The following is a 288,358-nucleotide window of genomic DNA, read 5'->3' as shown; positions in this document are numbered from 1 at the left end:
AATCTAAGTGTCACATGATCTGTCACATGATCTCAGTATATATGCACCTGTTCTGAAAGGCCCCAGAGTCTGCAACACCACTAAGCAAGGGGCACCACCAGGCAAGCGACACCATGAAGACCTAGGAGCTCCCCAAACAGGTCAGTGACAAAGTTATGGAGAAGTACAGATCAGGGTTGGGATATAAAAAAATATCTGAAACTTTGAACTTCCCACGGAGCACCATTAAATCCATTATTAAACAATGGAAAGAATATGGAACCACAACAAACCTGCCAAGATAGGGCCGCCCACCAAAACTCATGGACCAGGCAAGGAGGGCATTAATCAGAGAGGAAATAAAGAGACCAAAGATAACTCTGAAGGAGCTGCAAAGTTCCACAGTGGAGATTGGAGTATCTGTCCATAGGACCACTTTAAGCCGTACACGCCACAGAGCTGGGCTTTACGGAAGAGTGGCCAGAAAAAAAGCCATTGCTCAAAGAAAAAAATAAGCAAACACGTTTGGTGTTCGCCAAAAGGCATGTGGGAGACTCCCCAAACATATCGAAGAAGGTACTCATGTCAGATGAGACTAAAATTGAGCTTTTTGGCCATCAAGGAAAGACTAAGTCTGGCACAAACTCAACAACTCCCATCACCCCGAGAACACTATCCCCACAATGAAGCATGGTGGTGGCAGCATCATGCTGTGGAGATGTTTTTCATTGGCAGGGACTGGGAAACTGGTCAGAATTGAAGGAATGATGGATGGCGCTAAATGCAGGGAAATGCTTGAGGGAAACCTGTTTCAGTCTTCCAGAGATTTGAGACTGGGATGGAGGTTCACCTTCCAGCAGGACAATAACCCTAAGCATACTGCTAAAGCAACACTCGAGTGGTTTAAGGGGAAACATTTAAATGTCTTGGAATGGCCTAGTCAAAGCCCAGACCTCAATCAAATTGAGAATCTGTGGTATGACTTAAAGATTGCTGTACACCAGTGGAACCTATCCAACTTCAAGGAGCTGGAGGAGTTTTGCCTTCAAGAATGGGCAAAAATCCCAGTGGCTAGATGTGCCAAACTTATAGAGACATACCCCAAGAGACTTGCAGCTGTAATTGCTGCATTAGGTGGCTCTACAAAGTATTTACTTTGGGGGGTGAATAGTTATGCACGCTCAAGTTCTGTTTTTTTGTCTTATTTCTTGTTTGTTTCACAAAAAAATATTTTGCATCTTCAAAGTGGTAGGCATGTTGTGTAAATGAAATGATACAAACCTCCCCAAAATCTATTTTAATTCCAGGTTGTAAGGTAAAAAAAAATAGAAAAATGCCAAGGGGTTGAATACTTTCGCAAGCCACTGTATAGCCTAATGTTAGCTTGCTAGCTCGCTAGCTTTAGCTTTAGCTACCTGCATATTCATACTACAGCTATGACAATGTTTGTATTGGTAGTAGTATGAGTTGGGATTATTCCAGTTCATTGTTTAGCTAGCTACATGTCTAAACAAAAGACTCCAATTCGGCTAGATTATTACATGACCCATCAAATTAGCCAGGTGTGTCTGGGTGTGACTACGGCCATCTGTTGTATTTCATGAACATGTGTACATGTCTAGACAATAGTGACCCATCCACTTAGCTAGATATGGCTGGGGGGTGGTAATAGCATTTCCTTCACATGACCCATCAATTTAGTGTGTCGGGTAATTGTCATCTAATAATGATAAAATATTTTTTTCTGGGCACTTTCTGTTTTTGATATTGCTACTATGCAAGTAACTACTTCACTGTACATTTACAGCTGTATCCTGTGCATGTGACAAATAAATGTAGATATTATGTAATATAGCGTGTGTTTACCACATGGCCTCACACGTGAAACCTTAGCGAGATGGGTGGGGCTAAGGATTCAGAGGGTGTGAATGATGCTGAATGGGTGTAGACAAAGAAGAGCTCTCCAGTAGGTGTACCAAAACATTCAAGAGCCATTTTCTCAAAAGTGGGGTTACAAGTTTATCAACTTTCAAAGCAGAATTACTTTTCCATTATTCCTCAACTGCAGTGTATGATATACCATTTTCTAGCTTGGAGTTTCTACTTTTATCCAATGTAAAAAACGTCATTTCAAATTTTGCTGAATCGAGGCGGTCGGTCACATATTTCAGTCTTCTGTGATGTATATACAGTGTAATGTTGGGATGCAAACTCAAAATGATATACATTTCAACACTATATCTGACATACAGGTGTCTTCTTTTTTGTAAGCCCATAACCATGTGTGTGAGGTGTATACTTTTGTTTCAAAGTAGATTTGTTTAAGACGATCAAGAAACACTCTGTGACCCTGATTTAGCCCACTGCAGTAAATGGATAAGCTTCCAAGACTCATCACGGGAGATGGGGATGATGATGGCCTGCTTTGTTTTCCAAACAACAAAGAAGCAGGTGTCCCTCTGTGCAAGGTCTAGCTTCCCCTGGACATGGTGCCAGTACAGGTGTTTTTATTTTTGACAGAAGGTCCCACCCTCCTCCCGAATACAGATCTCCCTGTTCTTTACTGCCTCCAAAATGGTGAGATCCCTCTCCCGGTATGGACACTTCACCTCCACAACTGCAGTTGTTCCCACCAGACTGCCAGGAGAGCCCCACGATCCCCGACTTGGTAAGCCATAACCTCCATCTTTGTGGCAGACTCAAACTGCTTTGTCCCCACACGCACAATGGACACTCCCCACTGCACTTCCAGCAAGCCGTCCAGAGACTGCTGTTCGAGTACTCTGTTCAAGAGGGATGGGGTGACACGCTTTGCCCTCAGCACAACACCAAAGCTACTAGCAGTCAGTCTACCTCTTCAGAAGGCGTGCCAACTGGGGTTGTCAAACTGGCCCACTGTTGCTCATCTGTCATCTGCCTACCCCTTGAGATGGCGGAGTGCCCCTGATGCCCCATATGTGCCACAATGTTCTAAAAAAATAAGGGCAGGGGAGGTTCATGCTACTGTTCTGGCTAAGGTGCGAGGAGCTAGGATAATCCAGGGAACCTTCAGTGGAGTCTGTCAGTGGTTTAAAGATAATCATCTGACAATCATCTGCTGCACGAAAAGGGATTATATGTCCTCACTGGGGGGCAAAAGCTCCTGTGCCGATTTGACCTGTTTGGTGGATGCAGGCTTCCTCCATTGGCATTCCACATCAGTAGGGCTGGTTGATGTTGTGAATGACAAATACAAAAAGTACAGTGGCATGACTACATCTGTAGTCACCTCATGGACATTGTGTTCCAAGCTAGAGGTTAATATCTTGTTAAAATGACCAGGGCCTTTATTCACAAGGCATTTTACAATGGGATTGCTGATCTAGAATCAGTTCAGCCTTTAGGTCACAGTGAATGATATGATATGATATGATATGATATGTACAGGTGGAGACCTGATCCTTGATCAACACTCCTACTTGAAAAGACACTTTGTTAATACGGGACCCGACCTGCACAACCCACTTCAACACAGGTACGGCAGAAAGTGAATTTTCGTAGTAGTTTAGTAGAGCATTTTTGCTAACCCTAACCTTTTTCCTAACCTTAACCTAATTCTCCTAGCCTGCTACGTTAATTCTCCTAACCTGCTGTGTAATTTCTCCAAACCTGCAACGAAAAAGTCACTTCCGGTTTTACCTGTATCGAAGTGGCCTGTTTTTAAGGAATCTCAGCAGAAAAGGTGGGTAAATAATATTCACCAAAATAAAAAGGTGGTTAAACTAAGTTTACGTTGGGTTCATCCTCCACTACATCACTGTGTCCCATGGGTGCACAATCATCATTGGTGCCCTATGACTGACTATATGTCACTAAGTGTTCTTTGCTCGCAAACTTATCCAGCTAACGTTAGCTACACTCACCAACACCCAATAGGTCTTGTCTTTCATACTGACCCTTTTCGAACCGGTAAGCTGCACAAACTGCACTGCTCCAGAAATGCCCTGACTTGAAGTGGTTCTCTCCCCTCTGAACACTTTGACCTTTGCACTTAAAATAGGACCTGAGGTGACTAATGGACACAGAAAACATATCTGTTAATGTTTGTGATATTGCAGCTCCTATATTTGGATATCAGGAGCTGTTGGGGAAAAGTTTGGAAAAAAAATCATAGACTGAAACGAATACATCAGATGACAAATATTTAAGGAGAGCGAACCGATATAGAATCCTGAAATGCGGTGTAACTGAATCCAAAAAATGAATAGTGAAGTCACTTCTCGACAAGGTAGAATCCTCCTCCTCACCACTCTATTCTATTGGTTGAAGGAAGAGCCTCGTTGTTAATTATTGAGTTAGTCTTGGGATTGGAGTGACTGCAGGTGCCATGTGCTGATAGACAAAATAATAATCGAGCTCTCTCCCTAAAGCTGTAGCACAAGTCCATTAAACCTTGAAGTCTTATAACACGGAGCAGCGTTGTCCCTGGTCATCATTCATACTATCGGTCTTACACAACCAATGACAAACACCAATGACACATTTAAGTTAGACACAAGAAAACAAATATATATTAGAATTTGTTCATATATGAAAAGAGTGTGCAGACTCACCATGTGCCCCCTATCCCCACCACCATCACCTGGAGACCTCTGATGGGTCAGATGCCAGACATGGTGCAGACAAAAAGCAACAAACTGGCTGTGCTGGAGGTGGACGAGGCAATCAACACTACCTTCGTGTGTGAGAGGTCAAGAACCGGCTGGGCACCACCAAGGAACAGGTCCTCATCATGGTCCATCCAGGGACAGTTTCTCCTTCTCTCTACTGCCCAGGCTGCTGTGTGGTCTACTGGTGGTGGTGAAATGCAGGCTCAACAGGGCTGGATCGAAGGCTCCTCAAAATATGTCCTTGGAAAGACCGGATCATCTTCATGAAAATGTTGCACTGTAAGCTGACCAACCATTTTCATGGTTTGAATGTATTTTCCATTGAGCTCATATATCAATTATAATGCAATGTCGTTCAACAAATTGTTATATTCCTTTTCAGAAAAGTAGTGCTGATGTATGAATTTTCTGTGCGAAACTGTCTTATATAAAATAAAATAAAACATTTCTAAATAAAAAAAAAGAATCTATATATTAAGGAAGATTTTCCTTTATCTTTCCTGAGTCTACAAGTTACACACATATTGTAATTTCTTGTGATGGAATTTCTTACGATGCAGTGGGCAAAAACCGGTTGAATCAACGTTGTTTCCACATCATCAAAAAATATATGTGATGACGTTGAGTCAAAGTGGACAATGGATTGGATTTGCAAAAAGTCATCATTATTTAATTTTTTGGACCCGATTTTTAACCTAATCCAATGACATGGCTTTTTTTTTTTCACGTTGAATTCAAGTTAGTTGACAACTCAACCAAGTGTAAATTAAAACTAGAAGTTGAAATGATGTTTGTGCCCAGTGGGTAAGCTACAGAACGTAGGTGGTTGGATACACAATGCTGCTCAAGCATTCAATACATATTTACTTATTCCATTCAACTGTGTCGGAAAGATTCTGTTTTTCATCTTTAGCACATCGACCCATTGTGACCCATTTTTTTATGTCTATTGTTTGAATTTGGCTGTGGTAACTATTCTTTTAAGCAGCAGGGGAGGGCCCCGTGGGCTCGTGGAGAATCGCTTGTGCTGGTTCAAACAGCCAGCTTTAAGAGCGAGCGTCAGAAGCAGCATGGGAAATCCCAACACAAATCGAATGGTCTCCTGGCGTTTCTAATGAGCTCATGCCGTGCTTCCACAGAGCTCAGAGCTGACGGCTGCTGGGGAGACCGTTTGGCACATAGTCTCTTTCAACTTAAGTTCTTACAAGTGTAAGGTTTTCTCCACCAAAAAGGTGGAGCCCAGAGTACAAGGTGTAGGCCTAAATTGAAGTATCTGTTTTGGCTGTCTCAAATGACGCCCTATTCCCCTATATAGTGCACTATTTTGGTAGAGCAGACTCAATTCTATCAGTAATACAGACTTGTTTGTCTGTTACTACTTAAAGGTAAACAGTAGACTGATTTAAGCCTGGTTCTCCTGAGCGAGGAGTGTGTGTTGAGAGTCCCTCTGGTCTAAGTGTCCGTGGAGGAGCGTTTAGCATGCTAATGAAAGTGCTTGATGTAGAAGCATGAAAACAATCAACCACCAAACACTCCACCGTAATCTCCTGAAAATCACGACAGCCCACAGAAGTTCAGTATATTCATCAGTGTCTGTGTGTACGCGTGTGTGTGCATGATCTTCTCTCCCCTTTGTGTGTATTGTTTTAGAGTGAGGGTAATCTATTGTATGTATTGGAGTGATACAATCAGTTCGGGACACTTAGAAAAGCAATTCACAATGCGACACTGTGTCTTGCAAAATCACAACGTTAAATGTTACAATCTGATTTCGCACGACACGTTGTCGCAGTATGTGTAACAGTATTTGTTATTTTCTACCCTAAATCTTTATTTGATTTCGGGAGGTGGTGTGTGGAGTATTTCTCCTTGGAGTGTTCAGACCAATCTGCAGTCTCTCCCTGGATGTAGCCTGTATGAGTATTTCAGATCAGATTAAAGGTCTCCGTTTAGCTCTCTGGAGTAGAAAACCACTGACGTCCATCCATCTCCATGCCGCCGACACCTCTAAATCCCCCAGAACACCGCATACTAGCTGATGTTTGATTAGACCCCTGTAGTGCTCCCCTCAGGGGAGTGTCAGTCCAACATGAGGAATGACCCAGTATTTATCGGTTAGGGCCTGAAGAGGAATGCTGGTGGTTGGCTGGAAGGTGACGTTATAACGATGCCTGGAGAATGTTTTTCACTGTTTGATGTGTGTCATGTCCTTGATCTGGGGAATGATGGGAAATCAATAGTGAACTCATCTAATCTGGGGGGAAACTACACTCACAGCCCCTGTAGATCTGTCACAATGTTCCTACCGCCTGGAACAGAACAGCTACATCACATCAGTCTAGCTGGGCCACTGAAGAAGTGCTCGGGTGTGCCCCAAAAATGGCACCCTATTACATAGTGCAAGGTCTGTTAAAGTATGGGTCGCACCCAAAGTGGGCCCTAGGCCTGTGAGAGGTAGGTTGTGAGTTATGATCTACATCTATAATGACACATGATTTCTTCTTCATTTGTGTCTTCAGAGGACAATCAATTTCTCACTTGGGTTTCTCGAGCTGAAAAAGTTTAAGTTTACTTTTTACCATAGAAGTGCACTATATAGGGAATACAGTGCCATATGGGACTTAGCCCTAGTGTGCAACATGCATTACGAACACTACTATTGTACAATGTGTTCTTGCAGTACAGACTAAAGTGGTCTGCATATTGTTATTTTAATCCTTCTTCATTTACTTTTTAGATTGCATTTTGAGTGATATAGGACATACACATGTATTCGGCTTTCGAATGAATTGACAAAGAATCAGCGCTGGATGGAGTGTGAGGCGAATCATTGTTTCTGTATCTGATATCTTGGCTGATCCGTAGTCTTCGTCAGTGATCTGAATGTCAAACCACAAATAATTATGTTGACGTTTCCCAATGCTGGCAGTGACATCTAATTCCTGACCAAAACATCAAGCTAGTAACTAGAGTTTAATGAAGCACAGATAATTACTCCGGTGGGGACTCGTGGTGTGTTCCAATCAGCCAGGAGGGTAGGACAGTTCTGGGCAGACTTGAGACTAAAATCCCTATCCTCTCTCAGATGCATTCATAAAGCCCCAATACTCTCAGCCACACCACACACTCAAATGTATGCCACCTCTAATGCACCTTGAAACTGTGTGGGCGAACAGCACAGTCCTTGTCACTCTGTCCCCCAACGATGCTTGGATCTTTATGCAAATCCTCAGGCCTGACACTCAGAGGACTCCCAAGAGACCGCACCCACACGTCATTTGCCAGTCCTTCATTCTCACCTATGCTCCGGCATGGTAGAGTTTTGCTCTGTCTTTAAACCCTGAGCCCTTTCTTATACAACCCATTTACGTGACAAGAAATGAATATCCATTCAAATCTATTGAAGCTGCTTCCTATCTCGTATTGACACGAAATGGAATTTGTTTGTGTATGGATCGGCGGCTCAGAGCGTTGTTAAATGGGATACCAGAAGTATTATAAAAACAGTTAGCAGGTATGCCCTCACCCGTCTGAGCAGTTGGCTGTGAATGCCCTCACCTGCTAGTACAATTATGCTGTGATTTGGTTCTGACCCTTCACAGGCTGTCCGGTCAGAACAATGCTAATGCTTCTGTTTTCAGGGTTATTATTTCCTTTTCACCAACACACATACTTTTGGTCATAGAACATGAATCTTGGTGGAATAGTACTTGTGTTAATCCAAATGAATTGTGGTTCTATAAGGCAAAAACATGCACAACATAACAGTATCAGTAGTGTCATAATTATGTACTATAGATGCTGTTCTATAAACTTAGCAGCATAAACATTATACCTAAAGATGAACCTCTTGGTCACTTCACCTCTACCTACGTATTACCTCGTACACTGACTCTACTGGTACCCCCTGTATATAGCCTTGCTATTGTTATTTTACTGCTGCTGTTTAATTATTTGTTACTTAACACATTTTTCTTCTTAAAGCATTGTTGGTTAAGGGCTTGTAAGTAAGCATTTCACTGTAAGGTCTACACCTGTTGTATTCGGCGCATGTGACAAATACAATTTGATTTGTCTGAGAGAGAGAAACCAATTACGGAGACTGACAAGATAAAGATTTATGACACCCTCTCTGGCCAGGTGTGAGAGCCTGCAGTGCTGTGGTCTTATCTGATCTGCCCCAAAGTCGTAAATTACTAAGCATGCTTGAGCTCCAAGACCAGTCTGGGAGGGTTCTAGAAGGTCGCCCATGGCAGCGCAACAAACGGTCACTATGGAAAGCGCTACAGTATCACGCGCATATGAAAACGGTTTTCTTAGTAAACAATGACACCTATGGCAACGGGTACAATGCTATATACTATAAACAAGATATCAAGCAGTACTGGCAACTCCAACATGAAAGAATAGTAACAGTGGTACAATAGTCACTTTAAGTTTGCAGCCATATGTTCTAAGTAATTTGTGGTAATTACCCATTATTACACAAATGTAAAAATATATATATATTTTTTTTAAAAGCAACATTTCGATGCATGCACCACATTCGGGTATTCTTGTAACTGTCCACAATAAAAATAGTCCTCAGAAATGTGTGTCTTTCTTAGGACAATGATAACACTGGCCTGAGTGGTTGGGTGCAATGTCTAGATGCGCCTTTCCAAGCGCTCTGATTGGTTGGGAATGGCAACTCTATGATGGGTGATGGATAACTAAGGTAGGCTAAATATAAGGGCACACGGCGAGACCCAGATGCAGACATGGGAGGCAGATGGTTTGAGTCTTTGATATTTATTAAATCCAAAAGGGGTAGGCAAGATAATGGTCGTGGACAGGCAAAATGTCAAAACCAGATCAGAGTCCAGGAGGTACAGTGTGGCAGGCAGGCTCGAGGTCAGGGCAGGCAGGTACAGAGTCCAGAAAACAGGCAAGTGTAATGCGTGCGTACTGGCAACAGAGAAGTCAGGCGCAGGAGAGCAAAGACTGTTACAACGGTGCAGTTTAATAATAAAAATCACTGTGAACAAAAACAATAAATAAATACAATAGGACATAACCCTTCGCTCTCCAGACATAACGTGCACAAACTCTTACAATCAACAATTCCGGACAAGGACATGGGGGGAACAGAGGGTTAAATACACAACGTGTAATTGCTGTAATTGAAACCAGGTGTGAGGGAAGACAAGACAAAACCAATGGAAAATGAAAGGTGGATCGGCGATGGCTAGAAGGCCGTTGATGTCAACTGCCGAACGCCGCCCGAACTAGGAGAGGGACCGACTTCGGCGGAAGTCGTGACAGCAAGTGTCAAAACTGGGAGGATGAGTAAAAGAGAATAGAAAAAAGGCAGGAGCACAGGAAAAACACACTGGTTGAGAGACAGAAAACAGGGATATACAGTTGAAGTTTACATACACTTAAGTTGGAGTCATTAAAACTCATTTTTCCACCACTCCACAAATTTCTTGTTAACGAACTCTAGTTTTGGCAAGTCGGTTAAGACATCTACTTTGTGCATGACACAAGTAATTTTCCAACAATTGTTTACAGACAGATAATGTCACTATCCCAATTCCAGTGGGTCAGAAGTTTACATACACTAACATACATACTGTGCCTTTAAACAGCTTGGAAAATTCCAGAAAATGTCATGGCTTTAGAAATTTCTGATAGGCTAATTGTCAACATTTGAGTCAATTGGAGGTGTACCTGTGGATGTATTTCAAGGCCTAGCTTCAAACTCAGTACTTCTTCCCATGATGCTTGACATCATGGGAAAAGCAAAAGAAATCAGCCAAGACCTCAGAAAAAATATATATTGTAGACCTCCACATGTCTGATTCATCCTTGGGAGCTATTTCCAAACGCCTGAAGGTACCACGTTCATCTGTACAAACAATATGGGACCGCGCAGCCGTCATAGCGCTCAGGAAGGAGACACGTTCTGTCTCCTAGTGATGAACGTACTTGGTGCAAAAAGTGCAAATCAATCCCAGAACAGCAAAAAGGACCATGAAGATGCTGGAGGAAACAGGTACAAAAGTATCTATAGCCACAGTAAAACAAGTCCTATATCGACATAACCTGAAAGGCCTCTCATCAAGGAAGAAGCAACAGCTCCACGCCCGCCATAAAAAAAGCCAGAACTGCACATGGGGACAAAGATCGTACTTTTTGGAGAAATGTCCTCTGGTCTGATGAAACAAAAATAGAACTGATTGGCCATAATGACCATCGTTATGTTTGGAGGAAAAAGGGGGAGGCTTGCAAGCTGAAGAACACCATCCCAACCGTGAAGCACGGGGGTGGCAGCATCATGTTGTGGGGGTGCTTTGCTGTAGGAGGGACTGGTGCGCTTCACAAAATAGATGGCATCATGAGGAAGGAAACTTATGTGGATATATTGAACCAGCATCTCAAGACATAAGTCAGGAAGTTAAAGCTTGGTCGCAAATGGGTCTTCCAAATGGACAATGACCCCAAGCATACTTCCAAAGTTGTGGTAAAATGGCTTAAGGACAACAAAATCAAGTTATTGGAGTTGCCATCACAAAGCCCTGACCTCAAGCCTACAGAGAATTTGTTGGCAGAACTGAAAAAGTGTGTGCGAGCAAGGAGGCCTAAAAACCTGACTCAGTTACATCAACTCTGTCAGGAGGAATGGGCCAAAATTCACCCAACTTGTGGGAAGCTTGTGGAAGGCTACCCAAAACGTTTGATGTGAAACTGGAGGGTGCGCAAGTCAAATAAAAAAAAATCATACAAATTATGGATATGAAACGTTTAGGTGCATCTTATATTGGTTAAAAGCTTAAATTCTTGTTAATCTAACTGCACTGTCTGATTTACAGTACGCTTTACAGCGAAAGCATGCCATGTGATTGTTTGAGGACAGCGCCCCACATCAAAATATTTTTCCACCGGCACAGGTTTCATAACTTCACAAATAGCGATTCACTTACTTTTTGAAAATCTTCCTCTGATTTGTCATCCAAAGGGTCCCAGCTATAACGTGTAGTGTTGTTTAGTTAGATAAAATCCTTTATGCCCCAAAAAGTCAGTTGAGTTGGTGCCATCGATTTGAGTAATCCACTCATTCAATATGCCAAGATAGGAATCTGAAAATGTACCCCAAAACTTTGTTTCAACAAGTCAAAATACGTTTCTATTTAATCCTCAGCCTAAAATGTCATTAAATATACAATTTCATACGGAAAGTAGTATGTTCAATAGGAACGCGATATTAGCAGGTGCGCGTCCTCTTCATCGCGTGCGCATACACAAATTTCCAGGTCTGTCCCTGTAGTAAAACTCATATTTCTTACTCGTTTTGGAAGAAACAAGCCTGAAACCTTGAACAAAGACTACTGACACCCAGTGGAAGCCCTAGGAATCTTATACTGGGAGCTATATTTAATTATTTCCCTATACGTTCCACTGGAAGAGCATGGGCTCTCAAAAAAAATCTAAATAAATAAATTCAGGTTAGTTTGTCTTTGCTTTTCTCCTACCATATCTACTATGTTATAGTCTCCTACATTATTTTAACATTTCTACAAACTTCAGAGTGTTGTTTTTCCAAAGGAACCAATTATATGCATATCCTGGCTTCAGGGCCTGAGCAACAGGCAGTTTACTTTGGGCACATTAGTCAGGCGGAAATTGAGAAAAGACCCTAGCCTGAAGAAGTTAATTAAACAATTTAAAAGGCAATGCTACCAAATTGAGTGTATGTAAACTTCTGACCCACTGTGAATGTGATGAAAGAAATACAAGCTGAAATAAGCCATTCTCTACTATTATTCTGACATTTCACATTCTTAAAATAAACTGGTGATCCTAACTGAACTTAGACAGGACATTTTTACTAGTATTAAATGTCAGGAATTGTGAAAAACTGAGTTTAAATGCATTTGGCTAAGATGTATGTGAACTTCCGACTTCAACTGTATATACACCAGGGATAACAAGCGACCTGGAGGGGGTGGAGACAAAAACAAGGACAGGTGGTCTGCTTGTTGACGATACCTGGAGTTGGTCTTGAGAAGTGCTACCCGAGCTCTTCCCAGGTACGTCGACAGTGGCGGACGAACATCTGGGCCGAGGGTACGTTGACTTCTGGTTCTGGGAAGTGCGAGGTTGATACCCTATGGAGCACTCAAAAGGGGAGAGTCCCGTTGCTGAACAGGGAAGGGTGTTGCAGGCACACTCCACCCAGACCAGTTGTCAGCTCCAGGTAGTGGGGTTGGTTGAGACCAGGCACCTTAAGGTGGTCTCCAGGTCCTGGTTAGCTCGCGCCAACTGGCCGTTCGACTGGGGGTGGAATCCGGAGGATAGGCTGGCCGACGACCCCAATTAGGGTGCAGAACACCTTCCAAAACTGAGATGAGACTTGAGGACCCTGTCGGAAACCATATCCACCGGGAGTCCATGGATCTGGAAGACATGCTGCACCTTGAGCTAGGCCGTTTCCTTGGCAGAGGGAGGTTTGGGGAGAGGGATGAAATTAGCAGCCTTAGAGAACCAATCCACCACTGTCAGAATGACGATGTTGCCATCAGACGGGGGAAGCCCAGTGACAAAATCCAGAGAGATATGGGACCAGGGACTATGAGGAACCGGTAGTGGCTGAAGGCCAGAAGGAGCTTGCCGTGGAGTCTTGTTCTGGGCGCACACCGTGCATGCGGCGACGAAGGCAGAGACGTTAGGAACCATTGCGGGCTACCAGAAACGTTGTCAGAGGAATGCTAGGGCACGGTGGGAACCTGGATGACAAGTTAGCCTGGAGGAATGAGCCCGTTCCAGGACCCGGGACCGGACTGAGTTAGGGACAAACAGCCGGTTGTTTAGGATAGGGGGCAGTATTTTCACGACCGGATAAAAAACGTACCCGATTTAATCTAGTTATTACTCCTGCCCAGAAACTAGAATATGCATATACTTGTTTGATTTGTATAGAAAACCCCCTAAAGTTTCTAAAACTGTTTGAATGGTGTCTGTGAGTATAACAGAACTCATATGGCAGGCCAAAACCTGAGAAGATTCTAAACAGGAAGTGCCCTCTCTGACCATTTCTTGGCCTTCTATAGCCTCTTTATCGAATACAGAGGATCTCTGCTGTAACGTGACATTTTCTAAGACTCCCATAGGCTCTCAGAAGGCGCCAGAACGGGGAATGATGACTCTGCAGTCCCTTGCTGAAAAACAGTAGTGCATTTGGATAGTGGTCGATCTGAGAACAATGAAACGGGTACGTGCGTGCACGTGAAGTGTCCATTTTACATTTTCAGTCTTTGAACAAAAACGACATCTCCCGGTCGGAATATTATCGCTTTTTTACGAGAAAAATTGCATAAATGTGATTTTAAACAGCGTTTGACATGCTTCGAAGTACGGTAATGGAATATTTAGAATTTTTTTGTCACGATATGCGCCGGCGCATCACCCTTCGGATAGTGTCTTGAACGCAAGAACAAAACGCCGCTATTTGGATATAACTATGGATTATTTGGAACCAAAACAACATTGGGTGTAAACTAGAAGCCCTGGGAGTGCATTCTGACGAAGAACAGCAAAGGTAATCCATTTTTTCTTATAGTAAATCTGAGTTTGGTGAGTGCCAAACTTGGTGGGTGTCAAAATAGCTAGCCAGGATAGCCGGGCTATCTACTCAGAATATTGCAAAATGTGCTTTCACCGAAAAGCTATTTTAAAATCGGACATAGCGATTGCATAAAGGAGTTCTGTATCTATAATTCTTAAAATAATTGTTATGTTTTTTGTGAACGTTTATCGTGAGTAATTTAGTAAATTCACCGGACGTTTCGGTGGGTATGCTAGTTCTGAACGTCACATGCTAATGTAAAAAGCTGTTTTTTGATATAAATATGAACTTGATTGAACAAAACATGCATGTATTGTATAACATAATGTCCTAGGAGTGTCATCTGATGAAGATCATCAAAGGTTAGTGCTGCATTTAGCTGTGTTTTGGGTTTTTGTGACATTATATGCTAGCTTGAAAAATGGGTGTCTGATTATTTCTGGCTGGGTACTCTCCTGACATAATCTAATGTTTTGCTTTTGTTGTAAAGCCTTTTTGAAATCGGACAATGTGGTTAGATAAAGGAGAGTCTTGTCTTTAAAATGGTGTAAAATAGTCATATGTTTGAAAAATGGAAGTTTTGGGATTTTTGAGGACTTTGTAATTCACGCCACGCCCTATCATTGGATATTGGAGCGGTGTTCCGCTAGCGGAACATCTAGATGTAAGAGGTTATGGTCGGATGAGGACAAGTGCCTGTGTCCTCATCTGATTGGTGCAGGTTTGTGGAGCTGCAGTCATGAAAACAGGATTACTGCATTGTAAACGTGATGCATGAATTAATACTCATATAAAACCACATTATATGAGTCAATTTAGAATCAGGCCAAAAACTTGTGATATTAATAATGGTAAAAATGTATATTTAAATTTGCCCATGTGATAACTATGATCATACAGAGGGCTTTAAATCAGTACGAACAAGAGACCAAGTGGGCGCATTGGTCTAAGGCACTGCATCACAGTGCTAAAGGCATCACTACAGACCTTGGTTTGATTCCAGGCTGTATCACAACTGGCTGTGATTGGGAGTCCCATATGGCGGCGCGCAATTGGCCCAGCGTCGTTAGGGTTTGGCCGGGTAGGTCGTCATTGTAAATAAGAATTTGTTCTTAACTGACTTGCTTAGTTAAATAAAGGTTAAATAAAGTTAATAGAATGAGATGAAATCTGTTGAATAAATAACGAATGGCCTCTCTTTTCATGTCCTCACTTCCATTAGCTTCTCCTCCCCCCTTCCCTTATTTAATGGTCTTTCCCTTGTTTCCCTGCCTCATCTTTCCTATTCCTTCTTCTTTTTTCTCTTTTCTCACAAGTCACCTAATCACTGATATATTTGTCTGTTATCCCACATGAAAAGATACTATAGTAATGGTATAACTACTGTAGTGTTTTTGCTGACTTTAGTTTTGTATACTGTATTATACTGTAATATTTACAGTTAACTATAGTATATACTGTAGTATTTGCTGTAGTGGTTTTGCGTACTGTAGTATACTGTAGTTTTTTGTTGCGGACTGTAATATACTTTAGTGTTTTTGCGGACATTACTGTAGTATTTACTATAGTGTTTTTGTTTTTATTATCTTTGACATAGAAGTGGAGTCTTTCTCCTTTAGGAAACCTACTGGATAAATACTAAAAGAGCAAATGTTCCATAATCTGTATTATCTATACTCATGTAGGTTTGTCACTTATGGGTGGGACAAATTAGGATTTGGGGATTCTACCGTTCTACCGTACAGTTTACTACAGAATTCTATAGTAAGTACTGTAGTATTCTATAGTAAACTTTTGTGTATTTTTTCATGTGGGATGTCAGCCTCTTTATCTCTTGTTCCCTCTCTTTCTCCTTCTCGCCCTCTCTATCTCTCTACCCCTTTCTCTCTCCCTCTTCTCTCTCTGCCTCTCTCTCTCTTTGCCTCTGTCTCTATCTCTCCATTCTCTCCCTTTCTCGTTCCTTCTCTCTCTCCCTGACAGATTCATGGTGTGACTGGTGCTATAGTATATCTGTCAGGGCTGCTGCTCACTGTCACCCAGGCTGTCACCATGAGCCTTAAGAATGAGGGCCTATCATACCAGGGCAGGGTGGCGCCATCGTCACATAAAGCCCCGATAAATCTGCTTATGATTGGTTTGATTTCAAACATAGATTACACAAACACATACAACCACACACATACAGACACAAGCACACACACGTTTGTGATCACTTCAAAACTTCAGTGCCACCAAGAAAATGAAGGCATCACATCCAAAAGTCATCAATCAAAGATGAGTATTGGTTTAACAGCTGCACCGTTAAAATGAAGTGCTTTGTAATACCAAAACTAGTGGCAACTGAGCTGCCACCAACTTGAAGGGGACAAAACCTGAACTTTGCTGGAGTATTGAAACATATCACCCTGAGATGTTTTGAAATGTTAAATGGTGTGTTGTAACACCACTTAAGTGTTGTCCAACACCTTGCCAGGGACTGGCAGCACTGACAGAAAAGATTGAAAACACTAGTTTGGTGTTTTGAGTCCTGTATAGTGCAGAATTAGATAGCTTCTCTTTTGGTGTAATTTGCTCTCTCTAAAAGCTTCTAATAAACACTGATGTTTTGAATCCCATTTAGTGCAGCATTAGATCCCTTTTTCTGAAGTGTCTTAACATTACTTTATGTATTTGATCGTTTGCCATTATATACTTTTTTTGGTATGCATTGTCAAGCACAGCATGCAAACTACCAGCACTAACTGGAGGTTGAAATGTAAGACTTAAGGATTCTGCTGGTGCCTCTTCTGCTGACAGTCATGAATGTGGGAATGGGTGCTGTCCTCATTGAACGTCAATTTGTCTGACGGTTCTGATATCTGTTCATCATGATCCATTACACCTCATGGCACGACAAGCTTAATAGCTTTTCTTTCTTTAAACATGCATACGACATTTGGTGAAAGAATCATAAAGTACTTTTTTTTTAATTACCTACAATCCTCTAAAAACAGTCACGTGGCAATATAGGAAATGCAAGGTGATTAAAAGCAAAGATTTCCAATGAGTTCAGCCACTCAATTTTCTCACGCTCTGGTTATCCTCATGAACGATACTTACATTTTGAGCAACATATTAAGTTGGATTCATTCTTCAATTATTTTGGTCAAATTAAATTAACAAATCATTGAAATGACTTGCATTAAAAAATATATATATACTACATGTTGGGGATATTTTGACACTTATGAAATGACAGAGAGGGATACAGATAGGTAGGAGAAACAGAGTGAAAGGTTGTAGTGAGGAATTTAACCCCGGTCTTCGGTGGGGAGAGGGGTTACCTGTCTAAGGAAGGTGTGTTACCGCTATACCAGGGGCTCTGAACATCTTGCATTCATTTTTATAAAATAGGCCTATATGTTGTTTTTTTTCTTTTGTCAATTTCAATTCACCCCAGAATGATTTCTTACAGCATGGCTGTGTGGTTAAGAAGGTAAAATGGCCTCCTGAGTGGCGCAGTGGTCTAAGGCACTGCATCGCAGTGCTAGAGATTCTGGGTTCGAGTCCAGGCTCTGTAGCACCAGGCTGCGACCGGGAGACCCATCGGGCGGTGCCCAAATAGGCCCAGCGTCGTCCTGGTTATGGGATGGTTTGTCTGGCAGGGATGTCCTTGTCCCATCACACACCAGCAACTCCTGTGGCGGGTTGGGCACAGTGCACGTTGACAGGCGTTTCTTCTGACACATTGGTGCGGCTGGCTTACGGGTTAAGTGGGCATTGTGTCAAGAAGCAGTGCAGCTTGGTTGGGTCGTGTTTCGGAGGATTCATGGCTCTCGACCTTCGGCTCTCCTGAGTCCATACGGGAGTTGCAGTGATGAGACAAGACTGTAACTACCAATTGGATTCCATGAAAATGTGGCTACAAAAAGGGGGTAAAATTCCAATGAAATGTACAATCTGACTACCCTTCCTGTTTCCAATCTGTTTAAATAAAGCATTGAAAAAATTAAGTTGGAATTCCACACAAAATATATATATTCTCCCCTAATCAATGTTTAGGCTATAAAACATTTGCATTTCTAAATCATTGATTGTATGAGAAACACATTGTGTTTTGATGCTGCCTGTTACATGCACTGAAACCCCAAAAAGTGTTTTCACAACACTCTTAAAAAAAACAATATTTACATTAAAGAACCACTTTGGGTGTTTCAGAGTGCTTCATTTGTGTTTCAAAACATATTCTGTGTGTTAAAAGATTTACATTGGTTTCACATTCAAACACCCTCCAAACACCAGATCTCAACTTAGGTGCGCAGCTATTCATGGTTTCGTTACATGTTTTAAGACTTTCTATTTACAGTGTGTCAAAGATCCAGCTTTGGATCCCTGTGCACTGAGAGAATTCAGAATTCACAGATTTAAATCCCTCTTTATGTTGAGGCTTTTGCTTTGTGTTATCCAAGAGCCCCAAGAATTATTCTGTTTGTGTCCTCATTTCTAACCTTTAATAATTTCACAGTTTCTATGCTCTTGGGTGTGTGTGTATGCATGTGTTTGTGTGTGAGGGTGCAGCTGATGCAACACACACACACACAGAGTATTGAGTCATGCTGGGATTTTTTTGCAGCAAACTATCGCCTCAGTCACAATTTGTCCTTCAATGAAGCTGTTAGAATAACCAGCCCACCATTTTAGCTTGGCACTGTACTAATCCCACTCAGCTAGTGAGTCAGTGGACAAGACTGCAAAGTCTGAGCAGTCTCTTGCCAAGATTCTTGCCAAGATTCAGGCCTCCCCTCTCTCTCTCTCTCTCTCTCTCTCTCTCTCTCTCTCTCTCTCTCTCTCTCTCTCTCTCTCTCTCTCTCTCTCTCTCTCTCTCTCTCTCTCTCTGTCTATCTTTGACCATCATCTGCACTGCAACCATGATGATGCAACAGCTGGCAACGCATACAGCATATCTCCAAACTTCTGTATGAACTGATCCCCCAAACATGTTACTACAAAGTAATAAAAAAGCTTTGGACCCTGATCAATTCGGTATGGGTGTTGCAAAAGGTTTTGCACTTTCCATAATCAAGTCAATATGCTCTACATGGACCAGAGTAAGAAATCACTTACCACAGTAACTGAAGTATACTGTAGGCCTATAAACAGTACCAGTCAAAAGTTTGGAAACACAAAAAAGCAATACGTACCATAAAACTTTTTGACAAATTGAAAATGGATCTCGATATGTAATAGGTTTATGTACTCTTTTTTTTTATATTTCTGTTTTTGTATTTGTTTTGTTCATAATAATACAAAATATGATAAAATATTATTTGTACTATTTTCTACATTGTAGGGAAGACATCAAAACTTTGAAATAACACATATGGAATCATGCAGTAAACAAAAAAGTGTTAAACAAATAAAATATATTTTAGATTTTAGATTCTTTAAAGTAGCCACCCTTTGCCTTCATGACAGCTTTGCATACTCTTGGCATTCTCTTAACCAGCTTCATGAGGAATACTTTTCCAACAGTCTTGAAGGAGTTCCCACGTATGCTGGGCACTTGTTGAGATGTGTCTTTTACTTGAACTCTGTGAAGCATTTATTTGGGCTGCAATCTGAGGTGCAGTTAATTGCCGATTTCTAAGGCTGGTAACTCTAATGAACTTATCCTCTGCAGCACAGGTAACTCTGGGTCTTCCTTTCCTGTGGCGGTCCTCTTGAGAGACAGTTTCATCATAGCGCTTGATGGTTTTTGCGACTGCACTTGTCTTAAAGTAATGATGGACTGTTGTTTCTCTTTGCTTATTTGAGCTGTTCTTGCCATAATATGGACTTGGTCTTTTACCAAAGAGGGCTATCTTCTGTATACCAACCCTACTTTGTCACAACACAACTGATTGGCTCAAATAAGGAAAGAAATTCCACAAATTAACTTTTAACAAGGCACACCTGTTAATTGAAATGCATTCCAGGTGACTACCTCATGAAGCTGGTTGAGAGAATGCCAAGAGTATGCAAAGTTGTCATCAAGGCAAATGGTGGCTACTTAGAAGAATGTCAAATATAAAATATATTTTGATTTGTTTAAAATCTCTTAGGGCTAGGGGGCAGTATTTTCACGGCCGGATGAAAAATGTACCCAATTTAAACAGGGTACTACTCTATCCCAGAAACTAGAATATGCATATTAGTAGATTTGCATAGAAAACACTCTGACGTTTCTAAAACTGTTTGAATGGTGTCTGTGAGTATAACAGAACTCATATGGCAGGCAAAAACCTGAGAAAAAGTCAAGCAGGAAGTGGAAAATCTGAGGTTGTAGTTTTTTCAAGTGATTGCCTTGACTGTATACAGTGACTTAGGGTTCATTTTGCACTTCCTAAAGCTTCCACTAGATGTCAGCAGTCTTTAGAATGGTGTTTGAAGATTCTATGGTGAATTTAAAGGGAATACCAGCTGTGGTAAACTGGTGTCCCATTATAAGGCATGGGCTCAAGTCACGCGCAATGACTTGGGAGCGAGCTGAGTTCATATTCACTCCTAAAGAGAACGGATAGGTCCGGTTGGAATTTTATTCAAGGTATATGATAAAAACAACCTAAAGATTGATTCTATACATCGTTTGGCATGTTTCTACAAACTCTAGTATAACTTTTTTGACCTTTCGTCTGGACTAAGTAAGCACGCGCGTAGTGGATTTGGATAGTGAACCTAACGCGCGAACAAAATGGATTATTTGGAAATATATATGAACTTTATCGAACATTTATTGTGGAGCTGGGATACCTGGGAGTGCCTTCTGATGAAGATAATCAAAGGTAAGTGAATATTTATAATGTAATTTCTTAGTTTTATTGACTCCAAGATGGCGGGTTTCTGTTTGCTAGTTGTTAGTGTCATCTGGGCTGTACTCAGATTATTGCAAATTGTGCTTTCGCCGTGAACCTTTTTTGAAATCTGACAAAGCGGTAGCATTTAGGAGAAGTGTATCTATACTTCTGTGCATAACACTTCTATATTGATCAATGTTAACGATGAGAATTTACGTACTGTGTGTGCTCATTGTGCTCATTCATCGGGAGGTTTGGAGGGAAAACATTTCTCAACATTACGAGCCAATGTAAAATGCTGTTTTTGGATATAAATATGAACTTTATCGAGCAAAACATACATGTATTGTGTAACATAATGTCCTAGGAGTGTCATCTGATGAAGATCGTCAAAGGTTAGTGCTTCATTTAGCTGTGTTTTGGGTTTTTGTGATGCATCTAGTTGCTTGGAAAATGGCTGTGTGGTGTTTCTTGTGAAGTTTATGTCCTAACATAAGCTAATTTTAAGTTTTCGCCGTAAAGCCTTTTTGAAATCGGACAATGTGGTTAGATTAACGAGAAGTTTATCTTTAAAATGGTGTAAAATAGTTGATTGTTTGAGAAAATGGAATTATGAGATTTTAGCTGTTTTAAATTTGGCGCTCTGATTTTCCACTGGCTGTTGTCAAAATCAATCCCGTTAACGGGATGAGAACGGGAAGGGGTCACTTTTTTGCTTACTACATGATTCCATATGTTTCATTTCATAGTTTTGATGTCTTCACTATTATTCTACAATGTAGAAAATAGTTCAAATAAAGAAAAACCCTGTAATGGGCAGGTGTGTCCAAACTTTTGACTGGTACTGTATATTGTATGTCTTTGCTTGGCTGAAAACAGGGCTTCTCTGATACAAACCATAGGTACAAACTTCTATGATGGAGAATATAGAACAGCAGATGTGTTTTAAATGTCAGCAATGTACAAATCAAAGTGCCCTTTTAAAGTAACTGCAAACTCGTGGCCAAATAAGGTAAATATCTTTATTAGCTTTTAATCACATACTTATAAAGACTCTCTAGGCAATCAGTGACATTAATTGATCAATTACGTGCCAGGGAGCAACAACAATCTAGAGTGGAGGCCCCAAGGACTGGAGTTGTGCACCCCTGACCTAAATAATTGACAACCAAGGTATGATTGCTGCACTGTTTATTGTCCTAAGGCACAAACAACCCAAACCAATGTCTGAAGGTTTTATCGGTTTATAATTGAGTTTATGACTGAGAAAATGAAACTCATTACTGTCTCCACACATGAATACTTAATGGATGATATACTGTATAAAGTTATCCCATTCATAATGGCAAAGAGGATATTCATTACTTCTAGATGAAGTTGATTTGTCCTTCCTTTATTATGAACGTAATGAAACTACATCAACCTCCAATTGTGATGGTGCTTAAAGATTGCGGTGTTGCAAAATGTATTATCTAAAATTCAGCAGCAGAAATAAAGAACTCATCCCAGCATCTAAAAGCCTTGATATATCTCAGTAAGAATTGATATACTGTAATTCTGACTACTGGTCTTAAAGTTAACCACAGCATAATTTTATGTAAGATTGAGAAGAACTGATTAAGTAATTATAGTTGTGGGAATCAGACTGTAAATTCTCATAAAGTCTGACCCCTCAATGACAGCTGGGGTGAATCAATGAAGGAATAAGTCTGTCATAACTATATATTTATCTTATCAAGTCAATGTTGGAAGCAGTCTATCACAGTGCCATCCGTTTTGTCACCAAAGCCCCATATACTACCCACCACTGCGACCTGTATGATCGGGCTCTCACTGGCTCCAGGTCATCTACAAGTCTCTGCTAGGTAAAGCCCCGCCTTATCTCAGCTCACTGGTCACCGTAGCAGCAACCACCCGTAGCACGCACTCCAGCAGGTATATCTCACTGGTCACCCCCAAAGCCAATTCTTCCTTTGGCCGCCTCTCCTTCCAGTTCTCTGCTGCCAATGACTGGCACGAACTGCACAAATCTCTGAAGCTGGAGACTCTTGCCTCCCTCCCTAGCTTTAAGCACCAGCTATCAGAGCAGCTCACAGATCACTACACCTGTACATAGCTCATCTGTAAACAGCCCATCCAATCTTCCTCATACCCATACTGTATTTATTTATTTATTTATTTATCTTGCTCCTTTGCACCCCAGTATCTCAACTTGCACATTCATCTTCTGCACATCCTACCATTCCAGTGTTTAATTGCTATATTGTAATTACTTTGCCACCATGGCCTATTTATTGCCTTACCTCTCTTATCCTACCTCATTTGCACGTGCTGTATATAGATTTTTCTACTGTATTATTGATTGTATGTTTGTTTATTCCATGTGTAACTCTGTGTTGTTGTATGTGTCGAACTGCTTTGCTTTATCTTGGCCAGGTCGCAGTTGTAAATGAGAACTTGTTCTCAACTAGCCTACCTGGTTAAATAAAGGTGAAATAAAAAATAAAAATAAATAAAAATGTTGAGTTAAATCATTTCAAACTGATCTGTTCAAATGACAGTTTGGGATTTTACACACTAAAAAGTGCCAAATAAGGGTTATTTGGCTTGTAACCATAGCGGAACCCTTTTTTGTGCTACCTGGAACCTTTTTTTGAAGGTTCTATAAAGAACAATGCTCATAAGATTATAAATGTAACCTGTATGTCACAATCTGATCTGTTTCACCTGTCTTTGTTCTTGTCTTCACCCCCTCCAGGTGTCGCCCATCTTCCCCATTATCCCCAGTGTATTTATACCTTTGTTCTCTGTTTGTCTGTTGCCTGTTTGTGTTGTTCATCAAGTCTACCAGCGGTTTTCCCCTTGTACCTGTCTTTTTCTAGTTCCTGTTTTCTGGTGTTCCCAGTTTTGACCATGTCTGCCTGCCCTGACCCTGAGCCTGCCTACCGTTCTGTACCATGCCACACTACCCTGGATTATTGACCTCTGCCTGCCCTTACCCCGAGACTGCCTACCGTTCTGTACCTTATGGACTCTGATCTGGATTACTGCCCTCTGCCTGCCCTTGACCTGTCGTTTTAACTGCCCCCTGTTCTAGTAATAAACTTTTGTTACTTCGACACTGTCTGCATCTGGGTCTTCTCCTGAAACGTGATAGTACGAACTGGCCCTGACTGACCCTGCAGACTCAGACCAGCTCCACAATGCTGTCTCCCTGCAAGAAACCACCATTGGAAGACACAAAGAGTTACAACAATGTCTTATAGAGGGACTCCACTCCACATGACCAGGCATTCGATACATTGCTGGAGCAATGCCGCGGATTCCCCACTGGGCAGCGAGTCACACCAGTTATCTCCCAGCCTAACCCAGTGTCCCGATAACCCCGCTTACCTCCTCCGGAGTGCTACGCTGAGATTCCCAAACCTGCTTTTCTCTTCCAGTGCTCCCTTATTTTTGAGCTGCAGCCTTCTTCGTCCCCCCGGACAGCTCGAGGATAGCGTACATCATAACGTTGATGTCCAGGAGGGCACTAGCCTAGTCCATGGCAGTGTGGGAGCAACAGTCCACCGTCTGCCTCAGTCTGGAGGAGTTCGTAGAGGAAGTTCGGATTGTGTTTGATTCTCCATTGTCCGGGAGAGAGGGTGCTCATATGCTGCTCCAGCTACATCAAGACTACCGTAGTGTGGCAGACTACGTGGTGTATTTTTGCATGTTGGCGGCTGAGAGTGCCTGGTGCCCGGAAGCATTGTTCAACATGTTCCTGCATAGAGTATCGGAGGAAGTAAAGGACGAGCTTGCAGCCCGGGAACTACCTACGGATCTCGACTCGCTCATCGCCTTGACCATTCGGATCGATGGGCGACTACGGGAGCGAAGGAAGGAGAGGAGGTTCAATTTCACTCGGCCACCCAAGGCTTCCACCTCGCCTCTGAGACATTCCGGAAGTCCCCGACTGCTCCATTGCTGAGAGAACCTGAGGCTACCCGAGTTCCCCCGAGAGTCTCCGAAGTCGAAATCTCTCCGGGCGCGCATCGACTCAGAGGGCGATGAGAGCTTTATGAACGCAACCCTGGCGTCCGAGCTGGGCATCCCCACTCAGCCCCTCTCCATTCCCATGGACATTAGAGCGCTGGACGGGCGCTCCACAATACCACCCCCATCAACCTACGTGTGTCAAGGAACCACAGCAAGATGATCCAATTCCTGCCTCAGGTTTCAAGGGTATTGGGATTCTCTTGGCTCCAGTGACACAATCCCCTTATTGACTGGTCTGCTGGTGCCATCATGGGCTGGAGCCCGTTCTGCAATGCTCATTGCCTGAAGTCAGTGCAGCCTGTCCCGGGACGTCTTCTCGGGGGCTCGGAAGTTGCCCCGGACCTCTCTGCCATTCCCGTGGAGTACCAGGACCTCCGGGAGGTGTTCATAAAGCCCAGGCCACTTTGCTTCTACCACACCGACCCTATGACTGCGGGATCGACCTTCTCCCAGGCAACACTCCACCACGGGGACGACTGTACTCTCTGTCGGGTCCGGAGACGAAGGCTATGGAGACCTACATTGAGGACTCCCTAGCTGCAGGGTTCATCTGTCCTTCTGCCTCCCCCGATGGTGCAGGGTTCCTCTTTATGGAGAAGAAAGACAAAACCCTGTGCCTGTGCATCGACTACCAGGGCCTCAATGACATCACGGTGAAGAACCGCTACCCACTACCACTTATCTCCTCAGCCTTCGAGCCGCTCCAGGGGGCAACCGTGTTCTCCAAGCTGGGCCTACAGAACGCCTACCACCTGGTGCGGATACGTGAAGGGGACGAGTGGAAGACTGCCTTCAACACGGCCAGCGGTCACTACGAGTATTTGGTCATGCCATTTGGCCTTACCAACGCCCCTGGTGTGTTCCAGGCTCTGGTGAATGATGTTCTCTGCAACATGTTGAACCGGTTTGTCTTCATCTACCTCGACAACATCCTCATTTTCCCCAACGAACACGTGCTCCACGTCTGACAGGTTCTCCAACGCCTCCTGGAGAACCAGCTTTTTGTGAAAGCAGAGAAGTGGGAATTCCATCACTCCACCATCCCCTTCCTGGGTTACATCATCGCTGCAGGGAGTGTACAGATGGATCCCAGGAAGGTGAGAGCGGTGGTGGATTGGCCTCAGCAACTGCAACGTTTCCTGGGATTCGCCTATTTTTATCACCACTCTATCCGGGGTTACAGCACCCTGGCTTACCCCGTCTGCACTCACCTCTCCCAAGGTTCTGTTCACGTGGTCCCCAGCTGCTGACCGGGCATTCCGGGACATCCGGGACAGCGGAACATCCATTCATTGTGTGGACAGACCACAAGAACCTGGAATATCTCCGCACCGCCAAGCATCTCAATTCCAGGGAAGCTAGGGCCCTGCTTTTCACCCGGTTCAACTTCTCCCTCTCATACTGACCAGGATCCAAGAATGTCAAGCCGGATTTGCTGTCATGCCGCTATAGCCCTGTGGCTACACCCCTGGAACCCGAGACCATCTTTCCCACCTTGTACCTGGCGACGGCACTCAGCTGGGGAATATGGAAGCAGGTTCCTGAGGCGCAGCGTTCCCAGCCGAACCCCGGGGGGACCCAGATAACTGAATGTTTGTTCCTGACGCTGTCCGCTCCTCAGTCCTGGAGTGGGCCCACTCCTCCAAGCTTGCCTGCCACCAGGGCTCCCGTCGGACCCTGGCCTTTGTGCGACAACACTATTGGTGGCCTACCACGGTTCCTGACGTTTCTGCGTTTGTCGCCGCATGCACGATCTGTACGCACAACAAGACTCTCCAGCAAGCTCCGGCTGGTCTCCTTCAACCTCTGCCTGTTCCTCACCTTCCCTGGTTTCACATATCCCTGGACATTGTTACGGGTCTCCCCCGTCTGATGGCAACACCGCCATCCTGACAATAGTGGATCAGTTTTCCAAAGCCGCCCACTTTCATTCCTCTCCCCAAGCTACCCTCTGCCAAAGAGACGGCCCAGCTCATGGTGCAGCATGTCTTCCGGATCCATGGACTCTCAGTTCTCGTCCCGGTTCTGGAAGGCGTTCTGCACACTCATTGAGTCGTCGGCCAGCCTGTCCTCTGGGTTCCATCCCCAGTCCAACGACCAGCCGGAGCAAGCCAACCAAGACCTGTAGACGACTCTGTCGCTGCCCGGTCTCCCCCAACCCCACCACCTTGAGCCAGCAACTACTGTGGGTCGAATATGCCTGCAACACCCTTCCTTGCTCTGCCACGGGTCTCTCGCCGTTTGAGTGTTCCCTGGGTTATCAGCCCCAGCTCTTCCCGGAGCAAAAGGAAGAGATCGGCGTACCCTCGGCCCAGATGTTTGCCCACCGCTGTCGTCGTACCTGGAAGAGAGCCCGGTTGGCTCTTCTCAACACCATCTCCAGGTATCAACAACAAGCGAACCGCCACCGGACCCCGAGCGCTCCCGTATCATCTCGGGCATAGGGTATGGCTGTCAACCCGAGATCTGTCTTCCGGGTGGAGTCCCACAAACTTCCCCCCAGTTTATCGGCACTTTCCCCAACTCCAAGATACTTAGCCCCTCTGCTGTTTGTCTTCTGTTGCCCTGTACCCTCCGTATACATCACACTTTTCATGTGTCTAGGATCAAACCCAAGTCTCACAGCCCTTTGTCTCCTGTTTCCAGACCCCTATACTTCTTCCACATTTTGTTAAGTTACAGCCTCATTCAAAATTGATGAGGAAAATAAATATTTAATCCATCTACACACAATACCCCATAATGACAAAGCAAAAACCGTTTAGAAATTCTTGCAACTGTATTAAAAATAAAAAACGGAAATATCACATTTACATAAGTATTACTCAGTACTTTGTTGAAGCACCTTTGGCAGCGGTTACAGCCTTGAGTCTTCTTGGGTATGATGCTACAAGCTTGGCACACCTGTACTTGGGGAGTTTCTTCCATTCTTCTCTGCAGATCCTCTCAAACTCTGTCAGGTTGGATGGGGAGCATTGCTACACAGCTATTTTTAGGTATCTCCAGAGACATTCGAATGGGTTCAAGTCCGGGCTTTGGCTGGGTCACTCGAGGACATTCAGAGACTTGCTCTGAAGCCACTCCTGCATTGTCTTGGCTGTGTGCTTGGGGTCGTTGTCCTGTTGGAAGGTGAACCTTCGCCCCAGTCTGAGGTCTTGAGCACTCTGGAGCAGGTTTTCATGAAGGATCGATCTGTACTTTGCTCCATTTATCTTTCCCTCTATCCTTAGCATAACATAACAGATAAACTGGAATGACACTCTCACTCATGGTTGTACAAAAAGAGCTGTGAACAAACCATGCCCGACAATATTGTAATGAGCCTTCGCCCCTACATTTCATTTATCACGTAAAGAGGAAAGAACCCTGTTTTGAACTGCAAAGAACCATTGAAGGGCTCAAAGGGTTATTTGGGTCAGTATGGTTCCAAATAGAATCATCACCCTTCCCAAAGAACCCTTGAGGAACCCTAATTTTTCAGCATTTACTTTGAGGAGGAGCATGTGTGAATGTGTGCTGTGTCTTTGATAGATCAGATTGCTGGTGTTGTGAACCATACAATGTACACAACCTCTTAATTTACAGAGAAAATATCACACTGACCCTTTTTTCTAGTTTTTGTGAATGTATGTGTCATAGTCTGTGTATGCAGGTGGCAGGGAAGTCAGGCGTAGGAGAAAACAGAGTGGTTAAAAATTGAATATTTATTTCCAAAACGAACGTAGGAAAATAATCCGGGTAAAACAATAACCCGTTACACACCGATACAGAAACAACTCGTACATAACAAACAAACAATCAGCGACACAGAAATGAGAGAAAGCAGAGGGTTAAATACACAACATATAATTACTGGGATATGAAACAGGTGTGTAAAGAGACCAAACAAAACCAATGGAAAATGAAAAACTGATCAATGGTGGCTAGAAGGCCGGTGACGTCGATCGCCGAACACCACCCGAACAAGGAGGGGCATCAACTTCAGTAGAAGTCGTGACAGTATGAATTAATTAATTAATTAATGGATGAATTAATTCATTCATTTATCAATCAATCCAATGAATCAATCCAATGAATCAATGGCTGAAAAACAAACAATACAAACTTGACAAACTAAAGAATAAACAAACAAACGAAGAAAGTCGTATGTCTCAGTGTTCTGAGTGTTCTGAGGTCAGAGTTTTCTCTGATTGTCGTGCTTCTCTCTCCTCCCACACAAGACAATACAGTCTGATTTCACACCTCAGGGTTCCCCTTCTCTCTCTCTCTCTACATCTCTCTCTCTACATCTCTCTCTCTCTCTCCCTCTCTCTCTCCATCTCTCTCTCTACATCTCTCTCTCTACATCTCTCTCTCTCTCTCTCAGGGGATAAAGCCAGACACCTGTAATCAGAGAAGATGTCTCCTTCCCAGACGCAGGATGTGACCTCATAACAGGATTTACACGTCTGTCTCCCACGCTGTCACTGAACTGGTGAGTCCATCTGGTGTTCTCACATCAGCTTAACCACCACATCTCCCTAATTTCTCCCCCACAACTCTATAGAATACTTTAGAGAGGAAAGAGCAAGATATGTTTTAACAATAAGTTCAGGAAAAGAAACATCAGTAAGTATAGGGCTAATACTGATACAGCACATCTTGACAGTAGAGTGATGCCTTTACACAAACTATGTACAATTTCACCACACGTAGTTAGTTGCCTACATTAGACTCTGTTCATGACAGGACAAGAAATGACAGTCAAGAAATGCCCTCCACATGATTTAGTAATGTTAATGGATGGGCAGGAGATAAGACAAGGGGACACACACACACACACACACACACACACACACACACACCGCTGTCTCCTGACTCATATGTCCTCCCCGTCTCAGACATGAGTTATTCCTTCATTATGGCCCCAATCGCCCAGAGAGCAGGCAATTACACCCCAGAACACATGAGACCGGCAGCAGGCTAACCCAACCGTACCCGTTTACACCTCAGGACTGGCAGCACACTAACCCAACCGTCCCCGTTTACACCTCAGGACCGGCAGCACACTAACCCAACCGTCCCCGTTTACAACACACCCTCATTCATTATGCTGCAGTTTTAGTAAGGCAATATGCTTTGGATCACGACCAGATAACTATTCAATCACATTACCATCCTTTTCCCTCAAATTGAAATATTGGAATGGATTACCTTTATTACGGGATTCTAAGTTGTGTTTATTGTGGTGTAATTATGAAAAGGAGTGTAGACGCAGGTTGTGTGCTGTTCGTAATGTTAATAACAGCCATGGAGAATTGTAATTTTCCCTATTAGTCCAGGGATAGAGGAGGGTAGAGGAGGCTTCCGTGAGGATTTAGGAGCTGTGTCTCTTTGTACCTTCTGTACGTCACAGATAAAACACACACACACACACACACACACACACACACACACACACACACACACACACACACACACACACACACACACACACACACACACGAGTCCTGTAGTGGCTTTTTCAGCTGCCAACGCCTGATTAGTTAGCTGGCTAATTACCAGTAAATGATGTATTAGTCATCTAAATGTCCGCTTGGAGTACCATTTGACTCAAATTATAGTGTGTTTATTTTTGGCAACAGGCATTGACTTTTATGAAAGGGCATTATATACTGTACGTGTAGTTGATTCAGTCTAATCAGCAAGGTAGACTGAGGTTAAAAACACAGTTCCCTGGTAAGACATCATTGTGTTAGAATCAGCTGAATCCCATTGGCTCATTCATCCCCTCAACTCTCTCCTGCAACATATCCTCAGGCCAACATTGCAGAAGAGAATACATTCTCAGTCAAGTTCCCTGAGCAACTTGTCATCGCCTGTCTGTCATTCCAAAACAGATACTCCACTGCCCCCTAGTGCTTGGAAACTTCAGTTTTCTTTCATTGTTTTGTACGTTCACTAACAACGTCCAAAAGTCTGCCTGCCCAAGTTCTACTGCATCATTACTTATCCTGTCCATCCCTTGTTATTTTTCTTCCTCTGTTAGAGTTGTTTGACTTCCAGTTCAAACAGAGCGATGGTGGGCAGATAGCGGTTCTGGCTGAGAGAATCTGTGGTTGCCTAGCAGCTCCCTGAGGAAGGAATGGTCTGAGCTCTCATTTCATGCTTTACTGGGCTGTGTACAGGAGAGATGTGAAAGGTCTGAGACCACAAGGGCTTTGTTTTGGTCTTTAGGGTGGTGAAAATGGTTTTTGAAAATGGTCAAGTAAAATGAAGTGATGATAGCTAATGGGGTCTGTTTTGTTAGCTAGATTACATTAGTAGTAAAGCAGCTAACAGTGGTGGAAAAAGTACTCACGGTCATACTTGAGTAAAGTAAAGATACCTTAATAGAAAATGACTCAAGTAAAAGTGAAAGTCACCCAGTAAAATAATACTTGAGTAAAAGTCTAAAAGTATTTGGTTTTAAATATACTTAAGTATCAAATGTAAATGGAATTGCTAAAATATATATCAAAAGTAAAAGTATAAACCAGACGGCACAATTTATATATTTTTTATTTATTTACAGATAGCCAGGGGCACACTCCAACACTCAGACATAATTTACAAATGAAGCATTTGTGTTTAGTCCGCCAGATCAGAAGCAGTAGGGATGACCAGGGACGTTCTCTTGATAAGTGCGTGAATTGGACCATTTTCCTGTGAAAATGTAACGAGTACTTTTGGGTGTCAGAGAAATGTATGGAGTAAAAAGTACATTATTTTCCTTAGGTATGTAGTAAAGTAAAAGTTGGCAAGAATATAAAGTATAAAGTAAAGTATAGATACACCAAAAAACTACTGAAATAGTACTTTAAAGTACTTTTACACCACTGGCAACTAAGTTGTATTTCTCCAAAGATAAGAAAAAGCCTTTTTAAAAGTATTCACATTAACACCTACAGACTATTTTTTAAGTATCAGAACAACAGACAAATTATGAAAATTAAATTAGGTAGCCCTTACATAAATGCAGTTCTCTCCTCTGAGTTAGGTTGAGACTAACTCAATGTACAAGTACAATACCCGTTGGTATCATCGGGTGGCGCTATGGCCTATTTGACACATGTAGTTTTAAAATGGAAGTAATATTCACTCATCTTTAGGTAATAGGAGCTAAGTGTTAACCATTCAGTAAATTGGAAAAATAACAAGTATGACCTTTTACTCAGGCACCTATAGACACTCCTTGGCCTGGGACATCTCTAACCTGCGACATCACTGTTCTACAGGAGGATTCCTGAGAGATGATGTGAGAGAGAGAGAGAGAGAGAGAGAGAGAGAGAGAGAGAGAGAGAGAGAGAGAGAGAGAGAGAGAGAGAGAGAGAGAGAGAGAGAGAGAGAGAGAGAGAGAGAGAGAGAGAGAGAGAGAGAGAGAGAGAGAGAGAGAGAGAGAGAGAGAGAGAGAGAGAGAGAGAGAGAGAGAGAGAGAGAGAGAGAGAGAGAGAGAGAGAGAGAGAGAGAGAATATTTTCGCTTCCTGTTTCCAAGTAGGAGACACTCATGGCCAAATCTGGGCAGGATGGGAGAAAATACACAAAGTCTCCATCCCTCCGTCCATGAGGCTTGGAACTCCGCCCGAAAAACAGAAAGATAATTAGTAGTGTTTATACTACGGAATATATTGCAGACATATTTGAAAGGGATGCAGGATGTGTGATTTTTTTTTAATCAAAACATTTCCCTGAGTGTTTTTAGCTGGGAGTAAAAAGGAGGTAATGAGTGGAGAAAATGTAACTGTGAAGTCTTCTGATGGAGAGACTGGATATATTGTTCAGATGGTAGGCTTACTGAGTGTACATATCGTTTACAGATCAGGCATGATCAGCCCGCGATGTGTTTCTTATTGAGCAACGCTACATTGAACAACGTCACATCTTAACCTAACAAGACAACACGTTGGCTAATAAAGGTGTGGTGCCCATTTTTGCTAAAGGTCTTGGCACACCGTTACATAGCATCGAGATGATCTAACTCAGAATGAACTCCCTGTAATAGGCATGGCATTTGCGAACAGTCACACCGCCGTGTGTCGACTGTGCCCTATACTCTGTGTATACAGTACGTTCGCGTGAGGTGGAAGCTAGCTGTTCCACTCCTCACAGATCCCCTGTTTGACTTAGTCTCTGGACTCTCTCACTGGCGGACTGCAGACAAAGGCTTTGGCTTTAACATCTATCACTCAACCACATGGTCTACAGTAACGGCCACACCGCTTCATCTACATATACATTTTTTCCCCATCCGTGCATACTTTATCACACCGCTTAGCTTGAAGTAGATATCATTGTAACTATGGAATGGGATGGTCGACATGTAAATGTTATTGTGTGGTATTTCTGCCTGTATGTGAATATCTGTATGCTGTAGCCCATGACAAAGAAAACACTTCATCTGCAGACAACTTTTATTCCTCCATTTACCTCATTTGTAGGTGATACCATTGAGTTTCCTGTCCAAAGAGGGCAGCTAAGAGACCAGTTAATTGGTGTATTCTCTCCCAAAAATGTCCATTGTTTGAAATTGTCTGACAGTGTGGCTCTCACTGACATCTGGTTTCATCTGCAAACTGCTGTTAAAATGAAGAACCATCAAATGTGTTTTATAATAGTAATCTGAGTATACTGTATTTTTATAATAGTAATCTGAATATACTATATATTTTTAATAGTAATCTGAATATACTGTATTTTTATAATAGTAATCTGAATATACTGTACACCAGTGGAGGCTGCTGAGGGGAGGACAGCTCATGATAATGGCTAGAATGGAGTAAATGGAATGGCATCAAACCATGTGTTTGATGTATTTCATACATTTTCACTTATTCCACTCCAGCCATTACCACAAGCCCGCCCTCCCCAATTAACGTGCCACCAACCTCCTTTGCTGTATGTGGAGTCATGTTTTTATTTAAGTTCCTGCTATATTGTCGGACATGTTTACTGTTCTCATGCACTGTTCTTTTTCTTTTTTTGTGACATACCACTACGAATGTTAAGATTTTGGTTCATTCATTCAGAACTATAAAGGACTGGTTTGAACTTTTGATTTAGCCCAAGTACTAATGTCTTTTTACATTATTTTCTTTGCCGCCTTGGCCTAAGAAACAAATCTTAACCCAAGGCAACATGTTAAATCTTAGGCCAAGGCAACATGCCATGATGCAAGAGCAGAGACAGACACAGCGGTCCGTAGGAAAGAGTTTTGTTTGGAATTTTATCCCAAACTGTCCAGTTCCCTGCTCTGTATACAGAGCTGACAGAGAGATAGATAAATTAATTATCTGATGCTTATCAGTAGCCAGGGCCAAACAATCTGGAGCTAAAAGCATGCAAGCACGCTTTCTGAGAAAATAATATGTCAGATCTGGAAGAGAGAATATAAACTCACAGGGCGCAGAAAAGGAATAAATCCCAAATGGAATGGAGATGGTGCAGAGGTGTGAGACCATACACAGCATGATCTAGAATCTAAATGATGTATGGTAGGCCTAGATATTATAGACTAGAATGGAATGGAAATTCATTATTGAAAGATTTAGTTGAAAGGGATTTGTATCTTTTTCCATTTGCTTGAGTCGCACGCTAAGGGGCTGTATGAAATAGCATAGACATGAATAGGATGACCTGTGAAGTGAGTTCATATAGTACAGTTCATATAGTACTCCACAAAATACATACTGTATCTGTTCCAGCGGTACTCCCTGTCCCGTCACATAGCTCTTTTTTCACATCACATTTTCATTATTTACATTCATAGAATAAATACAATGCAGTATGTATATCATTTTTTTTTAACTCCCACCCCCAACCACCCGGCAATCTGATACCACATGTAAATCTATCATAAAATAAAAACCAAATAAATGTGCATGGCATAGTACATCTATTGATCAATACATTACAATACATACATCAAAAATAGGTACAAATTATAGAGATGCAATCATGGATGTAGGCTATAGGCCCGTTTGATAAGAGTTCAGAAATGTCCACATGACATAGTAGTTCTGATACTTGGGGTTGGTTCCTGTTCCTTACAAGGGACTGCTATCATCAGGTGACCAACGGGTCCCTGTATTTTATTATCAACAAAATATAGCAAACATCAACAACATTGCGTACACACGTCCCCCTGGGAATGTTCTCCTGTTGATTGTAAACAGTTTAGAGATATAAACACTTTAGTTTAATGGTTTAATTACATGTTTTGTGCAGTGTGTTTATATTATCATCAACAATTCTCTGAGATTCACGTATCATCAGGATAAAGAGACACATTGTCTGAGATCTATGTTAATATCAGTATGTACATATATAAATATATACTTAGCTCACTTCCTATATTCCTTATATTACAGTAATATCAAAGATTTGTATAACTAAACAAAGATAGACCACAGCCTGTTGTTTCCAATGGGAACAAATGAGTCATAGTGGGCAGAACAAGCAAGGAGGTGGGCAGAGCCAAGCACAAGCTAGCAAGATCCTATTGGCCTGTTCTAGCATGCATCCGCATATTTCCGCTAGGAAACGCCTACTCTGTGAAGTGCGTGTGTGCAATAACTCAATTAACCTTTTCACTTCTTCTAAATAATGCAATTTTTCAAAACTTTGGCAAAGGGTAAAGCGTACAAAACTTAGCCCACTCGGTTCATAACAGATTCTAGTTTTGGGAACAGAAAACTGAATTGAGATCAAATGTTTTCGAAAGTTTGGTGAGTTGATGCTTCACATTTATACATCCTGTGAAATATCTGTCTCATTGTTCTATCTGTGGTAATATTCCCCAATATGGTATTTTAGCAGACACACCAAAAATGGACATACATTTAACACCGACTTACATTTAAAGCATACACTACATCTACAAAAGTATGTGGACACCCCTTAAAATTAGTGGATTCGTCAATTTCAGCCTCACGCGTTGATGACAGGTGTATAAAATCGAGCACACAACCATGTAATCTCCATAGACAACCATTGGCAGTAGAATGGCCTTACTGAAGAGCTCAGCAACTTTCAACGTGGCACTGTCATAGGATGCCACCTTTCCAACAAGTCAGTTCGTCAAATGTCTGGCCTGCTAGAGCTGCCGCGGTCAACGGTAAGTGCTGTTATTGTAAAGTGGAAAAATCAAGGAGCAACAACAGCTCAGCCGCGAAGTGGTAGGCCACACAAGCTCACAGAATGGGACCGCCAAGTGCGGAAGCGCGTAGCGCGTAAGAATTGTCTGTCATCAGTTGCAACACTCACTACGAGTTCCAAACTTCCTCTGGAGCAACGTCAGTATAAGAACTGTTTGTCGTGAGCTTCATTAAATGGATTTCCATGGCCGAGCAGCCGCACACAAGCCTAAGATCACCATGCGCAATGCCAAGTGTCAGCTGGAGTGGTGTAAAGTTCGCTGCCATTGGACTGGAGTAGTGGAAATGCGTTCTCTGGAGGGATGAATCATCACCATCCGGCAGTCCAACGGAAGAATCTGGGTTTGGTGGATGCCAGGAGAACGCTACCTGCCCCAATGAATAGTGCCAAGTTTGGTGGAGGAGGAATAATGGTATGGGGCTGTTTTTCATGGTTCTGGCTAGGTCCCTTAATTCCAGTGAAGTGAAATCTTAATGCTACAGCATACAATGCCATTCTAGATGATTCTGTGATTCCAACTTTGTGGCAACAGTTTGGGGAAGGCACTTTCCTCTTTCAGCATGACAATGCCACAATGCACAAAGCAAGGTCCATACAGAAATGGTTTGTCGAGATTGGTGTGGAAGAACTTGACTGCCCTGCACAGCCCTGATCTCAACTGAATCGATCATCTTTGGGATGAATTGGAACACCGACTGTGATCAAGGCCTAATCGCCTAACGCCAGTGCTCGACCTCACTAATACTCTTGTGGCTGAATGGAAGCAAGTCCCCACAGCAATGTTCCAACATCTAGTGGAAAGCCTTTCCAGAAGAGTGGAGGCTGTTATAGCAGCAAAGGGGGGACCAACCCCATATTAATGCCCATGATTTTGGAATGAGATGTTCGACGAGCAGTGTATAGGGCCCTGTGATATTGTAGGAAGTGAAAGTAATTTGTCTGGCCGGCTGTTATTTAGCACTGCTGGCTCACTGTTTATACTGCCCTGCTCGGTGTGTGTGTGTGTGTGTGTGTGTGTGTGCGTGTGTGTGCGTGTGTGTGTGGAACCCTGTGCTATGTGTGTGTGTCTGGACCTGCTCCATGTGTGTGCGGGAGAGTGTAAATGTGTTACTAAGTCACTGAACGCTTCACAGACAAATTCCTCCTTTCAGCGTTAGCGAACCAGGGCTAATCTCTCTGTCCATCTCTAACACGAAACCAAGGAAATGTTATGACTACTGTTGGAATGAACATGATAAACTGGACATGAAATTGAGAAAAAAAGAACACAAATGGTCTGGCATCATCTGTGCATCAGTGTTTTGTTGATAATTTGTTGTACTAATACAGTAGCAAAACTTCTACAGCCGCTGAAGGCTACTATAAGATAATCTCACTCTTTAGATTTTGAAAGGAATTTCCCCACAGAGGTATAGGTTCATTTTCCATAAGGAGGAGGAAGAGGAGGAAGAGGAAAAGGAGAAGAAAGAAGAAGTGGAGGAAGAGGAGAAGGAGGAGGAGGATGAAGAAGATGATAATTAATAGAAGGAAGAGGAGGAGGAAGAGGAGGAGGAAGAGGAGGAGGAAGTGGAGCAGGAGGGGAAAGAGGGGAAAGAGCGTCCTTCACCCAGCAACCCAAACCCAGCTCAGCTCCAGGGCAGTGGGACATTAACAGTTTAAGGGGAGTTAGAGAGGTGAGTCTAGTGTCACTGCCTCGTTATTGCATCACAATAACCCACTTTCAGGCCCACTGGGACAAAGACCACTAATAAATAGCCTTATTGGCACATTGGGTTGGATCTCTCCTACATCATGTGATGTTAGGGGAGGGGGAAGGAACTGAAACACCACACACACACACACACACACACATTTGTCTTGTTTGGATGTTTTTATTTCACTCCCACCTGTATTTTGTGTTTACTCAGTGTGGCCCTAGAGAGAATGCCAAGAGTGTGCAAAGCTGTCATCAAGGCAAAGGGTGGAATCTCAAATATATTTTGATTTGTGAAACTTTTTTGGATACTACATGATGTGTTATTTCTTAGTTTTGATGTCTTCACTACAACGTAGAAAATAGTAAAAATTAAGAAAAATCCTTGAATGAGTAGATGTGTCCAATCTTTTGAATGGTACTGTATTTCTATAGCAGAAGAAAAATATACTACTAACACCTATAATAAGGACTACAGTTCTACAAAGGGGATACTTGCATATGGTGTGTTTGGGTGGTGCTGTGAGGTGTTCAGAGTCACTAACTTCTTTGTATCCAAGCAGTATTGTCTGTGAGAGAAAGACAAAAGCGTTATTAGGCATTCATGTGCAATCGTTGTGTACTGACTGTATTCCTACTGCAGCAGCATGAGGTAGAATATGAGACATCAGACACATGTTAGCTAGCTAGCTACAACACACGGGTATAGTTACTCAAAGGCTTATTTGAGTCATAAAGCCAAAGTCATTCCTTTACTCTTCATCATCATCATCAAAACATTTCTCCAGTTTTATTCATTATGAGATGCTTTGAGGATAGCTAGGCTAGTTAGCTAGCTAGCTATAATGTTAGTCTACAGTACATTTTAGGTAAACCTGGCTAGCTTGGCTTGTAATAGTACTATCAAGCTCCGTTATGGTTTAATCAATAACAAAATTGTACTGTACTGAACAATACTGTCTCATGTAAAAGAGAGCTAATATTGCTAGCTAGCTATTGACAGCAAAACAACTTACTTGTTTGTAATTTTCCCTCCTGATCCAGTTGGTCTAGACTGCCGCCACGAGTTGATCTAGGAGGTTCTGAAGAGCCCGCCTTCGAGGGTGTGAACACAATTGGACAATGAAGTACGGCTCCCATCAGGCTGTAGTTTTTACAAAGCCAGGGAAAATTTGTCAACCTAAATATCCTGCAATATCCTGGCAGATAGGAACATCGTTGAGACAAGTCCAATGGCTCTATTGAACAAGGACTACAATGTCTACTCGCTGCTAGCGTGCTCGTGCAATCGGAAAAACATAAAGGCCACAATAATTGCTACAAAACATGACTCCATTCATTTTTAGATCAGACAGCAGGCTCAATCCACCGATGACGTCATTGGTTGAACTCTCCCGGCGCAAAAAATGAAAAATACTGCTAGAGTGCATAATCATGTCTGAATTCATAATTACAGTTGAAGTCAGAAATTTACATACACCTTAGCCAAATACGTTTAAACTCAGTTTTTCACAATTCCTGACATTTAATCCTAGTAAAAATTCCCTGTCTTAGGTCAGTTAGGATCACCACTTTATTTTAAGAATGTGAAATGTCAGAATAATAGTAGAGAGAATGATTTCTTTTAGTTTTTATTTCTTTCATCACATTCCCAGTGGGTCAGAAGTTAACATACACTCAATTAGTATTTGATATCATTGCCTCTAAACTGTTTAACTTGGGTCAAACGTTTCGGGTAGACTTCCACAAGCTTCCCACAATATGTTGGGGGAATTTTGGCCCATTCCTCCTGACAGAGCTGGTGTAACTGAGTCAGGTTTGTAGGCCTCCTTGCTCGCACACGCGTTTTCAGTTCTGCCCACAAATTTTCTATGGGATTGAGGTCAGGGCTTTGTGATGGCCACTAATACCTTGACTTTGTTGTCCTTAAGCCATTTTGCCACAACTTTGGAAGTATGCTTGGGTCCATTTGGAAGACCCATTTGCGACCAAGCTTTAACATCCTGACTGATGTCTTGAGATGTTGCTTCAATATAGCCACATAATTTTCCTTCCTCATGATGTCATCTATTTTGTGAAGTGCACCAGTCCCTCCTGCAGCAAAGCACTCCCACATCACGATACAAGCCTCCCCCATTTTCCTCCACACATAACGATGGGCATTATGGCCAAACGGTTCTATTTTTGTTTCATCAGACTAAAGGACATTCCTCCAAAAAGTACGATCTTTGTCCCCATGTGCAGTTGCAAACCATAGTCTGGCTTTTTTTATGGTGGTTTTGGAGCAATGGACTCTTCCTTGCTGAGCGGCCTTTCAGGTTATGTCGATATAGGACTTGTTTTACTGTGGATATAGATACTTTTGTACCTGTTTCCTCCAGCATCATCACAAGGTCCTTTGCAGTTGTTCTGGGATTGATTTGCACTTTTCGCACCAAAGTACATTCATCTCTAGGAGACAGAACACGTCTCCTTCCTGAGCGGTATGACGGCTGCATGGTCCTATGGTGTTTATACTTGCGTACTATTGTTTGTACAGATGAACGTGGTACCTTCAGGTGTTTGAAAATTGCTCCCAAGGATGAACCAGACTTGTGGAGGTCTACAATCTTTGGCTGATTTCTTTTGATTTTCCCATGATGTCAAGCAAAGAGGCACTGAGTTTGAAGGTAGGCCTTGAAATACATCCACAGCTACACCTTCAATTGACTCAAATGATGTCAATTAGCCTATCAGAAGCTTCTAAAGGCATGACATCATTTTCTGGAATTTTCCAAGCTGTTTAAAGGCACAGTCAACTTAGTGTATGTAAACGTCTGACCCACTAGAATTGTGATACAGTGAAAAAATCTATCTGTAAACAATTGTTGGAAAAATTACTTGTGTCATGCACAAAGTAGATTTCCTAACTGACTTGCCAAAACTATAGTTTGTTATTAACAAGAAATTTGTGGAGTGGTTGAAAAACAAGTTTTAATGACGCCAACCTAAGTGTATGTAAACTTGAGACTTCAACTGTATGTAGGGAGACTGGAAACACCCCAAATAGTGTTTAGCTGTGAAGTTTCCCTTTAAGAACTTTCATTTCTTTCAGTATGCCCTGGCTATGTTCTCAGTATGATAATCAGCTTCTGTATCTGCTAATGACCCAGCCAGACCAGGGGCCTCATTTATCAAAGTTGTGCATGCACAAAAAATACTCTAAACCATGAGCACTGTGTGATAAGAGTCACTGACTCAAACCCACAAATGTATATTTCCACTCCGTGATAAGAGTCACTGACTCAAAGCCACAAGAGGGTAGAACATATTTCAAATGTTGCTTGTAATGGGGAGGTATAGTTGCAGAAACATTGGAATGGTTTTGTCGACTAGCATGCTATTAGCACTGAGACTAGGAAACACTGTCACCACCGATAAATCCACGATAATTGAGAATTTCAATAAGCAATGTTCTACGGCTGGCCATGCTTTCCACCTGGCTACCCCTACCCCGGTCAACAGCTCTGCACCCCCCACAGCAACTTGCCCAAGCCTCCCCTATTTCTCCTTCACCCAAAACCAGATAGCTGATGTTCTGAATGAGCTGCAAAATCTGGACCCCTACAAATCAGATGGGCTGGACAATCTGGACCCTCTCTTTCTAAAATTTTCCGCCGCAATTGTTGCAACCCCTATTACTAGCCTGTTCAACCTCTCTTTCGTATCGTCTGAGATCCCCAAAGATTGGAAAGCTGCCACGGTCATCCCCCTCTTCAAAGGGGGAGACACTCGAGACCCAAACTATTACAGACCTATATCTATCCTACCCCGTCTTTCTAAGGTCTTCGAAAGCCAAGTTAACAAACAGATCACCGACCATTTCGAATCCCACCGTACCTTCTCCGCTATGCAATCTGGTTTCCGAGCTGGTCATGGGTGCACCTCAGCCACGCTCAAGGTCCTAAACGATATCATAATCGCCATCGATAAAAGACAATACTGTGCAGCTGTATTCATCAACATGGCCAAGGCCTTAGACTCTGTCAATCACCGCATTCTTATTGGGAGACTCAACAGCCTTGGTTTCTCAAATGACTGCCTCGCCTAGTTCACAAATTACTTCTCAGCCAGAGTTCAATGTGTCAAATCGGAGGGCCTGTTGTCCGGACCTCTGGCAGTCTCTATGGGGGTGCCACAGGGTTCAATTCTCGGGCCGACTCTCTTCTCTGTATACATCAATGATGTCGCTCTTGCTGCTGGTGATTCTCTGATCCACCTCTACGCAGATGACACCATTTTCTGGCCCTTCTTTGGACACTTTGTTAACTAACCTCCAGACGAGCTTCAATGCCATACAACTCTCCTTCCGTGGCCTCCAACTGCTCTTAAATGCAAGTAAAACTAAATGCATGCTCTTCAACCGATCGCTGCCCGCACCTGCCCGCCCATCTAGCATCACTACTCTGGACGGTTCTGACTTAGAATATGTGGACAACTACAAATACCTAGGTGTCTGGTTAGACTGTAAACTCTCCTTCCAGACTCACATTAAGCATCTCCAATCCAAAATGAAATCTAGAATTGGCTTCTTATTTCGCAACAAAGCATCCTTCACTCATGCTGCCAAACATACCCTAGTAAAACTGACCATCCTACCGATTCTCGACTTCGACGATGTCATTAACAAAATAGCCTCCAACACTCTCCTCAGAAAATTGGATGCAGTCTATCACAGTGCCATCCGTTTTGTCACCAAAGCCCCATATACTACCCACCACTGCGACCTGTATGCTCTCGTTGGCTGGCCCCCGCTTCATATTGGTTGCCAAACCCACTGGCTCTAGGTCATCTATAAGTCTTTGCTAGACAAAGCCCCGCCTTATCTCAGCTCACTGGTCACCATAGCAGCACCCACCCATAGCACGTGCTCCAGCAGGTATATTTCACTGGTCACCTCCAAAGCCAATTCCTACGTTGGCTGCCTTTCCTTCCAGTTCTCTGCTGCCAATTATTGGTACGACTTGCAAAAATCACTGAAGCTGGAGACTCATATCTCCCTCACTTACTTTAAGCATCAGCTGTCAGAGCAGCTTATAGATCATTGCACCTGTACATAGCCCATCTGTAAATAGCCCATCCAACTACCTCATCCCCATATTGTTATTATTTTTTTGGCTCCGTTGATGTTCTAGCAGCTTCCCCAAGCTCCAGGCGCTCTCTCTCTCTCTCTCGCTGTCTCTGTCTGTTTCTCTCTTTAAGTTTCTCTCTTTTTCTATGCCTCTCTCCCTTCCTCTCTTTCATTTTCTCTCTGCCTGTTTGTTTTTCCTGGTATGAATCCTGCGCTCATAAGCCCGCCACCTGGGGCCCTGCCATCACTCTCTGCCTAGGGAAGAATGTAAACACTCTGCACACACACACACACACGCACACACACACACACACGCACACACACACGCACGGTATAGAATCCCTTTCGGGGGGCAGGGAGGTAGGTTGGACAACTCCTGCTCAGTCTTTCTCACGCCACACTCCCAGCAGCCAGCACAGAACCAAACAGTTTACGTATCCACACAGCAACCTGTTTAACTTCCAACATATCACCTGTCCTGAGTGCTAAACACATTCTAACCCATTTACAGCAAGTGGTAAACAAACTTCAGTGCACCGGCCCAGGACTCTCCTCACACAGAGTGCTGTTTACCCCAGCGGTGTCACAACGCTGACACTTTTACATGCCGGTGATGGACCTGAAGAGTGGGGCTGAGCAGACCTGTATGTCTGTAAAACTGGATTCATGCCTGTTTTGGTTGGTTTCAAGAAAACTTTAAGAAAAAAAATGTGATATTTCTAAAAACCTGAGCTTGGGTTTCATGTAAAATGATTCATGGAAATGTAGGTCTACAGTACAAATTATAACACCGTTCATATGTTTTAGAAAATTATGATTTTGAGCATAATGCGCAATTTTTAAACAATGCATGCACTTTTCCTGAACGAGTCTTCGTTATCAGTTTGTTTTCATCTTTGTGTACAGTACATTTTGTAATTGTATGGTTGTTGTAAAATGTTAACACAGGCCTACAGTAGGTTACTGTCTTTTTCATTGTCCAATAACAACTAACATCGGCACTATCTACCTTTGTCAAGCATTCTCTCTGTGGTCATAAACATTAACGCATACAAAATAATAACTATGTACAGTACCTTCAGAAAGTATTCAGACCCCTTGACTTTTTCCACATATTGTTACATTACAGCCTTATTCAAAAATTGATTAAATTGTTTTTTCCCACTCATCAATCTACATACAATACCCCATAACGACAAAGCAAAAACAGGTTTTTAGAAATGTTCGCTTTTTAATATAAACAAAAAAACGGAAATATCACATTTACCTAAGTATTCAGACCCGTTTCTCAGTTCTTTGTTGAAGCACCTTTGGCAGATATTACAGTCTTCTTGGGTATGACGCTACAAGCTTGGCACACCTGTATTTAGGGAGTTTCTCCCATTCTTCTCTGCAGATCCTCTCAAGCTCTGTCAGGTTGGATGGGGAGCGTTGCTGCACAGCTATTTTCAGGTCTTTCCAGAGCTGTTCGATCGGGTTCAAGTCTGGGCTCTGGTTGGGCCACTCAAGAACATTCAGAGACTTGTCCCGAAGTCACTCCTGCATTGTCTTGGCTGTGTGCTTAGTGTTGTTGTCCTGTTGGAAGGTGAACCTTTTCCCCAGTCTGAGGTCCTGACTGCTCTATAGCAGGTTTTCATCAAGGATCTCTCTGTACTTTGCTCCGTTCATCTTTGTCTCGATCGTGACTAGTCTCCCAGTCCCTGCCGCTGAAAAACATCCACACAGCATGATGCTGCCACCACCATGCTTCCCCGTAGGGATGGTGCCAGGTTTCCTCCAGACGTGGAAGCTTGGCATTCAGGCAAAATAGTTCAATCTTGGTTTCATCAGACCAGAAAATCTTGTTTCTCATGGTCTGAGAGTCTTTGGGTTTTTTATTTTTAATAAAGGTGCAAACATTTCTAAAAACCTGTGTTCACTCATTTCTAAAAACCTTTTTTCATTATGGGGTATTGTGTGTAGATTGCTGAGGATTTTTATATTTTTTTAATCCATTTTATAATAAGGCTGTAACGTAACAACATTTGGAAAAAGTCAAGGTGTCTGAGTACTTTCTGAAGGCACTGTATGTGGTTGTATTTGCCTGGTGCCAGTGTTGTATGATTCTTCCAATGTACAGAATGTCTCAGAGACCTGCGATCAGGACATTTTTCAGTAGCTCAGGATTATATTTGCTTGTGATGCAGAAAGAAAACACAACAAATCAAATATTCCCCCCCAGAAAGAACTGCCTGTTTCGGTTTGTCATTCCCCTTGGTTGAAAAAGCAGAAATCCAATACCTCTGACCCATATTGGATCCATACTGAAGCAGAAGGGTTCGGACATCAGTTTTCACAGTGTTATTGCCATGTCGAACACGAGCACAGCTTTATCTGAAAATATATGTATCAATTAGTTCACTCTCACAATTGTCTTAGTACCTCAGTGGCCTGCTTTGCTGGCAGCATACTGTTGTTTGGCATATCTGGGTATTTGTTGTTGAAAGGGCCCTGCTGTAATGTATTCCTAAAACTCACCATGTTGGCGTTCTGACTACAAATCAGCTGAAAATGTTTTGAGCTAAAAGTGAAAAAGACAAAGAAGGACACTTCGTAAGAGACAAAAGACTCTTGGGAAAGTACTTCTTAGCTATGTATTTTGCCTTTTTATCTATATATGTTGACCTCCAAATAAAAGATCATGGGAATGCACTTAAAATCTACTCCAGACCCGTTTTAAGACACGAGACAACAAAATGGGTCTGGAATCCTTTGTTTAGATTTGCTTCTCCAGTGCTCACGAGAAGCTCTCATGACAATGGGAGAGAATGGTACAGTGATTCCGTGATGCACAAACATGTCATAAAACCACAACAAAGTAAATACTGCCATCTTCACGGTTCAAGCCAAGTTCACTGCTATGGCTGAGAGTAGACGGCAAGTTCATTGCTATGGCTGAGAGTAGACGAAGCTAAAATACTGGCAGAGTCAAAGCCAAGCTCGCAGGAAACAAACCCAGACAGATCATTACTGTAATATCTCTCTTTAATGAGTGAAAAGACACAAACACTTCATTGACTGTCTCCCATTATAAGCTGCTGTGTGCAAACTCTGATCTGGGGAATGAAATGCTCATTAGTATAGTGTGAAAACTAAATGAGACAGTTAAAGCTACCGTCTCAGCATCCAAAACGATGAAACTAAAGTCTGTCCGAATGGGACTGTAGGACTTGCCAAAGCAGCCATCCTTAACTTTATTGTGACAGGTTTGGCCTGTTTTTATGATGAAATAGGTTTGATTTTATTTCAATGTGAGTGAGGCACACATCACAGACGAGTGACAAACCAGACAGTTCTCTTAGTGGGAGAAGCTTCAGTTCAGTTGGCGAGTGTCTTACTATTATATGTGTTTCAAATGGGCACACTTGAACCGTCACATTAGCTCTTTGACAGCCTCTTCACTCTCGTCTCGGACCAAGTCCAGCTTCGACACACACACACACACACACACACTCATGCACACACACAAATACACACCCACACACACAAATACACACCCACACACACAGAGGATCCTTGGCATGGGGTAGCAATACCAGGGCTGTCCTAAGGCCATGTCTCCATGAAATTGCTTTTATCACATTTACGTTGTCCTGGACCTGCGAGAATTTCTCTATATATTGTAATTGTCGTCTAAACCCTCTTAAGCTTTTTATTGTTAGTGAAGATAATGCTGATATATGACTGTATCAGGACTTTTTACAGCCATGCTTATGGAACCAAGAGTAAAATAAACTAATTTCAGTTTGATATTTTGTATATCACACAGTCACAAATGATGCCATGACTGGGTCACAGTGGAGCCTTAATTCCTGCATCTTCATAGTCCCTATACCATGGAGAGTCACCTGGATGGATTCACTGTCAAATCTGCCCCCTATATTTATCAGAGCACTAGATCATTCTGTAATGAAAACACAATTACGTACCAGCTGATGTATTACTAAGGTTAGCTCTTCATGTAAACAAACCAGCCATGCTTTTAACTTCCTCCCATTTCACAAAAAGTGACAGGTGTGTCTTCCATCATAATATACCATACTATCAAATTATGATCTATAGAATGATCAGATGGATGTACAGTCCATCAGAAGAGCAGGACTCGCACCAAAGGATACTGTGCATTTATTTCATTCCTGGCTGAATGATCTACCCACACTAACATGGATTTTACTACACCCTGCTCTTGTGAAGGTCAGTAAACTCTCTACATTAGTGTAATGTGATGTACTATACTGTAATTGCCTTTACTTACACTAGATATCCTTACTCTCAGTAGCAAATTATCTCACAAAGTGGATGTAAGCCTATTTTAAAATGTAAATAATAGCTGACGTTAGGTTACGGCTGTCAATCGGAAGCATAACTAACTCCTTCAATCCTCCACCTGTGAAGTGCACAACACTGTGAGGATAAATAGTTGTGGGTTGATGTGGTGAGGCCAGGTATTCTCCAGTTGTTTTATAGCATGACCTGTGTGATTATGTTCTTATGCCTAGCACCTGAGAAATACTAGATGTGCATATAAATAACTAAGCCTAGCTGTCCATATCCTAATCCTAGTCTCAACTCTAATCCCAACCTTAGCTTCATGTCCACACCTCGACTCGAACCTAACCCTAACCATAACAACCCCCTGATATTTTGTTCTTTTACAGTTGTGGAAAGCCCCGTGGCAAAACAAAGGACACTGTGACTCTGTGACAACCAAAGCTGGCCCCGCAGAGCTATAGTAGGGCTTTAATATTAAACTAGAAGCGAGTTAACCCCGGCAGACTGCCACCTCAGGCCCTCCCCACACTGACAGTCCTACAAAGAACCATTGATCGGTGGGGACTGGGAGAATTGTCTACATAGGCTGAGTCATATCTTCCTCCATGTATCTGATCTTCCTCTACGTAATGTTTCCCTTTTATTACAGGTGTTTATACCTTTTCTCTTGTTCCTTGTTACAAAGGTTCCTTTTCTCTTCTATAACCCTATTTCCCTATTATGTCAACATGTAAACAATGCGGTAAATAATGGTGTAAACAACACTAGAATCAACCGCCCTCGTACAGCACATTGTTTACACTGTGACGTCATAGTGAAATAAGGTTATCAATTGATTAGCTTTTCTCTTTCTTTCTAAATGTCTAAGGAATGTAGTTTACTTCCAAACATAGTTTTAACCCCCCCTCTCGTTGTCTATAAAGCGCTACTTATTGTTAAACTTATACAATAGTACACTTAGGAAAAGTTTGATTTGATTTAATAGTAATGTATTTTTTGGGCTGCACCATCTGCACAGTGCATGAACGGTAGTACAACATGTTTCTATGGCTTATGATCCATCCTGTGTGTTTGGTCATGGCCCCTGCAGCTCCTGTGGTGCGTTTGCAGATCCATTAGACCACACAGAGATCCCATTAGTGTCAAATACTGTTGATGAGGCCCTCTTACTTTGGGAGAACCACCCACATAAAATTGCCACTGAACCTTTAGCCCCAGTCATGGATCAACACTGCACACCTTACGATGTGACTGTTTGTGTGTGTGTTTGTGTGTGTGTGTGTTTGTGTGTGTGTGTGTATATACTTTCTGCTTGTGTGTGCGTTCCCCTCCTGGACTATAAAGTCACTCCAGTAAAATAGCTCTCCCTTGTCTTATCTTGATTGGCTGGGACAAGGCCGGGCGGAGAAAAAGGGGAGGCAGACTGATGGGTGAGGATTCACAGACACTTTCAGTCGCGTTCAGGACATGAGGGAGGACAGACAACAGAACCCTTGAGAATGAGCTTGAGACGAAGACAACTTAACCAAACACACAGCGACAGGCAGACGAGCCAAAGACAACTTTACCAAATACTAAGAAGACAATGATGACTTTGCTAATACACGTCAACTAGGTGAGGGACAAAGGACAAGTTAACTAATGCTTGTGAACTAGGACAGAGGACAACTTTACTAACACACGTCAACTAGGACAGAGGACAACTTTATAAAATACTAAAACTAGGAGAGATGTCGGAGAAAACTTTATCAAACTGATCACAACTTAAAAAGGAGTGTCTCGTTTAAAGCCTCAATGAGATGGGGAACGTTGCTCCAAAAGAATCCACAACTAGAATAAGTGCCTGGATATCTTTACTAAACACCTGTTAACCAAGAGAAGAACACTATTTATTCCCAAAACATTAAGAGTTACAGGAAGAATTTACCTTCAGAATATCAACCCACGCCTAAAAGAAGTGAAACAACGATCCTAAGAAGACGGCTCCATCTCAACCAGGCACCTATAAAAATGTACCTAAACCAATCACAAATCATCTTTACCCCAAAACCCACTGTTTTGAGGCAAGCCTACGTTGAAGAGAGAAGACACTGCCTTTCAAAAATCAGCTCAGAAGCCAAACACTGAGAGCAGACTACACCGTGAGTAAGTCAGCTTAACCAAGCACATAAAACGTTCACAAGTCTCAAATCATCTTTACCTGGAAAACCACATTGGTGAAAGGACTGGACACTTTAGAGAAGAGGCTGGTCCATGTGTTGGTTCCGTGTGGTGTGGATGCTGAGAGGTAAGACAAGGATGAGTGTGAAGAGAGCATCGGTGGCAGGCGGGTCGATGAGGTACCATCCAGCTTATATGTAAACAAAGTGCCATACCCATGCTACGACCAGCCTGGCACAGAGGGGGGTGGACACTGGGGAGTCCCACACTCTCTCCTTTACTCCTACTGCTCCTCTCCAGTCTGCAGGTAAGATGGTGAGCTGCACACACACACACACACACACATTAATATTAAGATCAATTTATTTGTCAGCACAAAGTCCAACTAAAATCTGCTTTATCCCAACGCCCCCGAAAGACACACATTGAGGTTAAGTGACTTGCTCAAGGTACAACGGCAGGCAATGGCTTCTAGGAATTGATAATAGCAACCCTCCGGTTGCCAGCTGACTTCCCAAACAGATTTTTTCCTCTCAGACCCGGGACTCAAACTGGCTGGCAACTCTCCGGTTGCTGGCTCGTCTCTCTAACCGCTTGGGTACCTGCCTGCCCATATGCAGACACATACACACACAAGCAGGGCACACACGTGCATATACTAATCTGAATTCAATTTCTCCAGAATATTGATTCTAAACCAGTTTTGGAGCCATTTGATATTTCCTTTACAACTTTTCCTACTTGTTTCCTGTCGGGAGTGCCAGTAAAAAATACAAACGTTTTTTATTTATTTGTTGAGCATTTATTTGAACATCTATAGTACATATAGAATATTCAGTAAAATATGAAAAAACTAATATTCTGTTAAAAAGGTGAATTGAAGTAATCTCACAAATATTCCAACCTCACAACAGAGAAGCATAATTTACTCCAGATTCCAGTTCTCCTTTATCTGATTGAGAGGATGAATTGCTACCGTTGAACTGTAAAACCATAGTCTATCTCACTGACACAGTGAGATGATAAGCCCTGAATTTATGGTATGAAATCTTTATTTTGTTTTATGCGACTGGGATTTGCAAGAACTTTGGAGTTGCTTAGCAACATGGCTATATGATAATGTACTGGGTGGCATGGCATGGCACACATATGGCCATGCATATCACTCCAGACATAAATATTATCACAAAATATGCAGCAAAATGTACCAGAACAGCCAGAAACGGACATACAGTATACAGCACAAAAATACACCGACACATTTCCAAAGTATGATTCTATCTGGGTAACTCCTAAAACTCTATACCTTCAGTATTACCTTGTGTACTTACGGTAAATACATCCCTTTAGTCAATAGTAGCTACATACTATATGATGAACATGATCTCAGTAGAGAACGCTCGGATTTGATTCCCAGGCCCTCAATTATATCAGCACCCTGTCCAAATATGTAACTGAGTTAAACTCAGAATCCCTTAAGTGTCTCAGTGGATTTTAAAGTGGAGAGCCCCTGTACCTTCTTTTCACCCCAGATAGTAGTGAGAGATCTGACAGACAGACAGACACACACACACTCCTCCGTGATAGCTGCTGTCCAGAAAACCTGATGACAAGAGACAGAAGGGGTCAATTGAAGCGTTAGAAAGTCAGGGCGCTCCTAGGATAGGACAGATCACATTGGAACAGGTGGTGGTGGAGGGGGAATAGAATGGACAGGCACAGGGAGGTTACATAGTTCAGATAGATATACAGTATGTATCCCCATTGGAGTGTGAAGGCAAGGCAGGGAATGTTGGTCAGAGAAAGAGTACCGCACATAGAAACAGAATCCATTGGATTATATATCTATGGTACTGTACCCCACCTGTGGAAAACAGATTCTACATGGGAAAACCTTGATTCTCTGTTTACTTTACGAAAAGAAGAGAAGGGTTGGTCTGCCACTAGAATAATTGAATTTATTATGTTTTGTCAATGTTTTATTTGTATAGAACATTGCCAAATCATGTGGTAAGATATCTTAAAGTATCTGCCCAGTTACCTTTCAAAGTTAATATTCTGTTAACTCATATCCAAATAAGGTTGTTGATACTCGTATTTGTGGCCAAAGCATAAATTGGAGAAAAAACACTTCAAAAACCGCACCTCAAACTTGTATCTCAAACAGACCATTTAAAAAATGCTTGCTATTTCCTCATAGAGCATAACGTAATCTTGAGCTGGCCAATCAGCAGTCTAGAAGAGGGTGAGCTAGCCAATCAGCGGTCTACTTGCGTTAATATTTTTTTCGACTGGTATACGCCCACACCATTAACCATTTTGTTGTTGGGGTATGCTCACACAATTGCAACACAGAAAAGCTGCTTTTTAACATACTTCATTAAAAAGATTTGTAAGGAAAATGTATAAGTCATATTTCATAGAAATCTGGAAATACTGGGCAGTCACTTTACATTTTGGACCAAGATCATGAATAGGCATAAGGTTGTGTTTACACAGCCACCCTAAGAACCCAAATCAGATTTTCTTTATACTTCAGAAATTCTTTGGAATGTTCAAACAGTTTTACATGTGACTAAAATCAGATTTGCGCATTCGCATTGATGTAGCCTCTGAAGTAGCAAACAGATGTAATGCTCATTTCCCATTACTACTACTGTAAATGTTGGGGTGGTTGTCATGGTAACAACAGGTCATGTGCAATAATGATGCATTCATAACCAAGTGGGAAGGTGGTATTTACCACATACAACTGGGGGAAAATCCACTTGAATGTCCCTCGTAATTACGAGTTGGAAACTCGTCTATCATCCCTGAGCTCCGACTTGTCCCACATGCTGAGGTCTGACATCACCTACTAAGGAAATTACCTCGATAACAGCATTTTCTGCAGTTAGATGTAAAAACTAAACATTATTTATAAAAATCTATTCTGTCTTTTGAACGCTATAATTGGTTTACAATCATGATGTCTGTACTTACAGCTTGTTGGCCATTAGTCAATCAGCGTTTCTCAATGAGTTCAAAGCACGTGAATGGATCCAACTTTTATTTACAAATTCACAACTGTTAATGACCACCTTCCCACTTGGTTATGAACGCAGCATCAAACCACTTAAGAGCAAAAAAATCGAATCTGAGCATCCAGACAGAGGTCGCATATGGAGGATCGGGTTTGTATCAGGATTCAGATTACACAGGAAGCCCAATTCTGATCTTTTGCCCAATCATTGGGTAAAAGATCAGAATTGCGCTGCCTGTGTAAACGCAGCCATATGGAGGTGGTACTGTATGAACTGGAAGTCAAAAGATTACATTCCCTGTAGTTCTTTTTGATGTTTACACATTAGGGAAAGATCAGATAGATATCAGCTATGCAAATAATTGTCCAAAGATCATAATTGGGCTGCCTGTGTAAACGCAGCCTAACTGAGTTACTGCTGGTCAAATCTCCCATTTTGATTTCTCTTCTCAGAGTAAATGAAACAGGTGCATTTACTTCTATTAGTTTAGACCACATGACATTAGGGTCTCGACTCAATCTGTATCGCCGAAGTTCAGCGCTATAGCACGATTAAAAATTTAAGACAATGTTCCTGCGTCTGCGGAGACTGCATTCAAGGTTAGCCTTGCATATGTCGGCTCAATCGGAAATTACCGTTACATTTCAATTGCACTACAGTGCTGAACTTCAGCAATACGGTTTGAATTGAGCCCAAGGCTTGTGAAATTGCCTACACAGACGCCTACCAAAGATGGAGGTTGGGTAGTTAGATAGCTCAACAGGAATTCTACTCAAATACTGCCATCTTGTGGACTCTCACTAAAACCACATTCCCCTCAGTCTTCCTGGCACATTGTTGGGGGTGGTAAAAATGTATAGTTTATCATAAAATATTCCTCTCTTTATAACTGTCTTATTTCACATGAAAGATGGTGGGCTCTGTGATTGATTTTATTTTATTAGGATCCCACATTAACTGACGCCACGAAGATGAAACTTGAAGAGTTGATCTCTAAACGGAATGAATATAGGGAGAACTGCACCAGGATTTTAGCAGAAAGCATTTTCTCAGAAACTGGTGAGCAGTTTGTTTTTGGCCCTGGCCAGTTCCATGTATCAATGTACCATTCTTCCCGCTACAATGTGTATTGTCATTTAATTGCAGCCACACTGTCAGGGCAGCAATTGATCTATATGGAAATTAATTTTCCGTTAAGCAATAGAACTGTATTATTTGTGTACTTTTCTGTTCGTCTCTTACTCTTTACTTGTTTGTCCTTTCAGGAATCTACTGTAACGGGATGGTTGACGTGTTTGTGTGTTGGCCCCACTCAGCCCCCGGTAACGTGTCAGTGCCCTGTCCTTCCTACCTTCCCTGGATTACAAAGGGTGAGTCTGGAGGCTTCATTCAGGGTAACTCAATCCATCAAATGCAATTTGGATTCAGAACTAACCATTCTACCGAAACAGCCAACTGCTATTTTTTTGGAGTGCATTAAATCTAAACTGGACATAGGTGGTGAAGTCAGTCTTTTTGGATCTTAAAAAGGCCTTTGATACTGTGAATCATGAGGTCCTCCTATCCAAACTATCCTCCCTTACTGTGTCCACTGAAGTCATTAGTTGGATGTATTCCTATCTGACAAACAGAAGTCAAAGGGTTTGTTTGGGGGACACTCAGTCGGACTCTCTTTACTATAACTTCGGGGTCCGACAAGGGTCAATATTAGGCCCCCTTCTGTTTACCCTCTATATAAATGATCTCACACTTGTTTGCCCACAAGTTAACATGCAGATGTATGCAGATGATACAGTTCTGTATGTACACAAAAAAATAGACAACTAGTTGTTAACAAATTAACTGAAGCTATGGTACATGTTTCTAAATGGATGACTAATTCTTGCATGCATTTAAAGACTGTTTGTATGTGTCACCGATGTGAAATGGCTAGCTAGTTAGCGGTGGTGCGCGCTAATAGCGTTTCAATCGGGTGACGTCACTCGCTCCGAGACCTGAAGTAGTTGTTCCCCTTGCTCTGCAAGGGCTGTGGCTTTTGTGGCGCGATGGGTAACGATGCTTCGTGGGTGTCGGTTGTTGATGTGTGCAGAGGGTCCCTGGTTCAAGCCCAGGTTGGGGCGAGGAGAGGGACGGAAGCTATACTGTTACATATGTACTTCTATAAGAAATCCATTGATTCTTCCCAACAAGCTGTTCTTGTTAATGAGGAGCGTCTGAAAGTTGTGTCTAATTTCAGGTATCTCGGCGTCATTTTGGACTCCAACTTGACATTTAAGAAACATGTGAAGAAGGTGCTTAACACAGTCAAGTATGGATTATCCAACTTTAGGCATGCTATAATCTTCTCACATTTGAGATATTGCCTCACATGCTGGTCACAGGCAGGAGCCACTAATCTGAAACCAATTGAATCACTTGATAACAAACCAAACAATTACCACCATTGTCATATAATTTACATAGATCATTTATTTAGTCTGGATAGCTTTAAGCATGATGTAGAGCCTTGCAAGCCTTGTCTTTAAGATCCTGAAAGGTCTTGTCTCTCCACCCCTATGCCGGCATATCATGCTCAAGGAAAGCACCTCCAGGATAACAAGGGCAGTAACTAGAGGGGATTGCGTTGTCCCTTTTCGACACAGTAAAATTGTTCAAATGGCCTTCTCTGTTAGAGCTACAATATACTGGAATGCAATGCCCATGGACTTGAGAAGCTGCACTGATTATTGTATTTTCAAATGTAAAATTGAAAACTAGGCTCAAATCTATCCAAACCTGTACACATGAGTTATCTGTGATTCCTCATATGTAAGACGACAGTTGATGATAGTGTTGTTGTTGATGTTGTTGTTAGAATGATATATTTTGTATTGTTTTAGTGAGGATTTATATAGTGGCTGTGAAAACGCCCTTACCTGCCCAGGTGCAAATTAGCTTTTGGCTAACCCCGGCTAACCCCGGCACATTTACATGGATGTTTCATTATTGTAATATTGATGTTGATTTATGCGCATTGTCCCTTATGAATAAATAAATATCACACATATCCATACATTCATACATCTATAACGTCATGTGATGTCACAACACAACATCATAACATTTCATATAGTACCACGCAATTAGAAGCACAGTTAAATGTGCCTTCCAACATGGTTGGAACGTGAGCAAATCTCTCCATAACCGATCTAGTCATTCTGCTTCTCTTCCTGACCCAGATGACTCCAGGAGAGTGTACATGGAGTGTCTGTCCAATGGGTCCTGGCGACTCCAGGAGAATTCTACGGATGTCTGGCGGGAGAAGACAGAATGTGATAACCAAGACTTCTTTAAACCCGAGGTGAGGAAAAGGCTGTGAGAGGAAACAGAGTGGAGACTTGCCTTGCATTTGGAAAAGGCCTTGCAACTGAAACGTCAAAAATAAATCATACCCCAGTTCAAAATTTACCATTTGTATTTTATTAGGGATCCCCGTTAGCTGCTGCCAAGGTAGCAGCTACTCTTTCTGGGGTGCAAACACATTAAGACACTTATATTACACATAAAACATAAAAGATAAAACAGTACATGCACTGTCACACCACCACATATCCACAACACAAAATGTATGATACCACTATACAACAATATTACAATGTAAGTGTGTGTAGAGTGCGTGTGCCAGCGCCCGTGTGCTTATGCGTGTGTCTGTACCTGTGTGTGTGTCTCTTCACAGTCCCTGCTGTTCCATAAGGTGTATTTCTTTCTGTTTTTAAATCTGATTCTACTATTTGCATCAGTTACCTGATGTGGAATAGAGTTCCATGTAGTCATGGCTCTATGTAGTACTCTGCACCTCCCATAGTCTGTTCTGGACTTGGGGATTGTGAAGAGACCTCTGGTGGCATGTCTTGTGGGGTATGCATGGGTGTGCGAGCTGTGTGCTAGTCGTTTAAACAGACCGTTCGGTGCATTCAGCTTTTCAACACCTCTTAAAAAAACAAGTAGTGATGAAGTCAGTCTCTCTTCCACTTTAAGCCATGAGAGATTGCCCTGCATATTATTAATGTTAGCTCTCTATGTACAGCCACGCTGCCCTGTTCTGAGCCAATTGAAAGTCCCTCTTTGTGGCACCTGACCACACAACTGAACATTTACATTACATTTACATTTAAGTAATTTAGCAGACGCTCTTATCCAGAGCGACTTACAAATTGGTGCATTCACCTTATGATATCCAGTGGAACAACCACTTTACAATAGTGCATCTAAATCTTTTAAGGGGGGGGGGGGGGGGTTAGAAGGATTACTTTATCCTATCCCAGGTATTCCTTAAAGAGGTGGGGTTTCAGGTGTCTCCGGAAGGTGGTGATTGACTCCGCTGTCCTGGCGTCGTGAGGGAGCTTGTTCCACCATTGGGGTGCCAGAGCAGCGAACAGTTTTGACTGGGCTGAGCGGGAACTGTGCTTCCTCAGAGGTAGGGAGGCGAGCAGGCCAGAGGTGGATGAACACAGTGCCCTTGTTTGTGTGTAGGGCCTGATCAGAGCCTGAAGGTACGGAGGTGCTGTTCCCCTCACAGCTCCGTAGGCAAGCACCATGGTCTTGTAGTGGATGCGAGCTTCAACTGGAAGCCAGTGGAGAGAGCGGAGGAGCGGGGTGACGTGAGAGAACTTGGGAAGGTTGAACACCAGACGGGCTGCGGCGTTCTGGATGAGTTGTAGGGGTTTAATGGCACAGGCAGGGAGCCCAGACAACAGCGAGTTGCAGTAATCCAGACGGGAGATGACAAGTGCCTGGATTAGGACCTGCGCCGCTTCCTGTGTGAGGCAGGGTTGTACTCTGCGAATGTTGTAGAGCATGAACCTACAGGATCGGGTCACCGCCTTGATGTTAGTGGAGAACGACAGGGTGTTGTCCAGTAGTCTAGGTGCGACAAATCTAGGGCCTGTAGGAGGGATAGTTGCAAATCATGCAGCGCCTTGTGTCACGATCGCAGATTTTAGAGAAACAACAAATGTCGGTACATATAAGTGTCTAACATCGCCTGAAAGCTTACATTCTTGTTAATATAACCACACAGCCCAATTTACAGTAGCTATTACTGCGAAAAAATGCCATGCTATTGTTTGAGGAGAGCTCCTAACAACAAAACACTTTTTTCACCGCAATAGGTTTGATAAATTCACCTCTGAAGGTGAAATGTGTACTTACATTCTGAAATCTTGCTCTGATTTATCATCCAAAGGGTCCCAGAAATAACATAAAGTGTTGTTTTGTTAGATAAAATCATTTTTCATATCATTAAAAGGTCCATATGGCATGCACGTTCGATTTAGTATTTCCACTCGTTCAATTTGCAAAGAAAGGAATCTTTAAAAATCTAACCCTAAACGTTGTTTCAACCAGTCATATCACGTTCGTATGTATTCCTCAGAGATCCTAGAACGTAACCAGACTTCCCTATATCATTAGGGGTGTAGTATATCCTATAGGACACCAAATTTGGTCAGAGAGTGATGCCTTCATGGCACGCCAATGACGCGGGCGGTCTTCACTTGATCGACTCTAACTTTGTCAAATAAGCAATAAGCTAGCTAGATAGTCAATGAGCTGGGCTTTACGGGAGTATCCGGGAAACCCCGTATCTGTCGCAAAATGTAGCTGTTAACCTTGTGTGACAGCCAGCCTTTTCCTTTTGGAAAAAAATTCTAAGAATATGGAGAGTTATGAAGTTATGAAAACTGGTTGTTTGCAAATGTTGAACTTATAATATGGCTACTAATACTGAAAAAGCTAAATCAAAGTCCAAGTATACAGATTTGATGATATTCTTGCAGAAAAGTGTAATATTAATGTAAATGTCTCTTTCATGATTTGCCCAAATGTACCTGGGTGACTTCACACTAAATGTCAAGTAGTTTGCTCACTCTTCAAGTTATTGAAAAAAGGGGGCTATCCCTAAGAAATGTTTAACATGTCTTGACCCTGAAAGTTTACAATCCAGGGTTCTCCAAGCTGTTTAGTCACATCAACTTGCTCAAATTCCACATAATTCATTACAATATTTAGTTGTGGTTTAGGGTTTAGTGAATGATTTCTCTCAAATACAATTCTTTTAGTTTTTGAAATATTTAGGACTATAGGCTGACCACACCGCTCGCGTCGCGTGCTCGAGCGTTGCAAAATAAATGTAGAAATCTATGTTATTCAATTATTGCACCCACACTGCTCACGCGCGTCAACAAGAGTCTGCAGTGCCAAGGGCTAAAATAGAATTCCTTTCTATTTCTGACGCAGATCGCGCTGAAAGTCCTGTCTCTCCCATCCCCTCATTGGTTTATAGAAGCGGGTACCCACGTGCCATCTCCTCATTGGTTATACCCACGTGGGTGATTGAAAGACGAACTGTGTTGCTGTTCGGTGTAGTAATACTATGAAAGTTTAGATGCCAATCACCATTTAAGTTCAAAGATGAAAAAGCCTGGAAGGAGGAGAGATGACTAGAAACAATTCGGTTGACCGTTTAATGTGTGGATTAATTGTCGGAGTAGAGGACCTTGTGCATTTCAGGTAAAATAACAACTCAATGTTTATATCCCAGGACATGTTAGCTAGCAACAGCAAGCTTGCTAAATAGGACAAATTAGCTAGCAAGTGCAAGCTAACTAGCTAAATTGCCATAAATGTTTTATGCTTTTTGACCTGTTCCCAAATTAATGTAATTGGTTCAGAGTTTGTTTTGATATTTTAACCTGCGTGTCGTGATCGCGTTTGGTGTGGGGGGACAAAATGAATGTACGCACGATGGTGCTCGCGCACAGCCGGTTTGGGTTCCGTGTAACTTATTCCTTGCCACCCATTCTGAAAATAACTGCAGCTCTTTGTGAAGTGTTGCTGTCATTTCAGTCACTGTAGTAGCTGATGTGTATAGTGTTGAGTCATCTGCATACATAGACACCCTGGCTTTACTCAAAGCCAGTGGCATGTTGTTAGTAAAGATTGAAAAAGTAAGGGCCCTAAACAGCTGCCCTGGGGAATTCCTGGTTCTACATGGATTATGTTGGAGAGGCTTCCATTAAAGAACACCCTATGTGTAAAGCCATAGCAAATACGTTTTTCCAGCAGCATACTAAGATCTTTAATGTCACAAGCCGCACTGAAGTCTAACAAAACAATCTTTTTATCATCAATTTCTCTCAGCCAATCATCAGTTATTTGTGTAAGCACTGTTGAATGTCCTTAAATATAAGTGTACTGAAAGTCTGTTGCCAATTTGTTTACAGCAAAATAGCATTTTATCTGGTCAAACACCATTTTTTCCAAAAGTTTACTCAGGGTTGGTAACAGGCTGATTGGTTGACTTTTTGAACCAGAAAAGGGGGCTTTACTATTCTTGGATAGCGGAATTACTTTTGCTTCCCTCTAGGCCTGAGGGAACACACTTTCTAGTAGGTTTAGATTGAAGATATGCAAATAGCAGAGGCAATATTGTCCTCTATTATCCTCAGTAATTTTCCATCAAAGTTGTCAGACCCCGGTGGCTTGTCATTGTTGATAGACAACAATAATTGTTTCACTTCTTCCACACTCACTTTATGGAATTCAAAATTACAATGCTTGTCTTTCATAATTTGATCAGTTATACTTGGATGTGTAGTGTCAGTGTTTGTTGCTGGCATGTCATGCTTAAGTTTGCTAATTTTACCAATGAAAAAAACATTAAAGTAGTTGCCAATATTAGTGGGTTTTGTGATGAATGAGCCATCTGATTCAATGAATGATGGAGCTGAGTTTGCCTTTTTGCCCATAAATTAATTTAAAGTGCTCCAAAGTTTTTTACTGACATTCTCTATATAATTGATGTTTGTTTCATAATCTAGTTTCTTCTTTATATTCAGTTTAGTCACATGATTTCTCAATTTCTCAATTTGCAGTATATTTGCCAATCGGTTGTGCAGCCAGACTTATTTGACATTCCTTTTGGCCTCATTCCTCTCAACCATTCATTTTTTTCAATTCCTCATCAATCCACAGGGCTTTAACAGTTTTAGCAGTCATTTTCTTAATGGTGCATGCTTATTAGTAACTGGGATAAGCAATTTCATAAATGTGTCAAGTGCAGTGTCTGTTTACTCCTCATTACACACCATGGACCAACAAATATTCTTTACATCAACAATATAGGAATCACTACAAAACCTATTGTATGACCTCTTATAAATTATACTAGGCCCAGGCTTTAGAACTTTGGTTTTCCTAGATATGGCTACAATATTGTGATCATTTACATATACATTTAAGTCATTTAGCAGACGCTCTTATCCAGAGCGACTTACAAATTGATCACTACATCCTATGGATTTGGACACTGCTTTAAAGCAAATTTCTGCAGCATTAGTAAAGATGTGATCAATACATGTTGATCATTTCATTCCTGTGCTTATTTGTAACCCTGGTAGGTTGATTGATAACCCGATACAGGTTGCAAGCACTAGTTACAGTTAGAAGATTTCTCTTGAGTGGACAGCCTGATGAAAGCCAGTCAATATTTAAATCACCCAGAAAATATACCTCTCTGTTTATATCACATACATTACTGGTCAAAAGTTTTAGAACACCTACTTCCTCAAGGGATTCTCTTTATTGTTACTATTTTCTACATTGTAGAATAATAGTGAAGACATCAAAACTATGAAATAACACATATGGAATCATGTAGTAACCAAGAAAGTGTTAAACAAATCAAACTATATTTTCTATTTGAGATTCTTCAAATAGCCACACTTTGCCTTGATGACAACTTTGCACACGCTTGGCATTCTCTCAACCATCTTCACCTGGAATGCTTTTCCAACAGTCTTGAAGGAGTTCCCACATATGCTGAGCACTTGTTGGCTGCTTTTCCTTCACTCTGCGGTTCGACTCATCCCAAACCATCTCAATTTGGTTGAGGTCGGGGGATTGCGGAGGCCAGGTCATCTGATGCAGGCCTGATGATCTGACGCAGATCACTCTCCTTCTTGGTAAAATAGCCCTTACACAGCCTGGAAGTATGTTGGGTCATTGTCCTGTTGAAAAACAAATGATAGTCCCACTAAGCCCAAACCAGATGGGATGACATAATGCTGCAGAATGCTGTGGTAGCCATGCTGGTTAAGTGTGCCCTGAATTCTAAATAAATCACAGACAGTGTCACCAGCAAAGCACCCCCACACCCCCATAAAGACACGGCGGTTGGAACCAAAAATCTCCAATTTGGACTCCAGACCATAGGACAAATTTCCACCGGTCTAATGTCCATTGATTGTGTTTCTTGGCCAAGTCTCTTCTTCTTATTGGTGTCCTTTAGTAGTGGTTTCTTTGCAGCAATTCAACCATGAAGGCCTGATTCACACAGTCTCCTCTGAACAGTTGATGTTGAGATGTATCTGTTACTTGAACTCTGTGAAGCATTTATTTGGGCTGCAATTTTTGAGGCTGGTAACTCTTGAACGTATCCTCTGCAGCAAAAGTAACTCTGGGTCTTCCATTCATGTGGCGGTCCTCATGAGAGCCAGTTTCATCATAGCGCTTGATAGTTTTTGAAACTGCACTAAAAGAAACTTTCAAAGCTGTCATCAAGGCAAAGGGTGGCTACTTTGAAGAATCTCAAATATATTTGGATTTGTTTAACACTTTTTTGTTAACTACATGATTCCATATATGTTATTTCATAGTTTTGATATATTCACTATTATTCTACAATGTAAAAAATTGTACAAACAAAGAAAAACCCTTGAATGAGTAGGTGTTCTAAAACATTTGACTGGTTGTGTACATTATCAACCATTTAACACGTTATCCAGAAACTGACTGTTAGCACTTGGTGGTCTATAGCAGCTTCCCACCAGAATGGGCTTTAGGTGAGGCAGATGAACCTGTAGCCATATTACTTCAATAGTATTTAACATGAGATCCTCTCTAAGCTTTACAGGAATGTGGTTCTGAATAGTGTATAAATGGCAACACCTAATATTTTTGCATTTCTGTCTTTTCTGTAGATGTTATAACCATGTATTGCTTCCATTGTATCATCAAATGTAATATCTAAGTGAATTTCAGAGGTTGAGGTCAATTGCCTCTTTTTCACTTCTTTTTTTCCATGTCTGTGTCTTTCAGGAGGATGAGTGGTTTCGCCATGCAGCCCTGAGGGTCATCTCCATCGTCGGCTACTCTCTGTCCCTCTCCTCCCTCTCTCTGGCCACTCTGCTCATGGGCATTCTCAGGTTAGTGTCAAGGGGCCAGAGCGCAGGGGTCAGGGGGTTAGGCACATGTTAATGATGATTATGATGAATTCTACTATCGTAGGGCGATGACACAACTGCAAAGCAATGACATACTCCTTAGTCACGGCATTGATTCAAACCCACTGGTCAGTGTTCAATGTCATTAATTGATAATAAAATATAAAATGGATACCAGGGGAAGCAGAATAACAAGATTACATATTATGTTATTGATCACTATAAACCACAATGGATTGCCTATGTACTGAGCATTCATCTTAGTCGCATAATCACATAATCAATTTCCACACTAAATAGTCAGTGGTGGGTTTGCGTCAATGCCAACCTCTGTCTCTTCCAGGAAGCTCCACTGTACGAGGAACTACATCCACATGAATCTGTTTGTGTCCTTCATGTTGAGAGCCATAGCCGTCTTCATAAAGGAGATCGTGTTACATGTCATGTACACCAAGCTACCCAGTGACGACCAAGGGTGGAACTCATACTCCAATTCAGTGGTACTCATGTCCTGTAGAGTTTGTTTTAAAAAAAAATCAACCATGCTGGCCTTCAGAATACTTATTTGTTATGATAGAAGAAATCTCGGGCACCCAGAACAAAATCTCAGGTGTGCTCTTACGTTAACGTCTGTCACAAGAGACTATTATGTAAAATAAATGTATTCAACAAGGATAAGGCACTGTAATATATCCTATTACATCTAATATCTCATCTTCCTGTAGATAACGGTGGTATGTAAGGCCTCTCGGGTGTCCATGGAGTATTTTGTAGCCTGTAACTACTTCTGGCTCCTGGTAGAAGCAATCTTCCTCCAGACCCTCCTGTTCACCGACGTCCTCACCAAGAGACGACTGCTCAAGAGATACATGCTCATTGGCTGGGGTATGGTTCTAAATGTTTATAAGATACATGTTAATTGGCTGAGGTAAGGCGCTAATGTTTAAAACGCACATTCTGATTGGTTGGGGTAAGGCTCTAATGAAGATAAGTTGTCAACCTATGGCGACAAAATACTTTTGCTCCTGCTAAAGGTACTCCATTCGTGTTTGTGGTGCCATGGACTGTGAGCAAAGTTCTATATGAAAATAAAGGGTAAGTATTTTGGGAGAATTTCCACCACTCATTTCAAGACTTCTGATCATATTTATGTCTGCTCTCGTAAAGTAATCAATCAGTACTGATCTGTGTAAATACCCAATAGTCTATGATACAAGCTGATGCTGTAGGCCCAAATCTTGCTTGAATCTCTCCTGTCCTAAGGTGCTGGAACAATGAGAATAGATGGATCTGGTGGATAATACGGGGACCCATCACTTTATCTGTGTTGGTGAGTAGCAACCTACAATATATAACCTATAGCAACCTCCTGTATCACCACTCAACTAATGCTCCACTGATATCTAAGAACGTGACACAACGATAAATCGTCTATCAAACCATGACTCTACAGTGTACTCCAAAAGTGCACAAGACTGACACACTGGGGGCATCAGCTCTTGTGAGATTTCCTGTGATTTTTCACTGATTTCACACCGATTTTGGGATGTCTAAGATCAATAGTTGAGACCATGTGACATAGACGTCAGCCAGAGCAGTGGGTGTCAGAATCAGTCACAAGCATGTCATATAGGGCAGAATGGTTACGGTGCACTGATCCCAATAAGATAGGGCTTCTCCTCTTAAAGACACAGTTTACTTTTTACACACCAGCCTCAAAACATAAGCATCTCCTACTGTTTTACAGAAAAAATATATAATTGATTTGTGTTGCAGGTCATTTTCTACATATTCATCAAAATACTAATGTTGCTGCTCTCAAAGTTAAAGGCAGACCAAGTGAAATTCACAGACTACAGATACAGGTAGGCTACGGTCACTCTAAAGGTTTACTCTAATCTGTGATAGTAGTAGCCAGCACCCTCAAGCAACTATTTTATTTGAGCCCCAGTTCAGTCTGAATGCCAAAACTCCTTTCCTTTTCTCTGTTAGCTTGGCCAGGGCTACGATAGTCCTGATCCCTCTACTGGGGATCCACGAGGTAGTTTTCACTATACTGATAGATGAGAGTGTGGAGGGAAGCAGCCGCTATGCCAGGAACTTCATTAACCTCACCCTTAGCTCCTTCCAGGTAAGAACTGATAACAAAATGGCCACCTTCCACAAGACCATAACAAATGTTTAATTGTTCCTGTTGAGTAAAGAAAGGAAAACATCCTGATCCCATTAAGAACTGCATTTAGAGGGAAAGAATTTGTCTTGATAATAAATGCAAATGGTCTGGTAGAGTTTGTTACCTTGAATACAATCATTATGTGTCATACCTCTCTCTCAGGGATTCTTGGTTTCTGTGCTGTACTGCTTTGCCAACGTAGAGGTAACTGTCCACAAACTAGCAGTTCAATTTACTGTAGCCTAAGTGTTAGCTTAACAAATCGTTCTAATCGTAATAGAAAATAATAAATAAATACAAGTAAAAACATAAATAAAAATCTGTTATCTCCAGGTCCAGACGGAGCTGAAAAAGCGATGGCAGCTCTTCCTGTTCACAAACCACTTCCAGGTCACGCCCTGCATCGACTTCCAGGGCGAGCCCCTCAAACATCTGTGGAAGTGCTCTAGAGGCCGACGCCCCCATGGCTCCCAGCAGAGCGAATCATATGAGGAGGGGGGTGGGCCTGCCACACACTCCCACTTGCTGCAGGTGGCCTTGCAGGGGCAAGGAGGGCGACGAGAGGGGGAAGGAGGGGAGGTGTCAGGGTGGCGAGATAGGGAGAGAGACACGGGAGGGTTGGAGTTCCACACCAGGAAGAGCCTGTCAAGTAGCGATGGAGAGATGACGCTGGGAGAGACCATGGAGGAGATACTGGAGGAGTGCGAGTTCTGACCTCCTCCATCTTGTGGACACTCCTTGTCAGGGTTGGTTAGGTTATCTGTCCAAAATTGTAATCAGTAATGTAACTTTTGGATCACCCAAACTCAGTAACATAATCTGATTACTTTCAGTTACTTTTGGATTATTTTCCCCAGAAGAGGCATTAGAAGAAGATAAAAAGGATCCATCAAACGCATTTGGTGTGTCATCATAGTGGTCTCTGACTTGTGGTCAGACTCGCTCAGGTGGAACGAAATTAAACTTGCGCCTTTTTTCAATGCTGAATTGCTTGTCATTAAAGAAAACCGAAACAAACATCCATTCTGAATTTAAAAGTAATCCAAGAAGTAGTCATCTAGTTTCTCAAAAGTATCTGTAATCTGATTACAATATTTTAGCTGTTTTTTTTTTATCAGTTACTCCCAAACCCTGCTACTTCCCTTTCTGGACTGTTATGAACTGTTAAGGTGCCTTGTCGGGTGACAGATGGGGAGAATCTCAATTGCATACTCCTTGTGTCTTCACTCCTCGCCTCCTTCTCAAAACCCATTTGAGGAGAAGGTCAAAGGGGAGAACCCTGGCTTTCTCGTCCAATGGGGTTTGAGAAGGAGGCGAGGAGCGAGGACGCGATACAACTCATTGCTTGGATAGACAATGAGATTGGTGTTGTTGTATCATTGTACAGATTCTTTGTATAGTACCTTTGTGTATCGTTTTGTTTACGTGTATATGAGTAATGTTCCACTATATAAAATATGAGTTTTATGAAAAATCATAATACATACACTGAGTGTACAAAACATGCTCTTTCCATGACATAGACTGACCATGTGAATCCAAATGAAAGCTATGATCCCTTATTGATGTCACTTGTTAAATCCACTTCAATCAGCTTAGATGAAGGGGATGAGACAGGTTAAAGAAGGATTGTTAAGCCTTGAGACATGGGTTGTGTATGTGTGCCATTCAGAGGGTGAATGGGCAAGACAAAATATGTAAGTGCCTTAGAACGGGGTATGGTAGTCGGTGCCAGGCGCACCGGTTTGAGTCAAGAACTGCACCGCTGCTTGGTTTTTCACTCTCAACAGTGTGTATCAAGAATGGTCCACTACCCAAAGAACATCCAGCCAACTTCACACAACTGTGTGAAGCATTAGAGTCAACATGGGCCAGCATCCCTGTGGAACACTTTCAACACCTTGTAGAGTCCCAGACAAATTGAGGCTGGTCTCAGGGCAAAGGGGGCTGCAACTCAATATTAGGAAGGTGATCCTAATGTTTTGTACACTCAGTGTAGATTTATGTACATACTTTTTATCATAAAAACAATCAAATTACTAAAATAAACTTTATTACATAAAGGTACTTACTGCAGGTATATAAACACAATAGAGCATTAACAGGTAAGTGTACATTTTTTGTTGTCAGAAAATGTTGATATTGAAAAGGACAGTCTGAAGGATACGTGTTACAGTTAATGTGCATGATGTGGGTATTATGTATTTGTCATATCTAAAAACGTATAGTGATACATTAAAGAAATCTTGTATTACCGTTTGTGTTTGAAACAAGTCTCTGATACTGATTACAAAATAATAAAAAGGTATACGGCAACGACACACAACAGATACAGCATGGGGGGGGGGCAGGTACCCTAGTGGTTAGAGAGTTGGGCCAGTAACCGAAAGGTTGCTGGATTGAATCCCCAGGCTGACAAGGTACAAATCTGTTGTTCTGCCCCTGAACAAGGCAGTTAATCTGCTGTTCCCCAGTAGTCTGTCATTGTAAATAAGAATTTGTTCTTAACTGACTTGCCTAGTTAAATTAAAAATAAAATATACCAGATGGACAAGGTTTTCAGATGGCACACAAGTGCAAGTAACATAGTCAGTGCTCAAATTGAGGGGGTATGCGGGGGCACCCAGCACCACTTGTTTGAAAAAAGGGCAAAAAATGTTAGCTTAAAAATGTGAAGGCAAAAAAATGGATCCTGATAATATTAAGCAATCTATACCAATGCTTTTTGCCCTTTTTTAACAAGTGGTACTGCGTCCCCCGCAAGGCTAGGGACAAGCTGTGATTTCCACGAGAAAGACGCGACTTCAATGCACTTATCTTTGGATGTCTTTGGTTCGTCTATGAAATTCAGAAACTGAGTTACGACCTTCTAAAGTTGAGGAATAAAAAAATGATTTTGAAGTGTAACACGCTGTTTGGAGGGTTCAGGGAGTGTAACATCAGCTATAAGACAAGACATGGACATGAGACAGCATCAGGAGCTCACAGGAAGTGACTTTATTCTGGGTCAGGCAACCACCATCCCAATTAGTTCACGTGATAGACAGGAATTTACACACGTGAGGCCTTTCTAATCAATCATGAATATCCAGTTCTCATGCTTACAGAAGTAATAATAATAACTTACATTAGCAGAGCACTTTTCATTTACAGATGTAAATCACAAAGCTATTCACGTTGAGAGCAACTATTTAAATAAAAACGCTTTAATAAGAGGGCTAAAGATAGCTAGCGGTCTAGTACTATACAAGATACACAAAATAATAAGAGAGGCGACAAGGACCAAACAATAGAACTTGAAACTAATGTACAAGACCAACAACAGACACCACAACATAGATCAGATTAAGTTAAAGCCAGTTTGAAGAAGTGATTCTTGAGCTCAGACTTAAAGACAGTGGTGGTCTGAACATGCAGAGATGGGGGGGCTCGTTCCAGAGCCGGGGGCCGAGGCAGCAGAATGCTCGGTCACCCATTGTTTTTAAGCATGTCTTTGGGACTTGATCATTTCACAGGAGTGACTGTGAAGACTGTTTGGGGCTGAGGAGTTCACTGAGGTATTGGGGACCAAAGGCCAGGGTTTTGAAGACTAACAGGATGATTTTGAAGTTGATTCTGAATTGGTTGGGCAGCCAGTGGAGAGAGGCTAGAATAGGGCTGATGTGGGCAGATCACCGGGTTCCTTTGAGGACCCTGGCAGTTCTGCACAAGCTGCAGCCTGTGGAAGCTTTTTGAGGGGAGACCACCAAGGAGGGCATCGCAGTAATCGAGTCGTGACGTGACGAGGGATTTTAACAGCTTTTCCAGAGCAGGTTTGGAGAGAATAGGAAGAAGCCGGGTGATGTTTTTCAGGTGAAATAATTATTTTTCGCAGACAGATTTTAGGTGGTCGAAGAAAGTGAGGGAGGGGTCTAGCAACACACCAAGGTCAGAGACGGAGGAGGACAGTGGGATGGAGTGGCTGCCCAGGGTAAGGGTGGCGATGGGACTGGTTTTGGTGTGATGGGGAGTGCCTAATGTGTGACTATGTTGCTATCAATTGAGCTAATCACTTTCTGAAAAATATGTTTATCTGAACTGATACTTGACTCATGACACATAAGATTTCATGAGTCATGTTACACGATGTAGAATTGCAGGAAATTAGCTTCAAAATAAAAACAATTTCCTAGGGCCCTGAATTAAACAAAACCATATTTCTGTGGCAATTTTAATGTATCTCATTGAACAATAATTTAAACAGGCCCAAATGCAGGCTCTGGTCAGCATTTTTGCCTCCAGCCTCATATTTCCGACACATCTGTTTAGTCTTTCACCATAGCTAACGTAAGTCAGTGGAAAAATACTCTTTCCTTAGAATGGGCAAAAATATAGGGTAATTAGTGTGCTTATGTCAGCAAGAACACTACTGTTATTCTCCATACATCTATTATTCCACTTCTTCACAGTTTTGCCGGTGCAACTACTTGTTTTAAGCTATGTCCTGGACAGTGTTGTAAGTCATAAAAATTATAAAAGGCTATATGGAAATGCCCACACATGCGGAGATCATCCATTCACCTACTCTGCGTCTCACAAAGACATGGCGGTTGGAACCAAAAATTTCAAATTTGGACTCATCTGACCAAACGACATATTTCCACAGGTCTAACGTCCATTGGTAGTGTTTCTTGGCCCAAGCAAGTCTCTACTTATTATTGGTGTCCTTTAGTAGTGGTTTCTTTTTAGCAATTCGACCATGAAGGCCTGATTCATGCAGAAATGTTCAAAGTTTTTAACATTTTCCAGATTGACTGACCTTCATGTCTTAAAGTAATGATGGACTGTCGTTTCTCTTTGCTTATTTTAGCTGTTCTTGTCATAATATGGACTTGGTCAGTAACCAAAAAAGTGTTAAACAAATCCAAATATATTTTAGATTTTTCAAAGTATCCACCCTTTGCCTTGATGATAGCTTCAAACCAAATAAAATTGTATTGGTCACATACACATGGTTAGCAGATGTTATTGCGAGTGTTCGAAATTCTTGTGCTTCTAGTCCCGACAGTGCAGCAATATCTAACATGTAATCTAACAATTCCACAACAACTACCTAATACACACATCTAAGTAAAGGAATGGAATAAGAATATATACATATAAATATATGGATGAGCAATGACAGAGCGGCATAGGCAAGATGCAATAGATGGTATAAAATAAAGTATATACATATGAGATGAGTAATGCAAAATATGTAAACATTATTCAAGTGGAATTATTAAATTGACTAGTGATCTATTTATTAAAGTGGCCAATGATTTCAAGTCTGTATGTAGGCAGCAGCCTCTCTGTGTTAGTGATGGCTGTTTAACAGTCTGATGGCCTTGAGATTTATTTTTCAGTTTCTCGGTCCCAGCTTTGATGCACCTGTACTGACCTTGCCTTCTGGATGGTTACGTGGTGAACAGGCAATGGCTCGGGTGGTTGATGTTCTTGATTATCTTATTGGCCTTCCTGTGACATCGGGTGCTGTAGATGTCCTGGAGGGCAGGTCGTTTGCCCCCAGTGATGCGTTGTGCAGACCGCACTACCCTCTGGAGAGCCTTGCGGTTGTGGGCGGTGCAGTTTCCGTACCAGGCGGTGATACAGCCCAACAGGATGCTCTCAATTGTGCAATTTCAGTTTGTTCGTGATGTGTATGCCGAGGAACTTAAAACTTTCCACCTTCTCCGCTGCTGTCCCGTCGATGTGGATAGGGAGGTGCTCCCTCTGCTGTTTCCTGAAGTCAATGATCATCTCCTTTGTTTTGTTGAAGTTGAGAGGTTGATTTCCTGACACCACACTCCCAGTGCCCTCACCTCCTCCCTGTAGGCGGTCTCATCGTTGTTGGTAATCAAGCCTACTACTATTGTGTCGTCTGCAAACTTGATGATTGAGTTGGAAGCGTGCATGGCCACGCAGTCATGGGTGAACAAGGAGTACAGGAGGGGGCTGAGCACGCACCCTTGTGAGGCCTCAGTGTTGAGGATCAGCAAAGTGGAGATGTTGTTTCCTACCTTCACCACCTGGGGGCGGCCCGCCAGGAAGTCCACATTCTTGGCATTCTCTCAACCAGCTTCACTTGGAATGCTTTTCCAACAGTCTTGGAGTTCCCACTTATGCTGAGCACTTGTTGGCTGCTTTTCTTTCACTCTGCGGTCTAATTCATCCCAAACCATCTCAATTGGGTTGAGGTCGGGTGATTGTGGGGGCCAGGTCATCTGATGCAGCACTCCATCACTCTCCTTCTTGGTAAAATAGCCCTTAAACAGCGTGTTGGGTCATTGTCCTGTTGAAAAACCAATGATAGTCCCACTTAGCCCAAACCAGATAGGATGGCGTATCGCTGCAGAATGCTGTGATAGCCATGCTGGTTAAGTGTGCCTTGAATTCTAAATAAATCACAGACAGTGTAACCATCCTCTGCAGCAGAGGTAACTCTGGGTCTTCCATTCATGTGGCGGTCCTCATGAGAGCCATTCATTGTAACGCATGATGGTTTTTGCGACTGCAATTGAAGAAACTTTCAAAGTTCTTCATGCCTTAAAATAATGATAGACTGTCGTTTCTCTTTGCTTATTTGAGTTGTTATTGCCATAATATGGACTTGGTCTTTTACCAAATAAGGCTATCTTCTGTGTAACCCCCCTTCCTTGTCACAACACAACTGATTGCCTCAAACGCATTAAGAAGGAAAGAAATTCCACAAATTAACTTTTAAGAAGGCACACCTGTGTCACGATTCCCACCGACGGTGGCGCCCCCTCCTGCTCAGGTGGCGCTCGGCGGTCGTCGTCACCGGCCTATTAGCTACCACTGATTCCCTTTTTGGCTTTCCCTTTTTGGTTTTGTGCACCTGTGTTTAGTTTGGTTAATTAGCGGGGCTATTTACGTTAGCTGGTCCGCTTCCGTGTTGTGCGGGCTTATTTCCATTGTGACGGTTCATGTTCGTGTCGGCGCTATTTTACGCCGTGTGTACTTTCTCCCCTGTGTTTGGGAATATTTTGTTTGATGAGTGAGTGTACATTAAATACGCCACTACCCTGTGCTCGCTGCTTCCTGTGCCTCATTCCTTCACCACGACTGCCAATCCGTTACAGAATCCCACACCATGAAAAGGCATGGAATCAGCAGGAGCAGCGGCCACCCCTGTCCCCTCGATGGAGGAACGCGTCCTCCACCACACTACGGTCCTCCACCGCATAGGATCCGCGATGGACCAGATGATGGAGAGGATGGACAGATGGGAGAGAAGTGGTCTCCTCTCTCCACCTCCGGCTCCTCCGATGCAGCCACCTCCTCCTCCCACTACGTCTGGCTCAGGCGCGCTTCGTTTGGCGCTCCCGAGGGAGTAAGATGGGGCGGTGGCTGGGTGCCAGGGATTTCTGCTCCAGCTCGAGCTGTACCTGGCCACCGTCAGACCTGCTCCCTCAGGAGAGGAGAGCGTGAGTGCCCTCATTTCCTGCCTGACGGGCCGAGCTCTGGAGTGGGCTAATGCGGTCTGGAATGGCCCAGACTTGGCGAGGGACCATTATCCAGAGTTCATCCGCCGCTTTCGGGCCGTGTTCGACCACCCTCCGGAAGGAAGAGCGGCGGGTGAACGGCTGTTCCACCTCAGGCAGGAGATGAGGAGCGCTCAGGACTTCGCGTTGGAGTTCAGGACCTTGGCTGCTGGGGCGGGGTGGAACGACAGGGCCCTCATAGACCACTATAGATGCAGTCTCCGGGCGGACGTCCGCAGGGAGCTGGCCTGTCGAGATGCAGCTCTATCCCTGGACGAGCTCATCGACATGTCCATTCGTTTGGACAATCTGCTGGCTGCCTGCGGGCGTTCAGAGAGGGTCCTGCCCGTTCCACCTCCGTGCACCCCCGCCCCTACCCCTATGGAGGTAGGGGGGGCCGTGCCAAGGGGCACCGGAGGAGCTGGCTCCTCCTGCACCAGCTGTGGTCGGAGAGGACACACGGCCGACCGGTGCTGGAGGAGCCAGTCTGGGAGTCGAGAGGGCAGGCAGAACACTTCTCGGTCACCCCAGGTGAGTCAGCACCAGATTCACCCAGAACCCCCTGTTGGTTACGTGTTCTTACCGGTTTTGTTTTCTACATTTTTTCCCTCTTCCCAGCATAGGGCGCTAGTCGATTCAGGCGCAGCTGGGAACTTTATGGATCGTGGACTTGCCATTAAGCTGGGCATTCCGCGGGTGCCGTTAGATTCCCCCTTCCCCGTGCACTCCCTAGATAGCCGACCATTAGGGTCAGGGCTAGTCAGGGAGTCTACGGTGCCACTGGACATGGTAACGCAGGGGAATCATAAGGAACGCATTAGTTTTTTACTTATTGATTCGCCTGCGTTTCCGGTGGTGCTGGGGGTCCCCTGGCTGGCTGGTCACAATCCCCGTATTTCGTGGAAACAGGGGGTTCTCCAGGGGTGGTCAGAGGAGTGTTCAGGGAGGTGTCTAGGAGTTTCCATAGGTGCCACGTCGGTGGAGAGGCCAGACCAGGTGTCCCCCGTGCACAATACCCCTGAGTACGCCGATTTGGCGATCGCCTTCTGTAAAAAGAGGGTGACTAAATTACCACCCCATCGACAGGGGGATTGTGCGATAGACCTCCAGGTTAACACTGCGCTTCCCAAGAGTCACGTGTACCCCTTGTCACAGGAGGAGACAGCGGCTATGGAGACATATGTCACTGAATCCCTGGGACAGGGGTACATTCGGCACTCCATCTCACCCGCTTCCTCGAGTTTCTTTTTTGTGAAGAAAAAGGAGGGAGGTCTGCGTCCGTGCATTGATTACAGAGGTCTAAACGCTATCACGGTGGGGTTTAGTTACCCACTACCTCTCATCGCTACGGCGGTGGAATCATTTCACGGAGCAAAGTTCTTCACGAAACTGGATCTCAGGAGCGCGTATAACCTGGTGCGTATCAAGAAGGGAGACGAGTGGAAAACCGCCTTTAGTACCACATCGGGCCATTATGAGTACCTCGTCATGCCGTATGGGTTGAAAAATGCTCCAGCCGTCTTTCAATCCTTTGTTGACGAGATTCTCAGGGACCTGCACGGGCAGGGCGTGATTGTCTATATCGATGACATTCTGATATATTCCGCCACCCGCTCCGCGCATGTGTCCCTGGTGCGCAAGGTGCTTGGTAGACTGCTGGAGCATGACCTATACGTTAAGGCTGAGAAATGTGTGTTTTCCAAACGAGACGTTTCCTTTCTGGGTTATCGCATTTCCACCACGGGGGTGGTGATGGAGTGTGACCGCGTTAAGGCCGTGCGTAATTGGCCGACTCCAACCACGGGGAAGGAAGTGCAGCGGTTCTTAGGCTTTGCCATTACTACCGGAGGTTTATCCGGGGTTTTGGCCAGGTAGCGGCTCCCATTACCTCACTGCTGAAGGGGGGCCGGTGCGTTTGCGATGGTCGACGGAGGCGGACGGAGCCTTCAAGAAGTTGAAGACCTTGTTCACCGACGCACCCGTGTTGGCGCACCCGGACCCGTCTCTAGCATTCATAGTGGAGGTGGATGCATCCGAGGCTGGGGTGGGTGCCGTGCTATCACAGCGCTCGGGTACGCCATCGAAACTCCGCCCCTGCGCTTTCTTTTCGAAGAAGCTCAGTTCGGCGGAGCGTAACTATGATGTGGGGGACAGGGAGTTGCTAGCGGTGGTAAAAGCTTTGAGGGTGTGGCGTCACTGGCTTGAGGGGGCTAAACACCACTTTCTCATCTGGACCGACCACCGAAACCTGGAGTACATCCGGGCAGCGAGGAGACTGAATCCGTGTCAGGCAAGGTGGGCCATGTTCTTCGCCCGGTTTAGGTTCACTATCTCCTATAGACCGGGTTCGCTTAACACTAGAGCCGACGCGCTGTCCCGTCTCTATGACACGGAGGACCGGCCCATCGATCCAACTCCCATCATTCCAGCGTCTAGGCTGGTGGCACCGGTGGTATGGGAGGTGGACGCGGACATCGAGCGGGCATTAGTGTTGGAACCTGCGCCTGCGCAGGTTCCCGTGGGTCGCATGTATGTGCCGCTCGGTGTTCGTGATCGTTTGATTCGATGGGCGCACACGCTACCTACGGCGGGTCATCCAGGTGTGGCGAGGACAGTGCAGAGTCTCAGGGGGAAGTACTGGTGGCCCACCTTGGCTAAGGACGTGAGGTCCTATGTCTCTTCCTGTTCGGTGTGCGCTCAGAGTAAGGCTCCTAGGCATCTACCGAGAGGGAAGTTACAGCCCCTCCCCGTTCCACAACGACCATGGTCGCACCTGTCTATAGATTTCTTGACAGATCTTCCCCCCTCTCAGGGGAACACTGCGATTCTGGTGGTTGTGGATCGGTTCTCTAAGTCCTGCCGTCTCCTCCCATTGCCCGGTCTCCCTACGGCCCTGCAGACTGCGGAGGCCCTATTTACCCATGTCTTCCAGCACTACGGGGTGCCGGAGGACATTGTCTCTGATCGAGGTTCCCAGTTCACATCCAGGGTCTGGAGGGCGTTTATGGAGCGGCTGGGGGTCTCGGTCAGTTTGACCTCCGGTTTTCACCCCGAGAGCAATGGGCAGGCGGAGAGGGTGAACCAGGAGGTGGGCAGGTTTCTGAGGTCGTATTGCCAGGACCGGCCAGGGGAGTGGGCGAGGTACATTCCCTGGGCTGAGTTAGCCCAGAACTCACTTCGCCACTCCTCTACTAACATGTCACCCTTTCAGTGTGTTTTGGGTTACCAGCCGGTCCTGGCACCATGGCACCGGAGCCAGACCGAGGCTCCTGCGGTGGAGGACTGGGTACAGCACTCCAAGGAGACCTGGAGAGCCGTCCAGGACTCCCTAAAGGAGGCCAGTGGACGGCAGAAGAGGAGTGCTGACCGCCACCGCAGTGAGGCACCCGTGTTCGTACCGGGAGACAGGGTCTGGCTCTCGACCCGGAACCTGCCCCTCCGCGTGCCCTGCCGGAAGCTGGGGCCGCAGTGTGTGGGGCCCTTTAAAGTCCTGAGGAGGATAAACGAGGTGTGTTATCGGTTACAACTCCCTTCCTATTACCGTATTAACCCCTCGTTTCATGTGTCTCTCCTCAGGCCGGTGGTAGCTGGTCCCCTGCAGGAAGGTGAGATGCTGGAGGTCCCTCCACCCCCTCTGGACATCGGGGGGTCCCCGGCGTACAGCATACGGGCCATTCTGGACTCGAGACGCCGGGCGAGGGGCCTGCAGTACCTCGTGGACTGGGAGGGGTACGGCCCGGAGGAGAGGTGCTGGGTGCCGGCGGAGGACGTCTTGGACCCATCCATGTTGAAGGATTTCCATCGCCTCCGTCCGGATCGCCCTGCGCCTCGCCCTCCGGGTCGTCCTCGAGGCCGGTGTCGGCGCGCTGCGGGAGCCGCGCGTCAGGAGGGGGGTACTGTCACGATTCCCACCGACGGTGGCGCCCCCTCCTGCTCGGGTGGCGCTCGGCGGTCGTCGTCACCGGCCTATTAGCTACCACTGATTCCCTTTTTGGTTTTCCCTTTTTGGTTTTGTGCACCTGTGTTTAGTTTGGTTAATTAGCGGGGCTATTTATGTTAGCTGGTCCGCTTCCGTGTTGTGCGGGATTATTTCCATTGTGACGGTTCATGTTCGTGTCGGCGCTATTTTACGCCGTGTGTACTTTCTCCCTTGTGTTTGGGAATATTTTGTTTGATGAGTGAGTGTACATTAAATACGCCACTACCCTGTGCTCGCTGCTTCCTGTGCCTCATTCCTTCACCACGACTGCCAATCCGTTACAACCTGTTAATTGAAAAGCATTCCAGGTGACCACATCATGAAGCTCGTTGACAGAATGCTAAGCGTTTGCAAAGCTGTCATCAAGGCAAAAAGCTATTTGAAGAATCGCAAATATAAAATATATTTTGATTTGTTTTACACTTTTTTGGTTACTACATCATTCCATATAGTTGTGATGTTTTCACTATTATTCTACAATGTAGAAAATAGTAAAAAATTAAGAAAAACCCTTGAATGAGTAGGTGGGTCCAAACTTTTGACTGGCAAATTAGGCGATCAAACATTACATTTTAACCTGTCTAGCTTGAATAGGTAGGTCTTTAGTTGTGTTTTAAATGATGAAATTGAAGCAGCCTCTGTGACATGTAGAGTGTTCCAGGGCTGAAGGGCCACATGTAAGACGGCCCTGTCACCGATGCTGCACAGGGTTGTGGTAGGTGTGACCAGGATACTTAGTCTGATAATTGAAGGGTGCGTGCTGGGGAATAGTTCTCTGGAGGTTGGCATATGTACAGTGCCTTCAGAAAGAATTCATGACCATTGACTTATTCTACATTTTGTTGTCATTTACATAAGTATTCACACCCCTGAGTCAATACTTTGTAGAAGCACATTTGGCAGCGATAACAGCTGTGAGTCTTTTTTGGACTCGAAGAGCATTCCACACCTGGATTGTGCAACATTTGCTGATTATTATTTTTCTAAATTCTTCAAGTTGGTTGATCATTGGTAGACAACCATTTTCAGGTCTTGCCATTGATTTTCAAGTAGATTTAAGTCAGAACTGTAACTAGCCCACTCAGGAACATTCACTGTCTTCATGGTAAGCAACCAGTGTAGATTTGGCCTTAGGTAATTGTCCTGCTGAGAGTTTAATTAATGTCTGGTGGAAAGCAGACTGAACATATATATATATATATATATTTACATTTGAGTCATTTAGCAGTCATTTAGCAGACACTCTTACCCAGATTGACTGACAGGAGCAATTAGGTTGAAGTACCTTGCTCAAGGGCACATCAACAGATTTCTTCAGCTTGTCAGCGTGGGGATTTCAAACCAGCGACCTTTCGGTTACTGGCCTGACACTTTTAACTGCTAGGCCAGTGTTTAGCTCCATTCCGTTTCTTTTTTATCCCGAAAAACTCCCAAGTCCTTAACAATTACAAGCATTCCCATAACATGATGCAGCCACCACTATGCTTGAAAATATGGACAGTGCTACTCAGTAATGTGTTGTATTGGATTTTCCTGAAACATAACATTTTGTATTCAGGACAAAAAGTGAATTGCTTTGCCACTTTTTTTACAGTATTACTTTAGTGCCTTGTTGCAAAGAGGATGCATGTTTAGAATATTCTTCATTCTGTACAGGCTTTCTTTTCATTCTGTCAATTAGGTCAGTATTCTGGAGTAACTACCATGTTGTTGATCCATTCTCAGTTTTCTCCTATCACAGTCATTCAACTCTGTAACTGTTTTAAAGTCACCCTCATGGTGAAATCCCTGACCGGTTTCCTTCCTCTCTGGCAACCATGTTCAAAGGGATATTCAATGTCTGATGTTTTGTTTTTACCTACACTGTACCTACCAATAAGTGCCCTTTGTGAAGCATTGTAAAACCTCCCTGGTCTTTGTGTGTGAATCTGTGTTTGAAGTTCACTGCTCGACTGAGGGACCTCATAGATAATTGTAGGTGTAATGTACAGAGATGAGGTAGTCATTAAAAAATCATGTTAAACACTATTGTTGCACACAGAGTGAGTCCATGCAAGTGACTTGTTAAGCAAGTGTTTACTCCTGAATTTATTTAGGCTTGCCATAACAAAGGGGTTGAATACTTATTGAGTCAAGATATTTCAGCTTTTAATTCATTTGTAAACATTTCAAAAAACATGATTCCACTTCGTCATTATGGGGTATTGTGTGTAGGCCAGGGATAAAATGTTAATGTAATCCATTTTAAATTCAGGCTGTAACACAACAAAATGTGGAAAAAGTTAAGGGGTGTGAATACTTTCTGAAGGCACTGTATGTAGGTGCATTCAATTGGATCCTATATTGAACAGGCCAAGACGTTAGAAGGGCATGCATAAGCTTCTGACTCCACAGTGGACAAGAACAAACTGATCCGAGCGATGTTACACAGTTGGAAAAATGACACTTTCTTGATGTTATAGAAGTCACAGATTGTTCTCTTTGGTAGCACACAGCAAGCAGTACCGATGCACCAAGTCTGGAACCAACAGGATCCTGAACAGCTTCTACCCCCAAGCCATCAGACTGCTAAATTGTTAGTTAAATATTTAACTACCCGGACTATCTGCATTGACCCTTTTTGCACTAACATTTATTTTATTTTACTCATCACATGCTTAAAATAAAAGTTAGTGCAAAAAAACAGTTGCTGCTACTGTTTATTATCTATCCTGTTGCCTAGTCACCTTAAGCCTAGTTATACAGTATGTGCATATCTGCCTCAATTGCCTCTTAACCCTTCACATCGACTTGGTACTGGTAACCCATGTATATTGCTAAGTTATGTGTTATTACTTTTATATTATTTATTTATTTTCTTTCTATCTGCAATGTTGGGAAGGGCCCGTAACTAAGCATTTCACTGTTAGTCTACACCTGTTCTTTACAAAGCATGTGACAAATACATTTTGATTTGATTTAATCTGATGTTGCGGATGTGTGCTTCAAATGAGAGGTTAGAGTCAAAAGTTACACCAAGGTGTCTGGTGCTGGGGGAAGCTGCAATGTTGTCATCATCCAGAAAAATTGCAGATGTGCTCAATATCCAATACAATATATTTGACAAATTATTGATTAAATTAAACAATAGGCCTACATGAAAACACAACAAGAGAAACATATTTATAGCTAAAAGGATTGCAAAGAGATGGAATGTGACCGGTGACTTAAAAAATTTACAAGTTAACTACCAGAATTATTTTAACATTCAAGAACATGAATAACTTTCAAGGACATAATATGTCAAATATACACAGTGCACAAAACATTAAGAACACCTGCTCTTTCCATTACAGACTGACCAGGTGAACCCAGGTGAAAGCTATAATCCCTTATTGATGTCACTTGTTAAATCCACTTCAATCAGTGTAGATGAAGAGGAGGCAACAGGTTAAAGAAGGATTTTTAAGCCTTGAGACAAATGAGACATGGATTGTGTATGTGAATGGGAAAGACAAATATTTAAGTACCTTTGAACGGGGTATGGTAGTACGTGCCATGCGCACCGGTGTCAAGAACTGCACCACTGCTGGGTTTTTCATGCTCAACAGTTTCCAGTGTGTATCAAGAATGGTCCACACCACCTAAAGGACATCCAGCCAACTTGACACAACTTGTAGTGTCCATGCCCCGGCAAATTGAGGGGGGTGCAACTCAGTATTAGGAAGGTGTTCTTAATCTTTTGTAAAATATATACACTGCTCAAAAAAATAAAGGGAACACTTAAACAACACAATGTAACTCCAAGTCAATCACACTTCTGTGAAATCAAACTGTCCACTTAGGAAGCAACACTGATTGACAATAAATTTCACATGCTGTTGTGCAAATGGAATAGACAACAGGTGGAAATTATAGGCAATTAGCAAGACACCCCCAATAAAGGAGTGGTTGTGCAGGTGGTGACCACAGACCACTTCTCAGTTCCTATGCTTCCTGGCTGATGTTTTGGTCACTTTTGAATGTTGGCGGTGCTTTCACTCTAGTGGTAGCATGAGACGGAGTCTACATCCCACACAAGTGGCTCAGGTAGTGCAGCTCATCCAGGATGGCACATCAATGCGAGCTGTGGCAAGAAGGTTTACTGTGTCTGTCAGCGTAGTGTCCAGAGCATGGAGGCGCTACCAGGAGACAGGCCAGTACATCAGGAGATGTGGAGGAGGCCATAGGAGGGCAACAACCCAGCAGCAGGACCGCTACCTTCGCCTTTGTGCAAGGAGGAGCAGGAGGAGCACTGCCAGAGCCCTGCAAAATGACCTCCAGCAGGCCACAAATGTGCATGTGTCTGCTCAAACGGTCAGAAACAGACTCCATGAGGGTGGTATGAGGGCCCGACGTCCACAGGTGGGGGTTGTGCTTACAGCCAAACACCGTGCAGGACGTTTGGCATTTGCCAGAGAACACCAAGGTTGGCAAATTCGCCACTGGCGCCCTGTGCTCTTCACAGATGAAAGCAGGTTCACACTGAGCACGTGACAGACGTGACAGAGTCTGGAGACGCCGTGGAGAACGTTCTGCTGCCTGCAACATCCTCCAGCATAACCGTTTTGGTGGTGGGTCAGTCATGGTGTGGGGTGGCATTTCTTTGGGGGGCCGCACAGCCCTCCATGTGCTCGCCAGAGGTAGCCTGACTGCCATTAGGTACCGAGATGAGATCCGCAGACCCCTTGTGAGACCATATGCTGGTGCGGTTGGCCCTGGGTTCCTCCTAATGCAAGACAATGCTAGACCTCATGTGGCTGGAGTGTGTCAGCAGTTCCTGCAAGAGGAAGGCATTGATGCTATGGACTGGCCCGCCCGTTCCCCAGACCTGAATCCAATTGAGCACATCTGGGACATCATGTCTCGCTCTATCTACCAACGCCACATTGCACCACAGACTGTCCAGGAGTTGGCGGATGCTTTAGTCCAGGTCTGGGAGGAGATCCCTCAGGAGACCATCCGCCACCTCATCAGGAGCATGCCCAGGCGTTGTAGGGAGGTCATACAGGCACGTGGAGGCCACACACACTACTGAGCCTCATTTTGACTTGTTTTAAGGACATTACATCAAAGTTGGATCAGCCTGTAGTGTGGTTTTCCACTTTAATTTTGAGTGTGACTCCAAATCCAGACCTCCATGGGTTGATAAATTGGATTTCCATTGATTATTTTTGTGTGATTTTGTTGTCAGCACATACAACTATGTAAAGAAAAAAGTATTTCATAAGATTATTTCTTTCATTCAGATCTAGGATGTGTTGTTTAAGTGTTCCCTTTATTTTTTTGAGCAGTGTATATATAAATACACACAATATTCAATTACGGTAAAAACAGTATTTTAGAACTATAGAAACGGTTTCAAGTCAAACTCCTCATTTTAAGGCCAAGAGGAGGCAATGTGTTGAGCCTGTGGATAAAGACTACCTTTGAAGTAGTTTCCTCTCAATGTCCCCTCCCCTGTGTGACATCTTTACCATATCGATTCCAATGTATCTCATCGACCTAATAGAATGTCCAGATTGTGCAACATGAACAGCAACTGGATTTTTTGTCTTACCGGTCTGTATATTGTTACGGTGCTCACTGATACAGGTCTTAAGGCTTCTGTGGGGTTTCCCTGTGTAGGAGAGACCACAGGGACATGTCAACATGTAAACAACATAGGTGGACATGGGTCTTTCTATAAACTAGGGTACCAGTAATTATTTATTGTAGTGGGCAACTGTTTGGAGCTGTTACAGAGTCATTAATAATAATTTGCCATTTGTTTTTATGTGAATACATTAAAATATAAATGGGGGAACATAGATATATTGAATATAATTCATGAGTTGAATCAAAACCTATGTTTAAACCCTTTTTAATGCTTGGAGTCTTCACAGATTTGTCATGTGACATTTGTCTTTAAATCATAAACTAAGCATTTAACAATTGAATTACACATTGAACTTGATCCTGTGAAATTCCTGGATATTGCTGTCGAAACAATATACAATACTCTGAGACCAGGTTGCATTTTACAGTGTGAAAGGTGTGAAGATAGTTTTCATGGGAACACATATACAAAATTCTGTCTGTTGCAAAATCAAAGAGTAATTTTAACATGATTAATAAAACAAAAATCCATACGGTCATTAACAGAGTTCTTCAATAATGATCCATAATACTGTAGTTGTTTGATTTACAGTTGATGTCAGCTGTTTAGTAGGATGGGACATTGTCGCGCTACATCAGCTGATTCAGGAAAGGATTTTCTGAATGTCAGTCAAGTGATAAAGAGCTCATGTGATACCGCACGCGATTGAACAACAGCCAACATGCTGGAATTAACGTTGATCTAGAGGTTTGAAAGAACATTTTTATGTCTATGTTGTTAGGTAAAGATAAATAGCCTAAATGTATTCCTGTGGTAAGATTACAATGACAGCTGTAGCCTAGTTTTCTGTTTGACTTACGGCTGATTTGTTACATTGAGCAGAGATCGTGTCAAGTTTATGAGGGAAAGTTTATGAGTGATGGGCGATAGAACACTAGCTGACTTGTGATGGGACAGTGAGTGAGAGTGCTATGTAGAGCCATCATCATGCGCAACATGATTGCAATGTGTACACAAAACATGCATTTCTAAAGTCTTTCCCCAAAAAACTTTCCGAATTAAATGTTGAATGCAAAGAAAGCATATGCTTGGGAGAATAATATCATGTTGGTTTGTATCAATCGTTTGGGTGTTTGTTTTGCAAACTCTCTCATCACATGTCTAGTAGCATAAAGAAACATCTTAGCAAAACACAACGGTCCATTGAGAGCCGTAAATTGGAATTAAAGAGGAATCACAACAACAACAAGTTTTTACTCAAAAGTAGTCTACTGATGTAGTTTAAGTATTATTGTGGATATATAACATCCAATTTTGTAGTTTTTCTATTAAAGTGTGATTTCTTTAGGGAAAACCTGAAAACATGTAAACATTTTCCATAGGCCTACTTGTCGTCATTTATTTATGAATCTATATTATTATTATTCTTTTACATGGCTTGCCTGTATACATTGTTAGACAGTTTAAAAATTCACTTTTTAATGCATTTGACAGGATTTTGCATGTCCTATTTACAATCAAATTGTATTTGGAATTTTACAGGTTGAAAGTTCAAAGTTGCATAATGTCCCAAAAAAAAGCTGTCATACATGCTAGCATAAGATGCAATAAGTAGATGAACGAGTCCCATTCTCTCTGAAAAGAAAAAGTGAAATGACAAAGTTGGAGAACCAGCATGAAGAATAAAAGACCCTAAAAAATATTAGGAAATATTAAACAAAGGACGAAACTACAACAAAACACACATGAGATGTCCCTTGCTGATAGTATCCTAAAAAAGAGGAATATTTCAAGCAAAGAGAAATACACTCTATAATGCATGTGCTTTCCAGAGAATGGAGAAGATGAGAGCAGAGCAAAAAGAGGAGGCCCAGAGAATGGAGAAGATGAGAGCAAAGCAAAAAGTGGAGGCCCCGAGAATGGAGAGGATGAGAGCAGAGCAAAAAGAGGAGGCCCAGAGCAACTAAAATGTGTTAAGAAAACACAAGAACATAATTGCAGAAAAAGGTAGAGAAGCTGGCTTTAAAAACTGGCTTTAAAAACATTTTTACAGAGAGCAGCAAGGTCAAAAGAGGAGCATGAAAGTGACACCAGAAATACAAAAAAAATATGGTCAGAACAAAGACAAACAAAGCAGAAGAATTGGCAAAGCAGGTGAAAGGACAACAAGAGAAATTGGAGGCAGAGAGAATTAGTCTATTAGCCAAAACAGACAGCACAGTATGTCACTACTACCATGGACCTCATTGACAAGGTCTCACCGAGAAAGTCAGCCATTTTCCGTCAGAAGAACATCAGAACCACAACAGAGGGGAAGTTGGAAGTGGCAGTTGTTGAAGCAGTAGCCAAAGTCCAGATAATCTGGAACAAGGAAAGCTTTGGTTTGTTCACTGAATATGATTAAGAAATACAAACTACAGAGACAGTTTGTAAAAAGATTTGGGTTCAGTAGAAAACTCTGAAGGCAAGCAACAACAACAAAAAAGCCCAGGAGGTGAACATAGATTACCTCAATCTAGTTTTAGCAGTGGAAAAATGATATGAAGCAGTCTCTCACAGTGCTTGATAAGAAAAAGGTGAGCAAGAAGACTGGGAAGGCAGCCAGCTTTCTTGACTGCTCCATTGCATCAAGAATTTCTCAAAGCCAACCCTTGTCTCGCAATAGGAGGTGCTGTGTTTTACAGATCAAGACCAAGAGAACTGCAAAACGTGTGGGTTGCCTCTGCGAATACTGTGAAAATATCTGAAATTACAGGCAGTGAATGGCCACAAAAATACACCAACCATAAAAGGTGTGTATGCATTCAGCAGTGTCACTAAGTGTGAGAAAACTACAATGAATGATTTCCAACATCTGCAGTGTATCAAACGGCAGTGCAAGGATTGTCGTGTCCATTGACTAAATCCACTTATTGCACCCCCCCGCCAACAAAAGGACACTGACATAGAGTGGAAAAGATGGGAGATTATCAGCCAAAAAGTAACAAATGGTAAACAAAAGTACACCATAAAAAAGTGATCACTGGTCTGTAAGCGTGGATCTATGAAGATGCTTATTGAGGAACTGAAACAAGAGGCTCAAGCTTTTTAAGAACACTTGTTTGTCAAGGACTGGCAGAACACAGTATTGGGCTTCCTGGACTTTGCTGAGAACTACCTTTGCAGGTACCAGCAAGAGCCCCAAGGGGCTTACTGACTCAAGAGAGTGCTACACTGCACCCCTTGGTAATGTACTATAGGGAAATGCCTGAAGATCATCACAGAAAGTTGTATGATAATATCAGATGACCTCAAGCATGACTACATTGCAGTCAATGGATTTCAAACTGCAGCTATTGATCACATGAAAAACCAAAGACACCTGAAGCTCAACAAGTTCTAAAGATACTCTGACGGCTGTGGTGCACAATACAAATAAAAAGGACTTACAGTACCAGTCAAAGGGTATTTTAACTATTTTCTACATTGTAGAATAATAGTGAAGACATCAAAACTATGAAATAACACATGGAATCATGTAGTAACCAAAAAAGTGTTAAACAAATCTAAATATAGTTTAGATTTCAGTTTCTTTAAAGTTGCCAGCCTTCGCCTTGATAACAGCTTTGCACACTCTTGGCATTCTCTCAACCAGCTTCACCTGGAAGGCTTTTCCAACAGTCTTGAAGGAGTTCCCACATATGCTGAGCACTTGTTGGCTGCTTTTCATTCCCTCTGCGGTCCAAATCATCCCAAACCATCTCAATGGGGTTGAGGTCGGGTGATTGTGGGGGCCAGGTAATCTTCTGCAGCACTCCATCACTATCCTTCTTGGTAAAATAGCCCTTACACAGCCTGGAGGTGTGTTTGGTCATTGACCTGTTGAAAAACAAATGATAGTCCCACTAAGCGCAAACCAGATGGGATGGTATATTGCTGCAGAATGCTGTGGTAACCATGCTGGTTAAGTGTGCCTTGAATTCTAAATAAACCACCGACAGTGTCACCAGCAAAACACCCCCACACCATCACACCTCCTCCTCCATGCTTCACAGAGGGAACCACACATGCAGAGATCATCCGTTCACCTACTCTGCGTCTCACAAAGCAATGGCGGTTGGAACCAAAAATCATTAAAAAATCTTCCTTTCCTGTGTCGGTCCTCATGAGAGCCAGTTTCATCATAGCGCTTGATGGTTTTTGCGACTGCACTTGAAGAAACTTTCAAAGATCTTGACATTTTCTGGATTGACTGACCTTCAAGTCTTAAAGTAATGATGGACTGCCGTTTATTTTTGCTTATTTGAGCTGTTCTTGCCATAATATGGACTTGGTCTTTTACCGAATAGTGCTATCTACTGTATACCACCCCTACCTTGTCACAACACAACTGATTGGTTCAAACGCATTAAGAAGGAAAGAAATTTTACAAATTAACTTTGAACAAGGCACAACTGTTAATTGAAATGCTTCCAGGTGATTACCTCATGAAGCTGGTTGAGAGAATGCCAAGAGTATGCAAAGCTGTCATCAAGGCAAAGGATGGCTACTTTGAAGAATCTCAAACACGTTTTTGGTTAGTACATGATTCTATATGTGTTACAATGTCGAAAATAGTAAAAATAAAGAAAAACCCTTGAATGAGTAGGCGTGTCCAAACTTTTGACTGGTACTGTACAGTCGTGGCCAAAAGTTTTGAGAATGACACATTCATTTCCACAAAGTTTGCTGCTTCAGTGTCTTTAGATATTTTTGTCAGATGAAATTCTGAAGTATAATTACAAGCATTTCATAAGTGTCAAAGGCTTTTATTGACAATTACATGAAGTTGATGCAAAGAGTCAATATTTGCAGTGTTGACCCTTCTTTTTCAAGACCTCTGCAATCCGCCCTGGCATGCTGTCAATTAACTTCTGGGCCACATCCTGACTGATGGCAGCCCATTCTTGCATAATAAATGCTTGGAGTTTGTCAGAATTTGTGGGTTTTTGTTTGTCCACCCACCTCCTGTGGATTGACCACAAGTTCTCAATGGGATTAAGGTCTGGGGAGTTTCCTGGCCATGGACCCAAAATATCAATGTTTTATTCCCCGAGCCACTTAGTAATCACTTTTGCCTTATGGCAAGGTGCTCCATCATGCTGGAAAAGGCATTGTTCGTCACCAAACTGTTCCTGGATGGTTGGGAGAAGTTGCTCTCGGAGGATGTGTTGGTACCATTCTTTATTCATGGCTGTGTTCTTAGGCAAAATTGTGAGTGAGCCCACTCCCTTGGCTGAGAAGCAGCCCCACACATGAATGGTCTCTGGATGCTTTACTGTTGGCATGACACAGGACTGATGGTAGCGCTCACCTTGTCTTCTCCGGACAAGCTATTTTCCGGATGCCCCAAACAATCAGAAAGGGGATTCATCAGAGAAAAATGACTTTACCCCAGTCCTCAGCAGTCCAATCCCTGTACTTTTTGCAGATATCAGTCTGTCCCTAATGTTTTTCCTGGAGAGAAGTGACTTCTTTGCTGCCCTTCTTGACACCAGGCCATCCTCCAAAAGTCTTCGCCTCACTGTGCGTGCAGATGCACTCACATCTGCCTGCTGCCATTCCTGAGCAAGCTTTGTACTGGTGGTGCCCCGATCCCGCAGCTGAATCAACTTTAGGAGATGGTTCTGGCGCTTGCTGGAATTTCTTGGGCACCCTGAAGCCTTCTTCACAACAATTGAACCGCTCTCCTTGAAGTTCTTGATGATCTGATAAATGGTTGATTTAGGTGCAATCTTACTGGCAGCAATATCCTTGCCTGTGAAGCCCTTTTTGTGCAAAGCAATATTGATGGCATGTGTTTCCTTGCAGGTAACCATGGTTGACAGAGGAAGAACAATGATTCCAAGCACCACCCTCCTTTTGAAGCTTCCAGTCTGTTATTCGAACTCAATCAGCATGACAGAGTGATCTCCAGCCTTGTCCTCGTCAACACTCACACCTGTGTTAACGAGAGAATCACTGACATGATGTCAGCTGGTCCTTTTGTGGCAGGGCTGAAATGCAGTGGAAATGTTTTTTGGGAATCAGTTCATTTGCATGGCAAAGAGGGACTTTGCAATTAATTGCAATTCATCTGATCACTCTTCATAACATTATGGAGTATATGCAAATTTCCATCATACAAACTGAGGCAGCAGACTTTGTGAAAATTAATATTTGTGTCATTCTCAAAACTTTTGGCCACGACTGTATATCTGATGTTAGCTATGCTGGGTCTGATTTTGACTTCCCTATACAACACAACTATTCTGGCTCCAGGCATGGTAAAGGTGCCAATGATTGGACAAGTGCAGTAATCAAGAGCCATGCCACCGCAGCAGTGAAGTTTGGCCAAGTCCTGATCAGAAATGCGAAGGAGCTCTACAACTACAGCAGAGACAATCTGAAAACGGAAGCATCTCCAGATACAGTACCCATTACCTCCGTACCATGTTCTTCATTCCCAGTGAGTACATTGAACAAAAGTCTATGAGAATATGTTGAGCAATGGAGAGAGGTGAAACTTCATAGTCTGCGTGGTAAGTAATATATTGTTTACATTATGTAAATCATGTCTGATAATAAATTACTTATTTCAATAACCTCATGTGATTCTTTGTTTTCATACCATAACTTTGAAAGAAATCCCAGAAAACAGATGTGCCAGAGACCCGATGTGCCAGAGACCAGATGTGCCAGAGACCAGATGTGCCAGAGAACCGATGTGCCAGAGACCAGATGTGCCAGAGACCCGATGTGCCAGAGACCAGATGTGCCAGAGACCCGATGTGCCAGAGACCCGATGTGCCAGAGACCCGATGTGCCAGAGACCAGATGTGCCAGAGACCCGATGTGCCAGAGACCAGATGTGCCAGAGACCTGATGTGCCAGAGACCAGATGTACCAGGTGACAGTGACCAGATGGATGACAGCATCACACACACACACACACACGGTGCTGGAGGAGTATTGATGGTAGTAGTGATAAAGAGATATATTAATTTCATAAAGCCAGAGAACATGCTGTATGTGAAAATAGGGTACGCAGTGTAACACACCCACAATGCTTGAAGACTTAATTATATTAATTTCATTATTGATTATTATTGTCAATGATTTTCTTGACAGAACCCATTGTATTATTTTATTATATTATTATTATATAAGCTGTTAAAAAATATAGAAATGGTGTTAGCTTTTTCATTCTTCAGGAATGTTCAGCATGGCTATTAATTATAGGGAAATTGACTAAAGCACAAAAAGACTTGGCTATATAATAGCCGGGTGTGGGGGCTGTCAGCGACCCAGAGGATTGGGTGATCTCGCTTTCCGAGGCCGACGTGAAAAGAGTTTTTAATCAGGTCAACAACTGAAAAGTCACGGTCCCCAATGGTATTCCAGAGAACATTCTCAGAGCATGTGCAGAACAGCTGGAAGGCAAATTCACAGTCATTTTTAACCTCTCCTTGTCCCCTCATGTTTTAAGATGACCACAATCATTTCTGTTGCTAAGAATTCTAAGGCTTCATGCTTTCAGAGGCTGGTTATGGCACTAAATTATGACATTAACTCCACCATCCCAGCCACCCACTCCAATTTGCATACCGCCAACACAGAGCCATAGACGACGCAATCTCAATTGCTCTCCAGAAGAATAACTACGTGAGAATGCTGTTCATTGGCTACAGCTCAGCATTCAACATCATTGTCCCATCCAAGCTCGTCACCAACCTTAGGACTCTGGGTCTGAACACCTCCCTCTGCCACTGGATCCTGGACTTCCTGACTCAAGATCACAGGAGGCAAGATCACCTCCGCCACGCTGACCCTTAACACAGGGGCCCCACAGGGGTGTGTTCTTAATCCCCTCCTGTACTCCCTGTTCACCCACGACTGTGTGGCCACGCATGGCTCCAACACCATTATCAAGTTCGCTGACGACGCGATGATGGTAGGCCTGATCACCGGCGACGATGAGTCAGCCTACAGGGAGGAGGTCAGTGACCTGGCAGTGTGGTGCCAGAGCTACAAACTCTCCCTCAACGTCAGCAAGAACAAGGAGCTGATTGTGGACTACAGGATAAGGGGGGGCGGGCACGCCCCCATCCACATCGACGGGGCGGGGCGGCAGTGGATCAGGTAGACAGGTTCAAGTTCCTTGGTGTGCAAATCACTAAAGACTTAAAATGGTCCTAACACACACATGCACAGTTGTGAAGACGGCCTGACAGTTCCTCATCCCTCTCAGGAGGTTGAAAAAGTTTGGCATGGGCCCTCAAATCCTGAAAAGTTTCTACAGCTGTACAATTGAGAGACTATTGACTGGCCACATCACTGCTTGGTATGGCAATAGCCCCGCCCTGGATTGCATGGCACTACAGAGGGTTGTGAGGACAGCCCAGTACATCAATGTGGCCGAGCTCCCTGCCATCCAGGACCTCTATATCAGGTGGTGTGAAAGGAAGGCCCGGAATATCGTCAGACTCCAACCACCCAAACCATAGACTACTGTCTCATCGTTGTCGATGATCAGGCCTACTACTGTTGTGTCATCAGAAAACTTAATGATGGTGTTGGAGTTGTGCTTGGCCACACAGTCGTGGGTGAACCGGGTCTACAGGAGGGGACTAAGCACGTACCCCTGAGGGGCCCCAGTGTTGAGGATCAGCGTGGCAGATGTGTTATTACCTACCTGGGGCGGCCCGTCAGGAAGTCCAGGATCCAGTTGCAGAGGGAGGGGTTTAGTCCCAGGGTCCTTAGCTTAGTGATGAGCTGTGTGGGCACTATGGTGTTGAATGCTGAGCTGTAGTCAATGAACAGCATTCTCACATAGGTGTTCCTTTTGTCCAGGTGGGAAAGGGCAGTGTGGAGTACGATTCAGGTTGCACTCGTGAAACCCTGTCCAAGGTTTTTTCAGGGGGGTAATCCGATTTGGCCACAATGTCTCTCACGTTTGGGAGTCTTTTAAAGACATTACGTGGGGAATGTTAAAGATGGGTTTCAGTTGTGGGTCAGTGTCAACAATGTACCAGTGCTTCCTGTTAAATGCCTTCCCCAAGGGTGAGTATCGGGTGAAACATAAGCATACGTTCTGCCTTTTCTTTTAATTTTGGTTGAAGGTTTTCCAACTGTTATCCCTTCAAAACAATCACTGTCACATTTTACCCAATTTTCTTTATACGTCCTTTCCTTAAACTTTTGTATGAGATCCGTGGTCTGTTTCTGGTACAAAGCATCAGAGCTACATATCCTTTTAATTAGGCTGAATTGACTTAAAGGGAGACTTTTAATGAGTGGACATGGATGGAAGTGGTCCCCTCTAAGGAAGGTGTTCCTATCCGTAGGTTTCCTGTAGAGATCTGTAGAGAGGGAGGTTTTGCCCATAATAACCATCACATTAAGAAAACTGATTTGGGATAGGTCATAGTTAATGGTGAAACGAAGGTGCTCATTCATAGAGTTTAGATAGGCATGGAATTCCAAAAGTTCTTCCTGGGTCCCTGTATACACTATAGATCAGGAAAATATCATCTAAATATCTCAGAATTAGGAAAATATTGGGAAGAAAGGGGTAAAGTTCTGGATTCAGCACCACCTGTTTTTCAAACACTCCTAGATACATGTTAGCATAATTAGGAGCCATAGTGCTCCCCATCGCTGTCCCTTTGGTCTGGAGGAAAAGGCTCCTCTGAAGAGAAAATTGTTGGAGGTTAGCACCAGTTCATCCAAGTCCACAATACAATTGGTGCTGGGAAGAGCATTAGGGGTCATTGAGGTAGAACATGAGGGCCTCTAGGCCGCCCTGATGGGGGATGTTAGTATATAGGATGGTAACATCAAAAGAACAAAACATTTGATTTTCTGGTATACAGTCCACAGATTTAAGGAGATTGATAAACTCAATAGAGTCTCTGGTGTACGTGGGGAGAGAGCTTGCCCAGGGCTTCACTAAATGGTTTACAAAGGTTGAAATGTTCTCTGTCAGAGATCCGTTTCTACTCACAATAGGTCAGCCTGGTATAGCTGGCATCTTTTTAATTTTAAGGAGAGTATATATGACAGGTGTGGTTGGGCAGTCAACTTTCATATATGCATATTCTGTCTTTGTAATTTCCTCTTTATTCAAAAACTTAAGACAGTTCATTATGGATCAGAGACTTGAATTGATTAGTAGGATCCCTAGGGAGTCTTTGCAAAATGAATAATCTCTGAGAATTTCCTTTCCATAGTCTGCAGCATTTTACATCACTATTGCATCTCCTTTGTTGGCAGGTTTTATAATGATAGTGGAGTCATTCTTGAGTTCCATAAGGGATTCTTTCTCTGCGTCAACATATTGTGGAATACCTTGTATTCTTGTTTCTTAGCCAGGAGATTATGTACATCTTGCTCAACTAGGTGACAGTATTTTTCAAGAGAGGTATTTCTTTTGGGAGGTATACATGTGCTTTTTCTCTTAAAATATGTATTTTCCCTTATCATGTCCGCAGAGCTAGAGTCAAGTTCATTGTCATTCTGGTTATCAATGGGAAGAGCATTAGCACTATGTCCTGTCTGGTTACTTGTCTCATTCAATGTATTTACATTGGCAGGTGCATAGGGAGCAACCCCATTACCAAATAATTCAGTCAATCTCAAACTGCGGAAAAACTTTGGAAGTCTATAATGGTATTAAAGTAATTGGCCTGTGCCGTTGGGACAAATGACAGTCCCTTACCTAAGGCAGATGAGCATGTGTCAGATATAGACCTGTTTGACAAGTTCATTACAATGTCTTCCTCCGTGTGAGTCAGAGGGACTTCGGGTGTTGTGCGTTATCCACACTGCAATGTTTTGAAAGGTGGGCTCTTATTTTGAAGGTTCTCTCATTACCATACAAGTGATGTCATCGTTTGTGCTGCATGCAAAATATTAGTTGGTTTAGAGCTCCACAGCGGAGGTGTCGTAATTCTCATAAAACCTAGCGGTCAAACAGGGAAGTAGTTCCAATGGTTTTTCCACCATTAATTTTTCCCATAGGGGATTTTTTTATAAACACTTAATAAGGGCTGTGTAGGCTTACCCTGGCTTGACGCTTTGATAACCATGTAAATCTCTCTCGAATATGGTGACTTTGATCAATATAGTCGGCTGTATTTACTCTCGGATTCGAAAACGCTAATTGGCATCATGCAAGACTACAAATCCCTGCAAGCTCCTGCACGTCATCTCTGACGGATACCTTTGCTAACAGGTATTGTGCCCAGGAGGTTGGTGGAACCTTAATTGGGGAGGATGGGCTCGTGGTAATGGCTGGAGATTTTTTTTGCGGGTAAATACAGGCGAATATATTGACAGTCTCCTTGGCCTAGAGATTTACACGGTTATCAAAATGTCACGCCAGGGTAAGCCTACACGAAACACAGCTCTTAAAAAAATTCCCATGGGAAAAATTATTGAAACCATTTCCCTGTTTGACTGCTAGGTTTTATGGGTAGTATAACCCATACCGTGGTACTCTATTGTCGCTGCGCGTTGACTGACAAGAAAAGACTAGGGGGGCGTGGACTCAATTCTCCACACGCTCAGCATAACCTTTTTAACGGCATCTGCGACGACTATTAATTACATTGTTTACTTCTGTTCATCTGTTATTGCAATGGCACAAGCCGATTCAAGAAACGAAGTAGCAGAGCGCATTGGATACATCACACGAGTCCAGAGTTTCAGCGCGTGCCATCGATTGCACAGGTACCAGTGCAATCCTTTTCTATCTTTTTGTTGTTGTTGTTGAAAACGACGACGCAATAGGCAGCTTAATGCAGGGTTGCCATCTAGAAACTGTCGCAGAGGCTGCGAGACGAGTGCAAGATGGAAAGCATTTTGGTATTATTGTGTTTCCAGTGAGCCGTTTTATTTGATAGAGGGGAGAGTTTTTAACGAAACGAAACTGGAATCAATTATAACCTGTTGCGTCAATCCCGGAAGATCATGGGAACTGTAGTTTTATTGTAGAGACAGCTAAGCCATTAACTTCTTAAAATTGTTAAAGGTTTTATCATATTTGTTGAATTGAAACCTCATGTATTGTGTTGTCTCTCCAGCCCGACGTTGAGTGATGAGGTAAACAAGAGGATATTTGGGAAGTGCAACAATCCCAATGGCCATGGACACAACTATAAAGGTCAGTCATTGGCCAAGGTCTCATTCAAACCATGCACGTAGGACCAATTCTGTTGTCAGTTATTGACTGATTCACAGTTGGCCTATAGGTTACATAGCTGGCCTGTTCCATAACTTCAAACTGGGTCTAACCCGATGTTTATCTAAGGCTCTGTTTTGTTTTTACTTTTGTAGTAGAGGTGACAGTACGGGGAAAGGTAAGTCCCACCTGAGACTTTGCGTCGTACCATATTCATAAAAACACGACTTACAGAACATTGTCATGGTTGCTAGTGGAAGAAACACACCAGTAAATCACATGGCGCTCTCATGATATGAAAGCAGTCTGCCTCCTTGGTAATGAATGTTGGAGACGCACAGACCGTCACAGAGCTTCTCTTTGTCCATCTCCAGATCGATCGTCACACAGGCATGGTCATGAACATTACAGATCTGAAGCAACACATCGAGGTGAGACACTCCCTTTCTTCCAATCCTGGATTTGACTTTTTGATTTGAAGCTAAGGCTATGCTTTGATAGCGTAGGCTGCTAGACCATTCATTTCTTCATTCATTTCACATTTATAGTACATAAGGAAAATGCAGAAATGTATTACTGTTATTTACAAACTCATGTATAATCCTGATACAGGAAGTCATCATGATTCCGTTGGACCATAAAAACCTGGATAAGGACGTCCCCTACTTTGCCAATGTTGTCAGGTGTGTGCTCCTTTACTGGACCGTAGCCTTATGTTTATGAGTAACGGGTGGATTTTCAGTTCGGAGCACGTGATTCAGAGTTTCTATGGTTTAACTGGGTTTTTTTTGTCTGCTGTGCAGCACAACAGAAAACGTGGCTGTATATATCTGGGACAACATGGTCAAGCAGCTACCAGCCAATCTTCTCTACGAGGTCAAGATTCACGAGACTGACAAGAACATTGTTGTATATCGAGGAGAATAGCCAGCCACCTTCAGTGCCTTGTAATTAGTAAGATATTTACTAATATATATTATGTAGTATGCACATCTCATGTTTTGAGTTCATAGATGGACTTATACGGTGTGTTAAGTGTTACGATAGAGTACAGAGTTCAGGTTATACTATTGAATAGTATTGTGCATCATTTGCTGGTGCAATCCACTCTACGACTTTGTTACAATAATAAATGGAATAGCTAAAATTTAAACATGTTGCTTGTGCCTCTCTACAGTGCATCTGCAATAGAGAACATATAGAATGTACCTGACTACAGATTGACCACTAGAGTGCAGGATCTGAATGCCTCATAGCCCAGTAAGCAGCTTGACTTGACTGAAATGTCTAGTACAGGGGTGTCAAACTCATTCCTTGGACGGCATAGTGTCTGATGGTTTTTAGTTTTTCCTTTTAATTAAGACTTAGACAACCAGGTGAGGAGCGTTACTTACTAATCAGTGACCTTATTTCATCAATCAAGTACAAGGGCTCCCGAGTGGCGCAGCGGTCTAAGGCACTGCATTTCAGTGCTAGAGGTGTCACAACAGACCTTGGTTCGATCCCGGGCGGCGCACAATTGACCCAGCGTGTGTGTGTTTTACCAGGGTAGGCTGTCATTGTAAAATAAGAATTTGATCTTTACTGACTTGCCTAGTTAAATAAAGGTTAATACAAACCAACAGGGAGGAGCAAAAACCTGCAGAGACTAAGCCTTGCGTGGAATGAGTTTGTGGTATAGTATGTCAAATCATCAAAACAAAAGTGTTCAGAGACAGTCACACTGTTTGTGGGAACAAGCTAAAATGAGCTTAGAAAAGCCATAGATGCTTATTGTTCCATTCTAAATTCTCATCAACTGATATTGATAAATTACCATTTAAAAAAAAAATATATATATATATATATTTATTTATTTAACCAGGTAGGCGAGTTGAACAAGTTCTCATTTACAACTGCGACCTGGCCAAGATAAAGCAAGGCAGTGCGACAAAAACAACAGAGTTACAATTAAACAAACATACAGTCAATAACACAAAATAAAATATAATCTATGTACAGTGTGTGCAAATGTAGAAGAGTAGGGAGGTAAGGCAATAAATAGGCCATAGAGGCGAAAATAGTTACAATTTAGCATTAATACTGGAGTGACAGATGTGCAAGTAGAGATACTGGGGTGCAAAAGAGCAAGAGGGTAAGTAATAATATGGGGATGAGGTGGTCGGGGGTTCTATTTACAGATTGGCTGTGTACAGGTACAGTGATAGGTAAGCTGCTCAGACAGCTGATGCTTAAAGTTAGAGAGGGAGATATAAGACTCCAGCTTCAGTGATTTTTATTTTTTTGCAATTTGTTCGAGTCATTGGCAGCAGAGAACTGGAAGGAAAGGCGGCCAAAGGAAGTGTTGGCTTTGGGGATGACCAGTGCAATATACCTGCTGGAGCGTGTGCTATGGGTGAGTGCTGCTATGGTGACCAGTGAACTGAGAAGGCGGGGCTTTACCTAGCAAAGACTTGCAATATTGAACAGTAGGCTACCATATTTCGTTATTTGCGTGGCACAATATTGTGGAGTGTCTCACATGGACTTGGAGGGGCTCTCTTTACTTTCCTTTTAAAATGATTAGATCTCGTGACTTGTATAAGATCCTACAGTATGTTCTTATACATGCACAGTCCTGGAACGTGAACTACACTCCCCACCATCTCGGTCGTCTCTTCTCTTGTTGTGAGCTCCTCCACAGATTAATAAAGCATGTATATACTGTAGTATATCCCAGCACCTTAACACCAGACCGCCCTTACGTGATCTATGGAGATAGTGCAAGTGGGAACTATGACTTTAACGAGTTGCCAGTAGTAAGGTATTTAATCTTCTACACATGAAATAACAAATGTTTAGTGATGCATGATTCTCTTTCAGACCTCCGGGTTAGCCACAGCTAGCACATACTGTAAATTAGAAGCAGTTTTTATGCTGGTACTGTAGAATCCTGAAAAAATGTCAGTCACAAATCATAGCTGACACAATGTCAACATGCTATAACTCATCATACAGTTCAGTGATGAGGCTTTGGGGCATTATGTGTGCTTACAGATTGGTACTCATGTGATGACCACGTATTTTAGTAAGCCTGCTTTCAAATCCTCTCAGTGCATCTTGGTGTGTATTTTCTCCTCGCTTTTCATTCATTCATGGCTTAAAATCTGTCACCTAACCACAACCACTTTGTCTAATAAACTACAATGCGGATCCTCTGAATACTCTTGTGATACAGACCACAACATATGTGAAATGTCATAAGGGCGATGGGATGATGACACTGAAACGAGGGGGCCCTTCTCTGCCAGAGTTATGATTTATTTGAAGGATGTACTGGGCGATTGTATAGTATGAGGCAAAACGTTACCACGGCACCAACCCACAATTAATCAGATTCCAAAAATGTGCGTCATGCACCAGCAGACCTGCTGCTATGATCATGCTAGAGCAGCTCCAAGATGCACCTTTAGAAATTGAACCTAGGTCAGTTTTAGATTTTCACTCCTAAAAAGGTTTGGATCTAAGGAAGATGGGCTGATCCTAGATCTGTGCCTATGAGCAAATGTTAACTGAAGCAGTAGAGATGGCATCGCACAGTGCTTTGGGCCCTATCATTACGCCCACATACTAGGCAGTGAGATTATAGCAATTACCAGGTAAAAGCCTGTCATTAGGGCTCTGCTTCATATAAGATTGTTTGATAGCATCTTCCTATGAGGATAATCAATGTGGTGCATTATGACCATGGATCAAACCATCCAAGACTTCCTTTATTAGCTGTGTCTCTCCTGAAGACCTGCAGGTGATTCCTCAACAGTTTTTGGGACTCGAAGCACACCGATTTGATTACTCAAACTGTATTGACAGACATATCACATATCAGTTGTAATTGTCTCATGAACATGTATGCAGAGTTTTTTATTTTACCTTTATTTATCTAGGCAAGTCAGTTAAGAACAAATTAGTTTTTACAACGACAGCCTACCAGGGAACAGTGGGTTAACTGCCTTGTTCAGGGGCAGAACGACAGATATTTACCTTGTCAGCTTGAGGAGTCGATCCAGCAACCTTTCGGCTACTGGCCCAACGCTCTAACCACTAGGCTACCTGTCTCTAACCACTAGGCTACCTGTCTCTAACCACTAGGCTACCTGCCGCCCCAGTTTTACTGAAGCTGTGAGATGTCTTTTATCATTCCTCCTCCTGACCCCCAACCCCCCCCACTATGACAGTGTCCCAAAAGGGACTATAATACACACACACAGCCCATGCTGTTATCATTTCATGTGTATCACGCCAAACAAAAACCCCATTCACTGAGATGTGGCCCTGAGCCAGAACACAACCTTGATGATAAGCCGTACAAGAGCCATGGAGGAGGAGGAGCAATTATTCCACCGGCATCTAACTGGCTCTATCACAGAGGCTAGGGTTGAGAGGCCTGAGGTGAAGAGGTTTAGGACACTGGGAGATGGATTTAGTACATTTATTAAAGAACGGGTTGGTATAAAGGCTGGGAAGCCAATGCTTTAGAATTCAATCAAACTATCATCTGCTGGCTGCCAGGATACACAACTCTTATTCTGACAACTGGAAGCAGTCTACCTGAGTGGAAGCAGTCTACCTGAGTGGAAGCAGTCTACCTGAGTGGAAGCAGTCTACGTGAGTGGAAGCAGTCTACGTGAGTGGAAGCAGTCTACGTGAGTGGAAGCAGTCTACCTGAGTGGAAGCAGTCTACCTGAGTGGAAGCAGTCTACCTGAGTGGAAGCAGTCTACCTGAGTGGAAGTAGTCTACCTGAGTGGAAGCAGTCTGCCTAAGGCACTGCATCTCAGCGCTAGAGGCGTCACTACAGACACCCTGGTTCGAATCCAGGCTGTATCACAACCGGCCGTAATTGGGAGTCCAATAGGGCGGCTCACAATTGGCCCAGCGTCGTCCGGGTTTGGCCGGTGTAGGTCGTCATGGTAAATAAGATTTTTTTCTTAACTGACCTGCCTAGTTAAATAAAGGTAAAAAAAATAAAAAAAAGAACTGGTGTTACTCCTTTTCTTTCACCATGAGAAACAGCTGCAGCTTACAGTAAATACCAAACTGCGTGTTGATTGAATGGCGTCTCAGAGGTTTTCATAACAAGAATGTTGGTACAGCTTGACCTAGTGCAGAAAAAGCCTTGACTTTTAACAAAGTCATCCAGGTAAAATGGTACAGTAAACTGAACTTGACGTCCAGAGTGGTACTCTCCACCGAGGTCAAATTCTTCAACTCCATCTGCTTCAACCTGGTGCGTGTGGAAAACTCTGAAATGTACTGTCATGCGATCCTCTTTGTCAGATAATGCTGGTGAAATTCATATTTTCGACTGTCATGGTGATTAAAAAGTGAAATGACCTGTCCTCTGCATGCCCCGAGATGAAACAAACCAATCATCCTCCCTGTCATTTCTTCCACCTACTAAGTAAACATGTAATGTCACGCATGGCGTCCTTATCTCTTCCCCTGCCTGTAGAGATGTTTGGTATGTAGTCTGCAGGAGAAACGTCCTGTCAGATGGAAGTTCTAAGAGCTTAACCTGGAAAGGACAGGTTATGTCAGGTACTGTAGGAAGTGTTTGTATAGAGAGAATTTAATGACTACAGACAGATCGGATGAATGTGGGGAAATACCGATGGATGTTGGTAACGCTTTAGAATAGCTTTCAAGTAATAAACGTTAACCCTTTAACAGGCAGCTCAGCTAATGTTGACAACCAATTTTAAATGAAATTAAACATATTCACTTTGTTTTGCATATTTTACCATCTCAACCAATGCCATTTAGTAAAATTATCATGTGGTTTTCATTATCGGACTCCTATATATTCTTTAACACCCATTCAAAGATGGTTGAAAACCAGGAGGTGAATGTGAGCAAAACCGAACCTCATTTACCACACATTATTTTACTAATTGTGTATAAAATTGGAAATGGCAAGGTTGTGAAATGTTGTTGACCCCTAAAAACATAATTTAAGAATTATTAAATTACTAATATGTTGTTGTTTTAGAAATTTAAGAGCTCTTGAAAAATATGCTTTCCCAAGCAGTTGAGTTGCCCATTAAAAGGAATGCTATTAAGTCATTGTTAGTTATAATGGACAATAGAACAGTTTTGTTATGGGAATTTTTTGTCTGTGCAAATACAAAAATCCTTTAAATTCATATCATTATCTACTGTCTGCCTGTTATCTTCAATATGTTTCACAATATTCTGTAGATGTAATTTTACTGGTATTCATATTTTGACGCAAATGTTCATATTTGATTAATATTTGATATCAGTCCTCATTTAACTAGGCCTATCTTCCATTATAAGTAAATGAAGCAGACATAATGTAAATTAATGTATCATTTGTTTAGATGATTTTTAAAAAGTCTGTGCAAATTCCAATACAACATTTGCTTACTCTAATTGGGCAACTCAATCGGCTACAAGCAAACATTATACATTTATAGCTTATATTGAGGCTAAATACACATATTTTGCAGAACAAGAATTGTTCTGATATTTTTTTCTTGCTGTGACAGTTAAAGGGTTAATCCACTATTTATAAGTAGTGTAGATACTCCATTTTTTACTTTTCTAATACATGTACAATATTTCCTGTGTGTTTGATCAGTAAAGCTATAATAAAACATGTTTTGCTGTCAGTGTTTGGTTTGATTATAATGAAAATCCGCAGGTATTTCGAGGATTAAGGGAATTCTGCCTCAGCATTTTCAGTTTGGCTGCACTGATTACTGTGCTCAGAATTACAGAGTACTCAAAGTAGAGAGCTCTGTTACAGAAAACATTGCTGTCATTACCTTTTGACTAATTACACTGACACGGTACACTGAATAGATGCAAACAAATAAAGATCATTTATCTTTTTAGCAGGTTCAGGCTCACTGAATCCCCTTTCTGTGAATTTTCACCTTAGTTGTGCAGTGTATAGGGGGTTAACATAGAGCTTTCCTCCGGGGAGGGGAAGTGGGGGCAGACGGTCTCTGTGTGTTGTTCCCCTGGCAGTGGGTGGTGGAGCTTTAAAGAGGGTGTGGAGGGAGGAGAAGGGGAGGAGAGGGAGGGAGGTGTTTGGGGGGAATGTTCAAGCTCGTTTCTGTTTTCTTTTTGCACGTCAGATCCCTCCTCTCTCTCTCCCTCCCCCCTTACTCCCTTTCTCCAGACAGATCTGTTCTTCTCAGGGTCAGGTAGCAGGGCTGCAGCGAGCACACATGCACACACACACACACACACACACACACACACACACTCACAAACTCACACACACTGCCCAGAGCACCGGCGAGCACACACACTTGCTCCCCAGAGGCCGGTGGGTGAAGACAGGATGGGGTGTAGCTCCCAAACAGAGATGTGAGGATGGAGAAGAGAGTGTGTGTCATCCAGACAGACTTCCATCAGTACAGACCCATCATCGCCATCCACAGCAAGCCACTGGCACACGTAAGAATTACCTCTCCTCCTTCTCTTTGGATCCACTTCTCTGTGTCTGGTTCTGTTTCTGTCTCTCTCTCTCTCTCTCTCTCTCTCTCTCTCTCTCCATGCTTGTTAAATTGGTTACAGCCCCTCCTCTGTCCTGCAGGAGGCCTACCCCCTGAGTTAGGGGGTCTAGTGCTGGTCTCTTCTCTTCCTGCAGGGGGAGGGACTGAGTGAACTTATACATCAGTAACTGAATGAGACGAGGAATTTGTTGTTTTACTTGCTGCCTCTTCAGCAGGGAAGAGTAACAGTCTTCCCTAGTGGTTAGCTAACCTTGAGAGAGTGTTTATGGCTTTGACAGACAGTGATAATGTTGTCTGTCTGAAGAGACTCAACCGATGCAGCAAAGGAATGCAAACAGACTGTCAATCAGCCATGTAGAAGACATCTTGTGTTGAGGAAACAGGAAGCATATTCAGGGATAGTTTGGTTGAATTGTTGAAAATAAATATTGGTCTCAAAGTTCTCTGAAAGGATGTAATATATTAGAGTTTTCCGTCAGGTTTGCGTGTTTAGTTATACTGAGAGTGAGTGGTACTTCAGATTGGATGGTACAGTAGTGTGTGAGTCAGATCTGAGATGGATGATATCTCTGTATGATCAACGAGCCTGTGACATCAGCCTGTCTCTCTCCATTGCAGACCATGTGGGATCTGTATCTCTCTCATGCACGCACATACGCACGCACGCACGCACACACACACACACACACACACACACACACACACACACACACACACACACACACACACACACACACACACACACACAAAATTGAAAGGTAGAGTTTTATTACAGTGTTTTGATTTTCCAGATGATGATATTATTATCAGTATTATTAAATCACCAGGAGTTATTAATAATTAGACTGCTGTCGTTCTATGTTTCTGTGTTGGAATTCCTCAGCATCCCAAAACAGCTGTGCTGAAGATATTCTACCTCTTGGCTTATGAAATCTAATCATATGAAAACAATCATGTCATTGATCTAATGCAATCAAATAGCGTACATGCACCCAGAGATCAAACGCAGCACCTGTAGATGTAGGCCCGCATGTGTAGTGGTCGGGTGATCAAAGAGTCTGTGTGCTTACCTCCGTGACCTGGACCTACTGGAGTTCAGGTAGAGGCCAGACCAATCTGCTTCAGATTGGGCTGGGCTGCAGTTCAACCACTTGGCATTGTATAGAGTAGTACTGTGTGTGTTTAAGGAAATAGCCTAGCTTTGTATGTGTTGTAGTGGTTCAGAGTTATGTTAATAGTTCTTGCTTAAAATCATCACAACCTTCTTATTATGAAGTGAAACCGTGTAGGTTAAGATTGTAGGGCTTAGTATTATTTTACACAGACTGATGAGAAACCAGTGGGTGGTACAGTACAGATACCCTCAGGTCAATGCAGGGAAAGTACTGTACATTCCAGGCATTTAAGGGCTTTGCAGTATCTTGGAGTTGAGATATCATTGGTTTCCCACTAGAATTGTTCCTACAGTTGGACAACAATGCATTCAACCGCAATGTGTCTTCCGCATTTAACCCAACCTCCCTGAATCAGAGAGGTGCAGAGGACTTCCTTAATCCACGTCCGGGGAGCAGTTAACTGCCTTGCTCAAGGGCAGAACAGCAGATTTTCCCACCTTGCCAGCTCTGGGATTCGAACCAGCGACCTTTCGGCTAATGGCCAAACACTTTTATCATACTGTTGGTTAATACAATAAGTTACTGATAAAATTACTAACAGTGCAGAAACTTAATGAGAGGGACTTTATTTGGGGATCTGCCACTCTGTCCTTGGAAAAAGTGAGTGTGAAGTTCAGAGAGGGAGAGAAAAATAAAGGTATCTTCTGGATTCTCCCTTTCTCTTTCTTTGTTAGGCCTATTTACAGATCTAGATAAAATGGACAGATCAGTTCACTGAAAAGTAACAATGTGCACGAATTGCATAAATGTATGTGTGTGTGTGCGTGCGTATGTGTACATATGTGTGTGCATGCATGCTCCTGTATATGTGTTTTGACATTTTCTGATTGGACAAACATCCTCCCACCTCAAGTCAAAACACAAACGCTCTGCTCCACAATAAGTCCCATTCATCAAGCAGAAGGGGATGTACATTAACAAAGACAGAAGTTCATCAGGGTTAGCTGCCTTATTCACACAGACAATACCCAATGCTTATATAGCTTAGCACTGTGATTATGTGAAAGGTGAACCATTGATGTGTCACCTTAAATATCTTCCCCATGCTTAGCAGTACTGAGGGCTATGGAGCTAATGTGCAGAATGATGTTAAGTGCGCCGATAAATCCAGCCTTGACAAGTAAAATACTGTCTATTCACCTGACTGTAGCCGAGGGAAGTTCAGGTGTGTCTTAGTGTGTATATCCTCAATGTTGGTTAAAAACACACATCTTAAATCATATTTGGACAACAAGGTGAATGCCCACAGACACTTGGCTCAATGTTTCCCTGTCGTTGTTAGTTGACAAACTGTACATGAGTTTGAAGAGGTAAACCCTTTGTTGAGGTTAGGGTTAGAGTTGGGCTAATGACAGCTCTTTTCCAGTGACACAGATACCTTGGCTCAAGCTGCGACAGGTTTTCTATTGCTGTGTGTGTGTGTGTGTGTGTGTGTGTGTGTGTGTGTGTGTGTGTGTGTGTGTGTGTGTGTGTGTGTGTGTGTGTGTGTGTGTGTGTGTGTGTGTGTGTGTGTGTGTGTGTGTGTGTGTGTATTTTACACAGCTTTCCTTTTCAAACTTCTTTAGATCGAGCTGTGGAAAATTTGTTCACATCTGTTTTTCCACACAAGGAAACTACAAATTTATGCTTTTGTACTCAAGCCAGAATTGCTTGTAGATTCTTGTTAGGTAAAGAGAGAAAATAAGAGAAGATTGATTTGCCCTGGTGCGCAGTAAAAGTCTAAATGATGCCTGCGAGACTTCTCATTGTTCTGGACAGCATGCAGGCCAAGGTTACATGCCAAGATAACTTCAGTGCCATGTAGAATACTTCAAATATGTACGTTTCTGTACCTTCATATGAAGTGCTGTTCCAGAGATCAAGTATGCACGAGAAGGCATTGATAGTCTGGCTTAGTTTATCACACAAATACAATATCAGGCATGATGTACATCCCAAGTAGCACCCTATTCCCTAGTGCACTACTTTTGGGGTGGCATTTGAGATACAGTTTTAGATTGGTTCAGTCACCAGTACAATTCATTTTTTAATTAACCTTTATTTAACTAGGCAAGTCAGTTAAGAACAAATTCTTATTTACAATGACGGCCTACACTGGACAAACCCGGACAATGCTGGGCCAATTGTGCGCTGCCCTATGGGACTCCCAATCACAACCGGATGTGATACAGCCTAGATTCAAACCAGGGGCTGTAGTGACGCCTCTTGCACTGAGATGCAGTACCTTAGACCACTGCGCCAATATGCACTTTAAACAGTGGGCTGCAGTGTGTGCACCCAGCACATCTGATTCAAATAACCAATCTAGCCTTTAGTTTTACAGTATATCAGATTATTTGAATGAGATGTATTAGCGTTGTACTTGAACAAAAGCCTGCATGCATTACCGTCCTCCAGGAGTGGCATTTTCCCTTCCCTGAGCAGTGCAAATGAATGAGACTGCGAACTTGGTGACCGCACTACGCCTTCTCTACCACTGTATTTTGGTTGGCAGTAAGACTCTCTAGCAGAGAGGGCACTTGAGCTGACTATACACTGGACTGAGAGCGCTAGTTCCTAAACCTCTGTTGTTCCCTCTGATTCACCTCGAATCCCTTTGGAACGTTCCTGGGACTCAGACCTGCAGGTCAAAATACTATTTGTTTTCTTTCAATAACTTGATTTAGCTTAATTATCTGGGGTGCCAGGTGGCCTGATGTGCACTTTTGGGACAATTCCATTGGCTCTGTTGTTCTGGGCAAGCTGCCAAGCTCAATCAAGTGCACCTAAAGTATTTGAAAGAAAACACATTTGATTTAGAGAAGCAGGCCCAATTTTCTCATGGCGGGCTGCATTCCACTGAGAGTGTTATTGTATGTTTGTGATAACTTGTCAGGGGGCTCAACCTTTGATAGAGGACTGTTTAGCTAAAGAAAACCCATGGACTGGTGTAGGTGATGTGTTACGGTCAGAGGCTATATGGTGCTGATGAGAGAGACGCATGGACAAGGTCTGGTACTTGGTAAACATGTAAAGATATCATTACCATTCTGTCATCTCCATCTGTCTCCACTAAGCAGCTCACCAGCTGTCTGACCTCTAACCTCTGACCCTTGCGTGCCAGGTACAGCTCACTTCCTGGAATGCACTGTACTGTACGTGAGGATGAAACTCCTACAGTGACAGGAACAGCTGGAGATATTGTGTAGGACAATATATGGAATGGTCTGGAAGGGTTTCCAGAGAATTACAGTAAAATTCCCTCTGGGACGATATCAATTGATTCATTGACAGACAACAGAATCAGGTGTTCGTGTAAATGTCTGACTGATCTAGCTACGATTTAAGAATCACTATGCTCTATTCTGATGGATTCTCCTCCACGTACATGTTAAGTATGATAACATGAACAGATGTTATCTCTCTCCACACACTATAGCTCTGTGTATGTTTCCATAAGCCCAGCTCTCTCCTCTTTCTCACCTGTCAATATCAGAGCTGTTAGATGACACTGCGACGACAGCATCAGCAGCAGTATTGAGGTATTTGCTTTCCTTTCTGAGTCCAGAGGTCTTTGGTTCAGCAGGGGAGCAGCAGCCGCAGCCCACAGGAGGACATTTTATATTGTTTTAAAGAGAGTGGGCCAGGAGAAGGCCCCATCTGGAGAGAGAGAGAGGTGTGTGTGTGTGTGTGTGTGTGTGTGTGTGTGTGTGTGTGTGTGTGTGTGTGTGTGTAGGGCAGGATGGGGGAGCAGTCCAGACTCCAGACAGCTGTGAGAGCCAGCCAGCCAGCTAAAGGAGCGTTGTCTCTGTGTGTGTGTGTGTATTGCTGCAGGTTGGGTCTCTGTCGCTGCAGCAGTGTACTCAAGCTCAGACTCAGACCCAGGAGGCAGGGATGAGGGAGAGAGAGGAGCTGAGGAGGGCTATAGAGCAGAGCGACCGTCTGCTAGCCAGGGTCCAAGAGCTGGAGGAGCAAAACGCACAACTCGGCAAGGACAAGAATGAGGTGGCCGCTAAATACAGAGCTGTAAGTCTCCATTATCTAAACGTCTGTTTTCCCCCTTACCTTCACCCAATTCTCTGTCTGTTGTCCTTTCTCCCTCTCTTTCTCTCTCTGTCTGTATCTCTGTCCATCTGTTTCTCTCTCTCCTTCCCTCTGTTTCTCTCTCTCCTTCCCTCTGTTTCTCTCTCTTATCCATGTGTTGTTGACACAACTTTTTATGACATTGTCAGTCGTTCATTGTGTTGTTAGTCGATCTGGTTTCCATTGAGCTTTGTCATGTGACAAACGGCATGGATGGGATGTGTCTGCAAGGGCAAATTTGTGCATGATAAGGGATTCTGAACGTAGTTATTACTTCAACCGCCAGCGAATAATACTCACTAGATAATGATATGTCTCTGGAGAAGGAGAGAGAGAGAGAGAAAGAGAGGGGGAAAGATGGAAAGAGAGAAAGAAAGAGGCAGTCAGTACCAGCTTGTTTTAATGATACTTTCTCTCTGCGTCAGTTTTCATTCCAGCACATTGTTTCACTGTAGAGAGAAGATAGAGATGTTGTGTGTTTTTATTGTGATTCTCTCAGAGCCAATAACAGGCATTATACAGCTCTGTGGCCTCAGGCAGTACAGTGATTGATTGGTTAACTGCTAGGAGAACTCTTTGAAAGACATGCTCCCTTCCATTGAAAACAAGGGTGGCAGAACGATAGGATAAGTTGTCACTTTTTGAGTTATTCATCCAGGTGATCCAGATGAGATTAAAAAGCTGTTCATCAAGAGAGATCTATGTCAAGAAGGCAGCAGACAAACAGTTTGGCATTTACTAAGCATCACACTTATTAGGCTACCGTGGCTGTTATGGTTCTGACTTGCAGAGAAGTAGTAGCCTAGTCCCAGATCAGTACAGATCTGTCATTATAACAGCAGTTAGAGATGTTGGCTAAAGCACATACTGATCTGGGACCAGGCTAGAGAAGTTGTAGAAAAGACAACACACACCAGGGCAAATCATTTAGTGTGAGTGGAAAAGAGAGAGAGGGAGAGAGTGTATTTTGGTGGTATTGCCAGTGGTTTCAAAGAAAGCTCCAATCCAGCCCAGGGGATTTGGCCATTACTGTTGCTGATTTCCTTAGCAGACCCGTCAGGCCGCCCTTCAGCCTGCTCCAATGGAACACATCGTGGAGTTAAAATGTACCACTGCAGCTCTCTTCACACACATTTTTATCACTGTCTGAATTTGACATATTGAAGTGTAATTTGGAATCTTGAAGTAGTAACTTTTGCCTCATGGCTGACCGTTCACACGCAGGTTATTTTGGATTTCCCTTTAAAAGCATTGACTTCTCCTGCTTGAGCACTTCCCAGTTTTTGAGGGAAGTTTGTCCCTTTCTTCATTATCTCGTAGTTTTCTGATGTCGGAGCTGGTCGGAGTTCTGGGGGGCTCAGAGGGACACCACCTCCCAGCTTTCTCTGTCATCAGGAAATTATGTATTCCTTCTTCTTAGTGTGTGTGTGTGTGTTATTTTTACATCATGCATTATCTTTCTCATTGGTTAACACAGTGTTTCTGTTTCAACTCTAATGTTCCCATAAATTGTTGCCTATAGACACCCCTGTAAAAAAATCTCATTTAGCTCCCCCAGTAAAAGTTAGCCTAATGAAATGGTTGCGTTTCAAGCTTTGTCAGGACAAAGATACATAAACAGAGAAAAGTGCTCGGTTTACCCTTCAATTACAGCTAATGGTAAATAAATGTGGAGTAGTTTTCCAGAGCTATCCAGATTCCCTAGTAACGGTAGTCTCCGGACTGTCTGGACTGGTTTAGATGTACTGTACTGTGTGTGTGTGTGTGTGTGTGTGTGTGTGTGTGTGTGTGTGTGTGTGTGTGTGTGTGTGTGTGTGTGTGTGTGAAGGAGAGGGTACAGAGGGTCTGGGATGGTTTTAGAGGTACTGGGGCCCAAGGAAAGGACTGCAAATGTGTGTGTTGGAGGGGGTAGAGAAGGAGAGTGATGAAGAGGGTAAAGAGGGTCTGGACTGGTTTCAACTGTGTGGAGAGTGGAAGTGAGGCAGGGCGAGAGAAAGGCAGAAGAGAGGTTGAAAAAGGGAGAAAGATGAGTAAGACAGGGTTTTCTTAGAGGTATCCAGCCAAGGTGGTGCCCAAGGGATCAGATATGTGAGTGTTTGGATATGCTTTCTTATATTTTTTTAATAATCCCATTTCACGTCAGCAGCGTTTGATTGTGAAAACAACCAGAGGCTGTTTGTTGAACTTTCCACCTGTTCAATTTCAACTCTCTATTCTGCCATAGAAACCCTGGAAGGCAGCAGCCGCTCACTATCTAATGTGGTTAGATTCCGATTTTCCTGTAATCTAATAGACATAGATCTCTCTAGCCTTCTCTCTCTCTCTCTCTCTCTCTCTGGAGGGGGAAGAAGGACGCAGTTTGGCAAGGAAGCTGTTTGAAGTAGCTGGATATTATCCTGTCTAGGGACATAAACCTTACCTTCATAATCTTCCACATCCATAGGGGCTTTCCAGAAAGCCTTCATAATGGCTTTTGTGTCCTTAGTATACTTCTGCACCTGTGAGTTCCTTACTGTAGCTTAGCCTTGTAGCCTTGCCTATATGGAAGATAAGACTATCACTCCAACCAAAAGTTGAATGAAATACAGAGTGCAACATAATATTACATTGGCTTCAGTTCATAGAAACTGTACTACAACTTTTTTAACAACTAACTACGGAACCATGGTGTGAAACGGAATAGCATTGATGACAGTCATTGATGACACAAACATGTCTTCCTCTGATAGAAGAGAATCACTCAGATTCCTTCAACCCAAATCCATCTGAATGCATATCCATACTTGGCACCCATGTTATCTGCTACAAAAGATCAGTGTTAGCGTTGGATGTGAGTGGTGCTTGAACACTGTCTGGGCATGCTGTGTGTCTCTGGTCTGTGTAGTTCATGTGGGTGTTACTGCAGGATTTTATGCAGACATGAACGGGTTCCTCTGTTCTGTCCACAGCAGAACTCTTAACATAACGTTGAAAATTCAGCAATCTTTTGAGAACATGTTTTGTTTCAGTGTTTTTTCTGCAGATGGATGGAAGCTTGCCATGGTTGGATGAGGCATTTGTAGCATACTTGCCCTCCCTCGCATTGTTTATGCTCAGTCAGTGGTCAAGTTTTTAAGATTCACTGCAGGCTTTAGTTTTTGAGAAATTCAGAAGGGTTATTTATGAGGTTTGGTGTTGGTGCCACACGATTCTTTCATAGTAACCTTCAAAAAACACTTTGTTCAAAAATGATCAATGCAGTAAACTGTGTTTGTCTTGGTCTGTCACAGTCTACATAACTCGTGCTCAGGTGGTGGTCAAGTATCAGCTTCTACTTTAAAAGCTTCTGTCCAGTTCAGAAGGGACGTTAATTCAAAACCACAACAAGAATGCTTTCAGTTTCACCTGGTTAGTTTGTTTTACGATAACCCTCATATGGTTTTACATCAGTGCTTCATTAGTGCTTCATTAAGTAGTTATACTTAATGAAGCACTGATGTAAAACCACTGACGTTATCTTCCGTACAGTATTACAGATAGAGAGTACCCACTGGGGACACACCGGTTGAATCAACGTTGTTTTCATGTCATTTCAATGAAATTACGCTGAACCAGCGTGGAATCGACGTTGAGTTGACGTCTGTGCCCAGTCGGTATGCTTAGTCTAGCCTAGTCTCTATGCTTCGTCTGCTGGTTCATTCAAGAAAACCCGCTGCACTTGAACCTAAGGCACAATATGGCCTTTGTGTCCCTGTCTAGATGAATGCCCTGGCATTGTTGAAACTATGTGGGCGGGGTGGGCACGTAAGGTCTTTATGCTGTCAATTTTAACAGAGAGAGAGAAGAGAGAGAAAAACGTCATATTTGCGACACTGCCCTTGTTTTCGCCTCTTTGTGTTGTTTAGGTGACTGCTTTGATAGTGTAAGGGTTGTGTTACCAAGGGACTGAAGAGGATAACTTAGAGCCATTCACATGACCTGCCATCCTACACCTTCCTACAGTCCCTCCGGGAATCCTTTGGATCCTCTGCCACTAGGGAGAGAGAGACACCTGTTTCAGGAGGGGTGAGGCGAAGGGAGCGAAGGAGAAGAGGGGGAGGAAAGGAGGAGAGGCTGTTGTTGCGGTGTGAGAGCAGTACAGTAGTGGAGGACTGGACACAGAGAAGTGGGCTTCTGTTTTCTACTCTGGGGGACTGTAAGTGAAGAAACAATTGAGGAGAGCAGAGGAGGAATGTGTGGATTACAGTAGCAAGTACCAACAGACTGAAATTAAAGAGGAGAAAAGTATTTGATTGAGCAGGAAAAAAGAGAAAGCAACCGAACAAATAGGAGAGAGAGAGAGAGAGAAAAAAAGAAAGAAAGAAAGTGAGAGAGAGAAAGAGAGATTAAGGGCATACCGCTGCAGGTGTGCAGCGCTAAATCAAACAGTGGGCTATGGGGAGAGAGAAAGGAGACTGACTGTTCGCAGCGTGCTGAGTGGAGTTACCGTGGTGACCAAACCGTGAATTAGTACCTTCTCTTCTACAGTGAACCCTCCTGAACCTCCGCTAACCAATCACAGGGAGAGAAAAGCAGAGGGTAGAGGTGTTACATGGAACTTTATTTTCAACCTATAAGTCTACCTGGCCTATTAAGGAGGTGCAGTTGATACAGGTGCAGTACAGGGACTGTGTAAGGGTGTTAGGTTACTGTTAAGGTGCGGTAGGTAGAGTGTTGACAGGTCGATTGACAGGTTGATTGACAGGCGTCGGGTTAAGGTGATGTCTGTGGAGCGGGGCCAGGGACGTGGCCACTCCCTCTCTGACTCGGAAGAGACCAATGGGCTGCAGGTGGATCCTGAACCAGAGGAACTGGACTGGGATAGCTTTAGTACTGCATTGGAACAGAGACTGGCTATTGTGGGTATACTGGTGTGTTGGGTTGGAGGGTGTGTGTGTGTGTGTGTGTGTGTGTGTGTGTGTGTGTGTGTGTGTGTGTGTGTTTGTGTGAGAGAGAGAGAGAGAGAGAGGGCATTGATGTGTTTACATGTATGTCTGTACTGTTAACCTTTTTTTTTTTACAGTATCTTCACATTATCTGGTAATGTTGAGAAAATGAAATAATTTGACTTAACTCACTAGCTGGGTAGATAAAGTAGAGATTATGAAGAAAGAGCACAGCACAAACACATTTATATAAATATATTCAGATGGAACACGTGGTCAATGATACATTTGCAAAAGGACACATATTTGGGTATGCAGTTCAGCCTCATTCCAAATGCCTTGACCATGATGACTGGTGCAATAGAAAATAGCTGACACACTCATCAACCAGGCACCAAATAAGACAGACTTTCAAATCAGTCCTGTTTGGGACAGCTGTTGATAAATGATTTGTGTTATTGTAAAACTGGCTTATCAAGTCATTGTTTTTCTTTCTCTCGACGCGTCACTGAGAGGATTTTTCCCCCACTATATATTGGAGAGAAGGTTGGGAAAGAGAGGATAAGTGTCTCACTACTTGGAGTACTCTTGATGCAAGGCATTCTGCTGGTTTTACATCTGTGTGTCTGGGATATGATTGTCTCTCTATGTAAGCTAAATTATTTACCCTACTGTCCTCTCTCTGTCTCTTCTTCGCCTTTACATTCCACCACTTTTACATTGTCTCACTGTTTCACCCCTCAACCCTGAGGCCTTTCTCCTCCTGTTCATGCTCCATCTCCTCCTCCCTTACTCACCTCCTGACCCTCTGTGCTTCATCCCTGTCTTCTTCTCCACCTCTTCAGGAGCAGGAGTGTGCCCAGGCGTCAGATCACCGTTGTGCCCAGCTGGAGAAGGCCCGGTGTGGGCTGGAGCTGCAGCTGTCTGGCCTATCTGAGCGCCTGGAGGAGGAGGAGGCGTGCTCGACCCAGCTGGCCCACCACAGAGAGAGGCTGGAGGCAGAGAACAGCAGCCTCAGACGAGACCTGGAGGAACTGGAGAGTGCTCTGACTGCCACCGAGAGAGACAAACAGGTAGGCTACAACCGACTCCTTAAGCATTCTCTATGGCTTAGCACTGAATGCACTTAACCGGAGCGGAGAGAGATATTATTTAAAACAAGAGAACATCCTTGATTTGGGACTCCTGAACAGGTCTGCGCTATACTGACATGCTTCTAGTTCTACTTTTACCTCTCTGATGTTTTCCTCTGGCTTTCAGTATTGAATTTCATGCTTTTACTGTCCTCCTTTCTATCACTTTAATAGTCCCTGGGGAGTGACTATATTGTATATATCTAAATGCTAAACTAGTGTGACTACTACATGTACAGACAGAGGTAAATAGAGGGGGTGTTAACATATACTGTTACAAACCCCTCCGAGCTTTAGCTATTTCATTGAGGTTTATGGAAGGATTTAGATGGTATCTTTACTCAGGAATGTTTCATAGAATGTACTGTACTCACAGCATTGGTTGTCTATGATGGAGAGAGTTGAATTCCTTTGACTTAGTCAAATTAGTCCGTTTTACCTAGGCAATTAATATGGTACTCAGAGTGTATTTGGCATGAGAGGGGTTTTTGAGAAACAAAGAATAATGGTGTCAAATCCTTGAACTATGTGAATGTTTTGTTGGCTCATGTGGGTTTCCTGACATATACAGTAGAAAACAAGGTTGTTTCAATATGGATGCAGTACACTGGGATCTACAAGACTAGACCTGCATGGTGGAGCTATTGGCACTGTGCTTTCACACCTAGTAAGTAGTCGGTCTTGTTGTCATAACAGTTGTAGTACTATAGATATGGGTGTTTTTAATCAAAGTAAAATGAAATAAGTTACAAGGAATGCAGGCTATTGGGATTGAGTTGCACAACATTTTTATTGTACAGTTTTATCATTTCTATGGTATTTGTCATAGAATATGTGCTACACTTGCAACTTCATAAAAAAGGTATACATAATTCAGCAATAAGGCCCAAGGGGGTGTGCTATATTGTCTGATATACCACGGCTTTTAGCCAATCAGCATCCAAACTACCCTGTTTATAATGAGGCATAACCACTTTCCTCTAAACTAAATCATTTCTCTCTCCTCTCCTCCATTCCTTCTGATTTATTTATCTGTATTTCAAAGTCCTGACAGTCCCAAACTGTTCCCCTGGTTCATTAGAACCCGATGGCCAAAGTGGGACCAGAATGCTACATGCATGTTCCACTTTGATGTTCATGAAGAACAGATTGAGAGTAATGGAATCTGTTTGGTCATCGAAGGGATAATTGTTTTATGGTTTGGCTGCAAAGCCATGGACTAATGCAACTGTTTTCCCAAACCATCATCATGGTTATTGTATCAGTAGAAAACACATTGCCTAAGGGTCAAATTACTTCCAGATTAAAACATGCACTGTGGTATTCTTTGTACAGACAGATTTATACTCGTTTGATATTTTCGAAGGTTTATTATTTTTCTCTATTTAGCAACATGTCTGGGGAAGATAAGTAACAAATACAATGGGATATGTTTTATGATATCAGATGATTTTAATTTCCTCTTTCTCTCCCCCTCATCCTCCAGTCTTCAGACGGCTCAGTCAGGAAGCTGTCAGAGGAGCTGTCCCAGAGAGAGGAAGCTGTCCAAAAGCTTCAGAAGGAGAAAGAACACCTGGTGGAGCTCAGCCAGGTGAGAACTCACTGACCTCTCCTCACCTCACCCAGTACTAACACCTAGTGGAGCTCAGCCAGGTGAGAACTTACTGACCTCTCCTCACCTCACCCAGTACTAACACCTGGTGGCGCTCAGCCAGGTGAGAACTTACTGACCTCTCCTCACCTCACCCAGTACTAACACCTAGTGGAGCTCAGCCAGGTGAGAACTTACTGACCTCTCCTCACCTCACCCAGTACTAACACCTAGTGGAGCTCAGCCAGGTGAGAACTTACTGACCTCTCCTCACCTCACCCAGTACTAACACCTAGTGGAGCTCAGCCAGGTGAGAACTTACTGACCTCTCCTCACCTCACCCAGTACTAACACCTGGTGGAGCTCAGCCAGGTGAGAACTTACTGACCTCTCCTCACCTCACCCAGTACTAACACCTAGTGGAGCTCAGCCAGGTGAGAACTCACTGACCTCTCCTCACCTCACCCAGTACTAACACCTGGTGGAGCTCAGCCAGGTGAGAACTTACTGACCTCTCCTCACCTCACCCAGTACTAACACCTAGTGGAGCTCAGCCAGGTGAGAACTTACTGACCTCTCCTCACCTCACCCAGTAATAACACCTGGTGGAGCTCAGCCAGGTGAGAACTTACTGACCTCTCCTCACCTCACCCAGTACTAACACCTGGTGGAGCTCAGCCAGGTGAGAACTTACTGACCTCTCCTCACCTCACCCAGTACTAACACCTGGTGGAGCTCAGCCAGGTGAGAACTTACTGACCTCTCCTCACCTCACCCAGTAATAACACCTGGTGGAGCTCAGCCAGGTGAGAACTTACTGACCTCTCCTCACCTCACCCAGTACTAACACCTGGTGGAGCTCAGCCAGGTGAGAACTTACTGACCTCTCCTCACCTCACCCAGTACTAACACCTGGTGGAGCTCAGCCAGGTGAGAACTCACTGACCTCTCCTCACCTCAACCAGTACTAACACCTGGTGGAGCTCAGCCAGGTGAGAACTTACTGACCTCTCCTCACCTCACCCAGTACTAACACCTGGTGGAGCTCAGCCAGGTGAGAACTTACTGACCTCTCCTCACCTCACCCAGTACTAACACCTGGTGGAGCTCAGCCAGGTGAGAACTTACTGACCTCTCCTCACCTCACCCAGTACTAACACCTGGTGGAGCTCAGCCAGGTGAGAACTCACTGACCTCTCCTCACCTCACCCAGTACTAACACCTAGTGGAGCTCAGCCAGGTGAGAACTCACTGACCTCTCCTCACCTCACCCAGTACTAACACCTGGTGGAGCTCAGCCAGGTGAGAACTTACTGACCTCTCCTCACCTCACCCAGTACTAACACCTGGTGGCGCTCAGCCAGGTGAGAACTCACTGACCTCTCCTCACCTCAACCAGTACTAACACCTGGTGGAGCTCAGCCAGGTGAGAACTTACTGACCTCTCCTCACCTCACCCAGTAATAACACCTGGTGGAGCTCAGCCAGGTGAGAACTTACTGACCTCTCCTCACCTCACCCAGTACTAACACCTGGTGGCGCTCAGCCAGGTGAGAACTCACTGACCTCTCCTCACCTCAACCAGTACTAACACCTGGTGGAGCTCAGCCAGGTGAGAACTTACTGACCTCTCCTCACCTCACCCAGTAATAACACCTGGTGGAGCTCAGCCAGGTGAGAACTTACTGACCTCTCCTCACCCAGTACTAACACCTGGTGGAGCTCAGCCAGGTGAGAACTCACTGACCTCTCCTCACCTCAACCAGTACTAACACCTGGTGGAGCTCAGCCAGGTGAGAACTTACTGACCTCTCCTCACCTCACCCAGTAATAACACCTGGTGGAGCTCAGCCAGGTGAGAACTTACTGACCTCTCCTCACCTCACCCAGTACTAACACCTGGTGGAGCTCAGCCCATGGTGAGAACTTACTGACCTCTCCTCACCTCACCCAGTACTAACACCTGGTGGAGCTCAGCCAGGTGAGAACTCACTGACCTCTCCTCACCTCACCCAGTACTAACACCTAGTGGAGCTCAGCCAGGTGAGAACTCACTGACCTCTCCTCACCTCACCCAGTACTAACACCTGGTGGAGCTCAGCCAGGTGAGAACTTACTGACCTCTCCTCACCTCACCCAGTACTAACACCTGGTGGCGCTCAGCCAGGTGAGAACTTACTGACCTCTCCTCACCTCACCCAGTACTAACACCTGGTGGAGCTCAGCCCATGGTGAGAACACACTGTCCCCAGGGGTCATAAAGTGAGGTCAGGGTGAAATGTCGACCCTGGGTCTAACAGGAAGGGAGATTATGAGAGGGTTTGCAGAAATGCATATCACTCTCACTATAAAGAGCATGTATGCATATGCATGTGTGTGCGTGTGTGTCTTGTGTGGATTTTCTCTCTCTCGCCCTCTCTTTCTCCCTCTCTCTTTGTTTCTCTCCTTCCATCCATCATGCCCTATACTTGCAGCTATAGGAACCCCAGTACAGTAATGCATACCAGATGCTCTAACCAACAGTAGCAGCTTGATATCCTATATAATCTGTTAAAGTAATTTAGAATCTGAGCCATTATCCTACAGTACATTGACTGCTTATTATATATGTCCAGCGTGATGGAAGATGTCTGGAAGTTACAGTTTAGCAATTCAAGTAGTGTGAGAAATGGGAATGGAAATGGCTCAAAGCTCCTAAAATGTTATGAGGGATACAGTCACAGGGTCAGAAGTTATGGTAGAGTTACATACATCATGTCACCCCAATGAGTTTGTGTCAGTCTTCTGTTATCGATGTTGGAGAGAGAGGACTCACTCTTGGCATTCCCTTGAACAACCCAAATGAACTCATCATGGCTCCTTAGATCCAATATGGCTGACAGATGCACACGATCCCAATAGGGGATTAATGATTTAAGCTACATCTGTGGGCCAGACTCAGACATTTTGTTTTATCCCTGTATGCAGCAAGCCATTGAGGACCTGCAGAGCGAGGAGGAGAAGGTGAACCTCCTGACCAAGGAGAGGGCAAAGCTACAGGTGCAGGCGGAAGATGTAAGTGTATTTGGGGGAGATACGCCAAATTTGACTTCAGTAGTGTCTAGCTTTATGGTATTGGTACAGTATCATTGTAACATATGATCAAAGAACGTTATACTTCTATGATGTTTTTTCGGATGCTGATGAACGGTTATGCTGGCCCCTCCATTGAAGCCCAGAATCTTTAAAGCTTATGTTGTTATTCTCTCACTCTCACTCAGTTGGAGTACCTGTTAGAGCAGGAGCGGCGTGAGCGTGGGGAGCTGGAGAAAGGCAGGAGGAAGCTGGAGGGAGACAGCAGGTCCACTCTGGAGAGCCTCACTGAGATGGAGAGGATGAGGAGCAGCCTGGAGGAACTCATGAAGAAGTAGATTATATACACGCTTCATACACCATATACACGCTTCATACACCAGTGCAATAAGCCAGTTATAGGCAATCAGTTAACCTTTTACGGCTAGGGGTTTCGCTAGCAGAACGTTTCGACAACATCCGGTGAAATAGCAGAGCGCGAAATTCAATTTTTTTAATTTTTTATATTTAACTTTCATACATTCACAAGTGCAATACACCAAATTAAAGCTTAACTTCTTGTTAAACTAGCCACCGTGTAAGATTTCAAAAAGGCTTTACGGCGAAAGCAAACCATGCTATTATCTGAGGACAGCACCCCATCAAACAAACACATGACAATCATAAGTACCTTTCACATGAGCAGCTGCTCACAGGAATTGTGAGGGCAACCTGAATGATTTCCTTCAGAGAAGGAAACATATCATCATCCAGGAGGTTATTTATTTATTTTATTTTATTTTTATTTCACCTTTATTTAACCAGGTAGGCTAGTTGAGAACAAGTTCTCATTTGCAACTGAGACCTGGCCAAGGTAAAGCGTAGCAAATCGACACATACAACAACTGAGTTACACATGGAATAAACAAAACATAGTCAAAAATACAGTAGAACAAAAGAAAACAAAAAGTCTATATACAGTGAGTGCAAATGAGGTAAGTTAAGGCAATAAATAGGCCATGGTGGCAAAGTAATTACAATATAGCAATTAAACACTGAAATGGTAGATGTGCAGAAGATGAATGTGCAAGCAGAGATACTGGGGTGCAAAGGAGCAAGATAAATAAATAAATACAGTATGGGGATGAGGTAGGTAGATAGATGGGCTGTTTACAGATGGGCTATGTACAGGTGCAGTGATCAAATCAAATCAAATCAAATCAAATTTATTTATATAGCCCTTCGTACATCAGCTGAAATCTCAAAGTGCTGTACAGAAACCCAGCCTAAAACCCCAAACAGCAAGCAATGCATGTGAAAGAAGCACGGTGGCTGGGAAAAACTCCCTAGGAAAAACTCCTGAGAAAGGCCAAAAACCTAGGAAGAAACCTAGAGAGGAACCAGGCTATGAGGGGTGGCCAGTCCTCTTCTGGCTGTGCCGGGTGGATATTATAACAGAACATAGTCAAGATGTTAAAATGTTCGTAAATGACCAGCATGGTCAAATAATAATAATCATAGTAATTGTCGAGGGTGCAACAAGCACGTCCGGTGAACAGGTCAGGGTTCCGTAGCCGCAGGCAGAACAGTTGAAACTGGAGCAGCAGCATGGCCAGGTGGACTGGGGACAGCAAGGAGTCATCATGCCAGGTAGTCCTAGGGCTCAGGTCCTCCGAGAGAAAGAAAGAAAGAAAGAAAGAGAGAATTAGAGAGAGCATATTTACATTCACACAGGACACCGGATAAGACAAGAGAATACTCCAGATGTAACAGACTGACCCTAGCCCCCCGACACATAAACTACTGCAGCATAAATACTGGAGGCTGAGACAGGAGGGATCAGAAGACACTGTGGCCCCATCTGATGATACCCCCGGACAGGGCCAAACAGGCAGGATATAACCCCACCCACTTTGCCAAAGCACAGCCCCCCACACCACTAGAGGGATATCTACAACCACCAACTTACCGTCCGAAGACAAGGCCGAGTATAGCCCACAAAGATGTCCGCCACGGCACAACCCAAGGGGGGGGCGCCAACCCAGACAGGAAGACCACGTCAGTGGCTCAACCTACTCAAGTGACGCACCCCTCCCATGGACGGCATGGAAGAACACCAGTAAGTCAGTGACTCAGCCCCTGTAAAAGGGTTAGAGGCAGAGAATCCCAGTGGGAAGAGGGGAACCGACAAGGCAGAGACAGCAAGGGCGGTTCGTTGCTCCAGCCTTTCCGTTCACCTTCACACTCCTGGGCCAGACTATACTTAATCATAGGACCTACTGAAGAGATAAGTCTTCAGTAAAGACTTAAAGGTTGAGACTGAGTCTGCGTCTCTCACATGGGTAGGCAGACCATTCCATAAAAATGGAGCTCTATAGGAGAAAGCCCTACCTCCAGCCGTTTGCTTAGAAATTCTAGGGACAATTAGGAGGCCTGCGTCTTGTGACCGTAGCGTACGTGTAGGTATGTACGGCAGGACCAAATCGGAAAGATAGGTAGGAGCAAGCCCATGTAATGCTTTGTAGGTTAGCAGTAAAACCTTGAAATCAGCCCTTGCCTTAACAGGAAGCCAGTGTAGGGAAGCTAGCACTGGAGTAATATGATCAAATTTTTTGGTTCTAGTCAGGATTCTAGCAGCCGTATTTAGCACTAACTGAAGTTTGTTTAGTGCTTTATCCGGGTAGCCGGAAAGTAGAGCATTGCAGTAGTCGAGCCTAGAAGTAACAAAAGCATGGATTAATTTTTCTGCGTCATTTTTGGACAGAAAGTTTCTGATTTTTGCAATGTTACGTAGATGGAAAAAAGCTGTCCTTGAAGCAGTCTTGATATGTTCTTCAAAAGAGAGATCAGGGTCCAGAGTAACGCCGAGGTCCTTCACAGTTTTATTTGAGACGACTGTACAACCATCCAGATTAATTGTCAGATTCAACAGAAGATCTCTTTGTTTCTTGGGACCTAGGACAAGCATCTCTGTTTTGTCCGAGTTTAAAAGTAGAAAATTTGCAGCCATCCACTTCCTTATGTCTGAAACACAGGCTTCTAGCGAGAGCAATTTTGGGGCTTCACCATGTTTCATTGAAATGTACAGCTGTGTGTCGTCCGCATAGCAGTGAAATTTAACATTATGTTTTCGAATGACATCCCCAAGAGGTAAAATATATAGTGAAAACAATAGTGGTCCTAGAACGGAACCTTGAGGAACACCGAAATTTACAATTGATTTGTCAGAGGACGAACCATTCACAGAGACAAACTGATATCTTTCCGACAGATAAGATCTAAACCAGGCCAGAACTTGTCCATGTAGACCAATTTGGGTTTCCAATCTCTCCAAAAGAATGTGGTGATCGATGGTATCAAAAGCGGCACTAAGATCTAGGAGCATGAGGACAGATGCAGAGCCTCGGTCTGACATCATTAAAAGGTCATTTACCACCTTCACAAGTGCAGTCTCAGTGCTATGATGGGGTCTAAAACCAGACTGAAGCGTTTCGTATACATTGTTTGTCTTCAGGAAGGCAGTGAGTTGCTGCGCAACAACTTTTTCTAAAATTTTTGAGAGGAATGGAAGATTCGATATAGGCCGATAGTTTTTTATAATTTCTGGGTCAAGATTCGGCTTTTTCAAGAGAGGCTTTATTACTGCCACTTTTAGTGAGCTTGGTACACATCCGGTGGATAGAGAGCCGTTTATTATGTTCAACATAGGAGGGCCAAGCACAGGAAGCAGCTCTTTCACAGTGATCTGTGAGCTGCTCTGACAGCTGGTGCTTAAAGCTATTGAGGGAGATATGAGTCTCCAGCTTCAGAGATTTTTGCAGTTTGTTCCAGTCACTGGAAGCAGAGAACTGGAAGGAAATGCAGCCAAAGGAGCAATTGGCTTTGGGGGTGACCAGTGAGATATACCTGCTGGAGCGCGTGCTACGAGTGGGTGCTGCTATGGTGACCAGTGAGCTGAGATAAGGCGGGGCTTTACCTAGCAGAGACTTGTAGATAACCTGTAGCCAGTGGGTTTGGCGACGAGTATGAAGCGAGGGCCAGGTTATGCACAGCAAGCATATCTTTGGGAGGACATCCAGCCTCTCTTTTCTGGACAAAAACGTTTCTGGCCACTAACATCTCTTCTGTTTTAACATCAATACCGTAGTGCTTGGCAAACTCAGTTATGCATGATGTATCTAGGAAGCTTTTTGAGTTAGGGTGCATGCCTGTATGCCTTTGAGCAGACCTGCATCTACAGTCGAGAATCGCTGGTCAAGCTCACAAACCATCCTGTTCAAGCAGGGGAGCAACAACTCTGTTTTCATTGTTTGTGCCTAAACCCAATAAATCTCCCATTTTCCTTTGTTTGCGCTTTCTTGCTGCATCTGCCTCTGGAATATTGTGAATTTCACAGAGTGCTTTGGTTCTGTCATAAAGTTCTGTGGCAAATGCATCTGTGCGTTTGTCTCGCAGTGTGTCACATACAGCTTGTTTGCCGAAACAAGCTTCTGCTAGGTCTACAGTCTCTTTCTGGAGGAACTTGTGTAGTCACTCAGTTATAGAAAGAAGGGACTGAAATATCAGTAACAAATACACGGTGGAGAACTTATGAAGCTTTGCTCTCAGACCAACAGCCATGGGGGATCCAATGGCAGATAGACAAACAAAAATAGCAGTTAAAGTGTCCAGGACTGCATTTATGGACTGCAGCTTGCATGCCCAGCGAGTGTTTGAGAGCTGTACAAGTTCAGCTGATGCTATTCCAAGTTTGGACTGAGCTTCTTTGAACTTGTGGTGGTTAACCTCTCTTGGGTATGTGGGGCGTGACCGTCCCACCTGCGGGACACACTATTCAACAGCCAGTGAAATAGCAGGGCGCCAAATTCAAAACAACAAAAATCTCATAAATCAGATTTCTCAAACATACAACTATTATATCCCATTTTAAAGATACACTTCTCCTTAATCCAACCACATTGTCCAATTTCAAAAAGGCTTTACGGCGAAAGCATAGCATTAGATTATGTTAGCACATCACCTTGACAAGAAAAACCACACAGCCATTTTCCAAGCAAGGAGAGGCGTCACAAAAACCAGAAATACAGCTAAAATTAATCACTAACCTTTGATGATCTTCATCAGATGGCACTCATAGGACTTCATGTTACACAATACATGTATGTTTTGCTCGATAAAGTTCATATTTATATCCAAAAACCCCATTTTACATTGGCGTGTAATGTTCAGAAATGTTTTGCCTCCCAAAACTTCTGGTGAATGAGCACATCAATTTACAGAAATAAACGTTGATAAAATATTAAACAGTAATTCAAAGAATTATAGATACACCTCTCCTTAATGCAACCGCTGTGTCAGATTTTAAAAAAACTTTACAACAAAAGCACACTTTGCAATAATCTGAGTACAGCATTCAGACACGAAACCAAACCTGCCATTTTGTGAAGTCAATAAAACTCAGAAATAATATTATAAATATTCACTTACCTTTGATGATCTTCATCAGAATGCACTCCCAGGAATCCCAGGTCCACAATAAATGTCCATCATTTATGTCCAAATACCTCCTTTTTGTTCGTGCGTTCAGTCCACTACTCCAAATGCAGGAAGCGCGCAAAAATGTCACGACAAAAAGTAAAAAAAAGTTATATTTACGTTCGTAGAAATATGTCAAACGATGTATAGCATCAATCTTTAGGATGTTTTTAACCTCTCTAGGACCGGCGGGACGAATTCGTCCCACCTACGTAACAGCCAGTTGAATCCTGTGGCGCGATTTTCAAATACCTTTGAAATGCTATTACTTCAATTTCTCAAACATATGACTATTTTACAGCTATTTAAAGACAAGACTCTCGTTAATCTAACCACACTGTCCGATTTCAAAAAGGCTTTACAACGAAAGCAAAACATTAGATTATGTCAGCAGAGTACCCAGCCAGAAATAATCAGACACCCATTTTTCAAGCTAGCATATAATGTCACAAAAACCCAGAAGACAGCTAAATGCAGCACTAACCTTTGATGATCTTCATCAGATGACACACCTAGGACATTATGTTATACAATGCATGCATGTTTTGTTCAATCAAGTTCATATTTATATCAAAAAACAGCTTTTTACATTAGCATGTGACGTTCAGAACTAGCATACCCCCCCGCAAACTTCCGGCGAATTTACTAACAATTTACTAAATTACTCACGATAAACGTTCACAAAAAGCATAACAATTATTTTAAGAATTATAGATACATTACTCCTCTATGCACTCGATATGTCCGATTTTAAAATAGCTTTTCGGTGAAAGCACATTTTGCAATATTCTAAGTAGATAGCCCGGCATCACAGGGCTAGCTATTTAGACACCCACCAAGTTTAGCCTTCACCAAAGTCAGATTTACTATTAGAAAAGTTTGATTACCTTTCCTGTTCTTCGTCAGAATGCACTCCCAGGACTTCTACTTCAATAACAAATGTAGGTTTGGTCCAAAATAATCCATAGTTATGTTCCAACAGCGACGTTTTGTTCGTGCGTTCTAGACACTATCCCAATGGTAAATAACGGTCACGCGCACGGCGCATTTCGTGACAAAAGATTTCTAAATATTTCATTACCGTACTTCGAAGCATGTCAACCGCTGTTTAAAATCAATTTTTATGCCATTTTTCTGTAAAAAAGCGATAATATTCCGACCGGGAATCTGCAATTAGGTAAACAGCCGAAAGAAAATACAGCACGGGGTCGAATCGGGCACGCGCCTAATTCCATTGTCCTCTGATCGGCCACTTGGCAAAGGCGATAATGTGTTTCAGCCTGAGGCTGCCTCGACATCGTTCAGGTTTTTCCCGGGCTCTGAGAGCCTATTGGAGCCGTAGGAAGTGTCACGTTACAGCTAAGATCCTGACTCTTCAATAAACAGAAGCAAGAACAACAACACCTTGTCAGACAGGCCACTTCCTGCATGAAATCTTCTCAGGTTTTTGCCTGCCATAGGAGTTCTGTTATACTCACAGACACCATTCAAACAGTTTTAGAAACTTTAGGGTGTTTTCTATCCAAAGCCAATAATTATATGCATATTCTAGTTACTGGGCAGGAGTAGTAACCAGATTAAATCGGGTACGTTTTTTATCCGGCCGTGCAAATACTGCCCCCTATCCCCAACAAGTTAACATAAATCTTCAGTAATATTTCAACCGGACAATTCCAATGTCTTCAGAAAAGAAAAGGAACACAGCTCACACGGCGGCTCTGAGCTCATGTCATTTCCTCACTCATCTGACTCCAGGCCCTCTCGTTTGCTCCATGTTCACAATAGAAGCCTGAAACAACGTTCTAAAGACTGTTGACATCTAGTGGAAGCCTTAGGAAGTGCAAAATGAACCCTAAGTCACTGTATAGGCAATAGGCAATCACTTGAAAAAACTACAACCCTCAGATTTCCCACTTCCTGGTTGGATTTTTCTCAGGTTTTTGCCTGCCATATGTGTTCTGTTACACTCACAGACATCATTCAAACAGTTTTAGAAACTTCAGAGTGTTTTCTATCCATATCTACTAATACTATGCATATCCTACCTTCTGAGCCTGTGTAGCAGGTAGTTTAATTTGGGCACGCTTTTCATCCGGACGTCAAAATACTGCCCCCTAAAACAAATACACATTCTCCAAGAAACTGAAACATTCAGCAGCCTCCGGAATAGCCCTGCAAGTATGACACAACACCAAATGATGCTCATGAGCATAGCAATGTACATATACTGCCTCCAGATGCAGCACTCTGAAATGTGCTTGCACACCTCCTTTGGACCCACTCATGACAGCTGCACCATTATAGGTCTGTGCAACGCACTTTAGGCCTGATACCCCTCTCATTTGGAGCTGCTGTTGCAACTCATTTGCTATTGATTGGGCATCAAATGACTTGATTTCTGCAAGTGCTAGTAAATGCTCCTTAACTGTCCCCTCTGTCACATACCTAACACACAGAACCAACTGTTCAGACTGCCCATCCCTGAGCACAGCATTCGATCATGTCATTCTGAGATTCTGGAGAGAGATACGTCGCATTTGATGGAGTGTTGTACCTTTGCAGGAAAGGGTCAAACTCCTTCAAAAGCTCCATACATTCAAGAAAATTCCCTCTATTTGTTCTTTCACTAGATTCATCATTGGCACGGAAAGAGTGTCCCCGTCTTCCTAACATTGAGGTGACCGAAACAATTCTCCTCAGATACTCCCTTCTCTCTGCAATATCACTAACATGGGCAGATATTAAAATCTGAGCAATGTTCCCATGATTGCTAGTTGCCTGGTAGCTTTGCTATGCCACAACACTGTCTCTGTGTGTTTGTGCCATCTCATGTTTACCAAAGATAAACAAAGGTTTTTTCCAATTCTTGCAGCCATTACTGACAAAATAATAAAATGAAAATGTTTTTGCCAAAAACTCTACATGGAAAGCAGAAAGATGCATTTTTGTGGACAGGGTACTCTACCCAATTGCATTTCTCAAACCAGCAGTGCTGAAATGCCCTTTTCTGTGTACCAAAACTTTAGTGTGGGTAGTTATTCAGCTTCACTTGTCTGGGCCCAGTGTCTTTATCACCTAAATCGCTCTCATTTCTGGAAGGAGTTGCTGCAGTGGCTTGATTGCTTTCTTTCTCTGGATCTGTTCGCTGTTCCTCTCGCTCTGGATCTGTTACTTGTCCCTCTTTCCCTGGGCATGCTTGCTCTCTCTCACTTATACAGCATACATGTTGATCTCTGCCTTGCACAGAAGCCTTTCTTTCTGCATGACCATTTAAGATATCATGAAAATCATTTATGCCTAACAAAAGTAAGACATATGCTGTCATATGCTCCATAAATTTACCTGAAAGCTTAAACATCTACTCTCTTTTTTTAATCACTAACCTTCGACATGCTCCCTCAGCCTCCAGCTTCTTTCCCTCATTCTTGTCTGCTGTGTTTTGACGTGTATTGTTATTAAACTCATATTTACAATAACTCGAGGCTTAATAGGTGATTAATCAGTTTAAGTTTAATTTGTTTGTTTGAACTGGTAAAATCTTAATTTCTCACCGGATTGGCCTTCGGCATAGCTGATGGCACTGCCTCTCTTGAAGGCTTTCCATATATCCAGCTAACATTAGTCGTTAGCTAGCCTACAGTTGAGAAATTGAGGATAATACAATGACATTGCGATCAACACTATGTTGCCTTTTCTACACATGACCTGCTGATAATTGTTTTGCAATGGCCTACTGAATGAAAGAAATTGAGTATGAAAAGATATGTGCATGACGTTACGTCATCCGTCTCATTTATAGCCTGACACAGATAGCAAAACTACATTGAATACAACGTTAATTAGATATCATCGTCACATAACGGTGTCTTTTAAATTCAACATAAGTTACCGTTAGCTAGCTCGCAATGTCTGTTACACTGTAACTTACAGGCAGCCTCTCATAAAAACGTATTGGTTAACAAAGCTTTGATTATGACCAAAGTTTATAGTAGTGAATACTCTCTCTGTTCTAACTTACCACAAATTCACATCGTAGCCTATCTACATGAATCCGTCCTGTCAGAGCCTTTTCCTGTCCGTTTACTGTTAGCTAGCAGTCTCAAGCCACAGAAGTAGGTAACGTTAACCAAAATTTTAGCTACAAGTAGGCCTAACAGTCACTAGCGTGTGCAGCATTCTCTGCATCAGCAGCCTCCCCCAGGTCCTAGTGCCCACCCAGTAAGAAGTTTAAGATGCGATGGTTGACGAAAAAAAGGAATCACAAAGAAAATATATTGACTGATATATTGATTTATTTAGGGGGGGGCTAATGAATATTTTTGGGGGGGCTAAAATAGGCCTAGTGACGTCCCTGTTATAGACAATGGCAAAACATTGAAAAAAGAACAGTTGAGGAGTTCAATAAGAACTTATAGACAATGAGTTACAGAGATATGAGATATTTATAGAGAGAAATATAATGCAAAGTGGCTTAGTTTTTTCATAGACCCAATAGAGTTGGGACTGGGTGAATAGTCTGTTGAAATACCCATCTTATCCTCAACCAAAACAAGGGGAATTGGCAGACCGACAGTCCAGGTGTTGTCAACTGATGTCTTTGCTAAGGAATTGCATCTGCATACTATATCAGCCATATGATATCTGTTCAACATCCAAGAAATGAAGAAAAAAACAGTCCAGAAACAGTATTTGGTTTGGTGCTTGCAGACATTTGGATTGCATGTCTCTGGCTTGCAGCAAAACAGATGCCTGGTGGAGGTTATAACATGATAACAGTAGTGCAGAGGACCGTTATCTAGATTTGAAGGGCTCGGGGCCTCGGGCCAGGGTTTCAGTAATGTCCTAACTTGTTGGTATGTGCCTCTCAGTAATATGAGGCTGAATGGAGGAAGGTGTTCTCTGACCTTTACCTGGAGAGTAGAACCAGCTGTGACATACAGGACACAAATGCAATAACATTTTCATTCCCAAAACAGAACTGGGCCTTGACGTCAGATGTCATTCATTCATTTCCCCCCCTTTCCTTCCCTCCTTCTCTTTCACTCACACACCTCTCTTTTGCACAAAAACATGTTCATTTTCAAAGGAAGAGGGGTCCTTGAAGTCATTCATCCTCGTTGCACAATATTATTCTCACTTGTGAACGCCGATCAAATGAGTGAGTCACCTTGTTGCACCACAAGGATCAAACGAAGTCTGCCGCTCATTCTCTCTGCTGAGCATGTCCCCTCACAGGGCAGTTCACTGTGGAAAAGGTATGATGATGTTGATATATTCTCTCTCTCTTTCTCAAGGAGAGATGTGGAGATAACCAGCACCAGTACCAAGCTGGAGGCAGAAGAGGCCCTAAACATCAGCCTGCATAGGAGGAACAAGGAGCTGCAGGTTGGACCCAGACTGGAGATGAAGGGGTGTTCGAGTGGAGATATTGAGGGGTGGCAGGGGAGGGGAGAGGGGTTGATGTTGTAGGTTTGAAGGACTTTAAAGGGGTTTGGGGTCATAGGTAGGAGGCATTGAGACATATTGTGAGGTGGTATGGGGGAGGGGGATGGTTTGAGTTGGTAGAGGGTCAGGGGTCGGGAGGCATTAAGACGTGTCGGAGAGAGTGGGAGGACTGGGGAGAGATTAAAGGGGGGGTTGAGGTGGATTTGAGGGGTAAGATTGAAGGGGGTTGCTCCCAGTCGGGATGTCAAGGAGAGATCTGCATTCCTACTTTTCAGCACCACGGCTGTGTTCTGTCCTCTGATTGGTGGGCTGGTTTCACAGCCCCCTGCCTGTCAGGAGAATGAGGAGCTGGTAAAAACACACATCCTCCATCTGAGCTGATAAACATCTATAGCCTGGCCTCTCTTATAGCGAGTTACTCCTCCATCTGAGCTGATAAACATCTATAGCCTGGCCTCTCTTATAGCGAGTTAACTCCTCCATCTGAGCTGATAAACATCTATAGCCTGGCCTCTCTTATAGCGAGTTACTCCTCCATCTGAGCTGATAAACATCTATAGCCTGGCCTCTCTTATAGGGAGTTAACTCCTCCATCTGAGCTGATAAACATCTATAGCCTGGCCTCTCTTATAGCGAGTTACTCCTCCATCTGAGCTGATAAACATCTATAGCCTGGCCTCTCTTATAGGGAGTTAACTCCTTCACTCTCTGTGGATATTTGCTGTGTTGACATTGCCTTTTGGCTTCTCCGTTCAGGTTACTGTTTGCAAAGATGCACTTCAAAATCACAAGAGCCTTCCTAGTGAAATAATGTTTTATTAATAACTAAGTAGTTATAGTGTCTGATTTGCAGATACTTTGCACTATGTAAATGGGCTTCATGACATCAGAAGATAAAAAAAAAACATGCGCCCTGCAGCTTGTTGTGTTTCCACATTAATTCCAGAAGTATGTCAACGATTGGGAAAGAGGTTGCATTTTCTTTTTGACTCAACAGTGCCTACGCAACTAAAATAACATTCAGGTCATTCAGTTCTTATATCTGGCATAAATGCCGGAATGAGCACGTAATAACGCTGAAATGATTACTTTAACAGGACATTTGGTTTTAGTGTACTAGTTGCAGTTGTCATTGCATTACATTTTTTGCAGACACTCTTATCCAGTGTGACTAACAGGATCAATTAGGGTTAAATGCACATCGGCAGATTTCTTTCATGTTGTCAGCTCAGGGATTCAAACCAACAACCTTTCGGTTACTGGCCCAACACTCTTAACCGCTAGACTACCTGTCGACCCCAAAATGATGAAAAAGCCCACGGAAGACAAGGTTATGGGAACAACGTTTACAAGCTGTGACATACTGTAGCTCCAACATGATTATCTTGCTCCGTCACTGGAACTTGTAGGTGAACATATGTTTTGTCTGGCTCTGTTCCTTCATGCAAAGAATGAGATTGAGAGAGATACTGAAGGAGTTGCAGATAAACAGAGAGATGGAAAGAGAGTCAAGAAGAGAAACAGAGAGAGAGACACACAGAGATACAGAGAGAAAGAAAGACAGAGATTGAAAGAGAAACTAAGAGAGAAACAGAGCGACAGATTGAGAAAAAGAGAGAGTGGTAAAAGCAAAAGGTGCAGATCAGGTTAACTCCTCCTGAGATCCATGGATGCCTCCAGTTCCTTGATTCTCTATCCAGAGGTTGGGAAAGAACAGAGGAATAAAGACTGTCTTTGTCTGTCTGCTGGGTGAACGAGGGACTGAAAGACGATCGGTGTGTCGGTGAGAGTGGTCATGTTTTCACATTTACTGTAGCCCTGGCATTATCCCATCAATGAAGCCTGTGTGTGTGTGTGTGTGTGTGTGTGTGTGTGTGTGTGTCTGTGTGTGTGTGTGTGTGTGTGTGTGTGTGTGGGTGTGTGTGTGTGTGTGTGTGTGTGTGTGTGTGTGTGTTTGGATCATGATCAGCATCTCCTCCCACAGATAAAGATGCAGGTGTCCAGGCCAGCGCTGAACAAAAGACCAGATTACTGGTTGTCCCTTCCCGTCTCTCGCCCACTCGTGTGTGGTTTAAATATAAAGGTCACGTGAATATGTCAAGATTCCAAGACAGCATTGTAGCTCACAGGAAATCAAAGAGATATCTAATTTATGATGTAGCTATCTTCCCCCCTACAGTACAGTTAAAGCACAATGTACTGCTGGGAGTAGCAGTTCTGTTTTTCAGCTGCTTCTTAGGAGTGTTGTAGCTCAAAGAGAAAGCTCTGAATAGCTTTGTGATATCTCTGAACAGCCTGTGTACTGTACAGTGCAATGTTCTGTATTTATATTGTGTCCGTGGGGGCGAGTTGGCTAGTGAAGAGCTATGATGATGGAGCTCCCACTACTCCGCTACAGTTCAAAGCAGCTTTGGCAGACACAATATGAATGCAGTTGTAGAATGGGGCTAGCAGATGCATGCTATTCACTTCCATCTCGGTGGTGGCAGAGGTTTTATGGCTGTTTTTATGGTGTTTATAATAAAGCAATTCTAGCGGACTGAAAAGGGATCATTGTGTGAGGTCAGAGGTCAAGTCAATCATCGTGAACTAGTTTGTGACCAGTATTTTTCGGTTTTGCTTTAAAGCAGATGTGGGTTTGCATGTCCAGTACGTGTGTAAAAGTAACACAGGACAGGAGCCAGGACCTCAGCCACCTGGGTACTGTACACAGAGCACATCATTTTTAATAACACCATTTTGACCTTCCTGTCCTCAGCTACACTCTTAGAAAAAAGGGTTCCAAAATGGTTCTTCGGCTATCCCCCATAGGGTAAGCATTTTTGGTTCCAGGCTGAACCCTTTTGGGTTCCATATAGAACTCTCGGTGGAAAGGGTTGTACATGGAACCAAAAAGGGTTCTACCTGGAACCAAAAGGGTTATTCAAAGGGATCTGCTATGGGGACAGCTGAAGAACCCTTTTAGGTTCCAGATACCACTTTTTTATTTTAAAGAGTGTAGAGGCTCTGAGGTGGTAAAAGCCTTGAATTACCTGGCCATCGCTTCAGTTGCCATTTTCATGGTAGCTACAGCTCCATCTGAGGGTGTTTAAAAAAAACAAAGGGTTCTTATTCCAGAACTTTTCGAGCCTAGAGTCTAGAATGATCAGAGCATACGTATGTGGACAGTATGGATAGTTCTATTGATAGGAGTAGAGTCTGTAATGAGGTTAGTTCGATGCAGGAGCAGGTCTGTGGTAGGCGTGTGCCAGGAGAGACTAATCGTTCAGCCTCTGGTCTGGTTCCCCTCTCTGAGGGCTCTCTGAGGGGGGTTGACAGGATATAGCTGCCCACGCTATAGAATACCCCTCAGATACAATCACCGAGCCATCAGGCTCAACTCACATGTGATTGCAATTTATACTCAATTTAATGGTGGAGAGTTGCACTGGGGGAAAAGCCTCTAATGTGAAAAGTTTAAGTAAGTGCAATTTCAGATATCAGACCCTCCAAAAGTCCACTGTAATAATGGGCTAACGGTTTTGTTTCCTTTTTCGGTGTCTTATGCTTATAAGATGATGCTGAAATGGACTTACTGTGGTAAAAACATTGCACACAATAGTTTGCCAATACAGCAGTTCCCAGGCATGTTTAGAAAAAAAAACAGTTGGTCCAACAAACTGTTATTCTACAGTGCAGTATTGTTGTATCAAAAATATTAGCGATAACAGTTTCAGGCAAAGTTGACTGGGGGAGAAGTAACAGAAACAGATACAATATATTAAATAGAGTAGTCGGGGAGCTCTGCTACTCTCTCTGTGTGTGTGTCAGGAAGTGCGGAGTGTAGAATGCCTGAGGAGAAGCGGCTCGGCTGAGTGGAGTGTAGCAGCATGTGTGTGTGTCGGTATGTGTGTGTGAGAGAGAGAGAGAGTGTTGGGGAGAGTCAGTCAGTCAGTTGGGCTGCTGCTGCCTCACCATGGCTGTGCTCTCTGCTGAGGTCCTGCGCTGGCATGTGAGTTTCTACACAGCTTTTCGCTCGCTCGCTCGCTCACCCTCCTCTTCTCTTTCTTTTTGCATGCTTTGGAATGTTTGTGTGGGCTTGTGCCATTCATAGGAAACTTGAATGTTATTAGCTGAAGTTATACGGATGTTATCTGAATGACTAGCCTCCTGGTTGTTTTGCTACCTGTAGAGCATTGTTGAAATATTTGCATGTTCTATACATCTGTTTACTGTCATCACTAAAACTCATTTGACTTAGAGATGATTCGGGCCAGCAGCATAACAAATCAAATTACATTTTATTTGTCACATACACATGGTTAGCAGATGTTAATGCGAGTGTAGCGAAATGCTTGTGGTTCTAGTTCCGACCATGCAGTAATATCTAACAAGTAATCTAACAATTTCACAACAACTACCTTATACACACAAGTGTAAAGGAATTAATAAGAATATGTACATAAAAATATATGGATGAGCGATGGCCGAACGGCATAGGCAAGATGCAGTAGATGGTATAGAGTACAGTATATACATATGAGATGAGTAATGTAGGGTATGTAAACATTATATAAAGTGGCATTGTTTAAAGTGGCCAGTGATACATTTATTACATCCAATTTTTAATTATTAAAGTGGCTAGAGATGAGTCAGTATGTTGGCAGCAGCCACTCAATGTTAGTGATGGCTGTTTAACAGTCTGATGGCCTTTTCAGTCTCTCGGTCCCCACTTTGATGCACCTGTACTGACCTCGCCTTCTGGATGATAGCGGGGTGAACAGGCAGTGGCTCGGGTGGTTGTTGTCCTTGATGATCTTTTTGGCCTTCCTGTGACATCGGGTGGTGTAGGTGTCCTGGAGGGCAGGTAGTTTGCCTCACTACCCTCTGGAGAGCCTTACGGTTGTGGGCGGAGCAGTTGCCGTACCAGGCGGTGATACAGCCCGACAGGACGCTCTCGATTGTGCATCTGTAAAAGTTTGTGAGTGTTTTTGGTGACAAGCCAAATTTCTTCAGCCTCCTGAGGTTGAAGAGGCGCTGCTGCGCCTTCTTCACTACGCTGTCTGTGTGGGTGGACCATTTCAGTTTGTCCGTGATGTGTACACTGAGGAACTTAAAATATTCCACCTTCTCCACTACTGTCCCGTTGATGTGGACAGGGGGCTGCTCCCTCTGCTGTTTCCTGAAGTCCATGATCATCTCCTTTGTTTTGTTGACATTGAGTGTGAGGTTATTTTCCTGACACCACACTCCGAGGGCCCTTACCCCCTTCCTGTAGGCCGTATCATCTTTGTTGGTAATCAAGCCTACCACTGTAGAGTCGTCTGCAAACTTGATGATTGAGTTGGAGGCGTGCATGGCCATGCAGTCATGGGTGAACAGGGAGTACAGGAGAGGGCTGAGAACGCACCCTTGTGGGGCCCCAGTGTTGAGGATCAGTGGGGTGGAGATGTTGTTTCCTACCCTCACCACCTGGAGGCGGCCCGTCAGGAAGTCCAGGACCCAGTTGCACAGGGCATGGTCGAGACCCAGAGTTTGAAGGGTACTATGGTGTTAAATGCTGAGCTATGGAAGAACAACATTCTTGCATAGGTATTCCTCTTGTCCAGATGGATTAGGGCAGTGTGCAGTGTGCAGTGTGATTGCGATTGCGTCGTCTGTGGACCTATTGGGGCGGTAAGGATATTGGAGTGGGTCTAGGGTGTCAGGTAGGGTGGAGGTGATATGGTCCTTGACTAGTCTCTCAAAGCACTTCATGATGACGGAAGTGAGTGCTACTGGGCGATAGTCATTTAGCTCAGTTACCTTAGCTTTCTTGGGAACAGGAACAATGGTGGCCCTCTTGAAGCATGTGGGAACAGCAGACTGGGATAAGGACTGATTGAATATATCCGTAAACACACCAGCCTACTAGTCTGCGCATGCTCTGAGGACGCGGCTAGGGATGCCGTCTGGGCCGGCAGCCTTGCAAGGGTTAACGCATTCAAATGTTTTACTCACGTTGGCCACAGAGAAGGAGAGCCCGCAGGTTTTGGTAGCGGGCCGTGTCGGTGGCACTGTATTGTCCTCAAAGCGAGCAAAGAAGTTGTTTAGTTTGTCTGGGAGCAAGACATCCTGGTCTGCGACGGGGCTGGTTTTCTTTTTGTAGGTCTGTGATTGACTGTAGACCCTGCCACATACCTCTCGTGTCTGAGCCGTTGAATTGCGACTCTACATTGTCTCTATACTGATGCTTAGCTTGCTTGATTGCCTTGTGGAGGGAATAGCTACACTGTTTGTATTCGGTCATGTTTCCGGTCGCCTTGCCCTGATTAAAAGCAGTGGTTTGTGCTTTCAGTTTTGCGTGAATGCTGCCATCAATCCACGGTTTCTGGTTGGGGAAGGTTAGCACCCTGCATCCCACTCCTAGCTTTCCTCTTAAGCTAAGTAGGGTTGGTCCTTGATGGGAGACCAGATGCTGCTGGAAGTGGTGTTCGAGGGCCAGTAGGAGGCACTCTTTCCTCTGGTCTAAAAAAAAATATCTCAATGCCCCAGGGCAGTGGTTGGGGACATTGCCCTGTGTAGGACGCCATCTGTCAGATGGAATGTTAAACCGGTGTCCTGTCTCGCTGTGGTCACTAAAGATCCCATGGCACTTATCGTAAGAGTATGGGTGCTAAACCAGGTGTCCTGGCTAAATTCACAATTTGGCCCTCATGGTCACCTAATAATCCCCAGCTTCCAATTGGCTCATTCTTCCTCTTTCCTGTAACTATTCCCCAGGTCATTGCTGTACATGAAAATGTGTTCTCAGTCAACTTACCTGGTAAAATAAGGGTTAAAAAAAGTGGTGTGATTGAGATATTTAAAGTTATGACCCTGCCTGTGTGTTTAGAGTGTTTAGAGTCTCTGCGTTTTGTGGTTAGTAGTGAGAGAGATGGCTATGTTAGTGTGTGTGTGTGATGGGATGTCCTGGGGCTATACACTATGTGTTAGACACACTTCCTGACACTGAGACAAGATAGAGCTGCAGATACCACAGAACATGACATGACTAGGAGCCTGAAGACAACGATGTTTAGAAACTCTGGCAATACGTTTGTGTCAAACGGGCATAAACAACCTGTGTGTCAGTGAATTGAGTTATGATTTTGGGAAACTGAAATGTACTTAGAGATCTATTAGTGTGATTAGAACCTGCATGACATTGCGTCTATCCTGAAGCAATAATAGCCTACAATTGTATGTCATAGATGTCATATATTAATGATGAAAGTGCAATAAATGATTCAGCTATAGTAACAATTATAATATCATCAAATATTGCAACATGAACCCGATCATTTCATTATGTCATTATGTTCATGAAGTGAAATCCTTCATTACTGTAGTCCCACCCGTTGGGCAGCCATGTATGAATTAAATATAATGTGAAATGACAGTTGATATTCTCTGTTGAGCTGACTGACCTGATATGAAAGCCCAGTCCCATGCAGACCCAGTCTGAGGGTCAGAGTAGAAATAATGATGGAGGCTACTGCTGCTGCTGACATTCCTGCTGTGAAGAAAGAAAAAAAAAACACTGGCATGCTGAACCAGCCCAGGGAGAAATACAGAGAATGAGAATCTCTCTCACCACAAACCTACTGCCCTGAAATAGCAAACCAACTACGGGGTGGTGCCTCTTATTTGCCCAGACAAAACATTGTATTTCTGCAGAGTATGTAAGTTTACTGGGACAATGGGAATTATTCAAATCTGGCAGAAAGTTGCAGTGATTCTATCATGCATGTAATGAGGACTATGATCTCTCTGCTCTTTGTAGGTCCGTATCGAGGAGCTGGAGGAGGAACTGGAGACAGAAAGAACCATGAGAGCCAAGGTACAGTACTTCTGTCACTGGTCCAGTACTGTAACCCCTACATTATCACCTATCTATCACACCTATCGCATCTGTAACTCACTGGAGTTGGGCTGTCATTAGTGTTATAGGGGTATGAGCTAGAGTTAGCGTTACGTTTGGAGGTGCTGTGGCCAGTACTGCGGTCCACTGTGGTCAGTGCAAGGCATGTCCTGAACTGTCCGAGTGAATGTTTGTGGTGTTGGATGGCAGAGCTTGCTGAGGGAGAGTCCTGTATCACACATCAGTCAGAGACTAGAGCAGTCCAAGGTGCTGTGGGATGAAATGAGCTGTGCTCGGCTGTAGTACTCTGTGAGACGTGGTGCAGCTAGGAGCTGTCATAGGATTGAAACCTTGGAAGAGAAGTCAAGGAGAGAGAAGGTAAAGGAGGAATACTGGGGAAGGGAGTTAGGTTTGGAGAATGAAATAGAGAATTGGTAAGGTGGGAGGTTGATTTCAGACAGGAAGGGTAGTGGAGGGTTCTGTTGGAGTAGGGAAGTGGAATGGAGGCAAATGGGGGAGTGAGCGGGTTTGGGGGACCTGGTGTCTGGCATGCTGGTGGGGTAAATAGGTCTGTCCCGTGCCTCTGGTGGTTACCCCAAATCAGCTGCACCTGTGATAATAAATCAGAGGAAAGCCCTGGTGTTTCTGGTTAACTCACAGAGCAGCCCCGGAGGCAAACAGAACCCCTACATCCGACCATTCCACACACACATGCAAACACAAATGCACATGCACATACACACACACCTACGTACACACACGGACACATTCCTCCACCTTGCTCCGCACGAGCGTGACAGAAGTAATGGATGAGGATCATTTTTTCGGTCTTCCTCTGCTTCAGCACGCCAAGGTGGCCAAAAGGCATCTGGTATATTTTTATGTTAATAAGGCTACAAAACTAGGTTTAAAACTCGGAGCTTAGTCCATGTCAAACCAATCCCTTGTAGAAGAGAAGATTGCTCACTTAACAGTAGGAGGAGATTGTTAACTGCTTCTTATGTGAAACGAGACTTGAGTTTTGTGTGTATTTTAGAGAGACAGACCTTGCTGTGATTCCACTGTAGCAATAAGCAGGCCAGAGATAGAAACATACATATTTCATCCTCACTGGTGGTGAATGGAGTGACATCCAGTCCCTTTAGGCTGTTTGCACACTTCTTCCCTAGCTCTGGGTGGCGCGCACACACACACACACACACACACACTGGGTGGTATACCTAACTAATAGCCCTGTGCTCTCCCTGCCTCCTATTAAAGCCAGCAGAGTGTGAGAGAGAGACAGGCAGAGACTTGTAAAGCTTTATCTGCAGGGTCTTCTCAGTGTCTCTAACACACATACCAGCGCTGCAGACAGGCTTTCCATTGTCTGGCTCAGCTCAGGTAGGGAGAGATGAGGAGATAGTACCAGGAGATAGTGCCGGCACTGTTTTCCATGGGATCTTCTCCCCAGTGGAATGTCGGACACACACACACACACAAACGCTCACCCAAACTCCCTGACACTCTCTTGCAAACAAGAGGTGTCTGCCATTCCACATGGACTAAGACAAAGCTGACCTTCCTTTAGCCTCTTTAGTTTACAACAGAAAGGGAACGGTTGTGAAGTGTGTTGAGCTGAAGTAGCTGTTGACACTGTCACTGGACTGGACGAGAGTGATGACAGAAACAGGTCAGAGGTCAGAGTGCATGGGAGAGACAGAGATAGGGAGCGTGGTAGAGTGGGGAGGGGTGAGTGCACAGGAAACTGAAAGATGAGATCCTTCTGCTTGGCTGGAGCTGAAATGAGATTAGTCTGTTTTCACTTTGAGCGCTGATTAACCATGTCAAGAGGAAGACCATACAGAAAATATATAAATAATGGAGAATATCAGGAAGCGGGCACAAATACTGTTCATGGACAAACACAGTTGACTTTGAGGTAGTGTTGCTTACCATACACTACCAGTGGACTGAAGCTTTAACCTTCTACTGCAGTGGGCTACATCAGAGTGTTTCTTAGTAGTCTTAAACAAATCTACTTTGAAACAAAAGTATACACCTCACACACATGGTTGTGGGTTTAAAAAATAAGATACCTGTTCCATGTCAGATATAGAGTTGAAATATATTACATTTTGAGTTTGCATCCCACTATGACACATTATACACAGTTGAAGTCGGAAGTTTACATACACCTTAGCCAAATACATTTAAACTCAGTTTTTCACAATTCCTGACATTTAATCCTAGTAAAAATTCCCTGTCTTAGGTCAGTCACCACTTTATTTTAAGAATGTGAAATGTCAGAACAATAGTAGAGAAAATGATTTATTTCAGCTTTTATTTCCTTCATCACATTCCCAGTGGGTCAGAAGTTTACATACACTCAATTAGTATTTGGTAGCATTGCCTTTAAATTGTTTAACTTATGTCAAACGTTTCGGGACGAGTTCCACAAGCTTCCCACAATAAGTTGGGTGAATTCTGATCAATTCCTCCTGACAGAGCTGGTGTAACTGAGTCAGGTTTGTAGGCCTCATTGCTCACACACGCTTTTTCAGTTCTGCCCACAAATTTTGTATAGACTTGAGGTCAGGGCTTTGTGATGGCCACTCCAATACCTTGACTTTGTTGTCCTTAAGCCATTTTGCCACAACTTTGGAAGTATGCTTGGGGTCATTGTCCATTTGGAAGACCCATTTGCAACCAAGCTTTAACTTCCTGACTGATGTCTTGAGATGTTGCTTCTATATATCCACCTAATTTTCCCTGTCTCATGATGCCATCTATTTTGTGAAGTGCACCAGTCCCTCCTGCAGCAAAGCACCCCCACAACATGATGCTGCCACCCCCGGGCTTCACGGTTGGGATGGTGTTCTTCGGCTTGCAAGCCTCCCCCTTTTTCCTCCAAACAGTTCTATTTTTATTTCATCAGACCAGAGGACATTTCTCCAAAAAGTATGATCTTTATCCCCATGTGGAGTTGCAAACCGTAGCCTGGCTTTTTTTATGGCGGTTTTGGAGCTGTGGCTTCTTCCTTGCTGAGCGGCCTTTCAGGTTATGTCGATATAGGACTCGTTTTACTGTGGACATAGATACTTTTGTACTGGTTTCCTCCAGCATATTCACAAGGTCCTTTGCTGTTGTTCATCTCTAGGAGACAGAATGCGTCTCCTTCCTGAGCGGTATGACGGCTGCGTGGTCACATGGTGTTTATACTTGCGTACTATTGTTTGTACAGATGAATGTGGTACCTTCAAATGATGTCAATTAGCCTATCAGAAGCTTCTAAAGCCATTACATAATTGTCTGGAATTTCCCAAGCTGTTTAAAGGCACAGTCAACTTAGTGTATGTAAACTTCTGACCCACTAGAATTGTGATACAGTGTATTATAAGTGAAATAATCTGTCTGTAAACAATTGTTGGAAAAATTACTTGTGTCATGCAGAAAGTAGATGTCCTAACCGACTTGCCAAAACTATAGTTTGTTATTAACAAGACATTTGTGGAGTGGTTGAAAAACGAGTTTTCATGACTCCAACCTAAGTGTATGTAAACTTCCGACTTCAACTTGTACATCACAGAAGACTGAAATATAACAAAACTGTTTGACATAGAAACACCAGATTTTTGTCGTTTAAAAAATAATCTTTTTTTGTTATTATGAAAAACATTTAGAACATTCCATCCATGAGGCCACTGGGTCATTTGACTGGAGGAACGGGCTACAGACCCTCTCAACATTCACAACAGCTTTGAAACAACAGTAAAAGATCAACATAAAACCAACAACTGCGTTCAACTGGAAGAACTTCTAAAGCTTTGATTGTTTGTGCATTTCACAACCATATGTTTCAGACTACTATAACCATTACATGTGTTGCCTCGTTTTATAATGGAAATACCTCAAGTTTTAGATAAACATCACCCAAGCCTGTCATTACCCCTCTGATTGTGATTGTCCTTTGAAGATTATATTTATGGAGATGATGCTTAGTCTGGTCTAGCACAACATAGATTTTATATAGACATTTAAATCATTTACACTTGAAGTACTCACATGCTGGCCTTCTCTACCTGGAAACACAGAGATGGTAGTAGCTACTGTAGATGACCAACAAATAGGAGTCGCTCAATATTTGGACTTTGCAACGGAAGCTCCTCCCTGCTGTGCTCTGATTGGACAGGTGCACTGATCCTGACCTCTGAACCCTGTGGAGGTCACTTCCTGTTGGTGTCTTTCAATCACAGAAATCCCCAGGATGTGGGATCATTTTGGTGGGTCCAGATCGAATCTGCAGGGACTTTGCTTATCAATATCTTTACAGTGTTTCCAGCATATTTAATTAATAAAACTGCAGCAATCAATGTTTTGTCGCTTTAGATGCTCTCAGGCTGTTACATAGATGACCACAGCTGGTTTACAAAAGGAAGATATAACCCACCGACAAGAGTCTCGCTTTGATGATGTCACTGTGTGTGGAAAGGATACTGTTTGTGATAAACTGAGCAGGATCTGTTTCTGCACCCAGAAACAAATCCCTCATGAGCACTGGCCTCTAGCCAACTAATTTGTAATTGTTAAGTCTATTATGAGAGACTACAAATGACTTTGTTTTGTAGGTGGAGAAGCAGAGAGCTGATCTGACCAGAGAACTGGATGACCTCACTGACCGACTGGAGGAGGCCGGGGGAGCCACAGCTTCACAGGTACACATGCAGACAGACATACTCTAGCATGTAACCCTGAGATGTATTGACACTTGCACTTCACATGTCACTCCATTTGACCAGTAATGGGAAGGAATGTAACAGTAATCATAGCCATTGTAAACAGGATGACTAGCTTCTACCTCCCCCTCTCTCTCCCTCCATCACTCCCTCAGATTGAAGTAAATAAAAAGCGGGAGGCGGAGCTCCAGCGTCTGAGGAGGGACTTGGAGGAGTCTTCTATCCAATCAGAGGCCCTGGCTGCGTCTCTAAGGAAGCGTCATGGCGATGCGATGGCAGAGCTGGGAGAGCAGTGTGAGAGTCTACAGAGGACCAGGGCCAAGCTGGACAAGGAGAAACAGAGTCTACGCATGGAGCTGGAGGACCTTGCTGCCTCACTGGACACCCTGCAGAAAGTCAGGGTTAGTCACACCTCGGATGGGAAGGCTGTCCCTGAGAGTTAGCGATTCGTTCTATCACAATGACCCACATCAAGCTTTTGGAGGTGTCTTGTAAAACCTCAAGAGAGCTTTCCAGGTCTCGATCTTTATTCACACTCTAAAAAGAATCATGTGAGTGCCTATGTAATATGGCCAAAACGCCTAGAAATGCCATGTTTTCACCTTATCCCCAGGTGTCGACAGACAGCCAGCTGAGGAAGCTGGAGGAGCAGCTTTCTGAGGCCAACACCAGAGGAGACGATCTGCAGAAAGCCCTGACTGAGGTCAACGTAGCCAGAAACAGACTCACAGGTACACGTACAAGTGCAGACACACAACCACACACACAACCAAGTGAAAGCTCAAAGCCTTTGGCGTGTCTCCAATGTTTAGTTCAATCGGGTTTAACCTTTTACTTGGCTTAGAGTGCGGAGTACAAACACTCACACAAACAGATTGAACAGAGTTGTCAGCACTAGGACTGTACACACAGATCGAACAGGGCTGTGGTGCAACAGAGACCTTATGACACAGCCTTGAGTTCAGACCAACTGGCCTACCGCCAGCCAAACTCAGTTCAGCCCAGTCCAGTGCTGAGCAATGGGAAAAAGACACACTAGAAGAAACTATATCATTTACAGCTTCTCCACTGGACACTGCTGCTCAGGGTTGACAGTGGAACACTATTGGCCTCAGATGGCCTTGAATGCGGCAGGGAAAATATCATTAAGTATCATATAAAGTGCCGCCATGAACTCTCTGCGAATTCCGTGAAGAGTCCTCTCTCTGTGTCTGCTCTGTGTATTAAAAATCACTGTGAGTATAGCTATCATATAAATATATGAATGTGTTTATATCAGTTAGATGTATGGTAAAAGTGCTGAATCGGGTACAAACCCAGTCGGACATATCAGTTTTGACCAAGTCGGTTTCTGTCCCCTGTATGTCCTGGTAGTTGATAACACACCTGGCCCAGATTCAATCAGATCAAGCGTTCACCCGCGATACCAGACACCCTCAAAGATGGTATTTTGGTGGTGTCAAAGGTATAACGTTAAAGATGTCAAATCGGCTGCTTGTGTGGTCAGTCACGAAGCCACACCCATCCCACTTGCGTTAGATGTTCAGAACAGGAAAGTGTAGGGTCTATAAAAATAATGACACTCAAGTTGAAAATCATTAAACTAAATAATGAGGATTTCTATCAGCCTAATCGAGGTGTACATTACGTCTCGCATTCCAGTGTTTGAACTAGAGAAGGCTGTATGGGATTTCCCTTAATGCGACTCCATGCAGCCAATGGCAATGTCCGCTTTAAGTATAATGCTGCAAGCCGCTTGTGGATTTGACTGCTCTAGCTTAGTTCGACCTCCGACACTGCCAAAATAAACGCTTTGCGGGTGTCGGCTGGCACGGATCTGATAGAATCTAGCCCCTGGTTGTGTCTCTAACTTGTCTTCTCTCTGTGTGATGTTAGCTGACAACACAGACCTGGCCAGACAGCTGGAGGAGGCAGAGAGCAGAGCCAGCCAGGTCTGTCGCTCCAAGACCCTGATTGTGACCCAACATGAAGACATCAAGAAACAGATGGACGAGGAGCTCAAGGTAGGACCAGGCAGTGGTGTGTGGGGGTGTGTGTGCTGAGAGTGTGTGCGTGTGTGTGTGTGTGTGGGTGTGGGGAGGAGGAGTGTATTTTGTACTCCTGATTATGAGGTGAATGTTGTCAGTTGTATCAATAACTGATAAGAATTGAGGAATCTAAGCATCGAAATGACCTCATATCCCAAATATGTGTCCTCCCTACGCACAATGTTTCATTACGGATCCTTATAGCTTTCAGATGTCTTCGACAGTATGTGAGTATCTCTCCCCCATTCTAAGCAGTCTGGCTGTGCTGCTTCAGGAGTGTGTTACAGTGTATGTGGCAGTGTATGTGACAGTGTGTGTCTTTTTCACTGTCCCCAGTCTAAGCTGGCCCTGGCCAGCAGTCTGGCAGGGCTGCGTCAGGAGTGTGAGGTGTTGAAGGAACAGCTGGAGGAGGAGCAGGAGAGCAAGCTGGAGCTGCAGCGCTTCATCTCCAAACTCAACACCGAGGTTACACATTGGAGGACCAGACATGAGGCGGACGCCATACAGCACTTGGACGAACTGGAGGAGACCAAGTAAGACACATACTAGTATACAGAACACACACACACACACACACACACACACACACACACACACACACAAACGCAGCTGAGCTAGAAGACAAGAAGTGAGAGTTACACCCAAAATCTTGCCTACTTCTTACTACAAGAACATACTGTGTGCCAATCGTACAACATACTATTTAGAACATACTGCTAAGTAAACATTTATGCAGTAAGCAACAAACATAAAATACTAGGCTCACCATACTGATAATGCGTAATGTTTCCCGACATTCATTTCGCAACAGCCTATCCCCTGATTTTGAGCTGAGTGTTGTCAAACACACATGGGTCTGAAAAGCTGATAATCTTCTTCAATCGCATGCAGCGAATTGTACTAGACGACAGCCAAAATTAATATGACATCCTGGCATCTAAAGCATACTTTCAAAATGTCACATGCTACAAGTATGTACAGGTATTGAGACACTCTCACACACACCTTCATATCCAGACATTTGTGTGCGTTCCAGGAAGAAGCTGGCGTCTCGGCTCCAGGAGGCTGAGGAGGCGGTGGAGGCCACCCAGGCTAAGTGCTCCTCTCTGGAGAAGACCAAGCAGAGACTACAGGGAGAGGTGGAGGACCTCTGTATAGACCTGGAGAAGGTAAGAGGACACATTCAAACATAGCAGAGGAGCTGAATAACCTCCTTTATCAATGTAATCAATTAATAACTGGTCATAACTGATAAAATGGTAGCTGGCGGGTGATAATGACCCATCCCTCTACCTTCATTGTTCTTCCTTCCAGGCTAGTAATTGTGGCCAGGCGCTGGATAAGAAACAACGCATCTTGGAGAAGCAACTGGGTGACTGGAGGCAAAAATGTGAGGAGCTGGTGTTGGAGGTGGAGGGTTGTCAGAAGGAGAGCAGACAGCACGCCACGGAGCTCTTCAAACTGAAGACGGCCCATGAAGAGGCTCTGGAACAGGGAGATGTCCTACGCAGGGAGAACAAGGCCTACCAGGGTGAGGGTTAAAAACCAGAGTATAAAGCCCTGGAACAAGGCCTACCAGGATCAAATCAAATTTTATTTGTCACATGCGCCGAATACAACAAGTGTAGACTTTATCGTGAAATGCTTAGTTACGAGCCCTTTCCCAACAATGCTGTTAAAACAAGTCAATCTACATTTCTATTTAATCCTCAGGTAACTTAAAATGTAAACAAACTATAATATTTCATTCAGAAAGAAGTATGTTCAATAGAAAAGTCCTCTTCGTCACGCACCCACAGATTGATTTCCAACTGTGACTCCCGGTACCAAAACTCAAAATTCTTCCTCGTTTTGGAAGAATCAAGCCTGAAACAACAAAGACTGTTGACATCTAGTGGAAGCCATAGGAATTGCAATCTGGGAGCTGGAATTGCATAGGACCCATAGCTTTCCATTGAAAGAGCATGGGATCGAAAAAAAAAAAATCAAGTTGTTCTTTCTTTGGGTTTTTGGCTACCATATCAATTGTGTTATAGTCTCATACATTATTTTAACATTCCTACAAACTTCAAAGTGTTTTTCTATCCAAAGATACCAATTATATGCATATCCTGGCTTCTGGGCCTGAGTACTAGGGAGTTTATTTTGGGCACGTCAGTGAGGCGGAAATTCTGAAAAAAGGACCCTAGCCCTAGGAAGCTTCCTGACTGATGTCTTGAGATGTTGCTTCAATATATCCACATAATTATCCTGCCATCTATTTTGTGAAGTGCACCAGTCCCTCATGCAGCAAAGCACCCACACAACATGATGCTGCCACCCCCGTGCTTCACAATTGGGATAGTGTTCTTCGACTTGCAAGCCTCCCCCTTTTTCCTTCAGACATAATGATGGTCATTATGGCCAAACAGTTCAATTTTTGTTTCATCAGACCAGATAACATTTCTCCAAAAAGTACAATCTTTGTCCCCATGTGCAGTTGCAAACCGTAGTCTGTCTTTTAAATGGCAGTTTTGGAGCAGTGGCTTCTTCCTTCCTGTACTCACATTGGCTATGGAGAGCATGATCACACAGTCATCCGGAACAGCTGGTGCTCTCATGTATGGTTCATTGTTGCTTGCATCGAAGTGAGCATAGAAAGCATTTAGCTCATCTGGTAGGCTTGCGTCACTGGGCAAGCTTGTGGCTGGGTTTCCTTTTGTAATCCATGATAGTTTGCAAGCCCTTCCACATCCGACAAGTGTCAGAGCCAGTGTAGTAGGATTCAATCTTAGTCCTTTATTGATGCTTTGCCTGTTTGATGGTTCATTGGAGGGCGTAGCAGCATTTCTTATAACTGTCCGGATTTATATTCCGCTCCTTTAAAGCAGCAGTTCTAGCCTTTAACTCAGTGCGCATGTTGCCTGTAATCCATTGCTTCTGGTTGGGAAATGTACGTACGGTCACTGTGGGGACTACATAATTGATGCACTTATTAATGAAGCCGGTGACTGATGAGTTAATATCCTCAATGTATTGGATGAATCCCGGAACATATTCCAATCTGTGTTTGCGAAACAGTCTTGTAGCTTAGGGTGAGAGATGATACATGTTTAAAGCCCAGGGTAAAAAGGAAAACTTCCAGTTACTGAAATAATGGAGGCCATTAGGTGTTCTACAGGGCTCCATTTTAGACACTCTTTATTTACATGAAAACTATTGGGAAAAACATTCTCATGATCTCTCGAGATGTTTTCTGCGTGACTGAGTGTAACTCTTCTGTCATTAACTCAGAGGAGATAGTTGACCTGACTGACCAGCTCTCGGATGGAGGCAAGAGCGTCCACGAGCTGCAGAAGACGAAGAAGAAGATAGAGATGGAGAAGGAGGAGCTGCAGGCCTCATTGGAAGAGTCTGAAGCTGCCTTAGAGGTATGGAGGTTACAGTAGGAGGTGGCCATATTGGGTGGAATGGTTACAGTAAAATAAGTCTACACCAAGCATTCCACAACTATTACGTAATATGCATTTGAATGTGTTATCTTAGATCATTGTCACATTCAATATTATTTGATCTCTGTTTACATAAGAGTTCAATTCTCCTCAGCGTACGTCATACACAATGTAAGACTGAGGTGTGGAGGTGAAACAGTGTGGCAGCTATGTGGCAGATCTGACAGTGAGAGGGGAGAAAAGGCCCCCAGACAACATGTTTCAATTAGTATTGGCCAGTCATGCAGGCTGAGAGCAGACAGATCCCAGCCACTGATAACACTACACCATCAGCTATCTGCTCCTATAATCAGCCTGGCCCTCCAGGGACTGGAATCTTACTAGACAGGAGCCCCCTGGCTACTCGGCATAGATGGTTGATTCACCCACCTCTCTCTACTTTTCTTTCCCTCGCACTCCCACCCCCTCGCTTGCTCCACCCCTACCCCCTCCAGGCTGAGGAGACCAAGGTGCTGCGTCTGCATCTGGAACTGTCCCAGGCTAAAGGAGACATGGAGAGGAGACTCCAGGAGAAAGAGGAGGAGTTTGAGGCAGCAAGGTAAGATACCCACTGTCCATAGAGCTGCATTTTCATTTAAGAAAAATGTGTTTTTCCCCTCTGCCCTTTGTCTTACTTTTCAACTGAAAAGGGATTTATTTTAAGGAATTGTTTTAGCTTTTGGGGAAAACAGCTAACTTCCTGCATTGCAACATATTTTGCTATTGGGCAGAGAGAAAAATGTGAAGTTTTATAATGCTATTCTAAAACATTTTGCCATTGCTTATGGCATGTTCATATGCTATTTAGCGAGGCCCCAACCTCCAGGGGGTAATCCCCCCCCCCCCACCCGTTCCGTAATCCGGCCCTGCTTCTTCAGTTGATTGCTCTATTGATAACCCCCTCCTCTCTCTCTCTCGCTCTCTCTCCTCCCCTTCCAGGAAGAGCCACCAGAGGGCGCTGGAGTCCCTTCAGGCCAGTCTGGATGTGGAGGTCAAAGGTCGTGGTGAGGGGTTGAGGGTGAAGAAGAAGCTGGAATCTGACCTAAATGAACTGGAACTACAGGTGGACCTGCTCACCAAGAACAACATAGAGCTCACCAAGAACACAAAGAAGATGCAGCAGCAGATCAAGGTGAGATTCTACACCTCCATCGCTTCTCTCCCTCTCTCTTTTGCTCTCTCGTCCTCCTCTTCCTTAGTTTTTCCTCATCCCCTTGCTCCTTCCTTTACCCAGTCTCCTCTGCTTGCCCGACTCTTTCTTCAGTGTTTCCCTCTCTTTCTCTACCTCCTTTTCTCTCCTCTTTCCGCCCTCTGAAAGGAGCTGCATACAGAATGTGATTGATTGATTAGTGGATTGACCTCCTCTTCTCTCCTTTTCTTTCTTAGGAACTGCAGGGCCAATTGGAGGAGGAGGTGCGTGGGCAGGAGGAGCGGAGGGAGGAGCAGACCGTGTTGGAGCGACGCTGCCTCCTGCTGGTGAGCGAGGGAGAGGAGACACGTGGGGCGCTGGAGAACGCTGACAGACAACGCAAAACCTTAGAGATTGAGCTTACAGAGACCAACGAAAAGTACAACGACCTCAACAACCAGGTAGAGTACAGATTGCAACACCTTCTGTTCAGTGTTTTCATCAATAGTAAATCAAATTAAACTGGTTTAGTTACATTATGAACATTAGGTTTAAAGCGCTCAGTTTCTCACTGAATAAACAATGAAGAACAGAACTTCAGCCGATACATGGATCAATCCTCTCCCATGCTAACCTCATGTTGTCAAGTTCATGGTGGTTTTGTTTCCTGCTGTAGTTCCAGTCAGCGCTGAGTGGTAGGAGGAAACTGGATGTGGATTTACAGGCACTGCAGCAGGAGCATGAGGAGCTGCAGAACGAACTGAGAGGAGCCAATGACAAGATCAAGAAGGCCAACTGTGAGGTAGGACAATACCGGATTTTTGATCATTCATTTTAATTGACTTGTCAATAGAACATTATTTATAAATATTTTTTTAATAAAAATATATTTCTGAAAGTATCAATACAATACAAATGTACTGTATGTACGCCTGTCTTTGAGAACCAGTGGAATAGAAATTGATGTCCCTTCTCTCCAGGGAGCGCGTGTGTCAGAGGAACTGAGGTTAGAGCAGGACCACACCCTGCACATGGAGCGGGTGAAGAAGGGTCTGGAGGCCCAGTTAAAAGACATGGGCACCAGGCTGGACGAGGCTGAGCAGATGGCCCTCAAAGGAGGCAAGAAGATCATCCAGAAACTGGAGGGCAAGGTAAACACACACACACTCACATATGCACAAACACTGTTCCTAAACCTTCAAATGGTTGTTTCTGTCATATTGCCCAGTTTTTCAGAGAAAGATGGGCATGAAAATGTATATTTTTCTAGACTGACCATGTGTCTGTCTCTAGGTGAAGGAGCTGGAGTTGGAGCTGGACTCGGAGCAGAAGCGTCACGCTGAGACGGTGAAGACGCTGCGTAAGAACGAGCGTCGTCTGAAGGAGCTGCTGTTCCAGTCCGAGGAGGACCAGAAGAACCAACACCGCATGCAGGAACTGGTGGAGAGACTCCAGAACAAGATGAAGGCCTACAAGAGACAAGTAGAGGAGACGGTAAGGCTTGTCTGTTTGCCTGACTGTCCATCCGTTTCTCTCGCTCGCTCTCCCTTTTCCCCTCCTCTCGCTTTCTCTCAGTCAGTCTCTCTCATTCCGTTCTCCAGACTCCATATTTTGTCTTTACAACATGACTTGCACCTTTCCTACAGGAGGAGCAGGCCAACATGAACCTCGCTAAGTACAGGAAGACAGTACATGAGTTGGACGATGCTGAAGAAAGGGCAGACATAGCCGAGTCAGCCCTCACCAAGATCAGGACCAAGAACCGCGGTAGCTTCAGCAAGGGATACTCGTCTGTAAGTGCTATAACCTTAACTATTAACTTGAATTCAAGATAGTCAAATCATCATTAATATTGTCTGTACTGAAACTGTGGGTCACATCTGTGCTTTAAATTGAAAGATAAATTCTATGTATTGTTTTGAGTTGTTGTTAGTCAAGCAAGTGATCATAACGTTGATCTGATGTTTCGTCCTCTTGCACGTTTCCAGGGTTACAGCACGCCGTACCCCGGGGGGATCGTGAGGTCACCCAGTTCCGTGGGGTCAGAGGGTAGAAGCGAGAAGATCATCAACGATGACAATGACTCGGTCAGCTCCCTCATCCCAGCTTATCTCAACTCCCTGAAGAAACTCATGATAGACTAGCACCTAGGGAGGGAGTCAGTTGGATGTACCAAACATTCCAGTTGGAGCAAAGAAACATGTACTGTCTTACATATGTAGGATCTTAATTTGAGCCAGTTTGCTACAGCAGGAAATGTGGATTATAATTAATGGCCATTTTTGTAGGGGTTGATACATTTTTCATTTTGGTAAATGAAGTCTGAAATTTTTAAAGTAAAAATTAAACTTTAGAAGACTTTTTAAAATTCAAATAAACTACAAGTTTGTGTTTCCTGCTGTGCAGGACAATTCTCAAATTAAGATCCTAAGTTTGTATGTTTTTACTTTTAAGTCCAAACAAATTTCCCTACATACATGTAGTGTCAGACATTTCAAAGCAATATTTTTTCTGGATTTTGTGGTATACAATACATACAGTTCAAGTTGGAAGTTTACATACACCTACACCTCTGTTTTAGGTTAGTTAGGATCACCACTTTATTTTAAGAAAGTGAAATGTCAGAATAATAGAGAGAATTATTTATTTCAGCTTTTATTTATTTCATCACATTCCCAGTGGGTCAGAAGTTTATATACACTCAATTAGTATTTGGTAGCATTGCCTTTAAATTGTTTAATGTGGGTCAAACATTTTGGGTAACCTTCCACAAGCTTCCCACAATAAGTTGGGTGAAATTTGGCCCATTCCTCCTGACAGAGCTGGTGTAACTGAGTCAGGTTCGTAGGCCTCCTTGCTCGCACACACTTTTTCAATTCTGCCCACAAATGTTCTATAGGATTGAGGTCAGGGCATTGTGATGGCCACTCCAATACCTTGACTTTGTTGTCCTTAAGCCATTTTGCCACAACTTTGGAAGTATGATTGGGTTCATTGTCCATTTGGAAGACCCATTTGCGACCAAGCTTTAACTTCCTGACTGATGTCGCTTCAATATATTCACCTCATTTTCCTCCCTCGTGATGCCATCTATTTTGTGAAGTGCACCAGGCCCTCCTGGAGCAAAGCACCCCCACAACATGAGGCTGCCACCCCCGTGCTTCACGGTTAGGATGGTGTTCTTCGGCTAACAAGCCTCCCTCTATTTCCTCCAAACATAACGATGGTCATTATGGCCAAACAGTTCTATTTTTGTTTCATCAGACCAGAGGACATTTCTCCAAAAAGTACAATCTTTGTCCCCATGTGGAGTTGCAAACCATAGCCTGGCTTTTTTATGGCGGTTTTGGAGCAGTGGCTTCTTCCTTGCTGAGCGTCCTTTCAGGTTATGTCGATATAGGACTCGTTTTACTGTGGATATAGATACTTTTGTACCTGTTTCCTCCAGCATCTTCACAAGGTCTTTTGCTGTTGTTCTGGGATTGATTTGCACTTTTCGCACCAAAGTACGTTCATCTCTAGGAGACAGAACGCGTCTCCTTCCTGAGCGGTATGACGGCTGCGTGGTCCCATGGTGTTTATACTTGTGTACTATTGTTTGTACAGATGAATGTGGTATCTTCAGGCATTTGGAAATTGCTCCCAAGGATGAACCAGACTTATGGAGGTCTACAATGTTTTTACTGAGGTCTTGGCGGATTTCCTTTGATTTTCCCATGATGTCAAGCAAAGATGCACTGAGTTTGAAGGTAGGCCTTGAAATACATCCACAGGTACACCTCCAATTGACTCAAATGATGTCAATTGGCCTATCAGAAGCTTCTAAAGCCATGAGATCCTTTTCTGGAATTGTCCAAGCTGTTTAAAGGCACATTCAACTTAGTGTATGTAAACTTCAGACCCACTGGAATTGTGATACAGTGAATTATAAGTGAAGTAATCTGCCTCTAAACAATTGTTGGAAAAATTACTTGTGTCATGCAGAAAGTAGATGTCCTAACCGACTTGCCAAAACCATCATTTGTTAACAAGAAATTTGTGGAGTGGTTGAAAAACAAGTTTTAATGACTCCAACCTAAGTGTATGTAAACTTCCGACTTCAACTGTATAACAACAATGCTAATGTCAATAAGATTGTTGTCAAGTTGATTTCATTTGTATGATTTAATCCATCCTAGATATTTGTTTGTGATTCAGTTCATAATACTGATGATAACCAAAACCACTCTTATTAAAAACTTCATCACGTTTATATTCTCCAGCTCAAATGTTCTGTAAAAAAATATAAAATATAAAAATGTATACTTGCTTATAAAGACATTGATAGACAGTTTAAAGACCTACATAGAGAAGTCAAAAGAAAGTTTGTTCACATTTGACTCTCATTCTACTTGCTCGTCCAAAGAGTTTGACCAAGTAAAGTTATATAGCAGTAATGTGCATGACCTTTTGCAACCACGGGGCAATATCCTATCCTGAAATCTGCATTTGTATCGCAAGTCTTCCACTGGCATCTGAGGTTATACCCGCTTGCATGTCGAGTAAGAATTTCACTAACACTATATTTAGTCCATCTGTAGATGCTCTAGACTATCAGTAACATTCCAACTAACCATCTATTAACTAACCTTAACCCTTATTCTAAACCTAACCGTAACCTTAGCAAGTAATTGTTTATCAACAGATCGTTTGTTGATCGTACGACCATCTGTAGACCATCTACAGATGGACTATCCAAATAAAGTGTTCCCAGAATTTCGGACATAAGATTTGACGAAGATGCTATATCAAAGTTTACCATTATATAATGTGCAGACATATATATACCACTGCCAAAACATTTTTACATTACTTGTCCAAAGCATTTTATTGTTGAATGTGAAAATGTGTTACGAAATAAAACCTTTTTTCATTCCTTAAATGTCTTCTTGTACCCTCAAAATAATTTGCCAGAAACACAAACACCAACAAAAAAAATAATCTGGTTATATTGTAAAATAAAAACAGCAGAAAGGAACTACCAGAGATAGATGTAACATAAAATGTATATCTATATATTTATCATATCAATGCAAAAACATTAATGCCAAACATTCAGCAGTTATGTCCATATGCAGAATCCTTGGAACGTTCAAGGTTCTTGTTGCACCAAACAAACAATAATGGAAAAGTCTGTACAACATGTATGTCTCTGCATGGAACAGTAGTAACATGTACGTAATACTTACAGGAGAGAAACAGGATCATGATATACTGTAATCATTTCAACTTCAGTTGAGGATCTATATCCAGTTAGCATGTCTCTGAAACGACCTTGTCGTCGTTTCATTTAGTATAAAAATAATCATTGTGTAATATCAGTTTAATATATTATCTGTACCATCACTCCTGTGTAATGTGTATATATATGTGTATATATATATATATATATATATATACATATATATATATATATCTCATCTGTTTTGCTGCGGATTCCACTATTTCACACTATTTTACATCCTTCATTCTCTAGATGTTTTACTTCTACACCCCATTATCTTACATACAGTATATTCATCTTGTATTTACAAAAGCTAAAGCACATTCCCTTGTAACAGCATCCCAGTTGTACTGCCCCCCTTATAGACTATAATTCAAATGTTGATCAATTCAACAGTAAGAAAAACATCACAAAACATTGTAGATCTGTTAAATGTGTCAATCTCTCTTCCAAACGACCCATTTGATATAGGTCTGCAGAATCAATATTCACCTTAAAAACCTTTTGTTCACCTCACTTTATAGTTTACATTTAGTGGCGCAGATAAAATATAATCTATAAATTGGAATGCATTTGATGTACGGTTATTACATAAAAGCAGCAGTAGCTGTTAAATTTCATAATTAACCTTTGCATCAGTATTTCATTTGGCCAACAATTTACAGAATTTGTTTGGGGTTATTTTAAGGAAGTGGATAAAGCTCACACAGTCACGTACTGTAGACCATAGATTATGTACAGGTCAAAATAGCCATGCCGTTTGTTTATGTTGGTAATACAGTCCCCTCACCTGAGTTTGGCCCATAAACACACCTGTCTTCCCTATAGTAGTCCTCTAGGGCATAATGAACACTGTCTGGTGGTACACTGCTGTCATTCACTTTCAGAATCTCTCTCTCTCTCTCTCAGCAGAAAGGGAAAGTAAAAGAGATGTCCATAATATCTCAAAGTTGACTTTAGTAAGGGGGCTAAGGTCTTGAATCCCTAGTAAAGATTTAGTCTTGTGGCTCCACATGTGTGTGTGTGACCCCCGGGTGTGTTATATCTCAATGTCCACAGGCCTGATGTCTCCTGTCTTATGCTCCTGGACCCAGAGCTCTCGGTCTTTAGCTGGGTCCACACTCTGTAACAGCTGATCCACCGGCTCCATCGTCTGCAGGGGCAGGTGGAAAAAAACAGTCAATACCCTGTATGTTTGTGTGTGAAAAAAAAACAGGGCATTTAGCGCCCTCTAGAGGTACTACGAGGTGGTGCTTGACTTACACTCTGGTTAAACATGTCCGTCTCGTGCCGCAGGGTGGTGTACTGACACAGATGCTGTCGTATCATCTCCACCCTCTCTACCTCCAGCCTCTCCAACTCCTGATGGACAGAATGGATTGAAGGGAATGAGGTTTTAGATGACATGATTCAGATTCCTCCTTTCTGTCGTTAAAACCAACACCTCGATAAGATGGCTGGAGTAGAAACAGACTAGCACCCAGGCTATGAAAGCAATAAGTTACATACAGAGTCACTTTTAATAAAAGGAGGAAATACAAAGGAGAATCTTACCAGGCTTGTGGTCACCATCTCCTCAAACCATTTGGACTGGGACTGGTTGTAAAGGTCGACACAGCGCATCAGGTCATCTCCTGGTAGAGACAAAAATGATGTTTAGACAAACCTATCTATACTTTGGACACCAGCTGGCACCCTTCTCTCTTCTGGGTTTATGATGTATGTTCAATAACTTCTCCAGCAGGGGGAGCCCAAGTCTAAATATTAACTTATAAAAAGGGAACGCCCCTCTTCCTTCTTCTCCTTGAACCTTAGCGCCCCCCCCCCCAAAAAAACGATAACTAAGGATCACGTTGCAGAACAACTTGCTATAAATGGATGTATATCCGATTTCAGTCTTATATAGTGTTTTATTTGTTTGTAATTTATTAGGATCCCCATTAGCCCCTGATGCAGCAGCTACTCCTCCTATCAGATCATCAGATTATTCATCAGCAATATGAATAATACACAGTTCAGTCTGATACATTCTAATTACAGTGTAATATATACCGACAAGAACATGTACGTAGCCATACCCTACTCATAAAACACAATCAGAGAGATGCCTCTAAAATTACACTGATGTGTGACACTGTTATCTTCCCTTAAGACGTAGTAATTAATAGTATGTATTGGAGAGGCACAGTACATTGTGTTTAATTGAATTGCCTTTAGTCAGGGGTAGAGAACATATCTATGGCGACTGGGACTGAGAATGTAGCCTTGCTAAAATGATAAGCAGATGCGCTGTGTTGTGCGTTGGCGCTCTCTCTCTCTACCTCCTTCACACGACTGTCATAGCTGGCACACACACACACACCGCCATCACCCTCGTCACAAACGACTGCTGCTGCTTTTCACACAGACTACGCAAGCAAAGAGGAGGTGTGAGTGCGTGTGGTGTGCGAGTGCGTGTACGCGCATGTGTGAGCAAGTTTGTGCGAGTGTGTGTGTGTGTGTTTATCCACCTCTCACTGTGAGTATCTGGCGAGCCACGATGTGAGTGTATGGTCCAGCCATGATGTCACTCTCCGGATGAGGTCATCTGTTTATTCTCAACAGTTACTTTTCCAAATATCTAACCTTAAAACTACATTTTGTCTACAGCATTCTCCCTCCCGCCCTCACTGCCAGAAGGCCAGGCTCCAGAGGGAAGCATGGAGAGAGATAACCCACCACACCCACGCCTGTCTACAGGCCTAGAGATGCACTACGCCGCGTTTCTGTTCTCCATGTCGTTCCACAGACCCCCCCCCCCCCAGTCTCAGTGAAACTGCTGATAAACCAGTGACTCATACATAGTTAAATGTCTACTGTACAGATAGCACTGCAAACCAGGCGGTTTAATCTGTCTCCATCTGATAGTCAAACAAGGAGGCACTTAAACACGCGCCTGACGGGTTGAGATTAAGCCTCAAGACACCTTTCTGTTTCATTGCACCGTTGCCAGCGTCAAGAGATTTCTTACAGGAACTTTCCTTTTCTTCTTGTTTATTGCTATTTATGCTATTCTGCATGTGTACTCGGTCTCCACGGCAACATGCCATTGGACATAACACTGACAACACAGTCATGACGACTGTTTGTATATAGTTTAGAGTGTCTGTTTAGCAAGTCATAAACCACTTTTTGTTTAAAGTTAGGTGTTAGCTAGCTACATCCTAGTCTCACTTGGTCAGATTTGTACTATAAGAACCTGTAATCCGTACAGATAAAATACTCAAGACACCCAGATGGGGACGTAATTAATGACACCCCTATCAGTTATAACAAACATGTGAGTCTTTGACCCCACTGGCTAACCCCACAGTGACTGATGACCTTTGGTTTGACCTTTGACCTGGACTCTGACCTGCTTGTGTGGACTTCCGCCGGGCCTTCTTGATGTCCTCCTCGATCTTGTTGCTTAGTTTGATCTCCATCTGCTGGGTTTTCACCTCCAGGTCCTTCTGTCTGTCCGCTAGAGCCTTACGGGCCTAGAGAGATATATTAAGATGTTATAAAAGCTGTTATGAATGCTTATAGCTGCTGAGTCTTCACCTTCAGGTACTTCTGTCTGTCCGCTAGAGCTTTACAAGCCTAGAGATGCATTCAGATGTTATAAAGTCTGTCATAACGTTGTTATAATCTGTTAAGAACGCTTATAACAAAATGAATGGGGACATACCGGAGGGTATTTCAGTAGGCCAGGTGTAGGCAACCCTGGTTCTGGAGAGCTGCAGGCACTTCATGTTTTGATTTAACCAACCTGGAAGACCAGGTGTGTTGAATTTAGCTCGGTTGGACCTCATTGCCTTCTTGGAAGAAAATCTTGCAGTACCTGCAGCACTCCAGGAACAGGGTCGCCTAACCTGCAGTAGGCTACTACTTGCTATTAGCCAGGCATTATGAACATCTAAATGACTGATGGTGAGGAGATGACAAGGAAAATGAGTTGACAAGTCTATGGTAGCTGAAGGGATCGGTCCAATCATTATTTATAGAAGCACAAAGAGGTAGTGTGTGTGTGTGTGTGTGTGTGTGTGTGTGTGTGTGTGTGTGTGTGTGTGTGTTGACAGGAAACAGTCCTCTACTTAGGGACAATTTGTGGAATTTTAATCTCATGTGAGAAGATTCCTGAAATTCTACAGCTGCAAAGTGCAAGGACGGTTATTATTGCGCCAACTTTTGGATAACTAATGTAAGTCGCTCTGCATAAGACCGTCTGCCAAAAAATAAAAATGGAAACGTATATTTTTGTGTGTGTTTGTGTGTATGTGTGTATGTGTGTGTTTGTGTATGTGTGTGTTGCGTCTCGTTGCGTCAGGATGGGTACCTTCTCCACGGCTGTGTGCCGTCCAACCAGATGTTTCCGTAGTTCTGCGATGTGATGGTCGAACCGTTTCATGTCCTTCTTAAAGTTATCTCTGAACGTCAACAGAGGCTTCTCCACCTCACTCTGGAGCTGAAAGAGTTCAAAAACAATAAATGCAGACCTCATTGGAGACAACTGTTTGGAAGGCCTGTAACATTTACCTGGGGTTTTTCCTGTTTAAGCCGTGTGGTTAGTAGAAACAGCTGGCCATGGCCTTTTCCTATAATAATGATATACTGTGTTGACAGTTGTGTTGTTTTTGTCTTGTTTTTCTATGCCTGTATCTCATATCCTTAGTGGCTAAGGGACAGCTATTTACAAAAGCCCCTTTTTTACCCATAAAACATGTTTATCTGACAGAGCTGTCAATGATTTATAGTCACAAATGTGTGTCTCTAAAATATAAAAGTAGGTCAATGTAGAGTTTGATTTGTGAGCTGCTTAGATTCTACTGAAGACTGTCTGCTGAGGACCAGGAGATTATTTACGGTTGGGAGACAGACAGACTCCTACCCATAAACAGTTTATAGACATTATATGGGCAAATCAGTAAATTATGAAACGCACAATGCAAGAGGAAACATTATTAAATTACTGCAGAAACCTGATTGAAATGGATTGAATAGGACACCGATTGAAGGATAATAAATAGCTATTGAAGAGATAGAGGTGCATGAAGAATGTATTCAAATCTGCTCATTTTCTCTCCCCCCCTTTCCTAGATAATACTCTCTGCTCATTCTCTCACTCTTCGCTTCCATCTCTCACACCCCCCCCCCCCTAAACCTCAAGCTGTACTAAATACAGCACATCTGTGTGTGTCTGTGTCTCCAGAGAATTGAAACACTGACGTTGTTTCCTCCACTCAGTCCAGCTGGGCTCCTGGCTGGAACCTCTCTTTCTCTCACACACAATACCTCTCTCTTTCCCTCTCTCTCTCCCTCCCAAGACAAACCAATCATACATGTGTATTTCGCAGCAAGGGGCCAGAGAGTAAATAGGCCTCAATTAAGTGTTACAAAACCATGGGACACAATGTTAAATAGACTGTCCTGTGAACTAAAGTCATGTGGAAAAGAATTCCCAAAATGTGAAGTGTTTTCTTTGTGTAAAGAACACACTCCAGTGTAATACAGTACCTTAGAGGAGAACTTGAGGTGAACCTCAGCCTCTTCTGCCAAACTCTTCTTCAGCTGCGCCCAGGCTTCCCCTAGAGTACTGAGGAGAGCGATAACACACCAGTTAGACCACAGAGAAACCACACTATCACTATACGACACTACGTAGTACTAGGAGACAGATAGAGAGAGGGGGGGGGGGTAATAGTTGAAAGAAGGGTAGGAGTGAGAGGACCACATCCTGTAGGAGCTAAGTACCACTCACATCAAGAGTTAAGACCACACAGGCTTTACAGAGAGAGAGAAGAGAGAGAGAAAGAAAGAGAAAGAGAAAGAGAAAGAGAAAGAGAGAGAGAAAGAGAGAGAGAGAGAGAAAGAGAGAAAGAGAGAAAGAGAGAGAGAAAGAAAAGATAAGAAGTGTCAGGGTGGATCCTGCCAAACAGAGAGAGCGATGAGGTTCAACTGAAGGTCCAGTTTTAAAAGTTCATAGGTTGCATATAACCCAGCAGGCAGCCCTCTCACAGTTGTGTTTGGTCCTCTGCAAGTTAACTGGCTGGTTAGGATGTATAGACTGAGGATATGAGATAAAGCTAAACCCGTTCATGGTTTCTTCTTACTTCAGAACATTCTGCAACACTTTCATCTCTGTAACAATGCAGTGTGGGAAAATGTATAATACGTCTTTAATTAATGTTTACAAATGAATGCTGTCAATTTATATCTAATCAACCATATCTACAGAAAATACTGACAAAGGTGAGCGGACACCAACATTAAGGGACGGCAGGCAGCCTAGTGGTTAGAGCATGGGGCCAGTAACAAAAAGGTTGCTAGATCGTGGCCCCTAACCAAGGCCACTGTTCCCCGGTAGGCCGTCATTGTAAATAAAAATGTGTTCTTAACTGACTTGCCTAGTTAATTAAAATAAAATGAACACTGATCATAGCAGATGGAACCAGACGATGTTAAAAAGTCTACATATCCTTAACGGAAAATTCAAAGCCATGGTACATCAGTGAGTGAGACACCAGGCTATGCAACCTCTTGTCCTCTGAACATAAATCTTGAGTCCTCCATTCCAAATATTAGCAGAATATTTATCCAAGTTGCCATACAGTGAGCCAGCAGCAGGCCCCACACAGCCATGAGTCATTTCTGGGTCTGGGTCTGGAGCAGGAGAGGAGGGTCTTTAGCCTCTTCACCACTAGCCAGGTCACATCAAAGCATCGCTCTGAATGGGAGACACATGTGGAATTCTCTCGGACTGACACCCATGCAGGCTACATTCCTACAGCATCGGGGTGCTGCTCTCTGCTCTGCTAACTGCACTTTAATATACTATATTCAGCTACTTTCAGAGCCATCTGAGAAGAGATGGAAGATAGATAAAGAAGCGACAGAAAATGGATAAGAACAGATACACAAACAAATTGCTAAAAAAGGTATTTTTACTTTCATCTGATCAAGAAGTCCCACTGAGATTAATAACGTGTTTTGCAAGAAGGTTTCTATACTGGTAGGTTATAAAGTGTTATAGGCTACTAAAAAAGTACACAATGGCACCGATCCAAAACGCATTCACAGTTGGTTCCTCATACTCATATCCTTAAGACAGCTGCTTAAAGCGTTCATACCCTAGAGAGCAATGTCCAACAACAGTTTAGCCAAACAAATGGACCAGTGTCCACTCCTTTCTAGCCCACTGTAAATACAGCACATGATTGGTAGCGAATCTACTGATACAAGCTAGTCACATGCTCTCGGGGCTGCGTTACGGCCAGACAAATGGTAAATTCAGGAATAAACAGGCAGTATTTCTGGGCTCGGACGCAGGCAGGGCAGGAGCATAGCAACAAAACAGTGATTGTCCAGGAAGCCAGGCTGACAACAGAGCAGGGTAGAGAGAGAGGAGATAATAACAGTATTGTGTTGCTCTCTCTGGATGTGGTGGGCGTGAGTGGACGGAACTCACTGGCATCGTCTAGATTCTAGAATCTATATGAAACAATTCCACCCCACCCTGCCATTCTATCACAATAACACTGGTGCAGTACAGTGGTGGAGAGAGGTCAACTCGTACAGAGTTGAATAAAACGCAGAGAAGGGGTTTTAGTAGTCCAGCATCATATGTCTAATGCAGGAGAGTGCCCTACCATCTTTGTTTCAGTGTTGACCGTAGGGCAGTATCATAAACATCAGTATATCAAGCCTCTCATAAACTGGTGCGGCATCTCTCTCCTCTGCCTCCATTCTCACCCACTCTCAGAGCCTTAAAGAGCCATATCTGGTACAAGTATCTGGCACAGAGCAGTCTCATAACACAGTGTGTGTTTAGAGCACATGTACTGTAGTTAAGTCTGGCAGAGTGGCCCGACTCATTATGTCTGTGTGGTAAATGTGGTATGCAGACGTTTACAGCCTTCCCTCCCTCTCAGCCTAGCCCAGGACCCTCACCATACAGCCTGCCATTCCCCCTCAGCCTAGCCCAGGACCCTCACCATACAGCCTGCCATTCCCCCTCAGCCTAGCCCAGGACCCTCACCATACAGCCTGCCATTCCCCCTCAGCCTAGCCCAGGACCCTCACCATACAGCCTGCCATTCCCTCTCAGCCTAGCCCAGGACCCTCACCATACAGCCTGCCATTCCCCTCAGCCTAGCCCAGGACCCTCACCATACAGCCTGCCATTCCCCCTCAGGAACCCATTTACCAGGGGAGTACCAGACAAAGAGGTGCTCACAGTGAGAGGTTTCCCTATTGTGCCAGACTGAAGATGGGTTCCCCTTCTCTCCCTCTCTCTCCTTCACTATGTGTGCCCCCCATCTCTGTCTCTTAATCAATCCCCCCATCTATCTATCCCTCCTCTCATACAGTGCCTTCAGAAAGTATTCAGACCCCTTGACTTTTTCCACATTTTGTTAGGTTACAGCCTTATTCTAAAATGTATTTAAAAAAAGTCAACCTCAATCTACACACAACACCACATAATGACAAACCAAAAACAGGTTTTTAGAAATTGTTGCTAATTTATTACAAATGAACTGAAATATCACATTTACATAAGTAATCAGACCCTTGTATCTATGTATCTAATGAATTATTGCATATCTGTTTAATGTAGGATGCGGCTGAAAGGGACATATTACTCTAGTTTTGTCAAGACGCACAGATAACTGTTTAGCAGACAATTCTTTAATTTCTTTCTTGAAGTACCATTAGCAGCGATTACAGCCTTGAGTATTCTTGGGTATGAAGCTACAAGCTTGGCACACCTGTATTTGGGGAGTTTCTCCCATTCTTCTCTGCAGATCCTCTCAAGCTGTGTCAGGTTGGATGGGGAATGTCGCTGCACAGTTCATTTCAGGATGACCATACTTCCTGTTTCACGGATTCTACTGACTGGCTGGGCCTCCATGCAGTCTCACCAATCAGTCTGGGCTGATATGGTTCAATGCCACCCTAACGGGAGAGGAACCACGGTCCCCTTCTGTCCAGTCAGACAATAAACACAGTGTTCCTGCTCCTAGCTATATGATTGTTTTATCATCAGAAAGTCTCCACCATCTTTGACTAAAATGTACAAATCATCAAATCCTTTCAGATCTACAGGAGTTGGTTAGGAGTTGGAAAATAATTTGCATAATCTGTGAAATAACTTTTGACATGGTACCTTTCAAAATGTTGACGCGGAGCGATTTTCTTGTATTGTGCCATATCTTCCTAAGCGTCAGTGAGCACGAGCACAGTGTGTGAGTGAGGCGACAGACGACAGCTATTCCAGCTGTGACTCATACACTGAGTGTACCAAACATCAAGAACACCTTCCTAATAATAAGTTGCACCCCCTTTTCCACTCAGAACAGGCTCAATTCGTCAGGACATGAACTCTACAAGGTGTTGAAAGCATTCCCCAGGGATGCTGGCTCATGTTGGCTCCAATGCTTCCCACAGTTGTGTCAAGTTGGCTGGATGTCCTTTGAGTGGTGGACCATTTTTGATACACATGGGAAACTTGAAAAACCCAGCAGCGGTGCAGTTCTTGACACAAACCAGTACGCCTCGCACCTACTACCATACCCCGTTCAAAGGCACTTAGATCTTTTGTCTTTCCCATTCAACCTCTGAATGGCACACACACACACAATCCATGTCTCAATTGTCTCAAGGCTTAAAAAAAAAATCATTCTTTAACCTGTCTCCTCCCCTTCATCTACACTGATTGAAGTGGATTTAACAAGTGACATCAATAAGGGATCCTAGCTTCCCCCTGGATTCACCTGGTCAATCTATGTCATGGAAAAAGCAGGTGTTCTTATTGTTTTGTATAGTCAGTGTAGATGTAGGTTCCTCTTTATCAAGGAACCACCACAGGAAGTGATGCCACTGCTCACTCACCCTTCTTCCTGTCCTGCGAGGGGAATTTGTGACAGCTTGGAGAGGTTCTTGGCATATTCTTCTTCTATCTTTATTCTGAAACAGGGAAGAAGAAAACATTTTGTTACAGTACCAAAGAATTGCAACACATAGCAAGTCATTTTTCCTGTTTTGCACAAAGGGGAAAAGTGCACATCTGTGCAAAAAAAAAAAAAACATTTATTTCAAGAAATGATATTTTCCATTGCATGGTTTTCATGGCAACATGTGTCAAACAGGAAAATACTCAAGATTAAAAAGGAGTTGTGAAACATTGGTCTGACCAGGGTGGCTGACAAATCAGCGGAGATAATGATGTTCGATTTTGTTGTTACCTTTCTCGTATAAACTCGGCCATCTCTTTCTGCATCTGTTTCCCCTTCAGTTGTTTCTGCAGCAAGACCTCAAACCCTGAGATACAGCTTGTCCCCTGAGGGTCCTTCTTATCCTCCTACACAACAACACAACATAAATACACACTACTGTATAACAACATCTAGTGTAACATACTGTAAATCAACAAACAATCCACAAATATGACCATTTTTGTAAATTAATTCACCGCTGGGTTGTATCGTATAGTGATATTGTATTGTAATTTATTGCATGGTATGCATTCATTCATACAGTTATTCATTGTATTGTATTGATGGGAAAATACCAGGCAATATTTACTGCAGCACTATAATCCATTCTACAGTACCACAGCCAGTGTTCTAGAATGTCTACATTTCACACACAGCAGGAGAGTACTAAATACTTGGCAACCTGTTTTAATCTGATCCTCTGTGTCTCAGTAAAAGCTGTCACTCTCGGTGTACGGTATCCACTCTTTCTTTACGAGCGTCTTCTGCTGTTGTCACCTCAAAGCGTAACGTTAGCCCAGTCCGACTGTAACATTAGCTGAGTGTTAAAACCTCAGAACACACCTGGTGGTGATTACGTTTCAGCCGTGGGAGAAATGAAAGCAGAGCCAAATCAGATGCATGGAGCCGCTCTCACTATGTCTTGTGTTATTCTACTACAGCTCTGCAGCCTTACTCTGACGATTCTGGAAAGTGTCCTGTTTAAGTGTTTATCGCACGGCTGTTTATGTGGAAGAGCTGTGGACTGCAGTCTAAGGCACGGCAGCACAACTCCAGTCCTTGAAGGCTGCAGTGTCTGAATGGTTTTAGTGTAGTGCAGTGTAGAGTAGTGTTCGATAGTACAGTGTAGAGTAGTGTTGTGTAGAGTAGTGCAGTGTAGAGTAGTGCAGTGTAGAGTAGTGCAGTGTAGAGTAGTGCAGTGTAGAGTAGAGTAGTGCAGTGTAGAGTAGTGCAGTGTAGAGTAGTGCAGTGTAGAGTAGTGCAGTGTAGAGTAGTGCAGTGTAGAGTAGTGCAGTGCAGTGTAGAGTAGTGTTGTATAGTGCAGTGTAGAGTAGTGCAGTATAGAGTAGTGCAGTGTAGAGTAGTGTTGTATAGTGCAGTATAGAGTAGTGCAGTATAGAGTAGTGCAGTGTAGAGTAGTGCAGTGTAGTGTTGTGTAGTGCAGTGTAGAGTAGAGTAGTGCAGTGTAGAGTAGTGTAGAGTAGTATAGTGTAGAGTAGTATAGTGTAGAGTAGAGTAGTGTACACTCTTAGAAAAAAGGGTTCCAAAAGGGTTCTTCGGCTATCCCCATAGGAGAACACTTTTTGGTTTCATGTAACCCATGAAACCCAAGGGTCCTACCTGGAACCAAAACATTTTCTGCAAAGGGTTCTCCTATAGGGACAGCCGAAGAACCATTTGTGCTAGATAGCAACTTTTCTTCAGAGTGTAGTGTTGTGTATTGCTGTGTAAAGTAGTGTAGAGTAGTGTAGTGTAAAGTAGTGTAAAATAGTGTAGAGTAGTGTAGTGTAAAGTAGTGTAGAGTAGTGTAGAGTAAAGTAGTGTAGAGTAGTGTTAGAGTAGTGTAAAGTAGAGTAGTGTAGAGTAGTGTAAAGTAGTATAAAGTAGTGTAGAGTAGTGTAGAGTAGTGTAGTGTAAAGTAGTGTAGTGTAGCGTAGTATAGAGTAGTGTAGTGTAGTATAGTGTAGAGTAGTTTAATATGACTCTGTGGTGTGGCCAGTCTGTGTCTTACCCAGAAGTAGTCACAGTAGCTCCACTCATCTGGCTTCAGCAGCTGCTGCTCAGGCATACTCATAGGGAGGGGGAACGTTACACAGTTAATCTGGACGAGAGAGACAGGAAGAGTGTGGGGGGGGGAATATGGAGAAAGAGAGATGGGAGAAAGAGAGATGGGAGAAAGAGAGAGAAGAGAACATTTTTCCATTGGGCATTATATTTTATTTGATTAAATTAGACTTGGTATACACGGGTCTGAGGAGTCTAAGCCATGAAGGTCTACATTGAGATTAGCAATAGTGCAGGATGTGGAGCTGCACACACATCCACACTGCACAGACAGTAACTGTCCAACTCTGTTGATGCTACTCTTCAAGGTGCTCTGCCACCGTTGCTCTGGCAACACTTCACCTCAGTTCATCTAGACTTCATATCGCTCCTTGAATTTGTCAACTCTTTTTTATTTCCAGACTTCATGAATAATGCTCCATGAAAACACAGAAACTGTCAACCTTGTCCTGTCACCAGCATTTATCACTGAACAGTCCTGACAGTGTGTTAAAATTCTCTTTCTCCTCTAATGTTAAATCTGTTGGCCGAGCGACCATCTCCCTGCTCGGCTCATCTATCTGTTCTCTTGCTGCTGCACAGGGCCTGAGCGTTGTGTATTATAGTCGCTCCACACACACACACACACACACACACACACACACACACACACACACACACACACACACACACACACACACACACACACACACGGCGAAGCAGGCAGAGTGCTAACAGCAGGTCTCCTGTGTGATCGTCAGTTCCAACTGTTAGCACACAGAGCAGGACTGTTGTCTCCCCTCACATTTACTTTCATTACCTCCAGCAGCAAAACAACTCCGCCTCGAGGTGCTGGAGGTGTGTGTGCGCATGCGTGTGTGTGTGGATCCACTGCTGTTCATGTCCAGCAGTTTACTGCTGTGAAGTTGCTAGTGGAAATGGTATGATAATGAAGACGGTCCTCTTTCCACTATTCCTGTCTTCAGATGAAAGTTCACACAAAGCAGCTAAAACATCCCCATCTGGCTTCCATCCCTTTCTAATGAGCCTTTAAGTGGCCTTAGTTGACCTCTGTCAACCCCTCCCTTAACCCCTGACTTATTAGCTGAAGACTAAATCAGCACTGTCTGCCAATTCTCCCTCTCAACCCATCCGCCAATCAATAGCATTGTCCTGGTTGCTGTGGGAACAGGGAGAGCAGCTTCGTTCCCTCCACTGCAACCCCTGTGCACTCCTTCACCTCTGCTCAGGTCTCAGTGTTTCCAAAATTTCTACAACTGTTTTACAAATTCAAAATGTCAATATTCAATTCTGTTCGACACTGGCATCTAAATCATGTCTCGGTCTCAATAGTCCCTAACATCATCAGTTGGATTTTGCAACTTTGTATTGCCCATGCGTGTTGGGGTTAGGGTTAGGGTTAGGGTTGGGTCTGGGATTGTTTTAGTAGTGGTACTCACTGTGATGGTAGTCTCTTTGCTCTGTCTCCTGGTGGGTGATGCAGGACCCGGATTCTGTTGAGCGAGACAGGATGCTCCGTCAAAACCTTCCTCTGTGTCCGACATGGTCTCTGGCTAACACACACACACTCACACACACTGGAGCTCTCTGGGACTGACTGTCTGTGCGCTGCCTCCGCTCCGGCTACTGTGTGTGTGAGTGTGTGTGTTGCAGTGCTGAGTAGGGGGGCATGTCTGCAGCACAGAGCAAATCGTGCTTGGATGTTTGTGTGTGTGTGAGTGAGTGAACGCACTTCGGCTCAGACTATGTCATCACATGAGCAATATGAGTGTGTGTACATTTGAGTGTGTATGAGTGCGTGCGTGCGCACGCAGAGCGAAACAGAGAGAAAGAGTGGGTGTAATGAGATGGAGGGGGTAGATGTAGATTTAAAAAAGGTAGAGACAGAAAGCGAGAGGGAGAGAAAGAATGAAAGAGAGAGTGCACATCCCCCACTGTCCATACCATACCCACTGAAGCAAGACACAGGGCTGGCGAGAAGGAGGAAGGGAGGGGAGGGGGTTTATTGACAAAGTAAAGAATGCTCCACACCTCATCTCCCTCTCCCAATGAGAACAATAGAAAGGAGGTGTTAAAGGAGGAGCTATAGGAGAAGTTAAAGGAGGAGTTATAGGAGAAGTTAAAGGAGGAGCTAAACGAGGAGCTAAACGAGGAGCTAAACGAGGAGCTAAAGGAGGAGCTAAAGGAGGAGCTAAAGGAGGAGCTAAAGGAGAAGTTAAAGGAGGAGCTAAAGGAGGAGCTTTAGGAGAAGTTAAAGGAGGAGCTAAAGGAGGAGCTTTAGGAGAAGTTAAAGGAGGAGCTAAAGGAGGAGCTATAGGAGAAGCTAAAGGAGGAGCTAAAGGAGGAGCTAAAGGAGGAGCTAAAGGAGGAGTTAAAGGAGAAGCTAAAGGAGAAGTTAAAGGAGGAGCTAAAGGAGAAGTTAAAGGAGGAGCTAAAGGAGGATAAGAAGCTGGGTAGTGGTGGGGTGTATCTGAAGGATGGTGTGTGACTGAGTGTGTGTGTGTGTGTGTGTGTGTGTGTGTGTGTGTGTGTGTGTGTGTGTGTGTGTGTGTGTGTGTGTGTGCGCGTCTGAACGACGATGAGTGCTCTCCTAATTATGATCTGAGGATAAGATAATGAAAGGAATCAGGATGGAGAAACTGCTCTCCTTTCCTGGGGTAATGAGTATCATTATCTCATTTCATGATGACTGGGTTGTGTGTGTGTGTGTGTGCGTGCGGGCACGTGTCGGTCTTTGCCTCTGTCTTTGCGTGTGTGTTTTTGCATGTGCGTGTGTCTAAGGAGGTTGGGTAACCATGTCACCAGTAACCATGGCATTACTGTACATAGGAGAAATCTGCTGTTTGAAGCTACTACTGTACAGTACCTCTATGAACGGGGATGCATTGGCATAGCTTCTGCTTCTGCTATGCCAATGCTAAACGCTGCTAAATGCTTTCGTTGACTGGCTACCCCTGTGGCGTGGTGGTGGCTGTTGGTGGTGTAATATGAAGAAACAGAAATGGGCCATCTTCTGTGTAAACATAAGCATAGTTCATGGGGTTCATGGGGAAGCCCTTAACTGGAGCAACGAGAGAAGGAGAGGAGGAGGAAGAGGAGGGAGGAGGAGGAAGAGGAGGACACCGGTTTTACCTGTGGTTCGGAACTGGGCTTTTTGACCAGACCGATGTGGGAGTGTTCATTCTGATGCAACGTACCGCCACTGGAGTGAAACCCGTTCACTGTGGAGGGAGAGAGAGGGAGAGAGATGGAGAGAGAGAGATGGAGAGATGGAGAGAGAGAGATGGAGAGAGAGGGAGAGAGATGGAGAGAGGGAGAGAGGGAGAGAGGGAGAGAGATGGAGAGAGGGAGAGAGATGGAGAGAGAGGGAGAGAGAGGGAGAGAGAGGGAGAGAGAGGGAGAGAGATGAGAGAGGGAGAGAGATGGAGAGAGAGGGAGAGAGAGGGAGAGAGAGAGAGAGGGAGAGAAAGAGATGGAGAGAGAGGGGCGGGGGAGCGAGAAAGAGAGAATTTTATTTGTAACACAGAGCCTGCGGAGGAGGAATAATGTGTTTGCCTCCTATGAGTTGTCTGTATATCTGAGCCGGGGGTAAATTAACTTATCGTTGTGACTCAAACAAAGCTATCAGAGAATCGCTTCTTCTTCGTTAAATGTCTTTATCAGGGCGGTTACTGGAAACCAGAGACCGAGCACCTCACCAAACCCAGCTCTGAGTCCAGACCGCCTGGGTTGTCCTCTGGTACACAGGCAAGGAAAATGAGCTATTATTTGGGAGAGTTGGTCTGCATGTGTGTGTGTGCATTGGTTGCATGTGTTCATTTGAAGGTGTGTTTGAGTGATCAGGCGGCATGCGAGACTACATGTGAGTGCGTGTGTTGGAGAGAATTATTAGGCAGTATAGATGAGATACCCCACTGTGTCTAGTGATCAGCCTGAGCAAACAAACGTGAGTTGAGATGACTCCAGATCGCAGATCAAATTAGCCACAGGAAGTGTGTGTGTGTGTGTGTGTGTGTGTGTGTGTGTGTAGTCAGAGGCCTCTGGAATTTTCTGTGTGCTGCCACACAGCGGTAGGCCTATGTACAACCCTCACGACACTGGCAAAGGAGGAAAAGTGAGAGAAAGAGAGTGAGAGGGAGTCAAGGACAGAATGAGCGAGAGGGGGGATAAAGAGAGAGAGAAAGAGCGAGAGAATGAGAGAGATAGCGTCAGTACCTGTAGGTAGTGAGTTCTTGTGTTTCAAAGGGGTTTTGGGGGTCCCAGGTACACTGGAAGGTCTCTCCCACGTTGTCTCTGGAACCAGACAGGAACATGAAAGTCCATTTAACTTGTGTGGTCAGAAATACATGGAAATTGAGAGACATACTAGAATATCTCTACCCTGGATTTCATCGCAGGTCCAAGAGGGTTACATGAAACAAAAACTTGTTCATATTAAGGTTCTTGATGATTATGTTGACGGGTCATTCTTGAATTGCAGTGGCAACTTCATTTTTGTGTGTTCATGTGTTTTTATGTAAATGTATTGGGTACAGCTTCCCATTCTAAATCAATGAATATGGCAGCTTAATGACTTTAAATCATGTTTACCATTATCATAACATTGTGCCACCAGTAGGAGTAGTGACACCAATGACACATTTTCGGTCCATTAGGATTTTCTGAAAAGTAGGCCACAGATGCTCAAATCTAAGGTCATTAATCCTTAATGATTAATAATTTGGCTCACTATGTAATTCCCCTTAATGTAAATTAAGTAACACCAAGTGACACTTTGGATTCGGACACCAAATTATCAAAAGAATCCTCAATATTTGTACATAATAACAGGGTGTGATTACCTAATATTTGTATATCATATAGACGTTTCCCCCAATAACAGTTTGCCACTGGAGGGAATGCTCAAGGTCTTTGCATATCTTTGTAATAAGTGATTTTCAGGCAGTAACACCGAGGACAAAACTTAAGGACACATTTTTTGGGGGGGGATACGATATTTTAAACAGTCTTCTTTGGTTTGATTGATCTACAGAATATATCAAATACTTTTGTTTACTTTCTAGCATTCATGATAATAGATACAGTTTAAGTCGGAAGTTTACATACACTGAGGTTGGAGTCATTAAAACTCATTTTTCCACCACTCCACAAATTTCTTGTTAACAAACTATAGCTTTGGCAAGTCGGTTAGGACATCTACTTTGCGCATGACACAAGTCATTTTTCCAACAATTGTTTACAGACAGACTATTTCACCTAAATCACAATTCCAGTGGATCAGATGTTTACATACACTAAGTTGACTGTGCCTTTAAACAGCTTGTAAATTTCCAGAAAATGATGTCATGGGTTTAGAAGCTTCTGATAGGCAAATTGACATAATTTGAGTCAATTGGAGGTGTACCTGTGGATGTATTTCAAGGCCTACCTTCAAACTCAGTGCCTCTTTGCTTGACATCATTGGAACATCTAAAGAAATCAGCCAAGACCTCAGAAAAGAAATTCTAGACCTCCACAAGTCTAGTTCATCCTTGGGAGTAATTTCCAAACGCCTGAAGGTACCACGTTCATCTGTACAAACAATAGTACGCAAGTATAAACATCATGGGACCACGCAGCTGTCATACCGCTCAGGAAGGAGATGCGTTCTGTCTCCTAGAGATGAACGTACTTTGGTGCGAAAAGTGCAAATCAATCCCAGAACAACAGCAAAAGACCTTGTGAAGATGCTGGAGGAAACATGTACACAAGTATCTATATCCACAGTAAAACGAGTCCTTTATCAACATAACCTGAAAGGCCGCTCAGCAAAGAAGAAGCCACTGCTCCAAAACCACCATAAAAAAGCCAGATTATGGTTTGCAACTGCACATGGGGACACAGATCGTATTTTTGGAGGAATGTCCTCTGGTCTGATGAAACAAAAATAGAACTCTTTGGCCATAATGACCATTGTTATGTTTGGAGGGAAAAGGGGGAGGCTTGCAAGCCAAAGAACACCATCCCAACCTTGAAGCACGGGGGTGGCAGCATCATGTTGTGGGGGTGCTTTGCTGCAGGAGGGCCTGGTGCACTTCACAAAATAGATGGCATCATAAGGGAGGACAAATTATGTGGATATATTGAAGCAACATCTCAAGTCATCAGTCAGGAAGTTAAAGCTTGGTCGCAAATGGGTCTTCCAAATGGACAATGACCCCAAGCATACTTCCAAAGTTGTGGCAAAATAGCTTAAGGACAACAAAGTCAAGATATTGGAGTGCCATCACAAAGTCCTGACCTCAATCCCATAGAAAATTTGTGGGCAGAACTGAAAAGGTTTGTGCGAGCAAGGAGGCCTACAAACCTGACTCAGTTACACCAGCTATTGTGGTGATTCCAACCTATTGTGGGAAGCTTGTGGAAGGTTACCTGAAATGTTTGACCTAGGTTAAACCATTTTTAAGGCAATGCTACAAAATACTAATTGAGTGTATTTAAACTTCTGAACCACTGGGAATGTGATGAAAGAAATAAATCACTATACGATTATTCTGACATTTCACATTCTTAAAATAAAGTGGTGATCCTAACTGACCTAAGACAGGGAATTTTTACTGGGATTAAATGTCAGGAATTGTGAAAAACTGAGTTCAAATGTAATTGGCTAAGGTGTATGTAAACTTCCGACTTCAACTGTAGTTCTCTAAATCTCCAAAACATGTCACTACAACTCTACTGGGTCACAGCTGGGACAAGACAATTTGCTTATCCTAAGTAAGTTAAACAATGCATTAAAACAAAGTTGTGCAGTATAAATCACTTGCATTCTTTTTTATCATTGAGAAACTATTCAATATAAACAAAAACATGTATGACGTGTAGCTTGCTGTCATCTGAAAGTGTTTTTCATGGTTGCGAAGGTGAGGGATGCACAGTTTCTGTCCAATCCAACTAAACAGTTGTCAGACTGACTTTGACAACTTCCCAGAGCGAAATAAGAATATGAGCCAGATTCAAGTGTTTGCACCTGTGAGCAGAGCATTGCACCTGCTATTTTTATAAGGATAATAAAAGACAACAAAGCAACCATTATTTCATTTTTTTTTTTACTGCTTTATCGTCAACTCCGTGTGTTAAAAATAACAGGTGCAAACTTTCAGTAAATCCAATATGGCTGTTTAACTTCACCAAGACTCTCTGCCTCACTCTTTCAATTCATGTGTCCCCATTTTACTCTTGCCGGAGGAAGCAAGAACAAGAGAAGGAGAGAGCGAAAGAAAAGAGGATAAGAAGCAAGACTGACACAGAACCTGATAGACAGAGAGAAAATCTGTGATTCACTTAACTCCAATATCCAAATTCACAATACAAATTTGATCTCAATTACCCCTTAGTGTCACCAGGGAGAGAACAGTCGTTGAGACTAACAAGCTTTTATTTCATTTGTGTCTTTGGCTAGCACTCAGCTGTCTGCCTGTACTAAGCAGAGACTGAGCCAAAACTATCAGTTCCGATGACACACACAGAGACAGACAGACAGACAGACAGACAGACAGAGAAAAAAAAAAGAAGGAGACAGAAACAGAGAAAGGTGAGAGAGAGAGATTTGGCAGACAGACTCAAAGGAGGAGAGAGTCTTTCCCTTCCGATACGATGTATAACACTGTCACAACACAGTCACAACAGTTCATTAAAAAGGTGCTTTCTGCCTCTATTTCTCTCCGTTAGCTTGACAAAGGAAATCGATCTGATGGGAGGAATCAGATATTAATGGAAAGAAATACAGTATAATTAGGTTAGCTCTGGGGAATTGTATGTCACTGTATCCTTCTCTCAGGAGCTACAGCAGTAGCAATAAAATCCTGAGAAGGGGCAAGTCTCTGTAAGTGTCATTACGCTATACTAACGATACATCAAGATAGGATTCAATCGAATCTCGACTACACTCTCAATAATTGTCATTGTGCTATAAAATACATCAAAAGAATAATTCAATCAAATCTCTACTGCAATCTGGGAACAGGTATTCTAGTATCATCATTAAAGATGGAATCCGCAGTAGGGGAAATAGTGCCACTGTAAGCCCCACTGCCGCGATTATTGTTTTGTTGATGAAACGGAGTTGAGGAGCATCACGCAACGTGGTAAAATACATTTGCTGTATACATTCTGCTGTTCTATCGCACGTGCAATGACGTCCGAGGAAAAACAACAGTGTTCGTTGTTTGCAGTAACTTCTTTGTTGTTGTCATATCACAAGCAGATGCAGCTACTTCAAGAGACATTGGCATGTCAAATTAGCATGAGTAAAGTGTGACAATGAGCGAAGTTAAATACGGGTTTACATTATATTTACAGTACCAGTCAAAGGTTTTAAAACACCTACTCATTTAAGGGTTTTACTTTATTTTTACTATTTTCTATATTGTATAATAATATTGAAGACATCAAAACTATGAAATAACACATGGAATCATGTAGTAACCAAAAAAGTGTTATTTTATATTCTTCAAAATAGCCAACTTTAGCCTTGATGACAGCTTTGCACACTCTTGGCATTCTCTCAACCAGCTTAATGTGGAATGCTTTTCTAACATTCTTCTGTGGTCCAACTCATACCAAACCATATCAATTGGTTTGCGGTTGGGTGATTGTGGATGACAGATCATCTGATGCAGCACGCCATCACTCTCCTTGGTCAAATAGCCCTTAAACAGCCTTGAGTGTGTGTTTTGGGTCATTGTCCTGTTGAAAAACAAATGATAGTCCCACTAAGCGCAGACCCAGATGGGATGGTGTGTCACTGCAGAATGCTGTGGTAGCCATGCTGGTTAAGTGTGCATTGAATTCTAAATAAAATCACTGACAGCGTCACCAGCAAAGCACCCCCACACCGTCACACCTCCTCCTCCATGCTTCACGGTGGGAACCACAAATGCGGAGATCATCCGTTCACCTACTCTGCGTCTCACAAAGACATGCCGGTTGGAACCAAAAATCTCAAATTTGAATTCATCAGACCAAAAGGACAGATTTCCACCGGTCTAATGTCCATTGCTCGTGTTTCTTGCCCCAAGCAATCTCTTCTTATTATTGGTGTCCTTTAGTAGTGGTTTCTTTGCAGCAATTTGACCATGAAGGCCTGATTCACACAGTCTCCTCTGAACAGTTGATGTTGAGATGTGTCTGTTACTTGAAATATGTGAAGCATTTATTTGGCTGCAATCTGAGGTGCAGTTAACTCTAATGAACTTATCCTCTGCAGCAGAGGTAACTCTGGGTCTTCCTTTCCTGTGGCGGTCCTCGTGAGAGTCAGTTTTATTATAGTGCTTGATGTTTTTTGCGACTGCACATGAAGACATTTTCAAAGTTCTTGACATTTTCCACATTCACTGACCTTCCTGTCTTAAAGTAATGACGGACTGTCTTTTCTCTTTGCTTATTTGAGCTGTTCTTGCCATAATATGTGACCCGATTCAGGAAACTTGGCGTATGTCGCAAGTCACGACTTCACAGGAGAGCCGTTTGAATGTAAAAAAAAATATTTATCAAAGCGTGTTTGTCAGAAATGCCTTCTCGAACATGTAAACTTTCATGTGCCTTAATAACAAACGTGTATGTCATCTGTAAATATTGAATAAAATGTTTAAATTCCGAGCCTTGTTGGATAAGCCACAGAAAAAGATAGCAACCTTCCCACTAGCCATGATTGGCTGAGATAATGAGTGGGCTGGCCATGCCGAGAGAGAAGAGAGGATTGGTCTGCCACATAGAGGCTTCTGTCTATTTGAGCTCGTCAGTCTGTGTTGGTAATCCTGTTGAACGCAGCTTTTTAAAAATGTATTGTGTAGTGGAGCTGCATAAGTGTTGCTCTCCACTTTCTGGAGGATCAAGTTTTGAAATCAGTGGAATTAGAGTATGATTGCTAAAGAGATGGAGAAAACACCTCCGGATTACATCTTCAAACTAAGGGCAAAGGTGGTATGGCATTCCTGACAGGGAGATGCATCCATCATGCATGATGATGTATACAGGTAAGATATCTGAAAATGTAGCTAGCTATTACACATTTCTAATATTGACAGAAAGTGATTTCATTAAAAGCAAAATTGTACTGTTAGCTAGCTAGCTAATGTTAGCTGGCTGGCTCCCTAGCTGATGCTATTATTCATTTCCCAGAGCCATTTGCTTTTCTAGTTAGAGCCTAATGTTAGCTAGCTAACATTGGACCTGGTTGGTTAGCTCCTAGCATTGTGGCATTCTTGGCACTTTGTTCATTAATGTTTAACTAGCTAATGTTAGCTGGCTGGCTCATTAGCTAACGTTACGTGATGTGTGTGCTCTTAAACGTTGTTTACCTAGCTAGGTTCATTGTTTACCTAGCTAGCTAGCTATTTGTCTTAAGCTAAAGTGTACTTTTAGCTAACTAGCTAGCTAACGTTAGCTGGCTCCCTAGCTGACATTATTCGTTTCCCAGAGCTGTTTGCTTTTCTAGTTAGAGCCTAATGTTAGCTAGCTAACATTGACACTGCCTGGTTAGCTCCCAGCACTGTGGCATTGTTGGCACTGTTCATAAATCCTCTTACGGATATCCTACCATAGGGCGCGCCACAGCTCATTTTGGAAAAAATTTGTTCCCATTTTCAACGGCCTACTAATCAAACTCAGAAGCTAGGACATGCATATACTTATTTTATATGGATAGAAAACACCCTAAAGTTTCTAAAACTGTTTGAATGGTGTCTGTGAGTATAACAGAACTCATATGGCAGTCAAAACCCCGAGACCGATTGAAACAGGAAGTGGGATTCTGAATTGTGGACTCGACTTCACAGCCTTGCCTGTAATTCACAACGTGAAAAATCGTTCATTGAGCATCTAGTGCTTCCACTAGATGTCCCCAGTCTTTACAAAGTGTTTTGAGGCTTCTACTGTCGAAACTCAGTGAAGGAGACGCTGTGGCAATTGGTCACAGTAGGAGGGCCATCAGCATTGTGACGTCGGCGGCCGTGTCTACCCCCACCTTTGGAAACGTTTTGAAACACAATGAAATCGTCCCACTCGAATCTTATTGGCTCTCTTGTTGAAACAGGCCCTGAAGATTAATGTTATACAACGTTTGACATGTTTGAACGAACCTAAAGGAGGGAAAAAAGTTATTTTTCGTAACCCAAGTCCCGCGCCCGGATCAACATTTGGATACAGCCTTCAGACGTGCTAACAACAGCAAGCTAATGGAACATAAAGGATGGACTTTTTCGACCGAAAATACATTTGTCGTGGACCTGGGATTCCTGGAAGTGCTTTCTGATGAAGACAACTAAAGGTAAGGGATTATTGACAATATTATACAAGATCAGATGTGATTTGCGATTGTTCCAAGATGGCGCCGAGCTAGGTTTTCTAGCTCATTTTCTGAGTATCGCATCCCCTTTTATCTCAAAGTGTGATTACCCTGTAAAGTTCATTTAAAATCTGTTATGACGGGTGTTTTCAAGAGATATTCATCTATAAATCTTAGATTGACAATATAAAATAAAAAAATCGTTTTCGAATAGTAATTTATGAAATTGTAGCACTGTTTCCCGGGACGCATTTTATGGGAAAATAGTTAGCCAACGTCAGACGCCAATGTAAAATGCTGTTTTTATCTAGAAATATGACCTTTATTGAACAAAAGAATGCATGCTGTGTGTAACATGATGTCCTAGGTGTGTCATCTGATGAAGTTTGTAAAAGGTTAGTGCTGCATTTAGCTGTTTTTTTGGTTATTTGTGATGCATGTGCTTGGTCGGAAAATTCAAATGATGCTACTTTTACCATGTACTCCTCTAACATAATCTAATGTTGTGCTTTTCCTGTAAAACCTTTTTGAAATCGGACGACGAGGGTCAATTCAAGAGAGGTGTATCTATAAAACGATATGAGACAGTCCTATATTTGAAAAAATATATATATTGAATTTCGTTATGCTAATGTCGCTAGGAGTTTTTCGCTGGAAAATGATCCCGCTAACGGGATGAGACGCTCAAGAGGTTTTAACTAGCTAATGTTAGCTGGCTGGCTCGTTGGCTAACTTTACGTGACGTGTGTACAAACCCTGCACACCTGTTAATTGAAATGCATTCCAGGTGATTACCTCATGAAGCTGTTTGAGAGAATGCCAAGAGTGTGCAAAGCTGTCAAAGGCAAAGGGTGACTACTTTGAAATATCTCAAACATAAAATAGATTTTGATTAGTTTAACCTCTCTGGCGCATGTGGGACGAACTCGTCCCACCTACGTAACAGCCACTGAAATCCAGTGGCGCGATTTTTGAATCGTTTGAAATACTATTACTTCAATTTCTCAAACATATGACTATTTTACAGCTATTTAAAGACAAGAATCTCGTTAATCTAACCACACTGTCCGATTTCAAAAAGGCTTTACAACGAAAGCAAAACATTAGATTATGTCAGCAGAGTGCCCAGCCAGAAATAATCAGACACCCATTTTTCAAGCTAGCATATCATGTCACATAAACCCAAACCACAGCTAAATGCAGCACTAACCTTTTATGATCTTCATCAGATGACACACCTAGGACATTGTGTTATACAATACATGCATGTCTGTTCAATCAAGTTCATATTTATATCAAAAAACAGCTTTTTACATTAGCATGTGACGTTCAGAAAAAGCATAACCCCCGCAAACTTCCGGGGAATTTACTAACAGTTTGCTAAATTACTCACGATAAACTTTCACAAAAAGCATAACAATTATTTTAAGAATTATAGATACATTACTCCTCTATGCACTCGATATGTCCGATTTTAAAATAGCTTTTCGGATGAAGCACATTTTGCAATACTCTAAGTACATAGCCCGGCATCACGGGCTAGCTATTTAGACACCCGGCAAGATTAGCCTTCATCAAAATCATATTTCCTATAAGAAAAATGTTCTTACCTTTCCTGTTCTTCGTCAGAATGCAGTCCCACGACTTCTACTTCAATAACAAATGTAGGTTTGGTCCCAAATAATCCATCGTTATATCCAAACAGCGACGTTTTGTTCGTGAGTTCTAGACACTATCAGAATACTAAATCACGGTCTCGCGCATGGCGCATTGGCGTGACAAAAAAATGTCTAAATATTCCATTACCGTACTTCGAAGCATGTCAACCGCTGTTTAAAACCAATTTTTATGCCATTTATCTCGTAGAAAAGCGATAATATTCCGACCGGGAATATGCAATGAGCCTAAACAGCCGAATTAAATTTCTCCACAGGGGCGAATCGTGCATGCGCCTCATTCAAAGGTCCTCTGATCCGCCACTTACCAAAGGCGATAATGTGTTTCAGCCTGAGGCTGCCTCGTCAACCTTCAGGTATTTCCCGGGTTCTGAGAGCCTATCGGAGCCCTGGGAATTGTCACGTTACAGCTAAGATCCTTACTTTTCAATAAACAGATGCAAGACGCACGACTCCTTGTCAGACAGGGTACTTCCTGCATGAAACCTTGTCAGGTTTTTGCCTGCCATAGGAGTTCTGTTATACTCACAGACGCCATTCAAACAGTTTTAGAAACTTTAGGGTGTTTTCTATCCAAACCTGAACAATAATATGCATATTCTAGCTTCTGAGTTGGTGTAGGAGGCAGTTAAAAATGGGCACATATTTTTTCCAAAATTCTCAATACTGCCCCCTAGCCCAAACAGGTTAACACTTTTTTGGTTACTACATGATTCCATAGTTTTCATATCATCACATTATTCTACCATGTAGAAAATTGTAAAAATAAAGAAAAACCCTTGAATAAGTAGGTGTTTACAAACTTTTGACTGGTACTGTAGATAGCAAGTCTCTGTGACAAGTGACCTTATAGTTTCAATTACATTGACAATGTGTTAATTTCATGTGCAGGCCTGGTTGCATGACAACTTTACTAAGAAAATTAACAGGAAATGAATGTTTCAATGTTTAAATTGCATTGAAAAAAAAATACTTAATTTTACGTGTAGGCCTAGATGCATGACACGTTTAATCAGAAAATGAACAGGAAATTAATGTAATATCAGTGGATAATGGACTGAAAGGTGAAAGAAACATCTCTATTTACTATCAGGCTTACAACAGAACTGTAACACTGTTGACATCAAAAGGGTCTGTTACTTAGCAACTGGCACCTGGAAATGCAGATTGGAGTGATTATCTACTTCACATCAGTGTGCTCAGATGAGAGGTAGGCTGCGGCTCTACACACATCCTCCAACATATTTACTCTGTAACAAGCTCATTACAAAGCTGTAATTCCAGGATAGCTGAGACAAGATTTCAATACACTTACACAAGTGTGTCAAACTCATTTTGATCCCTGGGGACCGCACAGAAAATTGGTTATATTTCCTCGCCATCAAAATTTGTAATAAAAAAAAGAAAGTGTGTCCTCTATCCATCGTTTTTGAAATGTTCGATGATCCCGGACTGCGTAGCTTTCATTTCAGTGATTATTAGCGAGCTGGATACAGTCAAAAAAAACTGTATGAATGTAGGTCCATTATAATTTCTCCACAGTTTTGATTTGGTTTTAGACATTTTAAAAGTATATTAAAGTTCATCCCCCCGCCACACACACATTTTGCCATGGGGGCATTACCAGGTATTACAACACTATTACAGCTAGAAACACAAGCATTTCACTGCACCTGTGATAACATCTGCAAATCGGTGTATGAAACCGACAAACTTTGATTTGATAACGTTGCAAAATATATACATTTCATGCAATTGTACTCATTTTGACATACGGCAGAGATATATTTTTTTGCAGTTTTACAGGTAATTTCCTGCAATTCTACACATTTTGTAATGACTTATGCCATGTTAATATGATATCTGAGAGAGAATGACTAACAAAATCAATTGGGGGCCCCCTAGAGGTCAGGGCCCCTAGGCACGTGCCCTGCATGCCCAGTTGGTATTCGGTCATGAATAACTACAAGTTTAGATAGCTGGCTAGACTAACTACCAATCTAAAAATTGTTAGTTTACATGGCTAAATTGACTGACATAACAAGAGAAAAACTCTTGATTCACCTGGTGTATTCTACTATTCTCATTCTCAATAGTAAGTTGAGACTAGAGGTCGACCGATTAATTGGAATGGCCGATTAATTAGGGCCAATTTCAAGTTTTCGTAACAATCGGTAATCGGTATTTTTGGCCACTGATTTGCCAATTTTTTTTTTATTTTTTTTTTTACACCTTTATTTAACTAAGCAAGTCAGATTAAGAACACATTCTTATTTTCAATGACGGCCTAGGAATGGAGGTTAACTGCCTTGTTCAGGGGGGATTCGTTTTTGCAACCTTCGGTTACCAGTCCAACGCTCTAACCACCTGCCTTACATTGCACTCCACAAGGAGCCTGCATGGCAGGCTGACTACCTGTTACGCGAGGGCAGCAAGAAGCAAAGGTAAGTTGCTAGCTAGCATTAGACTTATAAAAAACTATCAATCTTCATTACCAGTTTATCTAACGTGTCCTGCGTTGCATATAATCGATACGGTGCCTGTTAATTTTCATTGAATCACAGCCTACTTCGACAAACGGGTGTTGATTTAACAAGCGCATTTGCGAAAAAAAGCACTGTCGTTGCACCAATGTACCTAACCATAAACATCAATGCCTAACAGGAATATTTAGACTTAGCCACCCGTTAGATAAAATACGGAACGGTTCCATATGTCACTGAAAGAAAAAAACTTTTGTTTTCGAGATGATAGTTTCCGGATTTGACCATATTAATGACCAAAGGCTCGTATTTCTGTGTGTTTATTATATTATAATTAAGTCTATGATTTGATTGAACAGTCTGACTGAGCGGTGGTAGGCACCAGCAGGCTCGTAAGCATTCATTCAAACAGTCTTCGCTGTGCTTCAAGCATTGCGCTGTTTATGACTTCAACCCGGGTGGGTATAATTTGTGGAACGTTCCAACAGGAATCTATTCCAAAAACTTCGTAAATAACAAGATTGCGAAAAAACAACGCATACAAAGTTGTATAGCGGAAGAATAAGATAGGGAGTGGTCTATTTCATTGCGTTTTTCATCACGTTTTTCCATCACATTTATTCCGAAAAATGTCTGTCCTCACATGTCTGTTTTCCTATGGACAAACATTAAGAATAAGCTACGTGGTGAGTTGATGCCTATTCGGCAGCTAGTTAGCTAGGTTTGTATGCGTTGCTACTTTGTATGCGTTGTTGGTTGGCAACCTTTTACTTTACGTTTTTTGGAACAGATTCCTTTTGGAACGTTCCACAAATTATACCCACCCCTTCAAGCCTATCAACTCCCAAGATGAGGCTGGTGTAACCGATGTGAAATGGCTAGCTAGTTAGCGGGGTGCGCGCTAATAGCGTTTCAAATGTCACTCACTCTGAGACTTGGAGTAGTTGTTCCCCTTCCTCTACATGGGTAATGCTGCTTCGAGGGTGGCTGTTGTTGATGTGTTCCTGGTTCGAGCCCAGGTAGGAGCGAGGAGAGGGACGGAAGCTATACTGTTACACTGGCAATACTAAAGTGCCTATAAGAACATCCAATAGTCAAAGGTCTATGAAATACAAATCGTATAGAGAGAAATAGTCCTATAATAACTACAACCTAAAACTTCTTACCTGGGAATATTGAAGACTCATGTTAAAAAAGGAACCACCAGCTTTCATATGTTCCCATGTTCTGAGCAAGGCACTTAAACATTAGCTTTCTTACATGGCACATATTGCACTTTTACTTTCTTCTCCAACACTTTGTTTTTGCATTATTTAAACAAAATTGAACATGTTTCATTATTTATTTGAGGCTAAATTGATTTTATTGATGTATTATATTAAGTTAAAATAAGTGTTCATTCAGTATTGTTGTAATTGTCATTATTACAAATAAATAAAGAATGAAAGAAAAAAGTTTTAAAAAAATAAATAAAAAATAAATGTAAAAAAAGTTCAATAAAAAAATTAACTAAAAAATATAAAAATTTAATAAATACAAAAAATTAAATCGGCCGATTAAATCGGTACCGGCGGTTTTGGTCATCCAATAATCGGTATCGGCGTTGAAAAATCATAATCGGTCGACCTCTAGTTGAGACCCCGATTAAGTTCCTAAAAAAAATATTATAATTGTCACGCCCTGATCTGTTTCACCCGTCTCGTTATTGACTCCACCCCCACCCCCCTTGTTTTCTCCTGTGTATTTATCCCTGTGTGTTTCCTGTCTCTCTGGGCCAGTTTGTCTTGTATGTTTTCAAGTCTACCAGCGTTTTCCCTTGCTCCTGCTTTCTATTTGTCTTTGCTAGTCCTCCCGGTTTTGGCCCTTGCATGTTTTCTGGACTCTGTGCCCACCGGCCTGACCACTCTGCCTGCCCCCGACCCTGAGCCTGCCCGCCGACCTGTACCTCTGTCTGCCTTGACCCTGTTGGAACATTAAATATTGTTACTTCGACAGTCTGCATCTGGGTCTTACTTTGATATCTGATAATAATTGTGTTGGGGGCTCCTAGCAGCCAAGGGCCCTAAGCAACCCCTTATGCTGCTTATGCCTGGAACCGGCACTGTGTGTGTGGATATCAATGTGAGTGAACAGAATTAGTAGTATTATGGCCTAGTTAGGTCTAGCAATCCCCATCTTTAATTCATAACCAGCTGACGCTCTGACACTCTCCTCGCATGCACACACTACGGCCCATTCACACTAACTACATTTATCTGGTTGTAGCATGGAGGGTAACTCACCAATGCCCAATACAGCTCACAACAAATAATGAATTGAAAAAAAGGACAAATGATGGTATCTGTCAAAAAGTCATATTGAGAGAACTAAGCATAAAACATTGTGTCACTATAGCCTTTAGAGTCTACCGAAAATGTTATAGACAACAATAAACAGTCTAGGCATCTATAAAATGTCTAATAGTGTCTGTAGGGAGATGGCAGGCTGTGGGTCTATGGAGGATTTTTTTTACAAAGCTACGCTCTAGACAGAGAGGAGGATGCCCAGGGAGAATGTGAGGAAACCACAGTACAGAAAAGCACTGAACCACAACAGAGTTGCCAAACTGTAATGCACAGAAATACAGGAAGGAAACCTCCAAGAAACAAGGTGTAACTCAGGAACCTTTACAGCACTAGCTCACCCACGCATGATGGCCCTCTGGTTACTATAGCAACGCAGAAACATAATACACACGGACGCACATGCGTGTAAGTGTCGTGCGCACACACATAGCATACATATGTGCACGCACACACACAACATTATCTAATCTATCTGAACTTTAACATAAGAGGGAGGGAGGCCCGTTTGAAATAGCGGATAGCCTATAAATAGCAGATTGCTTCAGTTAAATGTTATTAGATAGTTGGAGACTGTTTGGAAAAGTCCTAGTTACAGTGGCTCTGCTGGTTGACTGTGTGTGTGTGTGTGTGTGTGTGTGTGTGTGTGCTGTGCATTTATTGTGCTTAAATTTCCAATTACTTGAGAAAAGCACATCAAAGAAGGACTGATGATTGTCTATGCCCCTCAGAGGCCGATTTTGCAATACCACAAGTACAATAATCATCTGAATTTTTCATCTGGGATGACCGTTACAGCTGTGTGTATTTTTGTGCAAAGCTCTGAAAGATTGAGCATTTCCCTCCAAGGAAATCTGACAGCAAATAAAACGAATCCAGCATCAAGAACAAAAGAGTGTCATGGGATCATATCCCCCTCATCTCTCTGCAACCCTGAAGAGATGGTTATCTACTGAAGAGATGGTTATTCTCCAGATAGAGAAGCACACAACAGATCAGTGGAATCAACTCAGATCTGAAATGAGTATGTAAGGGAAATAACAACAATGTGAAGGGGTTTTGCCATGCTTTTGTCTGTGTGGTAGACAATCCTTCAGAAGAGGGTGTAGCCAAACATGGCTGCCCTCTGGTTTGGTTTGTCTTTTCTCTTTCCCATTAACACATTAACCAAAGAGACCTTCATCTAAAAAGGACAGAGAGGAAGGAGCAACTTGTTATTCTGGTCGTGTTTCTGGGCGGAGTTTTGGTTTGCCAAATTGTAGCTGTTTTCGCATGGCCAAGCGTAGACCATGTGACCAACTCTACACACACAATCTTCCCGCTCCACACTGTAAAACCATGATCCCAGACATGCACACTGGGAATGCCTTTGGTCTTTAATTACAGCTACTATCATTCACAACATAACTTGTAAAGGCACTGAATCGCTTTACTCATAAGTGAGTGGTTTCATGACAAAAATACAGTAGGTCTACATCTTCTATCGTCTACCACCTCCCAGTGCTACACTGCCAATCTTACTTCTCCTCAAAAATAAACTCAGGATCTGAACTTCATTCATCCATTCCCCCCCCCCTCCTCTCTGTAGTTGCCATGACACCCACAGCAGGCATAATAACATCCCCCAGCGGGTCTTCCATTCCATTTCACACCATCATGTCACCACTTCACGTTTCCTCCCGAGTTCATTTAAGGTCAGTAAATCAATACTGTGCCAGTGCCTGTCCTATTCTAAACAGAGGAAAGCTCACCGTGTTGCTTTCTCAGTCTCTGTGTGTCTCTGTCCCTGTCTGTGTGTTTGAGTGGTGGTGCTGGGGATAGAGACAGACAGCTAATTGTGTGGACAGAAACAATGGTGTGAAGAGGAGATATCTTCCCCAAGTCTTTAATGTGCCTCGACACCCAGCAGTACCAGACAGACACCTCAGCAGTCAACTATTGCTCTGAGGACATTGTTATGCAGCAGTGACTTTCAACATATCTAGATTCATATGAATCAACTTATCTTAGGCAATACATGTATGTCAGTCTCCATGTGTGTCCTTACCGTTGCTGGCTGTGTTGACATAGTAGTGCCGCCCTTGTGGTGACATGTAGCACTTCCAGTGTTGAGGAAGAGGCTCTCCGAGGTCCTCAACAGGCAGTGAGGTCATAGACGCAGTTTTCTGTCAAAACAGATAAATAAAGGCGTATACGCTGAATAATGAACATAAGGGCTTTCAGCATTCACATGAGAGTGCTTACCGTGTCTTTTGTTTCTAGCTCATTTCACAATTAGCCACCATTTGAGGGGTATATTGCAACACAAAAAACAAGAAAACAACTAGAGCCAGTCTGCTATTGGCCAGGCATGATAGAACTGATTGAAAGTGCCTGCACACACATACGCACACCAACACACTACGCTGACTAACACAGGTGAGTGTGTAGCCAACTCTGGCCAGCTGCTATTGATTAACAACATGAAAACAACATAGTTAAGTACAAGGCCAAGGCCATTGTAACACATTATTGGATGTTATTGTGGTGGTTGGGAAAACCGGATGAAATTCCATAACAATTACTCTCTGTTATTGTAGTGTGTGCCAACTCGCTCCAGCGTCTATAAGAGATTCGTTTTAGTGGGTGTAATAGTAATCCAGAGATTGGAGTGATTCAGGAGAGTTCTAAGTGCAGGTTAAGGTCTTATAACCATTACATGGCTGCATGTCTACAGCGGGACAAAGGGAGAGCTAGGCTTAAGACATCTTATTAGTTAATGAGAACCTTGGATTACTTTTAGGTGAGGGGCAATTTCACGGTACACTCAAAAAGATGCTGGGTTAAAAATAACACACTTTGGGTTATTTGGTAACCCAGCGCTGGGTAAATATTTGAAAGAACACACGCTGGGTTATTTTGACTCGGCCGGTTGGGTTGTGTGAATAACCCAACATGTTGGGTTATTTTGATTACCCAAACATGGGTTAATTTAACCATCAGTTGGGTTTTTAATTCACTTTCATGCTGGGTTGACCTAGCAGCTGGGTCTCTTAATATAATCCACAGGTTATTTTCAGGAGGCATGGTCTATTAGGGGCGTGACTTTCATATAGTTATATATTAGGCCACCCGTGAGAGTAAATGTCATTCCTGTTCATTATGTTAAGTTTGTACACTGCACATTTCAATTTTGCGTGAATATTTTTGTATAACATTAATATTTACATATTGTAATAAAGTGGTAACTATCCAGACAGTAGAATATGCATGGGGAACTCATACACTTGTATAAGCCTCATTAAAACTACAAACATGTCAGTGTTGAACCACAATGTGATAACAATACAACAGAACAGATTAACTGGAATGACATTTACTCTCATGGGCCACTCTGGATCATAACTCCTAGCTAGCTGCTAGCTAACCAGCTGCAAACGAGGGGCTACTGTTAGCTAACGCCTCTGTCCCGAAGCAAGTGCCAGCTTGCCTCGAGCGAGGCCCATATACCAACTAATTCTAGGGCTAAAATTACCTCCTTTGCCAATTGGCCTGGACCCTTTATTGTCGACACGGAGCCCCACCGATCCATCACGACTGGACTGCCGACGTGATCGCCCGATGTGGTCTCAACAGGCTATTCTGTTACGATATCGCCGCAGAACCATCTACTAGTCCCGGCCCATTAGCTTTTTCTGAATGCTGTGTCCCCTGCTCGCCCAGTGTAGTCGTGAATACCGTACAGCACCCTGTCTCACCTATTGCTACTCTTTTGACCCTATGATCACTCGGCTACACAGCTGATGCTGTTTCAATATCACGGTACCTCATTTTGTTAACCTGTCGGCCCCAGCCTCGAACTCAGGTCTTGTATGTATTTAACTGACCCGCTCTGCCCTATCTTTGCCATTTACCCATTGTTGTCTTAGCTCTCCTGATCAACACCTGTGATTGCTTTATGCCTCTCTCTAATGTCAATATGCCTAGTCTACTGATGTCTTGGCTAGTTTCTATTGCTTTATTTCACTGTAGAGCCCTCAGTCCCGCTCAAATTGTCTTAGATAGCTCTTTCGTCCCACCCCATACATATGTGGAGACCGCACCTAACAGTATGTTAATTGATAACTCCAGAGACGAAACCTCTCTCATCATCATGCAACGCATAGGTTTACCTCCACTGTACTCACATCCTACCATACCCTTGTCTGTACATTATGCCTTGAACCTACTCTATGACACCCAGAAATCTGCTCCTTTTATTCTCTGTCCTCAACGCACTAGACGACCAGTTCTTATAGCCTTTAGCCGTACCCGTATCCTACTCCTCCTCTGTTCTTCTGGTGATGTCGAGGTTAACCCAGGCCCTGTAGCCCCCAGCTCCACTCCTATTCCCCAGGCGCTATCATTTGTTGACTTCTGTAACCGTAAAAGCCTTGGTTTCATGCATGTTAACATCAGAAGCCTCCTCCCCAAGTATTTTTTTTTCTCACTGCTTTAGCACTCTGCCAACCCTGATGTCCTAGCCATGTCTGAATCCTGGCTTAGGAAGTTTCCATCCCCAACTATAACATTTTCTGCCAAGATAGAACTGCCAAAGGGGGTGGAGTTGCAATCTACTACAGAGACAGCCTGCAGAGTTCTGTCATGCTATCCAGGTCTGTGCCAAAACAGTTCGAGCTTCTACTTTTCAAAATCCACCTTTCCAGAAATAAGTCTCTCACTGTTGCCGCTTGTTACAGACACCCCTCAGCCCCCAGCTGCGCCCTGGACACCATATGTGAATTAATTGCCCCCCATTTATCTCCACCTACAAGCTAGATGCCCTCAATCTCACCCAAATTATTATGGAACCTACCAGGTACAACCCCAAATCCGTAAACTCAGGCACCCTCATAGATATCATCCTGACCAACCTGCCCTCTAAATACACCTCTGCTGTCTTCAACCAGGATTTCCGCGATCACTGCCTCATTGCCTGCATCCGTAATGGGTCTGCGGTCAAATGACCACACCTCATCACAGTCAAACGCTCCCTAAAACAATTCCGTGAGCTGGCCTTTCTAATCAACCTGGCCCGGGTATCCTGGAAAGATATTGACCTTATCCCGTCAGTAGAGGATGCCTGGTTATTCTTTACAAGTCACCATCTTAAATAAGCATGCCCCATTCAAAAAAATGTAGAACCAAGGAAAGATATAGCCCTTGGTTCACTCCAGACCTGACTGCCCTTGACCAGCACAAAAACATCCTGTGGCGTACTGCATTAGCATCGAATAGCCCCTGCAATATGTAACTTTTCAGGGAAGTTAGGAACCAATATACAAAAGGCAGTTAGGAAAGGAAAGGAAAGCAAAGGCTAGCTTTTTCAAATGGAAATGTGCATCCTGTAGCACAAACTCCAAAAGGTTATTTGAGAATAAGAGCACCTCCTCCCAGCAGCCCATTGCACTGAGGCAGGGAAACACTCACCACCGATAAATCTATGATTATCGAGAATTTCAATAAGCATTTTTCTACGGCTGGCTACCCCTACCCCGGTCACAAGCTCTGTACCCCCCACAGCAACTTTCCCAAGCCTGCCCCATTTCTCCTTCACCCAAATCCAGATAGCTGATGTTCTGAAAGAGTTGCAAAATCTAGACCACTATAAATCAGCTGGGCTAGACAACCCTCTCTTTCTAAAATTATCCGCTGCAATTGTTGCAACCCCTATTACTAGCCTGTTCAATCTCTTTCGCATCGTCTCAGATCCCCAAAGATTGGAAAACTGCCGCGGTCATCCCCCTCTTCAAAGGGGGAGACAGTCTAGACCCAAACTGCTACAGACCTATATCTATCCTACCCTGCCTTTCTAAAGGTCTTCGAAAGCCAAGTTAACAAAACAGATCACCGACCATTTTGAATCCCACTGTACCTTCTCCGCTATGCAATCTGTTTTCCGAGCTGGTAATGGGTGCATCTCAGCCACGCTCAAGGTCCTAAACGATATCATAATCGCCATCGACAAAAGACAATACTGTGCAGCCGTATTCATCGACCTGGCCAAGGCTTTCGACTCTGTCAATCACCGCATTCTTATCGGCAGACTCAACAGCCTTGGTTTCTCAAATGACTGCCTTGCCTGGTTCACCAACTACTTCTCAGACAGAGTTCAGTGTGTCAAATTGGAGGGCCTGTTGTTCGGACCTCTGGCAGTCTATGGGGGTGCCACAGAGTTCAATTCTCGGACCGACTCTTTTCTCTGTATACATCAATGATGTCACTCTTGCGGCTGGTGATTCTCTGATCCACCTCTACGCAGATGTCACCATTCTGTATACTTCTGGCCCTTCTTTGGGCACTGTGTTAACTAACCTCCAGACGAGCTTCAATGCCATAACTCTCCTTCCGTCACCTCCAACTGCTCTTAAATGCAAGTAAAACTAAATGCAAGCTCTTCAACCGATCGCTGCCCACACTTGCCTGCCCGCCTAGCATCACTACTCTGGGCGGTTCTGACTTAGAATATGTGGACAACTACAAATACCTAGGTGTCTGGTTAGACTGTAAACTCTCCTTCCAGACTCATATTAAGCATCTCCAATCCAAAATGAAATCTAGAATCGGCTACCTATTTCGCAACAGAGCATCGTTCACTCATGCTGCCAAACATACCCTCGCAAAACTGACTATCCTGCCGATCCTTGACTTCGGCGATGTCAATTACAAAATAGCCTCCAACACTTTACTCAGCAAATTGGATGCAGTCTATCACAGTGCCATCTGTTTCGTCACCAAAGCCCCATATACCACCCACCACTGCGACCTGTATGCTCTCATTGGCTGGCCCTCGCTTCATATTCGCCGCCAAACACACTGTCTCCAGGTCATCTATAAGTCCTTCCTAGGAAAAGCCCCGCCTTATCTCAGCTCACTGGTCACCATAGCAGCACCCACCCATAGCACGCGCTCCAGCAGGTATATTTCACTGGTCACCCCCAAAGCCTATTCCTGCTTTGGCCGCCTTTCCTTCCAGTTCTCTGCTGCCAATGACTGGAATGAATTGCAAAATCACTGGAAGCTGGAGACTCATATCTCCCTCACTAACTTTAAGCATCAGCTATCAGAGCAGCTTACAGATCATTGCACCTGTACATAGCCCATCTGTAAATAGCCCATCCAACTACCTCATCCCCATATTGTTATTTATTTTATTTATATTTTTTATTTTTTGCTCCTTTGCACCCCAGTATCTCTACTTGCACATTCATCTTCTGCACATCTATCACTCCAGTGTTTATTTGCAAAATTTTTATTATTTCACCACTATGGCCTATTTATTGCCGTACCTCCCTAATCTTACTTCATTTGCACACACTGTATATAGACTTTTCTATTGTGTTATTGACTGTACGTTTGTTTATTCCATGTGTAACTCTGTGTTGTTGTTTGTATCACACTGCTCTGCCTTACCTTGGCCAGGTCACAGTTGTAAATGAGGACTTGTTCTCAAATGGCTTACCTGGTTAAATAAAGGTGAAATAAAATAAATAAAAATGTAAATTGATTTTTATTTGGATTCCATGTAATGGACATACACAAAATATTCCAAATTGGTGAAGTGAAAAAAATAACTGTATTCACCCCCTTTGCTATGGAAGACCCTAAATAAGATCTGGTGCTACCAATTACCTTCAGAAGTCACATAATTAGTTAAATGAAGTCCACCTGTGTGCAATCTAAGTGTCACATGATCTCAGTATATATATATATATATATATATATATATACATACATACATACATACATACATACATACATACACACACACACACACACCTGTTCTGAAAGGCCCCAGAGTATGCAACACCACCAAGCAAGGGGCACCACCAAGCAAGCGGCACCATGAATACCAAGGAGCTCTCCAAACAGGTCAGGGACAAAGTTGTGGAGAAGTACAGATCAGGGTTGGGTTATAAAAAATATCAGAAACTTTAAACATCCCACGGAGCACCATTAAATCCGTTGTTAAAATATGACAAGAATATGGCACCACAACAAACCTGCCAAGAGAGGGCCACCCATCAAAACTCATGGACCAGGCAAGGAGGGCATTAATCAGAGAGGCAACAAAGAGACCAAAGATAACCCTGAAGGAGCTGCAAAGCTCCACAGAGAAGATTGGAGTATCTGTCCATAGTACCTCTAAGCCGTACACTCCACAGAGCTGGGCTTTATGGAAGAGCGGCCAGAAAAAAGCCATTGCTTAAAGAAAAAAAGAAGCAAAAACATTTGGTGTTTGCTAAAAGGCATGTGGGAGACTCCCCAAACATACAGAAGAAGGTACAAATTGAGCTTTTTGGCCATCAAGGAAAACGCTATGTCTGGCGCAAACCCAACACCTCACATCACCCCAAGAACACCATCCCCATGTTTTTCCATCGACAGGGACTGGGAAACTGATCAGAATTGAAGGAATGATGGATGGTGCTAAATACAGGGAAATCCGTTTCAGTCTTCCAGAGATTTGAGACTGGGAAGGAGCTTCACCAATGACCCTAAGCATACTGCTAAAGCAACACTTGAGTGGTTTAAGGGGAAACATTTAAAATGTCTTGGAATGGCCTAGTCAAAGCCCAGACCTCAATCCAATTGAGAATCTGTGGTGACTTAAAGATTTCCGCTGGTGTACTGCACCTATCCAAAAATCCCAGTGGCTAGATTTGCCAAGCTTATAGAAACATATCCCAAGAGACTAATTGCTGCAAAAGTTGTCTCTACAAAGTATTGACTTTGGGGGGGGTGAATAGTTCTGTTTTTTTGTCTTGTTTCTTGTTTGTTTCACAATACAAAATATTTAGCATCTTCAAAGTGGTTGGCATGTTGTGTAAATCAAATGATACCTTGATTTTGGGAAGGGGGGTTGTAACAAAATAGGAAAAATGCAACGGGGGGTGAATACTTTTGCAAGCCACTGTATGCGAGCACACTCGTTTGGTTCGCATAGCTGACTTCAGCTTGCCGCCAGCTGAACTGAAGCACGCTTACGTCTTTACACTAAAAAGGGCATGATCATAATTTACAGTATTATTCCAGCCTCATAGTGTGGAAATATATACAGTGCCTTCAGAAAGTATTCACACCCCTTGACGGTTTCCACATTTTGTTGTGTTACAGCCTAAATTTAAAAGGGATTAAATATCGGGGGGGGTTTGTCACTGGCCTACACACAATACCCCATCATTGTTAGTGCAGCCTAAATAAGTTCAAGAGTACAAATGTACTTAACAAGTCACATAAGTTGCATATACTCACTCTGTGTGCAATAAGTGTTTAACATGATTTCTGAATGACTACCTCATCTCTGTACCCCACACATACAATTATCTGTAAGATCCCTCAGTCGAGCAGTGAATTTCTAACACAGATTCAACCACAATGACCAGGGAGGTTTTCCAGTGCCTCGCAAATAAAGACACCTATTGGTAGATGGGTAAAGAAAGTAGACATTGAATATAATTTTCAGCATGATGAAGTTATTAATTACACTTTGGATGGTGTATCAATACATCCAGTCACTACAATTCTGTTGCCGGAGAAGAAGGAAACCACTAAGTGATTTCACAACGAGGCAATGTCACAATGTTGACTTTAAAATAGTAACAGAGTTTAATAGCTGTGATAGGAGAAAACTGAGGATGGATCAACAACATTGTAGTTACTCCACAATACTAACCTAAATGACAGAGTGAAAAGAAGGAAGCCTGTACAGATTTTTTTTTTTTAATATTACAAAACAGGCAAAGCAATTAACTTTTTGTCCTGAATACAAAGTGTTACGTTTGGGGCACGTATTGGAGCTAAGCACAGGCAGTTCAAGCACTGAGTTACAGTTGACGTAAATATACTTGAAAATCTATGACAGGACCTGAAAATGGTTTTCTAGCAATGATCAACAAAACAATGACAGAACTTGAAGAATTTTGAAAATAATTTAAAAAAAATAATAATACATAAAAATAAAAAAAATGGGCAAATGGTGCTCAATCCAGGTGTGGAAAGCGCTTAGAGACTTACCCAGAAAGACTCACAGCTGAAATCGCTGCCAAAGGTGCTTCTACAAAGTATTGACTCAGGGGTGTAAATACATAAAGTACAAGTCAATAGTTTGGACACACCTACTCATTTGAGGGTTTTTCTTTAATTGTACTATTTTCTACACTATAGAAAAACACTGAAGACATACAAACTATGAAATAACACATGGAATCATGTAGTAACCAAAAAAAGTGTTAAACAAACAAAAATATATTTTATATTTGAGATTCTTCAAAGTAGCCACCCTTCGCCTTGATGACAGCTTTGCACACTCTTGGCATTCTCTCACCAAGCTTCATGAGGTAGTCACCTGGAATGCATTTCAATGAATGTGCCTTGTTAAAAGTTAATTTGTGGAATTTCTTTCCTTCTTAATGCGTTTGAGCCAATCAGTTGTGTTGTGACAAGGTAGGGGTGGTATACAGAAGATAGCCCTATTTGATAAAAGTCCATATTATGGCACGGACAGCTCAAATAAGCAAAGAGAAATGACAGTCCATCATTACTTTAAGACATGAAGTTCAGTCAATTCCGAACATTTCAAGAACTTTGAAAGTTTCTTCAAGTGCTGTCGCAAAAACCAAGCATTATGAAGAAACTGAATCTCATAAGGACCGCCACAGGAATGGAAGACCAAGAATTACCTCTGCTGCAGAGGATAAGTTCATTCGAGTTACCGGCCTCAGAAATTGCAGCCCTAATAAATGCTTCAGAGTTCAAGTAACAGACACCACAACATCAACTGTTCAGATGAGACTGCGCGATTCAGGACTTCATGGCCGAATTGCTGCAAAGAAACCACTACTAAAGGACACCAATAATAAGAAGAGACTTCCTTGGGCCAAGAAACACGAGCAATGGACATTATACTGGTGGAAATCTGCCCTTTGGTCAGATGAGTCCAAATTTGAGATTTTTGGTTCCAACCGCCATGTCTTTGTGAGATGCAGAGTAGGTGAACGGATGATCTCCGCATTTGTGGTTTCCACCGTGAAGCATGGAGGAGGAGGTGTGATGGTGATTTACTGGTGACACAGTCTGGGATTTTTTTTAAATTCTAGGCACACTTAACCAGCATGGCTAACACAGCTTTCTGCAGCGACACGCCATCCCATCTGGTTTACGCTTAGTGGGACCCATATTTGTTTTTCAACAGGACAATGACCCAACATACCTCCAGGCTGTTTAAGGGCTATTTGACCAAGAAGGAGAGTGATGGTGCGCTGCATCAGATGACCTGGCCTCCACAACCACCCGACCTCAACCCAATTGAGATGGTTTGGGATGAGTTGGACTGCTGAGTGAAGGAAAGGCAGCCAACAAGTGCTCAGCGTGTGGGAACTCTTTCAAGACTGTTGGAAAAGCATTCCAAGTGAAGCTGGTTGAGAGAATGCCAAGAGTGTGCAAAGCTGTCATCAAGGCAAAGGGTGGCTACTTTGAAGAATCTAAAATGACATACATACATACATACATACATACATACATACATACATACATACATACATACATACATACATACATACATACATACATACATACATATTTTTGGTTACTAAATGATTCCATATGTGTTATGTCATAGTTTTGATGTCTTGACTATTATTATACAATGTAGAACATAGTAAAAATATTGAAAAATCCTTGAATGAGGAGGAGGTGTGTCCAAACCCTTGACTGGTACTGTATGTAAATTAGATATTTCTGTATTTCACTTTCAATAAAACAGAAGAAAAAAAATGAAACATGATTCCACTTTGTCATTATGGGGTAAATGGTTGAGAGCAAAAAAATATTTTATCAATTTTGAATTCAGGCAAGGGGGGTGAATACTTTCTTAAAAGCACTGTTTAAAAACACAAGAAACTCACGTTTTTACTGTTCTGGGCCTTTAAAGTGAAAAAGTCTCAGTGAAACTCTGTTAACGTGGAATTGCCCTGAAGTATTCCAACATCATATAAGCTCATTCACAGACCTCCTACTACGGTTATTCTTAATGACCTTTAAATACATATAATCCCTCTCTTCAGCTAATCATCAAGATCATGCTTAGCTTAGTCTGGTTTATTGGTTGGTGATGGGCTGGAGCAAAAGCCTCCACACCCCTCCTGACCACTAAACTAGAGTCTAGTAACAGGCAATGCAAGCAGCTTGAGTCATACATATTTTACCAGTCATAATTCCATCAACTTGGAATGCTGGAAAGTTGCTATGGAACACATTTTCAGCGCTAACATGCATGCATGGGGTGGCAGCGTAGCCTAGTGGTTAGAGCGTTGGACTAGTAACAGAAAGGTGGCAAGTTCAAATCCCCGAGCTGACAAGGTACAAATCTGGCGTTCTGCTCCTGAACAAGGCAGTGTTCACTGTTCCTAGGCCGTCATTGAAAATAAGAATTTGTTCTTAACTAACTTGCCTAGCTAAATAAAGGTAAAAAAAAATGCATCATCATCATTACAATCAGGCACAACCTGTACACAATTGTTTCTGATTTAATAGTCAACTAGTCATTTTAATCTATGAAAGGGATATGAGTCAGCATTCTAGAATGTTAAAATGATCTGGGAGGAATAGGGTCTAACATGCATGAATCACCAATATTACACAAAATGTCTCTGAGAATCAAAAAACAAATAACACATCAGCACATTCCCTCACTAATGCTGGGAATAAGAATCCATGCTGCTTAGTCTTCAATGATGACATCACCAACTTGGAGGAGCCATTTATATAATTGAAGGCAGAAACTGTCCCTCAAGACAGATTGTTCCTTTTCTGTCCCTCTCAGAATTAACTCATTTCATTCAGCACTTTCCAGGAAAAGAGAGGAGAAGAGAAGAGAAGATGAGAGGTTTGCTGCTGGTCCCACAAGGATGGAGAATATGAAGCAGAGTCAACCCTGGGTGACTTATACAGAGCATGACAGCATTGCACTTCCTTTGATGGTCACTGTGTTATATATGTCCACATCCACCCTTCAGAAATGTATTTACTTAACTAACCTTGGATATTCCTCTATTTATTAAGAAATGGAGGCGTATAATATTTCGAAACAGAAAAATAAATAAATGGGATGGATGAATGAGTGTAAGTGAGCATGCTGTCCTGATGGGGGTAGTGGTCAGAATGATGTCATAAAAGAGCAACCAAGATGCACAAACAAAAGGAGTAAACCAAAAGCAGCAGTTTCAGTGTTTTGTGTTTCTACACCCGAACAACAAGGGTCAAATCACCATTGTTTTCTCCTGGCATGAAAACAAATTAAAAGAGAGGTACAGTAAGGGATCATGTTGAGTGAAAGTGACCGTCACCGAAAGCAAATTTCCTGTAGAAACCCGAGACACCAACTGAGTGTCTGTTCACTTCCTCTTAAAGTCTGCCTCCTTGTCTGCTTCCATACGTCTGAAACACGCACGCACGCGCACACACACACAGTCCACTGACATGGTGAAACCCCACATTAGCTGGGGAATGTGTAACACAATGTTGGGTCGCGTCTTGGTCTTATCAGTAAGGTGACACCATGGTTTTTCTCCTGCTCTGCAGATAACACCGGGGAAGACAGATGGGAGTGGGCTGTACTCAGTCAGGAGAAAAGAGGACATCATTGGTTCACCCCATTGACATGGTCTGTTTTCTAGACGGCAATATCTCATTGACTGTCTTTGAACACGGTCACTGAGTGAATTTGTCTTCGAACTGTCAGTCGGTAAATCACCGTTCAAAGAGTATATGGGCTCTGTGAACTGGGCTCAACCATTTTAATAATGACAAACGTGTTGGACCTCAACGTAAAATCTCTAACCCCGCTTCACAACATTGGGAGAGGACACATCTTTAATGAACTTTTCATATGAACCATGCATTGATATCAATGGGGAGTTAGGATTCAGGCCACAATTAGGCACATAGGGATGCAGTGAGTGAGGGAACGAGCACCGCGCACCTACGTGTGCTGGGAACTAGGAACTTTGACAGCACATGGAGCCAGCTTGTCCCGGCATACGCAACATTAAATAATGCACGATGCCAGATGGTTAACCTCGACAACCCCAGACTGCCTGTGGCTCTGCATTCACAGGATGCCAGAACAGCCCCTGGCTAAGAACATATGGTTTCAGCTATGGCTGTCTGGAGAGCAACAACAACAACAATCATGGTTGTCACTGTGAATGGCTGGCTGTCTGTGTTCTGTAGAGCCACAACAATCATGGCCGCCATCATGTTTCGAACACAGTATCTATTCCATTCTGATTTTCTTTGACACGTCGCTTATTCCATAAACCTAAAACCTAGTACAGTCCCCCAAGTCATAAAGAGAGTTACCGTAAGCTCAAGCTGAGGATCATTTCAACACAAGCCAACGCCATTGATTCATTTTTACTGAAATAACCAAATCAAGTCACCCGACCTTAGTTAATAATGACTAGCCCCAGTAGGGCTACGAGTAAACAAACATGCTTATTATAAAGAACAGAGTGGTCCATGGTATGTACGGCATGACAGACACATCCCTGTGATGGTTTACTGCCACGTTTCCCACACCCCAAAAACACAAACAGCATCTCTTACTATGGAAAAACTAAACAGCTCATAGCTTTCCATTTCAGTGCCACTGGCTCCCCGCCTGGAAAACCAGGAATCATTTGTCAAATTCCCTTCGGAAAAAATGGCTGTAAATACCCTGGGCCTGTGGAGGAGGTCGGTGAGAGTACGAAGAGGCATTCAACTATGCCGTTACCCTTTCACCTGAGTTGTAATAGGCTAGCTAAGACCTGAGGAAGAGAGAGAGAAAGTGCTATGTTGAGAACAAACATTAAAAAGGATAGTTCACTCCACAGCAGTCAAAGTGGGTCAGAAGTTTTAAGCTTGCTGAAAGTGGTTGAGCTTCCAACAGGGAATATGAACTCTTGGATCCATCTAATTCAATTATACATTTAGGATGGACACAGAGACATTTGATATACAGCTTTTAAAGTTTTGTATAAATAAATATCTCGACTGGACCTCTGCGTAAAATAAATCACTATTTGTTAACCATGTTTTTGTTAAAAGTAACATCAAGAAGAGAGAAAACTGGGTTATGGAAGTACTAAGGCTAATTCCCTAGCCTCACCAGAAATAGTGTAAACATTAGATTGGGTTTCAGACCACCCAATAGCAATTATTTTTATATTATATCAATGTCTTCAAGACAAATGAATAGAATTTAAAGATGCAAAACTTCTGGCTTGATGAATTGAAAAGATTCTAATATTGAAGCTGAAGGAAAAAATGTATTCAAAAATTAATTGCAGCAAGTCATTAAAATCTCATTTAGAACGAGACCAACAATTGTGGGCTTCTGTCTTAGAATTAGATTTTTTATGAGTTTCTCTTCAACTTCCATCTGGGTTTTGACATCCGTTTAATCGTGTTTGACAACATAAGTAGGTGATTCACTGAGTAGATACTGAACGGTCAGCAGGTTTGTGAAATGGAGGTCGCCCACTCATGGACTGAGAGGAGAAATATGCAGCCTCAGTATTAGTGGTCTTCCAGAGTTTTAACAGAGGATTACCAGTCAGGTCCTTGTCCAAAGCTTAGCTGCCCTTACTCATGCCTGAATTACTCAGACTCCTGACATGCGGTGGTGTGAGCTCAGTGTGTGTGTGTGTACCACAGGAGGTTGGTGGAACCTTAATTGGGGAGGACGGGCTCATGGTAATGGCTGGAGCGGAATCGGTGGAATGGTATCAAATACGTCAGACACATGGTTTCCACGTGTCTGATGCCATTCAGATCGTTCCAGCCATTATTATGAGCCGTCCTCCCCTCAGCAGCCTCCACCCTTGCGTGCCTGTGTGTATGTATGTGTTATGTGTGTGTGTGTGTGTGTGTGTGTGTGTGTGTTTTCAGCCTGTCCTCCAGTGACCTCTAGTCAAACATCTGGATGTAGGAAGATGGGGGTATGAGGGTCAGGGTCTGTATGTGAAACAAGCAGGTTCTGTTCTAGTTGAGCCAGGGATGGAAGTGTCCTGTACGCGACCAGGTATAAGACAACACGCCAGAACAGAGGTGGAACAGTATCATGAACCAAGGACAACAAGCCATTACAGAGAACATAAAGGAAGATCCCAGTACACCAGGGCCAACCAACTGTAACATTTCTTTCAACTGTGGTTTAAATAAGTACATGTTGCTCAGTATACAGAAACATTGAGGTCGCAAACAACGCTGGCGATGACTCTTGACAATGAGAAATGTTTGGAGTTTTCCAATACTCCCAAATGTTGTACATCCTCAAAGCATCCGAAGGAGCCTTGGGCTGTACAGAGATACGATGTGAACACAAGCCACAAGCCAAACAATGTGCATATATTTACATGCCAGCATATAGCCACAAACAGGGGCTGGCACACACACACACACACACACACAATCAGAGCAGAGGGTACCTCCTAGTCATGAGGGATGGCAAAAATAGTAGCAAGGTACACACCGTCTCTGTTTACTTTGCCTCTCCATCTCTCCCTCTCTTCCACTGTGATCTCTCCATCCCACCCTATCCTGTCCAGTCAGCAGATGCAGTGTCAGAGGAACAGAGGTGTGACTGATGGTGGAAATGTCTGTTTCCTATTATTCACTCATAAATACCTTTACTGTACTCTTATCAGCACCATCATATTTATATACCCAGAGTCACTTGCCTTCATAGGTCACTACCAGTAATTACAATGATGAAGGACTGGTGAATGTTGATGTGTACTTTCAGACCATGCTAAAGCTATACTAAAAGCCAATAGGAAATATGGATGCTGTCAGGGTACATTTCCCCCTCAAATGTAGATAAAAGGCTCTGGTACACACACATGGTTATGACTCAGCAAATATGAGCTCTTCACAATCTATCGTCATCCGTTCAACAATGGCTCCCAATGGAGAGTGGAGCAGCCAGCTAACGGCTGTTGCCCAAGACTTCGGGAGGCTGCGAAGGAGAAGAGGAGAGAGTTCTCAACCCTGTGAGATCACTCAGCCAGTGACGGGCGGCTAGGGGGCCCAGGCCTCTCTCTCAGGGTGTGAGGAATACAGTCAGAGAGAAACATCTCTCACACGCACACAGTCACACACGCTCACTTAGTCATTACTACCGTAAGACTCTGTCTAGCAGATGCAAGTGTACAGTGGAAAGACTAACTGAAATGAGAGCGGGAGGTGAGACGGAGAGCGAGAGAGAGCTCTGCTTTGGGCTGTAGAGTATGGGGCAGTAGGAGACGTCTTTATTTGGAAGAGGTTGTTTTGGTTTAGGGCTATTGTGAGAGCCTGAAGCCACATTCCCAGATGCGCACACACACACACACACACACACACACACACACACACAGAAAATAGACACACATTCAGTCACAATGAGAGAGAAACACAGGCTATGAGACATAAGGAAGCAGACAATGGCAGACAGTGTGTGGTGAGTGCTAGGGTGCTCCCTACGTGCAACAAAGCCCGTTTTGTGCTTCCTCTGCCCATACCAGTTTATGTGGATTGCACAAGACCTGTACCATGCCTTGTAAGTCCCTCTATCCCTCCTCCGGTCTCCTTCTCTGGCCTTACAAATTTAACTGATAACACTGCAGAAGTGACATGAGACAATTGAGTTAGTGCAGCATGTGGAATGTCTCTACTGACTGCTAAGGTCATGCTGTACAGTGGAAGATCATATCTTGTATTCACTCATTTAACAAAGCAAACAAAGAAATACAGACACAATCATTCTACTTGAATAGTATCCCAGGTAGGAGATATCAAACTGCATGCAACTACACAGTACCTACACCCTAGTAACTAATTTCCTTTATAAAACAAGGAAAATCCTCATCTGCAGCTACCGTGTACAGCTGAGTAAACAAACAGTCTGATTGTTATTCAAAGTAGTCAGAGTAACTACGGTATGATACTGAATAAATACAGATTATATGCAATTTAGTGGAAAGTGTTTACCACGGGTATGATGTCAGCATTGGGAGTGGTGGTTAGAGAGTTGTAGAGTTTTCCCATGTTCCTGGCAGGGAAACACCTGGCGGTGTGGTGTGTAGGGGGGCAGTAGGTCTCAGCAGCTCCCTGACCCTCACATTCCTCTACAGGGGGATTATGCCAGCCTAAATGACTATGTACCTACCCCCTGTGTGAGGAGCCCAGAGTCCTAACACTACACTAGCCCAGTTACAACCACAGATACAGTTTCAGAACACAGCTGACTAACCCACTGAGGGAAGGCTTTAAAAGACTAATGAGAGGGGGTTTTATTTTTCATATTTAACTAGGCAAGTCAGTTAAGAACAAATTCTTATTACAATGACGGCCTAGCGGAGAACAGTGGATTAAATGCCGTGTTCAGAACGACAGATTATGTCTTACCTTGTCAGCACGGGGATTCGATCCAGCAACTTTTCTGTTACTGGCCCAACCCTCTATCCACTAGGCTACCTGCCGTAAGTTCCCTTATGGAAAAAACATGAATTCCACATGCGGTTCCAAAAACACACAGGTTTTCAGTTGAATAAGATCAGATCAGTTGGCTAATTCAGTATATTGCCTGGTTTCATTTACTCATTTGAAAGTGTAACATTAAAACACGACTCTTTGAAAACATATGCCATATGGAGATAAATAATATCGCTTACAAAAATAAAATGAAACGTGTTTTTGGAACACTTCACATGCGATCAAGTTATCACATGTTGCATTACTTGTTGTCACATGTTATGACATTAACTTCACATAAGATCCCATGCCTAATTTCAACAGTAGAAAAAGGTCTGCCTCATACTGCTGTTAGTAGATGTGAAAACCTCAACAAGTAAAATGATTCAGTCATTGTTTGAGAGTCAAGGTGAACTCTCTACCCTAGTCTCTACAGATGGTCCCTCTTAGGCCCATCTGCAGCGTTAGGGTTACACATCCATCCACTACCCACATTAATATTTCAGGAGCAACGGGGGCGTCCTGATTAGTTATGGGAGTGGTGCCCCAGTAAACGCTGACCCTGCCCAGCTGTCATCTAGACTAGAACTGTGGTCTCCATGCCCACACAGCACAGAATATAGCAGGCCTCACCATGCCAGCTCCCTCAGTCACGCCAGTGCTGATAATCACACTAGACTGTCTTTGGGTTGGAGATTAGAGCGAGAATGTGTGTGAGAGAGAGTGGGCTACTGAGGAGAGATGAATGCAGGATGCCATTCCATAGCAACTATTGGAATAATCAAATAATGATAACATAGCATGGACACCACAAAACCCAGTAAGTTACACTATAACCTATAGTCTAATCTGTTTTGATTGGAACAGACGCTAGCTAAAATACATGTAAAGGAAATTAGCAAAAAATAAATTTATAGTAAGCTGTGAGCTACTTCAAGATGATTAGGCAAAGGAAAGTGACATCACACCAAAGTGCTAATTAGTTTAGCGTGGAGACTAAATTGTTTTCTGGTAATAGTCGGTCATTGCCAACTCACCAACGTGGTAAACAGCTGTATATGTAGCTTACTATTATACACCAAAATGTTAATGACTCATTCTTCGAACCAATCAAATTCTTTGTCCCCCGGAGAGCCATTTCCATTGGGTGAAATATGTCATCAATGGTGTGTCTAATTGGTCCATTCATCTAGATTCTACAGCTTTCATTTACTTTATCCTTTTTCCCCTCATCTCTTCCTCATTAAGCTCCACCTCAATTAGTTTGGCACTAATCAGCAATGACTTGACTTGATGACTCAATGGCATGATCCATGATTCACCGTGCCCTGTTCCACTTCTGATCATCAGTTAGGTTGTCATGACCACCAGAGTCATACCGGTACAGTTGAAGTCGGAAGTTTACATACACTTAGGTTGGAGTCGTTAAAACTTGCTTTTCAACCACTCCAAAAATATCTTGTTAAACTATAGTTTTGGCAAGTCGGTTAGGACATCTACTTTCTGCATGACACAAGTCATTTTTCCAACAATTGTTTACAGACAGATTATTTCACTGTATCACAATTCTAGTGGGTCAGAAGTTTACATACACTAAGTTGACTGTGCCTTTAAACAACTTGGAAAATTCCAGAAAAGGATGTCATGGCTTTAGAAGCTTCTGATAAGCTAATTAACATAATTTGAGTTCATTGGAGTTGTACCTATATGGATGTATTTCAAGGCCTACCTTCAAACTCAGTGCTTCTTTGCTTGACATCATGGGAAATATCAAAAGAAATCAGCCAAAATTGGAGACCTCCACAAGTCTGGTTCATCCTTGGGAGCAATTTCCAAACGCCTGAAGGTACCACGTTCATCTGTACAAACAATAGTACGCAAGTATAAACACCATGGGACCACACAGCCATCATATCGCTCAGGAAGGAGATGCGTTCTGTCTCCTAGAGATTAACATACTTGTGCGAAAAGTGCAAATCAATCCCAGAACAACAGCAAAGGACCTTGTGTAGATGCTGGAGGAAACAGGTACAAAAGTATCTATATCCACAGTAAAACGAGTCCTATATTGACATAACCTGAAAGGCCGCTCTGCAAGGAAGAAGCCACTGCTCCAAAACCGCCATAAAAAAGCCAGACTACAGTTTGCAAATGCACATGGGAAAAAATATTGTACTTTTTGGAGAAATGTCCTCTGGTCTGATGAAACAAAAATAGAACTCTTTGGCCATAATGACCATCGTTATGTTTGGAGGGAAAAGGGGGAGGCTTGCAAGCCGAAGAACACCATCCCAACCGTGAAGCACGGAGGTGGCAGCATCATGTTGTGGGGGTGCTTTGCAGCAGGAGGGCCTGGTACACTTTAACAAAATAGATGGCATCATGAGAGAGGAAAATTAGGTGGATATATTGAAACAACATCTCAAGAAATAAGTCAGGAAGTTAAAGCTTGGTCGCAAATGGGTTTTCCAAATGGACAATGACCCCAAGCATACTTCCAGAGTTGTGGCAAAATGGCTTAAGGACAACAAAGTCAAGTTATTGGAGTGGCCATCACAAAGCCCTGACCTCAATCCCATAGAAAATTTGTGGGCAGAACTGAAAAAGCATGTGAGAGCAAGGAGGCCTACAAACCTGACTCAGTTACACCAGCTCTGTCAGGAGGAATGGGACAAAATTCACCCAACTTATTGTGGGAAGCTTGTGGAAGGCTACCCAAAACGTTTGACCCAAATTAAACAATTTAACGGCAATGCTACCAAATACTAATTGAGTGTATGTAAACTTCTGACCCACTAGGAATGTGATGAAAGAAATTAAAGCTGAATATATCATTCTCTACTATTATTCTGACATTTCACATTCTTAAAATAAAGTGGTAATCCTAACTGACCTAAGACAGGGAATTTTTACTCGGTTTGAATGTCAGGAATTGTGAAGAACGGAGTTTAAATGTATTTGGCTAAGGTGCATGTAAACTTCCGACTTCAACTGTATATAAAACCATATAGACAACGGGTAGACTCATACTGATATAGAAAAATACCAATTTCAGCACTTTACTGATGTTAGGGGTGGAACCCCTCTTTAACCACCCTGTCCTAAACATCTGATAACATCATAAATTACATTACCTCTTTCTCTTGGTCATTCAGTGAGCTTGGAAAATACACAAAAGAAGGACAGGAAACAGTTCCTCAATAAAACACAGCTGTCATCCCTCACCCAGTGATCACTGCTATAGTAACAGGAAATGTATAGCTCATTATCACCATCCCCTTTAATGTACTCCTCATCTGAAAGTAGCCAGCAGCGCCCAATTATATTACACATTCTCCAGCTTCCATATCAATAACACAAAGATAAAGTCTACAAGTTAAAGTTATTCAAAAAATAAAAGTTATGAACATCTCATCATAAATTATGAACTGAATGCCTTCTGTGTTGTATTTGTTTGTTAAAATGAAGGCAGTATCTATCTATCTATACAAGGAGGTTCCCGGGGACTGTGCGGATTTGAGGGTCTGTCAAGGCGAGCACAGGCCTGATGACAGGTTCTGTTGAACGACTCATCAAATTTTGAAGAAGAAGAAAAAAAGAAGAATAGACTGTTTGGAGAACAAAGCCTTGTCTGCTGAAGATGACAATGGAGCGTGTCTCAGACAGAGATCAAAGCACCACACTGTAAACGACGCCAGCGGTGAAAACACACATTCCCCTGACTCTGTCGTTGAAAACACCTCGGTCTGAATTGATGACATATAGGACTGTTTCTAGGTGTGTTTCCCTCTTGTTTGAATTCATGTAGAACAGATGGACGAGATCAAAAGGAATTCCCTGAAAATGCCTGGCTAGTTTCATTGGTTGACTAGAATAAGGAAGTTTCTATTGTGGTTCTTTCATTCAGATCTATACGCAAGAGCCAAGTCAGCATTAGTAGCAATCATTTGGTAACTCATTCGGAAGAACTTCCTGTTTCTACACACTTCTATGTCAGTGTTTCAAATGAAATGCTTTTATGCTATTCAGAGACATCGCTGAATACTTACTGCTGATGGTAACTACTCACGCACAGTCATATAGACTACCAGTTCCTTTACAGTAATGCTCTGAACAAATAGAGGTTGTTTTTAATGATCCAGTCCCTGCATTAATAGAGGTGAAATGTATGTGATTTTACATGTGAATAGAGTTTCCTTCTCATCCAGTTCTCAGTGAGGTGGTGGAACGGGTAGAGGGGTTGATGGTGCAACACACATCCTAAACCTGAGCCAATGTAACTAACTACTCAAGTAGTTTCCTTCAATGCAGCCTCCACCTGTTACACACCCAGTATCAGGTCATGTCAGAGCTGCTTCCCACTCATCCTTATCTGGAAAAATAGAGATGTACACTACTGTACCAAGTACCAGATTCCTCCCTGTACGTACATCTATCAAGAGATCTGACCCTTTATGATAAAAGGTGGACGTTCACATGCTCTGGAACTACAGGGTCACTGGTGATTTGGCAGTTCCCCTTCAAGCGCTACACAACCACATCAAGCTGGTATGTTGAATGACCGATTGAGGTGTGTTGAGGACCAGCTGCCTCGGCCAGCCCACGTCCTACAGAGCTACTCCCATCTCATTTCTGATCCAGTGATTTACTGTGTCCGCGAGTGTGAACATTGGGCTAGTGTCCATTTCCTTTTGCCAATTGTTGATAAAAACAAGTAATTAGCTGTGTTTTCTTGTCACTCTTGGCTAAAACCTGATTCAAGACAGTCCTTTGCTAAGGATTTCCCTGCCCTTCCGTGAACCTTGTGTTTGTGCGTACTTGTGACCTTGCTGTGACAGAGCAGTGTGTTCCCTCAGTAATCTGCCCCGTGCACTCATGCAGACAGACACAGGCAGGAGACCTGAGAATTCCAATGGAATGTGTCAGGAATGAGGAAATGTGGTGGAGGCCTCAGAAGAGTGGACAGGGGCGGGGAGGCTAGCTCTCAAGCTGATTAACACCAACAGGAAAACTGTTTGAAACCCTCATCTCCTCTGAAACAAATCTCCACGTCTGTTAAGATACCAGCCATGGGTGTGAATGTGGGGTTATGAGGATACGTATTTAACACAATGTCAAAATATCCGAGTGTGTTATTGAAGTGTAAAGACTACTTGACTCCTTATGATGACGTTATTTCGTTGGGTAATATAGTAAGCATCATAAGGACTCGTACTTCATTAGGTCATACTAAGTATACGCTTCACTCCAAACTCAAACGGAGAGGGGGGGGGAAAAAATTGTTTATTTTGTTGCCATTTGCTTCACCATTGGCATTGCACCATTTATTGATCTGTGAGTGGACATTCAGACTTACCTCTAAGACCTGAACATAAGTTGCTGGGAACCATCCCTTGACTCCATCCAGCTCTCCTTCCCACCAGCCGCCAGGCAACGGCTGAACTATCTTAATGATTTCTCCAACTTCAAAAGTCAAACCCTGCTGATGTTGGTCCCCGCTGAAGGAGTATAAACTTTTGCAGTAAGATCCAGACATCGTTATCTTCTCCGGTATAACGTCGGGTCCGCGCGTAGATTCACACAGACTGATCCCTTTCCTCGTGATTCACTTGGATCTTTCTTGTCAAACTTGTAATGTTGATTCGTTAGCGCATCAATGACAACAATCCAACATGTTGCGAATCTGGTTAAAGTACTTTCTGAGTGAATGAAAAGGCATCCCTTGTCAAAAGAATCCTGTAAAATCCCGAACTCAGCGCAGATGCGTTCTGAGCGTGTGTATATGGGCGCTTCTCCGCTTGTGTGAACTCCCTTTCGCAAAGTCCACAGTCAAGTCTGTGCTCCTTCAATTCCGATTGCGCTTTTCTATGAGATAACTCGGTACTCGCTTCCGTTTTTTTTGCACATGAGTTATGTTGTGGGGATTAGTAATCAATTAGCAACTTTCACCAAGGCTGGGCCTATTGAAGTGTAACGTACTTTGTCAGTTGAATCACTTCTCCAAGACGCGATTGTTTATGAAGGTTTGACAAGGCGACCGTGTAAAACAATGTGACTTTGCCATAACGTGAACTGTTGAAAAGGAGCTCCACCGATCAATGATATGCACGTCCAATGAATGCAGCTACTTAGTCATACTTTTGGAATGTGTGCCACAATTTATTTTGCAATTAAACGTAGTGTAGATCTCACAATCATGGTAGGCGAGCCTATGCTCGTTGTAACATACAGTATAGCCATGTCTATTAGGTCGAAAGTAATCTTAGTGTCGCAATGTTGAAGTGAAAAGTGGAGGCAAGATAGAAAATACAACGGGTGTTAACCACAAGGCGGCGCCAATATACTTCAGGTAGAAATGCACTATTCTTTCCAAAGGAGCTTATATCATAGGCCTACACACGAAACCCATATTATGTGAGTTTAATAATACAGCACATACAGTGAGCCAAGCATGCATAGTACATAAGGAATTAAAAACTCCTATTTTAGGAGTCTTCTGAGTCATATCTTCTCTTCACTATTCTTTGCTCTGTTTGGAGAAAGAAAGGTTTGATATCATTCACTACCTATGAATACTGTGGCATTACTAAACAACATTTTCTGTAAAGGTATAATTTCAAACAAACCGTTGAGCCCATGTCTCTGCTCTTGGCTCTCATCTTGTTGACCTGGGACTCAGCGAGATCAGCCCTCTCGGATGCCTCATCCAGTTCATGTTGCACTTTCCTGAACTTAGTCAGGTGTGTGTTAGCCTGCTCTTCCTGTGGAGAAATTCAGCATCAACAAGGTTAACGTCATAATTAAATACATATGCAGCCATTTTGAATTGGGGTATAGATGACAAATGAACGTTTTTCTTACAGCTTCCTCAGCCTGGCGTTTGTATGCCTTTACTTTCAGCTGCAGCTTGTTCACCAGGTCCTGGAGTCTGAAGACATTCTTCTTTTCCTCCTCTGCCTGGAAAATATTATTATTATTACCATTTTGTCTTCATCCACCTACCCCACATCATCATCATAACCATCATTATCATTAAACTACTGTAGTAGTGGTAATATCAATGCAATATGGTAATCCTCTACCTGGTAGGAGAGTTCCTTGACTCTCCTCTCATATTTCCTGACTCCTTTGATGGCATCAACTCTCGTCCTCTGCTCAGCCTCCAGTTCTCCCTCCAACTCTCTCACCTGCAACCCAGAGGGTCAAAGGTTGGAATGTCACTCTTTCAGATATATTTGTTTAATTAATATGCACTTCTTTTGAAAAATCGATTTGAAATTCAGATGCAGAGTTATTATAGCCTAGAGATTTTCCTACCGCTCGTACTCAGTCGGCTAATCCTCTGGATATCATCCATTTGAGAGCTATGCATTTGCATATCAGAAGAGAATAGCTGTTATTGACTCACCCTGGTCTCCAGTTTCTGGAGTTGCTTCTTGCCTCCCTTCATGGCCAAGTTCTCAGCCTCGTCCAGACGGACCTGCAGGTCCTTGACTGTGACCTCCAGGTTTTTCCTCATCCTCTCCAGGTGAGCGCTGGTGTCCTGCTCCTTCTTCAGCTCCTCAGCCATCATGGCTGCCTGCATTGGCACACAGAGAACAAGGACAAACAGGATTGAAAGAGGGATCTCTATGACAGTGTACTCTGTGAAACCTCTGGTTGTCACTCACGTCCGTGATTGCCTTCTTGGCTTTCTCCTCAGCATTCCTGGCCTCCTGGACAGCATCCTCAACCTCAGCCTGGAGATGGGTGAGGTCAGCATCCAGCTTCTTTTTGGTGCTCATCAGGTTGATGTTCTGAAATAGAAGTTCTTCAACTTGAGAAGTTCTTCCTGACTTGACCGATGAGAATAGATAAGGCCTCAACTGTAATTTACATGATTATATTTCCTTATAAATATGATGTAAATAAGCCACTGACACTAACCTGGGAATGCAGCAGCCCCACTTTCTCACAGGCGTCAGTCAGTTCCTGCTCGGCCATCTTGCGGCTCCTCTCCGTCTGCTCCAGGGCAGCCCTCAGCTCCTCCACTTCGGCCTGCATCAGGGAGCTCCTGCGCTCCACCATGGCTGTCTGCTCCCTCAGGTCCTCCTGGCTACGCAGAGCCTCATCCAGGTGCAGCTGGGCATCCTGGCAAACCAGTCACAACCATGTCTTGATTAGTTCTATGAAGCTGCAACTGAAGTGCAGCGAGGAAGTAGAGGTGTGGATCCTACTTCTAACACCAATTCATCGAAGTTGGGGTTAGTGCTACTACCATGCTCTGTTATGATGCCACACATTACCCTGCTCCAAAATTCATCACATGGCTGTTTGCAGTAAAAGTGACCCTCACCTTAAGTTGTCCCTGGACATTCCTCAGCTGTTTCTGGGCCTCAGCAGACTGCCGGTTGACATGGCTCAACTGGATCTCCATCTCGTTAAGATCAGCCTCCATTTTGCATTTGAACCTGAGAGCATCATTCCTGCCCCTGACCTCAGCTTCCAGAGTGCTCTGCATGGACTCGATCAACCTCTGGCTGTTGCATTTTAGCTTATCCATCTCCTCGTCCTTTTCCGCTAGCTTCCTGTCCACTTCGCCTTTGACCTGGGCCAGCTCCAGGTGCACACGTAGTATCTTGGACTCCTCGTGCTCCAGAGAGGCCTGAGGGAGATAAGGGTGGTGATTGAAGAGCACTTGCTTTGAAGTGTACATGTAACTATAAAGAGTACAACCTACCAGGTTTCATGCCCAGAACTGAACCACAGCAACTTTACTCATCTACAGTATTGTTGAAACACAGTACCTCTGCTTCCTCAAGAGCTGTCTGGATCTCTGCTTTCTCAGTCTCTATAATCTTCTTGGCCTTCTCCACTTCATGGATGCTCTTCCCAGTCTCACCAAGCTGATCACTCAGGTCTGTGACCTCCTCTGGTGATCAAATAGAAAAACAGAGATTTGGTCTATAATTTTATCAGTTGCCTTTGCCTATAGGATACTTTTTAAAGTCTAAGAATGCGAAAACCACAGTCTCAGCCATACGCTGCAGCGTCTTGTTCTCTCTCTTCATGGTCTCCAGCTGATCCAGACATTCCTCGTAAGAATTCTTCATTTTGAAGAGCTCAGTGCTAATAGCACGAGACCCTTTCTGGGAACCTTCCAGCTCAGCCTGACTCTCCTCATACTTCTGCTTCCATTCAGCCAAAATCTGAGGAGACAAAAAGTTTGTTACCAAGAAATAGACCTCAACTTAAAATGATTTGAGTCCTCTCCAAGTCATTTAATACCTTGTCAAAGTTCTTTTGCCTTTTGTCCAGGTTAGCGGCCCAGGCGTGATTTTTCTCCTGATCAATCATCAGGTCCTCTACCTCTCCTTGCAGCCTCTGCTTGCTCTTCTCCAGAGAGGAACACTTAGCGTTCACAGCCTCAATTGTCTCTTCAGCATCCTGAAGACGCAGGGCAAGCTTCTTCCTAATAGATAAATTAAAAGTTATAGAGAGCCATAGATATAGAGATTTCAGCAAACGCTGCTAAATATTAAGAAATAGAATGGTCTCTATATTTTCATCAACGGTTCCAAAAAACCACTGTATGCAAATCAGAATATCTTTGCAATGGAATGTTTGGTGTCAGCATGAGAGCCTAACTCTGTATATCTACAGGTCTGACTAATCATACTTGGCCTCCTCCAGCTCTTCTGTTCTCTGGATGGCATCAGACTCGTATTTGGTTCTCCACTGAGCCACCTCTACATTGGCCTTGGACATGCCACGCTGCAGCTCTGCCGTGGCCTCCTGCTCCTCCTCGAACTGCTCCCTCAGTAGGTCACAGTCATGGCGGGACGATTGGAGGACATGGGCTAGGGCATTTTTGACCTGCAAACACACCCAGTAAGGGAAATGTTTAGTATGTGTCTTAATGTTTGTTTGATGTGATGCGGACATTTGAATCAGTTGTGTTTCTGTACCTTAAGCTCCTCTTCAGCCAGCCTCTTCAGTTCATCCACCTGCGAAGTCAAAGCCTGTTTGCTTCTGGTCAGCTGGGATACCAGCGATTCTCTCTCCTCCAGCTGACGAGAAAGCTCGCCATTCTCTGTTTGGAATCTTGCTTTTTGGACAGTGATGTCAGTGACGTTTCCTTGACTTTCGTCGCTTTTGGCCTTCAGCTCGCTGATTTGATCTTCAAGGCTTCGGCACATTTTCTCCAGGTTACTCTGGCAGAACAAAACATTCTTTATAACCCCAAATATAGGTTTGAAAATGTGCAATAAATCATGTTAACTTGTCAACTTACCTTCAATTTGGACACCGACTCCATGTTGCTGACCAGGTCACTGATCTCCATTTTGTATTCTCCCTTCTCCTTCTCCAGCTTCTGCTTGACTCGCTGCAGGTTGTCGATGTGCTCTCCCATCTCGGCCATACTTTCTGCATGTTTCTTACGCAGGGCAGCAGAAGTAGCCTCATGGTGCAGAGTTGACTCCTCCAGGTCACGTCTCAGTTTCTGAAACTCGGCCTCTCGCTTCTTGTTCATCTCAATCTGAGCAATGGTGGCTCCACCAGCTTCTTCAAGCCTCTCACTGATCTCCTCAAGTTCTCTGGCGAGATCAGACCTCTGTTTCTCCACCTTAGCCCTGGCAGCACGTTCAGCCTCAATCTCCTCTTCCAGCTCCTCAATACGGGCCTGGAAAAAAACAGAACAGTTGATAAAAAACCATTGGATGCATTGTTGGCAGTTGCACCACATATCAACATCATTGCTTGAAACATGTGTTGCATTTGTTGCATTTTGATACCTGATGTTCCTTTAGTTTCTTCTGCAACTGGGCACCAAGGGCTTGCTCATCCTCCATTTTTCCAGCAAGATGACAGATTTCAAAGTCTTTCCTATAAGTTAAATATTAATTGAAAGTTGTTCAAATGTGGATAAAACTTGATCCAGTAGAATGTATACAGTATGTAAGAAGTATTTAATCTTACTTCTTCTGCTTTTCATCTGTTTGCTGTTTTTCATTCTCCAGATCCATTATGGATTCCTGGGCATGTTTTAAATCTCCCTCAAACTTCTTCCTGGATCTCTCAAGGTCCATGGAATGTTTCTTCTCTTGTTCAAGAGAGCCCTCTAGCTGTAACATCACATGGAATAATTTTAAGAATATACCAAGGTTAGGACGTCATGACATACAGTAGGCCTATGATGTACTGGACTTGTCAAACTCACGTCGTCCACTTGCTGTTCCAGCTTGGCCTTGGCTTTGGTCAGAGTGTTGACTTTGTCTTCCTCTGCCTGGAGATCATATAAGACTTGCTGGTGGACTTCTTGGAGGGCTTTCTTCTCCTTGGATACTTTAACAATGGTTTCATCCAGTGTTGACACTTCTTCAGTCAAGTTTTTCACCTGTTCACAGAAACACAAAAGTGAACAGTTCTCATACTGATAAAACAAATAGCTTCAATGTAGACTTTATGCCGGGGAAGTTTCTTTAACCTTGTTTTCAGTTGCATGTTTCTCTTTCTCCACTTTAACCAGGGTGAGCTCCAGATCATCAATGTCCTTCTTTAACTCAGAACACTCGTCCTCCAGCTTCCTCTTCTTGGCGGTCAGCTCAGCGTTTATCTCCTCCTCATCCTCCAGCCTCTCACTCAGCTCTTTAGCTTTGACCTCCAGCTGGATCTTGTTCTTGACGAGACTCTCACATCTCTCCTCCGCATCTGAAAGGTTCTCACTTTCCTACAGAATTATTTTCAAAACATGTTTAAATCAAATATTATATTTATTTGTTACCGGTAAGTTCACAATTTACCAGTAAACTACCAGAATTTTGGAAACTTTAAAGGATTATAGCTAATTTTCATAACATGTAAAATATATACAATTAGAAAATAAAATGAAAAATAGAATGACAAAGCTGTAAAAACTTAGTGAATACCGTTAGTGTTTAATATGAGGGTTTCAACATAAAATAACCTTTATATTTTTATATGCTTTTATTTATTTTACAATGTCAATATAGCTTTGTTGTAAATGTTTTGGGTCCTAACTGGTGAATAACATACCAAAGCTACTTGTAACTGAAGATCGTTATTTTCCTGCAGAAGGGAGACCATTTTCTCCTCTAGTTCCTTCTTCTTGGCTTCAGCCTTGGCCAGGTTCTCCTTGCACTTGGCAAACTCTTCCTTCATGGTGGCCATTTCCTTCTCAGTCTCAGCACTCTTTAGGAGTGGCTTGATCTTGAAGTACAGCTTCATCCATGGCCAGTGTTTCACATTCATGAAGGAGCGGATGTTGTACTGGACGATGAAAATAGATTCTCTGTGTGAGGAATAAGAGGTTGTTACATCATCCCCATGGTCAGAAAAATTAAATATTATAGCTTCACAGATAATTAGTCAAGCAGATCAGTCCTACTGAGTCAATTTATCAGTCTTACCTTCGCTCCATCATCTTTTTGAACTCCTTCCTCATGACGAAGCCTCTGCAGAGCGCTTGAGTCATTGTAACCAACACTGCCAGCTTCTCGTCTCTCATCTCCTCCAGAGTTCCCAGCAGCCCAGCCTTAAAAAACACCTGAGAGACAAAAGGACATTGTTGGGCCGTAGAATAGGATTTAGATTAACTGCCAATGTTAACATTGTGGTTTATGATTATGAACAAAATTGGGCTCCTCTTACCTTGGTGTGCCCAAATTTGTACTGAGTGTGGTCCACATCAATTGACCCCAAGAGCCTCTCTGAAGCTTTCTTGTTGTCAATGAACTGGCCATCGGGGATAACACTGGCATTCAATACTTTGTACCTGTTACAAACATGAAAGATATATACATTTCAAAGGATTTAAATGCATAGAATTTTTGGTGAACTACCATTGATGATTGTATACCTTTGCTTGAAATCACCATACAGGATTCTGCTCGGGAAACCTTTTCTGCAGATTCTGATACCTTCTAACACACCATTACACCTCAGCTGGTGGATCACCAAGGCATTCTCCATGAGACCTAAGATGTACAAGATTTTGGCTGCATTTTATCTGAAGAGAGTGATTATTAACTGCCACAGTGAGCTCTAAAAGTATTGGGACAGTTACACATTTTGTTGTTGTTTTGGCTCTGTACTCCAGCAATTTGGATTTGAAATGACTTTGAGGTTAAAGTGCTGACTGTTGGGATTTTCATCCATATCGGATTAACCGTTTTGAAATTCTAACTTTTGTTTTACATAGTCCCCCATTTTAGGGGACCAAAAGCATTGGAACAAATTCACTTATGTAGATTAAAGTGGTCCAAAGTTTAGTATTTGGTCTAATTTTCCTAGCATGCGAAGATATTTGTGCGTCTGTAACTTTCTCACTCATCATTATTCACAATTCATTCAGGATTTTCCGTAATCATGGTAGCATCCACATCCATGTAGAAGTGTTTTACAATAAAACAAAACCAAAAATTCACTGTCCCATTACTTTTGGAGCTCACTCCATCTCGTACATACACTCAGTAACCAATGCTTTAGTGCTACCTGGAGTCTTTGACTCGTTGGGAATCAAGCAGCGCACAAAGTGAGGATGAGTGCATCTGAGGTTTGTCATCAGCTTGCCCAAGTTCTCCTGTGGGATGATAGTAACGTGTTTGAGTGGAACGTTTGAGTCTCAATACCTCATTTGTATTCATTATTTTCACTACTTGATGAATCCCCCTACCCTAAACAAGGCAGACACTGTTTGGAAGGAGCCACCTTTCTTCTTGGCACCTTTCTTGCTAAGATCTGTCAATGAAACAAGCAAGAGTTGTGTGAATATCTATAACACCATGTTGTGTACACAAGACCATGTTTTTAGAGATAAAGTTATAGATCCCGTACCATCGGCTTGTGTAAAGCTTGCATATAAGAGAGACAGCAGTTTAACTGCAGACTTCTGATACAGCTGGACCACAGACTCATTCAGTGGGTCCTTGTTCTTGTCCAGCCATCCACAGATGTTGTAGTTTACAGTTCCGGCATAGTGCATCAGGGAGAAGTGGGCCTCGGCCTTGCCTTTGGCAGGCTTGGGCTTCTGAAAGCAGCCAGTCTTTCCCAGATGCTGGTCGTACAGCTTGCTCTTGAAGGTGGTGTCTGAAGCCTTGGGGAACATGCACTCCTCTTCAAGGATGGAAAAGATGCCCATTGGCTGTAGTGGAATGAGGTTGATAAGAGGTTGATACGAGATACAACAGTAGTGTAAATTTTTCTCATCTGACATGAAATATTCCCATTACACTTACCTTCTCAATGAGCTCAATGCATGCAGCCAAGTCCATTCCAAAGTCTATGAACTCCCACTCAATTCCCTCTTTCTTGTACTCCTCTTGTTCCAGCACAAACATGTGGTGGTTGAAAAACTGTTGCAGTTTTTCGTTGGTGAAGTTGATACACAGCTGCTCCAGACTGTTGTACTGTAGAAAGTATTTGATTGACATACTGTATTTCAATATTACAGAGACTGTATCATTAGATTAAGTACTGTGCTGAGGACATTCAATACTTACATCAAAGATCTCAAACCCAGCGATGTCCAGGACACCAATGAAGAACTGCCTTGGCTGCTTGGTGTCCAACATCTGGTTAATGCGGATAACCATCCACAAGAACATCTTCTCATAGATGGATTTTGCCAGGGCCATAACTGAATTATGGACCTAAAAGTGAAACAATAATACAACAGAATTGGAATAATCATAATGGACTGATTGATATGCATTTATATATACATTTATAATATACAATATCTCTCTCATAATCACTAAATGCCTAGGTTTACCTCCTCTGTACTCACATCCCACCATACCTTTGTCTGTACATTATACCTTGAAGCTATTTTATCGCCCCCAGAAACCTGCTCCTTTTTCTCTCTATTCTGGACGTCACAGACGAACAATTCTTATAGCTTTTAGCCGTACCCTCATACTTATTCTTCTCTGCTCCTCTGGGGATGTAGAGGTGAATCCAGGCCCTGCAGTGCCTGGCTCCACTCCTACTCCCCAGGCGCTCTCTTTTGATGACTTCTGTAACCGTAATAGCCTTGGTTTCATGCATGTTAACATTAGAAGCCTCCTCCCTAAGTTTGTTTTATTCACTGCTTTAGCACACTCTGCCAACCCGGATGTCCTAGCTGTGTCTGAATCTTGGCTTAGGAAGTCCACCAAAAACTGTGAAATCTTCATCCCTAACTACAACGTTTTCAGACAAGATAGAACGACCAAAGGGGGCGGTGTTGCAATCTACTGCAGAGATAGCCTGCAGAGTTCTGTCCTGCTATCCAGGTCTGTACCCAAACAATTTGAACTTCTACTTTTAAAAATCCACCTCTCCAAAAACAAGTCTCTCACCGTTGCCGCCTGCTATAGACCCCCCTCGGCCCCTAGCTGTGCTCTGGACACCATATGTGAACTGATTGCCCCCCATCTACCTTCAGAGCTCGTGCTACTAGGCGACCTAAACTGGGACATGCTTAACACCCCAGCCATTCTACAATCCAAGCTTGATGCCCTCAATCTCACACAAATTATTAATGAACCCACCAGGTACAACACCAAAGCCGCAAACACTGGCACCCTCATAGATATCATCCTAACCAATGTGCCCTCTAATTACACCTCTGCTGTTTTCAACCAAGATCTCAGCGATCACTGCCTCATTGCCTGCACCCGTAATGGGTCAGTGGTCAAACGACCTCCACTCATCACTGTCAAACGCTCCCTGAAACATTTCAACGAGCAAGCCTTTCTAATCGACCTGGCCCTGGTATCCTGGAAGGATATTGACCTCATCCCGTCAGTAGAGGATGCCTGGTTATTTTTTTTAAATGCCTTCCTCTCCATCTTAAATAAGCATGCCCCTTTCAAGAAATTTAGAACCAGGAACAGATATAGCCCTTGGTTCTCCCCAGACCTGACTGCCCTTAACCAACACAAAAATATCCTGTGGCGTTCTGCATTAGCATCGAACTGCCCCCGCGATATGCAACTTTTTAGGGAAGTTAGAAACCAATACACACAGGCAGTTAGAAACGCCAAGGCTAGCTTTTTCAAACAGAAATTTGCTTCGTGCAACTCCAACTCTAAAAAGTTCTGGGACATTGTAAAGTCCATGGAGAATAAGAACACCTCCTCCCAACTGCCCACTGCACTGAGGATAGGAAACTCTGTCACCACCGATAAGCCCACTATAATTGAGAATTTCAATAAGCATTTTTCTACGGCCGGCCATGCTTTCCACCTAACTACCCCTACTGCATTCAACAGCACTGCACCCCCCACAGCTACTCGCCCAAGCCTCCCCCATTTCTCCTTCTCCCAAATCCATTCAGCTGATGTTCTGAAAGAGCTGCAAAATCTGGACCCCTACAAATCAGCTGGGCTTGACAATCTGGACCTTTTCTTTCTAAAATGATCTGCCGAAATTATTGCAACCCCTATTACTAGCCTGTTCAACCTCTCTTTCGTGTCGTCTGAGATTCCCATAGATTGGAAAGCAGCTGCTGTCATCCCCCTCTTCAAAGGAGGTGACACTCTTGACCCAAATTGCTACAGACCTATATCCATCCTACCCTGCCTTTCTAAGGTCTTCGAAAGCCAAGTCAACAAACAGATTACCGACTATTTCTAATCCCACCGCACCCTCTCCGCTATGCAATCTGGTTTCAGAGCTGGTCATGGGTGCACCTCAGCCACGCTCAAGGTCCTAAACGACATCGTAACCGCCATCGATAAGAAACAATACTGTGATGCCGTATTCATTGACCTGGCCAAAGCTTTTGACTCTGTTAATCACCACATCCTCATCGGCAGACTTAGTAGCCTTGGTTTCTCAAACGATTGCGTCGCCTGGTTCACCAACTACTTCTCTGACAGAGTTCAGTGTGTCAAATCGGAGGGCCTACTGTCTGGACCTCTGGCAGTCTCTATGGGGGTACCACAGGGTTCAATTCTTGGGCCAACTCTTTTCTCTGTATACATAAATGATGTCGCTCTTGCTGCTGGTGAATCTCTGATCCACCTCTACGCAGACGACACCATTCTGTATACTTCTGGCCCTTCTTTGGACACTGTGTTAACAACCCTCCAGACGAGCTTCAATGCCATTCAACTCTCCTTCCGTGGTCTCCAACTGCTCCTAAACACAAGTAAAACTAAATGCATGCTCTTCAACCGATCGCTGCCTGCACCTGCCCGCCCATCCAGCATAACTTCTCTGGACGGTTCTAACTTAGAATTTGTGGACAACTACAAATACCTAGGTGTCTGGTTAGACTGTAAATTCTCCTTCCAGACTCACATCAATCATCTCCAATCCAAAGTGAAATCTAGAATTGGCTTCCTATTTCGCAACAAAGCATCCTTCACTCATGCTGCCAAACATACCCTCGTAAAACTGACCATCCTACCAATCCTCGACTTCGGCGATGTCATTTACAAAATAGCCTCCAATACCCTACTCAACAAGCTGGATGCAGTCTATCACAGTGCCATCCGTTTTGTCACCAAAGCCCCATATACAACCCACCACTGCGACCTGTATGCTCTCGTTGGCTGGCCTTCACTTCATAATCGTCGCCAAACACATTGGCTCCAGGTCATCTACAAGACCCTGCTAGGTAAAGTCCCCCCTTATCTCCGCTCACTGGTCACCATAGCAGCACCCACCTGTAGCACGCGCTCCAGCAGGTATATCTCTCTGGTCACCCCTAAAGCCAACTCCTCCTTTGGTCGTCTCTCCTTCCAGTTCTCTGCTGCCAATGACTGGAACGAACTACAAAAATCTCTGAAACTGGAAACACTTATCTCCCTCACTAGCTTTAAGCACCAGCTGTCAGAGCAGCTCACAGATCACTGCACCTGTACATAGCCCATCTATAATTTAGCCCAAACTACTACCTCTTCCCCTACTGTATTTATTTATTTTATTTATTTTGCTCCTTTGCTCCATATTATTTATATTTGAACTTTGAACTTTCTTCAAACTACAAATCTACCATTCCAGTGTTTTTCTTGCTATACTTTATTTACTTTGCCACCATGGCATTTTTTTTGCCTTTACCTCCCTTATCTCACATCATTTGCTCACATTGTATATAGTCTTATTTTATTTTTTTTCTACTGTATTATTGACTGTATGTTGTTTACTCCCTGTGTAACTCTGTGTTGTTGTATGTTGTCGAACTGCTTTGCTTTATCTTGGCCAGGTCGCAATTGTAAATGAGAACTTGTTCTCAACTTGCCTACCTGGTTAAATAAAGGTGAAATAAAAAAAATAAAAATAAAAATGTATTGGTAATATTTAGTAGATATGATTTTTCACCTGCTGGACTGTCTGTCCTTTGGTGACATATTCATTTCCAACCTTCACTCTTGGGTAGCAGAGAGCTTTTAGCAGATCTGCAGAGTTCAGGCCCAGGAGGTAGGCAATTTTATCAGCCACTAAAACAATGACAGGAGCCGTAGAAGAATTTTAACATCTCCCTCAAGGGACCATCTCTGAGATGAGTCACATGTTGTACTTTTCAGGGTAAGTATATATACAGTATATTCATATTATGCATACATATTCAAAACCCATGTTTACCCTCAGTGCCGTCTGGCTCTGCTTGCTCCTCTCTCTGCTTCTGCTTGAACTTCATGTTCCCATGATGCATCACAGCACCTGTCAGCTTGAAGATGCCCATCTTTTCATCCAGCGTGAAGCCCAAGATATCAATAGCAGTCTAGTAGCCAAATCAATCAGATATAAGTAGATTCAATGTTAATAGAAGAGCAGGAAACAAAATATACACTATAAGTAGATTCCACATGATGTTGTATTATGTTAATCACATTATGGTAAATGTGCAAACATAATTTGTCAAGTTATTTGTCAAATCAAGAAGACCTACATCGGTGGCGACCAGTTCATCTTTGTCTACGATGCTGGTCACAGTGATCTGCCCCTGACTGATCATGGGGAAATCATATGGGTTGGTTGTGATGAGCAGCATCTCTGTGGAGATTAAAATAGTCATTAGTGATTTAAAATTCAATACTCAGCTGGATGGACCATTGGCAATACCATTAATCCATTGGACCATTGGCAATACCATTAATCATGTGATCCTTACCAATCAGCTCTGGCTTGTGGTTGGTCATTACTTGATAGAAGATGTGATAACTTCTCTCATCAACAAGCTGGAATGTCACTCTGGACTTTTCCAGCAAGTCTGGGGAAAGAGTCAAGAGTGTCAATGCCTTCCATAACCTCTAGTCTAGACCATGCACAGAAACACACAGCATAGACTCACAAGTCTCAATATCAGCTGATGCTAGCTTTCCAGTGGTTCCAAAATGAATCCTGATGAATTTACCCTGTTTGGAAAATAATAATTTATGATTCCTGGTTTGAACTGTAACACGTCTTAAGAATTATATTAAAGATAACGGTAATAGGCTCAACTTACAAATCGTGAGGAGTTGTCGTTCCTCACAGTTTTGGCATTCCCATAGGCCTCTAGCAGGGGGTTGGCTGCAATGATTTGATCCTCCAGCGAGCCCTGTAGAATAATTTCTTACACTTTACTTCACAAACCACTATTTATCTGATATTTAGTTAAATGACTATTACCGGTACATACATTTGAACTAGGTTTTTGTCAGCTGGCACCAGCCTGGTATCACAGGGCCTCACCTGCATTTTGCCACTGGTAGATTCTTTCTTCCCAGACACTGCGATTGTCGCAAAGTACTGGATGACACGCTTAGTGTTCACAGTCTTCCCTGCACCAGATTCTCCACTGAGTTCAGATAAATAAACAAGGTTGGGAAAATAATAAGATAGGTAAAATAAGATAAGTGTTACTTGTGGTACAAAAATATGAGGGTTTGTTAATATAGAATGCAACTTACGTGATAAGGACAGACTGGTTCTCTCTGTCTGTGAATAAAAATATTTTGATGAGAGGGTTTAATGAGGGGGATATATTGACATATTGACATGACTCTCTGAGGTCATTAAAGATCCCATGGCACTTATTGTAAGAGTAGGGGTGTTAACCCCGGTGTCCTGGCTAAATTCCCAATCTGGCCCTCATACCATCACGGCCACCTAATTATCCCCAGCTTACAATTGGCTCATTCATCCCCCTTCCTCTCCCCTGAAACTATTCCCCAGGTCATTGCTGTAAATGAGAATGTGTTCTCAGTCTACTTACCTGGTAAAATAACAGCAAAATAAAAATCAGGTAATTCTGCTGAATAAGGTTTTCCATTAGAGCCAAATATCAACCTTACCAGTGAGCATGAACTGATATGCGTTGTCAGAGACAGAGAAGATATGAGGCGGGGCTTCCATGCGTTTCTTCCCTCTGTAGGCCACTACCACCTCCTGGTTGTAGACTGGTAACCACTTATAGGGGTTTACAGTAACACAGAACAGCCCAGAGTAGGTCTGAAACATAGTTTAGTAACCAATTACTTTTGGCTCATCTCATTGATATTGTATTGGAGTGAATGATAAAGAATTGTATATACTACACAGTGGTCCAAAGTACTTAAATAAAAATACTTTAAAGTACTACTTAAGTTGTTTTTTGGTGTACCTTTACTTTAGCCAACTTTTACTTCACTACATGCCTAAAGGAAATAATGTACTTTTTACTCCACACATTTTCCCTGACACCCATAAGTACTCGTTACATTTTGACAGGAAAATGGTCCAATTCACGCACTTATCAAGAGAACGTCCCTGGTCATCCCTAGTGCCTCTGATCTGGCGGACTCACTAAACACAAATGCTTAATTTGTAAATTATGTCTGAGTGTTCGAGTGGGCCCCTGGCTATCTGTAAATGTAAAAAAAAATCTAATAATTGTGCTGTCTGGTTTGCTTAATATAAGGAATTTGAGAGGAGTTATACTTTTACTTTTGATACTTAAGTATATTTAAAACCAAATACTTTTAGACTTTTACTCAAGTAGTATTTTACTGGGTGACTTTCACTTTTACTTGAGTCATTTTTATATTAAGGTATCTTTACTTTTACTCAAGTACTGTATGACTATTGAGTCCCTTTTCCACCACTGACAGTATGTAATGTTAACCAGTCTAGACTCACGTAGATCATCCATGCTGCGTAACGCTCTTTGAGGTTATACAGCACGGTGGCCTCGTTGAGGTGGGTCATCATGGCCATGTCCTCAATCTTATCAAATTTAGGAGGATTCATTGGATACACATCATCCTCCATCACTGTTACACCCTTGGAAAGTTAGACATAAGAGTTATTAACATGTAGTACTACTTCTGTTAATTACTAACATATTGTATTAGTTATTATTACAATGTACACTGAGTATACAAACATTAACACCTGCTCTTACTATGATAAAGACTGACCAGCTGAATCCAGGTGAAAGATATGATTCCTTATTGATGACACTTAAATCCACTTCAATCAGTGTAGATGAAGGGGAGGAGACAGGTTAAAGAAGGATTTTTAAGCCTTGAAACAGTTGAGACATGGATTGTGTATGTGTGCCATTCAGAGGGTGAATGGGTAAGACAAAAAATGTAAGTGCCTTTGATCGGGGTATGTTAGTAGGTGCCAGGAGCACCAGTTTGTGTCAATAACTGCAACGCTGCTGGGTTTTTCCACACTCAACAGTTTCCTGTGTGTATAAAGAATGGTCCACCACCCAAAGGACATCCAGCTAACTTGACACAACTGTGAGAAGCATTAGAGTCAAAATGGGCCAGCATCCCTGTGGAACACTTTAAACACCTTGTAGAGTCCATGCTCTGACAAACTGTGGCTGTTCTGAGGGCAAAAAGGTGGGGTGCAACTCAACATTAGGAAGGTGTTCCTAATGTTTGGTATACTCAGTGTAGTAATACTGTCTATATTAATTATTTGTGGAGTCAAACACTCACTTGTCCACCAGTAATCTTTACAGTGACTTTGCCACCGTCTCTCTTCTGGATGTTGCCTTTGAGGTACAGCTCTTTGCTGTTGGTCACATAGCAGGCTGTCTTGGCATCAAATGGGATGTTCTGAGCGGCAATCCTCTCTCGCTCCGGTTTCCGGAGGTATACGGCTGCCTCGCCGAAAATGGCCATCTCTGCGTCCGTACTCATGGCTGGGCTTTAACTGTGAAGAGAAAGCAGAGTTTCAAAATAAGTCCAAGAAATTCACTTTCTCTGATGGAGAGACATCCAGTGACAGGAATCAATCAAAAAGACCAGCTGAGAGAGGACTGTAAAATAAAGCGTCTTCAACCTTACCCAAATCCAGACTCACTGAGAAAAGGTTGCGGTTTTGTTTCACTCACCTGAGGAGATATAGGAGCCATTCTTTTTTTATTCATTTTTGAATTTTTGAAAAGATCATAACGGAACCTTTTGTTGATTAAAAGCTTTAGCATAGACAGTCAGTAGTGCACAAACCTCTATAGGAGAGGGTTTAATATTACTCACCAGAGTTCTCCCTCAGACGGATCCCTCAGTAATCAAAGGGACTCACTGGAGCGGCTTTTATTGAGATAATTTGGGTCGCCCCTCAAATCCTTCCCGTTGTTTTGGGCATGGAAAAGTAAGCCATCCCCCCCCCCCCCCCCCCCCCCCCTTGATTAGTTCTCTGTCATCTCTCATTATGGGGCTTATTCTGGGATCTAGTGGCATGGTGGCCAGACAATGGTTTTCAGAGGCAGAGGGCAGACGTTACATAAACCGATGGATGGAATTGGAGAAATGGGAAACCTTGAAATAGTTTGCATCTTAACATTTTTTGGAGGGACAGCTATCCATTTAAGATGAAGCAAAGATAAGGATACATTTGTGATCCTATTCTAAACATGATCTTAATTGGTCCTTGATGTATGTGACAGGAAATGGCATTTCAGCATTTGTATATTTTGCCAGGCATATAGATGTTCCATCTATAATGTATAGTTCCATCATTTATATTTCTAGTTTAAAACATCAATCTAACATAAATCAATAGCATGGAGATACTCATCTGTTAATCTGTTAATCTATTTGTATTTGGGCAAAAAGAGCCCAGGACCTTATTGGAAATCGAATTAAAGCTCTAGTGTAATCCTGCTGTATAGAAAACATGCAGAACGGGTATTATACTTCCATGCCAAGTGTAAATTCCAATCTGGTTTTCAGACAATTGAAATTCCAAAGTTCTGATGGTGACTTTTGAGACACTGAATGCGTGCGTTTATAACTGAACCACAAAAATAAGACAAACACAGGTGGGATACGCCACCCTAAATATGATAGTCAATCACTGTGCACTAAACAGATAGTTCTAAAGAAGGCATCACACAGCTAATGATTTAGCTCAGCGATAGGAAATGTCTCTGTGCCTTTCTGATCTTTCTGATCAGTCTGGATTGACTTTTGATTATGGGGCCTTAATCATGGCTAATCCTGAGATAGCATGCAAGCCTTAGGCCCGTAGGCCTTTTGTGTGTGCGTGTGTTCTGTACTGGACTTTGACATTGGAGAGGAGGTCTATTTTGGCTGTCGTGGGGAAGCCCAAAATGTCACCATGCATTCTCCTGAGGATCTCTACTAATCTCTGAAAATCGCAGACTCTCAAATGAAATGAAAACTACCCGCACATGGCGGTCCTGCCGGGTCTAAATTGAGCCTCGAAATCCATACTGTTTGGCTAAGGGACTAATGATTTGGATGATTGTGTTACACTTGTTATACTGTTGCCTTGTTTGGCAAGATAATGACAAAAAAAACTATAAAAAGTAGGCCTAATTAGATTACTGGAGGATATGTTAATGCAGAACAGATAAAAGTGAACGTTAATGTTTTGTGTCATACTTCAAAACAACACCAGAAACAGTTATACATGCACTTGCTTCATCTATTTTGTACTATAGTTCCACTAGGTTGTGCTACAGTCTATACATAAACAGATCCAGACATCCAGGCAGGCATCCAAGCAGGCACAAATCCTGGGTCTTCTAACCATTTCTGGGTCTTCTACTCACTCAGATTCAGGCTGGTACATAAGATAAAAAATATGTAATGCAAATGTTGTTTTTTATTTTCCTTTTTTTTGTCAAATAATACACACATCAATCAGTCAATGTAGTACTGAAATATATGAATACTTATGTTTTTGTATCGTATCGTACCTTCCCGGCATCCCTGCTCTTGGCTCTAATCTTATTGAGCTGGGACTCTGCGACCTCAGCCCTCTCCTCTGCCTCCTCCAGGTCATGCTACATCTTTCTGCACTTAGTCAGGTGGGTGTTGGCCTGCTCTCCCTGGAACAACACCACTAGACCATAATACAAGAAGTCAGGGATTAACAATAACAACCAGGTACTTTCTCATTAGGTCATAGGTCATTGATCTAAGCTTACAGCTTCCTCAGTCTGACGTTTGTAGGCCTTCACTTTCAACTGCAGCTTGTCCACCAGGTCCTGCAGCCTTTGGAAAGTCTTCTTGTCCTCTTCGGTATGCAAGCAGAAATCAGCAGATCAATCAGTGAGGTAAAGGAAATTAGATCACTTCTGATTGAATCAGATTCCTCTGAACTCATTTCTCTACTACCTGGTAGGTGAGCTCCTTGACTCTCCTCTCATATTTTTGGGCTCCTTTCATGGCATCAGCTCCTCTTTTCTGCGCAACCTTCAGTTCTAATTCCAGCTCACGCACTTGCCAGTGAGTGGATCACATCACAAGTAGTCAACACTTGATGAATAGTTTCAGGCTTCCTCTGGGATATGCTTCCATTATAGCAGCTAAAAAACAATGATTTCACTATGCCTCCAGTCTAGCAGCTCTGGGAGACAGCACCATCTGCCGGTATGTCATTAGATTAATCTGGAGTATTTGAGTCCCAGTGATACTATGATAATCTTGTGAAAAGGGGACGGATTACCCGAGTCTCCAGTTTCTGGAGCTGCTTCTTGCCGCCCTTCATGGCCAGGCTTTCAGCCTCATCCAGGCGGTGCTGCAGGTCCTTGACTGTAACCTCCAGGTTCTTCTTCATTCTTTCTACATGACCGCTGGTGTCCTGCTCCTTCTTCAGTTCCTCAGCCATCATGGCCGCCTGTGTAGGAGAACATTTCATCACATCATATTGTTGTTGGTTTTACATGACATGTTATGGAGGTAAAATATTGTGAATCTTTGCTTGATATGACACATCAGTGATGGCTTTCTTGGCTTTCTCCTCTGCGTTCCTGGCCTCCTGGATGGCATCCTCCACTTCCCCATGCAGTTGACTGACATCTGCATCCAGATATTTATTGGTGTTGAGAAACTGGTGTTCTGTTAACGTATGGCATTATAGATAATGTTATTAGATGTTACAATAGTGGCATGGGAAATCTAAATAAACCAAGGCAAGGCTACATATTTGTGAGTATACGTGGGAATGCAGCAGCCCCACTCTCTCACAGGCATCAGTCAGCTTCTGCTCAGACATCTTGCGTCTCCTCTCCGTCTGCTCCAGGGCAGCCCTCAGCGCCTCCACTTCGGGCCTGCATCAGGGAGCTCCAGCGCTCCACTATGACTGCCTGCTCCCTCAGCTCCTCCTGGCTACGCAGAGCCTCATCCAGGTGCAGCTGGGCATCCTGAGGAGAGAAATAAAGTCAACTTTATAATAAAGTTAATTAGTAAGACATAGATTCAAATTATGTAGAAATGCTTTGAATGCATTACCTTGAGATCTGTCTGGACGTTTCTCAGCTGTTTCAGGGCCTCACCAGCCTGCCTGTTGGCGTGGCTCAGCTGAACCTCCATCTCGTTGAGATCGATCTCGATCTTCTTTTTGATCCTCAGGGCATCGTTTCTGCTGAGGGTCTCAGAGTCTAGGACCGACTGGATGGTGTCAACGACATGCTGGTTGTTTAGTTTGATTTGCTCCATCTCCTCCTCTTTCTCTGCCAGCCTCGGGTCCACCTCACCTTTGACCTGGGTTAGCTCCAGCTGGATACGAAGGATCTTGGATTCTTCGTGGTCCAAGGGGGGGGGGGGGGGATGACAATGACGAAACAATATCTGTTATTCATGCTGAAATTATTCCATTGATTATTGACATTTTGATATATCAGGACATTTCTCCATTGGCATCAAACCTCAGTCTCCTCCAGAGCAGATTGAATCTCAGATTTCTCTGTCTCTGTTTGCTTCTTGTTCTTCTCCAGTTCATGGATGGCTTTGCAATTCTCACCAACTTGTTCTATCAGATCAGATATTTCCTCTGGAATAACATTAATATCATAGTTAGTTACAGATCTGAAGTTTAAACCTGCAGAGACACAGACTGTTGTCTAGTTAGCATACGTTGCAGGTTCCTGTTCTCTCTCTTCATGGCTTCCAGGTTCTCCAGACATTCCTTATTTTGAAGAGCTCAGTGCTGAGGGAACAAGACTCTTTCTGGGAACCTTTCAGCTCGGCTTGACTCTCCTCATACTTCTGCTTCCATTCGGCCACAATCTAAGGAGGGTTTGAAAGATATTGGTTAAAGGTGGTTGACTTGATTTGAGCTTTTTGGCAAAACATTGGTAGTCCAATTTAGTGTAGTCTACTACCTAAGGGTCAGAATTGGTGGGTGACTGATAAACTTTTGTTTTATGGAGTTCGCTACATGTAAATTCAATACAAGTGTATTACCTTGTCATAGTGCTCTCTCCACATCAGCCATGAGGTCCACCACCTCTCCCTGCAGCCTCTGCTTAGTCTTCTCCAGAGAGGCACACTTGGCATTCACAGCCTCAATGGCCACCTCAGCATCCTGGGGTCGCTGGGCAAGCTTCTTCCTGAGGATACGAATTTCCTTCTTTAGTGTTGAAACACAATTTTTCTTGGCCTCATGAAGGTGAGCAGTACATTTCTAAAGTACAATATTTAAAAGGCCTGTATCTTCTGACTCACTTGGTCTCCTCCAGGTTATCAGTACGCTGAATGGCATCAGTCTCATATTTGGCTCTCCACTGAGCCACCTTTACATTGGCTTTGGACATTCCCCTCTGCAGCTCTGCCTTGGCCTCCTGCTCCTCTTCAAACTGCTCCCTCAGCATCTCACAGTCATGGTGAGATGATTGGACAGCGTGGGCTAAGACACTCTTAGCCTTTAGAGAAACAAATTAAAGCAGATCAAGCTTCCACCTTTACACCAAAAGATGGGAGTTGGTTATGATTTGGATGTTATAATGTTTAAGCATGTGTAGAGCTGTGTACTTTTTGACTTTTTTGACTCTTTAGAGGTCTAGATATGAATTCATTCTTCAAAGTAGAATTTTAAAACAAACCTTGGTTTCTTCTTCAAGCTGCCTATTCAGCTCTTCAATTTGTTGAGTGAATGACAACTTGGTCCTTGACATCTGAGAAAGTATCTTTCTCGTCAAGTCGGCGGGAAAACTTGCCTTTCAAATAAAGTATTACAAGAACATTTGTTAGAACAGGCCCTCTTTAATTGTGGTCCAAGTGGTGGATTACTGCCAACTCAGCATGATGTATTTCCTACCATTCTCAGTTTGAAGTCTTGCTCTTTGAGTATTGAGATCAGTGAGCTGGCGAGTGTTCTCATCATGTTTGGCCTTGTATTCGCTCAGCTGGTCCTCCAGAGCATGACACATCTTCTCGTAATTTGCCTTAGAAAAATAATAAGCAATGTTATCAGTTTTCATGATTTACAAAAGTATGAATGCATCTTTCTGTAATGGAATGAGATTGTTCTCTACCTTGGATTTGGACACTGATTCCATGTTGCTAACCAGATCATCAATCTCCATTTTGAGTTCACTCTTTTCTTTCTCCAGCTTCTGCTTGACACGCTGCAGATTGTCAATGTGCACTCCCAGCTCTGCCACAGTGTCTGTGTGTTTCTTACGCAGGGCAGCAGAAGTAGCCTCATGGTGCAGAGTTGACTCCTCCAGGTCTCGTCTCAGTTTCTGAAACTCGGCCTCTCGCTTCTTCTTCATCTCAATCCGAACAATGGTGGCTCCACCAGCTTCTTCAAGCCTCTCGCTGATCTCTTCAAGTTCCCTGGAGAGATCAGACCACTGCTTCTCCACCTTAGCCCTGGCAGCACGTTCAGCCCCAATCTCCTCTTCCAGCTCCTCAATACAGGCCTGAAATAAAGTATTGAAGGAAACATTTTAAACACATAAAGGTCTTAATCTTGAAAGCAATATTTTCTCGTTGAGTACCTGGAGCTCCTTGATCTTTTTCTGAGATTGAGCTGACAAACTTTGCTCGTCCTCAATTTTGGTGAGAAGCTGACTGAACTCAAAGTCTTTCCTGCGAAGTCAAACCATATGATTAGAGTTTCTATAAAAATCACATTTTCTAGAATATGAATGGATGAATAACTGAAGTGTTTATTGTACTTTTTCAGTCGATCCTCCAGCTGCTGTTTGTCGTTCTCCAGATCCATTACAGATTCTTGAGTCAGTTTCAGATCCCCTTCAAGCTTTCTCTTGGTCCTCTCAATATCCATCCGTATCTTTTTTTCTTGCTCCAGAGAACTCTCAAGCTGTAAAACGAAGTAGGAAGTATGTTTAATAGTGAAACCTATCCAGAATAAAAGCTAATAAAGCTCAATGTTTAGACTTACATCATCCACTTTTGCTCCAGCTTAACTTTGGCTTTGGTCAGAATGTTGACTTTGTCTTCCCCTGCCTGGAGGTCATCCAAGGTTTGCTGGTGGGTCTCTTGGAGGGCTTTCTTGTCCTTTGATAATTTTCCAATCGTCTCATTTAAACCTGACATTTATTCTGTCAATTTTTCACCTGAAGGTTTTTCGAAAACAGACAGGTCAGTGAATAAAGGATCATACCTTTTTTAGAAAACAGACACATTCATGAAAGACATTCACCCTGTTTTCAGTGGCATGTTTCTCCTTCTCCACTTTGGCCAGGGTGTCCTTCTTCAGCTCAGAGCACTCATCCTCTGTCTTCCTCTTCTTGGAAGTCAGTTCAGCATTGATTTTCTCCTCGTCCTCCAGCCTCTCACCCAGCTCTTTGGCTTTGGTCTCCAGTTGGATCTTGCTCTTGATGAGGCCCTCACATCTCTCCTCTGCATCCACCAGACCTTCACTCTCCTGGAAAGAAAATGTCTCATCAAACAAAATATAATATTCTGTTGATATTTTCTATTGCATCCTAATAACCTTGCTTTTTGATGTGATACATTTACTCTGGATCTCTAGAGCAAGTCATTCAATGTTGTAAGAACATTGTTTCCTATCCTTTGGCACTCAAGAACTATACTTACAGCCTGCACTTTCAGTCGCAGGTCATTCCTCTCCTGGAGCAGGGTCACCAATTTGGCCTCCAGCTCCTTCTTCTTGGTCTCTGCTTTGACCAGGTCGTCCTTGCACTTGCCAAACGTATGTTGGACTGAACAACAGAAATGTATTCTCTGCAAGGACATAACTCAGATTTAGGATCCTTACATTTTAATGTACTCCATACAATCTCAGGGACAGATTATGACTTAAGGTGTTTATGTTCTTACAACTTTCTCATTGACATCAATGTGTGCAATGCATCTCCTGTTTGGTTTCCAATCTATCATCATGGCCTTTACCTCCTCTTCATCATGATCCAGTACTCTGTCCTCATTAGGAAGCCGCGACACAGGGCCTGGGTGATGGTGATGAGGGTGGCCAGTTTCTCGTCCCTCATCTCCTCCAGCAAACCCAGCAGGCCTGCTTTGAAGAACAACTGCAGGAAACAGACATGGAGACCAATTTTAAATTACCACATCTGATCCTTTCATACCAAAAATGAATCTGTACAGTATTGGTACTACCATTTGCATTGTAGTCATTTAGCAAATGCTCTTATCCAGAGCGATTTACAGGAGCAATTAGGGTTAAGTGCATTTCTCAAGGCCACATCGGCTGATTTTTCACCAAGTCATGGGGATTCGAAACCAGCGATGTTTCAGTTACTGACCCAACACTCTTAACCGCTAGGCCACCTGCTGCCCCTACCAGAGATGTTCACTATCACTTGCCTTGGTGTGTCCAAACTTATTGTGGTCCACATCAATTGTCCCCAAGAGTTTCTCTGCAGCTTTCTTGTTGTCAATGAACTGGCCATCAGGGATAACACTTGCATTCAGTACTTTGTACCTAGAGGGAAATGGTTTGCAAAAAAATTGAAATAACGAGCAAAAGCCAAATAACCTGAAGTAGACACCAATGATATGGTGAACATGTTTACCAGGCGTCTTAGTCTCATTTGGAATCAGACACCTGACAAAATGGGGGTGAGTGCTTTTCAGGTTTGTCATCAGCTTTCCCAAGTTTTCCTGTTAAGGGCAACAACTAAATGTGTATTACAATAATATTCAATCAAACATGTAAGAAGGAATAATGAGAATATAAAATGTGTTGTTCATTCTCTACTGACCCTGAAGACGGCTGACACTGTCTGAAAGAAGAGCCCTTCTTCTTCGTTCCCTTCTTTGCTGCATCAGCACCACCACTGTTTTCTACAGGACAAAACATTTGCAAAGAGATGAAACCACTTCTAACTGTAATTCCACAACCAGCACAAAATCACAGACAGTAATGTGTGTATGTACTTCTATGTCCTTACCCTCAGAGGCAGAGTAACTGCAGTAGAGGAAAGAGAGCAGCTTCAAGGCTGCCTTCTGGTAGAGCTGAATGACTGTCTCATTCAGTGGGTCTTTGTTCTTCAACAACCAGCCAGTAATGTTGTAGTCCACAGTGCCGGCGTAATGCACCAGGGAGAAGTGAGCCTCTACCTTGCCCTTGACCGGCTTGGGCTTCTGGAAGTTGTTAGCCTTTCCAAGGTGCTGGTCATAGAGCTTGTTCTTGAAGGTGGTGTCTGAAGCCTTGGGGAACATGCACTCTTCTTCAAGGATGGAGAAAATGGCCATTGGCTGGGGATTAACAAATAAATGACAGTACAGCATTTAGATCTTGAATGAAAGTGTAAAAAAACTCTCAATTCTATCTAATTGCTATCATGAAGGAAGCTAGTATTTCTCACCTTCTCAATGAGCTCAATGCATGCAGCCAAGTCCATTCCAAAGTCTATGAACTCCCACTCAATTCCCTCTTTCTTGTACTCCTCTGGTTCCAGCACAAACATGTGGTGGTTGAAAAACTGTTGCTGTTTCTCATTGGTAAAGTTGATACACAGCTGTTCCAGACTGTTGTACTGTTGAGAAAGTCAACAAATACCATTTCAATTGCTATCTATTGGGTCAATGTTATGACACTGTGGAATTATAGAGACTAATTTTGAGACATTTCACTTACATCAAAGATTTCAAACCCAGCAATGTCCAGGACACCAATGAAGAAGTGCCGTGGCTGCTTGGTGTCCAACATCTCGTTTATACAGATAACCATCCAAAGAAACATTTTCTCATAGACAGATTTAGCCAAGGCTCCAATAGAGATGTACAACTGTAGGTCATAAGCATATTACATGAGTCGACAGCAACAAGTCAAACTTGAGACCTCGAAAACAACACAAGATAGCCAATACCTGCTGAACAGTCTGTCCATTGGTGACATACTCATTTCCAACCTTCACTCTGGGGTAGCAGAGCACTTTTAGCAGATCTGCTGAGTTCAAGCCCATGAGGTAAGCTGCTTTGTCAGCCACTGAAATAGAAATGGACACCAGAATTTTTACGTGTTTTCATTTTCAGTAAGCATCAGCTCTAATAAGTCTCCCACCCCCCCACCCACATTTCTATATATTCCATAAAAAACTGACATTTCCAGCTACAATAGTCATTTACAACATTAACAAAGTCTACAATGTATTTTTGATCAATATGATGTTATTTTAATGGACAAAAAATGTGCTTTTCTTTCAAAAACAAGGACATTTCTAAGTGACCCCAAACTTTTGAACGATAGTGTATATATACACTGCTCAAAAAAATAAAGGGAACACTTAAACAACACAATGTAACTCCAAGTCAATCACACTTCTGTGAAATCAAACTGACCACTTAGGAAGCAACACTGATTGACAATAAATTTCACATGCTGTTGTGCAAATGGAATAGACAATAGGTGGAAATTATAGGCAATTAGCAAGACACCCCCAATAAAGGAGTGGTTCTGCAGGTGGGGACCACAAACCACTTCTCAGTTCCTATGCTTCCTGGCTGATGTTTTGGTCACTTTTGAATGCTGGCGGTGCTTTCACTCTAGTGGTAGCATGAGATGGAGTCTACAACCCACACAAGAGGCTCAGGTAGTGCAGCTTATCCAGGATGGCACATCAATGCGAGCTGTGGCAAGAAGGTTTGCTGTGTCTGTCAGCGTAGTGTCCAGAGCATGGAGGCGTTACCAGGAGACAGGCCAGTACATCAGGAGACGTGGAGGAGGGGCCGTAGGAGGGCAACAACCCAGCAGCAGGACCGCTACCTCCGCCTTTGTGCAAGGAGGAGCAGAAGGAGCACTGCCAGAGCCCTGCAAAATGACCTCCAGCAGGCCACAAATGTGCATGTGTCTGCTCAAATGGTCAGAAACAGACTCCATGAGGGTGGTATGAGGGCCCGACGTCCACAGGTGGGGGTTGTGCTTACAGCCCAACACCGTGCAGGACGTTTGGCATTTGCCAGAGAACACCAAGATTGGCAAATTCGCCACTGGCACCCTGTGCTCTTCACAGATGAAGCACGTTCACACTGAGCACATGTGACAGACATGACAGAGTCTGGAGACGCCGTGGAGAACGTTCTGCTGCCTGCAACATCCTCCAGCATGACCGGTTTGGCGGTGGGTCAGTCATGGTGTGGGGTGGCATTTCTTTGGGGGGCCGCACAGCCCTCCATGAGCTCGCCAGAGGTAGCCTGACTGCCGAGATGAGATCCTCAGACCCCTTGTGAGACCATATGCTGGTGCGGTTGGCCCTGGGTTCCTCCTAATGCAAGACAATGCTAGACCTCATGTGGCTGGAGTGTGTCAGCAGTTCCTGCAAGAGGAAGGCATTGATGCTATGGACTGGCCCGCCCGTTCTCCAGACCTGAATCCAATTGAGCACATCTGGGACATCATGTCTCGCTCCATCCACCAACGCCACGTTGCACCACAGACTGTCCAGGAGTTGGCGGATGCTTTAGTCCAGGTCTGGGAGGAGATCCCTCAGGAGACCATCCGCCACCTCATCAGGAGCATGCCCAGGCGTTGTAGGGAGGTCATACAGGCACGTGGAGGCCACACACACTACTGAGCCTCATTTTGACTTGTTTTAAGGACATTACATCAAATTTGGATCAGCCTGTAGTGTGGTTTTCCACTTTAATTTTGAGTGTGACTCAAAATCCAGACCTCTATGGGTTGATAAATTGGATTTCCATTGATTATTTTTGTGTGATTTTGTTGTCAGCACATTCAACTATGTAAAGAAAAAAGTATTTCATAAGATTATTTCTTTCATTCAGATCTAGGATGTGTTGTTTAAGTGTTCCCTTTATTTTTTTGAGCAGTATATCCTGTTTGGGCTAGGGGGCAGTATTGAGAATTTTGGAAAAAATATGTGCCCATTTTTAACTGCCTCCTACACCAACTCAGAAGCTAGAATATGCATATTATTGTTCAGGTTTGTATAGAAAACACTCTGAATTTTCTAAAACAGTTTGAATGGTGTCTTTAAGTATAACAAAACTCATATTGCAGGCAAAAACCTGTGAAAAATAGATTTAAAAAAAATGTGAATTTTGTGACTGTACTATTTAGTGTCATTGTTTTATAGATACCATAGTGAGAAACGATTCAGTTCGCAACTCCTACGGCTTCCACTAGATGTCAACGATCTTTATAAAGTTGTTTGAAGCATCTGTGATGAATACAGACCGAATTAGAATGCTTGGAAGTTGACACGTCATCACTTCATTTTTTGCGCCTGCGCATAAATCTGAGAAGAGTGTGTTTGTCATAATCGTTTATCTAAGACACTTGATAGGTTGTGTGAAAATATTACTGATGTTTACTGATGTTTCACGTTAAAAATGGACCAAAAGATTAATGCTAAACAACGTTTGACATGTTTGAACGAACATAAATAGATTATTTACTAGGTTTTTTTTAGCTTTTCGGCGTGACTTTACACCCCCCACCCAGCCTACTGAACGCTAACTACTTGGTGTTATTTGGACATAAATTATGAACTTTGTCAAAAGAAACCACATTTGTTCTGGACCTGGGATTCCTAGCAGCGCCTTCTGATGGAGATAATCAAAGGTAAGGGGATATTTACAATGTTATTATCGATATTAGATGATGCTAACTGTATAGCTTAGCTTAGCTTAGCTTATTGTTCTTAGCATAGTACCCCATTTATTGCAAAATGTGATTTCCCAGTAAAGTTATTTTGAGATCTGGCCATTCGGTAGCAATTACGAGATGATAATATATTATTCTTTGAATGACAATATTATAATTTACCAATGTTTTCGAATAGTAATTCCGTGATTTGTAATGCTGGATTCACTGGGAGCATTCGAGCCGAAAAAAATTCTGAATTTCACCGCGACTGTAAATGCTGTTTTTGGATATAAATATGAACTTGATGGAACTAAAAATGCATGTATTGTATAACATAATGTCCTATGAGTGTCATCTGATGCAGATTGTCAAAGGTAAGTGCATAATTCTAGCTAGTTTTCTGTCTGTTGATGCCCTTCTTTGAATTGGCTAAACATTACACACAGCTATTGTCAATGTACTCTCCTAACATAACCTAACTTTATGCATTCTCCGTAAAGCCTCTTTGAAGATCGGACAGCGTGGTTAAATTTAGGAGATGTGTATCTTTCAAATGGAGGAAAATAGATGATTATTTGAGTATTTGAAATGATTACTCTTGCAGTTTTGAATTCCCCGCCATGGTCACATGACAATGAATCCCAATACCGGGATAAGATCCTGCCCCCTGGCCTCAACAGGATATATATATATATATATATATATGTGTATAATTAAATTAAAAGTTTCCACCATATTAGAGCAATTCTATCAGATATGTGAAGGGGAGTGAACAATAGTAGGAGGGAGGGAACAACTTTCTGGAGTGACATGCATACCACGTTTTTACCCTCAGCGCCATTTGGTTCCGCCTGCTCCTCTCGCTGCTTCTGCTTGAACTTCATGTTCCCATAATGCATCACAGCGCCAGTCAGCTTGTAGATGCCAATCTTCTCCTCTGAGGTGAATCCTAGGATGTCAATAGCACTCTAGAAGCACATCAGTGGACAGTGTTTTTTTAAATGAACGAAACAGAGCATTTGCAAAGTATCCTGATCAAATCAAGAATTAGGAGACAAATTCAACACATTTTCTGCAATTTGAGTTTGATTGCATTTAGCCCAAGTTTCTCTACTTACATCAGTAGACAGCAGTTCATCACTTTGATCGATACTAGCCACAACAATCTCCCGTTGGCTGATAAACGGGAAGTCATAAGGGTTGGTGGTGATGAGAAGAGTACCTATGAGCTCAGGCTTCTTGTTGGACATGATCTGGTAGAAGATATGGTAGCTCCTCTCTGCTGACAATTGGAATGTCACCTGGGATTTTTCCAGGAGATCTGCCAAAGCAAAGAGAACATGTCTGTGCTGTGTATCATGTGTATGTCATCGTGTAACATAGATGTTTCTGAGCCAAATGTGGCATACAACTTACGGTAACACTTTATTTGGATAGTCTGTAGAGTATTTGCAGATGGACTATCAGTAACATTTCAACTAACTATCTACTAACCCGAACCCTAGCCCTAGCCCTAACCCTTGTCCTAACCCTAAACTTAACCCATACCCTAACCTTAACCATTTCCCTAACCCTTATTCTAAACCTAACCCCAACCCTAACCGTAACCTTAGTAAGCAGTTGCTTATCAACAGTCTGTTGATAGAATGACCTGGAAAATCCGGACTATCCAAATAAAGTGTGACCCAACTTACAAGTCTCAATATCAGCAGAAGCCAGTTTTCCTGTAGTTCCAAAGTGAATTCTGATGAATTTTCCCTGAACAGAGATAAAACAAGACGGTAATGACCTTGATGACTTAATAATGATGACAAATAAGTGACACCATATGACATAGACAGAAATACTCATTTACAAAGCAAGAGGAGTTGTCGTTCTTAACGGTCTTGGCATTTCCAAAAGCCTCCAGCAGAGGGTTGGCTGAGATGATCTGGTCTTCCAGGATTCCCTACAGGTAAGATACAACAGCTCAACCAGTCAGCCAATCAAGTAACATTATTTCATTCAATCATAAAGTACAGCAGATTATCTGTCTGTTTAGATAACTACTAAAGGCATGTTCTTTGTATAGCTGACTGAACAGTGTTTCTTGAGAGGAAAATAAAGATGTTGAGTTCTACTTGCATGCATTTTGCCTGGACCCTCTTTTTTCTTGTCCCCATTTTCAGACACTGCGATGGTCGCAAAATACTGGATGACACGTTTGGGGTTCACAGTCTTCCCTGCACCGGATTCTCCACTGAGAGAAACACAAAGCACATCCATAGAAAACACAATGTTTCTTCGTGTTGAAGAACTTAAGTCTGTTGATTTTCAAGTTCCATTACTTACGTGATCAAGATGGACTGTTACTCTCTATCTAAATGAAAAGGAGCATCACAATCACGAGAAGAGCATACTGTGTATGAATAGACAACAAACTAATAAATTACATTGAAGAACTTGAATCCTACCAGTCAGCATAAACTGATAGGCATTGTCGGAGATAGAGATGATGTGGGGTGGAGCTTCCTGATGTTTCTTCCCTCTGTAGGCCACTACCACCTCCTGGTTGTAAACTGGTAACCACTTATAGGGGTTCACAGTGACATAGACAAGCCCAGAGTAGGTCTGAAAACACAGCAGTGATTGTAAAATCCGTTTAAGGAGAGTAATGTGGAAAGGTTGAGCTTTGGAAACAAGCTCAACTTCAGACAAAGAACAGCCTTCACTCATGTCAAATGTGACTCACATAGATCATCCATGCTGCGTAACGCTCTTTGAGGTTATACAGCACGGTGGCCTCGTTGAGGTGGGTCATCATGGCCATGTCCTCAATCTTATCAAATTTAGGACAATTCATGGGGAAGACTTCGTCTTCCTTCACTGTTACAGTCTATGTTTAGGAAGAAGAAATAAACACATTTTTGGAAAATACTCGATCTCGACTGTTTACATATTTTTTCTACATGGCACTGTACTAGTTCAATTAGACGTAACTCATTACTCCCGCTTCAGTCTTAACGGTTGCTTTGCTGCCCTCTTTGCTTTGGAGAGTGCCTTTGACATACAGCTCCTTAGGCTCAGACACAAACACAGCCGTCTTGGCATCAAAGGGTCTGTTCTGTGCTTCTATCCTCTCTCTATCAGACTTCCGGAGGTATGGGGCAGCCGGCCCAAACACACCCATCTCAGCATCTGAACTCGTCTTTGTAAAGCCCCCTGGGGGGGACTGGGGGGACAGAGATGGAAGTTGGAAAAGAAATTCAAAGTATTTGTCAATTGAACTGAAGAGTAAGAATGACTTTTAGACCACAAGAGGCTGCTGAGGGGAGAACAGCTCATAATAATGTCTGCAATGGAGCAAATGGAATGGCATCAAACACATTAAAACCATGTGTTTGATGTATTTGATACCATTCCACTCATCAAGCTACAGCCCTTACCACGACCCCATCCTCCTGAGTTTTAGACACTTACCTCCCTCTGATGATATAATTAATGTATGAGATCCTTTCAGTAATGTGTGTTCCTATAAAAGAGAACTCAGATCACTCATCAAATCATAAAATCACAGTAAAAATGTCTAGCAATGCTTTCATTGGAATGTAATTGGAAGTTATCACAAGGCACAAGTACACTATACTTCACAGAGTTTAGAGGGCCTTACAAATAGCAGCTCCAATCGAAAAATGTAGATGTCTGCTTCTCCTCCTCCTTTTATAAGGTTCCCTTTGGCTCAAGCAGAGACTGAACAAATGCCTATACTTGGGTCAAAGCCCCTTGAGAATGTGTGGCTTGAGGGAGATGATGAGATTGGTATGTGATATTAAGGCAAATTAATGTCACTCAGCTTTTGTCACACATCTGCAGGGAGCAGCTGCAGCTCAGGGGGAGATCTCATAGGACAGACTCAGAGGAGAGTGACCTCTGAGCAACATCTTTGGCCAGCAGCCTCTGATGCAAGGGTCTCCAAAGTTTTCAACATTACCTGGTTCACTCTTCTATGCAGAGAAACAGAATGTAGTGCTTTCTTATGAATCATGCAGATCTTTGTATTACAAGAGGTGTCAGCGAGGGCTCCAAAAGCTTAATTGCTGACTTAAATAACTTAAATCCATCTGAGTGTCTTGTGATTGCTGTGATTGGACTTATGAATTAAAGCATAGCTGGTTTCTCCTTCAATACACATTCCTTCAATAGACATTCCTTTATGCTCTTCACAGAAGCCTCTGAGATTAGTGGACAAGGGCGTGGCTGAGATGTGGTCCTCCAGGTCCAGCATCTCACCATGAATCAGCTTCGAGTACAAAAGGACAACACCCAAGATGTGTACTGTGCTATGCTGTACTTTACTGTGCTGTACTATAAAGTACAGCACAGTAAAGTCCTCGTTGATAAATACTGTACTTTAGAAAGCCATAGAATATTATGTATAATTACATATTTTAGTTAAAAAGCCAAACCCTTCATGTTTCTCTTCTAACAGACAACTGCCTTAGTACAGTTGAAGTTGGAAGTTTACATACACTGAGGTTGGAGTCATTAAAACTCGTTTTTCAACCACTCCACAAATTTCTTGTTAACAAACTATAGTTTTGGCAAGTCGTTTGGGACATCTACTTTGTGCATGACACAAGTAATTTTTCCAACAATTGTTTACAGACAGATTACTTCACTTATAATTCACTGTATCACAATTCCAGTGGGTCAGAAGTTTACATACACTAAGTTGAATGTGCCTTTAAACGGCTTGGAAAATTCCAGAAAATTAGAGTCAATTGGAGGTGTACCTGTGGATGTATTTCAAGGCCTACCTTGAAACTCAGTGCCTCTTTGCTTGACATCATGGGAAAATCGAAAGAAATCAGATCAAGACCTCAGAAAAAAATTGTGGACCTCCACAAGTCTGGTTCATCCTTGGGAGCAATTTACAAATACTTGAAGGTACCATGTTCATCTGTACAAACAATAGTACGCAAGTATAAACACCATGGGACCACGCAGCCGTCATACCGCTCAGGAAGGAGACGCATTCAGTCTCCTAGAGATGAACGTACTTCAGTGCAAAAAGTGCAAATCAATCCCAGAACAACAGCAAAGGACCTTGTGAAGATGCTGGAGGAAACAGGTACAAAAGTATCTATATCCACAGTAAAATGAGTCAATATCGACATAACATGAAAGGCCACTCAGCAAGGAAGAAGCCACTGCTCCAAAACCGCCATAGAAAAGCCAGACTACGGTTTGCAACTGTACATGGGGACAAAGTTCGTACTTTTTGGAGAAATGTCCTCTGGTCTGATGAAACAAAAATAGAACTCTTTGGCCATAACGACCATCGTTACGTTTGGAGGAAAAAGGGGAAGGCTTGCAAGCCGAAGAACACCATCCCAACCGTGAAGCACAGGGGTGGCAGCATCATGTTGTGGGGGTGCTTTGCTGCAGGAGGGACTGGTGCACTTAACAAAATAGATGGCATCATGAAGAAATAAAATGATGTGGATATATTGAAGCAACATCTCAAGACATCAGTCAGGAAGTTAAAGCTTGGTCGCAAGTGGGTCTTCCAAATGGACAATGACCCCAAGCATACTTCCAAAGTTGTGGCAAAATGGCTTAAGGACAACAAAGTCAAGTTATTGGAGTGGCCATCACAAAGCCCTGACCTCAAGCCTATAGCACATTTGTGGGCAGAACTGAAAAAGTGTGTGCGAGCAAGGAGGCCTACAAACCTGACTCAGTTACACCAGCTCTGTCAGGAGGAATGGGCCAAAATTCACCCAACTTTTTGTGGGAAGCTTATGGAAGGCTACCCAAAACGTTTGACCCAAATTAAACAATTTAAAGGCAATGCTACCAAATACTAATTGAGTGTATGTAAACTTCTGACCCACTGGGAATGTGATAAAATAAATAAAAGCTGGAATATATCATTCTCTCTACTATTATTCTGACATTTCGCATTCTTAAAATAAAGTGGTGATCCTAACTGACCTAAGACAGGGAATTTTTACTAGGATTAAATGTCAGGAATTGTGAAAAACTGAGTTTAAATGTATTTGGCTAAGGTGTATGTAAACTTCCGACTTCAACTGTATATCTAATTTGTTAGAGTGCTAACAAGCAATGGAGTCAGGGCTGAAAAGCAGCCAGTAGTTCTGTCACTCATTGCAAGTTTAATAATGTCTTCAGAAGATGTTAACCTCTACGGGCCACGGTGGCAGTATTGAGAATTTTGAAAAAAATACGTGCCCATTTTTAACTGCCTCCTACACCAACTCAGAAGCTAGGATATGCATATTATTAACACATTCGGATAGAAAACACTCTGAATTTTCTAAAACAGTTTGAATGGTGTCTGTAAGTATAACAAAACTCGTATTGCAGGCAAAAACCTGAGAAAAATAGATTAAAAAAAAATGAGAATTCTGTGGCTGTACTATTTAGTGTCATTGTTTATTAGATACCATAGTGAGAAAGGATTCAGTTCGCAACTCCTACGGCTTCCACTAGATGTCAGCGATCTTTATAAAGTTGTTTGAAGCTTCCATGATTAACAGGGAGCAAATTAGAATGCATTGAAGTTGACGTCCGTGGGATGTCGTCACTTCCATTATGGCCTGCACCTGCGCAATCATGAGACACGAGACATTTTTAAAAAACGTTTTTCTAGACACAGGTGAAGTCGGGTTGAAACTTTACTGATGTTTCACGTTAAAAATGGCTCTAAAGATTGATGCTAAACAACGTTTGACATGTTTGAACAAACATAAATAGATTATTTTTGTAACTTTTTAAACTTTTTGCCGTGACTTCACACACCCCCCCGCGCTACTTTTTAGTAGCCACCAAAGCGCTAACAACATGGAACAACTTGGAGTTATTTGGACATCAATTATGAACTTTGTCAAAAGAAACCACATTTGTTGTGGACCTGGAATTCCTGGAACTGCCAATGGATGAAGATAATCAAAGGTAATGGATTATTGACAATAGTATTATTGATAATACATGGTTACAAGATGATGCTAAGCTAATTAGGCTAGCTTATTGTTCTTAGCACAGCACCTGGTTTATTGCAACTTGTGATTTCCCAGTAAAGTTATTTTGAAATCTGGCAAGACAGTATCATTTACGAAATGTTAAACTATAATTATTTGAATGACAATATTATAATTTACCAATGTTTTCGAATAGTAATTTTGAAAATTGTAACGTTGTTCACCGGAAGCATTTCAGAGAAGAAAAAAAATCAGAATTTCACCGCTACTGTAAAATGCGGTTTTTGGATATAAATATGAACTTGATGGAACAAAAAATGCATGTATTGTATAACATAATGTCCTAGGAGTGTCATCTGATGGAGATTGTCAAAGGTTGGTGCATAATTTTAGCTGGTTTCTGCTTTTGGTGACGCCTGACCTTGAATTGAAAATGGATGTTTGTACTTTTGTGGCTATGTACTGTCCTAACATAATCTAACTTTATGCTTTTGCCGTAAAGCCTCTTTGAAAATCGAACAATGTGGTTAGATTAAGGAGATGTTTATCTTTTAAATGGTGTAAAATAGTTGATTGTTTGAGAAATTGAAATTATTAGATTTTTGATGTTTTGAATTTCCAGCCTTGCTAGCAATCCCGTCTCAGGGTTCATTGCTAACCCGTGGCCTCAACAGGTTTTAAGAGAGATGGTAACTGGTAAGAGAAGTTATAAATCATGAACAAGCATGCTGTGAACCCTCAGCTTATGCTGCCCCCTATCCAGGCAAGGTTACTATGGTGTTACTTAGGAGACTTAATTGAATGAATACATTCCTGGAGGGCCAGCTGTCCTAAAGATGACAGTGAGAAGGGATCTTAGGGTTGAGGATGTGCCTCATTTCAATAAGTTATCTCCTCTACACCTGCCCTTGTTCATTCCCCTTGGTCAATCTCAGACATTCAGGTCAATGTAAGTGTTTTCAGAAATTCTGCCACTGAGAGAAAAATAATAGCATTGCTTCTGATAAGTCTGTAAGCATGTATTTATTTCCTGTAATATGACAAGTTCAAGTGAGCCCAGGCCAAGAAAGCAGTATACGTATATTTACACATGAGACACAACACAAAATAAAACATAACTATGGATGGAAGTTAAAACAGTGCAAAGTGCATAAAATAACTTAAAAGAGCAGGTTTAAAAACATGCAATCTATGGTCAACAGCCCTCCAATCTGGGATTTCATATCACCAATCAGAATAGAATGATGTAGTTTTAAATCCTTGTTCCAAGATGACGGAGCAGCACATCTAAACGCATTCTGACCAAACTCAGTTTTTGTGTTGGGAACATTATATAAAATATAGTTCTGTGGTCTCAGACGAAAGAGTCTACCTGAGGCGGATTAGGGGGTTGCTGTCTTGATCTTGAAAATATCCTTTGTTTTGTTTTCTCTGCATTTAAAGGCCCAGTGCAGTCAAAATCGTGATTTTTCTGTGTTTTATATACTGTATATTTCCACACTATAAGGTTGGAAGAATACTGTGAAATTGTGAAAACGACAATAATTCCCTTTTAGTGTACAGTAAGAGCTGTTTGAAAAGACTGCCTGAAATGCCAGCCTGTTTTGGTGGGAGTTTTGGCCTGCCTGGATACGTCACCAGGCGGTAAATTAGTTAATAGGCCAAGAAGAAAGAGAGTTCAAAACCCCTACCAATAACTTGTTTTCAGTTTTCCCTTACACACTCCCATCCTAGCAAAAGTATTGCTATTTTGGTTTATTTGTGACTATTTTAATTGAAAACAATCACAGTAAGGTGCATAATTGTAAGCCAGAAATGATTTGATATTGATATTTTTGAAAAAATGTCTGCACTGGACCTTTAAGACCAATTTGAGCTGAAAGAGGTTATGTTGGACAACATTAAACTGCTCCTGCAGTTTGAGAAATGCCTCAACTAGTGTGGGAGAAGTGCTATTTTGGTGTCATCTGCATATAGATATTTGGAGGGCATGATAAAAGAAAGACACGGATTGCAATGGATTGGCATCATACGCTGTTTAAAAAACTCATCTTTAATGCAACAGATGGTAAAATCTCTAGGCTTATGAGTTAATGTCAGGTCAAGTTCAAGTTGTCTAAAGAAAGCACAGCTATCAGGTTTGTTCAGTCCATTATCAGACTCATAGACACTTATCTGATGGTCAACAATAAACAAACGATGGTGTGAATTGACCCTTCGTTAAGTCCTGCACCTGAATTTCGGGCAACCAATCGCAATGCTCCAATGAGAGCAGCTGCGGTCAGTCCTGATCCCTCAGACAATCTCACTGAAAGCCAGTAAGAGCTATGGCAAAAATTGAAAGTTTAAAAATAACGCAACGGCTAAATAATTGAACTGTGCACCAGTAGTACTTGCTACTGTGATTACTGAAATGCAGAGCCTGTTGGAGTATTTTTCAAATCCGCAATTCAACTTTTTTTGCATTGTTTACTAGCTCAATTGGTTAGCTAGTTCTCAGTCTCATTGACCACCAAACATTGCTAATGCTATCTAGCTCGCCACTTAATGTAACTTGTTTTCTCAAAATGTATGATAGCTAGCTAAGTTAACCATGTTATGAATACAACTTCCATCTGCTGTTGACATCAGGATATGATTTGAGAGCACTCGTTAGCTCCAAAAGGAGTTATAGCTTTGACTGCTTGCTGACAGTGAATGCAGAGCCATTCAGTGGCTAGCTAACCTATAAAATTTTACCAGGTTCCTGCGAAGCAATTGTAATGACAATCCACCACAACATATCCACACGTTTCCTGATTAGTAAGGGGTAGTCTGTGTTTAATTTAATTGTGTATTAGAAAAGCAGTTTAAGATTATTGTGAGGCGATTTCGCCAGACAGTGGTGGGGAAATGGGGAAAATTCTCCTTCTCCTTCTTCTTCTTCTCCTTCTCCTTCTCCTTCTTCTTCTTCTCCTTCTCCTTCTCCTTCTCCTTCTTCTTTTTCTTTTTCTTCTTCTTCTTCTTCTTTGGTATCATGGTGTTTGCAAATTTTGTTTGTGCATGCCGCCACCTACTGTGATGTAGTGTGTATTTAATCATGTTACATTTGTGATACAAAATGCTGCTGCACCATACCAATGGGCTGGGAGGATGGCACACCACCTTTCAACACACCCTGTAATTCTTCTGAAGTCAAATCTCGTATACCCTTATACTTCTCTGCAGCTGCCATCACAACATCTGTTTCCTGTGATTTACGTTCCCTTTATGCAGTACAGTTGATAACCATTGCTATGAATGCTAAGAAGCAAACATTACTGAAGCATTAATCACTCATTGGCCTATCCCTCTGTGCTGGCACAGATCTACTACTCACTGGGATCCTTTAAGGATCCCTCACTCTTGACCAATCCTCTACTTTCTTCACTGCCTCAGCATACAACACCTTCTGCACTACTCTGACTCTGGCCACTTCAACCTGCCTCTCCCGCATCGGACACTTCCGATCCCCAGGGGTGACATGGTCACCCCTACAGTTGACACGCACACCTTTATCCACTGAAACTACACAATCCTCTGTCCCATGCCCTCCTGCACACTTCCCACATTGTGGAATCTCCCTCCTACACGCTGCTGCGACATGACCAGAAATGAGCACAAAAGCTCTAACAGGATGATATATCCTAACATGACTGTCTGGTAAAGACTGACTCAAAAGGACTGTTAGTGACTCCTCTGTTTCACCATGGTCAACGCCGGGTCTGCGTCGCACCAAACGGCAGGCATCACAAACACCAGGAATCTTCAACTTCAATTGCTCCACCTCCACACTTAACACTACCCCAGAAATCACTCCTTTCAATGGTGCCCTGTTCCTGAGAGCAAAGCAAGAAACAGATCTTGACCCAAGTTGCATGACATAGAGTGCCTGCTCTCTTTGGTCAGAAGAAACACAAACTACAGGTTACCTTAACTGATTCACCTTTCTCACCTACCCTGAAACCACAAATGGATCTGCCAAAAGGCAAGTGTGCACTTTCTCCAAAAACGTCACTCCTAAGAGACCAGATTTTTCTTTACCATGTCCAACAATGCCAGGCTCTGGTTACAAGCTCTTCACCACACCTTCCACCTCACTTAACTCACCCTCATTCACTTCCATATCCCCTCAACAACTCGGTCTGGCGCACAGCTCACTTTGTTTGCACTTGTAATCAACTTCTTCGACACCCCATCTCCATTTTTATCGCAATCTTCCTCAGATTGAAATCCAACCTCTATTTTCCTCAGTCTTTTTTTCTCCTCTTCCTCTTTTTCCGCCTCCATTCCTCCTAATAAATCCAGGTTTCTGTGCCCCTGTCCCAATATTCAATTTTTCCCCCATGATTCCCTGAATGGGGAATTGGGATTCCTTGAAAATGTTGTTTGAGGTTGCAACAGTAACCACGGGGGGCAGAATTTAGCGAAAGGTCAGTTGTTTTTTAGGATCTTAATAAAACAGGAAACAGCCTAAATAGTGTGCGAGTTCAAACACACCTCTAGGTCTATGTGATTAATATAAACATGTAAAGACTAAATGAATCAGATTTTGTTAATTGTGTGAGTGTTCAATAGCCAGTGAGGTGTAGTATTACTACCCTCTAGTGTCAATACTGTGAATATACGGGGGGAGGTCACTTTCAAAAAAAATTGATGAATCAGTAGAGCCACATTACTATACCTGCTAGATTTGTCTATGGCCCTGTTCAATATTTCACGAGAACATTTGGTGGTACTGCAGTACTTGTCTGTTGTTTAAGTAACCTGCCATGCAATCCCAATACTTTATCTGATACTGCGCAGTCGCAGCGCAGTTGGGATGTTCGTGAACAAATGCACTGACAGTAGTCGGAATTACCGTTCTTCTAGCATCAGGATATTATGCTGGCAGCAGGATCGCGGATATGTCTTTCTCAAAATAAGAGTTCCCTTGCAAAGACATGCTACATTTTGGGAATATCGATTTTTTTTTGGTGCAGTACAACTGTTTTCCACAGCATTGCAACCACATTTGAAGAAATAAATAGATATTCTGATGCTTTTTACTATGTATTATTTATACTAGCGTCAGAAATACTCAGTAGGTTTGCTACTAACCAAATATGGTTAGGTTTTGAGGGGGACTGAGTCGCACGCCTTTACTCCGACCCCTCCATAGCCCCCAATGCATTACACTGTAATACACTGAACATGGGATACATGTTGGTTTGTAGAGAGAATTCTTCTACTCAGTAGGGTCTCTACTAACCAAATATGCAGTTTTGGAGGGGGACTTTGTCGTAAATATCTAGCAGCACTTCGTTCTCCACCGCTCCATAGACCCCAATGCAATACACTGAGACAGGAATAAACGTTTTCTCTCTTCAAGCCTGTATGTATCCCATGTATAGTATTTTACAGTGTATTGCATTGGGGCTATAGGAGTGGTGGAAAACGAAGTGCTGCTGGATATGTACGATACAGTTAGAGACCCTACTGAGTATTTCCCACCCCACTTTAGCTGACGCAGTTAGAAAACGTGTCTTTTTACAGCCCAACATGCCAGTGTCAATGTAGTATTTGTTCATTATACTGGTTTTAAAAAAGGTTTTTAAAACCAAATGTTGTATTTGTTTTCATGAATTGCTTATTGTATGTTCTTGTTGGCACAATAAAAGTGGCCATTGATTAGATTCCATATCTATTGAATGAAATAGTTATTGACAGTAGTTATTCACTTTGCAACGTTTTGAAATGCGGGCTTTTATTTTGAAAGTTTTCTCATACAAACGTGACGTTATCGTGTGTGCTGCTGAGAGAATACTAGTGCAGTCGGACATGTAACAACTCTCCCGGCGTTTTAGAAACACTGTAACCTAACTGTCTCAATTGACATGGAAACAATGTACAGTATCTAGTACAAGAGGACAACAGGCACAGAATATCCTGGCAACCTTCACTTCATTCTAGTAGGTAGAATAAGCAAGCGTTCTGGCAGCGGTCAAAAATGTTAGACGGTTAGCTAGCTTTCTCAAGTGGACTAAAAGTAGAAGTTTGATCAATAACATCACGACAACGGGAATGGAGAACTGCGCCAAACCACTGTTTACATTTGGAATAATCGCCGACATTCAATACGCCGACATAGATGATGGCTTCAATTTCAAACGCTCAAGGAAACGATACTACCGGAACAGTCTTCGCCTATTGCACAACGCACAGAAAAGGTGGACCGCGGAAACTGTCAAACCCCGGTTCATCCTTCAGCTCGGTGACATTATCGATGGCTTCAACAAGAGGCATGGCGCATCAGAGCGAGCCCTGGAAACGGTGATGAAAGAGTTTGACTCCTCTCCGGTTGAAGTCCACCACGTTTGGGGCAACCATGAGTTTTATAACTATAGCAGAGACACCCTAATGCGGTCGGTTCTCAATAGTACTACAAATTCTGAAGCAGGAGAGGGGCATCTCAGCATCTGTGAAATCTATGCATATCATTTCAGTCCAGTACCCAAATACCGATTTGTCGTTTTGGATGCCTATGATGTGAGCCTACTAGGGAGAGAGGAGTCCAGTCTGAAATACCAGCAGGCTATTGCTATTTTAAAAGCCCACAATAACAATGAAGATCTGAACCACCCCCCAGGTAGGTCTACTGTTAGTCAGGAGGTTTGGACCTTTAGCACTTGCCCTGTTAACTGCAGGGTAGCTAGTTTTAAACACTGTTCCCCCACAAGTGCTACACGAACCTCATCACATAACTTATGAGCAGAATAGTCTACCACCAGTAACTACTATTTCATTGATACTGCACAATTCCATGTAGCTTGACTGTGGAGAGCCTAATGCCACAGCAGGCCTAATGCTGAGAATGAGAGGTGTTTCACATGAATTGAAGTATTTGAAACTTTGTTTAATCATGTCTTTCTCCATATGTTTTAGCGCCTGTGGGGATGGAGCAGAGGTTTGTGAAGTTTAACGGAGGATTCAGTCAAGATCAGCTGGACTGGCTGGAAGGAGTTCTGTCGATGGCAGACGACAAACTGGAGAGGGTCACCATTGTCAGTGAGTCAAGTCATGAGGCCTACGTAACAAATGTCATAGCAGTCATCATGACATTTGAGATTTGAGACCAATGTGACTCAATAGACGAACTGACTAAATAACGTTGACTGTTTTCTTGTACAGGCCATCTCCCTATCCACCCCAGCTCTACAGATCCTATCTGCCTAGCCTGGAACTATGATGCGCTGCTCTCCATACTCCAGGCCCATAAGAGTGTAGTCTGCTTCATGGCAGGACACGACCATGATGGAGGGTATCACAGAGATGACTCCGGAGTGCACTACCTCACGCTGGAGGGGGTGATAGAGACCCCCCCGGGCAGTGACGCCTTTGGTACAGTCTCTGTGTATGAGGACAGAATGTTTTTAAAGGGATATGGAAGGATGTCTGATAGAATACTGATGTATCCATGATAATGCCAAAGATTCTACGGCTGTACGGAATCTGGGGAGGGCCAATTCCTTGGGTCCTCATATACACTGAGTATACAAAACATTAAGGACACCTGCTCTTTCCATGACATAGACTGACCAGGTGAATCCAGGTGAAAGCTATGATCCCTTATTGATGTCACTTGTTAAATTCACTTCAATCAGTGTAGATGAAGGGGAGGGGAGACAGGTTAAAGAAGGATTTTTAAGCCGTAAGACAATTGAGACATGGATTGTGTATGTGTGCCATTCAAAGGGTGAATGGGCAAGACAAAGTTAAAGAGTTAAAAAGGGCCAGTGATTAAAATAAAGCTTTATACCAATATTGATTTAACTGGAAGAGAACAGGTACTGATAAAACATGTTGCACATTCCATCTGGCCTGAGATTGGGTGCCAAAAGAGTCTTCATAACACATAAACACACTGTCTCTCATAATATTTATCAATATCAGGAGTGTGTTCCTAATGTTTGGTACACTCAGTGTGTGTATGTGTATATATATATTTCATTTTCTGAGTTAAAATGGGCCAGTGATTAAAATAAAACTTTATACCAATATTGATTTAAGTGGAAGATAACAGGAGACTCACGGCAGACCACACTTTAAGAAATATATTTTTCTTTATTCTACTACTTAAACCCTTTTAAGTAGTAACATAACATATTCAGGAGGTAGCCCTGACCGGGGCTTGAACCCAAATCTAGCAAGTGTCAAGCCAACACCTTAACCGTTATTCCAAGAGGTCCAAACCTATTGATGAGGTCATTGATTTTGGATACCAAAAGACAGTTTTAGAGTGGATTTTCCCTTTAAGGTTGCTAGATTATCCTTCCTTCCGGAGAGTATGTCCCTATGCTTCTCTACATATCAAGTTCCTCAGTATACATCCCACTTCTCACACCAATGTAGTGAATCTGGAGTATAGCCCTAGACTGGGACTGTCAGTCCAACACCTTAACCATTACACCAAGAGGTCCAAACCTCTTGACAAGGTTGCTAGATGTTGTGTTGAGTTTGCTACACTATATTTGATCTTTCCACTGACCTATCACACCTCACACCAGCCTCAGACAAACGCCCTGCCCATGGTAGATCATAGAAAACAGCGTTGAGCATTACTTACAAGGACAATATTCTGCTGGCCATGGGCCAACCTTACTATGTCTCCATTACCCTCATTCAATAAATGATCATGTACATAGCCTTCCCTGTAGCCATATCAACTGGATTCCTCAACTCAAGATGATGGGCTCCCGAGTGGCGCAGCGGTCTAAGGCGCTGCATCTCAGTACTACAGGTCACTACAGACACCCTGGTTCGAATTCAGGCTGCATCACAACCGGTCATCTTGTAAACAAGAATTTGTTCTTAACTGACTTGCCTGGTTAAGTAAAACTAGTATTTGCAGTACTCGAAGCTGGGCGTCCCATTATACCAGCCCAATGGAAACCCCCGCCCCATCTGGCGCAGGCTAACTGTTACGCACTGTCTTCCGTGACTCAGGAGTGTCCATGGTGCATAATCGGGTGCCATAGCACATCCATAGACGTGGCCGTCGTATGCTGTGCTGCGTTCGCTCGGCTGGCGCAGTGTCCCGTGTGGAGCGAGAGAGGGCGAAGTTGACTCTGCCTGCATTGCAGCCTGAGCGCTGCTGGAATCGAACACAACAATGGCGTCTCCCAGTTCCAACAGCAACTCAACAACCTCCAACAGCAACATCGCAGGATCCACCTCGCACCACCATCACCCGCAAACACAACACATGACCACCGTCAGCAACATGCAAGGTAAGAGCAGATGCCCTAAATGTCGATTTTTCTACTTGATCAGAGTTATTTAGCTGCTGAAAAACATGACTTGGCTAGCCTAGCTACCATTGCCCCGAGAGGCTAAGCTACATAGATGAGATGCAGCTAGCTATATGCTGCTAAATGTAGCGCCTCGGCCATTTGTTGCAACATTATACTTTTCTGCGCGGTGTACTGTAACAATGTTACAACCACTGAAACGTGATCGCGCCATCTGAACATTGTTACATTGTAGTTACGGACGTTTCACTGCATTTGAGTTTCCATCAATCGATTTTAGTCGAGTTAGTTGCTGCATCCACCACTAAAGACAGGGCCTAGTAGCAGATTGAGAAATTGATGTTTTCCCTTTCACCAAACGTATACAGGTAGGCTATGTACTACTGTTTGGTTAGCAAATTAATTTTACATGTAGATGATCACAAATGTAATTACTTTGTGTTTCTATGTATTATTTTAGAAACATAATTGGAATTGACATGTCAGTGCTATATTTTTTATTATAAACTGGGTGATTCGAGCCCTGAGTGCCGATTGGCTGACAGCCTTTGTAGATCAGACCGTGTACAACGGGTATGACAAAACATTTTTACTGCTCTAATTACATTGATAACCCGTTTATAATAGCAATAAGGCACCTCGGGGGTTTGTGGAATATGGCCAATATAGCACTTAGCCGTGGTATAACCAGGCACTTGGTGCTAAATTGTGCATAAGAACGGCCCTTAGCCGAGGTATATTGGCCATATACCACACCCCCTTGTGCCTTATTGCTTAATTGTCACTGTTGTGTAATGTTGCAATCTGTGATCAGTGTTTTAGTGCTATTAATCTAGGCCTACTTTGACAAATGCATTTGTCAATGTCTGTCGCAAATGTTCTGCTTTATTTTAAACATTTCAGAAATCAACACGTGCTGGAGGTGTCAAAACGAAACAGGTACTATAGATTTTTTTAATAGGATTTCAGTAGAATATTACTAGGTTGTTTTTGATGCGATATTCTGTTAATCTTAGTGGAATATGATTTACCATTGTTTCAGTCCCCATTTCCCTTTTGATTTCCTCATTGAGTTCCCCATTCTGTATGTTTCCATTCACTGCTATGGGTTCTAGGTTAGAGATTTCCCACCATTCCATAGCTACGAAATAGACTGATTGTTGTAGCCTAATATGAGGCTCAATATCTTAGACGGCCAAATATTTGTAGGGTAGGATAAATACACAAATAACAAGACCAGCTCTCACTTGCCATTGAAAGCTAGGGTTGCAGGAAGATCTATCTATCCACCTGTAAATCACACAGAATCAATGTATTCATCTTCAACTACATGTTGCGCCTATATTACACTGTTGTGGAACAGCAACTGTTTCTAAATTTAACGGGCTAAATTCATAATCACAGGGATAACCAGATTAGCCAATTTTCTTTTCTTTTTTTCTGCCGAAACCTATTGGAAAACACTCCCATGTTTTACAGTTAAAGAGCGCAAAGCCAAAATGTAGTAAAATGTCTTTTCTTTACCTTAGGGTTTCAGATAAGCCTGTCTGGAGTGCCCCAAAGTAAGCATTAGCACTCTCTCATAGCACAACAACCCTCTCTCTCTCTGTGGGTGCATCCAATAGTCTGAAGTGTCTCCTTTCCTCCACCTGCACTGACTGGACAGTTGACCGTAAATATTTGTTGGGCATCAACCAAATCTCTTTCACCTAGTATGTGTTGTCAGAGCAGTGAAGGATAGGATACAAGGTAGGTGGGAGAGGAGACAAGGAGAGGAAGCCACTCTAGACTATTGAGATGCAGCCTGTGTGGTTCTCTGGTAGTGGGGCGGTCTGTCTACTGTTCTCTGTTGACTAATCTAATCCACGGTGGAGCGTTTTGTTTGGTTGAGGATTTATATGCACCTGGGCATAATGGTTAATGGGACCACTAGCACCTCTGATTTGGGCCAGTAGGTCACTATACTCTGTATGTCAAAGAAGACCCCACGCTCCCATCTCATCTTCAACATTATCATGTAGTTGAGTACCTAACAGTTTCTGTTATGTATAGCCTGATAAAAGACCATGATAGAAACATTTAGCACTCAAAGAGTTAACATATACGGACTGTGTTAGTATGAAATAGATTATGTCTTGCTGTCTCATTTGGACATCATATAATGTTTTGAGGGTGTTGGTGGGTTTCCTCTTTGACAAGTCTATTACTGTAGCTACTGCACAATTTAAACAAACTATGGAAATGTCTTAAATGGATTCCCAGTGCATGCAGGTTTGCATAGCAATCAATTCATGTTGGGTTAATTTTGTAGTGGTAATTCAGTAATGACACTGAGGTGTTGTCTGCATTTCCTGGCAAGTGGGAGCCCCTGCATTTGTGGGCACTTTGCTTGTGTTTATAATGCATCGTGCTTGTGTTCTGTCAATATCCGGCAAATCCAAGCCTGAAAGGTATGGGGAGGCTGTCTCTCCGAGCATGTGGCAATGACACTATAATTACACCAAAAGTATGTGGACACCTGCTCGTCGAACATCTCATTCCAAAATCATGGGCATTAATATGGAGTTGGTCCCCCTTTTTCCTGCTATAACAGCCTCCACTCTTGTGGGAAAACTTTCCACTAGATGTTGGAACATTGCTGCGGGGACTTGCTTCCATTCAGCCACGAGCATTAGTAAGGCACTGATGTTGGTTTGCAGTCGGCGTTCCAGTTCATCCCAAGGTGTTGGATGGGGTTGAGGTCAGGGCTCTGTGCAGGCCAGTCAAGTTCTTCCACACCGATCTCGACAAACCCTTTCTGTAGGGACCTTGCTTTGTGCACAGGGTCATTGTCATGCTGAAACAGGAAAGGCCCTTCCCCAAACTGTTGCCACAAAGTTGGAAGCACAGAATTGTCTAGAATGTCATTGTATGTTGTAGTGTTAAGATTTCCCTTCACTGGACCTAAGGGGCCTAGCCCGAACCATGAAAAACAGCCCCATACCATAATTCCTTCTCCAGCAAACTTTACAGTTGGCAATATGCATTCGGGCAGGTAGCATTCTTCTGGCATCCGCCAAACCCAGATTAGTCCATCGGACTGCCAGATGGTGAAGCATGATTCATCACTCGAGAAGGCGTTTCCACTGCTCCAGTCCAATGGTGGCGAGCTTTACACCACTCCAGCCGATGTTTGGCATTGCGCATGGTGATCTTAAGCTTTTGTGCTGCTGCTCGGCCATGGAAACACATTTCCTGAAGCTCCAGATGAACAGTTCTTGTGCTGACATTGCTTCCAGAGGCCGTTTGGAACTCGTTAGTGAGTGTTGAAACCAAGGACAGACAAGTTCTACGTGCTACGCATGTCAGCACTCTGCAGTCCCGTCCTGTGAGCTTGTGTGGTCTACCACTTCGCGGCTGAGCCGTTGTTGCTCCTAGACGTTTCCACTTCACACTAACAGCACTTACAGTTAAACGGGGCAGCTCTAGCAGGGCAGAAATTTGACGAACTGACTTGTTGGAAAGGGGAATCCTATGACTGCCACGTTGAAAGTCACTGAGCTCCTTAGTATGAGCCATTCTACTGCCAATGTTTGTCTATGGAGATTGCATGGCTGTTTGCTCTATTTTATACACCTGTCAGCAACGGGTGTGGTTGAACTAACAGAATCCACTAATCTGAAGGGGTGTCCACATGCTTTTGGCCATGTAGTGTATTATTTTCCAGTCTCCTGAAACATTACTGATACTTTAATTTGCTGAATTTCTCACTCAATTTACACTGAAACTAAACTTACTCAGGGACTTCTCCTGGTTAGCATGAATTAGTGGGGTTTACTTACTAGTTTTTATTGAACGAGCTCTAACTGATCTCATCATATTTTGAAATCTATTTATTCCATCTTCATTCATCCTGTTCTCTTACAACCCCATATCATTTTTATTCCGTGTCCCATCCACCAACGTATCACTACCTGCTCACCCTTTTTCCTCACCCTAACCAGCATGTGTTGTGTACGGACATGTCTGTTTCCTCCTGTCTTTCTGCCAGGTAAACGTAAAGCCCTGAAGCTGAACTTCGCCAACCCTCCAGTGAAGCCAGCTACCAGGTTGCCCCTCAATCCCTCACCTTCAACCGCCCCCTCCTTCCAGAACCCACACATGTAAGTACTGTGAAGAGCGGGTTGAAAACACACCCTTATCCTAGTGCTAATCTAATGAGAGGGGTGTTGCGAAAGGGTTGTTGAGCCCTGATAGTCCTAGGCCTAGTTTAGAACTTTTCGTACGTTTTTAGTTCTATAACAGGTTATGTATTTCTGTTTGGTTATTATGTTAGCTTTATTGTTGTAGGGAAATATCATCTTCATACATACTGTAGGGTACTGTTTGTGTGCAGGTATAAACAGGGTTTAAAGCACTCTTATTCTCAGCCCTGAGAATACAGTAAAATATCTGTGCAGGATGAGTCAGCATCTTCTTCAGTCTGCTCTGCTATTGAGGAAATAACCAAGAAGTAATATCTTATTTCTCGTGTTTTTTTAATTAGTTATACTTTTTGGATATTGAATACTGCACTGTTGGGTAGGGCTTGCAAGTTAAGCATTTCACTGTACTTGTGACAAAACGTGATACTTGAATGCAATAGGAGCGAGGTGGAGGCATCCTCTAAATGTCTCCAAATAAGATTAGCTGCTCAGGGACTTGATACATTATTTATCACTTCCTCATGTATGTATAATGTATTCTCCCCTCTCTGCCCCAAACACACTCCTCTTCGTCTCTCTCTTCCTCTGTCTCTATTCCTATTCTCCCCCTCCTCCCTCTGTTTTACCCCATCTTCGTCCTTCCCCGCATTTTTCCTCTTTTTATCCTCTCTTCCTACTCTTCCTTCCTTCCTCCCTCTCTCCTCTCCCTCCCCTGAAGAGAGCGTATGAGGACACACAGTATCGAGTCGTCGGGGAAGCTGAAGATTTCCACAGAGAATGCCTGTGACTTCACGGCCGAGGACCTGAGGGACCTGGGGGAGATCGGCCGTGGGGCATACGGCTCCGTCAACAAGATGCAGCACAAACCCAGCGGACAGATCATGGCCGTCAAGGTGACCACACCAGCTGCTCTCATCCTCACTGACTGAGCCATTACAGCCTGAATACTAACATTTGATATACTGTAGTCTACCGACCTCGTAGATTGCTCTGTCATGTAAATAAATCATCGAGGTGTGTGTGACAGTTTGGTTTAGATGTGCGCATCTCAAGGAGGATGCATAATGAATAGGAAAACTTATAAAATATTGTCTTGATTGTTGGTCAAATCCAATTGTATTTGTCACATGCACCGAATACAACAGGTGTAGACGTTAGTGAAATGCTTATATACAAGCCCTTAACCAACAATGCAGTTTTAAGAAAAATAAGTGTTAAGTAAAAAATAACATTTAAAGAGCAGCAGTAAAATAACAGTAGCGAGGCTATTTACAGGAGGTAAGGGTACAGAGTCAATGTGCAGGAGCACCGGTTAGTTGAGGTAATTAAGGTAATATGTGCATGTAGGTAGAGGTAAAGTGACTATGCATGGATAATAGAGAGTAGCAGCAGCGTAATAGAGGGGGTGGGGGGGAGCAATGCAAATAGTCTGGGTAGCCATTTGATTAGCTATTCAGGAGTCTTATGGCTTGGGGTTAGAAGCTGTTAAGAAATCTTTTGGACCTAGACTTTCCGCTCCGGTACCGCTTGCCGTGCAGTAGCAGGGAGAACAGTCTATGACTAGGGGTGGCTGTGGTCTTTGACAATTTTTAGGGCCTTTCTCTGACACCTCCTGTTATAGAGGTCCTGGATGTCAGGAAGCTTGGCCCCGGTGATGTACTGGGCCGTTCGCACTACCCTCTGTAGTGCCTTGTGGTCGGAGGCAGAGCAGTTGCCATACCAGGCAGTGATGCAACCAGTCAGGATGCTCTCGATGCTGCAGCTGTAGAACTTTTTGAGGATCTGAGATCCCATGCCAAATCTTTTCAGTCTCCTCATCGTTTGCAAGCCCTGCCACAGCCGGCGAGCGTCAGAGCCGGTGTAGTACGATTCAATCTTAGTCATGTATTGATGCTTTGCCTGTTTGATGATTTGTCGGAGGGCATAGCGGGATTTCTTATAAGTGTCTGTGATAGAGTTACGCTCCTTGAAAGCGGCAGCTCTACCCCTTAGCTCAGTGCAGATGTTGCCTTTAGTAGCCAGCAGCATATCACCCTGCATCCCACTGCTGGGTTGCTTCTGAAGCTAAGCAGGGTTGATCCTGGTCAGTCCCTGGATGGGAGACCAGATGCTGCTGGAAGTGGTGTTGGAGGGCCAGTAGGAGGCACTCTTTCCTCTGATCTTAAAAATAGCCCAATGCCCCACGGCAGTGACACTGCCCTGTATAGAGTGCCGTCTTTCGGATGGGATGTTAAACGGGTGTCCTGACTCTCTGAGGTCATTAAAGATCCCATGGCACTTATCGTAAGAGTAGGGGTGTTAACTCCAGTGTCCTGGCTAAATTCCCGAGCTGTCCCTCATACCATCATGGTCACCTAATCATCCCCAGCTTACAATTGGCTCATTCATCCCTCTCCCCTGTAACTATTCCCCAGGTTGTTGCTGTAAATGAGAATGTGTTCTCAGTCAACTTACCTGGTAAAATAACGGTAAAGTAAAAAATTAATCCATGCCTTCTGGATGGGGTATGTATGTACAGTCACTGTGGGGACGATGTCGTCGATGCATTTATTGGTAAAGCCAGTGACTGATGTGGTGTACTCCTCAATGCCATCGGAAGGATCCCGGAACATGTTCCAGTCTGTGCCAGCAAAACAGTCCTGTAGTTTAGCATCTGAGTCATCTGACCTCTTCTTTATTGACCGAGTTACTGGTGCTTCCTGCTTTAGTTTTTGTTTTTAAGCGGGAATCAGGAGGATAGAATTATGGTCAGATTTGCCAAATAGAGGGCGAGGGAGAGCTTTGTACGCGTCTCTGTGTGTGGAGTAAATGTGGTCTAGAGTTATTTTATCTCTGGTTGCACAATTCAGTTTCTCTGAATTAAAGTCCCCGGCTCATTGAGTGCAAGCGTCGGTTTTTGTTGGTAAATAGACAGCTACAAAAAATATAGATGAAAACTCTCTTGGTAAATAGTGTGGTCTATAGCTTATAACAAGATACTCTACCTCAGGCGAGACTTCCTTAATATTAGACTTCGTGCACCAGCTGTTGTTTACAAATATTCACAGACCGCCACCCCTGTCTTACCGGAGGCAGCTGTTCTATCTTGCCGATGCAGCGCTAACCCCGCCAGCTGTATGTCATCCGTGTCGTCGTTCAGCCACGACTCAGTGAAACATAAGATATTATAGTTTTTAATGTGCCGTTGGTCGGATATTCGTGGTCGTAGCTTGTCTATTTTGTTATCTAATGATTCTACGTTGGCTAATTGGACTGATGGTACAGGTAGATTACCCCCTCGCCGTCAGATCCTTACAAGTCACCCCGACCTACGTCCCCATTATCTGTCTCTTTCTCATGTGAATTACGGGGATTTGGGCCTTGTCGAGTGTCTGAGGTAAATCGCGTCCGACGCGCTAAAGAGAAAATCTTCGTCCATTACGAGGTGAGTAATCGGTGTCCTGATATCCAGAAGGTATTTTCGTCATAAGAGACGGTGGCAGAAACATTATGTACACAATAAAAAAACACACAATAGCACAATTGGTTAGGAGCCCATAAAACGGCAGCCGTCTCCTCCGGAACCATTCTGTGTTAGACCTAGTAATACAACAATGTTTTGACCATAATGGTCTTCGTCAGGTGATTACTAGTACGTCCTATGAACTGACCTCTAAGCTGTTGATAGTTTCCTCTATTTCTGCTGAACATGTTTTGTTGTTGTCACTGTCCCCCTCAGAGGATCCGTTCCACGGTGGATGAGAAGGAGCAGAAGCAGCTGCTGATGGATCTAGACGTGGTGATGAGGAGTAGTGACTGTCTCTATATCGTCCAGTTTTACGGAGCTCTCTTCAGAGAGGTGAGACTGTTATATTATACACTACATGGCCAAAAGTATGTGAACATCCTGTTATCACAGCCTCCACTCTTCTGGGAAGGCTTTCCACTAGATGTTGGAACATTGCTGCGGGAACTTGCTTCCATTCAGCCATGTGCATTAGTGAGGTCGGGCACTGATGTTGGGCGACTAGGCCTGGTTCGCAGTTGGCGTTCCAATTCATCCCAAAGGTGTTCGATGGGGTTGAGGTCAGGGCTCTGTGCCGGCCAGTCAAGTTCTTCCACACCGATCTCGGCAAACCATTTCTGTATAGATCTCACTTTGTGCATGGGGGCATTGTCATGCTAAAACAGGAAAGGGCCTTCCCCAAACTGTTGCCAAAAAGTTGGAAGCAAAGATTCGTCTAGAATGTCACTGTATGCGACCATTATTCCTCCCACCAAACTTTACAGTTGGCACTATGCATTGGGGCAGGTAGCGTTCTCCTGGCTTCCACCAAACCCAGATTCGTCGGACTGCCAGATGGTGAAGTATCATTCATCACTCCAGAGAACGCCTTTCCACTGCTCCAGAGTCCAATGGTGGAGTCCAACCACTCCAGCCGACGCTTGGCATTGCGCATGATCTTAGGCTTTTGTGCGTCTGCTCGGAATGGAAACCCATTTCATGAAGCTCCCGACGAACAGTTCTTGTTCTGACATTGCTTCCAGAGGCAGTTTGGAACTCGGTAGTGAGCGTTGCAACCGAGAACAAGTTTTACTCGCTACACGCTTCAGCACTCGGTAGTGACTGTCTCTATATCGCCCAGTTTTACGGAACTCTCTAAAGAGAGTTGAGCCTGTTATATTATATAGGGTGCATTCCGAAAGTATTCAGACCTCTTTTTCAACATTTTGTTACGTTGCAGCCTTTTAAAAAAAATGTATTTTACGCCCTTTTTCTTCCCATTTTCTGTCTAGTCTCATCACTGGTACTCCCCAACGGTCTCGGGAGGCGAAGGTCGACTCATGTGTCCTCTGAACCATGACCCGCCAAACCGCGCTTTTTAACAACCGCCCTCTTAACCCGGAAGCCAGCCGCACAAGGACTATCTAGAGCGCGGTTGTGATACAGCACGGGATCGAACCGCTGCACCACTCGGGAGGCCCTGTTACAGCCTTATTGTAATTTTGTAATTGTTTTTATTTTCCACTCATCAATCTACAGACAATACCCCATAATGACAAAGCGAAAACAGATTTTGTCATTTTTGCAAATTTAAAATAAAAAACAGATACCTTATTTACATAAGTATTCAGACCCTTTGCTCTGAGACTCGAAATTGAGCTCGGGTGCATCCTGTTTCCATTGATCATCTTTGAGGGCTGTCTCTACAACGTGATTGTAGTCCACCTGTGGTAAATTCAATTGATTGGACGTGATTTGGAAAGGCACACACCTGTCTATATAAGGTCCCACAGTTGACAGTACATGTCAGAGCAAAAACCAAACCATGAAGTCGAAGGAATTGTCTGTAGAGCTCTGAGACAGGATTGTGTCCAGGCACAGATCTGGGGAAGGGTACCAACAAAGTTCCCAAAAAACACAGTGGCCTCCATCATTCTTAAATGGAAGAAGTTTGGAACCACCAAGACTCTTCCTAGAGCTGGCCGCCTGGCCAAACTGAGCAATCGGGGGAGAAGGGCCTTGGTCAGGGAGGTGACTAAGAACCCAATGGTCACTCTCACAGAGCTCCGGAGTTCCTGTGTGGAGATGGGAGAACCTTCCAGAAGGACAAACATCTCTGCAGCACTCCACCAATCAGGCCTTTATGGGAGAGTTGCCAGACGGAAGCCACTCCTCAGTAAAAGGCACATGACAGCCCAGTTGGAGTTTGCCAAAAGGCACCTAAAGGACTCTGACCATAAGAAACTAGATTATCTGGTCTGATGAAACCAAGATTGAACTCTTTGGCCTGAATGCCAAGTGTCACGTCTGGAGTAAACCTTGCACCATCCCTACGGTGAAGCATGGTGGTGGCAGCATGCTGTGGGGATGTTTTTCAGGGACCAGGAGACTAGTCAGTATTGAGGGAAAGATGAACAGAGCAAAGTACAGAGAGATCCTTGATGAAAATCTGCTCCATTGCGCTCAGGACCTCAGACTGGGGCCAAGGTTCACCTTCCAACAGAACAATGACCCTAGGCACACAGCCAAGACAACGCAGGAGTGGCTTTGGGACAAGTCTCTGAATGCCCTTGAGTGGCCCAGCCAGAAGCCGGACTTGAACCGGATCGAACATAGGTGTCAGGCGATGCTCCCCATCCAACCTGACAGAGCTTGAGAGGATCTGCAGAGAAGAATGGGAGAAACTCCTCAACTACAAGTGTGTAGCGTCATACCCAAGAAGACTCAAGGCTGTAATCGCTGCCAAAGGTGCTTCAACAAAGTACTGAGTGAAGGGTCTGAATACTTATGTAAATGTGATATTTAAGTTTTTTATTTTTAATACATTTGCAAAAAAAAACTAAAAACCTGTTTTAGCTTTGTCATTATGAAGTATTGTGTTGATTAGTGAGGGGGAAAAACAATTTCATCCATTTTAGAATGAGGCTGTAACGTAACAAAATGTGGAAAAAGTCAAGGGGCCTGAATACTTTTCGAATGCACTGTATTAGGAGTAGTGACTGTCTCCATCGTACAGTTGTACGGAGCTCTTAAGGATCCGCCCCTTTTCCTCAATTTTCGCCTAAAATGACATACCCAACTCTAACTGCCTGTAGCTCAGGCCCTGAAGCAAGGATATTCATATTCTTGGTACCATTTGAAAGGAAACACTTTGAAGTTTGTGGAAATGTGAAAGGAATGTAGGAGAATATAACACAATAGATCTGGTAAAAGAAAATACAAAGAAAAAAACAACCATTCTTTCCTATATTTTTTTTGTACCATCATCTTTGAAATGCAAGAGAAAGGTCATAATGTATTATTCCAGCCCAGGTGTAATTTAGATTTTGGACACCAGATGGCAGCAGTGAATGTGCAACGTTTTAGACTGATCCAATGAACCATTGCATTTCTGTTCAAAATGTTATATCAAGACTGCCCAAATGTGCCTAATTTGTTTATTAATAATGTTTCATGTTCAAAATTGTGCCCTCTCCTCAAACAATAGCATGGTATTATTTCAATGTAATAGCTACTGTAAATTAGACAGTGCAGTTTGATTAACAATAATTTAAGCTTTCTGCCAATATCAGATATGTCTGTCCTGGGAAATGTTCTTGTTACTTACAACCTCATGTTAATCGCATTGGCCTACGTTAGCTCAACCGTCTCGTGGACGGGACACCGATCCTGAAGAATATAAGAGCAGTTAGAATATCTAATTAGAGAGGTTCTGTTCTGGGGCAGAAGTAATTATCAAATGTTGGGTCGGGACTGGAAATATTGTTTTGTTTCAATTATATTTGTGTAGCATACTTGTGATCAATAATGAAATCTCTTTCTTTTTAGGGTGACTGTTGGATATGTATGGAACTAATGTCTACCTCATTCGACAAATTCTACAAATATGTATATTGTTCGTTAGATGACGTCATTCCAGAGGAAATATTAGGCAAAATCACATTAGCAGTGAGTTTTTAAAAATTAATTTACTGTGAAATATAAATCTGTTTATTACGTATTTATATGAATGCAGTTGTTGGTCACAGATACAGTAGATTGTAACAAAATGTTTACGTTTCTTTTTACAGACCGTTAAAGCACTGAACCACTTAAAAGAAAACTTGAAAATAATTCACAGAGGTAAGTCTTGATTGTCAGATACATCTTTTGCAGTTTGGCCATATGTGTACAAATGATTCTCACAGCTATGTTTGGTGCATGAACTCTAAAACCTTTATGTCTGTGTGCTCTCCCAGACATCAAACCTTCCAACATTCTCATGGATCGTAACGGCAACATCAAGTTGTGTGACTTTGGCATCAGCGGTCAGCTGGTGGACTCAATAGCCAAGACCAGAGACGCAGGCTGCAGACCCTACATGGCGGTAAGGCTGGATGAGACGGGTGTCTTGTAAAAAAAATCATCCCCGTGTGAAATGGTTCCCAATCATTCTGATTGTGTTGTGATTGTAACGTCATGCTGTAAAACGTCTCCCAGCGTGAAAATGTTCCCTGTTCAATAATTGCACGCGCAGCTCTTTATGTGGATGGCTGAGCAACATGTTTCTCTCACACCCTTTCTCGACCTCGGAAAAACTGTTCTGTGGGCACGCACATGTGCTTAACACATCTGCCAATCAATGGTTGCAAGGAGTATTGACACTGACCAATACTAAGTAGTTAGACGCATGGGTAACTTCTACATTTTCTCTCACTACAATGTTAGCTAGGATTCGGTTCCTGAATTGTCCAGTATATGGTATATAAGTGTAATGTTGGTTAAGTTGTGTTTTTGTCCTCCAGCCGGAGAGGATAGACCCCAGTGCTTCCAGACAAGGCTACGACGTCCGATCAGACGTGTGGAGTTTGGGGATAACCCTGGTAATCATCTCATTCAGATGATTCATACATTGATTTGATGCTGACCAATGGGACAGGAGAAAAACAGCTTTACTATATTGCCAAACATATGTTATAACCTACCTGCACTGTTATTGAATGTTATTGATAACAATCTATTAAAGCTGCAATATGTAACTTTTTGGGTGACCTGACCACATTCACATAGAAATGTGAGTTATAGATCTTTCATTCCCATTGAAAGCAAGTCTGAAAAGTGGTAGATCTGTTCTATGTTCGCTATTTCGATGCTTCCCATTCTTAAGTTTCGTTTTTGTGTCTTTTCCTTTCAGTTTTGTACATTAGCTACGATTTATGGAATAGATATTTCACAGCAGTTTAGGTGGTACAATGATTCTCTATGCTAGCTTGTTTTTGTCACATAAACTGAAACATTTTGAATTTTTCAACCAGGAAATTGCAGAGCTATTTCTGCATAGTGCGTCTTTTAACTAATTCTAAACGCTTGGTGGTGGTGGTAGCCAATGAGTAATAACATCTTTCCTTGTCTAATGCCCGTCTCTGTGTGTGTCTTCAGTATGAGCTTGCCACCGGTAGGTTCCCCTACCCCAAATGGAATAGTGTGTTTGATCAGCTGACTCAGGTGGTGAAGGGCGAGCCGCCCCAGCTCTGCAACTCTGAAGACAGGCAGTTCTCCCCCAAGTTCATCAACTTTGTCAACTTATGGTGAGTATCACCTGTGGTGAAAGCAGTCTACAAGTGGATATGCTATTACACAATGACTGTCACCTAGAGGCTTTTAAATGTATGCCCTCTACTGGTAGAATGGTGAAAAGGCAACAGTGCTGTTTATCCAATAGCAGTATATTGCTGTTTGTTGTATTGCTAATTCCCCCCCCCCCCATTTTTCTACAGCCTTACAAAGGATGAGTCAAAACGGCCAAAGTACAAGGAGCTCCTGGTAAGTTTGTCTTTCTATGGTAGGACTTGGGATGTTATATGCCTTTGGATTTCACTGTGTATTGTCTGCTATGTGGGCAACTGTAAAGCTTGAGCTATACTGAACAAAAATATAAACGCAACATGCACTAATGTCAAAGATTTTACTGAGTTAGTTCATATAAGGTAATCAGTACATTTTAAAGTCATTAGGCCCTAATCTATGGATTTCACATGACTGGGAGTACAATGCATCTGTTGGTCATAGATACCTCTAAAAAATAAAAGTAGGGGTGTGGATCAGAAAACCAGTCAGTAACTGGTATGACCACCAGCGTCACACATCTCCTTCACATAGAGTTGTTGGCTGTTGATTGTTGCCTGTGGAATGTTGTCCAACTCTGAACTGCAGTCAGGTTATGACCCTGGTGAGGACGACGAGCATGCAGATAAGCATCCCTGAGACAGTTTGTGCAGAAATCCTTCGGTTATGCAAACCCACAGTTTCATAAGATGTCTGGGAGGTTTGTCTCAGACAATCCAGTAGGTGAAGAAGCCAGATGTGGAGGTCCTGGGCTGGCGTGGTTACACGTGGTCTGCGGTTGTGAGGCCGGTTGGACGTACTACCAAATTCTCAGACATTACATTGGAGGTGGCTTATGGTAGAGAAATTAACATTCAATTCTCTGGCAACAGCTCTGGTGGACATTCCTGCAGTCAGCATGCCATTTGCATGCTCCCTCAACTTGAGACATCTGTGTCATTGTATTGTGTGACAAAACTGCGCATTCTAGTGTCATTTTATTGTCCCCAGCATAAGGTGCACCTGTGTAATGATCATGCTGTTCAATCAGCTTCTTGGTATGCCACACCTGTCAGGTGGATAGATTATTTTGGCAAAGGAGAAATGCTCCCTAACAGGGATGTAAACAAATTTGTGCACAAAATTTGTGAGAAATAAGCTTTTTGTGCGTATGGAAAATTTCTGCGATCTTTTATTTCAGAAATGATCAGAAGCTGTCTGCGCTCTTTTATAAGGTCCTTACTACTTAAAAGTGTCTGAAGGTGCGTAGGAGTCAAAATAAGAATACTGGAAGAAATGGACCCGCACACTATCAAAAAAAGGAATAGATCCAAAACGGAGGCTTGAATGCAAAATAAAGATTTTCTTTGTGCGTATGGAACATTCTGGAATCTTTCTTTTCAGCGTATGAAACATGGGACCAACACTTTACATCGTGCGTTTGATATTTTTGTTCAGTGTAGTTTCTCCGTGGCCATATTGAACTTGTGACTGAGGTAATGTTTTTGTCTCCTCCAGAAACACCCGTTCATCCTGATGTACGAGGAGAGGTGTGTGGATGTGGCCAGCTACGTGTGTCGCATCCTGGACCAGATCCCAGCGTCCCCCATCTCACCCATGTACCTGGACTGACAGGGGGGGGACACTTTACACCGCAACACACATGCCGGGGGGAAACAGTACACCGCATGACATCTTAGCCCTCCGATACAGAGTTACTATAGTATCATCTGTTTGTTTCCATGTTCCAAAGAACACGAGAACAATTCCATATAAAAAATGAATCGCCCTGTGCAATACGAAAATACACACACACTCATGCTTGTTCAATGTCAATTAAAACATCTACATTATCCTCCCATCTTCAGACAGCTAAACTTGAAGACATTCAGTTGGCTCAACGTATGTACGACGTTCATCTATTTTATGTGCTAGAAAAAAGGGTTAGAGTACATATACTGTATGTGTATATGTACTGTGTGTGTGTGTGTATATATATATAGTACCAGTCAAAAGTTTGGACACACCTACTCATTCCAAGGGTTAACTATTTTCGACATGGTAGAATAGTAGGGAAGACATCAAAACTATGAAATAACACTTATAGAATGATGTAGTAACCAAAAAAATGTGGTAAACAATCAAAAATATATATTTTTTATTTGAGATTCTTCAAAGTAGCCACCCTTTGCCTTGATGACAGCTTTGCACACTCTTAGCATTCTCTTAACACGCTTCATGAGGTAGTCACCTGGAATGCATTTCAATTAACAGGTGAGCCTTGTTAAAAGTTATTTTGTGGCATTTCCTTAATGCGTTTAAGACAATCAGTTGTGTTGTGACAAGGAAGGGGTGGTATACAGAAGATAGCCCTATTTGGTAAAAGACCAAGTCCATATTATGGCAAGAACATCTCAAATAAGCAAAGGGAAATTACAGTCCATCATTACTTTAAGACATGAATTATTAAGAACTTTGAATGTTTCTTCGAGTGCAGTCGCAAAAACCATCAAGCACCCTGATGAAACTGGCTCTCATGAGGACCACCACAGGAATGGAAGACCCAGTTACCTCTGCTACAGAGGATACGTTTATTAGAGTTACCAGCCCCAGAAATTGCAGCCCAAATAAATGCTTCACAGAGTTCAAGTAACAGACGCACCTCAACATCAACTGTTCAGAGGAGACTGTGAATCAGGCCTTCATGGTCGAATTGCTGCAAGAAACCACTACTAAAGGACACCAATAAGAAGAAGACTTGCTTGGGCCAAGAAACAGCAATGGACATTTAGACCGGTGGAAATCTGTCCTTTGGTCAGATGAGTCCAAATGATTGATTTTTGGTTCCAACCGCCGTGTCTTTGTGAGTGTGGGTGAACGGATGATCTCTGCATGTGTGGTTCCTACCGTGAAGCATGGAGGAAGAGGTGTGATGATGTGGGGGTGACTGTCGGTGAGTTATTTTGAATTCAAGACGTACTTAACCAGCATGACTACCACAGAATTCTGCAGCGATATACCATCCCATCTGGTTTGCGCTTAGTGGGACTATAATTTGTTTTTCAACAGGACCCAACACAGCTGCAGGCTGTGTAAGGGCTATTTGACGAAGAAGGAGAGTGATGGAGTGCTGCATCAGATGACCTGGCCTCCACAATCACTTGACCTCAACCCAATTGAGATGGTTTGGGATGAATTGGACTGTAGAGTGAAGGAAAAGCAGCCAACAAGTGCTCAGCATATGTGGGAACTCCTTCAAGACTGTTGGAAAAACATTCCAGTTGAAGCTGGTTGAGAGAATGCCAAGAGTGTGCAAAGCAGTCATCAAAGCAAAGGGTGGCTTCGTTTGAAGAATCTAAAATATTTTGATTTGTTTGACACTTTTTTTGGTTACTACATGATTCTATATGTGTTATTTCATAGTATTTGAGGTCTTCTACTCTTCTACAATGTAGAAAATAGTAAAAATAAAGAAATACCCTTGAATGAGTAGGCGTGTCTCTACTTTTACTGGTACTATATATTTACGCACACACACATACACTTGAAAATCGATGTAAACGAATACAGAAGTTACCAAATAAACATGTTGGAAAGTGATGCTCATGACATGAACAAAATAGTATTATATTTGGATTGTATGCGATGGACTGTTTGTGTGCTCACTTCTATGTCGTCAGAAAATGTACAGATGTATGCAGACAGACTTGTCTAAGTGAGACGCACGTATCACACAGTATGTTATGGGCACCTACACTCATTGTAAAGGAATGGGTCTGATGATGCAAAAGTTTGAAAGACAAATCGATGGTGTTAATGTGGCTTTATTTTCTTAATATGCAATTTACAGTATGACTGTTCTGTCATCGCATAATTAACGTAAAAAAAACTAAATGTTGTTCATTCTCTGCAAAATGTAAAATTTACAGTAGGATTGTAAGACTCTTGTCCACAATTGTATATCTGTATGTACATCTCATAACAGTCTGCAATTATACACCAGTTCTGTTCAGTAGTTAGTAGTGCGGACGCACACGGCAAAGTTTGCTGGAGCAGTTACATAGTTCTCAACCTGCTCCATGTTGCTAAGTGGATGAATTTACAGCCAGTCGCGATGGTCTGATCTGCATGGTCACTAGCTGTTTAACCTACCACTTTGCAAGGCATCACAAGTTGAACATGCCCGATATACATTGATTGCTTGACCAGGCCTGTGCTGCATCGGTCTGTGGATAAGAGTTCCTAACTCCCACGTTATACTATAGCACTGTACAATCCATCTCCCCATCCCTCCTGATCATAGAGCTATAAGATCAGCCAATAATAGATCAGTCAGCATGTTCTTCGGTGGCTAGGATTGCTCGGAATAATACTCGAGCCTCGCTCTAGATGGAATGTTCTGTTTCCCTCACCAACCCTTAGGCATCACGGTGTACTCTTTATTTTTGCTCCGAAAGCCACGTTTCGGTGTGTAGTAATGTAACGAAGCAAAACAAACACAATGGAGTTAGTTAATGAACCTGTCGTGTGTATGTGGCGTTGAGGAGGGCGTTCAGCATCGGCGTGTCAGCCATGTTATATGACGACCAACCTGGGTTGTGCTTCACCAAGGATGGTCAATGTGTTTGCCAGATAACTTCGATAAACTTTCAGATGTAACTCCCAGGTTACTGTATGTGGTGTCTTTAAGAACTAGGGAACTCCAAAGTTGTTCCTGAATGTTTAGTAAAGGTAGCTGGCTATCTCATTGATTGTGCTTCATGAAATGGCCCCTTGGAAATATGTCAGGGGTCAGTACAGAAATGTTGCTTACATATGCAGCTGATCCAGGAGCATGGAACGTTACAGAACATTCAGATAGAAAAGTACTACATAGACCTGACCTGATTCCCTGTTATGTGGCGTATGGGATCGAGTCGGCTTTATTCATTCCATTTCTATCTGCGTTGTTCCAAATGTTCCATCCCTCTGGAAAAGCATATGCTCTTTTCAACTAAAGAGTGGGTGAGAAGATTTTATTGATGGTCCACCCATGTGTTCTGTGGATGTGGAACACTTATGGTTACTTGGTGAATATATTATGGAGGAGTACATGTATAAATTGCAATTTATTAGAATGTTGATATTAGATTATAAGATGATAAATGGCAATGAGTATTATATTGTATCTTTATCAAGGGTATAAAAAATAAAGTTCACAATGAGGAAATACAAATGCTGTATTGTGAACCTGGGTGGTCTGTCTGTCATCATAGACAAAGGTACAACATAGAAACGTTGATTATTGGTGTTTCAGTTTATTGCTTTCTCTTCTACAATAATGCAGTGGTGTGGACACATTGGTTTACATGGTAAAGCTGTTCAGTGGCCAAGCAATAAGGAGGCTTTTTGTCAGATGTAAAATTTTGATAACAAAAAAAAAGAGAGAAAGGAAAATCACCCCTCAACATTTAGGTAAAGCTGCTGTAGGGGCACATTACCAGCCATCGATGGTGGAAATGCTCAATGGCCGAGTGAGAACATAGGGAGCATGTATAGTCTTCTGTGCTTGTATTGGTTATTTGTTTTATTTCTTTTAACAAGGTGTCAAGTGTTTCACAGGGATGTTGACCCCAATGCTTATCACAGTTGTGTCAAGTTGGCTGGATGTCCTTTGGGTGGTGGACCATTCTTGATACACACGGGAAACTGTTGAGCGTGAAAAACCCAGCATGGTTGCAGTTCTTGACACAAACCGGTGCGCCTGGCACATACTCCGTTCAAAGGCACTTAAATCTTTTGTCTTGCCCATTCCCCTTATGAATGGCACACATACACAATCTATGTCTCAAGGCATAAAAATCCTTCTTTAACCTGTCTCCTCCCCTTCATCTACACTGATTGAAGTGGATTTAACGAGTGACATCAATAAGGGATCATCGCTTCCACCTGGATTCACCTGGTCAGTCTGTCAGGGAAAGAGCATGAGTTAATGTTTTGTATACTCGTGTTTATGGTTGGTATGTATGTATGTAAAAAAACACGTCTTAACTCATCTGGGTGACAACATGGGTGGTTGCAACCACAGAAAACCTATACACAAGGGTGCCATGGCTTACTTCAGAAGTAACAGAGAAAAAGGGTCTTCTACTTTAAAAAATATTTTTAAAAGAGCGTTTGAGGGAAATTATCCCACTTTGGTCAAAATAACAATAATACTGAACCAAATCTGACAGATGGCTAGACTAAGTCTGAGTTCATGTTTTGAAAGTTCTTCCCCATTTCAGTGTCATCACAAAATCTCAGTCAATCTTGTAGTCACATGATTAAAATCATACCCATAGTTATGCTTACTTGTTCTAACATCTCAATTTGTATCCTTACAAGAACAGTCCCATTAGTTTAGCCATAGACGTCATATACATCTATCGCAGATGGGTAGTTATTTTAGCTATATTCACAGTTTTCATGAATACATTTCAGTAAACTTGTATTTTCAACATGTTTTTCCATCCTGATTCAAAAATCATTGTACAGATCCTATCCCAAACCTCTACAGCGTAATGGTGGCTTTAGTACCAAGTTTATAGAAAGGTTACACATACTTTATGTAACATATTGAACACTGATTATTCTCTGCTAGATTCACAGGATAGTCAAAACTCTGTATATATTACATTTTGATATTCACAAGTGCTGGTAAGAATGGATATTTACTCTGCATTTGCAGTACTTTTATATCATATTGGTTCTCCATGGAAAACTGATAACACTGTTTTTAGAAAATATATTTTTCTTTGTAAATGATTTGGTTCAATTCATATACCATTTCAAACAGGCATCTTTTTTCAACGTTTTGGGAAGAACAATGCAAGATCAAAACAGTGGCATACGAGTTTGTAAATCAAGAATCCCATTTTATCATAAAGGAATGTCAAAAATAAATATACTCTATCAACGTATAAATAAAATAAAAATGAAAAAATAAATAACTACGTGATGCTCACTAATATATAAATTGGTGAATTTTCCAAAGGTCAAATACAAAACAATTTATTGTAGATAATGAAAAGAAAAAAATAGAGATGAAATTTAGACTGATTTTCTTGCCATACTTCAGACTTCCTGGCTGTGACTAAAAAGATGGATCCTTGCACTAAAAATGTAATATGATTTATCAAAGCAGTGTGATAAAAGTGGTGAACCATGCACTGTGGAGTACCATGTCTTGAATTATTGTGGATACTTTGTGTGGCCCAAGTAATGGCTACATTGTTTGGTGTGAGGGGACATAGTCAGGAAATGCTTCATTTTTGAAATGCCAAGAGATTTCTTGTTACGTGTTTAAGGCACAAACTGAGTGAAATATTGCTGTCTCTTCCTACAATCCATGCATTACTGCATCTGAAGACACTGCCCCTTTTATCGAAACTGTGACAAATGGGTTTTCAGACTAAAGCTAAGTATTAATCTTAATATTATAATATTGTGAATAAATATACCAGTTAAGCGTGAGAAGAAACCTACGCGAGCACTTGCATGAAATGGCAAACTAAATGCTTTCCCTGCAAATAAATTCTAGGCTTAAGCAAAGTGTGACAATCTTCTATGCTAATCAAGGCGCAAAATGTGAGATTTTAAATATTTACATTGAAAATATCAAACTACATACTAAAATGATACATTTGACTTTGTGATAGTTTCTAAAGTGTTCTCTCCCACACCACTGACAATTATGCAGACCTAAACTTGTCTCTGTCAGTAACCATATAATATTTACAAATTTGGCATTCGATTTCATCCAATTCAGATTGTCTTCTTTTGGTTTCCAGTAATACAAACATAGACACTCTCTTCACAAATAATACATTGATTGTCGAAATATGTGTCTTCAAGTCTAGGTGGCATAGCACTTACAACTGTAAGAAACTACTTGCATATATTCTATAGACTTCTCATAAGGCAACGTTGGAATATTTTTTCGTCCATAGCATTCATTTAATGAACATCCGTCATCGATCTATCCAGAGTCATACTGCTTCGGTAGTTGTGCGCATCATTGTCCAAGAAGACAAAGATCATGTCAAAAAAACGTTTCAATGTTCGTTATCAACAAACTATATTTCTGTGTGATTCTGCTTGTGTTCTTTGGTAAATCGTTGCACTTAAAATTCCATTGTAAGGTTATCTGGAACCGGTTTTGGGACCAAGGCGAATCTGGTGTGATATCTTCAGCTGGTCTCCTGCTGTGTGTTTTTAGTTGCTGGTCAGTGTCTCTGGTCAGTATCTAACCTAGCAACTTTTTTGCTAGCTGGATGCTAGTTGCTAGCTAGTCTCCTTCTTTGTGTTTTGGGGAGCTAGCTAGACACTATAGTCTCGTGTTTTCTAGGTAGCTAGCTAGTAGCTAGCTAGTCGTCTGCTGTGTTTTTTTTGTTTGTAGGTACCTAGCCAGCTAATGGATAGCTGATAGTGGCTAGCTGCTCCATAGCCAGTCTCTGGTGTTTCACCAGTGCTCTAGATGAAGGTCCATGGCTGTATTCAGGTTGATGTCTGTAACATCCAGGAACTCTGTGTTGAAAATGCTTGGCCCGGCGGCCGGGACGGAGTTGAACCCCGTAGCTGAGCTTGGGGGCGTCAGGTCCAGCCATTCCATCGTCTCCCACGGCGACTCGTTGAACGTCATGCCGACCATCCCCTGCGCCTCGGCCACGGACGACACTTTGGCGTTGATGGGGTGGATGGCAGATAGAGGCGTTGGCGTTTCCATCAGGTCCCTGTTGGGGAGAAGTTTGTCCTGGTGGGGGTGTTGGTGAGGGTGGTGGTGGTGGTGGTGATTGGGGCTGGGGTAGCCCTCAGGTCCATCACCCCCCTCCTCCCCCTCCCCTGCTTCCTCGGCAGCCATCTTGAGAAGGGCGACCTCGCCCCCTCGGCCTAGGGGGCTTCCCAGCAGGGTCTCCAGGTGGCTGTCTGCAATGTGATTGGCTGTGTGGTCATAGTTGAGCTGGGAGGGGGGCAGGTGTTCGTAGTGTCTTTGGTTGAACTTTGGGACGGCGAGGCCGGTGGTTCCGGGGGAAACTGTAATGTGAGGCACAACTTTGGTTACAGAGGACCTCTCCCTCTCTTCTCTGGCGTTAGCTGGCATCTCTTGAAGAGAAGAGGATGGGGGGAGGGGGAGTCACAGCACAGAGTGTGATTTAATACCCATGTAAGAGGGAAATCTGGAGTTACTGAACTAAGCGGTGATGGATGGTATGTAGGGAGGCAAACTGACTAGTACCTTATGTAGGGGATTGAAACTAAATTGCTTGCAGTTACAAAGCCATTGCTCATTCATAACCATGGCAACAACATGCACTGACAGCTATATCACCTTCCAATTTCTAAGACTACACATTATATACATTGCATACTTTGAGACTGATTCGGAGTCAGTTCACTCACCTCCACTCTCTATGAGCACATCCAAAAGCTCATCCATCTGCTGACTCCTAGTCAGTTGCTAAAAAAATAATAAGAATGTGATTAACAGACTTACAATACATTCAATACATTCATACTATCAACACCTTATTAAAAAAAATACAAATCTGAAAAACACGTCCCCAGTTTTAGCACCATGTTGGGGATTTTTAATGCTATCAATGATAATGTTTCATGATGAAGATTTTAACATTATGATATTGATATATTTGCTGTCTAATATTATACAATGTTCTATAAGGCACTTGGGGCAACCACAACTCAAAATAACACAACCACAACTAAAAATAACACAACCACAACTCAATAACACAACCACAAAGCAGTCAGCTCTGAAGAAACCCAGTCAAACTTGGTCAAGGGTGCAAAGTGTGGGATGGATAAAGCAATGGATGGATGAACAAAGAGGTGCAAAGCAGGTGAGAGAGAGAGAGAGAGAGAGAGAGAGAAGGAAGGAAGGAAGTTAGAGAGAAAGCGGGAGTCGAAGCGACACCACAGAGGTTACAGCAACGAAACAAATTGAGTTGGCCGGCCATGATCAGGAGCAGAGTTTGGTGTATAATTTAGTTTACCTGCTTGACTGCATCCTCATAGCAAGGGGGCTGTCTAGAGTCGAATGCAGTTGAATCTGAGCTACAGAAGGCCGGGGTTGAGACCGGGTACTTTTGGCCAACGTGCCGGGGAGAGGGCAATATTGCCATCTATATGAAAAAATAGGCGAAAAAGGTTGTATTACTGATTTGAAAATGGAGCTGGAATTTTAGTATAGTGTGGTAACTTATATGTAAGAAAACCTCTATGCATCCTGTTAAAAACAAGATGCTTTAAAAAAAAAACGTTTGGGCTGTGGAGTTCTTGTGAAGTGAGCTAGCTAGCTCATTGGAGAGGTCTGCTTGAATTAGAACTGCTAAGTTGGGAAGAGTAGTACCATGAACCTCATGATGGAAGTTTTAGAGAGAAGCAACAAATGAATGGAAAGCAGAAAAATGGTTAAGTGAATGTGATGGTGGATACCCAGTCATGTGACACAACCATGTTCAACCACTACAGACCAGGTTTAGACAGAATAATATATCTTGCCTTCTGCTGCATGTTTGGGTTCTTAGCCTTAGTGTTGACCCTGTGGTTCAGGCCGTTGTCGGTGGAGTTGGGGAACACTGACTGAAGGCTTCTCTGGTCAGAGGGATAGGAGCAGTTCACAGCCTGTCCTCCATTCTTCTGCTGAATCTGTTAGGAGGGAATACATAAATATCATGACCACTGAGCTACAGAGTTACAGAGTTACAACAGACACAATATAAAGAACATTTTAGACCCAACATATAAAGTACATGTAGACCATTATCTATTGTAAAGACTCATAACAAGTGCTCTGCCTTAGGCCTACCTGCATGTTGCGGGGCCTGGTGCTGGTCTGGTTGAGGGAGTGGCTACACCCGTCTCTGCCCATTGGCGGTGACAGCAGGTAGGGGTTGTTGGGGGAGGAAGGCTGGGAGCTGCTGGAGGTCTTGGCGATGGGCGAGTCTTGAGGAGAGCACTGGGGGCTGAGGAAGGCAGACATGCCAGAGGGACTTCCAGAGGAGGGGACTGAGTCCAGGCATCGTTGCCCACCAGGGCCCCCCATATTGGTCTGGGAGGCACCGCAGTGGCCCATCCCCTCCATGCAGCTTCCTGGAGGACTCTTCAGGTGCTTGGGGGAGGAGAGGGGGCAGCTGGAGGAGAGGGACATGGGCTCCTGTTTGACAGTCACTCCAAAGAAGTGCTGCCCCATCAGCGAGGGGGATTGCTGGAGGTGCAGGTGGTGGGGCTGGGACGGAGCCGGGACACCCTCATGTGTGGCACCATGGCAACGCTTCCTCTTGTGCAGCTGCATCTTGAGCTCCTCCACCTATTGTAAAACAGGGTGTTAACCGTAGGTAAACTTAGCCTTGAATGGCCCTTTAAGGACAATAACATTTTCTTGAATTGAACAGTGCGGTTACCCACCTGTCTCTGTTCCTGGTGCAGCTTCCACGTCAGCTCCTCGATCACTTTTTGTTTCTCCACCAACATCTTATCCTTCTCTGCCTCCAGACCCTCCATCCCTCCACCTTCCCCTCCCCGTAGTGCTGCCCCACTCAGACCCCCTCCCCCCAGGCCTTCTTCAGAGCTGAGCTGGGCCGGGGACGGCTGGAGGCCAAACTGTGGAGGAGAGGACATGGGCACGTCGCTGAAGCTGTCTGGGAGCGAGCCGCTACGGGAGAGGTCTGAGGAAGCGGGGGAGATGGGTGGGGTGGAGGAGGTGCTGGGGTAAGGGTAATATCCCCCCTGGGAGAGGGCGCTGGAGGAGGAGGGGGACTGGTAGGAGGACAGGGACCCCGTGGGGGTGACAGGGAAGGTGACCGTGGTGATGTCATTGGAGCCTGAATGCGAGGGGCTTGAGGTGGGGTCCTTAAAGGGGCGGAGTCTCTCGATGAGGGCTGTCTTGGTGCCTGAGACGGGCATGCCCCGGATACGAAGCTGCTGCCTGAGCTCTGACACCTGTAAGATGGAGGGAGAGAGAGATATAGCGACGGATAGAGGGGTAGAGGAAAGACATTAGATGCTTGCATTTTGAAAATCTTACACTTACAGTATATGAGTTATTTTTCCAACCCGTAATAAAGAATATATCCCTCGCTTTATGGACAGAGAGTACCTACCTTCAGGTCATCCAGGTTAGGTGGCAGAGGACCAGGTTTGACTGGTGAGATGCTGGTTTGACCAGAGTATGTGGTCTTAACTGGAGACGAGGAGCTACTGTTGATCATGTTAGTAGTAACATTGGAGCTACCCACCGTCAGCTGCTCACTGGCTTGTCTAAAGACAGGAAAACATTTGATTTTCGTGAGATAAAGATACAAAATTACAATTTTATGGAACATTCAACATTTTGTACATTGAAGGTCAGATCTGAGACATGGGGTTAGAGTTAGACCATCTCCCCATCCAGGGTACTCACTTTTGGGCTTGGACGGGCTGGTGCAGGGGCTGGTAGCTGAAACTAGGCTGCCGTTGATGTGCATGGGCCTGTGTGTGTTGGGAGTGTGTATGCTGGGAGTGTGTGTGTGCGTGTTTCTGCTGGCTGAGGATCTGCAGCTGTAGGAAGAGCTGTTGTTGCTGCAGTAGCCTGGCGTAGGCTGAGTCCATGGGAGGGGGAGACTTCTCGGGCTTCTGGTCCGGAGGGATGTACTGGTGGTACTTCAGCTTCTTCACCTTGGGCTTCACGTCTTTGGGCTTCTTGTGGCGGTTCTTGTCCGATGTCTTGGACTGTAGAATCAATGGGAGAAGTAGTGAGAACATACAATATACGCAATATAAGCTGAAGTTCTCTTATGGGATGCATCGTCTTGGCTATGAAGAGGTCAGTACGACAGTAAAGTGTTTGTTCCTACCTTGACTATGGCAGGGACAGGTATGGGTGGGGTGGCAGACAGCCCATTGTTAGCCGCAGACAAGCCATCTTCCTTGCTCTGATCAGATGGGTCCCTGTTCTGACACCCCTGGAACACAAATGCAGACAGGGAGTCAGTAGAAAGACATGAATACAGGAAATGTCAACTACATTCAGTGGTTGGCCCACCATAAAACAACAAGATGAATTCTAAGAAAATGTATTGATTTATATACTTTTTTTTTTATTAAATCATTTCAAAATAGGAATTAGGTACTAAGCCCAAGCTGACTTTTGGTAAACACTTAAAATAAAAACGGTTTATGGCAGAAGCTTCCAGTGACCGTTGGGAATGATGTCATCATCTCTGTCCACACAGTGAGGGGAGAGTGGTGCAGAATGCAGGAAGTCACTGAGATGATAAAACACAGGAAGCAGTAGCCTTCAGCATACTGTGTCTGTGTGAGACAGACAGACTGGCATAGAGGAATGTGACACGTGCCAAAGAGCAGTCACACACGTTCCAACGGTCACTAGAGAACCCAAGGGAGGACACCGTAGTTCTCCCAATCACCACAAGATGGCAGACTTAACCTAGCTCCCTGTTTGAAATGACTCATTACCGCATAACTGACTGGGGTATGTTTGTGAACGCATAGGGCAGACTTTGGTGCACCTATTGTTCATAGTGTGTTTACTCATGGAGGATAGTTTATGTTATGATACATTATCAAGAAGGAGGAGGAGAATGAGGAGAAGAGGGAAGTGGTGACGGAGGAGAAATGAGAGGACGATGGGCCTATTTGGGGCTGGTGAGGAGGAGGAGGAGTATTACCTGTTTAGGGCTAGTGAGGGCTGGTGATGAGGAGGAGGAGGGGGTGCTGCCCATGGCCTCAGAGGAGGGGCATGCGGACCCCTGGGACTCGTCACTGTGGTGTTGCTCTGGAGACAGACTGTCACTGCTGCTGTCCTCCTCGAAAGCATACGAGTCCTCCTGTTTAGGAAACTTCCCATGGTTCACTGGAGACAGAGAAAGAGAGAGGAGGGAGAAAGAGAGAGGAGGGAGGGAGGGAGAGAGAGAGCGAAAAGGGAGGGAGAGAGAGAGAGAGAAGGGTGAGCAAGGGAGGAGAGAGGGAGGGGATGAGAACTTGATGTGGTTCACTACAGAGAACCACACAGGAGGCAGTTTAATCACACACAGAGAGACAGAGGACTGAAACCTGACACACCACAGGATACTGGCAAAGAGGGTTTAGAATTGAAGGATTTTGAAACGTAAGTCTGTTCATATCTTTAAATATTTCCAGAGGTTCAAACATAACATTCCTTGGACTTTTGCGGGTTGTGTATTAGTGAGAGAGATATGAATGTGTGTACAGTATGTGGCTGTCTGAGAACTGCCTACGTGCGACACCACTGCACATTGCTCTGTACAACGCAGTCCATATCCGTTCCATTGTATAACATCAGTATTCACACACTGCCCTTCTGTCACTGTCACCTAGTGAAACACTTAGCCCTGAGGTGCTACTCTGCAGTGGGCAGAGATTGACATGGCCACTTTACAGTGAACACAGCCCTGATTGGCTGAAGTGATAGTGAACAGAGCCTTGATTGGTTTAGCTGTTAGAGACTGTGCTATCTGGAGGAGCAGAGCCTGAGGTTAACAAAGGGACAAAGCCAGGAGAGGGGAGGAGTGGTAATGTGTGTGTGTCTGTGCGCGTGCCTGTGACTCTCTTTTAGAATGAGAACATGTGACCTGCCAAGAGCAGACCCTGGTTTCAATCACACCATCAGCCCTGCTCTGTGGCACTCTGGGCCTGCACACACACAGCGGCACAGACCTGGGTGTTATTTCCTACCACCTGTTGGTACTGAACTCACTCACTCGGCACTCACTCTGCGCTCTCTTTGTGCTCTCTCTCTCTCACACACACACACACACACACACACACACACACACACACACACACACACACACACACACACACACACACACACACACACACACACACACACACACACACACACACACACACACGGTTCAGGACCACCTGACTGGGTAGGGTTGTCTACTTCAGTCCCACTCGGTCACAGAAAGGACACTAGCATGGGGACAGAACAAGTTGTTACTGGGCTATTATTATGTCCTGATGCATGATCGTCTCAAACTAACCACATCCTGAGTTCCTCCACATAACATCTCTCTGTCAGCAAGGACTGCAACTGGATGTCAGAGATCTAATATTTTCAAAGATGATAAAGAAATGGAAGAGGTCATGGCATTGCAGGATGGGGCGGGTAGGGGTCTCCATGATATCTAAGGTTTGTGTGTGTGAGAGGGGTGAAGGGGAGGTGGCAGACAGCTGAACAACAGCCTTGTCCAATCAGATACCTTCATAGGTGACTCACTGGAGCCATATAAATCAGAGAAGTGGGGGAGGGACACACACACACACACACAAACACATACACACACACACTTCTCTTCAGAGAAGGGTGGACCCAAATACAGCTGCTGTTTGTCTCAATAAGCATCCTCCCTGTTCATAGGGAGGTAGAGTAAACCTCGCCGCTTCAGCCCCCTGTTGACCTTACGCAATATGTTTACTGAAGAGCCCGAGGAGGAAAACAGAAAACCAGCGTATACAAAAACCCTGGCTGGACAGCCAGCCAGGCATGATATAGAGGGGAGGACTAACATACTTGGATGTAAGAGAAACATTTCAATATGTCCCAGTAGGATGCCCAAGGTTAAGGGATCCTTATTTATTTCCAGAATGGGTTTTCTGGCTAGTATACAAAATAGTACGCTTTTATAGTGTGCTATGGTTGCCACATAATTTCAATAGGGAAGCTATGATGTTGCAAAATATACCATCAACTCTACAGAAAGCTGAACTGCATGCAATTCAATGCATGCTCTCGGTTGCTTGTCGTTCACACTAAACTTAAAAGGCCCAATCCCGCCGTTTTTTAATACTGAACAAAAATATAAACGCAACATGTAAGGTGTTGGTCCCATGTTTCATAAGCTGAAATAAAAGACCCCTGAAATTTTCCATATGGAAAAAAACTTATTTCTCTCAAACGCTGTGCATAAATTTGTTTATATCCCACATTTTAGCGAGCATTTCTCCTTTGCCAAAATAATCCATCCACCTGACAGGTGTGGAACATCAAGAAGCTGATTAAACAGCATGATCATTACACAGGTGCACCTTGTGCTGGGGACAATAAAAGGTCACTCTAAAATGTGAAGTTTTGTCAACAACACAATGCCGCAGATGTCTCAAGTTTGGAGGGACCGTGCAGTTGGCATACTGACTGCAGGAATGTCCACCAGAGCTGTTGCCCGAGTTGAATGTTCATTTTATTTATTAATCTTCCATAAACCGCCTCGAACGTTGTTTTAGAGAATTTGGCAGTACGTCCAACCGGACTCACAACCACAGACCACATGTAACTATGCCAGCCCAGGACCTCCACATCCGGCTTCTTCACCAGCCACCCAGACAACTGCTGATGAAACTGTGGGTTTGCACAACCGAAGAATTTCTGCACAAACTGTCAGAAACCGTCTCAGGGAAGTTCATCTGCATGATCGTCTTCCTCACCATGGTCTTGATCTGACTGCAGTTCGGAATCATAACCGACTTCAGTGGGCAAATGCTCACCTTTGATGGCCACTGGCACGCTTGAGAAGTGTGCTTTTCAAGGATGAATCCCGGTTTCAACTGTATCTGGTAGACAGCTGTATTGCATCGTGTGAGTGAGTGGTTTGCTGATGTCAACGTTGTGAACAGAGTGCCCCATGGTGGCAGTGGGGTTATGCTATGGGCAGCCATAAGCTACAGACAACAAACACAATTGCATTTTGTCAATGGCAATTTGAATGGTTTTCTGATCCACGGCCCTACTTTTTTTTTTAAGGTGACCAACAGATGTATAGCTGTATTGCCAGTTATGTGAAATCCATAGATTAGGCACAAATGTATTTATTTAAATTGACTGATTTCCTTATATAAACTGTAACTCAGTAAAATAAACTGTAACTCAGTAAAACATTGTTGCATGTTGCATTTATATTTTTGTTCAGTGTATCAATATCAAATCACTTCTGGGTAACAATTAAGTACCTAACTGCTATATATTCTTTATTTCAATTAAAATGGTCAAAAAGAAACAAAGAGCAATGTGTCCAGACAGCCTTTTTCTAGGACTGTCTGGGAGTGAACTGTGAGGGGCCTAATTGGACCAGCCTAATGGGAGGGATATGTAACCTGAAAACTAGCTGTTATTGGCAGAGGTTTGAAACTCAATTTGTTTTTGGTCTATTCACTTTTCAAACGTTTTGGGGGGCTGGGGACCCCTTTGGTGATAGCAAATTGATCAGGGATCCCCTCATAATCAGAACACAACTCGAGTGGGATACAAATAATAAGTATACAAAGAGTTTTACTACGACCCTCGGCAGTGCATGGCCGGACAAACCAAATCTCGGGCCCTGGAAAGAAACATTTTAAAAGCGCGCCTCTTGGCATCGAATAGAACATTTTTCAGTTTTCAAGGTCATTTTCTACAATTCTACACATTTTGTCATGGGGCAGAGAGATGTTGTTGCTTTAAATCTAATAACCTGCAATTATACAACATTTGCCATAAGGCAGAGAGAAAACTTTGCAGTTTTAAAGCTTTAAACTTGCTAACATTTTACTTGACACCCAGCGTCATAACACGTTATGACACAGTCATAACCATATCATAACAGCTGATTTAACTTGTCATAACTTGTCATAATATGGTCATAAGGTGATGACATGGGTGTCAAGTAAAGTGTTACCAATAACTTATACCGCCTGGTGATGTCGCCAGGCAGGCCAAAACTCCCTCCCACCAAAACACGCTTACAAACATTTCAGGCGGTCTTCACACTACAACGTCATTATCATAATTTTCACAATTTCACAGTATTATTCCAACATCATAATGTGAAATATACACTGAGTGTACAAAACATTAAGGACACCTGCTCGTTCCATGACCAACTGACCAGGTAAATCAGGTGAAAGCTATTATCCCGTATTGATGTCACTTGGTAAATCCACTTCAATCAGTGTAAATGAACGGAAGGAGACAGGTTAAAGAAGGATTTTGAGCCTTGAGACAATTTAGACATGGATTGTGTATGTGTGCCATTCAGAGGGTGAATGGGGAAGACAAAAGATTTAAGTGCATTTGAATGGGGTACGGTAGTAGGTGCTAGGAGCACCAGTTTGTGTCAAATACTGCAACGCTGCTGTGTTTTTCACGCTCAACAGTTTCCCGTGTGTGTCAAGAATCTTCCACCACCCAAAGGACATCCAGCCAACTTGACACAACTGTGGGAAGCATTGGAGTCAACATGGGCCAGCTGTCTATTGTTGTCTCTGATTGGGAATCATACTTAGGCAGCCCTTTTTCCTACTTTCAGTTGTGGGATCTTGTTTTTGTACAGCTCTGTGTAAGCCTGCAGAACGTGATGTTCGTTTTCCTTTTTGTTGTTTTTTAGTGTTCTGCGTTTAATAAAAGTAATCATGAGCACTTACCACGCTGCACCTTGGTTTCCTCCTTACGACGATCATTACAGAAGATCCCACCACCAAAGGAGCAGGCAGCGTGGTCAGGAGCAATGAACCTGGGAAGACATCCTGGATAGCAAGGGATCCTGGACGTGGGAGGAGATCCAGGCCTGGATGGGATCGCCTCCCATGGGAACAGGTGGAGGCAGCGAGTGCAGAGCGGCGACGAGATGAGGAACTAGCACGGCAACGACGGAAACACGAGAGGCAACCCCCCCCAAAAAAAATGTTGGGGGGGCACACGGGGAGATTGGCTAAGTCAGGGTGGAGACCTAAGCCAACTCCCCATGCTTACCGTGGGGAGCGAGTGACCGAGCAAGCACCGTGTTATGCGGGGATGCGCACTGTGTCGCCAGTGCGCATTCACAACCCGGTGCGCTCTGTGCCAGCGCCCCGCATTTGCCGGGCTAGAGTGAGCATTCAGCCAGGAAGGGTGGTGCCAGCTCAGCACTCCTGGTCTCCAGTACGCCTCCTCGGTCCAGGATATCCTGCGCCGGCTCCGCGTACTGTGTCGCCAGTGCACATTCACAGCCCAGTGCGTCCTGTGCCAGCGCCCCGCATTTGCTGGGCGAAAGTAAGCATCCAGCCAGGACTGGTTGTGCCAGCTCTACACTCGAGACCTCCAGTGCGCCTCCACGGCCCAGTATATCCTGTGCCTGCCCCACGCACCCGGCCTCCAGTGAGTCTCTCCAGTCTGGTACGCCCTATGCCTGCTCCACGCACCCAGTCTCCAGTGAGTCTCTCCAGCCGGGTACGCCCTGTTCCTGCTCCACGCACCCGGGCTACAGTAACTCTCTCCAGTCTGGTCCGCCCTAAGCCTGCTCCACGCACCCAGTCTCCAGTGAGTCTCTCCAGTCTGGTACGCCCTATGCCTGCTCCACGCACCCAGTCTCCAGTGAGTCTCTCCAGCCGGGTACGCCCTGTGCCTGCTCCACGCACCCGGCCTAAAGTAAGTCTCTCCAGTCTGGTACGCCCTATGCCTGCTCCACGCACCCAGTCTCCAGTGAGTCTCTCCAGCCTGGTACGCCCTGTGCCTGCTCCACGCACCCGGCCTCCAGTGCGTCTCTCTAGCCTGGGACGCCCTGTGGCAGCTCCACGCACCAGGGTGTCAGTACGTCTCCTCAGTCCGGTGAGACCCGTTCTGGCTCCACGTACGAAGCCTCCAGTGATGATCCATGGTCCGACGCCTCCAGTGATGATCCATGGCACGAAGCCTCCAGTGATGATCCAGGGTCCGGAGCCTCCAGTGATAATCCATGGCACGAAGCCTCCAGTGATGATCCATGGCCCGGAGCCTGTAGGGATGATCCATGGCATGAAGCCTCCAGTGATAATCCATGGCCCGGAGCCTCCAGTGATAATCCATGGCACGAAGCCTCCAGTGATGATCCATGGCCCGAAGCCTCCAGTGATGATCCATGGGGCGGAGCCTGTAGTGACGGTCTGCTGTCCAGAGTCTTCGGCGGCGGTCTGCAGTCCAGAGTCTCCGGCGGCGGTCTGCAGTCCAGAGTCTCCGGCGGCGGTCTGCAGTCCAGAGCCTCCGGCGGCGGTCTGCAGTCCAGAGCTTCCAGCGGCGGTCTGCAGTCCAGAGCCTCCGGCGGCGATCTGCAGTCCAGAGCCTCCGGCGGCGGTCTGCAGTCCAGAGCCTCCGGCGAGGATCCACGGTCCGGTGATACAAAAGCGGAGGGATCAGAGGGCGGAGCGGGGGCTACGCACCGAACCGGAGCCGCCACCATGGGTAGATGCCCACCCGGACCCTCCCCTATAGGTTCAGGTTTGCAGCCGGGAGTCCGCACCTTTGGGGGGGGTACTGTCACACCCTGACCTGAGAGAGCCATTTTTCTCTGTTTGGTTAGGTCAGGGTGTGATATGGGGTGGTCATTCTATGTCATATATTTCTTTGTGTTTGGCCGAGTATGGTTCCTAATCAGAGGCAGCTGTCTATCGTTGTCTCTGATTGGGAATCATACTTAGGCAGCCCTTTTTCCCACCTTCAGTTGTGGGATCTTGTTTTTGTACAGCTCTGTGTAAGCCTGCAGAACGTAACGTTCATTTTCCTTTTCGTTATTTTGTTTAGTGTTCTGAGTTAAATAAAAGTAAACATGAGCACTTACCACGCTGCATCTTGGTCTCATCCTTACGACAATCGTTACAGAAGATCCCACCACCAAAGGACCAAGCAGCGTGGTCAGGAGCAATGGACCTGGGAAGACATCCTGGACGGCAAGGGATCCTGGACGTGGGAGGAGATCCAGGCCCGGATGGGATCGCCTCCCATGGGAACAGGTGGAGGCAGCGAGAGCAGAGCGGCGACAAGATGAGGAACTAGCACGGCAACGACGGAAACATGAGAGGTAGCTCGGAGATTGGCTAAGTCATGGTGGAGACCTGAGCCAACTCCCCGTGCTTACCGTGGGAGTGACCGAGCAAGCACCGTGTTATCACAGCCCGGTGCGCTCTGTGCCAGCGCCCCGCATTTGACGGGCTAGAGTGAGCATTCAGCTAGGAAGGGTGGTGCCAGCTCAGCTGCACCTTGGCCTCCTCCTTATGACAATCGTTACACCAATATCCATTCTTCTCTTACAGTAGGATGGATAACCTGCTGATGAGCTGTAGCCTGAGCTAGCTTGATTAAACCACTGAGAGAAATAATAACAGCACTTATTTGGTCAAATTTTTCATCGATGGCTGAAATCTGGACTATGTGCAGGGAAACAATTGAATGGAATGATATTAAGTATATTTCATTGGCTCCTTTTAATTAAGAACTATTGCTGTCTCATTAAGAATTGATAGAACATTTTAAAACAACAGTTATACGCTTACATCTGCCGAGCCACAGAGTAATAATTTTATAAAGACCAGAAATTATAGTTACATCTATCTAGTCCAGAGTATGGCTATTGGTTACAATCACTGATCAATATCCTTTCCAAATATAGAAACTACTGGACTACTTTAAGAGTTAATGACCTTCATGAGTGAATATCCAAATACATGCCTAAAAGACAAAAAGTTAAGATAGAAAAGAACACAGCAAAATCTGATCGGTAAATTGAACACTGTGGGTGTTAAATCTAACACTTTTTAAGTGTTTATATGAGAACCACCAGAAAGTGTTTAGCTTTTAACACCAATACTTTCCAACACCATTGGCATTAAAATTGTACACTAACTCAGTGTTAAAGGTACACTGTTATGGGTTTCACTAATACCTTGCATTTAACACCTTACACTAGGTCAGTGTTAAAGGTACATCAGCCGCGTAGGTATGGGGTGGATCCGGGCCCCGCCCACCCAATCAAATTGGGCAAAAAAAACGTTTTATAAAAATAGTATTTTTATGCTCTCTTCTTGTCAGTGTTCCAAACAGGCAGAGGTGGGTTGTAACACGCTACAAGTAATGCGTTACATGTACTGAAGTACATTTTAACTGAAGGGGAGGAGAATGGGCCAGCCAAGAAAAGAAAAGACCCTTCAAAGTGTAAAGGAGCGGTTCGGAAGAGAAGGAGGACGGAGGGTAAATCCTACCTTGGCAGGAAAAAGATGACTGAGTTGAATTCGGCAATTGATATCTGCACTTTTGATTATTTATAACTTACATGTTTCTTAACTGAATACCTACCTTGACGTTTAATTCCATGCTGAAATGTGTCTGATTTGCATACTAGTAACATGATAGATAGTGACATTTCGATGTTGTTTGGCTGTTGTAACACCTCCTTGATCTTCCATTCTGAGTACAAAATGATAGGTACATCACACTTGGTGTAAATATTTTTAGTACGCATTCACCATCACATGTACCTGAAATTCTATTGTGAAATAAATGTTCATTAATACTATTGAAATTTTGATTCCAAACTCTTGAGTACCAGTTACCTTTTTATGAAATTGAACACACTGATACAGTAGATATTAAGAAAACTTTGAAAAGGACCATCATTGAAACTGTATAGCCTATGGACTTTGTTTGATGTCAGTCTTCATTGGAGACTACCTGTGCTGGAGGAAGGACATCTGCAATTTAGCATTTTTATAAGGATCCCAATTAGCTGCTGCTAACGCAGCTGCTACTCTTCCTGGGGTCTGTCAAGGCTGTGGGTAATTGGTTAAAGGAGTCAGGCACAGGAGAGCTGAGATGCGTGGACAAGGTATTTAATACAAGAAAACACCAGTATACACACAATATTATGGTGCGGGAAAAATACCGGTACCACAAAATAAACGGGCATAATCACAAAACCCGGCAACAATATACCAGCCGTCAGATACAGCCGTCACAATAAAACAAACACGCACACAAACATGGGGGAAACCAGAGGGTTAAATAATGAACATGTAATGAGGGAATTGAAACCAGGTGTGTAGAAAACAAAGACAAAACAAATGGAAAATGAAAAGTGGATCGGTGATGGCTAGAAGGCCGGTGACGTCGATCGCCGAACGCCACTTGAACAAGGAGAGGGACCGACTCCGGTAGA

The 288,358-nt window shown here is 43.1% G+C and overlaps 8 protein-coding genes, 1 long non-coding RNA gene and 1 pseudogene across 21 annotated transcripts in view; 6 read left to right on the top strand and 4 right to left on the bottom strand.

Moving 5' to 3' along the window:
* The first annotated feature begins 48,741 nt into the window (after positions 1 to 48,741).
* Positions 48,742 to 66,546, top strand: glp2r (glucagon-like peptide 2 receptor). Its single transcript, XM_029764777.1, has 13 exons — positions 48,742 to 49,839; positions 53,500 to 53,614; positions 53,821 to 53,925; positions 55,774 to 55,895; positions 62,693 to 62,799; positions 63,161 to 63,317; positions 63,543 to 63,702; positions 63,852 to 63,912; positions 64,081 to 64,147; positions 64,594 to 64,682; positions 64,810 to 64,948; positions 65,153 to 65,194; positions 65,324 to 66,546. The coding sequence occupies exons 1-13, from the start codon at positions 49,750 to 49,752 to the stop codon at positions 65,702 to 65,704; spliced, it is 1,635 nt and encodes a 544-aa protein (XP_029620637.1). The 5' UTR covers positions 48,742 to 49,749; the 3' UTR covers positions 65,705 to 66,546.
* Positions 66,547 to 82,819: 16,273 nt separating this feature from the next.
* On the top strand, positions 82,820 to 95,443 carry pts (6-pyruvoyltetrahydropterin synthase). 3 transcript variants are annotated; one of them, XM_029764774.1, is made up of 8 exons: positions 82,820 to 82,856; positions 88,752 to 89,016; positions 93,758 to 93,839; positions 94,193 to 94,272; positions 94,446 to 94,468; positions 94,665 to 94,721; positions 94,903 to 94,973; positions 95,094 to 95,443. In XM_029764774.1, the coding sequence occupies exons 2-8, from the start codon at positions 88,800 to 88,802 to the stop codon at positions 95,215 to 95,217; spliced, it is 654 nt and encodes a 217-aa protein (XP_029620634.1). In that variant the 5' UTR covers positions 82,820 to 82,856; positions 88,752 to 88,799; the 3' UTR covers positions 95,218 to 95,443. The 3 variants fall into 3 exon arrangements, with proteins under 3 accessions (XP_029620634.1, XP_029620635.1, XP_029620636.1); XM_029764775.1 differs by lacking the exon at positions 82,820 to 82,856 and having other exon boundaries at positions 88,785 to 89,016; positions 94,449 to 94,468; XM_029764776.1 differs by lacking the exons at positions 82,820 to 82,856; positions 88,752 to 89,016 and adding an exon at positions 93,461 to 93,493.
* Positions 95,444 to 101,505: 6,062 nt separating this feature from the next.
* On the top strand, positions 101,506 to 150,362 carry LOC115201279 (myosin-16). 5 transcript variants are annotated; one of them, XM_029764768.1, is made up of 24 exons: positions 101,506 to 101,755; positions 106,803 to 106,994; positions 112,801 to 113,028; positions 114,575 to 114,679; positions 117,647 to 117,733; positions 117,940 to 118,085; positions 128,560 to 128,650; positions 136,494 to 136,550; positions 141,179 to 141,265; positions 141,442 to 141,687; positions 141,900 to 142,017; positions 143,183 to 143,310; positions 143,671 to 143,867; positions 144,371 to 144,503; positions 144,649 to 144,865; positions 146,608 to 146,744; positions 147,260 to 147,363; positions 147,744 to 147,936; positions 148,191 to 148,394; positions 148,610 to 148,735; positions 148,914 to 149,084; positions 149,227 to 149,427; positions 149,580 to 149,726; positions 149,922 to 150,362. In XM_029764768.1, the coding sequence occupies exons 1-24, from the start codon at positions 101,672 to 101,674 to the stop codon at positions 150,075 to 150,077; spliced, it is 3,555 nt and encodes a 1,184-aa protein (XP_029620628.1). In that variant the 5' UTR covers positions 101,506 to 101,671; the 3' UTR covers positions 150,078 to 150,362. The 5 variants fall into 5 exon arrangements, with proteins under 5 accessions (XP_029620628.1, XP_029620631.1, XP_029620630.1 ...); XM_029764770.1 differs by lacking the exon at positions 101,506 to 101,755 and adding an exon at positions 106,567 to 106,644; XM_029764771.1 differs by lacking the exon at positions 106,803 to 106,994 and having other exon boundaries at positions 101,508 to 101,755.
* LOC115201280 (uncharacterized) lies at positions 118,363 to 122,382 on the top strand. Its single transcript, XR_003879720.1, has 2 exons — positions 118,363 to 118,507; positions 121,772 to 122,382. It is a non-coding gene; the product is annotated as an uncharacterized LOC115201280 (long non-coding RNA).
* Positions 150,363 to 152,773: 2,411 nt separating the features above from the next.
* On the bottom strand, positions 152,774 to 207,149 carry gas7b (growth arrest-specific 7b). Its single transcript, XM_029764767.1, has 14 exons — positions 206,970 to 207,149; positions 185,148 to 185,265; positions 169,489 to 169,566; positions 168,406 to 168,494; positions 166,713 to 166,766; positions 165,221 to 165,310; positions 163,459 to 163,574; positions 163,106 to 163,180; positions 158,732 to 158,810; positions 157,554 to 157,682; positions 156,591 to 156,714; positions 154,751 to 154,830; positions 154,460 to 154,558; positions 152,774 to 154,349 (listed from the first exon to the last, which is right to left on the bottom strand). Exons 1-14 carry the CDS (start codon positions 207,147 to 207,149, stop codon positions 154,236 to 154,238), a joined length of 1,425 nt encoding a protein of 474 aa, XP_029620627.1. The 3' UTR covers positions 152,774 to 154,235.
* An 822-nt stretch (positions 207,150 to 207,971) lies between these two features.
* Positions 207,972 to 224,080, bottom strand: LOC115201276 (myosin heavy chain, fast skeletal muscle-like). The gene is made up of 39 exons (XM_029764766.1): positions 224,065 to 224,080; positions 223,522 to 223,738; positions 222,707 to 222,850; positions 221,884 to 222,040; positions 221,500 to 221,527; positions 221,282 to 221,387; positions 221,055 to 221,147; positions 220,899 to 220,962; positions 220,719 to 220,817; positions 220,497 to 220,600; positions 220,190 to 220,328; positions 219,926 to 220,044; positions 216,115 to 216,264; positions 215,851 to 216,021; positions 215,450 to 215,756; positions 215,289 to 215,353; positions 215,108 to 215,195; positions 214,473 to 214,590; positions 214,265 to 214,388; positions 214,024 to 214,160; positions 213,650 to 213,905; positions 213,081 to 213,323; positions 212,814 to 212,990; positions 212,573 to 212,718; positions 212,389 to 212,479; positions 211,887 to 212,276; positions 211,561 to 211,806; positions 211,272 to 211,468; positions 210,881 to 211,064; positions 210,636 to 210,801; positions 210,400 to 210,524; positions 209,949 to 210,257; positions 209,540 to 209,743; positions 209,284 to 209,409; positions 209,022 to 209,192; positions 208,696 to 208,800; positions 208,475 to 208,570; positions 208,240 to 208,374; positions 207,972 to 208,142 (listed from the first exon to the last, which is right to left on the bottom strand). Exons 2-39 carry the CDS (start codon positions 223,723 to 223,725, stop codon positions 208,131 to 208,133), a joined length of 5,796 nt encoding a protein of 1,931 aa, XP_029620626.1. The 5' UTR covers positions 223,726 to 223,738; positions 224,065 to 224,080; the 3' UTR covers positions 207,972 to 208,130.
* Positions 224,081 to 225,687: 1,607 nt separating this feature from the next.
* On the bottom strand, positions 225,688 to 239,091 carry LOC115201275 (myosin heavy chain, fast skeletal muscle-like; annotated as a pseudogene).
* Positions 239,092 to 248,591: 9,500 nt separating this feature from the next.
* adprm (ADP-ribose/CDP-alcohol diphosphatase, manganese-dependent) lies at positions 248,592 to 250,884 on the top strand. Its single transcript, XM_029764765.1, has 3 exons — positions 248,592 to 249,469; positions 249,766 to 249,888; positions 250,012 to 250,884. The coding sequence occupies exons 1-3, from the start codon at positions 248,905 to 248,907 to the stop codon at positions 250,299 to 250,301; spliced, it is 978 nt and encodes a 325-aa protein (XP_029620625.1). The 5' UTR covers positions 248,592 to 248,904; the 3' UTR covers positions 250,302 to 250,884.
* Positions 250,885 to 251,780: 896 nt separating this feature from the next.
* map2k4b (mitogen-activated protein kinase kinase 4b) lies at positions 251,781 to 267,323 on the top strand. 2 transcript variants are annotated; one of them, XM_029764763.1, is made up of 13 exons: positions 251,781 to 252,110; positions 253,035 to 253,070; positions 253,661 to 253,693; positions 256,162 to 256,273; positions 257,034 to 257,208; positions 260,034 to 260,153; positions 263,628 to 263,747; positions 263,870 to 263,921; positions 264,038 to 264,165; positions 264,584 to 264,661; positions 265,218 to 265,366; positions 265,556 to 265,601; positions 266,901 to 267,323. In XM_029764763.1, exons 1-13 carry the CDS (start codon positions 251,993 to 251,995, stop codon positions 267,012 to 267,014), a joined length of 1,281 nt encoding a protein of 426 aa, XP_029620623.1. In that variant the 5' UTR covers positions 251,781 to 251,992; the 3' UTR covers positions 267,015 to 267,323. The 2 variants fall into 2 exon arrangements, with proteins under 2 accessions (XP_029620623.1, XP_029620624.1); XM_029764764.1 differs by lacking the exon at positions 253,661 to 253,693.
* A 4,305-nt stretch (positions 267,324 to 271,628) lies between these two features.
* myocd (myocardin) overlaps positions 271,629 to 288,358 on the bottom strand; it is a 133,815-nt gene continuing 117,085 nt past the window's right edge. For 3 of the 6 annotated variants that reach the window (XM_029764756.1, XM_029764758.1, XM_029764760.1), the window contains 10 exons: positions 279,089 to 279,273; positions 278,255 to 278,362; positions 277,822 to 278,129; positions 277,523 to 277,679; positions 276,828 to 277,361; positions 276,229 to 276,729; positions 275,922 to 276,068; positions 275,414 to 275,542; positions 274,803 to 274,860; positions 271,629 to 274,505 (listed from right to left, as the gene is read on the bottom strand). In XM_029764756.1, coding sequence (XP_029620616.1) covers positions 273,865 to 274,505; positions 274,803 to 274,860; positions 275,414 to 275,542; positions 275,922 to 276,068; positions 276,229 to 276,729; positions 276,828 to 277,361; positions 277,523 to 277,679; positions 277,822 to 278,129; positions 278,255 to 278,362; positions 279,089 to 279,273 — 2,768 coding nt within the window. In that variant the 3' untranslated portion in view covers positions 271,629 to 273,864. The remainder of the gene's footprint in view (positions 274,506 to 274,802; positions 274,861 to 275,413; positions 275,543 to 275,921; positions 276,069 to 276,228; positions 276,730 to 276,827; positions 277,362 to 277,522; positions 277,680 to 277,821; positions 278,130 to 278,254; positions 278,363 to 279,088; positions 279,274 to 288,358) is intronic. The other 3 variants (XM_029764757.1, XM_029764759.1, XM_029764762.1) reach the window with 3 other exon arrangements.

The sequence above is a fragment of the Salmo trutta genome, chromosome 10 (assembly GCF_901001165.1).
Source record: "Salmo trutta chromosome 10, fSalTru1.1, whole genome shotgun sequence".
Classification (NCBI taxonomy): domain Eukaryota; kingdom Metazoa; phylum Chordata; class Actinopteri; order Salmoniformes; family Salmonidae; genus Salmo; species Salmo trutta.
This window is presented reverse-complemented; position numbering and strand designations above follow the sequence as displayed.

Excerpts from the sequence above, each read along its gene's own strand:
- LOC115201279 (XM_029764768.1), top strand. The coding sequence starts at position 101,672 with ATGGAGAAGAGAGTGTGTGTCATCCAGACAGACTTCCATCAGTACAGA. Across the intron at positions 118,086-128,559 it reads CTGGAGGAACTCATGAAGAA|GAGAGATGTGGAGATAACCA; the intron begins GTAGATTATATA and ends CTCTTTCTCAAG. Across the intron at positions 143,311-143,670 it reads AGATGGACGAGGAGCTCAAG|TCTAAGCTGGCCCTGGCCAG; the intron begins GTAGGACCAGGC and ends CACTGTCCCCAG.
- LOC115201276 (XM_029764766.1), bottom strand. The coding sequence starts at position 223,725 with ATGAGTACGGACGCAGAGATGGCCATTTTCGGCGAGGCAGCCGTATAC. Across the intron at positions 222,041-222,706 it reads ACGCAGCATGGATGATCTAC|ACCTACTCTGGGCTGTTCTG; the intron begins GTGAGTCTAGAC and ends ACTATGTTTCAG. Across the intron at positions 208,801-209,021 it reads TCCAGAAACTGGAGACCAGG|GTGAGAGAGTTGGAGGGAGA; the intron begins GTGAGTCAATAA and ends TCTGGGTTGCAG.
- glp2r (XM_029764777.1), top strand. The coding sequence starts at position 49,750 with ATGCTACGACCAGCCTGGCACAGAGGGGGGTGGACACTGGGGAGTCCC. Across the intron at positions 63,318-63,542 it reads ACTCATACTCCAATTCAGTG|ATAACGGTGGTATGTAAGGC; the intron begins GTACTCATGTCC and ends ATCTTCCTGTAG. Across the intron at positions 65,195-65,323 it reads ACTGCTTTGCCAACGTAGAG|GTCCAGACGGAGCTGAAAAA; the intron begins GTAACTGTCCAC and ends TGTTATCTCCAG.
- adprm (XM_029764765.1), top strand. The coding sequence starts at position 248,905 with ATGGAGAACTGCGCCAAACCACTGTTTACATTTGGAATAATCGCCGAC. Across the intron at positions 249,470-249,765 it reads AGATCTGAACCACCCCCCAG|CGCCTGTGGGGATGGAGCAG; the intron begins GTAGGTCTACTG and ends CATATGTTTTAG. Across the intron at positions 249,889-250,011 it reads GGAGAGGGTCACCATTGTCA|GCCATCTCCCTATCCACCCC; the intron begins GTGAGTCAAGTC and ends TTTCTTGTACAG.
- pts (XM_029764774.1), top strand. The coding sequence starts at position 88,800 with ATGTGCCAGAGACCAGATGTGCCAGAGAACCGATGTGCCAGAGACCAG. Across the intron at positions 89,017-93,757 it reads CCAGAGACCAGATGTACCAG|CCGATTCAAGAAACGAAGTA; the intron begins GTGACAGTGACC and ends CAATGGCACAAG. Across the intron at positions 94,974-95,093 it reads TACTTTGCCAATGTTGTCAG|CACAACAGAAAACGTGGCTG; the intron begins GTGTGTGCTCCT and ends TCTGCTGTGCAG.
- map2k4b (XM_029764763.1), top strand. The coding sequence starts at position 251,993 with ATGGCGTCTCCCAGTTCCAACAGCAACTCAACAACCTCCAACAGCAAC. Across the intron at positions 264,166-264,583 it reads GCTGCAGACCCTACATGGCG|CCGGAGAGGATAGACCCCAG; the intron begins GTAAGGCTGGAT and ends TTTGTCCTCCAG. Across the intron at positions 265,367-265,555 it reads ATCAACTTTGTCAACTTATG|CCTTACAAAGGATGAGTCAA; the intron begins GTGAGTATCACC and ends ATTTTTCTACAG.
- gas7b (XM_029764767.1), bottom strand. The coding sequence starts at position 207,149 with ATGTCTGGATCTTACTGCAAAAGTTTATACTCCTTCAGCGGGGACCAA. Across the intron at positions 157,683-158,731 it reads ACCTCAAGTTCTCCTCTAAG|CTCCAGAGTGAGGTGGAGAA; the intron begins GTACTGTATTAC and ends GAACTCTTTCAG. Across the intron at positions 156,715-157,553 it reads GGCACACAGCCGTGGAGAAG|GCCCGTAAGGCTCTAGCGGA; the intron begins GTACCCATCCTG and ends ATATCTCTCTAG.